Here is a 288,358-nt window from a genome sequence, read left to right as displayed (position 1 = left end):
AATACTATGTCATTACACTTTGAGCCTCAGCTCACCAAACTTAGAATCAAGCATGAAGTGAGAACTTATAAACAACATAAAACAGTGCCAAAATAAGAATAGTAACTTCTCCCTTGATTGACACCTTCATCAACGAGCTGTTAGAATGAATAATCTACTTTGACCAACATTTAGTAGGCAAAATCCATATAAAAGAGCTTGAACTTCAATGGAAAAACCTTAAGCCCTTCAACTTTTATTTTGACTTATTGAGCCCTTGGATTTTTATTTTGGCCAGATATATAAATTTGCCCTTAATGGCTTAATCTAATTAAAAAAAGACTATTGCATCTATGATCTTTTTTTTATTGCACCCTTCAATTTTTTTTTTTTTTTTTTGTAACCAATAGGCACACTTTGTTCAACTCAACAATAAACATTAACATGAATGTGCAACTATATACCTAGTTATTTCAACTTAAGCTTGAAGGCTTGTTCTACTTCTTATTGATGAGCTGCGGAAATCACGCTCATTATGAAAGTAAAAGCTAAAGAGTTCAATAACTACAAATAAAAATACAACAGTGCAAGGGGTCATAAAAAAGGTTGGGGTGCTACAAACTTTTTCTACCAGTTCAAGGGCAATTTATACATTAGAATTTTTTTCCTAATCTGTCTGTTCATGAGTAAAAAGTTTAACATGCCAATGCATGTCATCATGCTTCATCAGCATATCAAAATAACATAAAAACAAAATAAAATATATCTTATTGTAAACATCTCTATCCCTTTTTACCAACCACTTCTTTTGTATGCAATCCATTCATCCTCTTACTCTATATTGTTATTGTTCATTCATTTATAATTAAATGTTTAACATTCAGGACCTGATTTTAAACAAATTGGACTGGTTCCTTACAAAATCCCCTAAAGTTTGCCTCAAAATACACTTTGGTCCCAAATATTTCAAACTAAATAATTTTTTGTAAACCAAAACACCTTAAATTCTATGCTTCTGAGGAATTTATTGAGACCATTAAAGATATCAACCCTTACAACAAGAGCACAATGGAAACACTAAAATGTGCAACCGGTTCCCTTGCTACCAAGGTCTGTAAACCAAACACAAAAAGTGCAATTCACTAATAAATAATTTCCCAGCAAATGCCACTACTCTGGAAATAGCTTCCTAGAAAATGGGCATTTGCGATTGATAGCTATATATACATAGGCATAATCTTAATTAGAACAAAGCCAAAAGAATTGTATTGCTGACAATGGTTGGATTGCATGTACACCCAAAACACTTGAATTATATGCTTGTAGGAAATCATCAAGGCCATCAAATATATTACTCCAACAAGAAGAATCCAAACTATATTCCAAGTCATCAATGGCATTGGCACATTATATTCTATGTCCTAACCCAAATTAGCTGTACAAAGCAACGCAAAATTCAAACAAATTTCATAACATATTATAATCTTAATATTTTCTTTTAATTCCTTTATAAAATCAAAGAAATAATAATGCATGAGGCAAGTCTGAAACTAACTACTCCAAATGTAAACCTTGCAGTTCTTCGATTGGCCAATGGAAGTCCCCGAATACACAATTCGAACCGGATTGCAATCAACCAGCAACATATGCTCTCTTATTCTCCAGAAATAGGACCTACAGCGAACCCAAGCAAAAATTCTAAGCACAAAATCCACTGAGCCACGATTGCTTTCCTTTGCAATCTCCTCGGCCACATACTCACCCACATACTAGCTCACCCCGGCGAGTTGGAATTTAATTGTCGACTCATTGTTACTGTCTTGAAAAAACGGGGGCAACTGAGTCGTGGCGAGTCCTAACCCGTCACCATATAAAACCGAGGCCTGGAGGCGGTCGTAGTTGATAACGAGCTCGTGGTTGGGATTGTTTACGACGAGATCGAAAATCCAAGTGGCCGTTAACTCGGATTGAGTTAAATTAAGCCGAGAAACGAAGGCCGAGTCGACACGTAACTCAGGGGGGCGGGGTTTGAAGACGAGATAGCAGTGAAGAAGAGAAAGGGCCATAATTTTTAAGGCGACGATGGAGGAAAAGTATACACGGTGGAGAAGGGTGGGCCTAATGGGGTAGTTATAGGAGGTGGATCCCACAGGGCGGTAGACGTAGGATGTTGTTGGTGGCTGGCGGAATGAATAGGCGTACGCATCGTTAGTGGTGGTAGTGGAAGCGGCAGCAGCTGGGTAGCCGGTGGCAATGTGGTTCGGGAAGGCCGGGTTACCAGTGACCGTCTTATTGTGCTGTGGTTCTCTGGATGAAGCCATTGTGACAGTTAAGAGAGAAAGTGATGAGAAGTGACCAAGGGGTGGCCGCGGTTCGGTTTCGAACCGGAACCGAACCGGAACCGGTTCGGTCAAAACCGGACAGAAACGGTCAAAGCCGGACTGAAACCGGTCAAAACAGGAATCGGCTTCAAACCAGACTGAAACCGTCCTTCTACGGTTTGGTTCAGACTCATAATTTTTAAAAATCGTGAACCTACAGTTCCGAACCGGATTGAACCGGCAGTTCCAAACTGGTGATTTAAATACAAAAAAATTCAATAAATACTTCACTTTACTCCTAATTTATATATATATATAATTTTCTACACAATTATTCTCTACACTCTCTTTAATTCTTAATACTCTTTAATTCTTAATACTCTTTCAATTTCTCTCAATTTTTCTAAATAATTATTTTCTACACTCCTTTTAATTCTCAGTACTTTCACAATTCCCCTACTTTATTATTTTTATGCTCACTGAAATTTTTAATACTATCTCAATTACTCTGTTATTATTTTATATCTTCGATAAAATTTTCAATACCCTCTATTTTGATTTTTTTTCTTTTATGTTTTTTTAATTATCAATTATCATATAATTTTTTTAAAAATGGCAAGTAATACTCAATTTAACTCAATTCAACTAAGCTTTTATCTCAAAAATTTATTGGGATCGACTATATGGATTCTCTTTATCCACTCTAAACGATTTTGGGTTAAATTCTCGGAAATGTGTAATGCTTCTAAGTCATGTTGTACTATTATCCTCCAAGTCAGTTTAGGTCTACCTATTATTTTCTTTCTATCCTCAACCCAATATGCTATACTTGTCTAATTGGAGCTTTCCTATGTCTATACTTCACATTATCAAACTACCTTAATCTCCTTTTTCTCAACTTATAACTGAAATTTTTAATTACTCTAAATCGTAAAAGAATATATAGGCAAAATTAAGTTCATGCACATTTTTCTAATTTTTTTTAATTAATTTTATCTCTAATTTTTTAATAAGTCAAGTCTTTGCTTATTAAATTTTTCTTAAAAATAAGTTATTTTATTTTGATTGAAAGATTTTTAAGAAAAATTAAAATATTTTTTACAAATATAACTTAAATTATAAATCAATAAAATTTTCCTCTACTTTTTTCCTTTAAGTTGCTCTTAAACCGCTTTCAAACCGTCTTGAACTGTCATTTTTCGAACCGTCCTTTAAACCGTTTTAAACCGGGGCTTGAACCGGAACTGGCGGTTCAAGAACCGTCTTCCAAATCGTCCCATGATGATTTGATTCAGGTTCATAATTTCATTGAACCTGAACCGACTGTTCAGGAACTGTAATCGGCGGTTCGGCCACCCCTCACCAAAGTTATTAAACCCGCCCGGAGATTTGCTGACGGACTGAATCAACGAATCACCCACTTAACTAATAGGTCAACCGTTGAATTTGTGCATTATTGAAATATTAATTAAATATATATTATTAAATATTATATTTATTAGTATAATTAAATAATTTTAATTTATTAAATTTTATTTTTTTTAATTAATATTTCAATACTTATTAAATTATGTATATATATCTTAATAATATTATTAAAATTTTTAAAAAATATTAAAAATATTTCAATTTTAAATATTTTTATTTTTAACATTTATAATTAATATATAAATTAAAATAATGTTATAATTGAACAATTACCTTTTTAATATTTATAAAATATTAATTATCTATTAAAAATAAAAAATAAACATATCATTTTAATAAATTTCTTATATTATTATAAATAGAAAAATAATAACTAAAAAATATCTTACTTTAAATTTTTAAATATTATATTGATATTTTAAAGAATTTTTAAATGCTGAATTGGTATTTATAAAGATGTTCAAAGGAAAAATCTTTTGTCAATATGTGAACTTGCCTTACAAATCTTGAGAAAAGAAGGGAGAAAGAGAAAAGGTTTTTCGCTCCACCACCTCCGGTACTTCTTCTTGTGCAACTCTATATGATGTTCTCACAAGAAGATGTGTATGAATCAGATTTTCTACTACTCAGGGACTGAATTGATCCAGCATAATGCTTACATTCAGCCATTTATTAAAACATATGTTATTGGCTCAGATGGATAACCTAAGTCATTAATTTATGCTAAAGAAGTCTTAAACTAGCAGATTTTATATATCAAATCTCAAAATACTTTTCTAAAAAAAATTAACTCAAAAATGGACCTGATAATGGTTAAACCTAATTTATGGAAACAAAGTTGATAATTTATTAGTCTAAATTTTAAGTAGATTGAGTCAATGAGCCACTGATTCAATCATTAGATTATTTAGATTTTTTTGTCAACTTTTTTATCCGATGTGATAATACAACCGATCTAATTTTATGTCAAGGCCACTAATTTATTGGATCACCCGCCAAACTCCACGGTATTTGGTCCATAAAAACTACCTAGTTGGTGCTGCATCAATCTTTACATGGCATTAAGCAATTTAGGATTTCAAAATTACAACCCCACAAGACATAAAATATCTCGATGAAGAATTGGCAAAAGGTATAAATGTGTGGACATATAATTATATATTAATTAAAAAATTAAGCTAATTAAGCAAAAACTAAGCAGTCACTAGTCTTATCATTGCTTAATTTTCCATCACTTGTATTACCCACGAAACCAACCTCCAAATTCTCACAATAAACTCTTACATTGATGTGCCTTGCCCACCATGTACCTGACTTAAAGGTAGTCCAAAGCGCAACCCTCAGGTTAAAACTCAGCTTCCGGTTGCTGCTGTTCCTATCCTCTGTCATCCTCTCCACCACCCGGCTCCCCACACCGGTCTGGCTGTGATCTGAGTTATCGGATGCTAACTTCGCTTGCATCACAGTGTCTTGTTTGGTTTCCAATTGAAAGGGATTGGCAAAAGACTTGGCAAGTAGGTTATCTTCGTAGTACACGTTTACCTCTACCTGATCAAAATATGCTTTGAGTTTGGTGTTAGGGTTCTTGACTGTGATGTTAGCATCCCAGTTAGCTTCGAAGCTAGAAGAGCTGGCGTTGAAGTTGGACACGGTGAAGGTGTCAACGTGGAAAATGGGAATTGCTGGTCGCAAGATTAGCCAGATGATGATGGTAGATATGCAAATAAAGATAATAAAGAAAACTAAGCCGCCAACGATCCCGCGGACGAAACCGGACGCTCTGTATCCTGGTTGTGGCTGATACATATCAGGGTTGTAATAGCCGGCCGGCGGTGCTTGTGCATATAGGTAATGATTGTTGTATCCATTGTTATAGCCAGGAGGAGGATAACCAGATTGCCCCAGTGGATAGCCCATGGAAGGATGGTAACCCATCGTCGGAGGATAACCCGTTGCCGGAGAATTTTCGGCTGGAGAATGGTCGTTGCCATCGGAGGAGGCTTGGCCGGATTCTTTCTTGAGTTGGTGATTTTGATCAGATTGAGAAGCAGCCATTGGTTGATAGATGTAGTGATTATCTCTCTCAATGACCCCGAGAGAGGGAGAAAGAGGTGTTTTGGGATGGAAGCAAAAGGAAGATAGAGAGAAGTGAAGGAAAAAGATGGGCAAATGGTGTATATTAGATTGACAGATATGAGAAGAACGTTTAATTGTTGGATGCTAAACTTAGACACAATGGAATTGGCTGTCTTTTTGTCTTGTCTGGTCGATTTCTCGATGATACCTAGCCATCTGCCCATAATAAGTTAGTCAAACGGCTTTCACCATGGAGCTTACCTCACCTATACAATCAACACACGCATATATCTGAGTAATTCTTTTCTATATCCGGGTGTATACATTGAGGTAATTATCAATTGCCATTTTAATTAAAATTATAGTGAGTTCCTTACCAAAATTTATATATATAATTTTCTATTAATTGAGTATTTGTCCACCGTAGTATAAGTAAGAAAATTTCTATTTAAAAATACCCTATTATATCTTATTTTTAATTAAAAAACACACCCATCAAGAAATATTAGACCTTGCATATCACGACCCAACCTATGGACCGGATCGGCGCTAGGACTTAGGCCGGTATAAAGTTCCGGAGACTCGTAGTAAGCTTACTGTTTCCCAACCCATTACCTGACCCACAATTTAGGCTCAAAATGCATATAAAATAATTTAAATTTAATTATTATAATTTTATTTCAAGCTATCTTAACCCAAAAATTATCAGAAACTAAAATTAGGGGAGTTCAGCTCATCCCTGTTACCTCATTTACAAACTATTAAAAATCATAAAAAATTTTCATTTATTAATACAAAAACTTAAACTCATATAGTTCCTGACAAGATTAATGTTACTGCTAGTAAATGTGGAGTTCGAAATTACAAATTTATAGAATAATAATACAATTAAGTAATTATTGATAACCAGCGAGAAAAGAAGTAGGTTATTCTGAAAAAGGTCTACTCTTGTAGCCTGGAAAAATAGGGTGAACATGAGTGAGCGTTCGATTCAGAGAGTAAAATACCAATTTTAAATACAATTTCTATAGCTATCTAAAGCTAATGCATTCTAAAGAGTGGAATGCAATACCATCATAAATTTTCATACAAATCACATCATAACAGCAAAAAAGTAATTTGGAGCACTCACACACCTATATAATGTTCAAACAGTATGTATATGGGAGCTGATCCCCTACACAGCTCTCTTAATCCAACCTCTGTCAATGAGTGTCTCTCAAACCGAACTTTCACTTAATAAACCAAATGCGGGGGGTCAGTGAGTGTCTCTCAAGCCGTGGCTACCCCGACTTATCCATAAAGGATCGGGTCCCAGCGAGTATCTCTCAAGCCGCGTCTACCCGTCCTATTCATATCCGATACCTCACATCACACGCACACCAACGCACGCACACTACTCCAAATTGCCATAAACAACAATCATGGCACTTTATCAATTAAGAGTGCATTATAAAACGTGCCAACTGTTTAACTACATAGATACATATTTATAAGTAATGCATAGGCATGCTTGAACATATAATAATATTAAAATTATAATTAAAATTAATATTTTACTCACAGTACACCAGAAATGAATATAGAGGTTGGGTGAAGGAAGATGGTTGACCATGATCACCTACATAATTTTATTGTGAATTTTTAGTGCTAATTCAATTACAAATAAATCTAAAGAGGCAATCCTAATTTATACCGAAAATTTGGCAAAGTTTCCCCTATACCTAGGACTTACCCAACCTGCAAAAAGATTCAAATAACACTTCTAAATTCTCAATTTCCACAATCACATCTCATCAAAATCATATGGCCGCTCCTAGGCCCTCCAAATCAGACAATATTCATAAACTTGAAAAATTACGCTTTAATCCCTCTAATTGATATTTTATAAAAATCCACTCAAACAAGTTCTAAAAATTCTAAATTTTGTCCTGCGGTCCTTAATATAATTATAAAGTTATCGCAAAAGGAATTGTAATTTTTTAATCACCCACGAATATTTTATTCATGAATATTACTCAATTCCATAAGTTTCTAACAGCTAACATATTCTTAATTCAACCCAATTCAATATTCATATATTTAAACCTCCATCATCAAGTTTCAACCAATTATATAAAATTTAAATACCATAAATCCAAATGATCTTATATGCTGAGATGCTAAAAATCTAACTAAAACCCACATATATTTTTCAAAATATTCCACAATCACTTAAAAATTCAATAAATATCATAAAACATCTCCAAATAATTTTACTTTCATCATATATTTTTCTTAGAATTTTTCTCCAATTTTTTCTGTTTAAGAAATATTACATTTAAGTAATACAGACTGAGAAATAATGAAAATAATCTTACCTAAAGCTTCTCTATGTCTCAAAAATTTCAAAAATTTATGAGGAAATCTCTGGAAGTTGAATAATCTCCAAAGCTCGCCGGAGCCACCGCCGGAACCACCACGCACGGTGGCCGGCCGTCTGTCACCGGCAACATTTGTCAGAACTGGTTACACCAAAATGTTCCTCTCCTTCTCTTGAGTCCATGGGTGGTCTTCGATCGTCGATCCAAAGATCGGATTGTCAGAAATCTCGTCAGAAAGTAAAAAAAAAAAATGATTTTCTCTCTCCTCGCTGGCACCGAAAACGGCCACCAAATCCGGCGAGGCTGGTCTCATCTGAAAGAGCTCTCTCTTAGGAGTCCATAGCCGCTGGAATCACTCCACGCGAACGTCGGAATCGCCGGATACGAGCATTCAAAGTTTGAGACCCATTTTTTTTTCTTTCTCTTTCTACTGTTGACCGGATTCTGGGCTGCTGCCACCACTGGTGACGTCGCCGGTGAGTGTGGAGCCGCTTGGAAGGTCACCAGCCAGTCACCGGAGAAGGGAAAAAGAAGAAGAGAGGGGAGGAGAGGAGAGGAGAGGAGAGACATTGATTGGGGGGGGGGGGGCCTCCTCTAGATTTTTATTTTGAAAAAATTAATTTTTTTTTTCTGACAGTGGAGCTGAGTTCCACTGCCACATGAAAAGTCACCTCTTTTTTTTTTTTTTTTTTTGGTTGTTACATTGCATACCTACACACATATGAAAGTAGCCTGCTACACATATATTAAGGTTAAAGCTTAGAATACTTATGAATTTTGTCAATTAATGTAGATATACCATCACATCATCATCAACATGCTAATTGTGACCAATGATTCATTGGCCTAGTGGTTAATAATAAGATGGGTTGGGAGAGATCCCAGGTTCGAGTTTGGAGGCTGTAAGTGTATCATTTGACCCCGGATCTTACTACTCGCTATCTAACTTCTGTGGTTTTCAGACTATTGTGGGGGCCTAAGGAGTAATTAGTTTGGTTGGTAACAGCTATGATACACTTTCTAACAAAAAAAAATAATAAATAAACATTGTGAAATTCAACCCTGAAACCTCCCAGGTTGGATGAACTTTTTCTACCAACTCAACCAATCCCATGGGGCAAATCTTATTATTATTTTTAAAATGTTATCACTCATGCTTCTATTTAATCAAGAAAAGAAAATGGCGAGGGAGAGAAAATGAGGATGGTAATAAGTAATGATGGTGGAAGTTGACCAAAAAGTTTCCTTTCATTCCTTAACTACAATTACTTGTCTTGGAAGGGATCACTGCTCCCTGCTACCAAGCGGTAGCCATAGTAGTTAACAAAATTTACAAGGGTAGCTGTGAATTCAAGACATGGCCGGCAGATGAATGTTACCAAATTCTTGTTTGGAATGAGAATTGACACAAAACTATCTTTTGACTTTTCTCTTCTCCTATATGTGTATAATATAATGGGTAAAGTAACATAAATATTCTCGCCTAGTTTTAGGCATGCGATTTTTATGATTAGAAACTGAAAATGGTGATAATTCACACGTACACGTTATAAGCAAGGCATGCAATTTTTATGATGGAAATCACATGGTGAATGAGATGAAAATTAATATATGGGTTTAACGTATCAAAAATAAATATGTAGGTTATGAAGTTTAACTAACTCTATAGTTTTCCAAATACACTTAAAAAACAAAAACACCCCATCAGATACGGAGTTAGCGATATTTGAATCTGTCAAAAATAAATTAAATTTCTTACAAGTATAAGGAATGATTGGTGACAGAACATGTGATATTGACGTAATGTTTACGTAACGTTTGTATTGCAGAACACATGGTACCGTAATGGTTTGGATTATATTACCAAATTGATAAAAATTAAATTACAATCTTTCATACGTTAAAGTGTGAAATTACATATATTTTTTTGTATTTTCCTTTTTTTCTTTTTTACCATTTTGGGTGCAAGTTTTCTGCCTTACCTCCCATAATTTTCTTTCCATACATATAATATTAATGCATGTTTTATAATTATTTTAGTTTAATCACTTGGTGGGACTTTACTCGCAGGCATTTTAATCTGTTATCAATTTTAATCGCTGGCACGTTATCTCAATTTGACTCCATTTCAATCTGTTATTGCAGAAAGGCTACCAATTTTCCTTCAGATGATGTTAGCAGTTTCCTTTGAATATATCTGATCTTGGCTCTATGCTAAATGCAAGTCCCAAATACAGAGAGATTATAAAAAGGGTATTGGAACCTTCAGGGTGTCTGACACATAGATGGAGAGAAAGGAATAGGAACCTGTGTCCTTTCCGAGTATCTCATAGAAAAGATAAAATAATAGAAGTAGCAGGGAGATGATAACCAAGTATCTTTCAAGAAAACGACAGATCCTTGTATTATTCTTTTGCATTTCATCTAGAAACTAATAGTTCAATGGAATAATTTATAATTTACATATTATAATCTCAAAATTTAGGCCATGTTGGGAAATATTAGATGTTATAGTAGTTATTAGCTATTTTAGTAGCTATCAGCTATTTTATTAATCGTTAGTTATTAGATATTAATTGTCAATAGTTAGCTATTTATATAGTAATTTAAAGTAAAAATATTCAATAAAAATAATTATTGGATTAATCGTTAAATATTAAAATAAGAGTATTATCTCATTGACTTTAATTAAAATGTTTCTTCAGCCTCTAAAAATTAAGAGGGATAACTTTTTAAAAACTACTCACTCAATTTCTAAATACTAATATAAATACAATACTACCGTTGATAAAAGTCAAAATACTAAAAGCTATATTAAAAGCAGTTTCTAAACAAAACCTTAATTAACTAAAGTTGAATTAAATAGTCTCATATTATAATATAAAAAGTTAAGAAACAACATACAAATTTCAAATTTCATTTGATTAATTTAGGCATACAATTTTTATGATGAGAAATTGAAAATGGTGAATGATAAAGCATGCTTAAAATAGGTCGTAAAGTTCAATTTACCCATTTATTACGAAATTTTAGTTCTACTAAATGCTCGTTGTTGGTGAAAGAATGGTTCCCTGCTACATTTACTCTGTTTTAATCACTCCCTAATTGCTCCATACTGTAATAATAACATTGAACTATTTCATATAGGCCGACTATATATGTTCGTCCTTAAACTTGATCAAAAAATCTTATGACACCCTAAACTTTTAAAATGTCTTATAATACACTTCAACTCAACTTCTGTAAAAGTGCAATTAAGATACTCTTTGGATTATAGTCAAGTTTAATTTAGGGACTTTAAGGGCATCTTAATTCTACTTTACAAGAATTGAGATTTATTCAAGTGTGAAATAGTGTATTCAGCAGTTTAATATCCCATCCATAACACATATATAATTGAACCCTGTGGGTACTTGTCAATCTCCAAGAATACCATTCATTTGCATTCTCTCTAAAACTTCATTTGCATTCTCTATAAAACACAGCTGCTCTCTAATATTCCAAACCCAACCCCCTCAAGTGCAAGAATCTAACACAAGCCAATCATTAGCGATTGCCCAAAACATTCAAAAAGCAAATTGAAAAGAACAAAAAAAATCATTTCCTTTTTAGTTCATCATTACAGGGCAATTGGAGTTGCTTCAAACAAGATTACTTTTCCTCCAATGGTAATGCCCAATTTAAAATGGAAAGGAATGGTTGAAAACTTCTATATTTTCCTTGACTGAGAGAGACAGTGAGAGATATGCTTTGAGATTTCGACATTCTCTCTCATAAGCGTGGCCTACAAGCAAAATAGAATCTCTCCCTTCACTCTGCAGTAAGGTTATTTGTGTGATTTGTACCACCTAACACGTTGAGTATAACATGGAACTCTCAAGAATTTGTAACCACAATGATTAAAAAAGAAAAGAAAAGAGGAGTGAAAAGAAATGGAACTTCCAAAATGGATGAATATGTCAAGCCACCTATTATTTACCACTTAATTGTACAAAAATTCACTTTCAAAAAGAAATTGTACAAAAATTCAACTGTTAGTCAATGCCTAAGTTTTCAGATCACAAAAATTACAGACTCTTGCAAATGTTTAACGTTTTTGTTCATTCCATGTCTTACCCTCAAAAAATTCATTCAGCATACGATCGAGATCCTCAGGAGAGTATCTGATGTACTTAAGAGGGTTTTTCCCATTCTCAATCATAGGCCTGTAACATGCAAACAATGGTTGGATTCTTTACTAAGATAGAGAAAAGGGAAGGAAGGTTGTGCATTCTAAATATAAGATAAAGGAGGAGGAGGAGGAGGAGGAGGAGGAGGAGATAGGAGGATAAGTAACATGTCACAAGGATGAGAATATATACCCAAAGCGTTTCAAGAAAGATCTGTAAGCAGGCAAGAGGACTTCAGCAACAGCAAGCCTCAAAGACTCGCGCAATTCACTGTCAGGAACAGTCCACTGAGACTGCCTCTGATGAAGCTCCTCAAATTGCACATTGAAGGTCTTGAACCTATCTTTAACCATTGCTCTTGAAAGTCCACTGGAACCACCATCACCTCCAGGACCACTCTGAACAGTGAGGCACTGCAGAATCTGCAAATATAAGATACGAGCTGCTTAGCATGATCTTTAAATGAGCGAAGAAACTAATTATTAAAAACCAGATTGTCAAACAGAGCTTTGGATCGCTGATAGCACATGCAGAGATAAAATACAATTGCCAGTCCTAAATCAAGTGAGAGAACAACTCCAATTTGAAGGGGTTCGGGAGAGTATATCAGACCCCTCCATAGACTCCACAAAGTGGGAATCCTCATTCACTAGGACATGCATGTAAGACATAGCAAGCTTTTGAGACACTAAGCTGCGGTAGTTTCTCATGAATAATAATTAAGCAAACATAAACTCATAAATTTCACAAGAATATCACCATATTGCTCTGTTATGAACAAGACATACTCAAAATGAACACAAATAGCATAGGTTTCTAGAGAGGTGCCCTTGTGGATCTAATACATTGTGTGCAAATAAGAAATAATTGGCTACTCAATTTTAGATGAAGCATTCAGATCTTTACAGTAAAAGATAACAAAATTTTTTAGGATATGAGGATGTCTTCAAGCAAGGTTGAATGTGAACTTTCCATACGTCAAAACAGATGCTGTTAGATACTAGCAGAGCACATATCAAGTTGTTCTTTCTTGTGATAAATATACAAAGAATAACAGGCAATCAAATAAACGTTCGTAATTTGTACTATAAAAGGACGAATTTTCCTCCCAGTATTTCAATATTGATCATTTAACTTACTGGAAAGAATCGATAATGGGTCTATTTTTAAGTAAAACAAATGTTCGCAAAAAATAATCCTGCTTCCTCGAACATTAGTCAAGGTCTCGAAGGGGAAAATATTAGCATATTCAAGCATCAGCAAAAAAAAAAAATGTGCAGATTGATTTGGAATAAGCATACAACTCAACTCAACTAAGCCTTTATCCCAAAAATTTGGGTGGGTTATATGGATTCGCTTTCTACACTCTAAATGATTTTGGAGTTAAATCCTCAGAAATATGTAATGCATGTGAAATAAGCATAACTAATATAAATAACCTTTGCCCAAGAAACCCTCTTATACTGGTTAGCATGCTGCTGTACAATCCTTCGGTGGATCTGCACCCAGTCATCTCCCAACAAGTCCTTTGCTTCTGACCTGTAAATAAGTAATAGTGCAAAACTAGCATGAGAAGAGCATCAATAAATCTTAAATAAAACACACTGCATTTGAAACAAACCTCCGCACAGATCTCACTATATAGTGAATGTTGTTCATAAGAAATAACTGAGTCAGTGCAGAATCTTTATACTGCTTGGATTTCCCATCTAAGTTATTCTGAAGAGCATGCATAATCCTTGTAGTTACAGATGCTAACTGAGCTTCTGGATCACTTGCATCAAACTCTTGAAAAAGTTGCTTCAATGTTGATTGGTAACTATGTGCATTAAAAGACAAGCAGTTAGATGCAAATGTTGGAAAGATACTTCAAGAACAGGACAACACTGCAAGAGAAGCATATTTACAACATTGAAGCGAGGATGTAAAAGAGAATGAGTATTCAAAGAAATTTGCTGATGCTCCAAACGTGAGAATATAAAATGATGCAGGACCTTCTACTAGAGATTTTAGATCTACATATTTTTGGAAAAAATATAGGAAATTTAATCAATTAGAGTTCATTATTATTGGCATTGAGAATTAATCAAATTTGAGAATTTTATTTCATTCTCTTTGAGTGTTCTTTGTGGTTCTTCATCATAAAAAAGTAGGGCAGACAATTAAATTGTAACGCAATGCTACTTCAAAGCAATCAAGCATTCAGTTCAACAACTGAGGGAGATTAGTACCAAATTACTAACAAATAATCTAATGAAAGGGGATACTTGGACTATTAACATAGAAAACTAATGCAGAACTCATGAAAGTGAAGTTAAAAAAAATACTATATGATAAATTAACAAGCTACCTAAAAAAAATTGGAAAATACAGAAATCATAACGTACTCGAACAGGAACTTCACATAATTTATCACATAGCTAGTCAAAGGATGAACAGTTCCATCAAGAACAGCAGTTTTCGTAGCATCTTTTTCAACCGCTTCTTCAAAATCACCAAATGTCTCTTGTGCTGTCTGAGCAAGCCGCTTTGTCAAATTCATTGCAGCTTCCCTCATTTCAGTGCAAGCTTTACTGCCAAATAGTAATTCAATCTGCACCCAGAAAAAAAAAAGTTTTAAAATAATAATAATAACAAATAAAATAAAATAAAATGGAACAGGAAAAAAAATAAAAGAGAAAGAAGGGAATACACAAACACAAAATTTTAATAAACTTTGTAGATTTTAATGTTTTATTGAAGCCTTAGTATGAAAAGAAAAATAAAAATGCATTTAGTTCCATCATAAAATTTTAGATTTCTTCCATTCTTCATAATATTCTAAATTTTTAGTACATTTCTTCTTTATCAATGAAATTAGTTTTGACTCGGATAATTATCTCGGCTGTTAGTTAGCTCCACACTGATCTCCCTCGCCTCTCTGTAAGTAAAAAGTCACATTTTAATTTTTCTCTTTTTTCATTTATTTTCCAGCTTCCAAAATTAATAACTTGAACATATCTGCTGGTATGTTGATCAATGTTTGCTCAAAATATGATTTTATAGAATTTAAAGACGCTCTTACCAATGGTGCTCAGGCAAATTTATGTGGAACTCAACTTTCATGTGATTTTTAATCATGTTTATTGTATTATTGATAAACAAAGTAAAAGGCGCCATTGAAGGAAGATGCTTAGAATGTAAGCGTAAGGCTAAGGTCCATTTATGAACTAGATCAAAGAACCAAAGACATGGCAGATCATTCAAAACACTGACGTTGGCAGCTGAGCTAAAGGGTAAACTAAACAAAACATGAATATCGATTTTGCTTTCTTGTTGTTACACTTTACAACCCCTTCTTCCAGCCATTTTTATATCATCTACGCATGGATATTTCAACTAATTTATCGCTCATAAACTCAGAGTTGTTATTTGTTAATGATCCTTATAGGCTTCCTTCCATAAACTAAAAGAAATAAGTGAACTAAATAACAACATGCCTTTACAATCACAAAATTTATGCACATTTTGTGGAAAAACATCATACCTCAGAGTGAAGTTCCCTCATTATCTCATACATGTCTAACAGAACGAATAATTTCTCAGGTGATCTCTTGCTTTTGGCTATAGCCTCTCCAAAACTAAGAAGCACAGCTACACTGTTTACTGTGACTTCAGCAAAACATTGATCCCTAAGAGAGTCAACACCATCGAGAATTTGATCACAAATTTTCTTTTCCCCAGCAAAAAGCAATTTGACCTGTTTTAAACATTTCACAATAGTTGAGATATTGAAAGAAACAAGACAAAGGAACACGCACAAACATGGTAAAACCATAAATTGAACTGCATTTTACTTAAATCCTTACGGCAATCCGCATGTAATGTATCCAATTTCCAATCTTGGCCTCCAGAACTTCCCACTGCATTTTCTGGACATCATCTTTGCTGAGTCTTTCAACACCTAATTTCCTGAGGCTTTCTTCCAGAACTGAAGCACGGATATCCCTAACAAATATAAACAGCACATCACCATCAGCGATTCCCAACTACAATGAAAATAAATTAAATTAACATAAAGACTGTAAAAGAATAACATATTAGAAGGTAATACTTTCCATAATAAAACCATCATTATCCTCCTCCCATTCTCTGTGTAATTCATCAAGTTCTGCATGGCTACTTTTGAACAATTATATATCCACTGTGCTGCTAAAGTTTTGCATTAAACAATTTCCGTCAATGGATCATAATGCAACTTGAGATTTTCCTAAATTAGATGCATACACAACTCTACTGCTCATGATTTTAGACTATCTAGACTCAAACATTATTGAAATTCTGTACGCCAATCTATACAGAATAAGTTGGAAAAAATCTTACCATGCACAGTCAACAACAGATTTTCTTTGAATGCTGTTGCTTTCAGCATGGATCAAATTTTCACAGACAAATCTTTAGTATTTGCGTTGTAGATTATTATGTATTTCATGCTTCAGGCTTAGTTTGAGGGGGCGGGGGCAAAGAGATATAGAAAGAGACACGGGAACCTAAAGAAGATTTTCTAATAGATATTTGTCAACTCACAGAAACATGTAAAATGAAAGATATTAAATAACATGACAACCAATAAGAAGATAAGCAATGGGATGACAGCAAAGTCAGTAAGAAAAAGAATCACCTGTAGATTCTAAATAGCTGTTGTTGATGGCCAGCTTTAACCATCTGTTGTGATAAATCATGTAGTAGTGGTAGAACCCTTGGGGGAATAAGAGTTGGAACTGTGTAAATGGCAGCTTCCAAGCTCTTGTTTTGGTGCTCAGAAGAACTCTTCCCACTAGCATCACCTTGGTGCCTAGGTGATCCTGATGATGGTCGTAGAGAGTTGGGAAGGCATTCAAAGAGACGATCAGGTTCCACAGGCTTGCTGTAGTTTCAGAAGAAACGTAATTTATTTAAGGGCCTCATCTAGTCACACTGTTATTAAGCCAGATAACACATCTTTGACAATCTGTCTATCCCTCAGACATAAGGCATAAAGTCAAAGAAAATAAGTGCTCTTGCTTCATCTTAATGCTAAAAAGAATCGATTCCACTCTGAGAAACTCGATAGTTTTCCTACCATTTTCCCTGTGCTTCATTAGTTCCACAAAAAGGCTGAATCAAGGAGTCGAAAGTCATCTACCAGACAAAGATTACTTATTTCTGGTCATAATTAATTTCACTCTACAGGACAGTTCAGGGAACTTTGAAGTTGGAAAGAAGTAATTGTAAAAATCCTTATCAAATGGACTAGGACATGATATCAGTAAGTAAAATTATAAAGTACATTTTAAGATCAAGATAAATTCATTTGCAACTGACCTTGGCATGTCCCTCTCATGCCTATCAAAGAGTATCTCAGCTAAGTCAGACAACTCCAAACTTTTAGTACATATAATAATAAAATGAAGTACTTAAAAATGATGTTTCTGACATTCCAGTTCGTCAGTGTCTGCTCTTTAGATGTTAAACACACAAGGGGGAAAAGAAAAGGTTCAAATTTATTGATGCTTGTAGCACAATTCCGCTCTTTTCAGGTTAAACACACAAGGCAGAGAAAAAAGGAGTTCAAATTAATTCATTGTTGTAGCGGAAATCAATTTTTTATCATCAACATGTGTTCTATTACTCTTAGAAGGATGGAAAACTGTCCTGCTTTTGAAAATTCAAGCAGAACTTGTGAGAATCCCCAGAAATTTTAACTAACAAATTGACTACGATAAAAAATAACCTGAAAACTGAATCTATATATATATATATATATATATATAAGAGAGAGAGAGAGTATTATATTGGGGAAAAATTATTCAGCCCAAATAAGACATACTTAAATGCCCAAAAAAGAACCTGTAGTTTGTTAGCAGCTGTCTAAATTCATCTTCAAGCTTTGAGATAGCCTTTGCAAGTAATTGATTGGCATGGTTAAGCACCCCATCACTACTCTTAAAACTTTTATTGCTGCTGAAAAAATTAACATTGCTTCTCAGCTGATCAATTGCTTCTAAGTAGCTCTCTAAGTCTTCATGTGGCCCTCTCAGAATTTTAGCCTCTGCCTAAATATTTACATTCCCAATAAAAAATAAGTGAAAAACCAGACGAAAAACTTGCGCTGCATTTCTTTTTAATTTAATAAAGAGTAATGCGAATGGTTTAAAACATAGCTTAATATGGCTCTTATGGGATATATCAGAACAGAGTTTATCACACTTCAAGTCCTCTTATAACCAGAGAATGTGCAATGCAGACCAATATGAATTGATAAGTTGCCATCAATAACAATTCCAAAATAGTGGGACTAGCTTAAAATATTCAAATACTTTGTGAAATTTTTCCAAATTTCATTCTAGTGCACATTTCTAATCTGTTTTATAATCTATGATTTACGAAAGAATCTTCAATAAAATATGATATCAAAATTAACCTGAATCAACGCGAGAAACTTATAACTCAATTGTTATCTATCACTATGTGATGCCAATGGGAAAAAAAATTAAAATAATAAAGCACAAACAAACAAAAAGGAAGAAACCTTTCGCGTGAGGTCGAATTGAGTCAAAATAACCTCTGCCGCCTTCAATGACTTGTCGATGTTCTCATGAGCTCTTCTAATCGAATGCGTTCTTATCTACACACACATAAATACAACCAAAAAAAAAACAGCAGCATTACCATCAGATCTCATTTCAATTTGCCATTATCTGTAAGAATAAGTACGTACCTGAGTGGGGCGCATGGCGGTTTCAAGGGCGGAGAGACGGTGGTCGAAGGAACCGAGAATAGCGACCATGCTATCGGTGATGGTCTGGCTTTTTTGAAGCGACTCCTTCATGAATGCCGCTCTCTCTCGGAGCGCCACCATGGTTTGAGGTACTCCCATTTTTTCGACGTTCCCCTCCTTGTTTCTTTCCTTCCTTCCTTGTGTATTGAGTAGAGAGAATGAGATGAAAGGGATTTGTTTCCGCTAGTTTTTGCTTTTTAGTTGTGTTTCCGTCCTCCAAAACGGAATGCAGGTGCCAGGTGGGGACAAAATATGAAGTAGTTATGAAGGAATATGGATTTATACCGGGCCTGTCAATGGGTGGGCCCGGGTTCTTTGTGGTCCCTTCACCAATATTTTAACTTTTTTTTTCTCCATCACCAACGTTCAGGGGACCAAACGGGTCAAGGCCCCACACGCATGCAAATCCTTTCGCGTGTGCTAGGCCAGTCTTTAATTATTAAAAAATTTATAGCTTTCATTAAATAAAAATATTATTTTATTTTATAAAAATTTTAAATTTTACAAAATTTATATTTTTTATCTTACAAGTTTTATGTAGCAAAATATTTTTTTTTATAAAATAATTATTCTATAAAAATGTATATTATATTAATATAAAAATATTGAAGTTTTACAAAAACTAAATATATAAATTTGACATTCTTGTAAAATTAATATAATAAATACTGTTTTAAATGACTATTAATAAATGGTGCTATTTATATTTTTATGATTAAATGTAAATAATTTTATTTATTATTATTAATTTAAAATTGTATTTTATTATTTTATTTTATAAAAAATATTGTAATATTATATATTTTTTATTTTTTTGTGGAGTAGTATTTTTCATTAATTTAATATGCATTTTGTGAAATGATTATTTTATAAAATATATATATTGTTTTTTTGGAAATGTGAAATAAAATTAAAATTTTCATAATATTAAAATTATTTTTATAAAATAAAACAAAATAATCTTATTTTATAATTACACAATCTACATTTACTTTAATATACAAAAATAATATTATTATAAGCCCAAATTATTTTTCTATTTTAATAATTCTAATAGATTATCTGATTTAATAAGCAATATATGTATTTACAAAAATTAATGACTTTATTTTTAATAAATTATAAGTATCTCTTAATTTATTGGGCTAAGTTTAATCGTTCTCGTAACAAAGCCTACTAACTAACGACTTTAATAATTTATTATAACATTATATTAATATTTAATTTGACATTTTTCATATTTCTTTTTCATACTTTGGTAATAAAACCTATTCCCTTTAATAATTTGTTATGAAATAGAAAATTCAAGCACATTATATTACCATAAATTATTTTTTCTATGTTAACAATTTGTCATAAAGAAATGAAATTATTACCTTTCATACATTATTTAGCTTTTTTTTTATTGTATCTAATGTTTCTTCAGGTTTTTTCACTTAATATTTTTTATCATAGGATTGGGTGTAGTGGGGTGGCTTGCTGGCCTGATTTTAGATTGGATTTTCCATACTAAATTTTTTTTCTGAATTTAATGAAAATAGTTATTATTTAAAAAAAATTATTCACTTTCTAATATAAAAAGACAAGACTATCTCCTGTTATATAGTTTATCAGCCGTTATTCGATCAATTGTATTTTTTTAAAATTAAAAAAAATCAACTAATTAAATAAATATTAAAATTATTTACCTTCAAATTAAAGGGAAATAACTACATCTTATTATATAGTTCATCAGTCTCCATTAAAAAAAATAATCTAAATAAATATTAAAATTATTCACCTTATGATAATCTAATGAAAAAGATTATCTTCAATTATGTAGTACATTTTATAATCTAATTCCTCATGACTCTATTAAATATAAAAAAAAAAAAAAAAAAAATCAACCAGTTATTCATTATTTAAATGTAAAACGCTTAACTACAAAAGCTTGGAATAACCATAAATAATAATAATAATAATAATTACAGTATCTCGTTACAAGATTGTTAAAATCTAATAGAATCTGCCATTTTAATGAACCAATCTGTGATAACCAATTGGCTTATCTTGAATCCAATCTCTCTAAACCCATATAAACTCCATCTTTCTACCAAATCTACAAGGCAAGAGGCACATTGTCTTTAGTGTAGTCCAAAATATTCATAATTATCGTAATTCAGTAATGTCGTTGTCCATGGCAATTCAGAAGTGGCAATCACAGCTTCCATCCCCCTACCAGGTAAAAGGGAATTCAATTACTTTAATTTAAAAAAAAATATAATTCTTTCACGAAGATTTTCAAACATAAAAATTAATAAAAAAAATTAATTTAATTAAATTCTTATAAAATTTTAATTTTCAAATTGAGGGATAACCCCCTGTTCTATGTTTTCCTCTTCCGGATGGCTTATACTTGTTCAGTTCCATATTGGACTCCGTAAGCTTTCCTGTGTCTGGAGCCACAGGCAGGCAAAGCTGCTGGAACTGAAAAGATGACCATTATTTTAGTTAAATGTTTGGGAAATAAAGTATGCTCATCTGTATGTACGAAGCTTTACTTTTTCTCTAGCCATGAACTCCATCAGACACCCACGAAGCTTTCCATGGAAAAACTTCATGATGTTACCGAAAATCCATGGATTCTGGTCCTGATGCTATGTAATCCTATAATAAAATTAAAGATGAGGTAGATGGCCTACTGACAGGTTACTCTGATGTTCAAGTTAAAGATTTTGATTAACTCTGACGTTCAAGTTAAAGATTTTGATTGAGAGGATATTTAGAGAGTATGTAGTTGAGAAAAATTACAGAGTGAGTATGCATACTAGTCTCTGATCTCTTATTTAGTATTTATAGGTTTTTTGAGAAAAATAACTGTTATTCCATTTATGAAAGTAATTTTAGTCAATTTTCTGAGATTATTAGCATAAAATCTACTCTCTTCTTGATTTCTGACATAATCATTATTCGATCTATGACATCCGAGCTCTGCTTGGCGTAGTGACTGCTCAATATATATTTCGTTCGCGGTATTGGGCTAACGAAGGTTTGTTCGGTCTTAACTATATAAATACTGACTCGATTTCTAACCGATTGACTTGAATTTTGTACTGTTAATATCACTTTATGATTAGCATTATTGAACTCTTTTTTGTCAAATTCATGAATGTCTCAGCTTTTACCATTCAGTTTGTTACAGATTTTGAAAGGTGACATGGAGATAGGACCAAAATTGAATTGGAATTGCTAAACTTTTTTCAAAGTATCCACTCTTCAAATTTTTTTAATAATAAAATAAATTTTTATTTAAATTTAAGTGTCCAATAAATCAAATATCTCATACTATACCTTAAAAAAATAATAAATAGTACTTACAGTGAAGTCATCATACAAAGCTCGGACACTCACTTTTGTTGCTTAGACACTCACTCTAGTTACACGGACACTCACCCTAGTAACTGGACGATTATCCAAGTAACTAGAACAAGTGCCCCAGCAGTTCAGATCCTATTCAGGTATCCTTCCATTGGTCAATTACTTGGTACTCACCCTTGAATCACTAGATTACTTTCATGAAAGCATAAAGGGTACCTTACATATTCTGTCAAATTGACTTTCTAAAAGTAATACACTTGTAGTATAACACTATTACATAGGATCCCAAATTGGACTTTGGAAAATACAACATTTAATCATTTTTCAGGATAAAATATGTTTGAAATTTCCCATGAGCATATGAAATAACATAAAAGAAGAGGGAGAGGGCTCCAATGGCAGAAGATGGTCATTAATGCTTTCCTGTTTTGTCTTTTACTCCAGAGGCTGAAAAACCCAAAGCAAAAGCAAAAGTGCTTTGAGGAGTATGCCTCCACACCCAGCCACAAGCATTAAATATTTCACAAAAGGGTTATATGAAAACAAAACAAGCAGCATCCAAGTCCCAAGAAGCTTAACATTATTCCCCCTATCAATCTCAATAATAGTCATATAGCAATTGACTTCATTTCCAACCAAGATATAGTCACATAGTAATTGAGTTCAAAACCAAGACCTAACCACACATTTATTTATTTCTACAAAGCTTAGCAACTTGCATAAACAAGTTTCTATTTTCTGCTTTGGTAATTGGTAGCATACACATACTAAAACATATCTTTCAACTAACAACTATTTCTTTAGCCACACTGCAGACAACTCTTCAAGATTATTTAATCTTCTGTTCTTCTCCTACAGGTCTTATTCTATTATTATCTTTCTTGACCACTTTCTACAACTATAATTGGAGAAGAGAAGCTCAATAAGTCCAATCCTGAGGCAATCCCATCTCTGTAGGAAGATGACAGTAGCAACCCACCTGCTTGGTAACCCCCCCTAGCCTTCTCATGGAATTCCTCTGTTGGGTTACTTGAATCTCTTGTCTACTTCTCACACCTGCCATAACATTATTAAAGAAGGCATAAAAGTGAAACATTAGATTAAAGACCTAGCAGAGGTTAAAAAAATGATAAAATCATTAATGTAAATATTCTTTTGTTCTTATGTTTTCTTGTCAAGTTCATAAAATAGATATGCCTCCTCTTAATTATCTGGGAATTTTCAGGTACCAAACCAAACCGAGTTCTGCATTATATAACTGACAACTCGCAAAAAAAGCAATATAACTTTTACAGATTTTTTTCTTTTTTGTTTTTACAGAATGTCAGTGCAAAAACTCATAAAATAATAGCAAGCCACATCATTATTATTTGGGTCCATCCATGAAAAGAAATTTGACAAGCTGGTTTGTACTCATTAAAGAGAACATGAGTATTACACACAAAGGCCTATTTGACATTATAATTAAAATTATTATTAAAAAAATTATTTTTTTAAATATATTAATTAAAAAATATTAAAAAATAATTAAAAATTAAATTTAATTAATTTTAATTATAAAAATATTAAAATAATAAAATAATTTTTTTCAAATTATTTTTCTCAGCTCTGAAACTAAATGCCAAGGCTGTAATCTAAAATCCCAATTACAAGCTCAGTTTAAGATGGGAACTATAACCACCATTTTGGCTTTAAAATTGCAAGTGCATGGAAGAGCTCATTATGCCTAAATTCTAGAAGTAAAGGTCCTCATCACCTCATATAATGGGGAACAGAGACAAGCAATTTTTGTTTTGGTTTTTGTCAAACAACTCGTTACATAAATTTCATTTACTTTTATCATTACAAACAAATAAATTGCAACAAAATGCACAGGTTGGTCAAATAATTATTAACAAATAACAATCACACAAAGGCCAACATAGATTAGAGCATCAATTTCCAATCTCATAGTCCCTATATATCAACTGTGTTTCAATTTCTTTCCCATAAATGACGTTCCCTCCACATTTAATTATCTTGTCCTAAAACTCATATTAGTATCACTATTACACCAATATTAAGAGAACTAGCCAAGATCAAGATACCCATAAGAGGAAAACTACACAAACCAAGAAAGCAAGCCAACTCACCTTGCTTCCTTTTAAAATCAGTGGTAGCAGGAGAGGCGGTTGTGGGGTTCACAATGCGAGGATGGAAAACACCAGTACCCCCAGATTCTCTCACAATACCACCTCCTCCTCCTCTTAATGCAAACCCACTTCCTTGAAACGGATCAAGCCGATTCTGGAGAGGGTTTCGCTGCCTCTGCAAAACCCTGGGACTTGCTTCCATGTAGCTACCAACCTGTACATGACAACCCATCAATGTTTAGACCCCTGCAGTATCATTATTATTAAAGCTGAAAAAAAAAAAGCAAGGCCTTTGATAGGACAAGCCATTAAAAAAAGAACCGGATTTATGTTTTATGTTTTCTGTTTTCCCACCTGTGGCTGTACTTGAAACTCATAAAACGGTTCAGACCGAGCCAAAAGGGATGCAGTTCCGTATCCAAAAAGTCTATGACCGAGTTCAGCACCGCCATTGAAACCAAGGTACCCAGGTGGCAAGCAGCTCACCGATACATCCCGAACCGCCATTTTAACCTTCTATATAACCCACCAAGTAGAGCCAAAAACACCAGTTAGACAGCCATGCATGACACCACCATTTAAAAAAAAAAATAAAAGAAAAGATTTGCATAGAAAAGAAATAAAGAATAATAAAAAAGAAAAAGATTATAATGCTCAAATAACCTGGGAGTTGAGTGGCGGTTTTGGAGGGAGTCTTGAAGGAGTTGAAGATAAGTGATTGTGGAGCAAAGAAAGAGCAGCGAAATGGTCAGCAAGATTCTCCATGCAAGAGAGCCGATAAGGACTGTATTTTGAGGGAACTTCATTGAGGAAAATATCAGACGGAAGCCAAAGTTCCCCATCATCCAAATTCGGAGGAAACTCCGCCATTAAAGAAAGAAACAAGAATATTGTAAATGGGTTTTCTGTGTAAAATACAGTAAGCTAAAGAGAAAGAAAGAAAAAGCGAGACCGAGCCGAGAGGGGGGTTCAAGCTTCTACTCCAAGAGCTGGAAGCGGGATATTTATGGTTTTTTATTTTTTTTTGGGAATAGGCGACTGTAGTGAGCAGAGAGAAGGAGAGCCTCTGGTTTCCAAATATGACGTTACGAGTTTCTCTCTGTATGAAAAGGATAATTGGAAAGCGATGGAAAAAGTAAAAGAAAGACAATGCAAGGCCTGTTTGGTTAGAGAGGAGATTTCACAAGTGAAAGACTTTATTTTTTTTTTTTTAATTACAATTTAGCAATAGTATCATATGTTTGTGTGTTTTTTTTTTTTTTTCTAATTTTTCTGTGTTTCTAATTTTGAATCTAAATGAGTTGAGAATGAATCCATCTCCCTAAAAGATGCTAGTTTAAAGAAATGAGGCTGTGGGTTCCTAATCATAAAAAAATAAAAAAGTTAGTTAATTTTTGTGCTATTAGTTAACCTAAGTAATGCACAAAAAATTTTTAGCGTGAGTCCTCGTTAACAATTCTCCATATTAAATTTATAAATCTAGATGAATATTTACTACGTAATAAAGTAGATTAATAAATTATTATTTATCAAATAGTTAAAAAAAATTTTTTATAGAAATTATGATAAAAATATAAATTTAATTAAAAATTTTAAATAATAATTTATTAATTTATTGTAAGATACAATAAAAACTAATTAGGATATTACAAATCATATATATATATATATATATATATATATATATATATATATATAATTGTTGATAAAGATACCGTTAACAAAAATTTTCCGTACACGATATTTATATTAGAAATAAAATAGTTTAATCTTTTTAAAAATTAAAAATTTATTTATTTTTAAAATAGTAAAAAAGTTTATTTACCATATTTTTAAAATTTAAAGGAATTTTTTTTAATTTAAAAAATTTATTTAAATTTAAAATATTTTAAAATTTTATTTAAATTTAAAATATTTTAAAAATTTATATGAATATTTACTTATACTTTAAGGGTTAAAATATGTTTTTTTTCTTGTAATTTATTATATTTTTACTTATATAATATTATAATGATATTATATGTTTAATATATATATATATATATATATTCACTTATAATACATAAAAAGAGATATTTTAAGGGTTTTTTCATTTTCATGAATGATCAGAATTTTTTTTTTTTTTTTCACAAAACATCACGTAGAAATTTAGAATTGATTTTTTCCCTAATAAATAAAAAAAATGGCGTAAAAAGAAATAGAAGTCCAAACAAGCCCTTAAGGTTTCTGATAAGACCGTACTCAGGTCATGTGACCCAGTCGGCACACGATATGAACCTATGAGCGGGTCAGGGCTGTATCACTTACTTCTCCACTCCCGCTTTCTCAAGCCGTTTCGGCTTGTCTTTTTACCTTCCCGTTTTGCTTTACTCACCATAGCGCAAACCCAAATCTCTACTTCCCCTATAGTTTTGACATCTGGCTGAATAGACACGTGTTGATTCATTGAAGCAAGTTCAACACTAGGTATAGTTGAAGGCGTGGAGGCGGTTATATTGGAGTGGCTGATTTGTGGCCTGGCAAAAAATCAACCCTAACGGATGGTGTATCCGCTTTCAGTCTGTCCCATTCATGACACGTGTCCGTCCAGCGTTAATTGCGGAGAAATTGCTAATAAGGTCGCGTCCAGGAGCCTTGCCGTGAGGTATCTTTTGACGTCTCAAAAATGCAACGAAACAAATAATTTTATCAAATGGTGTATTCTATTTAGAGGTGAACATTCAGTTTAAATTGAATCGAATCGAATTAAATTATAAAAATTAAATTATATATTTTAGAAATTAAACCGAATCGAAATGGATGAAAAATTAAATCAAATCAAATCGCTCTATTTTGATTTGATTCGATTCAATCGATCAGTTTTGATTTTTTTATTAGTTTTTAAATTTAGACTTGATTTTTAAATTATTTAGTTTAATTTTAATTTTGGTTTGATTCTAATAACCATTAATCAATAAAATTAAACAATTTATATATGTATATAATTAAATATAATTCATAAATTCCCCATAAAAATAAATCAATTTAAAAATTAATTCTGTTCGATTTGGTTCGATTTAAATATATAAAATTACTATTCGATTCAGTTTGGTTTGATCAATTTTTTTCTCTTTAAAACCGAATTACCCAAAATTTTTATAATATAAAAGCGAATCGAACTGCTTGAATTTTAAAATCAAACCGATTGAAACGAATTGATTCGGTTCGGTTTGATTTTTCAGTTTGAACTAAAATCTACTTACCTCTAGTTCTATCACTAAATCATCTGTGTGTCTGTGTATACCTTTAGATAAAAATAAATAAATAAATAAAGTACTCGAGAGGGTAAGTCAGTGTGCACGTAGGCAACCCCCCTCACACATGAGTCATGTATACGTGGTCCATCGCATGGATGGCTGGTCTTCCGGGATCTCACATCGATTGTGAATAGCGTGTGTATATAGTTTATATGGGTTAACATATATTGATAAAATTATTATGATTTTACCAAGGAATGTGTCTTGTCATTAAATCACCTATATGTGTCTGTATACCTTTGAATAAAAAAAAAATAAAAGCTTTTTTGTTTTTTTAAGCAAAGCTCAAATATATCCATTGAATTTTTTTTAAGAAATGAAAAAATTTTAAATTAAAATGTATTGAATTTTTTTTATTTTAAAAATAAGAATTAACTAAAAGAAATTAATTGAATTGAATTTATACAGAATTTTATATTCCAATTGCCTTAGTAAAATTACTATAATTTTATGATAGAGAGTGTCTTGTCATGGAATCACCTATGTATGTATGCCTTTGGATTAAAAAAAAAAAAAGCTAATCTTTTTTTTTATAAGCAAAACTCAAATATATCCATTGAATTTTTTTTAAGAAATAAAAAATTTCTAAATTAAAAAGTATTGAATTTTTTATTTTAAAAATGAAAATTATCTAAAAGAAATTAATTGAATTGAATTTCTACAGAACTTTATGTTCCAAATAAGAGTATGAATTTATTTTAACCGAGAGAGTTTATGAATCTTTGTGTTTATGAGTTTCTTATTTTTAAGTTTTTTTGGTTTATTGCTTTGGATGCAATAGGTGATTCCATGATTTGTTGAGTTTCATTGAGTTTATGGGTTTTTTAATTTTTGTTTGAACTTATTTTATAGCTGTTGTAGTGTTCTTGAAATTTTATTTTAATTAGAATAATAAATAATTTTTAAAAATGATAAAATAATATTCATTATTAAAAATATTATATTTTATTAAATCATAAAAATTTGAGCTTAAAAGAAAAAAATTTAGTGTAAATTGACTTATTTGATCGCCGTGAAGGAGTATATAGACATATTTATGCTGTATTTCCTTTTTATTGAATAAATTGTTTTTTCATATTCATGTTATTTCATAATTAATATTTAAATTTCTATATTTTAAAAAATAAATCAAAACATTTCTTAACGTTTTTTTTTTAAATTGTTATATATTTTTGTCATTCTGAGTTGCAGACTGCGAGGATCAAACCTAAATCAAAGAGGCATACCTATTTCATGATATTACCATTTTCAAATAGGAAAATTTACTCTTTGATATCTAAGTTTTATCAATAATAATGATTTGATTTAAGGGTTTTGGAAATTGAACTATCTAGTCATTGACTTTTGTTTCCATTAAAAAATGGAAGTCCCTCCTTTTTTATTTGCCGTGAGTCTCCCTAATTTCAATGGTCACAAGAGTGATAAATTTTAAATGACAATATTACCCTCTCTCTCTCTCTCTCTCTCTCTCTCTCTCTCTCCCCCCCTTTGTTTCTCCCTTCCTGATCCTTATATCTCCTCCCCCCCTATTTCTCCCTATTAGAACTTGACCTATGAAAACATTTTTATTGAATTGAATCAAACTTGTAACAATAAAGGCTCACTCTTCTCAAATCCTCTCCAAGCAATTGGGATTGCAAATTGCTTTTTTCAATTGGAACCCACAGCATTCTTCTTCTTATTTACATACACACTCAAACTCTCACCTCTTTTATCTATCACTGGAACCCCCCATTGTCACTATCTCCACCACTCTTGTAACGACCCAGCCCAGCCCAGTCAGTATTGTCCGCTTTGGCCCGTGGGCCTCACGAATTTGTCCCTTGGGAGGTTTCGCTCCCAAAAGCGCGCTGACCAGTTTAGGCTGACCCCCACATATATGGCCCAGATTCCCTTCTCCCATTTCCGATGTGGGACGGGCGGCACCTGCAGGCGTTACGTATCGCCGTCCCCACAGTCCGTTACAACCCACCAGCTTCCGCTGGGGGCGTCCTCGCACCCACTCGTACTGGAGGGAGTCCGGCTCTGATACCACATTTGTCACGACCCAACCTATGGGCCGGACCGGCACTAGGACACAGGCGACCCTAAAGCCCCGAGGCGTAGTAAGCCTTAACTATTCATTAACCCAACTCTAAGGCCCATTTGGGCCCAATATCAAGAAAACAAACGGACAGAGTCCGGCCATAAAATGGACTTTCCAACGGGGAGTTTTCGACTCACCCGACCTGTAAACACAATAAACAATCCATTGGGGAGCTCAGCTCACCCTCCACATACTCATCAACATAATAATAAATGGGAGCTCAGCTCCCTCATCCAATCCATCAAACAGACTTAAAATATTAAGTTTACAGGTCCAACATGAATATAATATTACAGACCAATTTCAAATAATTACTGCTAACACATGCAGAAATTCTAGGAGTAATTAAAATTACACAATATTGATAAACAACCTGCGAGGTAAAAAGGCAGGTTAACCCAGAACAAAATATCCTCCTGTGGCCTGTAAAAATTTTTGAACAGGAGTGAGCGTTCGACTCAGAGAGTAAAATATCAATCTTAACTATAATCTCTATAACTATCTGAAACTAATGCAACCTGTAGAGTGAAATGCAACATACACAACATTTTCACATCATAACATCAAAAAGGTAATTTGGAGCACTCACACACCCTGTAGTATCAATCATAACATATGGGGTGATCCCTATCTGACTCTCTTAAATCCAACCCGGTGCGGCCAATTACTCAAGCTCGGACTTCCACTTAATAACCAAATCGAGGGTCCCAGCGAATTACTCAAGCCGTGACTACCCCTCGAAGGAACGGGTCCCAGCGAATTACTCAAGCCGTGACTACCCCGTCCTATCCATAGTCCACACCACATCACACGCACGCCAACGCACGCACACTGCTCCAAATTACCACAACAACATCCATGGTACATCAACAGTTATGAATGCAACATAAATCGTGCCTAGAGTTTAACTAAATAAATATATGCATATAAGTGATGCATGGGCATGCTGAACATATAATAATATCGAAATTACAATTAAAATTAATATTTTACTCACAGACTTGACGACAAATTCTTGTGGCGGTGGCGGAGGAAGAAGGTGTCGGCTCACCTGACAATTACATTACATCTATTTAATAAATTTGACTCAATACAAACAAAGAAAAAGATCAAGTACGTCCTAAGTCGTGCCGAAAATCCGGCAGAGTCTCCTCTATACCTAGGACCTACCCAACCTGCAAAATGGCTCAAAACACACTTCTATATTCAAAATCCATATATCCACAGTTCAATCATATCACACAGCCCCTCCTGGGCCCATCAAATCAATCATGCATCACAATACGCAAAATTTCAATTTAGTCCTTATTATTGATCATTTTTGCAAAAACTGCCCAAACAAGCTCTAAAAATGATAAAACTTTGCCCCGCAGTCCTTAGCAATATTACTAAGCTATTGCAAAAAGAATCGTAATTTTCTAAGTTACCACGAATATTTTATGGATTTTTAATCCTATTTAAGCACTAGAAAATTACGAAAAAATAAGGTTCGGGTTTACCTTTGCCGATTCCGACTTCGGGAACGCGCTCGGGACGTCTGACAATGGGGGGCTAGCCAAAACCTCGGCCCAATTCGGAGACTTTTCCGGCCACGTCCATTCGCCGAAATTTGCATCTTGGCCAATCGTCGAATTTCCGCGAATCGAGGATACCTACACGAAGCCCATAACACGGGGGTTAGCACATAAATTTTTCAGAATTTTCTAAGCTCATTTAATGCTCGAAATTACACTGCGAAGTTTCGTGGGACCCACCGAAAAACGGTGTCGGAAAAATTCGAAATTTATGTCGTTGCGAAGCTCTCGACGAATGGAGCGTGCTGGTGGCCTCGGTTTCCTCGTGGGATTCACGGTTTTCGAGAAATCTAGCCCAAAAGTCGAAATGGGCTAAAATCTTCCCGAGCAAAAATCGGACAAACCGCTCGATGGATTTCGGCGTTCTTGGTGTCTATGGAAAGCTCTCGCCGAGTAGATGATTTTAGACACAAGACCCGGTCCAATCGGTGGCCGGATCGGCCGGATTTGGCCGGAGAAACTGGAGCGACGCGCGCGCGCAGGGGAGGGGAGGAGAGAGAAAAGAAAGAGAAAAGAGAGGGACGACGCGCGCGGGAGAAGAAAAAGGAAAGGGAGCCGGTTCGATTCGACCGGTCCGATCCGGTCCGGTTCGATTCGGCCGGTTCGATTCGAAATACAAAATTTTGAATTTTTACTCTGCCTCGGGACCGAAAACGAGGTCCAAAAATTCCGAAAAAATTCCGTAAAACTCAGAAAAATACGTAGACTCCAAATATATTTTTAGTTTTGCCACGTGGTCTTTAAATTAATTTTTAAAAATCATCAAAGTTTATATTTTCGGAAAATCGAACCCGATTTTTAAAATCCGAAAAATCTCAAAAAAATTCCTAAAATTCAAATAAAATTAAAATACCAAAAATACTCATAAATAATAAAATTTTGGGGTGTTACATTAAAGTGCAAAATGAAGGTTTGGACGATTGGTGCCAGATGCAATATAATCTAAATACCAGTGGAAGTACTAGCTAGAGTGGTCAAATGACCAAATCTGAGTAGCACAGATATGTGATAACGTGGTAGAGACTCTGAAAGATATAGTTAGCAGGTACAGCTGTCATGTTAGGAAGAAGAATGGAACTAGGGATAGAATAGTCAAGTTCTATTTTGGGTAAGACAAAGAAAATAAATGAAAGGACAACCTGAAGGGCGCGTAACAAAAGGAACAAAGTTAAGATATAGGGTAGACTAAGTGTTATTCTTGACAAGAAGAATGACAAGGATGGAAAACCCAAAATGGGACCACATTAGTGAGAACAGTGATGGAGGTATGGAATACAATAATAATGAGTAAAAGCTAGAAATGAGCGATGGTATTGCGAACCTATCTAATTAGGTAGAGAAAAAAAAAGTTAGTAAGTAGTAAGTTGAATAAAAGTTAATCTAAAGGATCAAATAGGTACGATGAGTGAAAAGAATTATAGATAATGACACATAGGCTTTAGGTTAGACTTTTGAGATAGTGAGAAGGTAGTTAGAGGTTCGTTATGAATGTCAGGCAAACGTCTTTAGTGTGATCAACAGAATCACTTTGTAGTGAAGCAATAACGATAGGACAATAGTAGGGGTAGAACGAAAAGTGACAAGTCTGGGTGGTTATAAATCACTAGAAAGTTCAAGGATCAAATTAATGACCCTAGATAAGGGTGGAATTAGTGTTGGAAGAATCTATTAGCGAGAGAAATCCTTCAGGAATCAACAAAAGTTAAGGGCACAATATAAACTATAATAGATATGAATCATAGGTCGAGTATAAGTAAAATTAATAAATTATAAAATATTATGTCAGGAAGGACAATGGTACGATAAAGGGTTCATACAGATGATACCTTATAGGTAGAGCATAATTGTGCTAGGAGATGATGAAATTTGGAGAGAAAGACCAAGAAACTTAGGTGAAACGTTATAATATGACAATCGGGTGTACTTGAATATAAGAGGATATTTTCTTTCTTTTCAAGTTTAGCTTGTGCTTTTGGTTCTAGAAGGTTATATAAGGAACAGAAACTGAGTCAAGGAGACCTAGTTATTGAGAGTTTAGTAGGCACAAATTCATACATAATTTCCTGATATGAGAATGACAGTAAGTGCATACCTAGTATTAAGTATGAAAGGACGAACAGAGTAATGACAGGAGTTAAATTGAGTTAGCTACTAAGGCTTGCAACTGTTTTAAACTATGAGCTGGAGGAAGTACTATTTATGGTTGAGATTCAATAGATGAAATTGTTGCTGATGGGTAATTTGAGGTTGAAGTTTAGAAAGCTATGGGCAGTATATATTATTATATTAAGGAGAATGAACACGTGAAGTATCTTGTTTGGAATTAAGGCATGACACATATTTCCTAAAGCCGTGTTAGTTCAGATGGAACTTATAGTTTATGGAGCTCCTATCCATCCAGGATGAGCAATTTCCTACTAAGGCTGGTAGGGAATGATAATGTTCTAATAGGTAAGTTGGGAAAAGGAGATACAAAAAGAAATTTTCTATGGGTAATTATAAGTGTTACATAAGGTGAAGAATGTGCTAGTAAGAGTAAATCGTAAGGTTAAAATTCCTAAAGTAATGGAACTAGTAATCAAGATAGGACTAAGGAACATAAGTCATGTTTTGGGGAACAAAGATTATTGAAACAAAGGAATGAGGACTGAAGTCACCAAGAGACACGTTAGGGCGTAATAAAAGTGAGGTAAGCGCCAAAGTTGATTAAAATTATTAGATATCAAGTCGAGAGTAGTGGAGTTATAGTGAATACTTGAGATGTCAGAAAAATGGTCAATGAATAGCCAAGGGATAAGAGCATCTCTAGGAAGAGATGATGACAGTTAGGACACTATAGTAGAATCAGAGAGTAGTAGAATGTCATCTATAATATATGAAGAGCCTGAAGAATAAATGTTTTAACCATCTTTGCTTAGCTGGAGGAGTAAATGCTCGCACCTATTCCAATAACCATTTTTCTTTATCCCCTACTGTTTGTTTGAAAATTCGGGGACGAATTTTTTTTAAGGGGGGAAGATTGTAATGACCTGAATTTTAAATACTCATATATTTGGTTTTATTTACAATACTTTAATTATAATTTAGTTATTTAAAGTATGTGCTGAAATCAATAGTTATATTATGAGAATATTTTATATATATGTATTGTTTTAAATAGATCACCTCTAGTTATAAATAATTTTAATTATATATATATATATATATATATATATTATAAATAACAATTTATGCATTTATATTAAATAAGCAATAATAAATGATAATATAGATTCTAAAATTTCTATTAAAAATTTTAATGTTTTATTTTAGTTAACTAGTTGATAATTTAATTAATTTAGATTAAATGATTTTCTAATTTACATTAATATATCATTAACAATAAAATAGGATAGATTAAATTGTAAGCAAATAATTTATAGTATAATATAGCTCTAAGTATAAGTTAGTAATATATTATTTTAAGAGAATAGTAAATATGTTTTACTTGGAAAATTAATAATAGTTATAATAGTATATATATAATATAAATAGGAGAGAGGACATGGTTTTGGGCAACGTGGTAAATATAGTACCTTTGTTGCAGCAAGTTAGGGTATAGTCCTATCTTTTCAGAAGGGATCGAAAGTTATTACTAATAATGGTGACCAACAAAATAGTGCCCCAGATGGGACTGTAGAGTGTGGTAGAGAGTAGTTGGCTCGGGTATCCTGCAGAAGATACAAGTTTCATTATAGGAATCATATATAATCAGATCACGATGGATGTAAATCCTTTGAATTGGATGACGGGTTTGGGTGCCCGGAATCTTAAGTTTTGGCTAATTGAGTAAACACGGAAAATAATAATAATAACAAATAAATAAAATTACTGCAGAATCAATTCTCGAGGTAGTAAGGGTATTATGTAAGCTAAAGGATAAGAATATAAATCATACGATAAAGGTATGACTGCAATTTCCTGAGTTCCTTTCTAACTTCATATTGTTCAAAACAATAGTATAATCTAATTATAATAGTGTTAAGAGAAATAAATTAGCGAAGATAAATTATAGAAGGCCAATGTTGTGGCATATGCTCTGAGCAGAAAATCTTCTGGCAATTGGGCGCACATTTCAGTAGAGAAGAGACCGTTGATTCGGGAGGTACATGAGTTGATGGATCAAGGTTTAATCCTAGATCTGTCAGATGAGGGGGTATTGTTGGCTCACTTTTGGTGAGGCGGACTTGAGGGACAGAGTTAGAGTTTCCCAAACAGAGACCACCAATTGATGAAGATCATAGAAAGAGTACAGCAAGGCGAAGGTGGTGAGTTTGGATTTGCCAATGATGGCGCCCTAGTGCAAGGTTCTAGGATATGTGTGCCCGATGTGGACAATCTCAGAAATGAAATCATGCAAGAGGCACACTACACACTTTACAGTGTCCATCCAGGTTCCACCAAGATGTACCATGATGTGAAAGATAGCTATTGGTGGAATGGCATGAAGAGAGACATCGCAGACTTTGTGTCCAAGTGCTTGACTTGTCAGAAGGTGAAGTTTGAACACCGTGAGACCGTCGTGAAGCTGCAAGAGCTCCCTATCCCAGAATGGAAGTGGGAAATGATCACTATGGATTTTGTGACTGGGTTGCCTCGTACCACGCGAGGATATGATTCGATATGGGTAATTGTAGACCGCTTGACCAAATCAGCTCACTTCTTACCTGTGAAGACTACATATTCTGTGGCACAGTATGCCCGGCTCTATATTCGAGAAATAGTCAGATTGCATGGAGTTCCGGCTTCCATAATATCTGACAGAGGGCCCCAGTTCACTTCTCGGTTTTGGAGAAAGTTGCACGAGGCACTTGGCACACAATTGAACTTGATCTGACTTTCCACCCTCGCATGCAGACGGATCCGAAAGGACAATCCAAACACTGGAAGACATGCTTCGCATGAGTGTCTTGGATTTTGGAGGTCAATGGGATGAGCAGCTAGCTTTGGTGGAGTTTGCCTACAACAACAGTTATCACTCCAGCATAGGGATGGCACCCTATGAGGCACTATATGGAAGAAAGTGTAGGTCTCCTCTGTGTTGGACAGAAATGGGGGAAGCAAGGGTGCATGATGTAGACCTAGTGCAGTACACTTCAGAGGTAGTTCCTTTAATCGAGGAACGATCGAGGCGGCTTTCGATGAAGAGAGTAAGAGTTATGCAGACCCCAGACGGAGGGATGTGGAGTTTGCAGTGGGCGACTATGTATTCCTGAAGGTATCTCCAATGAAGGGAGTCATGAGATTTGGAAAGAAGGGCAAGTTGGCACCTCGGTACATCGGACCTTTTGAGGTTACTGATAGAGTTGGAGCAGTTGCCTACCGGTTGGAGCTACCACCCAACCTTTCTCACGTTCATCCCGTGTTTCACATCTCCATGCTCAGGAAATACATTCCCGATCCTTCTCATGTACTGCAGCCGGATGTGATAGAGCTAAAAGAAAATTTGACATTTGAGGAGCAGCCTATAGCCATAGTGGACTACCAAATGAGACAGCTGAGATCAAAACAGATCCCTATGGTTAAGGTTTTGTGGAGGAGTCAGTCGGTGGAAGAGTGCACCTGGAGTCGAGCGGGACATGCGTAGCAAGTACCCTTATTTGTTCAATGTATAATCATGTGCTTTATTACGCTTGTGTAAAAATTCGAGGACGAATTTTACGTAAGGGGGAAGAATGTAACACCCCAAAATTTTATTATTTATGAGTATTTTTGGTATTTTAATTTTATTTGAATTTTAGGAATTTTTTTGAGATTTTTCGGATTTTAAAAATCGGGTTCGATTTTCCGAAAATATAAACTTTGATGATTTTTAAAAATTAATTTAAAGACCACGTGGCAAAACTAAAAATATATTTGGAGTTTACGTATTTTTCTGAGTTTTACGGAATTTTTTCGGAATTTTTGGACCTCGTTTTCGGTCCCGAGGCAGAGTAAAAATTCAAAATTTTGTATTTCGAATCGAACCGGCCGAATCGAACCGGACCGGATAGGACCGGTCGAATCGAACCGGCTCCCTTTCCTTTTTCTTCTCCCGCGTCGTCCCTCTCTTTCTCTTTCTTTTCTCTCTCCTCCTCCCTGCGCTGCGCTCCAGTTTCTCCGGCCAAATCCGGCCGATCCGGCCACCGATTGGACCGAGTCTTGTGTCTAAAATCATCTACTCGGCGAGAGCTTTCCATAGACACCAAGAACGCCGAAATCCATCAAGCGGTTTGTCCGATTTTTGCTCGGGAAGATTTTAGCCCATTTCGACTTTTGGGCTAGATTTCTCGAAAATCGTGAATCCCACGAGGAAACCGAGGCCACCAGCACGCTCCATTCGTCGAGAGCTTCGCAACGACATAAATTTCGAATTTTTCCGACACCGTTTTTCGGTGGGTCCCACGGAACTTCGCAGTGTAATTTTGAGCATTAAATGAGCTTAGAAAATTCTGAAAAATTTATGTGCTAACCCCCGTGTTATGGGCTTCGTGTAGGTATCCTCGATTCGCGGAAATTCGACAGTTGACCGGGTTTGCAAATTTCGGGCCAGACAGACCCGTGACCGGAAAAGTCTCCGAATTGGGCCGAGGTTTTGGCTAGCCCCCCATTGTCAGACGTCCCGAGCGCGTTCCCGAAGTCGGAATCGGCAAAGGTAAACCCGAACCTTGTTTTTTCGTAATTTTCTAGTGCTTAAATAGGATTAAAAATCCATAAAATATTCGTGGTAACTTAGAAAATTACGATTCTTTTTGCAATAGCTTAGTAATATTGCTAAGGACTGCGGGGCAAAGTTTTATCATTTTTAGAGCTTGTTTGGGCAGTTTTTGCAAAAATGATCAATAATAAGGACTAAATTGAAATTTTGCGTATTGTGATGGATGATTGATTTGATGGGCCCAGGAGGGGCTGTGTGATATGATTGAACTGTGGATATATGGATTTTGAATATAGAAGTGTGTTTTGAGCCATTTTGCAGGTTGGGTAGGTCCTAGGTATAGGGGAGACTCTGCCGGATTTTCGGCACGACTTAGGACGTACTTGATCTTTTTCTTTGTTTGTATTGAGTCAAATTTATTAAATAGATGTAATGTAATTGTCAGGTGAGCCGATGACCTTCATCCTCCGCCCAGCCGCCACAGTAATTTGTCGTCAAGTTTGTGAGTAAAATATTAATTTTAATTGTAATTTCGATATTATTATATGTTCAGCATGCCCATGCATCACTTATATGCATATATTTATTTAGTTAAACTCTAGGCACGATTTATGTTGCATTCATAACTGTTGATGTGCCATGGATGTTGTTGTGGTAATTTGGAGCAGTGTGCGTGCGTTGGCGTGCGTGTGATGTGGTGTGGACTATGGATAGGACGGGGTAGTCACGGCTTGAGTAATTCGCTGGGACCCGTTCCTTCGAGGGGTAGTCACGGCTTGAGTAATTCGCTGGGACCCTCGATTTGGTTATTAAGTGGAAGTCCGAGCTTGAGTAATTCGCTGGCACCAGGTTGGATTTAAGAGAGCTGTATAGGGGATCAGCTCCCATATGTTATGATTGATACTACAGGGTGTGTGAGTGCTCCAAATTACCTTTTTGATGTTATGATGTGAAAATGTTGTGTATGTTGCATTTCACTCTACAGGTTGCATTAGTTTCAGATAGTTATAGAGATTATAGTTAAGATTGATATTTTACTCTCTGAGTCGAACGCTCACTCCTGTTCAAAAATTTTTACAGGCCACAGGAGGATATTTTGTTCTGGGTTAACCTGTCTTTTTACCTCGCAGGTTGTTTATCAATATTGTGTAATTTTAATTACTCCTAGAATTTCTGCATGTGTTAGCAGTAATTATTTGAAATTGGTCTGTAATATTACATTCATGTTGGACCTGTAAACTTAATATTTTAAGTCTGTTTGATGGATTGGATGAGGGAGCTGAGCTCCCATTTATTATTATGTTGATGAGTATGTGGAGGGTGAGCTGAGCTCCCCAATGGATTGTTTATTGTGTTTACAGGTCGGGTGAGTCGAAAACTCCCCGTTGGAAAGTCCATTTTATGGCCGGACTCTGTCCGTTTGTTTTCTTGATATTGGGCCCAAATGGGCCTTAGAGTTGGGTTAATGAATAGTTAAGGCTTACTACGGGCCTCGGGGGCTTTAGGCTGGCCCAGGTCCTAGTGCCGGTCCGGCCCATAGGTTGGGTCGTGACAACTCTTACCATTACAACTGTAGCTTACAGCAACTAAATAACTTGCCAAAAATGAGAACATCGCCCCATTCCCCAAAAGATCTTTACAAGCCATTTTTCATGAAAACAAACAAACTCAAGCCAAACCATAATAAAACAAGGGTAGAAAGAAATCACAAAAAAAGGCCCAAAGCATTAACATTTTTCAAGTGGGATTGTTGCAAATCTCAAGCCACACATCTAGGGAAAAACAATAGGAAAATGAGAATCAAAGATGAAACTAGCAATTCACCAATATTTGTTTCATAACAGTAGCTGAATCACAATGCAAAGCATAGCTCCTTCAATCAATCCCCATCAACATGCCCCACCTTGCCTAGACAAGAAGTGAGCTTAAGACCACCGAACCCCAACAATCCCCACTGGCACTTCTACAAATCGGAGCCCACCTAGTTCAATACCATCACCGCCGTTCACTTCTCTCCCTTGTATAGGTTGGTGCATCACCTTTGTCACATCCTTGTCGATGCCTGCCATTCAGTTCACTCTATCAATCCCCACCAATGCCCCACTTTTGTCGCGTCCTAGTAAATGTACTCTATCTGTTTCCCCAAAAACTATCAAAGAAATGAAAACAAAAATACAAATTCAATCTCTTTGATGCCGCCAATGAATCAAGTTCCATCTTCATTGTAGAGTTTACGGCTATTATGGCATACAAGAGAAGATAAGAAGGGAGGAGAGGGTTGTCTCTGAGGGTTTGTAATGAAGAACGAAAATGGTAGAGGTTTTGAAAGGTCCACTTTCTCTTTTTGTTGAGAAGAGCTATGGGAAAAGAGATGAGGATAATTAGAGAGGGACAGGGTGCCATCGAAGAGAGATGGGAAAGGAAAGAACGTGTTGACTTTAACCTAACAAGGGTAGATTTATCTTTTTACAAGCCATTGATGACAAAATAGACGAAAGGATCTCCAATTTTAATAGAAGCAAAAGTCAATAACTAAATTATTTAATTTTCAAAATATAGATATTAAATAGTGATTAGTGATAAAACTCAGGAACTAAATTATAAATTTTCCTTTCAAATATATTATATATATATTCATTAATGTTTTAGAGAAAAATAATTATCATAGCTAGAAGAAACGATAATTCTTATATGTTTTATCAATTCATTTTTCAATGATATATTTTTTTATTGAAAAATAAAAATTAAAAGAAAATGAAATCGTGTTCTTTTTTTAAAAAAAAAATTATTTAAGAAGTGTACACTTTAATATCCAAATTTATACATGGAACGGCTATTCTTTCAATCCACTCTTTATAGTGGTTTAAAATTTTTTAAAAAATTAAAGAAATGATTGAACAATATTTAAAAAAATATATATTAATAATTTATAAAAATACTTCTATAGTATCATTATAATGAAAAAATATATTAAAAAAATAAATTATATTAAAATAATAATAAATGAAAATAAAGTTAAAAAATTAATATTTTCTTAATTTTCTAAAATAATAAATAAAATGAAATAATTTTTTTTTTCTAAATCATGTATTATAATCAGTCAAGAGTATTATTTATATTTATGTAAAAATATACTTATTTATTATTTTCATAGGATATTTATTATTTTTTATACGAAAATCAAATTGTGTCCAAATTGTCCGATCCATGAGCAGGTTATATCAGTGACTAGGTTGCCAGGTCCATCGCTCGTCGAAACTTCAACGCGTACGTGGGGGCCCATGGCAGTTACCAACCTGAAGGCCACGTTAGTACAATTTTACGAGTAATTTATTAATTAAAAATTATTAATTAATTTCATTATTTTAATAAATTAATATTCTTATTTTAAAATTATATTAATTAATTTTTACAATTTTATTTCATTTACTTTAAATATTTTTAATACATTCATTTAATTTAAATCAAATTGTTCATTAACTAATATATAATTAAAAGATAAAAAAAATTCTCATTAAGAAAATTAAATAGTTCAAATAAAAACACTACATATTTGTAATTTTTCGAATTATATAAGATCAAAATGAAATTAAAATTATTAATTTAATCTAAAATTCAATTATTAATTTAATACATTTTGCATATTTTATGTTTTCTTAACATTTAAAGTGACTGAAAAAATAAAATAATTAAAAAAATAAATGAAATAAAAATATAAAAATTAATTAATAAATTTTTTAAATAGAAACCTAATAATTAAGGACGTGTGCACAGATTTCGGTACAGTATTGAATCAAGAATCATTTTTATGATTTTTTAAATATATTATACACTTTCAAAATATATATATATATATATATATATATATATATATATATATATCCTTAGTTTTAAATTATATAAATATTTTATAATTAAAAATCATATAATATTACATAAAATTATTTTAAAAATTATAAATCAAATCAAAATCAAAGAATCAAAAGCTATATTAAATTAAAATTAAAATAATAAAAAATAAATTAAAATCACACTAAAATTTTAATTTAATTTTAATTTTTAAACAGATTTCAAATTAAATCAGAATTATACATGAAGGACTAAGTATTAATTTTAGTGCAAACTTTTCCAGATTGTACATACAAGTTAAAGGTACAGAGCAAAAGGGAAACAGAGAATATGAAATGGGTCTTTCTCATTTTCAATGACAAAGCATCAATCATATTTACTCCCAAAATCCCACAACCTAAATTTCTCCATTTAACAAGTCCCACAAACTTTTATGCCCTTTTCTTCTACCCAACTACCAACTGTGTTTCTCGTATCAACCAAATCACAAGCAAAAAACCCTTACTTTAGGGTACTAAATGTAGATGTGCCTCTTCTTGTACACCCATATACTGTATCAGAATACATTTACCCTAACTTATAAGGACAGTCTTCCAGAGAGGAAAAAAAAAAAAAGAAAAAGAAAGGACAGTCATATACTGTATAATAAGGTATGCCATTACTTACCCATTACCATCCCATACCCCTCTTGTCTTCTTCCTGCTATGCACGACAACTTCTCAATCAAAACAAATGTCGACGCCGCGCTATCATGTATCATCATCAACTTGATCCTTTAACGGGCCTGGCAATAGGACCCGCCGGTGACCTGAACCTGAAAGTAACTGTGTCGTAGACACACCAATGGAACCCAACATCTCTGCCCATCTCTTTAGCCCTAGAGCATTCCTCGCAAACAACTGTTTTATTCGTTCTCTCTGCCCCCAAGTTCAGCCCTTCGAACCCCAAACCCATTTTCATCAAGTACCTTTCTTTCTCCGTCTGCAGCTCACTGACCCGTCTTTCGTACCCGGCTAGGCCCAAATCGAGGTTAGAGAACCCAGTACTGTTGATTGCAATAGTGTTACCGTCTCGCCTCAAAAGCATCACAGTTGCAGGTGGATCGAACCGGTTCTGCATATTTTCGGCCATCTCGCGACTCTTCCTCCTCCGCTCGCGCTTCGATCGATTGAGAACAACGACAAAGAAGCAATCCTTCTCGCAAGAAACCGCTGAGAAATTGATCTTTCTGGTGACGGGGATTCTTGAGCCACGCCTCGTATCCGTGAGATAAATAGAGAACTGGTGGGGAGACAAAACAAGTTTCTCGCTGATAATGGATTGGAAAAGTTTGAAATTCAAAAAAGGGGAAACGACGACGCTGCCGAGGCTGGTCTCCTGTTCGCCATCAAAGAACACCACCGGAAACGACGCTTCCTTGGCCTTGGCTGCGGCGGCCAACTCCTCCATCATCATTGGCGGGATGACGTCAAGAGATTAGGTGAATTTAAGGGGTTGTGTACATGAAAGCGAAAAGTATTGGCTGTCAAGTAAACAGAGAAGACGGTTTATATATAAATGGCGGGTTTTAGGAGAAAAAGGGATGGAACGGTAAAAGTAGTGAGGCGATTAGGGTATTTTCGGAATAGCATAAATTAATAACCAGAGCGAGTGAGAGGAAACCAGATGGTTAATGGCTTTTTCCCAAGTAACTTACCGGAAACTGTAAAAACGACGCATCGCAATGGGGGTCGCATGAGCTTCCACGAAATCCTCAATATTATCGCTTCTCAGGTCGAAGTTGCCCTTCAAAACTTGGCAAATTTGCAGGCGCGCCATTGTTGACGTGGAAGAATAAATCCTCGAAGGTTTCTACTTCGTTATCTCTAACAGCCTTATCGATGGAAACGCCTCCTCAAGGGTACAGAAAGAGTGTTCGAATTTGTCTCGTTAATGCCTCCAAAAAGGTTAGAACTTTAGCGAAATATTGGTGTTTATACAAAGATAATTGTTATTAGGGTTGTTAATTACACGAATTTTGGCTTGATTTGTAGATCATTGAGGATGAACATACCGGACACATGGCAAAAGCATCAGGTAGATTCATTTATTTTTAGCTTAATTTGAATTGATGAGAAATGCAATGGGGTAATGTTTTGAAGAATTGAATTCGAAACTGTCTGATTAAAGGATTTGCTAGTTAATTTGACAGCATTTTTATGAGTTGTTCATGGCTTTATCAGAGGGTGAGAGGTTTGAGGGGTGGGTTTTATGATTGATGCTTGCTTAATGCAGTAATGCTCAGTGAATTGGTGCTGTTAACATTTTGTCACTGACCATTATAATTTTTGAGACTAGATGCCCTACACGAAAGTGTTCTGTTAATGTTAGAATAGAAAAGGTTTTATATTGCATTTGTTTCATGAATCATGAGTTTGTGTTTTACAGGGTGGTGTGCCGATGAATGGGAGGACCTTAGATTTGCAGCAATGAGAGAACTAAGGGAAGAGACAGGAGTTACTTCAGCTGAGTTTCTTGCAGAGGTAGGGTTGGTTTTTGATGAATGTTGATTATCTTACTTGCACGCTTTAGGGGCATTTATGAATTGGAAGACGTGCTCTGCTGCATATATCACTAAACTCATTTACAGGGTGGTTTATTTGTTGCCTGATATGGTGCTTGTCTCCAGTTGTAGCCTGTCTACCTGTTACAAAACTTTGCGTATTATTAAAATTTATGTAATCCCTTTGCGATTTACCCTAAAGATAGTTCAGTAATTTCTCATGTTGAACTAATTGCTGAGGTAGAGCTGTTCTGTCCATACTGCTTCAAATCTGCTAGTTATTTTGTTTTGTTAATGAATCAATATTCAGGAGTTAGGAGGCATTTCTGTAGGCACTTTTCCTCTCATGTTCTGAACATTGCCCATATGCTTCTTCAATCAAAATCTTGTAAAATGTAGGTTCCTGATTAAGTTTACTGGGAAGGAAGGAGGAAGAGATCAACCTATTGGGAGATGGATATTCAAGGATTGGTCATGGATGTTACCAGAACGAGTGGTGGAGCTTGTGAGTAAACCTTACTGCATAAACATTAACTGGAATTCTTTCTTTGAATATTCATACCAAAGAGTTGTTCTGCACAGAAATGAGACTTATAACAAAGTGGATATTGGGTCTTCTTCAGCATGAAGTAGCCTGAAAATGTTAATTAGAAATATCAATGAAGCGTGTTTCTTGGCATTAAAACCGTTACAAGTATTAGAGGCATGTACGGTTTTGGAGTCTCGAATGAAATGAGGATCATATTGAATTGATCAAAATCATATTAAATTGAAATTATTTTATTATTTTTATTTAATTTTGATTATCAGTTAGCAATTATTGTTATGCTCTTAAATAGATAGAAGGAAAAGAGAGTAATAAAATAAATAAGATAGCAAAATCATAATCATTCAATACATTTCTATAGCTTTTTCCACTTCATCTCTGTATATTCATATCACTTCCATCTTTATAATAATTTCCACTCCCTTTCCATGATCTTATATTATGCATACATCCATTGTACACATCTCAAGATGTATCCCATTATCTAATCTTCTTAATTCATGTGCTTAACCTAGTTACATGAATTTAGTTTACTTTGTTTTAATTATTTATTAACTTACAAATGTACTCCTATTTAATATGTATTGAAAAAAGTAAAATTTATTAGTCCTAAGGATAATTTAGTAACATAAATAATTTAATTTTTAATGGACTAATATAAATGAAGGGTATATTAAGAAAAGAGTAAAGAAAATTTATATTCATTAATTATATTCAATAGTTAAATTAAATAAACTCTTGGTGCTAAGAAAAATACTTTTCATCTAAGTCAATTATTTCACACGTGATATTATTTTAAGTAGCACCTATATATATGTATCTGACATTGATGAAAAAGGATTCTAAGAGGGAAGGGAGTCCAGAACGTGCAATTGAGCACATGATTCAGATTGTGTAGTCATCATGAGCAGCATTTTCTTTTAATTAATTTTTCATGTCCAACTTTCATCTTTCAACGAGACTCAACACCATCATTACTCATCATTATACAAAAGTTTATGACAACCAATTCTCCATATGCGCATTTTTTTTTATATATAAAAAGCTTCATTTGTGTAAAGGGTTGAGGTGAATCGTTGGCATTTTTATTTTCTACTGCTTGCTTGTGAATCATTTGAAAATCCAACTGCTAGTGATCAAAATTATAATTAAAAACTGCAACACCTAACTACTAGTCACCATAATTGCTGCTTCATGGCATTCAACTGTCCACAGCATTAGGGTTGTACACCATGAATGATGCAGTTCCAGTATAACTGAATGTTAATGCCTTTCCTGCTGACGTTGGTGGGGAGAATGCTATCTGAGATTGTTGCAGAGTAAAACCTATGCAAAAACTTTTCTTGCATTGGTTGCAGAGAAAAATAAGTGAACCAACCTCTACTTATGTAAACCAAATTGCAAATCAAAAGCAACTTGAACAGTTTTTCAATCATTGACAAGATAAATGGATATGGGTTCACTCCCTTTACCAGAAATTCAAGACTCTTCTCAAAGATTGACTCATAGTTGCTTTGTTATTTTAGGAAAATTTACAATTTAGTACCTAAGCTTTATCTTATATTACACTTTAATCCCTAAATTTTAGAAAATTAATTATTTAATTCATAAATTTTACACTATATTACACTTTAATCCATAAGATTTTTAAAATTAATTATTCAGTTTCTGAATTTTACGCTATATCACATTTTAATTCCTGTAATTTTAATGTATTTAACAATTTAATTATTCTTTCAATGGATGAAATTGTTATAAACATTAAAATTATAAAGATTAAATTGTTCTATATATTAAAATTAAATGGACTAAATAATTCATCACTCAAAATCTGAAAAATGAAGTTTAATATAATGCAAAATTCAAGAACTAAATAATTAATTTCTCAAAACCTAAGGACTAAAATGTAATATAGGACAACACCCAAGAATCAAATTATAAATTTTCCATTATTTTATGAAACAGGGAAATGCCAACCAATCAAGCTCATATAAACTCTAATTTTCAATTGCTGGATTTAATAAAACTGTAACCACATAGTGCAGCTCAAAAATCAATTTCACAAGTTGACATTTGTTTAGGTTCAAGCTTTTGTGGGCTACCCTCTCAATAACGAGTGAAGAATTCCATCTACCTGATCAATTTTCTTCTTTGCTTATATCAGCGGCAGTAATATATGGAGCAAAAAGAACTACAAATGAATTGCAAGTTTAGTAAATAGGCATGTGTGGAGCTTATATGCGGAAGAGTAATCATAAACAGCCAAGTCAGTTAAAGGTACATAAAGAATGAACAGAATCATAATACAAGTTGAAGGCCCGTATTTACCTCACAGCATCCAGTAACTGGGCGGCAATGCGCTTTCTTCTGTTAGAGGGAGTGACCCAGATTGCTCTAATGCCACAAATAGCGGACACAGCTTTCTCTTCACAGACAATAGCTCCATTGCTCTTCCTATCCAACACTTCAAGAGAATTGACAGTGGGGGCTTTTTTTGTGGTTTCCCTCTGCAATTTGATTTCCCCAAATCGAAGAGTGGTTGAATCTGATTTCGAATTCTTTTAGTAGCATCAGATCTTTTATCCACTGAACAAGGAAGGACTTTGAATGCTTCTTTTATTGGTTCAGCAACTAGACAACCAGCAACTCTCTGAGAAGATATAAATAGATACACCTGCAAAAAAATGGGGGAGAGGTTCCAGAGAAAGGAAATCAAGATTTGTTCTACTTTCAAAACACAGGAAAAAGATGGGGACAAAACTTACCAAAGCCCACATGAGAAAACTAGAAAGAAAATTAATCAAACACAAATAGAGCTAGTATTTGTATTTCAAACAAAAACCACAATAGCAATTGGAATATGTTCTGAACACTAGTTCATATTTAATTGAAAATTTCTAATTCAAAGCATTATAAAAAATTGATTACAATTTGATAATTGTCAAGAAACCTCTTGCCTTACAGAGCTTATGAAAAATCCATCCACCACCAAGTTCAATTTCCATCATCTTTACAACCTCCTGTACCTGCCAAAAAGAATAGAACCCCAGTTAAAAAGTTGACCGTACAGGCTTCTGCACTGAAAACACAAGCATCAGGCACATGAAAACTAAATTTCATTATAGATCCACTGAAAACCCAAATCCAGAATCTGAAAGACCTACTGCAAACCTTATTTCTCTGAGCAGGAGAGTAACTGCCTAACACCAAAACAATGCGCCCCAACTCAGAGCAAGGCATATGAACGACCCTTTCATTCCTGCAACCCTATAAATTCCACAAGATAATAAAAATAATCATTAAAATAGACCAAATAAACTCATTAGCTGTGAAAGTGTCTAGAAATATAACTTGTATTGAAACCCGTGAGTGTAATTCCTGTGAAATGTTTTATGGTTCTTCTCATCCTCTTCTTCCCCAGGAGCATATTTAACCCCACATGCGGAACATGTACGGAAATTGAAATCAGATTGACCCAAGTCCAAATGGAACTGTGCATAGCTTCTCTTCTTGTTGAGAACTTTCCCAGAACTCCTCGATTCTGGTTTCAGACACAGATCCTTTGAAATGGGTGTTGTCAATACATCACTTCCAGGTCCTTCATTGCCTTCAACTCTTTTGTTTAAAATTTAACAAATACGCAGAAAGCCAGTTGGTTTATAACATAACCCATGCTGTGAAAAGCTGTATAATACCATTGCTTATCGATGTTTTGGAAGAAAATATGACATGAATATCAAACTGTTGATTATTGTTTTGTGGAATAATTTTTTTTCCCTAAAATTTTTATCAATGGGGATTATACATCAAACCATAAAGAACAAAACCTTCCCATCAAAATCCATTAAAAAAAGAAAAACAAGAAGAAGAAGAAGAAGAAGAAGAAGAAGAAGAAGATTAACTCAAAGAAAATTCTTAATTTTTTTATTTAAATCCAAAAATTTAGCTTATAATTTTTAATTTTTATTATTTTTTTGGTACATTTTGAAAAATAATTTACTAATCGATAATTATTCACTACTTTTTTATCCATTTGTCGACTTATTTAAATTAAAAATTTTAAACTAATTTAGATAAAAAGTTAAAAATAAGCTAGAAATTAAATTGAATATTTTTTTGGATAAATTTCTATTAACAGCTGATTATTCACTATTTTTTTACCCATCTATCGACTTATTCAAATTTCTTTGAAGATGAACTAAAAAAGATTGGCAAAAAAAGGACATGTTATGTGCTCAAGTTTTGACATGAAATATTATATCCATTATGGTTCCTCTATATGTACAGCAAGAAAATGAATAGAAAACGTTATCCCCTTTTATTCATCTTTTACTATATTCCCAAAATTGTGAACTTCAAAATTTTAGGCCATTGCAAACTTGTAGTGCAATAAACTAGGGTAACATATCCTGCTTTGCTCTTTGCATCTCTTGATCTAATGAGCTTCTAACGATCTTTAGTTGCTCTGCGCATATTGTATTCTCGCCTTTCCCCAACAGTTAGTTGCTATCCTCCAAGCGCAAAGCGAGAAAAAGCAGATGCACGTTACAACTAAATCACATACACTTTGTAACTGCTAATTTCAAACACATTTGAGCAAAACTATACCTTTAATGAGCGTATGCTATGTGAAACATGATCAAACTCAGCCCTCGATGAAGAAATAATTCGATTCATCTTATCATCCTTAAGCATCAACATTAGGACACTAACAATATCATTTATTCTACTTTCAGTTATCATTGAACCCATCCCATTCAACACGAGATTCAAGAGCTTTCTACTACTTTCAAACATGTAAAAGCAAGGAACAATATAGTCCATCAGCGTTCGAAAATGAGCTTCCTTGGGTTCTGCATCAAACCCTCCCATACACTGCAAAAATGTGAAAACAATTTCAACACAAACCACCTAGAATCAGGACAACAAAAATAATAAACTTATAATGACTTCTTTATATTCCAAAAAAGGACTTGAAAATGGGAAGAAAAGATGACATTTTCCCATTCCAATTACTAATATATATATATATATATATATATATATATACAGAATTCAGGTATAACGAAAAAATTCAGTTATATACTGTTGAGTGCCCCCTTTCTTCTTTTTGCTCATGTAGGTAAGGTACACACATTAAGAAAGTATTAAAATGTCGAAATCTTTACTGAACTAGAAATACATATAGTTGACAGCTAATAGTAGATGCAAAATGAACGTAACAAATTCAGGTATTGACCATGATAGGCCTGGCTAGGGCTTGGGCTCTCCAAATTCAGGGTTTTCTTCCCCACCACCCCCCCCCCCTCCCCCCTTCCTTTTTTTTTCTGAAATGAAGAGTAACAAACTAATTCCACAACAACTCTCAAGATGACAAAAGATGTTATGAATATCAAAACAACAAATAAAATGGCAGGTCTTCCAATAAACAATCAATTGAGGGCAGATATTACATGAGAGAGAAATACTCACATGCACAACGTCAATCAAGTAGCTTGGAATGAAATTGCTCAAATTGATAATACTTTCTTCAGAAAGTCTTGTGGGTTTGGAGTCTAGCCTCACAAGTATCCTTAGCATAGCAGGCATTGTCTAGAGGGCTTTAATAATGAAATATAAACAATAACAAAAATATAAGGCCTCAAGGTTGCAAGGAAATTTTAAATTTTTAAGGACAAATCAAGATTCATTTGCTCATTTAGAAAATTTCCTCTAAAAATTTTCAGTATTATAAATCCTTACAATATAGTGTAAAGAAAGAATGAAATAAACAAAATGAGACCGAAGCAATTAACTTACAATCTGCTTTAGGATTTCTCTCTCAATAGAAATAAAACTAGGAAGCATCACCCATCTGTTCGGGCATGAGAAAACAACACCAATCAATTCCTTGAAAGTTCCACGATTTGAGAACTTTGTACCTTCCTCAATTGCGAGCGAATATTTTCTGCAGACATCAATAATTTCAGATAGAAACTAGCTAAAATCATTCATCAAATTTGCTTGCCGATTGTAATGCTGAATTTACTTCTACATACCGGAAAAACATTGAAGCGGGTGACTAGCGTGACAAAGAAGCTAAGGTGGTCCTGTATCTCAATTTTGCAGCGTCTAAATATTGAATGCAAATGTTCTATGATCGAAACAAGACATCTTCATCCAAGTCGGGACTGACATGCAAAGGAAAAGAAGATAGGAAATTAATAAATTCCATGACATTCAATAAACATGGATAGTTTTTTCCTTTATTAGTATCATGTGCATACCCTTCTTTAATGCCCATAACACCTTTGTCAAGAAAATTTACTGAACGCCTCAATGCGATAGGATATAAGATCATATAGCTCAGACATTCCTAAACATATAATTGACTACCTTGTGGTGGGAAAAAAATTGTTAGCTTCAACTTCAAGGAAAACCTTATCCTCCAGGAACAATAATGTATTTCAACAATATCATGATCCTAACCTTCAGAACTCAGGAAGTAACTTCTTTTCCGATATTTATGTAAAATCAGAATTAGGCATTTTTGGCTTGATGCCATTATCATTATACAATCCACACAATGAAAACTTTTGCACCTTAATGAGACAATTTATGCTACATAAGTGAGCAAATGTGCATGTATACATAGATATGGGTTTTCTTGCAATGCCTGCTATAAAGTTTTCAATGACTAAATCAGGAGGAGGACCATCAAATATGAAATTAAATAATATAACAGCCTGATACTTCATAAATGTAGGTAATTCAGCTATTTTATACTAGATCCTCAAAGCATCAACAGCAGGGGTAACTAAATCAAACTAGCCAACACTGTAAATTAATGGACAGGTAATACTCACGGAGGCAACATAAAGTTACTGACGTCAGCAAAGGTGAATCTAGGTGAGAAAAGTAAGCAAGACTATAGATGGAGAGTTTTTGACACTCCAATGGAAGCCTTGTGAAAGGACCATAACATTTATCCCCTGTTAAATAGATACAAGCATGACAAAGAAACAATTAATTACGCTCAGATAGGCATGTAACTAGCATGAAATTGTCAATCAATCAGTAGTAACCTTCTTGATACGTGCAGTAAAATTCTTGTAGCGACTTTTGCACCTCGTCGTATTCCTTTGCAAGGAAAGTACCCGGTGAAGCAAATCGACCCAGGTCAAGCAGAAGATGCAACACAGCCTACAAGGATGAGTGCATAAAAAGGGTATCAAACTGTCGCTGAGTAATGTTGCAAATGATAATTATTCTTTAGCTTGTCCAGATACCTCAGAAGAGGATGGATGCCTATCACCGAGCAGGATTAACAACACAGGTAGCTCTCTTATCCAAGTAATAAGAGGGCCCACTACTTCTGGATCATATCCATCTGGTTGCCACATTCCTTTTCTCTAAGAATTTTACAAAATACATAAGAGAGAAACAAGACACAGATTCAGTGGTTTGCAGTGGAAATTGCCAAGCACAAATGCTCACAATAGGAATAACATTTTAGGGAAAGGAACAGGCCTTTCTAGGGGTCAGGAGTTGAGCTTACAGAAAAAAGCATTTCTTCAATTGCGGCAAGGCAAGCCAATTTTACTGAAGACTCTGGTTTGCAATCAAGGAATGTCTTTGTAAATGCCTGCAATTAAGATTTGATTATTTAAAATCCTCACTATCAGTCTTAATGATTCTTGAGGGAACCTCCAGATATTTGAGAACAAAAACCTCGAAAAAGGAACCATCAAAGCAAGAATAGATCTCATAACCAAGAGAGATCCAATTGACATAATTTGCTGAAAATAAGAAATTGTCCAATTCTTGAAAGTACAAGTCTAACCTGTAGAAGGCGAGACTTCCAGTCGCCTATCACTTGTGCTACAAGTTTTGGCATAAAATGAACCAGTGTAAGCATCTGCTTTTCTCTGCCAGACCTTGTTTCACCATGGATCTGTAGAAAATATTAATAAAGAAATAAATGCAGACACATACAAGATCTGTAAGGTACTAACAGATATAATGTCCCCTTGGTCATAAAAGAAAAAAATGGGGGGTGGGGGGAGGATTTCAATTGAGAATGCCAGAACATCTCAATAACTAATTCAGAACAGTGTTTTTCTTTTTAAAGGACAAAAAGTATAACCGAAAGTGCTTAAATTAAAAGCATAAAACCATTTCTTAACAGAAAATATGTGAAGTTATTTGGTTTTCAGCTTTCCATATAGTTAACTAAGAAGGGTGCTTTTAACATTGAACTACAATAGAAGCTACTTTAGAAGTATTCAGCAAACATTAGTTTCTTAAATTCTAAATGGAGGTTACTTCAATTCATAACACAGTAATAGGCATGCACACCTCCAGAAGAACCTAATAATAATAATAATAATAATAATAATAATAATAATAATCTCTCCAGGATGGCGTGATTTTAATTGTGATTGGCAGATTTATTGTTTATATTTCATCATGAATTCCTTCATTTCTAAGTAATCTTCCTCATCATATTCAGTCAACCATAAGCCTGCCCCAAAGCCTTATACGACTTTCTACTAAGTCCTATCAATTATAAATTATAAAGCACTCCAAATTTCAAAGGAGGGTACTCTAATAGATTCATCTGCAAGAAGTTTGGAGCCATAGTTATGAATGAAATTATCAGAAAATCAAGTGTTTCATCTTATATTCTTATATTTCAATTTTCAAGTGACTTCTATCCTCTGGCTGCCGCTGAAGGTAGCTCTTGACATTTTTCTGCTGCCCTTATGATGTATTAATCAAAATGATTGTGTGACTTGAAGCAGTCCTAGCAAAATATATCTGACTACTCTATTTCCAAGAGAATTATAAGTTCCTATAAAAATGTACTACCATGAAATAATTCTAAATCCATTTAAGAAGGAATAAAGCATCATATTGATTACTAATTAATAGGCCCAAGATGCAAAGTTCTCTGGATTAAGCTCTTCATTGACATTTCTAGGATAGCAATGGCGTGCAAGTCAAGAGTGTCAGACCTTGTCAAGCAGTGCATGCTCCATGAATGCAAGAAATTTCTCTAGTAACTCAGCAGGAGGGCGGATCCATTCATCTAAGTGCAAAAATATTTCAGCAATCACAACATTCAGGGAAAAATATCGGTCATCATCCTGCCATTGAAAACAAACGATAAGTTACTATGACAGTGAGAAGAGTTAACAGAAATTGATACGTGTAGAGAGTCTAAGATAGAATAGAAACTATAAAGATATGGGAGAAACACATGCAGTAGGGGGAAAAAAGAGCTATATTTCCATTTGTTCAGTGGAAGAGAAACAAAGGAGAAAAGAAAAATGGAGAAAGCACTTTCCTCCCAAAAAGCTCACATTTCTAATCCCTCCACAAATGTTAAAGAAATTATCCTTATACATTTCAACCTCCTGAGTCTCCCTTTCTCTTTCTCTCTCTCTCTCTCTCTTCTTATTCAATCTTTTTGTCTATTTCCATTCTTCTAAGCCAAACAAAATGATGGAGAAACACATTGCAAGTAAATCTAAGGTCCTACCTTTTCTGAATGCACTGCGTTGAACGGAAATACACCTAGAAACTTCTTCAGTAGCACCAATGAGATGCCTTGATCCGACATAGATGCATATGATTCTGAATAACCCTTGTCAGTCGCATAAACGAAAAATCTGACTATAAGGTTGATGCTCTGAAGTATGTTATGTAAGAAATCAAATGTTTGTGCATCCAATTGTGGCGTATTATGAATTAATGGAATGAGGTCTTGGAAGCAATTGACTAAAACTGGAAATAAATCCTTTAGTTTACTGATGATGACAGATATATCTACACAAACAAAAAGAAAGATGTAAGGTTTGGTACAATACCATCTAATATTGGGAGTACGACAAACAAAAGTAAATAAATATGGTAACACTTATTACCACGAATGCAAAGAATGTGCTATCAGTTATAATTATTAGATGTGAATTGATTTCTCCACAAGAATAGGAAGCCATGCAAACAATGAGCTAAATAACAAAATAAACAAAAAGTAGCTAACAACTCTCAAAATCATGTTAAATTGAATATATATAAATCAGAAATGATAAGGTTGCTGGTATTATTGCCTGCGCAAAACCACATGTATTTATATATTTGGAAACACATACATGGCCATAAATGCAGAAACTGAATGATGGCATTGCGAAATGTAATTCTACAAAAACCCATAGAAAAATAAGAACATGGTGCTGAGCAATACCAGCAAAATCTGTAGGCCTCGTAGGCTCATAAGCATGCAACACGCGCCTATGGACTTCCTATCAAATTGAAGAAAAGATTATTAGAAAATAATAGGCAATAAGAAAGGAAGAAAAAAAAAAGACTGAAAAAACTTCTACTTTGCAATTAATTTTTGGAGAGAACCTTCTTGAATGTGTCAACTTCTACTTTTTTAGATGGCAACAGTGACAAGCAGCGCAACAAACCAACAAGCACATTCTTGAGCCTGCCCTTGTCTTCTAAACAGAACTGGTTCTTCTGCAGAATATCCGCATAATTTTGAAGAACCTGTTAATGAACAACAAATGAAACAACATCATTTGCAAACATCTTATCAACTAAAGTTAATATTGACAATATCTCCTACTTTTTCTAAGATTCGATTATATATGAGGTTGATTGACAACTGAATGTGTACTTGCTTTGCCACTAAAAGAAGTCCTATAACTTAATGCACCAACAAATTGATTCACCTATAACCTAAACATGCAGGTAGAAAACTAGAAACACAAAGTAATCTTGAGGATTTAAAGTAAAAGAAAGATTTCCCTCAAGCAACCATAAGGTGAGAAACTACAATAATGTATATGTGGTCATTATGCACTCTTATAGTTATACCATGTATAAATTGTTCATTTTCCTTTCTATTTCAACATTGTTATGACCCATTGTGTTGTAATTTTATGAGAAATGAATACTTCCAACAAAATTTTGACATTTGGAGTCAAAACATTATGCAGCTTTGACCACCAGCTATGGACATCAATAGCGTGTGTGTGTGTGTGTGTGTGTTAAGAAATGAAGCATGAATGATGCACCCCAAATGTCTGAATAGCATGATCCAAATTAAGATACCTTTTCACCATGTAATGAAAATGCAGCTGGATAATACTGTACAATGAGATCAAAAAACTTGAAAGCCATAAGCCGAACTTCAATTGCTAAATTTGCCATTGCGACAAAAATGTATCCCATCATTAAATGAATGAAAGGCATATCCTGGACAAGTAGAGCGGAGAAACAACTGTTAAAGCAAAGGATGGAGTAATGATGATAAAGAATAATATAACAACAATCAATGACAGGATGCCTCATTGGAAAGGCAAAAGGACCATACCCAAAGAAAAAAAAAGAGAGAGAGAGAGAAAGAGCAACTGAAGTTAAGCACCCAAAAACATGAACTTGTGACCACAAGAGAGAGAGAGAGAGAGAGAGAGAGAGAGCAAATGGTTATCCCTAATTTTATCAATTATCGTGTTAACACACATCCATCTGCACATTTGAAGTTCCACCACACTCATTTTGTGGGTGTGTTATGCGTTAGGTGCACAACATTCACTCTCATGCAATATAGCAGGCCTAACCACAATTCTAAAAAACTTGCTTTCACTTTGTCAAGTATCCTATGGTCGCATAGAACACTCGTCACACTCCTCCATTTCATCCATCTTGGTTTGATCCTACAAATTACATCCTCATCCTCATCTATGAATTATTCCTCAATGTGAAATGAAAAGAAACTGTAAATATTTATTCTCGTTTGAGGTTGTATTCACATACCAACAAACAGTTTTCTGACCTGGATATTGACTCTGCAAACAACTAGACAACAGAAAATTCTACCAATGCATTGGAAAATCCGTATTAGAGGAAAGAAACAGGGCACCCATATTTCTTGACTTTTCTAAAATATGTTAAGATGCAAATCTTTGTCGTTTTGAAATTATTACTCCATTCAAATCCAAGAATCATTAGGCATCTTCAAGATGTAAACTATTAGAGGAAATTTCCAGTTCATATCAACTATAAGTCTTCAAAATGAAAGAAAAAAACACTATAAATAAAAGTGATAAGCACTAATTTATGGTCCTAGGGTAGGAAGTATAGTATGAATATGTATCTAGTCACTAATTTTATACAAATTGGACATGGTCAAGATTCATACATGACAATTTGTGCATAGAGTGTGCACAACTTTAAACATTTTGCCTAACGTCAAGCATAGAAAAACCCACACAAAAACTAAGCAATAGAATCTTCCAAGAACTGTTTTTCTAGCAATATCAATATGCTCCAAACAAGCATTAACAAAATGATCAAATACAGTTGTCTCATGCTATGGGTCATAAACAGATAGATGGGAAACTTGCTATCCCAAACAATAAAAGAAGTTACAATAAAGAAGTTAGACTGCAAAATGAAATAAAATAAAAAAGTGTTTACCACACAGAACTTATGGAGCCAAATTTAAAGACTTCCCTTTTAAGGTGTCCAATTCACAACCACTACAAGTATGAGCTTTCAAGCAGTAGCAAAAATGGAGAATTACCTCGTTGCAGGTAGGAAAAATTACTGATTTGAGAAGTTGATAAAGGGTTTCTCGAACCATTTTATCCTCATCTCCAAAACGTCCACATAGTTTTTGTATAACTTCATGCATGTTCAATTTGAGCTCTTCCGGATACATAAGGAATAAATCCTTCATACCCATCAATGCATCTGCAAAAGGAATGGGATATAATAAACAACAAAACTCTTGTCAGCATCAAAGACTCATGAATCCTTCAAGTAATTTAATTGGTAAATTCAATCAAAGATTCAAGAACCAATAGTGGAAGCACTAAAGCCTCTACATTTTATGATTCACATGACCAACTTACACATATGATTTGACTTTAAAAATTAAACAAAAAAATTCCCCATAAACATAAAAGAATAATTCAGTAGTCAAGTAGATAACAAAGACAAAAAGGCAGACAAATTTTCAGCCGTAAGAGAAACCAGTATTCAGTTGAACCATTGGAAACATTGATTTCCTAGCAGATATGCATGCAATGATATCATCATCCTTTTACTGTTTTCTAAGAACCAATGTTTTCCCAAGGGATAGGAATAAAATTACTCTAAGTTCCATAACATATAGTATGTCATTTACTTGTTTTGTTTCCCACCTGATACCCAAATGAGGATATTCTACTAACTTCTTTTCTCCTACATTTCCTGATAACCAGAGTTTTATATTTTCAGATCTCATTCACTACCTTGAACTTTTAAAAGGAGGCCGTTTACAATAATGCAAAAGTGCAGTAGTAATGAGGCTACCTTTACGAACTTTTGCATTGCGATGGGAAGTTCGTTGAAGAAGCTCTTTCAAAGTCAAGCCTTTCTTGCTCACAGCTAAACTCATTTTGTCTGATGCCACACTTTGCTCAGGAATAATAATTGCTGCCCATAATACATTCAAGTAAATTTTCGACAATCGTATTACTCACAGAAAGCCACTTATAACTGAACATAATAGCATATAAAGGGTCCATTCATCTTAGAAGATATTGGTTGTAAAGGCATGAAAAACCATTGGGATTTCATTCTTCTTGGACATACTATACTAATAAAGTTACAATTTTACGTAATTACATTTTAATTGTAGTTCTGTGGAAGGATTTATTGGATTAACACATAGAAATAACTTTCTTTAAAGATAAATGCTATCAAACGATACATCTATCATTTGCTTTAGCATAGGAAAAAAAAAAGAATCTAACCATTTTTTTTTTCTTCAAAAAGAATATCTACGAGTGAAACAAACAATTTCAGAACTTCCACTGCATAAAGACACGTGAACACCTGTTATGGATTTTTACAGAAACAGAACACAGAGAGAAAATAGAGAGAATTCATGAGGGAGAAGAACACATTTCACAATATCATTCAAGATGAAAATCTGGATTACAACCATAGCTCATATAGCCAGCTCAAAATAAAAGACTCGTAACCATCTTTCCTAAACCCAAGTAAAGCATGGCACGTGTCCTGACTACTTCAACAATTTCAGCTGGCATATTCTCGTATCAATACTTCCCCCTTCAGATTCCTTGTCCTCAAGGAATGCAGGAAACTGATATATCAACTCATCTGCACATTTCTAGGAAGCATCAACTGGGGAAAAAAAAAATATTCAATGAATGAGGAGCAGATTTGCAGCATTATTAATGCTTGAGAACAGGCATCTTGAGATTCTTGAATAAACCAATATGATCCAGAATTGAAATGTTTCTATAGCTTTTATATATTTTTTTATACAGCAAATTCACACGCCCATAAAATTTCTTCCTCTGCCTTTTCCATCTCTCAAACTCATCTTCTTTAAGGGTGATGTAATCATGGTCACTCAAATCAAAGTCAACACAGTTCTCATAATTCCTGTATTTTTCATGAGCACCCAAATCAAACTCACCATAATTCCCATAGTTCATGTACTGTTTTTTCCCACCAACTCTCTTTTTGTGTTGGTCAGTTTTTTTAGTAACAAGAACATATGCTTTACCTTCATAAACCTTAACAGATTTAGGAAGAGAACTTCCATTGATACTCCAATTTTGGATTTCTTGGAGGTACACCGGGTAGTTTTGGTAACTGAATGATGGGTATTGGCAAAAGATCAAATTTGTCTCCAGAACCCGAGCTTAGGAAAATTAGATTGGAGATTGGATGGAGTGGAAGGAGGGAATGAAGCAGTAACAAAGATTGTGGGTTTAGTATCTGGATTGACATTATTCTTGATTGTTGCCACAGTTACCTCTTGCAACCTAGCCAGTGAATAAGCCTCTGAAAGTGTCCTTGGCTTAAACATCTTCACTGCCAATTGCAACTCATCAACCAGTCCAGAGAGGAAAAAATTCAATGCTTTCTCTTTCTTGAATTCTAGCTTTTGAATACAACTGGTTAAAGGAATTCCAATAATCTTACAAGGTAAATTCTTGTTTCAAATTCTTTAAATCCTCTAATGGATCTTCCCTTGCTTTTGTGGATTCACCTTGAGTTATATTATTGACGATATTCATATTGCGAAAACTTATACCAGTAAGCAACGCTTTAATTTCTTCCAAAGCTTCTTGATGTCGTTGCTCTGCTTCCTTTTGCAAAACCTCCTGTCGTTGTTCTAATTCTTGCATCATGACAGTGAATTTTTGTACAAAATCTTGTGATTTCATATCTTCCATCCTGGCTAAGGATCTAGCAGCTCTGTTTGTAACCAAGAAAAGACGGAAAGAAAAACAGATTGAGAGAGGAGAATGAGAATGACCAAGAAAGAAGAATAGGCAAGAAGATAAAGGAATGAAAAGATCAGAAAGAATAGAGGAGAATTTAGAAGAACCCTAGGTTCGAGAAAAGAGGAAACGGAAAGGAAGAATAGCAGCAGCAAAATCCATGGCCGAGGGTCATTTGCTCTGATACCATTGTTATGGATTTTTACAGAAACAGAAGACAGAGAGAAAATTGAGAGAATTCATGAGGGAGAAGAACACATTTCACAATATCATTCAAGATGAAAATCTGGATTACAACAATAGCTCATATAGCCAGCTCAAAATAAAAGACTCGTAACCATCTTTCCTAAACCCAAGTAAAGCATGGCACGTGTCCTGACTACTTCAACAATTTCAGCTGGCATATTCTCGTATCAATACCTTTAAAAGATGCACAGTTAATTGACAATGATTTAACTTTCTCTGTTTCTTCTCCAAATTTCCCATTCTTGTTCCTTCAAGATCATAAAAACATTAGATTTCCAGCCACAAATCCCCACATTTATTCACAGTTTTGCGGCTAGAAAAGATGCCCATCTTAGGATTCTTTCTTATCAAGAAACACGAATACCCATCTTAGAATTCTTCGAGATTAGGTTAGGTGCGTTACCCTCTTGAATCGGCAATCAACTGTCCACAGAATCGTTGAGACTCAGGATCTTGCAGCTCCAATACCAAATGTTGGGGCAGAGCCACAACCCAAAGGAAACGATAGAAAATAGAAAAAATGGGAGAAGAAAGGAAAAAGAATAGAAGAAAGATTGAAGAAAGACGAGGAAGAGGGAGAGGGATAAAGGATTTCTGAATTATTTTCAACACAACTTTATACATTATTTATATATTTAGAAGCTACCGTTACTCGGGATTCAGTTACAAACAACACAGTTATACCCAATCAAACTAAGCTCATCTGCTTCCATCAACTAGCGATGGAGAAGTTGAAAAGTGTATTTAAATCCGAAGTCTGTTAACAACTGGGCACCTAAACGACGCGTCGTTTTGAAAATCTAACAATTTTTTCTTCAAAAGGAATATCTTCCAGCGAAACAAACAATTTTGCGACTAATTAAAAACAAAAAAAAAAAGAAAATGCAAAGCCTTATATATTTTATTTTACCTTTGGATTTAATTTGGTGTTTGTAGCATTCTTAGGCGGTAGCAATTTCTGCCTTAAGCTTAATTTTCTATAAACAATAAAAGAAATCCATCAATAAAAGGCATAAAATTCAGTACATAAAGCGGGAATGGTAGAGTGTTGCTAGCAATCACCTTGAAATCGATACCACGCTTTTGCTGCTTTTTTGAGGAAGCCTTAGTTTTTGCCATTTTCACTAAAAAAACAACACAGAAAGAAAAAAAAAAAAGATAATACTGAATTTAATTCATAAAATTTATGCAATACTATTAATTAAAAAGCTCACGCTAGCTTTAGCTAAGCCTTATCTCCATGCTATAACCAAACAGAAAATCTCGAGAGAATGAGGGAGATGATATACATTCAACACAAAGAATAAAAGTAAAGAGAAATTAGCCTACCAAATATTTTTTATTAACAAAAATCCGAAAGTTAAATCTTAAATCGATTAGGAAAATACTATTTAACATAGAATAACTTAATTAATTAATTTTAATTTAAATAGGATTATTAGCTTAATAAAAACTCTCATCACTTCAGGACGGCTGAAAGTGTAATTGAAAACGTCTTCACCAGCTGCCACTGGGAAACACAAATATATATATATATATATTTCTCTTTTAATGGTATTTACTTTAATGTTTTATTTAAATTTCTATTACTATTCAATTTTATATTATTTTCTTATTTTTTATAATAAAATTAATGAATGATTAATATCATTATTTTAGTTAATATAAATCATTTCACAATGCTTTTGTTATTACTTACGCATCATTTATATTTTTATTAATTTTTAATTATTTTTTTGATATTTTTATAATATAATTAATAAACGATTGAAATAAAATTTTATTTTTCACATATTAATTTAATATTATTAATTTTATGCTTTTTTAGTTATTTTTGATATTTTTATTGTAATATATATATATATATATATAATTTATTAATTATTACTTTTTTTAATACTATTATATTAATGTTTTATGTTTCGTATGAATTAAAAGAATAAAATAATAAATTATATTTAGTGGTCATTGATTGTTGAATAGCCAAACTTTCAATGCAAAAGTTAATGGTATAAAGTTTTCAAATTAAAATTATTTAATGATTGAATTAAATTTATTTTAATTTTTTTTTCATCATTTTTCCTATAAATAGTCAGGATTTTGTGCCATTTGTAAATTACCAAGCTTTTTTCTATCATTTAATGCTTTCAAATTGTTTTTTGATTTGTTATATTTTTATTATTTTTATTCAAATTTTTTACTCTCATTCTTAAAATTTGTTTATATATACAAAGATGAGTTTCCAATTTTGATTCTTCATATATTTCCTTTTATCTTTATTTTTTTTATTTGCCTTTGTTATTGATCGATATGATGGCACTTTTATATTTTATTTAATAGTCTTTATTTATTTATTTTTATGAGTGATGACATATTTTAATTATACTATTTTTTTTAATAACAATTTACATTGGATTCTAACTCTAGCCTCCTAAAGGGTTAAGATTTCTAATTAGTTACAACCATCTAATGGTCTAAGTATTCTAACATGATCCAAACACTTCATAACACTTCTTGAATTAAAAGAACACAGAAAAATAGATCAAATATCAATTAAAACCCAAGAAAATACAAGAACATGCATAAATATACAATTTCCAAATTCTGGCAGATTAATGGTAGCAAGAAATCCGATTTTTTAAAAATAGTTATACATGTCTAAAAATCATAAAAAAATTACAGAAGACAGCCTACATATCATACAAGATCATAAAATTTATAAATCAAACAAAACCCTAGCCGAATGGTCTACATAAATCGTAACTTTTCTAAGTAACAGAATCGTACTACTTTTTTGTAAAATTCATAACTCATTAACCATAATAGATATGAATGCAAAACTAATTGGAAAAGATTCATAAGATTCTGAAGTTAATTTTAGACACTAGATTTACACAAAAATATTAAGAAACAAGGGAGATATGGGCTCCACAAGTCAGATATCCTGCAAATCAGATTTTACAGGAACCCTAACTTCAAACAGCCATAACTTATAAAATATTAAAACTTTTTTAGTGATTCTTGAGCCTAAAATTAATGAAATTTCGTGTAGAATATGAATATAATTTTTACAAATTTTTTACAGATTCAGAAAATAAAGAAAAATAATAAAAATACGAGAGACAGAAACTAAACATGTGCAGAGTTGTGTATCCCCTCAAATTAAACATGATTATATGATCTATATGAACATATAAAATAAATTGAAGACAAAGAGCATAGAATTAAAATATTGTATGACATAGATCTTGAAAAGAAAATAATAAAAACTGACCTTCCAGAAATCTTGTATGAAAATCTTCTTGAAGAAAAGAAAAAATAAGGAAGAACTCCAAGAGCTTGAATATCTCTAAATTTCTTATAGCTCTGAATTTTCTCTTCCTTTTTCCTCCTCTTCCCTTCTTCCCTTCTTCCCTTCTTCCCTTCTCTAGTAGGGTATTTATAGGGTTTTGGGAGAGATGTGTGATAGGATTTGGAGTTTTTGGTGATAAAGTTTAGATGACTTAAACAACTACGATTGCAGAATTCGAATAAGACTGGAATATTGGTGAGGTGTTCAACTAATAGGAAGACAGGAAAAAATGGAAGGCGGAGTGTGGTAGGGTTTGGAGTCCTAGTGTGATAAAGTTCAGATAACTTAAATGACTATGATTGATGAATTTGGATGAGACTGGAATATGGGTGAGGTGTTCCAACCAATAGAAAGAGAGGGAAAGAGGGTGACACCAATAGGGAGTGAGGAAGAGAGTGGGGCCAAGAAGGAGAGAGATATTTTGTTATTTTAATTTTCAGAAAATAATTAAATGGGTCCCATTTAAAATTCCTAGGCTTTCTTAGGCCCATGGAACCCAATTAAACTTAATTAGATCCATTTAAGAACTAACCATATTAAATTTAAACAAAATAAAATTTTATTTAAATTTAATTAAATTAATTTCCCCAAAACTTTATTATTATTATTATTATTATTATTATTATTATTATTATTATTATTATTATTTCAAGATCATCCCACGGAATTAATAATTCAGCTCCATGTCTCCAATTACATCTTACAGTCATATAATTTTTCATCATTGGGTTTCCCACGGCCTCAATGCACATATTCATTACAAAATAAGGGCCTACACCTGTCACCACCGATAAGGCTGTTGTAATTGAAATGTGTTTCCTTCTGTTTTCAGAGCTATTGTTTCATTGCATCCAGCTAGTTCCATTGACCTAGATGCTGTAGCTTTCTTTTCAGCAAATGAGATAATTTTGTTTATAAGTAGGGGCGTTCGGTTCCAGTTTAGTCTGGGATTTGCCTAGTATGACTGTGCACGGTTCTTGAGAGAACTGAACTGAACTGAAAAACCGTATCAAACCGACAAGAACCGTACCGAACCGAATTTATTTTGATACTTTAGTTCGGTTCTGGTTCTTTACTAAAAACCGAACCAAGAACTGAATTTATATATATGCTTTTCTATGTTTTTTATTTTAAATGTATTATATGCTTTCAATATAATTATATATATTTATGTATGTATATATAATTATAAATTAAATATAACTTAATATTACATTTCATTTTTCTATATTTTTTTAATAATTTTAGTTATAAATACATTAAATTACTTTATCATTCTTAATTACAAATATATTATTATCTTATATATATATATATATATGTATATATATATATATTAATTCTTAATTATATTTGTTTCTTATAGTTAAATATTATATGATTAATAAATAGTTAAAATGTATATTATATGATATATTTATATATTATATAATATATTTAATCCTAAGTAATATATGCACCTCAATTAAATATTATATAATTTAGATATAGCTAAAAGATATATTATATGATATATTATGTATTAATAACTCAATTCAAAATTTAAATGCTAATTCAAGTATGACTTTTTAAGAAAATAATTACATAAAATTATTTTAAGAATCAATAACTGAACTGAAATCGTATCGAATCAAACCAGAATAAAAAAACCGAGAACTGTACCAAACTGAAACCGAAACAATAAAGAATCGAATATGAACCGTACAAAAATTTTGAAATTCCGGTTCGATTTCGGTTCCTAAGCAAATCCCAAAATGAACTGGAACTGAACACCCCTCGCACAAGGAATCGAACCAGAATTTTGAAAATTTGGTACAGTTCCGGTTCGGTTCTTCATTGTTTTGATTTGATTCGATCTGATTTTTCGATTCGGTCGGTTGATGCGATTTAAGTTCGATTATCGGTTCTTAAAATAATTTTATATAATTATTTACTTAAAAAGTCATATTTGAATTAGCATTAAAGTTTTGAATTGAGTTATTAATATATAATATTTTTGATATTTTTATTGTAATATATTTATATATATATAATTTATTAATTATTACTTTTTTTAATACTATTATATTAATGTTTTATGTTCCGTATGAATTAAAAGAATAAAATAATAAATTATATTTAGTGGTCATTGATTATTGAATAGCCAAACTTTCAATGCAAAAGTTAATGGTATAAAGTTTTCAAATTAAAATTATTTAATGATTGAATTAAATTTATTTTGAATTTTTTTTCATCATTTTTCCTATAAATAGTCAGTATTTTGTGCCATTTGTAAATTACCAAGCTTTTTTCTATCATTTAATGCTTTCAAATTGTTTTTTGATTTGTTATATTTTTTATTATTTTTATTCAAATTTTTTACTCTCATTCTTAAAATTTGTTTATATATACAAAGATGAGTTTCCAATTTTGATTCTTCATATATTTCCTTTTATCTTTATTTTTTTTATTTGTCTTTGTTATTGATCGTTATGATGGCACTTTTATATTTTATTTAATAGTCTTTATTTATTTATTTTTATGAGTGATGACATATTTTAATTATACTATTTTTTTTAAACGTGTATTATATATTTTCTTCACTCGTTGTATGTATCCGTAATTTAATATTTTTATATATAATTTTTTATAGAATATATTGATTATTATTATAATAATATAATAATTTTATATTTTCATGACATATGTATTGTACGTGCATTTATAATTTTTAGAATAAATTAATAAAAATAAAAGTATATCAATGAAAATAAAAAATTATAGAAGAGAAATTTATTATAAAAAAATTATAATTTTATAATTGTCAATGTTTTATAAATATATAAATTTAACAATTTATTATTTTATTGGTTCATATATTTTCGTATTAAATTTTTTCAATAATTAAATATTGAGTTTATCAAAATTAATTAACTTTTAGCATTTTATGATTTTTTTTAAATAATTCAATAATTCTATATTAAAAATATGATTCTTAATTTTTTTTATATTGTATTCACAATTTACCAAGTTATAATAAGATTATAGTATTAAAAAATTATTATATTTTTTAATATGTACACACATTAATATTTTTAAATTTTTAATAATATACTATTTTAAAATTAAAAAATTATTATTATAAATTTACTCACCCTATTAATTATATTAATTTTATAATTATACTCAATATTTTAAATAATATCAATATTTTAAATAATATATAGTTATAAATTTAAATTTCTTCTCATATATATAATTTGTTTTATATGCATAATTATATATTATTTAAAAATTTTAGATTCATATGATTTTATTATATATTACATATTATAGTTAAATTTTTTTAAATAAACAAATATTAATTTTTATGCTTTTTTTTTCATTGTTATATATAAACTCAACAATAAATGTATTAACTTACATATTAATCAATAATTAAAAATTTTAGAACTATATTTATAATTAAAAATATAAATTTATTTTATATGTAACATTTTTTAATGAACTCATAATAATTTAAATTAAAAGAAAACTTCAAAAATTAATAAAAGAAATCATATGTTTGGTTGATAAAAATAATTTTTTTTATATAAATTTAAATATTTTTGTATTAAAATATTTTTTCATAAATAATTATAGTTAAGATAGAGATAGTAATCTATTAAGATCAGAGATAGAAATCTATTAAGATTTATTAAAAAAGTTTCACTTATGAACGAAAATCCTGTTGAAACATCAAAAGACTATACTTTTCATGCTTTAAATAAACTAAGAACAGAATTACAGGGCCCTGTCACCACCGATAAGGCTGTTGTAATTGAAATGTTGTTTCCTTCTGTTTTCAGAGCTATTGTTTCATTGCATCCAGCTAGTTCTATTGACCAAGATGTTGTAGCTTTCTTTTCAGCAGATGAGGTAATTTTGTTTATTAGTAGGGGCGTTCGGTTCCAGTTTAGTTTGGGATTTGCCTAGTATGACTGTGCACGGTTCTTGAGAGAACCGAACCGAAAAATCGTATCAAACCGACAAGAACCGTACCGAACTGAATTTATTTTGATACTTTAGTTCGGTTCTGGTTCTTTACTAATAACCGAACCGAAACCGAACCGAAACCGAACCAAGAACCGAATTTATATATATGCTTTTCTATGTTTTTTTTTAAAATGTATTATATGCTTTCAATATAATTATATATACTTATGTGTATGTATATATAATTATAAATTAAATATAACATAATATTACATTTCATTTTTCTATATTTTTTTAATAATTTTAGTAATAAATACATTAAATTACTTTATCATTCTTAATTATAAATATACTATTATCTTATATATATATATATATATATATATATATATATATATTAATTCTTAATTATATTTGTTTCTTATAGTTAAATATTATATGATTAATAACTTAGCCCAGTAATTATCAGAAACTAAAATTAGGAGAGCCCAGCTCAACCCTGTTACATCATTTACAACTATTTAAAACTCATAAAAATTTTTCATTTATTAATACCAAACTTAAATTTATGCAATCCCTAACAGGATTAATGCTACCACTAGTACATGCAGAGTTCTAAATTACAAATTTAGATAATAATAATACAGTTAAGAAATTTTTTTATTTTTTATAACCTGCGAGGAAAGGAACAGGTTATTCTTAAAAATGTCTTCTCCTCTAGCCTGGAAAAATATGGTGAACAGGAGTGAGCGTTCGACTCAGAGAGTAAAATATCAATTTTAACTATAATCTCTATAGCTATCTAAACAATAAAAGAAATCTATTGATAAAAGGCATAAAATTCAATACATAAAACAGGAATGGTAGAGTGTTGCTAGCAATCACCTTGAAATCGACGCCACGCTTTTGCTGCTTTTTTGATGAAGCCTTAGTTTTTGCCATTTTCACTAAAAAAACAACACAAAGAAAAAAAAAATAATAAAAATATTGAATTTAATTCATAAAATTTATGCAATGCCATTAATTAAAAAGCTCATGCTAGCTTTAGCTAAGCCTTGTCTCCATGCCATAACCAAATAGAAAATCTCGAGAGAGTGAGGGAGATGATATACATTCAACACAAATAATAAAAGTAGAGAGAAATTAGCCTACCAAATATATTTTATTGACAAAAATCCAAAGGTTAAATCTTAAATCGATTAGGAAAATACTATTTAACATAGAATAACTTAATTAACTAATTTTAATTTAAATAGAATTATTAGCTTAATAAAAACTCTCATCACTTTAGGACTGCTGAAAGTGTACTTGGAAACGTCTTCACCAGCTGTCACTGGGCAACACAAATATATATATATATATATATATATATATATATATATATATATATATATATATATATTTCTCTTTTAATGGTATTTACTTTAATATTTTATTTAAATTTCTATTAATATTCAATTTTATATTGTTTTCTTATTTTTTATAATAAAATTAATGAATGATTAATATCACTATTTTAGTTAATATAAATCATTTCACAATGCTTTTGTTATTACTTACGCATCATTTATATTTTTATTAATTTTTAAATATTTTTTTGATATTTTTATAATATAATTAATAAACGATTGAAATAAAATTTTATTTTTCACATATGAATTTAATATTATTAATTTTATGCTTTTTTAGTTATTTTTGATATTTTTATTGTAATATATATATAATTTATTACTTATTACTTTTTTTAATACTATTATATTAATGTTTTATGTTCCGTATGAATTAAAAGAATAAAATAATAAATTATATTTAGTGGTCATTGATTATTGAATAGCCAAACTTTCAATGCAAAAGTTAATGGTATAAAGTTTTCAAATTAAAATTATTTAATGATTGAATTAAATTTATTTTGAATTTTTTTTCATCATTTTTCCTATAAATAGTCAGTATTTTGTGCCATTTGTAAATTACCAAGCTTTTTTCTATCATTTAATGCTTTCAAATTATTTTTTGATTTGTTATTTTTTTTATTATTTTTATTCAAATTTTTTACTCTCATTCTTAAAATTTGTTTATATATACAAAGATGAGTTTCTAATTTTGATTCTTCATATATTTCCTTTTATCTTTATTTTTTTTATTTACCTTTGTTATTGATCGTTATGATGGTACTTTTATATTTTATTTAAAAGTCTTTATTTATTTATTTTTATGAGTGATTACATATTTTAATTATACTATTTTTTTTAAATGTGTGTTGTACATTTTCTTCACTCGTTGTATGTATCCGTAATTTAATATTTTTATATATAATTTTTTATTAATTTTTTATAGAATATATTGATTGTTATTATAATAATATAATAATTTTTTATTTTCATGACATATGTATTGTACGTGCATTTATAATTTTTAGAATAAATTAATAAAAATAAAAATATATCAATAAAAATAAAAAATTATAGAAGAGAAATTTATTATAAAAAAATTATAATTTTATAATTGTCAATATTTTATAAATATATAAATTTAATAATTTATTATTTTATTAATTTATATATTTTCATATTAAATTTTTTCAATAATTAAGTATTAAGTTTATCAAAATTAATTATCTTTTAGCATTTTCTAATTTTTTTAAATAATTCAATAATTCTATATTAAAAATGTGATTCTTAATTTTTCGGAATAGCATGAATTAAAAACTAGAGCGCGCGAGAGGATGCATCGCAATGGGGGTCGCATGAGCTTCCACGAAATCCTCAATATTATCGCTTCTCAGGTCGAAGTTGCCGTTCAAAACTTGGCAAATTTGCGGGCGTGCCATTGTTCACGTGGAAGAATAAATCCTAGAAGGTTTCTACTTCGTTATCTGTAACAGCCTTATCGATGGAAACGCCTCCTCAAGGGTACAGAAAGATTGTTCGAATTTGTCTCGTCAATGCCTCCAAAAAGGTTAGAACTTTAGCGAAATATTGGTGTTTATACAAAGATAATTGTTATTAGGGTTGTTAATTACACGAATTTTGGCTTGATTTGTAGATCATTGAGGATGAACATACCGGACACATGGCAAAAGCATCAGGTAGATTCATTTATTTTTAGCTTAATTTGAATTGATGAGAAATGCAATGGGGTAATGTTTTGAAGAATTGAATTCGAAACTGTCTGATTAAAGGATTTGCTAGTTAATTTGACAGCATTTTTATGAGTTGTTCATGGCTTTATCAGAGGGTGAGAGGTTTGAGGGGTGGGTTTTATGATTGATGCTTGCTTAATGCAGTAATGCTTAGTGAATTGGTGCTGTTAACATTTTTTCACTGACCATTATAATTTTTGAGACTAGATGCCTTACACGAAAGTGTTCTGTTAATGTTAGAATAGAAAAGGTTTTATATTGCATTTGTTTCATGAATCATGAGTTTGTGTTTTACAGGGTGGTGCCGATGAATGGGAGGACCTTAGATTTGCAGCAATGAGAGAACTAAGGAAAGAAACAGGAGTTACTTCAGCTGAGTTTCTTGCAGAGGTAGGGTTGTTTTCGATGAATGTTGATTATCTTACTTGCACGCTTTAGGGGCATTTATGAATTGGAAGACGTGCTCTGCTGCATATATCACTAAACTCATTTACAGGGTGGTTTATTTGTTGCCTGATATGGTGCTTGTCTCCAGTTGTAGCCTGTCTACCTGTTACAAAACTTTGCGTATTATTAAAATTTATGTAATCCCTTTGCGATTTACCCTAAAGATAGTTCAGTAATTTCTCATGTTGAACTAATTGCTGAGGTAGAGCTGTTCTGTCCATACTGCTTCAAATCTGCTAGTTATTTTGTTTTGTTAATGAATCAATATTCAGGAGTTAGGAGGCATTTCTGTAGGCACTTTTCCTCTCATGTTCTGAACATTGCCCATATGCTTCTTCAATCAAAATCTTGTAAAATGTAGGTTCCTGATTAAGTTTACTGGGAAGGAAGGAGGAAGAGATCAACCTATTGGGAGATGGATATTCAAGGATTGGTCATGGATGTTACCAGAACGAGTGGTGGAGCTTGTGAGTAAACCTTACTGCATAAACATTAACTGGAATTCTTTCTTTGAATATTCATACCAAAGAGTTGTTCTGCACAGAAATGAGACTTATAACAAAGTGGATATTGGGTCTTCTTCAGCATGAAGTAGCCTGAAAATGTTAATTAGAAATATCAATGAAGCGTGTTTCTTGGCATTAAAACCGTTACAAGTATTAGAGGCATGTACGGTTTTTGGAGTCTCGAATGAAATGAGGGATCATATTGAATTGATCAAAATCATATTAAATTGAAATTATTTTATTATTTTTATTTAATTTTGATTATCAGTTAGCAATTATTGTTATGCTCTTAAATAGATAGAAGGAAAAGAGAGTAATAAAATAAATAAGATAGCAAAATCATAATCATTCAATACATTTCTATAGCTTTTTCCACTTCATCTCTGTATATTCATATCACTTCCATCTTTATAATAATTTCCACTCCCTTTCCATGATCTTATATTATGCATACATCCATTGTACACATCTCAAGATGTATCCCATTATCTAATCTTCTTAATTCATGTGCTTAACCTAGTTACATGAATTTAGTTTACTTTGTTTTAATTATTTATTAACTTACAAATGTACTCCTATTTAATATGTATTGAAAAAAGTAAAATTTATTAGTCCTAAGGATAATTTAGTAACATAAATAATTTAATTTTTAATGGACTAATATAAATGAAGGGTATATTAAGAAAAGAGTAAAGAAAATTTATATTCATTAATTATATTCAATAGTTAAATTAAATAAACTCTTGGTGCTAAGAAAAATACTTTTCATCTAAGTCAATTATTTCACACGTGATATTATTTTAAGTAGCACCTATATATATGTATCTGACATTGATGAAAAAGGATTCTAAGAGGGAAGGGAGTCCAGAACGTGCAATTGAGCACATGATTCAGATTGTGTAGTCATCATGAGCAGCATTTTCTTTTAATTAATTTTTCATGTCCAACTTTCATCTTTCAACGAGACTCAACACCATCATTACTCATCATTATACAAAAGTTTATGACAACCAATTCTCCATATGCGCATTTTTTTTTATATATAAAAAGCTTCATTTGTGTAAAGGGTTGAGGTGAATCGTTGGCATTTTTATTTTCTACTGCTTGCTTGTGAATCATTTGAAAATCCAACTGCTAGTGATCAAAATTATAATTAAAAACTGCAACACCTAACTACTAGTCACCATAATTGCTGCTTCATGGCATTCAACTGTCCACAGCATTAGGGTTGTACACCATGAATGATGCAGTTCCAGTATAACTGAATGTTAATGCCTTTCCTGCTGACGTTGGTGGGGAGAATGCTATCTGAGATTGTTGCAGAGTAAAACCTATGCAAAAACTTTTCTTGCATTGGTTGCAGAGAAAAATAAGTGAACCAACCTCTACTTATGTAAACCAAATTGCAAATCAAAAGCAACTTGAACAGTTTTTCAATCATTGACAAGATAAATGGATATGGGTTCACTCCCTTTACCAGAAATTCAAGACTCTTCTCAAAGATTGACTCATAGTTGCTTTGTTATTTTAGGAAAATTTACAATTTAGTACCTAAGCTTTATCTTATATTACACTTTAATCCCTAAATTTTAGAAAATTAATTATTTAATTCATAAATTTTACACTATATTACACTTTAATCCATAAGATTTTTAAAATTAATTATTCAGTTTTTTGAATTTTACGCTATATCACATTTTAATTCCTGTAATTTTAATATATTTAACAATTTAATTATTCTTTCAATGGATGAAATTGTTATAAACATTAAAATTATAAAGATTAAATTGTTCTATATATTAAAATTAAATGGACTAAATAATTCATCACTCAAAATCTGAAAAATGAAGTTTAATATAATGCAAAATTCAAGAACTAAATAATTAATTTCTCAAAACCTAAGGACTAAAATGTAATATAGGACAACACCCAAGAATCAAATTATAAATTTTCCATTATTTTATGAAACAGGGAAATGCCAACCAATCAAGCTCATATAAACTCTAATTTTCAATTGCTGGATTTAATAAAACTGTAACCACATAGTGCAGCTCAAAAATCAATTTCACAAGTTGACATTTGTTTAGGTTCAAGCTTTTGTGGGCTACCCTCTCAATAACGAGTGAAGAATTCCATCTACCTGATCAATTTTCTTCTTTGCTTATATCAGCGGCAGTAATATATGGAGCAAAAAGAACTACAAATGAATTGCAAGTTTAGTAAATAGGCATGTGTGGAGCTTATATGCGGAAGAGTAATCATAAACAGCCAAGTCAGTTAAAGGTACATAAAGAATGAACAGAATCATAATACAAGTTGAAGGCCCGTATTTACCTCACAGCATCCAGTAACTGGGCGGCAATGCGCTTTCTTCTGTTAGAGGGAGTGACCCAGATTGCTCTAATGCCACAAATAGCGGACACAGCTTTCTCTTCACAGACAATAGCTCCATTGCTCTTCCTATCCAACACTTCAAGAGAATTGACAGTGGGGGCTTTTTTTGTGGTTTCCCTCTGCAATTTGATTTCCCCAAATCGAAGAGTGGTTGAATCTGATTTCGAATTCTTTTTAGTAGCATCAGATCTTTTATCCACTGAACAAGGAAGGACTTTGAATGCTTCTTTTATTGGTTCAGCAACTAGACAACCAGCAACTCTCTGAGAAGATATAAATAGATACACCTGCAAAAAAATGGGGGAGAGGTTCCAGAGAAAGGAAATCAAGATTTGTTCTACTTTCAAAACACAGGAAAAAGATGGGGACAAAACTTACCAAAGCCCACATGAGAAAACTAGAAAGAAAATTAATCAAACACAAATAGAGCTAGTATTTGTATTTCAAACAAAAACCACAATAGCAATTGGAATATGTTCTGAACACTAGTTCATATTTAATTGAAAATTTCTAATTCAAAGCATTATAAAAAATTGATTACAATTTGATAATTGTCAAGAAACCTCTTGCCTTACAGAGCTTATGAAAAATCCATCCACCACCAAGTTCAATTTCCATCATCTTTACAACCTCCTGTACCTGCCAAAAAGAATAGAACCCCAGTTAAAAAGTTGACCGTACAGGCTTCTGCACTGAAAACACAAGCATCAGGCACATGAAAACTAAATTTCATTATAGATCCACTGAAAACCCAAATCCAGAATCTGAAAGACCTACTGCAAACCTTATTTCTCTGAGCAGGAGAGTAACTGCCTAACACCAAAACAATGCGCCCCAACTCAGAGCAAGGCATATGAACGACCCTTTCATTCCTGCAACCCTATAAATTCCACAAGATAATAAAAATAATCATTAAAATAGACCAAATAAACTCATTAGCTGTGAAAGTGTCTAGAAATATAACTTGTATTGAAACCCGTGAGTGTAATTCCTGTGAAATGTTTTATGGTTCTTCTCATCCTCTTCTTCCCCAGGAGCATATTTAACCCCACATGCGGAACATGTACGGAAATTGAAATCAGATTGACCCAAGTCCAAATGGAACTGTGCATAGCTTCTCTTCTTGTTGAGAACTTTCCCAGAACTCCTCGATTCTGGTTTCAGACACAGATCCTTTGAAATGGGTGTTGTCAATACATCACTTCCAGGTCCTTCATTGCCTTCAACTCTTTTGTTTCTAGCCAAAAACCCAAAATTTAACAAATACGCAGAAAGCCAGTTGGTTTATAACATAACCCATGCTGTGAAAAGCTGTATAATACCATTGCTTATCGATGTTTTGGAAGAAAATATGACATGAATATCAAACTGTTGATTATTGTTTTGTGGAATAATTTTTTTTCCCTATAATTTTTCTCAATGGGGATTATACATCAAACCATAAAGAACAAAACCTTCCCATCAAAATCCATTAAAAAAAGAAAAACAAGAAGAAGAAGAAGAAGAAGAAGAAGAAGAAGAAGATTAACTCAAAGAAAATTCTTAATTTTTTTATTTAAATCCAAAAATTTAGCTTATAATTTTTAATTTTTATTATTTTTTTGGTACATTTTGAAAAATAATTTACTAATCGATAATTATTCACTACTTTTTTATCCATTTGTCGACTTATTTAAATTAAAAATTTTAAACTAATTTAGATAAAAAGTTAAAAATAAGCTAGAAATTAAATTGAATATTTTTTTGGATAAATTTCTATTAACAGCTGATTATTCACTATTTTTTTACCCATCTATCGACTTATTCAAATTTCTTTGAAGATGAACTAAAAAAGATTGGCAAAAAAAGGACATGTTATGTGCTCAAGTTTTGACATGAAATATTATATCCATTATGGTTCCTCTATATGTACAGCAAGAAAATGAATAGAAAACGTTATCCCCTTTTATTCATCTTTTACTATATTCCCAAAATTGTGAACTTCAAAATTTTAGGCCATTGCAAACTTGTAGTGCAATAAACTAGGGTAACATATCCTGCTTTGCTCTTTGCATCTCTTGATCTAATGAGCTTCTAACAGTCTTTAGTTGCTCTGACGCATATTGTATTCTACGCCTTTCCCCAACAGTTAGACTGCTATCCTCCAACTGCAAAAGCAGAAAAACAGATGCACGTTACAACTAAATCACATACACTTTGTAACTGCTAATTTCAAACACATTTGAGCAAAACTATACCTTTAATGAGCGTATGCTATGTGAAACATGATCAAACTCAGCCCTCGATGAAGAAATAATTCGATTCATCTTATCATCCTTAAGCATCAACATTAGGACACTAACAATATCATTTATTCTACTTTCAGTTATCATTGAACCCATCCCATTCAACACGAGATTCAAGAGCTTTCTACTACTTTCAAACATGTAAAAGCAAGGAACAATATAGTCCATCAGCGTTCGAAAATGAGCTTCCTTGGGTTCTGCATCAAACCCTCCCATACACTGCAAAAATGTGAAAACAATTTCAACACAAACCACCTAGAATCAGGACAACAAAAATAATAAACTTATAATGACTTCTTTATATTCCAAAAAAGGACTTGAAAATGGGAAGAAAAGATGACATTTTCCCATTCCAATTACTAATATATATATATATATATATATATATATATATATATATATACAGAATTCAGGTATAACGAAAAAATTCAGTTATATACTGTTGAGTGCCCCCTTTCTTCTTTTTGCTCATGTAGGTAAGGTACACACATTAAGAAAGTATTAAAATGTCGAAATCTTTACTGAACTAGAAATACATATAGTTGACAGCTAATAGTAGATGCAAAATGAACGTAACAAATTCAGGTATTGACCATGATAGGCCTGGCTAGGGCTTGGGCTCTCCAAATTCAGGGTTTTCTTCCCCACCACCCCCCCCCCCCCCCTCCCCCCTTCCTTTTTTTTTCTGAAATGAAGAGTAACAAACTAATTCCACAACAACTCTCAAGATGACAAAAGATGTTATGAATATCAAAACAACAAATAAAATGGCAGGTCTTCCAATAAACAATCAATTGAGGGCAGATATTACATGAGAGAGAAATACTCACATGCACAACGTCAATCAAGTAGCTTGGAATGAAATTGCTCAAATTGATAATACTTTCTTCAGAAAGTCTTGTGGGTTTGGAGTCTAGCCTCACAAGTATCCTTAGCATAGCATGCATTGTCTAGAGGGGCTTTAATAATCAAATATAAACAATAACAAAAATATAAGGCCTCAAGGTTGCAAGGAAATTTTAAATTTTTAAGGACAAATCAAGATTCATTTGCTCATTTAGAAAATTTCCTCTAAAAAATTTTCAGTATTATAAATCCTTACAATATAGTGTAAAGAAAGAATGAAATAAACAAAATGAGACCGAAGCAATTAACTTACAATCTGCTTTAGGATTTCTCTCTCCAATAGAAATAAAACTAGGGAAGCATCACCCATCTGTTCCAGGCATGAGAAAACAACACCAATCAATTCCTTGAAAGTTCCACGATTTGAGAACTTTGTACCTTCCTCAATTGCAGAGCGAATATTTTCTGCAGACATCAATAATTTCAGATAGAAACTAGCTAAAATCATTCATCAAATTTGCTTGCCAGTTGTAATGCTGAATTTACTTCTACATACCTGGAAAAACATTGAAACGGGTGACTAGCGTGACAAAGAAGCTAAGGTGGTCCTGTATCTCAATTTTGCCGCGTCTAAATATTGAATGCAAATGTTCTATGATCAGAAACAAGACATCTTCATCCAAGTCAGGACCTGACATGCAAAGGAAAAGAAGATAGGAAATTAATAAATTCCATGACATTCAATAAACATGGATAGTTTTTTCCTTTATTAGTATCATGTGCATACCCTTCTTTAATGCCCATAACACACTGTCAAGAAAATTTACTGAACGCCTCAATGCGATAGGATATAAGATCATATAGCTCAGACATTCCTAAACATATAATTGACTACCTTGTGGTGGGAAAAAAATTGTCAGCTTCAACTTCAAGGAAAACCTTATCCTCCAGGAACAATAATGTATTTCAACAATATCATGATCCTAACCTTCAGAACTCAGGAAGTAACTTCTTTTCCGATATTTATGTAAAATCAGAATTAGGCATTTTTTCGGCTTGATGCCATTATCATTATACAATCCACACAATGAAAACTTTTGCACCTTAATGAGACAATTTATGCTACATAAGTGAGCAAATGTGCATGTATACATAGATATGGGTTTTCTTGCAATGCCTGCTATAAAGTTTTCAATGACTAAATCAGGAGGAGGACCATCAAATATGAAATTAAATAATATAACAGCCTGATACTTCATAAATGTAGGTAATTCAGCTATTTTATACTAGATCCTCAAAGCATCAACAGCAGGGGTAACTAAATCAAACTAGCCAACACTGTAAATTAATGGACAGGTAATACTCACGGAGGCAACATAAAGTTACTGACGTCAGCAAAGGTGAATCTAGGTGAGAAAAGTAAGCAAGACTATAGATGGAGAGTTTTTGACACTCCAATGGAAGCCTTGTGAAAGGACCATAACATTTATCCCCTGTTAAATAGATACAAGCATGACAAAGAAACAATTAATTACGCTCAGATAGGCATGTAACTAGCATGAAATTGTCAATCAATCAGTAGTAACCTTCTTGATACGTGCAGTAAAATTCTTGTAGCGACTTTTGCACCTCGTCGTATTCCTTTGCAAGGAAAGTACCCGGTGAAGCAAATCGACCCAGGTCAAGCAGAAGATGCAACACAGCCTACAAGGATGAGTGCATAAAAAGGGTATCAAACTGTCGCTGAGTAATGTTGCAAATGATAATTATTCTTTAGCTTGTCCAGATACCTCAGAAGAGGATGGATGCCTATCACCGAGCAGGATTAACAACACAGGTAGCTCTCTTATCCAAGTAATAAGAGGGCCCACTACTTCTGGATCATATCCATCTGGTTGCCACATTCCTTTTCTCTAAGAATTTTACAAAATACATAAGAGAGAGAAACAAGACACAGATTCAGTGGTTTGCAGTGGAAATTGCCAAGCACAAATGCTCACAATAGGAATAACATTTTAGGGAAAGGAACAGGCCTTTCTAGGGGTCAGGAGTTGAGCTTACAGAAAAAAGCATTTCTTCAATTGCGGCAAGGCAAGCCAATTTTACTGAAGACTCTGGTTTGCAATCAAGGAATGTCTTTGTAAATGCCTGCAATTAAGATTTGATTATTTAAAATCCTCACTATCAGTCTTAATGATTCTTGAGGGAACCTCCAGATATTTGAGAACAAAAACCTCGAAAAAGGAACCATCAAAGCAAGAATAGATCTCATAACCAAGAGAGATCCAATTGACATAATTTGCTGAAAATAAGAAATTGTCCAATTCTTGAAAGTACAAGTCTAACCTGTAGAAGGCGAGACTTCCAGTCGCCTATCACTTGTGCTACAAGTTTTGGCATAAAATGAACCAGTGTAAGCATCTGCTTTTCTCTGCCAGACCTTGTTTCACCATGGATCTGTAGAAAATATTAATAAAGAAATAAATGCAGACACATACAAGATCTGTAAGGTACTAACAGATATAATGTCCCCTTGGTCATAAAAGAAAAAAATGGGGGGGGGGAGGATTTCAATTGAGAATGCCAGAACATCTCAATAACTAATTCAGAACAGTGTTTTTCTTTTTAAAGGACAAAAAGTATAACCGAAAGTACTTAAATTAAAAGCATAAAACCATTTCTTAACAGAAAATATGTGAAGTTATTTGGTTTTCAGCTTTCCATATAGTTAACTAAGAAGGGTGCTTTTAACATTGAACTACAATAGAAGCTACTTTAGAAGTATTCAGCAAACATTAGTTTCTTAAATTCTAAATGGAGGTTACTTCAATTCATAACACAGTAATAGGCATGCACACCTCCAGAAGAACCTAATAATAATAATAATAATAATAATAATAATCTCTCCAGGATGGCGTGATTTTAATTGTGATTGGCAGATTTATTGTTTATATTTCATCATGAATTCCTTCATTTCTAAGTAATCTTCCTCATCATATTCAGTCAACCATAAGCCTGCCCCAAAGCCTTATACGACTTTCTACTAAGTCCTATCAATTATAAATTATAAAGCACTCCAAATTTCAAAGGAGGGTACTCTAATAGATTCATCTGCAAGAAGTTTGGAGCCATAGTTATGAATGAAATTATCAGAAAATCAAGTGTTTCATCTTATATTCTTATATTTCAATTTTCAAGTGACTTCTATCCTCTGGCTGCCGCTGAAGGTAGCTCTTGACATTTTTCTGCTGCCCTTATGATGTATTAATCAAAATGATTGTGTGACTTGAAGCAGTCCTAGCAAAATATATCTGACTACTCTATTTCCAAGAGAATTATAAGTTCCTATAAAAATGTACTACCATGAAATAATTCTAAATCCATTTAAGAAGGAATAAAGCATCATATTGATTACTAATTAATAGGCCCAAGATGCAAAGTTCTCTGGATTAAGCTCTTCATTGACATTTCTAGGATAGCAATGGCGTGCAAGTCAAGAGTGTCAGACCTTGTCAAGCAGTGCATGCTCCATGAATGCAAGAAATTTCTCTAGTAACTCAGCAGGAGGGCGGATCCATTCATCTAAGTGCAAAAATATTTCAGCAATCACAACATTCAGGGAAAAATATCGGTCATCATCCTGCCATTGAAAACAAACGATAAGTTACTATGACAGTGAGAAGAGTTAACAGAAATTGATACGTGTAGAGAGTCTAAGATAGAATAGAAACTATAAAGATATGGGAGAAACACATGCAGTAGGGGGAAAAAAGAGCTATATTTCCATTTGTTCAGTGGAAGAGAAACAAAGGAGAAAAGAAAAATGGAGAAAGCACTTTCCTCCCAAAAAGCTCACATTTCTAATCCCTCCACAAATGTTAAAGAAATTATCCTTATACATTTCAACCTCCTGAGTCTCCCTTTCTCTTTCTCTCTCTCTCTTCTTATTCAATCTTTTTGTCTATTTCCATTCTTCTAAGCCAAACAAAATGATGGAGAAACACATTGCAAGTAAATCTAAGGTCCTACCTTTTCTGAATGCACTGCGTTGAACGGAAATACACCTAGAAACTTCTTCAGTAGCACCAATGAGATGCCTTGATCCGACATAGATGCATATGATTCTGAATAACCCTTGTCAGTCGCATAAACGAAAAATCTGACTATAAGGTTGATGCTCTGAAGTATGTTATGTAAGAAATCAAATGTTTGTGCATCCAATTGTGGCGTATTATGAATTAATGGAATGAGGTCTTGGAAGCAATTGACTAAAACTGGAAATAAATCCTTTAGTTTACTGATGATGACAGATATATCTACACAAACAAAAAGAAAGATGTAAGGTTTGGTACAATACCATCTAATATTGGGAGTACGACAAACAAAAGTAAATAAATATGGTAACACTTATTACCACGAATGCAAAGAATGTGCTATCAGTTATAATTATTAGATGTGAATTGATTTCTCCACAAGAATAGGAAGCCATGCAAACAATGAGCTAAATAACAAAATAAACAAAAAGTAGCTAACAACTCTCAAAATCATGTTAAATTGAATATATATAAATCAGAAATGATAAGGTTGCTGGTATTATTGCCTGCGCAAAACCACATGTATTTATATATTTGGAAACACATACATGGCCATAAATGCAGAAACTGAATGATGGCATTGCGAAATGTAATTCTACAAAAACCCATAGAAAAATAAGAACATGGTGCTGAGCAATACCAACAAAATCTGTAAGCCTCAGAGGCTCATAAGCATGCAACACGCGCCTATGGACTTCCTATCAAATTGAAGAAAAGATTATTAGAAAATAATAGGCAATAAGAAAGGAAGAAAAAAAAAGACTGAAAAACTTCTACTTTGCAATTAATTTTTGGAGAGAACCTTCTTGAATGTGTCAACTTCTACTTTTTAGATGGCAACAGTGACAAGCAGCGAACAAACCAACAAGCACATTCTTGAGCCTGCCCTTGTCTTCTAAACAGAACTGGTTCTTCTGCAGAATATCCGCATAATTTTGAAGAACCTGTTAATGAACAACAAATGAAACAACATCATTTGCAAACATCTTATCAACTAAAGTTAATATTGACAATATCTCCTACTTTTTCTAAGATTCGATTATATATGAGGTTGATTGACAACTGAATGTGTACTTGCTTTGCCACTAAAAGAAGTCCTATAACTTAATGCACCAACAAATTGATTCACCTATAACCTAAACATGCAGGTAGAAAACTAGAAACACAAAGTAATCTTGAGGATTTAAAGTAAAAGAAAGATTTCCCTCAAGCAACCATAAGGTGAGAAACTACAATAATGTATATGTGGTCATTATGCACTCTTATAGTTATACCATGTATAAATTGTTCATTTTCCTTTCTATTTCAACATTGTTATGACCCATTGTCTTGTAATTTTATGAGAAATGAATACTTCCAACAAAATTTTGACATTTGGAGTCAAAACATTATGCAGCTTTGACCACCAGCTATGGACATCAATAGCGTGTGTGTGTGTGTGTGTGTTAAGAAATGAAGCATGAATGATGCACCCCAAATGTCTGAATAGCATGATCCAAATTAAGATACCTTTTCACCATGTAATGAAAATGCAGCTGGATAATACTGTACAATGAGATCAAAAAACTTGAAAGCCATAAGCCGAACTTCAATTGCTAAATTTGCCATTGCGACAAAAATGTATCCCATCATTAAATGAATGAAAGGCATATCCTGGACAAGTAGAGCGGAGAAACAACTGTTAAAGCAAAGGATGGAGTAATGATGATAAAGAATAATATAACAACAATCAATGACAGGATGCCTCATTGGAAAGGCAAAAGGACCATACCCAAAGAAAAAAAAAGAGAGAGAGAGAGAGAAAGAGCAGCTGAAGTTAAGCACCCAAAAACATGAACTTGTGACCACAAGAGAGAGAGAGAGAGAGAGAGAGAGAGAGCAAATGGTTATCCCTAATTTTATCCATTATCGTGTTACCAGACATCCATCTGCACATTTGCATTTCCACCACACTCATTTTGTGGGTGTGTTGTACGTTAGGTGCACAACATTCACTCTCATGCAATATAGCAGGCCTAACCACAATTCTAAAAAACTTGCTTTCACTTTGTCAAGTATCCTATGGTCGCATAGAACACTCGTCACACTCCTCCATTTCATCCATCTTGGTTTGATCCTACAAATTACATCCTCATCCTCATCTATGAATTATTCCTCAATGTGAAATGAAAAGAAACTGTAAATATTTATTCTCGTTTGAGGTTGTATTCACATACCAACAAACAGTTTTCTGACCTGGATATTGACTCTGCAAACAACTAGACAACAGAAAATTCTACCAATGCATTGGAAAATCCGTATTAGAGGAAAGAAACAGGGCACCCATATTTCTTGACTTTTCTAAAATATGTTAAGATGCAAATCTTTGTCGTTTTGAAATTATTACTCCATTCAAATCCAAGAATCATTAGGCATCTTCAAGATGTAAACTATTAGAGGAAATTTCCAGTTCATATCAACTATAAGTCTTCAAAATGAAAGAAAAAAACACTATAAATAAAAGTGATAAGCACTAATTTATGGTCCTAGGGTAGGAAGTATAGTATGAATATGTATCTAGTCACTAATTTTATACAAATTGGACATGGTCAAGATTCATACATGACAATTTGTGCATAGAGTGTGCACAACTTTAAACATTTTGCCTAACGTCAAGCATAGAAAAACCCACACAAAAACTAAGCAATAGAATCTTCCAAGAACTGTTTTTCTAGCAATATCAATATGCTCCAAACAAGCATTAACAAAATGATCAAATACAGTTGTCTCATGCTATGGGTCATAAACAGATAGATGGGAAACTTGCTATCCCAAACAATAAAAGAAGTTACAATAAAGAAGTTAGACTGCAAAATGAAATAAAATAAAAAAGTGTTTACCACACATAACTTATGGAGCCAAATTTAAAGACTTCCCTTTTAAGGTGTCCAATTCACAACCACTACAAGTATGAGCTTTCAAGCAGTAGCAAAAATGGAGAATTACCTCGTTGCAGGTAGGAAAATTACTGATTTGAGAAGTTGATAAAGGGTTTCTAACCATTTTATCCTCATCTCCAAAACGTCCACATAGTTTTTGTATAACTTCATGCATGTTCAATTTGAGCTCTTCCGGATACATAAGGAATAAATCCTTCATACCCATCAATGCATCTGCAAAAGGAATGGGATATAATAAACAACAAAACTCTTGTCAGCATCAAAGACTCATGAATCCTTCAAGTAATTTAATTGGTAAATTCAATCAAAGATTCAAGAACCAATAGTGGAAGCACTAAAGCCTCTACATTTTATGATTCACATGACCAACTTACACATATGATTTGACTTTAAAAATTAAACAAAAAAATTCCCCATAAACATAAAAGAATAATTCAGTAGTCAAGTAGATAACAAAGACAAAAAGGCAGACAAATTTTCAGCCGTAAGAGAAACCAGTATTCAGTTGAACCATTGGAAACATTGATTTCCTAGCAGATATGCATGCAATGATATCATCATCCTTTTACTGTTTTCTAAGAACCAATGTTTTCCCAAGGGATAGGAATAAAATTACTCTAAGTTCCATAACATATAGTATGTCATTTACTTGTTTTGTTTCCCACCTGATACCCAAATGAGGATATTCTACTAACTTCTTTTCTCCTACATTTCCTGATAACCAGAGTTTTATATTTTCAGATCTCATTCACTACCTTGAACTTTTAAAAGGAGGCCGTTTACAATAATGCAAAAGTGCAGTAGTAATGAGGCTACCTTTACGAACTTTTGCATTGCGATGGGAAGTTCGTTGAAGAAGCTCTTTCAAAGTCAAGCCTTTCTTGCTCACAGCTAAACTCATTTTGTCTGATGCCACACTTTGCTCAGGAATAATAATTGCTGCCCATAATACATTCAAGTAAATTTTCGACAATCGTATTACTCACAGAAAGCCACTTATAACTGAACATAATAGCATATAAAGGGTCCATTCATCTTAGAAGATATTGGTTGTAAAGGCATGAAAAACCATTGGGATTTCATTCTTCTTGGACATACTATACTAATAAAGTTACAATTTTACGTAATTACATTTTAACTGTAGTTCTGTGGAAGGATTTATTGGATTAACACATAGAAATAACTTTCTTTAAAGATAAATGCTATCAAACGATACATCTATCATTTGCTTTAGCATAGGAAAAAAAAAAAGAATCTAACCATTTTTTTTTTCTTCAAAAAGAATATCTACGAGTGAAACAAACAATTTCAGAACTTCCACTGCATAAAGACACGTGAACACCTGTTATGGATTTTTACAGAAACAGAACACAGAGAGAAAATAGAGAGAATTCATGAGGGAGAAGAACACATTTCACAATATCATTCAAGATGAAAATCTGGATTACAACCATAGCTCATATAGCCAGCTCAAAATAAAAGACTCGTAACCATCTTTCCTAAACCCAAGTAAAGCATGGCACGTGTCCTGACTACTTCAACAATTTCAGCTGGCATATTCTCGTATCAATACTTCCCCCTTCAGATTCCTTGTCCTCAAGGAATGCAGGAAACTGATATATCAACTCATCTGCACATTTCTAGGAAGCATCAACTGGGGAAAAAAAAAATATTCAATGAATGAGGAGCAGATTTGCAGCATTATTAATGCTTGAGAACAGGCATCTTGAGATTCTTGAATAAACCAATATGATCCAGAATTGAAATGTTTCTATAGCTTTTATATATTTTTTTATACAGCAAATTCACACGCCCATAAAATTTCTTCCTCTGCCTTTTCCATCTCTCAAACTCATCTTCTTTAAGGGTGATGTAATCATGGTCACTCAAATCAAAGTCAACACAGTTCTCATAATTCCTGTATTTTTCATGAGCACCCAAATCAAACTCACCATAATTCCCATAGTTCATGTACTGTTTTTTCCCACCAACTCTCTTTTTGTGCTGGTCAGTTTTTTTAGTAACAAGAACATATGCTTTACCTTCATAAACCTTAACAGATTTAGGAAGAGAACTTCCATTGATACTCCAATTTTGGATTTCTTGGAGGTACACCGGGTAGTTTTGGTAACTGAATGATGGGTATTGGCAAAAGATCAAATTTGTCTCCAGAACCCGAGAGCTTAGGAAAATTAGATTGGAGATTGGATGGAGTGGAAGGGAGGGAATGAAGCAGTAACAAAGATTGTGGGTTTAGTATCTGGATTGACATTATTCTTGATTGTTGCCACAGTTACCTCTTGCAACCTAGCCAGTGAATAAGCCTCTGAAAGTGTCCTTGGCTTAAACATCTTCACTGCCAATTGCAACTCATCAACCAGTCCAGAGAGGAAAAAATTCAATGCTTTCTCTTCTTGAATTCTAGCTTTTGAATACAACTGGTTAAAGGAATTCCAATAATCTTACAAGGTAAATTCTTGTTTCAAATTCTTTAAATCCTCTAATGGATCTTCCCTTGCTTTTGTGGATTCACCTTGAGTTATATTATTGACGATATTCATATTGCGAAAACTTATACCAGTAAGCAACGCTTTAATTTCTTCCAAAGCTTCTTGATGTCGTTGCTCTGCTTCCTTTTGCAAAACCTCCTGTCGTTGTTCTAATTCTTGCATCATGACAGTGAATTTTTGTACAAAATCTTGTGATTTCATATCTTCCATCCTGGCTAAGGATCTAGCAGCTCTGTTTGTAACCAAGAAAAGACGGAAAGAAAAACAGATTGAGAGAGGAGAATGAGAATGACCAAGAAAGAAGAATAGGCAAGAAGATAAAGGAATGAAAAGATCAGAAAGAATAGAGGAGAATTTAGAAGAACCCTAGGTTCGAGAAAAGAGGAAACGGAAAGGAAGAATAGCAGCAGCAAAATCCATGGCCGAGGGTCATTTGCTCTGATACCATTGTTATGGATTTTTACAGAAACAGAAGACAGAGAGAAAATTGAGAGAATTCATGAGGGAGAAGAACACATTTCACAATATCATTCAAGATGAAAATCTGGATTACAACAATAGCTCATATAGCCAGCTCAAAATAAAAGACTCGTAACCATCTTTCCTAAACCCAAGTAAAGCATGGCACGTGTCCTGACTACTTCAACAATTTCAGCTGGCATATTCTCGTATCAATACCTTTAAAAGATGCACAGTTAATTGACAATGATTTAACTTTCTCTGTTTCTTCTCCAAATTTCCCATTCTTGTTCCTTCAAGATCATAAAAACATTAGATTTCCAGCCACAAATCCCCACATTTATTCACAGTTTTGCGGCTAGAAAAGATGCCCATCTTAGGATTCTTTCTTATCAAGAAACACGAATACCCATCTTAGAATTCTTCGAGATTAGGTTAGGTGCGTTACCCTCTTGAATCGGCAATCAACTGTCCACAGAATCGTTGAGACTCAGGATCTTGCAGCTCCAATACCAAATGTTGGGGCAGAGCCACAACCCAAAGGAAACGATAGAAAATAGAAAAAATGGGAGAAGAAAGGAAAAAGAATAGAAGAAAGATTGAAGAAAGACGAGGAAGAGGGAGAGGGATAAAGGATTTCTGAATTATTTTCAACACAACTTTATACATTATTTATATATTTAGAAGCTACCGTTACTCGGGATTCAGTTACAAACAACACAGTTATACCCAATCAAACTAAGCTCATCTGCTTCCATCAACTAGCGATGGAGAAGTTGAAAAAGTGTATTTAAATCCGAAGTCTGTTAACAACTGGGCACCTAAACGACGCGTCGTTTTGAAAATCTAACAATTTTTTCTTCAAAAGGAATATCTTCCAGCGAAACAAACAATTTTGCGACTAATTAAAAACAAAAAAAAAAAGAAAATGCAAAGCCTTATATATTTTATTTTACCTTTGGATTTAATTTCAGTGTTTGTAGCATTCTTAGGCGGTAGCAATTTCCTGCCAAGCTTCCGCTTAATTTTCTATAAACAATAAAAGAAATCCATCAATAAAAGGCATAAAATTCAGTACATAAAGCAGGAATGGTAGAGTGTTGCTAGCAATCACCTTGAAATCGATACCACGCTTTTGCTGCTTTTTTGAGGAAGCCTTAGTTTTTGCCATTTTCACTAAAAAAACAACACAGAAAGAAAAAAAAAAAGATAATACTGAATTTAATTCATAAAATTTATGCAATACTATTAATTAAAAAGCTCACGCTAGCTTTAGCTAAGCCTTATCTCCATGCTATAACCAAACAGAAAATCTCGAGAGAATGAGGGAGATGATATACATTCAACACAAAGAATAAAAGTAAAGAGAAATTAGCCTACCAAATATTTTTTATTAACAAAAATCCGAAAGTTAAATCTTAAATCGATTAGGAAAATACTATTTAACATAGAATAACTTAATTAATTAATTTTAATTTAAATAGGATTATTAGCTTAATAAAAACTCTCATCACTTCAGGACTGCTGAAAGTGTAATTGAAAACGTCTTCACCAGCTGCCACCGGAAAACACAAATATATATATATATATATATATATATTTCTCTTTTAATGGTATTTACTTTAATGTTTTATTTAAATTTCTATTACTATTCAATTTTATATTATTTTCTTATTTTTTATAATAAAATTAATGAATGATTAATATCATTATTTTAGTTAATATAAATCATTTCACAATGCTTTTGTTATTACTTACGCATCATTTATATTTTTATTAATTTTTAATTTTTAATTATTTTTTTGATATTTTTATAATATAATTAATAAACGATTGAAATAAAATTTTATTTTTCACATATTAATTTAATATTATTAATTTTATGCTTTTTTAGTTATTTTTGATATTTTTATTGTAATATATATATATATATATATAATTTATTAATTATTACTTTTTTTAATACTATTATATTAATGTTTTATGTTTCGTATGAATTAAAAGAATAAAATAATAAATTATATTTAGTGGTCATTGATTGTTGAATAGCCAAACTTTCAATGCAAAAGTTAATGGTATAAAGTTTTCAAATTAAAATTATTTAATGATTGAATTAAATTTATTTTAAATTTTTTTTCATCATTTTTCCTATAAATAGTCAGGATTTTGTGCCATTTGTAAATTACCAAGCTTTTTTCTATCATTTAATGCTTTCAAATTGTTTTTTGATTTGTTATATTTTTTATTATTTTTATTCAAATTTTTTACTCTCATTCTTAAAATTTGTTTATATATACAAAGATGAGTTTCCAATTTTGATTCTTCATATATTTCCTTTTATCTTTATTTTTTTTATTTGCCTTTGTTATTGATCGATATGATGGCACTTTTATATTTTATTTAATAGTCTTTATTTATTTATTTTTATGAGTGATGACATATTTTAATTATACTATTTTTTTTAATAACAATTTACATTGGATTCTAACTCTAGCCTCCTAAAGGGTTAAGATTTCTAATTAGTTACAACCATCTAATGGTCTAAGTATTCTAACATGATCCAAACACTTCATAACACTTCTTGAATTAAAAGAACACAGAAAAATAGATCAAATATCAATTAAAACCCAAGAAAATACAAGAACATGCATAAATATACAATTTCCAAATTCTGGCAGATTAATGGTAGCAAGAAATCCGATTTTTTAAAAATAGTTATACATGTCTAAAAATCATAAAAAAATTACAGAAGACAGCCTACATATCATACAAGATCATAAAATTTATAAATCAAACAAAACCCTAGCCGAATGGTCTACATAAATCGTAACTTTTCTAAGTAACAGAATCGTACTACTTTTTTGTAAAATTCATAACTCATTAACCATAATAGATATGAATGCAAAACCAATTGGAAAAGATTCATAAGATTCTGAAGTTAATTTTAGACACTAGATTTACACAAAAATATTAAGAAACAAGGGAGATATGGGCTCCACAAGTCAGATATCCTGCAAATCAGATTTTACAGGAACCCTAACTTCAAACAGCCATAACTTATAAAATATTAAAACTTTTTTAGTGATTCTTGAGCCTAAAATTAATGAAATTTCGTGTAGAATATGAATATAATTTTTACAAATTTTTTACAGATTCAGAAAATAAAGAAAAATAATAAAAATACGAGAGACAGAAACTAAACATGTGCAGAGTTGTGTATCCCCTCAAATTAAACATGATTATATGATCTATATGAACATATAAAATAAATTGAAGACAAAGAGCATAGAATTAAAATATTGTATGACATAGATCTTGAAAAGAAAATAATAAAAACTGACCTTCCAGAAATCTTGTATGAAAATCTTCTTGAAGAAAAGAAAAAATAAGGAAGAACTCCAAGAGCTTGAATATCTCTAAATTTCTTATAGCTCTGAATTTTCTCTTCCTTTTTCCTCCTCTTCCCTTCTTCCCTTCTTCCCTTCTCTAGTAGGGTATTTATAGGGTTTTGGGAGAGATGTGTGATAGGATTTGGAGTTTTTGGTGATAAAGTTTAGATGACTTAAACAACTACGATTGCAGAATTCGAATAAGACTGGAATATTGGTGAGGTGTTCAACTAATAGGAAGACAGGAAAAAATGGAAGGCGGAGTGTGGTAGGGTTTGGAGTCCTAGTGTGATAAAGTTCAGATAACTTAAATGACTATGATTGATGAATTTGGATGAGACTGGAATATGGGTGAGGTGTTCCAACCAATAGAAAGAGAGGGAAAGAGGGTGACACCAATAGGGAGTGAGGAAGAGAGTGGGGCCAAGAAGGAGAGAGATATTTTGTTATTTTAATTTTCAGAAAATAATTAAATGGGTCCCATTTAAAATTCCTAGGCTTTCTTAGGCCCATGGAACCCAATTAAACTTAATTAGATCCATTTAAGAACTAACCATATTAAATTTAAACAAAATAAAATTTTATTTAAATTTAATTAAATTAATTTCCCCAAAACTTTATTATTATTATTATTATTATTATTATTATTATTATTATTATTATTATTATTATTATTATTATTTCAAGATCATCCCACGGAATTAATAATTCAGCTCCATGTCTCCAATTACATCTTACAGTCATATAATTTTTCATCATTGGGTTTCCCACGGCCTCAATGCACATATTCATTACAAAATAAGGGCCTACACCTGTCACCACCGATAAGGCTGTTGTAATTGAAATGTGTTTCCTTCAGATTTCAGAGCTATTGTTTCAAAGCATCCAGCTAGTTCCAATGACCTAGATGCTGTAGCTTTCTTTTCAGCAAATGAGATAAATTAGTATATAAGTAGAGGCGTTTGCCCAGCTTAGTCCGGGATTTGCCTAGTATGATCGTACGGTTCTTGAGAGAATCGAATCGAATCAAAAACCGTATCAAACCGACAAGAACTGCATCAACCGAATTTATTTTGATACTTTAGTTCGGTTCTGGTTCTTTACTAAAAACCGAACCAAGAACTGAATTTATATATATGCTTTTCTATGTTTTTTATTTTAAATGTATTATATGCTTTCAATATAATTATATATATTTATGTATGTATATATAATTATAAATTAAATATAACTTAATATTACATTTCATTTTTCTATATTTTTTTAATAATTTTAGTTATAAATACATTAAATTACTTTATCATTCTTAATTACAAATATATTATTATCTTATATATATATATATGTATATATATATATATATTAATTCTTAATTATATTTGTTTCTTATAGTTAAATATTATATGATTAATAAATAGTTAAAATGTATATTATATGATATATTTATATATTATATAATATATTTAATCCTAAGTAATATATGCACCTCAATTAAATATTATATAATTTAGATATAGCTAAAAGATATATTATATGATATATTATGTATTAATAACTCAATTCAAAATTTAAATGCTAATTCAAGTATGACTTTTTAAGAAAATAATTACATAAAATTATTTTAAGAATAAATAATCGAATCAAATCGATTTAATCAAACCGTAATAAAAACCGAGAATCGTATCAAATCAAATCAAACAATAAAGAATCGAATATGAACCGTACAAAAATTTTGAAATTCCGGTTCGATTTCGGTTCCTAAGCAAATCCCAAAATGAATCGAATCAACACTTTATCGCTTAGGAACCAAATCGAACTAATTTTGAAAATTTGGTACAGTTCCGGTTCGGTTCTTCATTGTTTTGATTTCAGTTCGGTACAGTTTTTCGGTTCCGATTCGGTTCGGTACGATTTAAGTTCGATTATCGGTTCTTAAAATAATTTTATATAATTATTTACTTAAAAAGTCATATTTGAATTAGCATTAAAGTTTTGAATTGAGTTATTAATATATAATATATCATATAATATATCTTTTAGCTATACCTAAATTATATAATCTTTAATATAAGGTGCATATATAATTTAAGATTAAATATATAATATAATATAATAGTATAAGTATAACATATAATATACATTTTAACTATTTATTTGTCACAACCCAACCTATGGGCCGGACTGGCACTAGGACCTGGGCCGGCATAAAGCCCCAAGGCCCATAGTAGGCCTTATTATTCTCAACCCATAACCAAGCTCACAGTTTAGGCCCAATATGCATATAAAATAATTTAAATTAAACTGTTATAATTTTATTTCGGGCCAACTTAGTCCAGTAATTATCAGAAACTAAAATTAGGGGAGCCCAGCTCAACCCTGTTACATCATTTACAACTATTTAAAGCTCATAAAAAAATTTTATTTGTTAATACAAAACTTGAACTCATGCAGTCCCTAACAAGATTAATGCTACTACTAGTACATGCAGAGTTCTAAATTATAAATGTATATAATAATAATACAGTTAAGAAATTTTTTTATTTTTTATAACCTGTGAGGGAAGGAACAGGTTATTCCTAGTCTGGAAAAATATGGTGAACAAGAATGAGCGTTCGACTCAGAGAGTAAAATATCAATTTTAACCATAATCTCTATAGCTATCTAAACAATAAAAGAAATCCATCAATAAAAGGCATAAAATTCAGTACATAAAACAGGAATGGTAGAGTGTTGCTAGCAATCACCTTGAAATCGACACCACGCTTTTGCTGCTTTTTTGAGGAAGCCTTAGTTTTTGCCATTTTCACTAAAAAAACAACACAGAAAGAAAAAAAAATAATGATAATACTGAATTTAATTCATAAAATTTATGCAATGCCATTAATTAAAAAGCTCATGCTAGCTTTAGCTAAGCCTTGTCTCCATGCCATAACCAAACAGAAAATCTCGAGAGAGTGAGGGAGATGATATACATTCAACACAAAGAATAAAAGTAGAGAGAAATTAGCCTACCAAATATTTTTTATTAACAAAAATCCGAAGGTTAAATCTTAAATCGATTAGGAAAATACTATTTAACATAGAATAACTTAATTAACTAATTTTAATTTAAATAGGATTATTAGCTTAATAAAAACTCTCATCACTTCAGGACTGCTGAAAGTGTAATTGGAAACGTCTTCACCAGCTGCCACTGGGAAATACAAATATATATATATATATATATATATATATATATATATATATATATATATATATATATATATATATATATATATATATATATATATATTTCTCTTTTAATGGTATTTACTTTAATATTTTATTTAAATTTCTATTAATATTCAATTTTATATTATTTTCTTATTTTTTATAATAAAATTAATGAATGATTAATATCATTATTTTAGTTAATATAAATCATTTCACAATGCTTTTGTTATTACTTACGCATCATTTATATTTTTATTAATATTTAATATTTAATTATTTTTTTGATATTTTTATAATATAATTAATAAACGATTGAAATAAAATTTTATTTTTCACATATTAATTTAATATTATTAATTTTATGCTTTTTTAGTTATTTTTGATATTTTTATTGTAATATATTTATATATATATAATTTATTAATTATTACTTTTTTTAATACTATTATATTACTGTTTTATATTCCGTATGAATTAAAAGAATAAAATAATAAATTATATTTAGTGGTCATTGATTATTGAATAGCCAAACTTTCAATGCAAAAGTTAATGGTATAAAGTTTTCAAATTAAAATTATTTAATGATTGAATTAAATTTATTTTGAATTTTTTTTCATCATTTTTCCTATAAATAGTCAGTATTTTGTGCCATTTGTAAATTACCAAGCCTTTTTCTATCATTTAATGCTTTCAAATTGTTTTTTGATTTGTTATATTTTTTATTATTTTTATTCAAATTTTTTACTCTCATTCTTAAAATTTGTTTATATATACAAAGATGAGTTTCTAATTTTGATGCTTCATATATTTCCTTTTATCTTTATTTTTTTTATTTGTCTTTGTTATTGATCGTTATGATGGCACTTTTATATTTTATTTAACAGTCTTTATTTATTTATTTTTATGAGTGATGACATATTTTAATTATACTAATTTTTTTAAATGTGTATTGTACATTTTCTTCACTCGTTGTATGTATCCGTAATTTAATATTTTTATATATAATTTTTTATTAATTTTTTATAGAATATATTGATTATTATTATAATAATATAATAATTTTTTATTTTCATGACATATGTATTCTACGTGCATTTATAATTTTTAGAATAAATTAATAAAAATAAAAGTATATCAATGAAAATAAAAAATTATAGAAGAGAAATTTATTATAAAAAAATTATAATTTTATAACTGTCAATATTTTATAAATATATAAATTTAACAATTTATTATTTTATTGGTTCATATATTTTCGTATTAAATTTTTTCAATAATTAAATATTGAGTTTGTCAAAATTAATTAACTTTTAGCATTTTATGATTTTTTTTAAATAATTCAATAATTCTATATTAAAAATATGATTCTTAATTTTTTTTATATTGTATTCACAATTTACCAAGTTATAATAAGATTATAGTATTAAAAAATTATTATATTTTTTAATATGTACACACATTAATATTTTTAAATTTTTAATAATATACTATTTTAAAATTAAAAAATTATTATTATAAATTTACTCACCCTATTAATTATATTAATTTTATAATTATACTCAATATTTTAAATAATATCAATATTTTAAATAATATATAGTTATAAATTTAAATTTCTTCTCATATATATAATTTGTTTTATATGCATAATTATATATTATTTAAAAATTTTAGATTCATATGATTTTATTATATATTACATATTATAGTTAAATTTTTTTAAATAAACAAATATTAATTTTTATGCTTTTTTTTTCATTGTTATATATAAACTCAACAATAAATGTATTAACTTACATATTAATCAATAATTAAAAATTTTAGAACTATATTTATAATTAAAAATATAAATTTATTTTATATGTAACATTTTTTAATGAACTCATAATAATTTAAATTAAAAGAAAACTTCAAAAATTAATAAAAGAAATCATATGTTTGGTTGATAAAAATAATTTTTTTTATATAAATTTAAATATTTTTGTATTAAAATATTTTTTCATAAATAATTATAGTTAAGATAGAGATAGTAATCTATTAAGATCAGAGATAGAAATCTATTAAGATTTATTAAAAAAGTTTCACTTATGAACGAAAATCCTGTTGAAACATCAAAAGACTATACTTTTCATGCTTTAAATAAACTAAGAACAGAATCACAGGGCCCTATCACCACCGATAAGGCTGTTGTAATTGAAATGTTGTTTCCTTCTGTTTTCAGAGCTATTGTTTCATTGCATCCAGCTAGTTCCATTGACCCAGATGCTGTAGCTTTCTTTTCAGCAGATGAGGTAATTTTGTTTATAAGTAGGGGCGTTCGGTTCCAGTTTAGTTTGGGATTTGCCTAGTATGACTGTGCACGGTTCTTGAGAGAACCGAACCGAACCGAAAAACCGTATCAAACCGACAAGAACCGTACCGAACCGAATTTATTTTGATGCTTTAGTTCGGTTCTGGTTCTTTACTAATAACCGAATCAAGAACCGAATTTATATAAATGCTTTTCTATGTTTTTTTTTAAATGTATTATATGCTTTCAATATAATTATATATACTTATGTATGTATATATAATTATAAATTAAATATAACTTAATATTACATTTCATTTTTCTATATTTTTTTAATAATTTTAGTTATAAATACATTAAATTACTTTATCATTCTTAATTATAAATATACTATTATCTTATATATATATATATATATATATATATATATATATATATATATATATATATATATATATATATTAATTCTTAATTATATTTGTTTCTTATAGTTAAATATTATATGATTAATAACTTAGCCCAGTAATTATCAGAAACTAAAATTAGAAGAGCCCAGCTCAACCCTGTTACATCATTTACAACTATTTAAAACTCATAAAAATTTTTCATTTATTAATACCAAACTTAAATTTATGCAATCCCTAACAGGATTAATGCTACCACTAGTACATGCAGAGTTCTAAATTACAAATTTAGATAATAATAATACAGTTAAGAAATTTTTTATTTTTATAACCTATGAGGAAAGGAACAGGTTATTCTTAAAAATGTCTTCTCCTCTAGCCTGGAAAAATATGGTGAACAGGAGTGAGCGTTCGACTCAGAGAGTAAAATATCAATTTTAACTATAATCTCTATAGCTATCTAAACAATAAAAGAAATCTATTGATAAAAGGCATAAAATTCAATACATAAAACAGGAATGGTAGAGTGTTGCTAGCAATCACCTTGAAATCGACGCCACGCTTTTGCTGCTTTTTTGATGAAGCCTTAGTTTTTGCCATTTTCACTAAAAAAACAACACAAAGAAAAAAAAAATAATAAAAATATTGAATTTAATTCATAAAATTTATGCAATGCCATTAATTAAAAAGCTCATGCTAGCTTTAGCTAAGCCTTGTCTCCATGCCATAACCAAATAGAAAATCTCGAGAGAGTGAGGGAGATGATATACATTCAACACAAATAATAAAAGTAGAGAGAAATTAGCCTACCAAATATATTTTATTGACAAAAATCCAAAGGTTAAATCTTAAATCGATTAGGAAAATACTATTTAACATAGAATAACTTAATTAACTAATTTTAATTTAAATAGAATTATTAGCTTAATAAAAACTCTCATCACTTTAGGACTGCTGAAAGTGTACTTGGAAACGTCTTCACCAGCTGTCACTGGGCAACACAAATATATATATATATATATATATATATATATATATATATATATATATATATATATATATATATATATATATATATATATATATATATATATTTCTCTTTTAATGGTATTTACTTTAATATTTTATTTAAATTTCTATTAATATTCAATTTTATATTGTTTTCTTATTTTTTATAATAAAATTAATGAATGATTAATATCACTATTTTAGTTAATATAAATCATTTCACAATGCTTTTGTTATTACTTACGCATCATTTATATTTTTATTAATTTTTAAATATTTTTTTGATATTTTTATAATATAATTAATAAACGATTGAAATAAAATTTTATTTTTCACATATGAATTTAATATTATTAATTTTATGCTTTTTTAGTTATTTTTGATATTTTTATTGTAATATATATATAATTTATTACTTATTACTTTTTTTAATACTATTATATTAATGTTTTATGTTCCGTATGAATTAAAAGAATAAAATAATAAATTATATTTAGTGGTCATTGATTATTGAATAGCCAAACTTTCAATGCAAAAGTTAATGGTATAAAGTTTTCAAATTAAAATTATTTAATGATTGAATTAAATTTATTTTGAATTTTTTTTCATCATTTTTCCTATAAATAGTCAGTATTTTGTGCCATTTGTAAATTACCAAGCTTTTTTCTATCATTTAATGCTTTCAAATTATTTTTTGATTTGTTATTTTTTTTATTATTTTTATTCAAATTTTTTACTCTCATTCTTAAAATTTGTTTATATATACAAAGATGAGTTTCTAATTTTGATTCTTCATATATTTCCTTTTATCTTTATTTTTTTTATTTACCTTTGTTATTGATCGTTATGATGGTACTTTTATATTTTATTTAAAAGTCTTTATTTATTTATTTTTATGAGTGATTACATATTTTAATTATACTATTTTTTTTAAATGTGTGTTGTACATTTTCTTCACTCGTTGTATGTATCCGTAATTTAATATTTTTATATATAATTTTTTATTAATTTTTTATAGAATATATTGATTGTTATTATAATAATATAATAATTTTTTATTTTCATGACATATGTATTGTACGTGCATTTATAATTTTTAGAATAAATTAATAAAAATAAAAATATATCAATAAAAATAAAAAATTATAGAAGAGAAATTTATTATAAAAAAATTATAATTTTATAATTGTCAATATTTTATAAATATATAAATTTAATAATTTATTATTTTATTAATTTATATATTTTCATATTAAATTTTTTCAATAATTAAGTATTAAGTTTATCAAAATTAATTATCTTTTAGCATTTTCTAATTTTTTTAAATAATTCAATAATTCTATATTAAAAATGTGATTCTTAATTTTTCGGAATAGCATGAATTAAAAACTAGAGCGCGCGAGAGGATGCATCGCAATGGGGTCGCATGAGCTTCCACGAAATCCTCAATATTATCGCTTCTCAGGTCGAAGTTGCCGTTCAAAACTTGGCAAATTTGCGGGCGTGCCATTGTTCACGTGGAAGAATAAATCCTAGAAGGTTTCTACTTCGTTATCTGTAACAGCCTTATCGATGGAAACGCCTCCTCAAGGGTACAGAAAGATTGTTCGAATTTGTCTCGTCAATGCCTCCAAAAAGGTTAGAACTTTAGCGAAATATTGGTGTTTATACAAAGATAATTGTTATTAGGGTTGTTAATTACACGAATTTTGGCTTGATTTGTAGATCATTGAGGATGAACATACCGGACACATGGCAAAAGCATCAGGTAGATTCATTTATTTTTAGCTTAATTTGAATTGATGAGAAATGCAATGGGGTAATGTTTTGAAGAATTGAATTCGAAACTGTCTGATTAAAGGATTTGCTAGTTAATTTGACAGCATTTTTATGAGTTGTTCATGGCTTTATCAGAGGGTGAGAGGTTTGTGGGTGGGGTTTTATGATTGATGCTTGCTTAATGCAGTAATGCTTAGTGAATTGGTGCTGTTAACATTTTTCACTGACCATTATAATTTTTGAGACTAGATGCCTTACACGAAAGTGTTCTGTTAATGTTAGAATAGAAAAGGTTTTATATTGCATTTGTTTCATGAATCATGAGTTTGTGTTTTACAGGGTGGTGCCGATGAATGGGAGGACCTTAGATTTGCAGCAATGAGAGAACTAAGGAAAGAAACAGGAGTTACTTCAGCTGAGTTTCTTGCAGAGGTAGGGTTGTTTTCGATGAATGTTGATTATCTTACTTGCACGCTTTAGGGGCATTTATGAATTGGAAGACGTGCTCTGCTGCATATATCACTAAACTCATTTACAGGGTGGTTTATTTGTTGCCTGATATGGTGCTTGTCTCCAGTTGTAGCCTGTCTACCTGTTACAAAACTTTGCGTATTATTAAAATTTATGTAATCCCTTTGCGATTTACCCTAAAGATAGTTCAGTAATTTCTCATGTTGAACTAATTGCTGAGGTAGAGCTGTTCTGTCCATACTGCTTCAAATCTGCTAGTTATTTTGTTTTGTTAATGAATCAATATTCAGGAGTTAGGAGGCATTTCTGTAGGCACTTTTCCTCTCATGTTCTGAACATTGCCCATATGCTTCTTCAATCAAAATCTTGTAAAATGTAGGTTCCTGATTAAGTTTACTGGGAAGGAAGGAGGAAGAGATCAACCTATTGGGAGATGGATATTCAAGGATTGGTCATGGATGTTACCAGAACGAGTGGTGGAGCTTGTGAGTAAACCTTACTGCATAAACATTAACTGGAATTCTTTCTTTGAATATTCATACCAAAGAGTTGTTCTGCACAGAAATGAGACTTATAACAAAGTGGATATTGGGTCTTCTTCAGCATGAAGTAGCCTGAAAATGTTAATTAGAAATATCAATGAAGCGTGTTTCTTGGCATTAAAACCGTTACAAGTATTAGAGGCATGTACGGTTTTGGAGTCTCGAATGAAATGAGGATCATATTGAATTGATCAAAATCATATTAAATTGAAATTATTTTATTATTTTTATTTAATTTTGATTATCAGTTAGCAATTATTGTTATGCTCTTAAATAGATAGAAGGAAAAGAGAGTAATAAAATAAATAAGATAGCAAAATCATAATCATTCAATACATTTCTATAGCTTTTTCCACTTCATCTCTGTATATTCATATCACTTCCATCTTTATAATAATTTCCACTCCCTTTCCATGATCTTATATTATGCATACATCCATTGTACACATCTCAAGATGTATCCCATTATCTAATCTTCTTAATTCATGTGCTTAACCTAGTTACATGAATTTAGTTTACTTTGTTTTAATTATTTATTAACTTACAAATGTACTCCTATTTAATATGTATTGAAAAAAGTAAAATTTATTAGTCCTAAGGATAATTTAGTAACATAAATAATTTAATTTTTAATGGACTAATATAAATGAAGGGTATATTAAGAAAAGAGTAAAGAAAATTTATATTCATTAATTATATTCAATAGTTAAATTAAATAAACTCTTGGTGCTAAGAAAAATACTTTTCATCTAAGTCAATTATTTCACACGTGATATTATTTTAAGTAGCACCTATATATATGTATCTGACATTGATGAAAAAGGATTCTAAGAGGGAAGGAGTCCAGAACGTGCAATTGAGCACATGATTCAGATTGTGTAGTCATCATGAGCAGCATTTTCTTTTAATTAATTTTTCATGTCCAACTTTCATCTTTCAACGAGACTCAACACCATCATTACTCATCATTATACAAAAGTTTATGACAACCAATTCTCCATATGCGCATTTTTTTTTATATATAAAAAGCTTCATTTGTGTAAAGGGTTGAGGTGAATCGTTGGCATTTTTATTTTCTACTGCTTGCTTGTGAATCATTTGAAAATCCAACTGCTAGTGATCAAAATTATAATTAAAAACTGCAACACCTAACTACTAGTCACCATAATTGCTGCTTCATGGCATTCAACTGTCCACAGCATTAGGGTTGTACACCATGAATGATGCAGTTCCAGTATAACTGAATGTTAATGCCTTTCCTGCTGACGTTGGTGGGGAGAATGCTATCTGAGATTGTTGCAGAGTAAAACCTATGCAAAAACTTTTCTTGCATTGGTTGCAGAGAAAAATAAGTGAACCAACCACTACTTATGTAAACCAAATTGCAAATCAAAAGCAACTTGAACAGTTTTTCAATCATTGACAAGATAAATGGATATGGGTTCACTCCCTTTACCAGAAATTCAAGACTCTTCTCAAAGATTGACTCATAGTTGCTTTGTTATTTTAGGAAAATTTACAATTTAGTACCTAAGCTTTATCTTATATTACACTTTAATCCCTAAATTTTAGAAAATTAATTATTTAATTCATAAATTTTACACTATATTACACTTTAATCCATAAGATTTTTAAAATTAATTATTCAGTTTTTTGAATTTTACGCTATATCACATTTTAATTCCTGTAATTTTAATATATTTAACAATTTAATTATTCTTTCAATGGATGAAATTGTTATAAACATTAAAATTATAAAGATTAAATTGTTCTATATATTAAAATTAAATGGACTAAATAATTCATCACTCAAAATCTGAAAAATGAAGTTTAATATAATGCAAAATTCAAGAACTAAATAATTAATTTCTCAAAACCTAAGGACTAAAATGTAATATAGGACAACACCCAAGAATCAAATTATAAATTTTCCATTATTTTATGAAACAGGGAAATGCCAACCAATCAAGCTCATATAAACTCTAATTTTCAATTGCTGGATTTAATAAAACTGTAACCACATAGTGCAGCTCAAAAATCAATTTCACAAGTTGACATTTGTTTAGGTTCAAGCTTTTGTGGGCTACCCTCTCAATAACGAGTGAAGAATTCCATCTACCTGATCAATTTTCTTCTTTGCTTATATCAGCGGCAGTAATATATGGAGCAAAAAGAACTACAAATGAATTGCAAGTTTACTAAATAGGCATGTGTGGAGCTTATATGCGGAAGAGTAATCATAAACAGCCAAGTCAGTTAAAGGTACATAAAGAATGAACAGAATCATAATACAAGTTGAAGGCCCGTATTTACCTCACAGCATCCAGTAACTGGGCGGCAATGCGCTTTCTTCTGTTAGAGGGAGTGACCCAGATTGCTCTAATGCCACAAATAGCGGACACAGCTTTCTCTTCACAGACAATAGCTCCATTGCTCTTCCTATCCAACACTTCAAGAGAATTGACAGTGGGGGCTTTTTTTGTGGTTTCCCTCTGCAATTTGATTTCCCCAAATCGAAGAGTGGTTGAATCTGATTTCGAATTCTTTTTAGTAGCATCAGATCTTTTATCCACTGAACAAGGAAGGACTTTGAATGCTTCTTTTATTGGTTCAGCAACTAGACAACCAGCAACTCTCTGAGAAGATATAAATAGATACACCTGCAAAAAAATGGGGGAGAGGTTCCAGAGAAAGGAAATCAAGATTTGTTCTACTTTCAAAACACAGGAAAAAGATGGGGACAAAACTTACCAAAGCCCACATGAGAAAACTAGAAAGAAAATTAATCAAACACAAATAGAGCTAGTATTTGTATTTCAAACAAAAACCACAATAGCAATTGGAATATGTTCTGAACACTAGTTCATATTTAATTGAAAATTTCTAATTCAAAGCATTATAAAAAATTGATTACAATTTGATAATTGTCAAGAAACCTCTTGCCTTACAGAGCTTATGAAAAATCCATCCACCACCAAGTTCAATTTCCATCATCTTTACAACCTCCTGTACCTGCCAAAAAGAATAGAACCCCAGTTAAAAAGTTGACCGTACAGGCTTCTGCACTGAAAACACAAGCATCAGGCACATGAAAACTAAATTTCATTATAGATCCACTGAAAACCCAAATCCAGAATCTGAAAGACCTACTGCAAACCTTATTTCTCTGAGCAGGAGAGTAACTGCCTAACACCAAAACAATGCGCCCCAACTCAGAGCAAGGCATATGAACGACCCTTTCATTCCTGCAACCCTATAAATTCCACAAGATAATAAAAATAATCATTAAAATAGACCAAATAAACTCATTAGCTGTGAAAGTGTCTAGAAATATAACTTGTATTGAAACCCGTGAGTGTAATTCCTGTGAAATGTTTTATGGTTCTTCTCATCCTCTTCTTCCCCAGGAGCATATTTAACCCCACATGCGGAACATGTACGGAAATTGAAATCAGATTGACCCAAGTCCAAATGGAACTGTGCATAGCTTCTCTTCTTGTTGAGAACTTTCCCAGAACTCCTCGATTCTGGTTTCAGACACAGATCCTTTGAAATGGGTGTTGTCAATACATCACTTCCAGGTCCTTCATTGCCTTCAACTCTTTTGTTTAAAATTTAACAAATACGCAGAAAGCCAGTTGGTTTATAACATAACCCATGCTGTGAAAAGCTGTATAATACCATTGCTTATCGATGTTTTGGAAGAAAATATGACATGAATATCAAACTGTTGATTATTGTTTTGTGGAATAATTTTTTTTCCCTATAATTTTTCTCAATGGGGATTATACATCAAACCATAAAGAACAAAACCTTCCCATCAAAATCCATTAAAAAAAGAAAAACAAGAAGAAGAAGAAGAAGAAGAAGAAGAAGAAGAAGAAGAAGAAGAAGAAGAAGATTAACTCAAAGAAAATTCTTAATTTTTTTATTTAAATCCAAAAATTTAGCTTATAATTTTTAATTTTTATTATTTTTTTGGTACATTTTGAAAAATAATTTACTAATCGATAATTATTCACTACTTTTTTATCCATTTGTCGACTTATTTAAATTAAAAATTTTAAACTAATTTAGATAAAAAGTTAAAAATAAGCTAGAAATTAAATTGAATATTTTTTTGGATAAATTTCTATTAACAGCTGATTATTCACTATTTTTTTACCCATCTATCGACTTATTCAAATTTCTTTGAAGATGAACTAAAAAAGATTGGCAAAAAAAGGACATGTTATGTGCTCAAGTTTTGACATGAAATATTATATCCATTATGGTTCCTCTATATGTACAGCAAGAAAATGAATAGAAAACGTTATCCCCTTTTATTCATCTTTTACTATATTCCCAAAATTGTGAACTTCAAAATTTTAGGCCATTGCAAACTTGTAGTGCAATAAACTAGGGTAACATATCCTGCTTTGCTCTTTGCATCTCTTGATCTAATGAGCTTCTAACAGTCTTTAGTTGCTCTAACGCATATTGTATTCTATGCCTTTCCCCAACAGTTAGACTGCTATCCTCCAACTGCAAAAGCAGAAAAACAGATGCACGTTACAACTAAATCACATACACTTTGTAACTGCTAATTTCAAACACATTTGAGCAAAACTATACCTTTAATGAGCGTATGCTATGTGAAACATGATCAAACTCAGCCCTCGATGAAGAAATAATTCGATTCATCTTATCATCCTTAAGCATCAACATTAGGACACTAACAATATCATTTATTCTACTTTCAGTTATCATTGAACCCATCCCATTCAACACGAGATTCAAGAGCTTTCTACTACTTTCAAACATGTAAAAGCAAGGAACAATATAGTCCATCAGCGTTCGAAAATGAGCTTCCTTGGGTTCTGCATCAAACCCTCCCATACACTGCAAAAATGTGAAAACAATTTCAACACAAACCACCTAGAATCAGGACAACAAAAATAATAAACTTATAATGACTTCTTTATATTCCAAAAAAGGACTTGAAAATGGGAAGAAAAGATGACATTTTCCCATTCCAATTACTAATATATATATATATATATATATATATATATATATATATATATATATACAGAATTCAGGTATAACGAAAAAATTCAGTTATATACTGTTGAGTGCCCCCTTTCTTCTTTTTGCTCATGTAGGTAAGGTACACACATTAAGAAAGTATTAACATGTCGAAATCTTTACTGAACTAGAAATACATATAGTTGACAGCTAATAGTAGATGCAAAATGAACGTAACAAATTCAGGTATTGACCATGATAGGCCTGGCTAGGGCTTGGGCTCTCCAAATTCAGGGTTTTCTTCCTCCCCCAACCCCGCCTCCTCCTTTTTTTTTTCTTAAATGAAGAGTAACAAACTAATTCCACAACAACTCTCAAGATGACAAAAGATGTTATGAATATCAAAACAACAAATAAAATGGCAGGTCTTCCAATAAACAATCAATTGAGGGCAGATATTACATGAGAGAGAAATACTCACATGCACAACGTCAATCAAGTAGCTTGGAATGAAATTGCTCAAATTGATAATACTTTCTTCAGAAAGTCTTGTGGGTTTGGAGTCTAGCCTCACAAGTATCCTTAGCATAGCACAGGCATTGTCTAGAGGGGGCTTTAATAACTGAAATATAAACAATAACAAAAATATAAGGCCTCAAGGTTGCAAGGAAATTTTAAATTTTTAAGGACAAATCAAGATTCATTTGCTCATTTAGAAAATTTCCTCTAAAAAATTTTCAGTATTATAAATCCTTACAATATAGTGTAAAGAAAGAATGAAATAAACAAAATGAGACCGAAGCAATTAACTTACAATCTGCTTTAGGATTTCTCTCTCCAATAGAAATAAAACTAGGGAAGCATCACCCATCTGTTCCAGGCATGAGAAAACAACACCAATCAATTCCTTGAAAGTTCCACGATTTGAGAACTTTGTACCTTCCTCAATTGCAGAGCGAATATTTTCTGCAGACATCAATAATTTCAGATAGAAACTAGCTAAAATCATTCATCAAATTTGCTTGCCAGTTGTAATGCTGAATTTACTTCTACATACCTGGAAAAACATTGAAACGGGTGACTAGCGTGACAAAGAAGCTAAGGTGGTCCTGTATCTCAATTTTGCCGCGTCTAAATATTGAATGCAAATGTTCTATGATCAGAAACAAGACATCTTCATCCAAGTCAGGACCTGACATGCAAAGGAAAAGAAGATAGGAAATTAATAAATTCCATGACATTCAATAAACATGGATAGTTTTTTCCTTTATTAGTATCATGTGCATACCCTTCTTTAATGCCCATAACACACTGTCAAGAAAATTTACTGAACGCCTCAATGCGATAGGATATAAGATCATATAGCTCAGACATTCCTAAACATATAATTGACTACCTTGTGGTGGGAAAAAAATTGTTAGCTTCAACTTCAAGGAAAACCTTATCCTCCAGGAACAATAATGTATTTCAACAATATCATGATCCTAACCTTCAGAACTCAGGAAGTAACTTCTTTTCCGATATTTATGTAAAATCAGAATTAGGCATTTTTTCGGCTTGATGCCATTATCATTATACAATCCACACAATGAAAACTTTTGCACCTTAATGAGACAATTTATGCTACATAAGTGAGCAAATGTGCATGTATACATAGATATGGGTTTTCTTGCAATGCCTGCTATAAAGTTTTCAATGACTAAATCAGGAGGAGGACCATCAAATATGAAATTAAATAATATAACAGCCTGATACTTCATAAATATAGGTAATTCAGCTATTTTATACTAGATCCTCAAAGCATCAACAGCAGGGGTAACTAAATCAAACTAGCCAACACTGTAAATTAATGGACAGGTAATACTCACGGAGGCAACATAAAGTTACTGACGTCAGCAAAGGTGAATCTAGGTGAGAAAAGTAAGCAAGACTATAGATGGAGAGTTTTTGACACTCCAATGGAAGCCTTGTGAAAGGACCATAACATTTATCCCCTGTTAAATAGATACAAGCATGACAAAGAAACAATTAATTACGCTCAGATAGGCATGTAACTAGCATGAAATTGTCAATCAATCAGTAGTAACCTTCTTGATACGTGCAGTAAAATTCTTGTAGCGACTTTTGCACCTCGTCGTATTCCTTTGCAAGGAAAGTACCCGGTGAAGCAAATCGACCCAGGTCAAGCAGAAGATGCAACACAGCCTACAAGGATGAGTGCATAAAAAGGGTATCAAACTGTCGCTGAGTAATGTTGCAAATGATAATTATTCTTTAGCTTGTCCAGATACCTCAGAAGAGGATGGATGCCTATCACCGAGCAGGATTAACAACACAGGTAGCTCTCTTATCCAAGTAATAAGAGGGCCCACTACTTCTGGATCATATCCATCTGGTTGCCACATTCCTTTTCTCTAAGAATTTTACAAAATACATAAGAGAGAGAAACAAGACACAGATTCAGTGGTTTGCAGTGGAAATTGCCAAGCACAAATGCTCACAATAGGAATAACATTTTAGGGAAAGGAACAGGCCTTTCTAGGGGTCAGGAGTTGAGCTTACAGAAAAAAGCATTTCTTCAATTGCGGCAAGGCAAGCCAATTTTACTGAAGACTCTGGTTTGCAATCAAGGAATGTCTTTGTAAATGCCTGCAATTAAGATTTGATTATTTAAAATCCTCACTATCAGTCTTAATGATTCTTGAGGGAACCTCCAGATATTTGAGAACAAAAACCTCGAAAAAGGAACCATCAAAGCAAGAATAGATCTCATAACCAAGAGAGATCCAATTGACATAATTTGCTGAAAATAAGAAATTGTCCAATTCTTGAAAGTACAAGTCTAACCTGTAGAAGGCGAGACTTCCAGTCGCCTATCACTTGTGCTACAAGTTTTGGCATAAAATGAACCAGTGTAAGCATCTGCTTTTCTCTGCCAGACCTTGTTTCACCATGGATCTGTAGAAAATATTAATAAAGAAATAAATGCAGACACATACAAGATCTGTAAGGTACTAACAGATATAATGTCCCCTTGGTCATAAAAGAAAAAAATGGGGGGTGGGGGGAGGATTTCAATTGAGAATGCCAGAACATCTCAATAACTAATTCAGAACAGTGTTTTTCTTTTTAAAGGACAAAAAGTATAACCGAAAGTACTTAAATTAAAAGCATAAAACCATTTCTTAACGGAAAATATGTGAAGTTATTTGGTTTTCAGCTTTCCATATAGTTAACTAAGAAGGGTGCTTTTAACATTGAACTACAATAGAAGCTACTTTAGAAGTATTCAGCAAACATTAGTTTCTTAAATTCTAAATGGAGGTTACTTCAATTCATAACACAGTAATAGGCATGCACACCTCCAGAAGAACCTAATAATAATAATAATAATAATAATCTCTCCAGGATGGCGTGATTTTAATTGTGATTGGCAGATTTATTGTTTATATTTCATCATGAATTCCTTCATTTCTAAGTAATCTTCCTCATCATATTCAGTCAACCATAAGCCTGCCCCAAAGCCTTATACGACTTTCTACTAAGTCCTATCAATTATAAATTATAAAGCACTCCAAATTTCAAAGGAGGGTACTCTAATAGATTCATCTGCAAGAAGTTTGGAGCCATAGTTATGAATGAAATTATCAGAAAATCAAGTGTTTCATCTTATATTCTTATATTTCAATTTTCAAGTGACTTCTATCCTCTGGCTGCCGCTGAAGGTAGCTCTTGACAATTATCTGCTTCCCTTATGATGTATTAATCAAAATGATTGTGTGACTTGAAGCAGTCCTAGCAAAATATATCTGACTACTCTATTTCCAAGAGAATTATAAGTTCCTATAAAAATGTACTACCATGAAATAATTCTAAATCCATTTAAGAAGGAATAAAGCATCATATTGATTACTAATTAATAGGCCCAAGATGCAAAGTTCTCTGGATTGAGCTCTTCATTGACATTTCTAGGATAGCAATGGCGTGCAAGTCAAGAGTGTCAGACCTTGTCAAGCAGTGCATGCTCCATGAATGCAAGAAATTTCTCTAGTAACTCAGCAGGAGGGCGGATCCATTCATCTAAGTGCAAAAATATTTCAGCAATCACAACATTCAGGGAAAAATATCGGTCATCATCCTGCCATTGAAAACAAACGATAAGTTACTATGACAGTGAGAAGAGTTAACAGAAATTGATACGTGTAGAGAGTCTAAGATAGAATAGAAACTATAAAGATATGGGAGAAACACATGCAGTAGGGGGAAAAAAGAGCTATATTTCCATTTGTTCAGTGGAAGAGAAACAAAGGAGAAAAGAAAAATGGAGAAAGCACTTTCCTCCCAAAAAGCTCACATTTCTAATCCCTCCACAAATGTTAAAGAAATTATCCTTATACATTTCAACCTCCTGAGTCTCCCTTTCTCTTTCTCTCTCTCTCTCTCTTCTTATTCAATCTTTTTGTCTATTTCCATTCTTCTAAGCCAAACAAAATGATGGAGAAACACATTGCAAGTAAATCTAAGGTCCTACCTTTTCTGAATGCACTGCGTTGAACGGAAATACACCTAGAAACTTCTTCAGTAGCACCAATGAGATGCCTTGATCCGACATAGATGCATATGATTCTGAATAACCCTTGTCAGTCGCATAAACGAAAAATCTGACTATAAGGTTGATGCTCTGAAGTATGTTATGTAAGAAATCAAATGTTTGTGCATCCAATTGTGGCGTATTATGAATTAATGGAATGAGGTCTTGGAAGCAATTGACTAAAACTGGAAATAAATCCTTTAGTTTACTGATGATGACAGATATATCTACACAAACAAAAAGAAAGATGTAAGGTTTGGTACAATACCATCTAATATTGGGAGTACGACAAACAAAAGTAAATAAATATGGTAACACTTATTACCACGAATGCAAAGAATGTGCTATCAGTTATAATTATTAGATGTGAATTGATTTCTCCACAAGAATAGGAAGCCATGCAAACAATGAGCTAAATAACAAAATAAACAAAAAGTAGCTAACAACTCTCAAAATCATGTTAAATTGAATATATATAAATCAGAAATGATAAGGTTGCTGGTATTATTGCCTGCGCAAAACCACATGTATTTATATATTTGGAAACACATACATGGCCATAAATGCAGAAACTGAATGATGGCATTGCGAAATGTAATTCTACAAAAACCCATAGAAAAATAAGAACATGGTGCTGAGCAATACCAGCAAAATCTGTAGGCCTCGTAGGCTCATAAGCATGCAACACGCGCCTATGGACTTCCTATCAAATTGAAGAAAAGATTATTAGAAAATAATAGGCAATAAGAAAGGAAGAAAAAAAAAAGACTGAAAAAACTTCTACTTTGCAATTAATTTTTGGAGAGAACCTTCTTGAATGTGTCAACTTCTACTTTTTTAGATGGCAACAGTGACAAGCAGCGCAACAAACCAACAAGCACATTCTTGAGCCTGCCCTTGTCTTCTAAACAGAACTGGTTCTTCTGCAGAATATCCGCATAATTTTGAAGAACCTGTTAATGAACAACAAATGAAACAACATCATTTGCAAACATCTTATCAACTAAAGTTAATATTGACAATATCTCCTACTTTTTCTAAGATTCGATTATATATGAGGTTGATTGACAACTGAATGTGTACTTGCTTTGCCACTAAAAGAAGTCCTATAACTTAATGCACCAACAAATTGATTCACCTATAACCTAAACATGCAGGTAGAAAACTAGAAACACAAAGTAATCTTGAGGATTTAAAGTAAAAGAAAGATTTCCCTCAAGCAACCATAAGGTGAGAAACTACAATAATGTATATGTGGTCATTATGCACTCTTATAGTTATACCATGTATAAATTGTTCATTTTCCTTTCTATTTCAACATTGTTATGACCCATTGTCTTGTAATTTTATGAGAAATGAATACTTCCAACAAAATTTTGACATTTGGAGTCAAAACATTATGCAGCTTTGACCACCAGCTATGGACATCAATAGCGTGTGTGTGTGTGTGTGTGTGTTAAGAAATGAAGCATGAATGATGCACCCCAAATGTCTGAATAGCATGATCCAAATTAAGATACCTTTTCACCATGTAATGAAAATGCAGCTGGATAATACTGTACAATGAGATCAAAAAACTTGAAAGCCATAAGCCGAACTTCAATTGCTAAATTTGCCATTGCGACAAAAATGTATCCCATCATTAAATGAATGAAAGGCATATCCTGGACAAGTAGAGCGGAGAAACAACTGTTAAAGCAAAGGATGGAGTAATGATGATAAAGAATAATATAACAACAATCAATGACAGGATGCCTCATTGGAAAGGCAAAAGGACCATACCCAAAGAAAAAAAAAGAGAGAGAGAGAGAGAAAGAGCAGCTGAAGTTAAGCACCCAAAAACATGAACTTGTGACCACAAGAGAGAGAGAGAGAGAGAGAGAGAGAGCAAATGGTTATCCCTAATTTTATCCATTATCGTGTTACCAGACATCCATCTGCACATTTGCATTTCCACCACACTCATTTTGTGGGTGTGTTGTACGTTAGGTGCACAACATTCACTCTCATGCAATATAGCAGGCCTAACCACAATTCTAAAAAACTTGCTTTCACTTTGTCAAGTATCCTATGGTCGCATAGAACACTCGTCACACTCCTCCATTTCATCCATCTTGGTTTGATCCTACAAATTACATCCTCATCCTCATCTATGAATTATTCCTCAATGTGAAATGAAAAGAAACTGTAAATATTTATTCTCGTTTGAGGTTGTATTCACATACCAACAAACAGTTTTCTGACCTGGATATTGACTCTGCAAACAACTAGACAACAGAAAATTCTACCAATGCATTGGAAAATCCGTATTAGAGGAAAGAAACAGGGCACCCATATTTCTTGACTTTTCTAAAATATGTTAAGATGCAAATCTTTGTCGTTTTGAAATTATTACTCCATTCAAATCCAAGAATCATTAGGCATCTTCAAGATGTAAACTATTAGAGGAAATTTCCAGTTCATATCAACTATAAGTCTTCAAAATGAAAGAAAAAAACACTATAAATAAAAGTGATAAGCACTAATTTATGGTCCTAGGGTAGGAAGTATAGTATGAATATGTATCTAGTCACTAATTTTATACAAATTGGACATGGTCAAGATTCATACATGACAATTTGTGCATAGAGTGTGCACAACTTTAAACATTTTGCCTAACGTCAAGCATAGAAAAACCCACACAAAAACTAAGCAATAGAATCTTCCAAGAACTGTTTTTCTAGCAATATCAATATGCTCCAAACAAGCATTAACAAAATGATCAAATACAGTTGTCTCATGCTATGGGTCATAAACAGATAGATGGGAAACTTGCTATCCCAAACAATAAAAGAAGTTACAATAAAGAAGTTAGACTGCAAAATGAAATAAAATAAAAAAGTGTTTACCACACATAACTTATGGAGCCAAATTTAAAGACTTCCCTTTTAAGGTGTCCAATTCACAACCACTACAAGTATGAGCTTTCAAGCAGTAGCAAAAATGGAGAATTACCTCGTTGCAGGTAGGAAAAATTACTGATTTGAGAAGTTGATAAAGGGTTTCTCGAACCATTTTATCCTCATCTCCAAAACGTCCACATAGTTTTTGTATAACTTCATGCATGTTCAATTTGAGCTCTTCCGGATACATAAGGAATAAATCCTTCATACCCATCAATGCATCTGCAAAAGGAATGGGATATAATAAACAACAAAACTCTTGTCAGCATCAAAGACTCATGAATCCTTCAAGTAATTTAATTGGTAAATTCAATCAAAGATTCAAGAACCAATAGTGGAAGCACTAAAGCCTCTACATTTTATGATTCACATGACCAACTTACACATATGATTTGACTTTAAAAATTAAACAAAAAAATTCCCCATAAACATAAAAGAATAATTCAGTAGTCAAGTAGATAACAAAGACAAAAAGGCAGACAAATTTTCAGCCGTAAGAGAAACCAGTATTCAGTTGAACCATTGGAAACATTGATTTCCTAGCAGATATGCATGCAATGATATCATCATCCTTTTACTGTTTTCTAAGAACCAATGTTTTCCCAAGGGATAGGAATAAAATTACTCTAAGTTCCATAACATATAGTATGTCATTTACTTGTTTTGTTTCCCACCTGATACCCAAATGAGGATATTCTACTAACTTCTTTTCTCCTACATTTCCTGATAACCAGAGTTTTATATTTTCAGATCTCATTCACTACCTTGAACTTTTAAAAGGAGGCCGTTTACAATAATGCAAAAGTGCAGTAGTAATGGGGCTACCTTTATGAACTTTTGCATTGCGATGGGAAGTTCGTTGAAGAAGCTCTTTCAAAGTCAAGCCTTTCTTGCTCACAGCTAAACTCATTTTGTCTGATGCCACACTTTGCTCAGGAATAATAATTGCTGCCCATAATACATTCAAGTAAATTTTCGACAATCGTATTACTCACAGAAAGCCACTTATAACTGAACATAATAGCATATAAAGGGTCCATTCATCTTAGAAGATATTGGTTGTAAAGGCATGAAAAACCATTGGGATTTCATTCTTCTTGGACATACTATACTAATAAAGTTACAATTTTACGTAATTACATTTTAACTGTAGTTCTGTGGAAGGATTTATTGGATTAACACATAGAAATAACTTTCTTTAAAGATAAATGCTATCAAACGATACATCTATCATTTGCTTTAGCATAGGAAAAAAAAAAAGAATCTAACCATTTTTTTTTTCTTCAAAAAGAATATCTACGAGTGAAACAAACAATTTCAGAACTTCCACTGCATAAAGACACGTGAACACCTGTTATGGATTTTTACAGAAACAGAACACAGAGAGAAAATAGAGAGAATTCATGAGGGAGAAGAACACATTTCACAATATCATTCAAGATGAAAATCTGGATTACAACCATAGCTCATATAGCCAGCTCAAAATAAAAGACTCGTAACCATCTTTCCTAAACCCAAGTAAAGCATGGCACGTGTCCTGACTACTTCAACAATTTCAGCTGGCATATTCTCGTATCAATACTTCCCCCTTCAGATTCCTTGTCCTCAAGGAATGCAGGAAACTGATATATCAACTCATCTGCACATTTCTAGGAAGCATCAACTGGGGAAAAAAAAAATATTCAATGAATGAGGAGCAGATTTGCAGCATTATTAATGCTTGAGAACAGGCATCTTGAGATTCTTGAATAAACCAATATGATCCAGAATTGAAATGTTTCTATAGCTTTTATATATTTTTTTATACAGCAAATTCACACGCCCATAAAATTTCTTCCTCTGCCTTTTCCATCTCTCAAACTCATCTTCTTTAAGGGTGATGTAATCATGGTCACTCAAATCAAAGTCAACACAGTTCTCATAATTCCTGTATTTTTCATGAGCACCCAAATCAAACTCACCATAATTCCCATAGTTCATGTACTGTTTTTTCCCACCAACTCTCTTTTTGTGCTGGTCAGTTTTTTTAGTAACAAGAACATATGCTTTACCTTCATAAACCTTAACAGATTTAGGAAGAGAACTTCCATTGATACTCCAATTTTGGATTTCTTGGAGGTACACCGGGTAGTTTTGGTAACTGAATGATGGGTATTGGCAAAAGATCAAATTTGTCTCCAGAACCCGAGAGCTTAGGAAAATTAGATTGGAGATTGGATGGAGTGGAAGGAGGGAATGAAGCAGTAACAAAGATTGTGGGTTTAGTATCTGGATTGACATTATTCTTGATTGTTGCCACAGTTACCTCTTGCAACCTAGCCAGTGAATAAGCCTCTGAAAGTGTCCTTGGCTTAAACATCTTCACTGCCAATTGCAACTCATCAACCAGTCCAGAGAGGAAAAAATTCAATGCTTTCTCTTTCTTGAATTCTAGCTTTTGAATACAACTGGTTAAAGGAATTCCAATAATCTTACAAGGTAAATTCTTGTTTCAAATTCTTTAAATCCTCTAATGGATCTTCCCTTGCTTTTGTGGATTCACCTTGAGTTATATTATTGACGATATTCATATTGCGAAAACTTATACCAGTAAGCAACGCTTTAATTTCTTCCAAAGCTTCTTGATGTCGTTGCTCTGCTTCCTTTTGCAAAACCTCCTGTCGTTGTTCTAATTCTTGCATCATGACAGTGAATTTTTGTACAAAATCTTGTGATTTCATATCTTCCATCCTGGCTAAGGATCTAGCAGCTCTGTTTGTAACCAAGAAAAGACGGAAAGAAAAACAGATTGAGAGAGGAGAATGAGAATGACCAAGAAAGAAGAATAGGCAAGAAGATAAAGGAATGAAAAGATCAGAAAGAATAGAGGAGAATTTAGAAGAACCCTAGGTTCGAGAAAAGAGGAAACGGAAAGGAAGAATAGCAGCAGCAAAATCCATGGCCGAGGGTCATTTGCTCTGATACCATTGTTATGGATTTTTACAGAAACAGAAGACAGAGAGAAAATTGAGAGAATTCATGAGGGAGAAGAACACATTTCACAACATCATTCAAGATGAAAATCTGGATTACAACAATAGCTCATATAGCCAGCTCAAAATAAAAGACTAGTAACCATCTTTCCTAAACCCAAGTAAAGCATGGCACGTGTCCTGACTACTTCAACAATTTCAGCTGGCATATTCTCGTATCAATACCTTTAAAAGATGCACAGTTAATTGACAATGATTTAACTTTCTCTGTTTCTTCTCCAAATTTCCCATTCTTGTTCCTTCAAGATCATAAAAACATTAGATTTCCAGCCACAAATCCCCACATTTATTCACAGTTTTGCGGCTAGAAAAGATGCCCATCTTAGGATTCTTTCTTATCAAGAAACACGAATACCCATCTTAGAATTCTTCGAGATTAGGTTAGGTGCGTTACCCTCTTGAATCGGCAATCAACTGTCCACAGAATCGTTGAGACTCAGGATCTTGCAGCTCCAATACCAAATGTTGGGGCAGAGCCACAACCCAAAGGAAACGATAGAAAATAGAAAAAATGGGAGAAGAAAGGAAAAAGAATAGAAGAAAGATTGAAGAAAGACGAGGAAGAGGGAGAGGGATAAAGGATTTCTGAATTATTTTCAACACAACTTTATACATTATTTATATATTTAGAAGCTACCGTTACTCGGGATTCAGTTACAAACAACACAGTTATACCCAATCAAACTAAGCTCATCTGCTTCCATCAACTAGCGATGGAGAAGTTGAAAAAGTGTATTTAAATCCGAAGTCTGTTAACAACTGGGCACCTAAACGACGCGTCGTTTTGAAAATCTAACAATTTTTTCTTCAAAAGGAATATCTTCCAGCGAAACAAACAATTTTGCGACTAATTAAAAACAAAAAAAAAAAGAAAATGCAAAGCCTTATATATTTTATTTTACCTTTGGATTTAATTTCAGTGTTTGTAGCATTCTTAGGCGGTAGCAATTTCCTGCCAAGCTTCCGCTTAATTTTCTATAAACAATAAAAGAAATCCATCAATAAAAGGCATAAAATTCAGTACATAAAGCAGGAATGGTAGAGTGTTGCTAGCAATCACCTTGAAATCGATACCACGCTTTTGCTGCTTTTTTGAGGAAGCCTTAGTTTTTGCCATTTTCACTAAAAAAACAACACAGAAAGAAAAAAAAAAAAAGATAATACTGAATTTAATTCATAAAATTTATGCAATACTATTAATTAAAAAGCTCACGCTAGCTTTAGCTAAGCCTTATCTCCATGCTATAACCAAACAGAAAATCTCGAGAGAATGAGGGAGATGATATACATTCAACACAAAGAATAAAAGTAAAGAGAAATTAGCCTACCAAATATTTTTTATTAACAAAAATCCGAAAGTTAAATCTTAAATCGATTAGGAAAATACTATTTAACATAGAATAACTTAATTAATTAATTTTAATTTAAATAGGATTATTAGCTTAATAAAAACTCTCATCACTTCAGGACGGCTGAAAGTGTAATTGAAAACGTCTTCACCAGCTGCCACTGGGAAACACAAATATATATATATATATATATATATTTCTCTTTTAATGGTATTTACTTTAATGTTTTATTTAAATTTCTATTACTATTCAATTTTATATTATTTTCTTATTTTTTATAATAAAATTAATGAATGATTAATATCATTATTTTAGTTAATATAAATCATTTCACAATGCTTTTGTTATTACTTACGCATCATTTATATTTTTATTAATTTTTAATTTTTAATTATTTTTTTGATATTTTTATAATATAATTAATAAACGATTGAAATAAAATTTTATTTTTCACATATTAATTTAATATTATTAATTTTATGCTTTTTTAGTTATTTTTGATATTTTTATTGTAATATATATATATATATATATAATTTATTAATTATTACTTTTTTTAATACTATTATATTAATGTTTTATGTTTCGTATGAATTAAAAGAATAAAATAATAAATTATATTTAGTGGTCATTGATTGTTGAATAGCCAAACTTTCAATGCAAAAGTTAATGGTATAAAGTTTTCAAATTAAAATTATTTAATGATTGAATTAAATTTTTTTTCATCATTTTTCCTATAAATAGTCAGGATTTTGTGCCATTTGTAAATTACCAAGCTTTTTTCTATCATTTAATGCTTTCAAATTGTTTTTTGATTTGTTATATTTTTTATTATTTTTATTCAAATTTTTTACTCTCATTCTTAAAATTTGTTTATATATACAAAGATGAGTTTCCAATTTTGATTCTTCATATATTTCCTTTTATCTTTATTTTTTTTATTTGCCTTTGTTATTGATCGATATGATGGCACTTTTATATTTTATTTAATAGTCTTTATTTATTTATTTTTATGAGTGATGACATATTTTAATTATACTATTTTTTTTAATAACAATTTACATTGGATTCTAACTCTAGCCTCCTAAAGGGTTAAGATTTCTAATTAGTTACAACCATCTAATGGTCTAAGTATTCTAACATGATCCAAACACTTCATAACACTTCTTGAATTAAAAGAACACAGAAAAATAGATCAAATATCAATTAAAACCCAAGAAAATACAAGAACATGCATAAATATACAATTTCCAAATTCTGGCAGATTAATGGTAGCAAGAAATCCGATTTTTTAAAAATAGTTATACATGTCTAAAAATCATAAAAAAATTACAGAAGACAGCCTACATATCATACAAGATCATAAAATTTATAAATCAAACAAAACCCTAGCCGAATGGTCTACATAAATCGTAACTTTTCTAAGTAACAGAATCGTACTACTTTTTTGTAAAATTCATAACTCATTAACCATAATAGATATGAATGCAAAACCAATTGGAAAAGATTCATAAGATTCTGAAGTTAATTTTAGACACTAGATTTACACAAAAATATTAAGAAACAAGGGAGATATGGGCTCCACAAGTCAGATATCCTGCAAATCAGATTTTACAGGAACCCTAACTTCAAACAGCCATAACTTACAAAATATTAAAGCTTTTTTAGTGATTCTTGAGCCTAAAATTAATGAAATTTCGTGTAGAATATGAATATAATTTTTACAAATTTTTTACAGATTCAGAAAATAAAGAAAAATAATAAAAATACGAGAGACAGAAACTAAACATGTGCAGAGTTGTGTATCCCCTCAAATTAAACATGATTATATGATCTATATGAACATATAAAATAAATTGAAGACAAAGAGCATAGAATTAAAATATTGTATGACATAGATCTTGAAAAGAAAATAATAAAAACTGACCTTCCAGAAATCTTGTATGAAAATCTTCTTGAAGAAAAGAAAAAATAAGGAAGAACTCCAATAGCTTGAATATCTCTAAATTTCTTATAGCTCTGAATTTTCTCTTCCTTTTTCCTCCTCTTCCCTTCTTCCCTTCTTCCCTTCTCTAGTAGGGTATTTATAGGGTTTTGGGAGAGATGTGTGATAGGATTTGGAGTTTTTGGTGATAAAGTTTAGATGACTTAAACAACTACGATTGCAGAATTCGAATAAGACTGGAATATTGGTGAGGTGTTCAACTAATAGGAAGACAGGAAAAAATGGAAGGCGGAGTGTGGTAGGGTTTGGAGTCCTAGTGTGATAAAGTTCAGATAACTTAAATAACTATGATTGATGAATTTGGATGAGACTGGAATATGGGTGAGGTGTTCCAACCAATAGAAAGAGAGGGAAAGAGGGTGACACCAATAGGGAGTGAGGAAGAGAGTGGGGCCAAGAAGGAGAGAGATATTTTGTTATTTTAATTTTCAGAAAATAATTAAATGGGTCCCATTTAAAATTTCTAGGCTTTATTAGGCCCATGGAACCCAATTAAACTTAATTAGATCCATTTAAGAACTAACCATATTAAATTTAAACAAAATAAAATTTTATTTAAATTTAATTAAATTAATTTCCCCAAAACTTTATTATTATTATTATTATTATTATTATTATTATTATTATTATTATTATTATTTCAAGATCATCCCACGGAATTAATAATTCAGCTCCATGTCTCCAATTACATCTTACAGTCATATAATTTTTCATCATTGGGTTTCCCACGGCCTCAATGCACATATTCATTACAAAATAAGGGCCTACACCTGTCACCACCGATAAGGCTGTTGTAATTGAAATGTGTTTCCTTCTGTTTTCAGAGCTATTGTTTCATTGCATCCAGCTAGTTCCATTGACCTAGATGCTGTAGCTTTCTTTTCAGCAAATGAGATAATTTTGTTTATAAGTAGGGGCGTTCGGTTCCAGTTTAGTCTGGGATTTGCCTAGTATGACTGTGCACGGTTCTTGAGAGAACTGAACTGAACTGAAAAACCGTATCAAACCGACAAGAACCGTACCGAACCGAATTTATTTTGATACTTTAGTTTGGTTCTGGTTCTTTACTAAAAACCGAACCAAGAACTGAATTTATATATATGCTTTTCTATGTTTTTTATTTTAAATGTATTATATGCTTTCAATATAATTATATATACTTATGTATGTATATATAATTATAAATTAAATATAACTTAATATTACATTTCATTTTTCTATATTTTTTTAATAATTTTAGTTATAAATACATTAAATTACTTTATCATTCTTAATTACAAATATATTATTATCTTATATATATATATATATATATATATATATATATATATATATTAATTCTTAATTATATTTGTTTCTTATAGTTAAATATTATATGATTAATAAATAGTTAAAATGTATATTATATGATATATTTATATATTATATAATATATTTAATCCTAAGTAATATATGCACCTCAATTAAATATTATATAATTTAGATATAGCTAAAAGATATATTATATGATATATTATGTATTAATAACTCAATTCAAAATTTAAATGCTAATTCAAGTATGACTTTTTAAGAAAATAATTACATAAAATTATTTTAAGAATCAATAACTGAACTGAAATCGTATCGAATCAAACCAGAATAAAAAAACCGAGAACTGTACCAAACTGAAACCGAAACAATAAAGAATCGAATATGAACCGTACAAAAATTTTGAAATTCCGGTTCGATTTCGGTTCCTAAGCAAATCCCAAAATGAACTGGAACTGAACACCCCTACTGCCTAGGAACCGAAACTGAACCAGAATTTTGAAAATTTGGTACAGTTCCGGTTCGGTTCTTCATTGTTTTGATTTCAGTTCGGTACAGTTTTTCGGTTCCGATTCGGTTCGGTACGATTTAAGTTCGATTATCGGTTCTTAAAATAATTTTATATAATTATTTACTTAAAAAGTCATATTTGAATTAGCATTAAAGTTTTGAATTGAGTTATTAATATATAATATATCATATAATATATCTTTTAGCTATACCTAAATTATATAATCTTTAATATAAGGTGCATATATAATTTAAGATTAAATATATAATATAATATAATAGTATAAGTATAACATATAATATACATTTTAACTATTTATTTGTCACAACCCAACCTATGGGCCGGACTGGCACTAGGACCTGGGCCGGCATAAAGCCCCCAAGGCCCATAGTAGGCCTTATTATTCTCAACCCATAACCAAGCTCACAGTTTAGGCCCAATATGCATATAAAATAATTTAAATTAAACTGTTATAATTTTATTTCGGGCCAACTTAGTCCAGTAATTATCAGAAACTAAAATTAGGGGAGCCCAGCTCAACCCTGTTACATCATTTACAACTATTTAAAGCTCATAAAAAAATTTTATTTGTTAATACAAAACTTAAACTCATGCAGTTCCTAACAAGATTAATGCTACTACTAGTACATGCAGAGTTCTAAATTACAAATGTATATAATAATAATACAGTTAAGAAATTTTTTTATTTTTTATAACCTGTGAGGGAAGGAACAGGTTATTCCTAGTCTGGAAAAATATGGTGAACAAGAATGAGCGTTCGACTCAGAGAGTAAAATATCAATTTTAACCATAATCTCTATAGCTATCTAAACAATAAAAGAAATCCATCAATAAAAGGCATAAAATTCAGTACATAAAACAGTAATGGTAGAGTGTTGCTAGCAATCACCTTGAAATCAACACCACGCTTTTGCTGCTTTTTTGAGGAAGCCTTAGTTTTTGCCATTTTCACTAAAAAAACAACACAGAAAGAAAAAAAAATAATGAAAATATTGAATTTAATTCATAAAATTTATGCAATGCCATTAATTAAAAAGCTCACGCTAGCTTTAGCTAAGCCTTGTCTCCATGCCATAACCAAACAGAAAATCTCGAGAGAGTGAGGGAGATGATATACATTCAACACAAATAATAAAAGTAGAGAGAAATTAGCCTACCAAATATCTTTTATTAACAAAAATCCGAAGGTTAAATCTTAAATTGATTAGGAAAATACTATTTAACATAGAATAACTTAATTAACTAATTTTAATTTAAATAGGATTATTAGCTTGATAAAAACTCTCATCACTTCCGGACTGCTGAAAGTGTAATTGGAAACGTCTTCACCAGCTGCCACTGGGAAATACAAATATATATATATATATATATATATATATATATATTTCTCTTTTAATGGTATTTACTTTAATATTTTATTTAAATTTCTATTAATATTCAATTTTATATTATTTTCTTATTTTTTATAATAAAATTAATGAATGATTAATATCATTATTTTAGTTAATATAAATCATTTCACAATGCTTTTGTTATTACTTACGCATCATTTATATTTTTATTAATATTTAATATTTAATTATTTTTTTGATATTTTTATAATATAATTAATAAACGATTGAAATAAAATTTTATTTTTCACATATTAATTTAATATTATTAATTTTATGCTTTTTTAGTTATTTTTGATATTTTTATTGTAATATATTTATATATATATAATTTATTAATTATTACTTTTTTTAATACTATTATATTACTGTTTTATATTCCGTATGAATTAAAAGAATAAAATAATAAATTATATTTAGTGGTCATTGATTATTGAATAGCCAAACTTTCAATGCAAAAGTTAATGGTATAAAGTTTTCAAATTAAAATTATTTAATGATTGAATTAAATTTATTTTGAATTTTTTTTCATCATTTTTCCTATAAATAGTCAGTATTTTGTGCCATTTGTAAATTACCAAGCCTTTTTCTATCATTTAATGCTTTCAAATTGTTTTTTGATTTGTTATATTTTTTATTATTTTTATTCAAATTTTTTACTCTCATTCTTAAAATTTGTTTATATATACAAAGATGAGTTTCTAATTTTGATGCTTCATATATTTCCTTTTATCTTTATTTTTTTTATTTGTCTTTGTTATTGATCGTTATGATGGCACTTTTATATTTTATTTAACAGTCTTTATTTATTTATTTTTATGAGTGATGACATATTTTAATTATACTAATTTTTTTAAATGTGTATTGTACATTTTCTTCACTCGTTGTATGTATCCGTAATTTAATATTTTTATATATAATTTTTTATAGAATATATTGATTATTATTATAATAATATAATAATTTTTTATTTTCATGACATATGTATTGTACGTGCATTTATAATTTTTAGAATAAATTAATAAAAATAAAAGTATATCATTGAAAATAAAAATTTATAGAAGAGAAATTTATTATAAAAAAAATTATAATTTTATAATTGTCAATGTTTTATAAATATATAAATTTAACAATTTATTATTTTATTGGTTCATATATTTTCGTATTAAATTTTTTCAATAATTAAATATTGAGTTTATCAAAATTAATTAACTTTTAGCATTTTATGATTTTTTTTAAATAATTCAATAATTCTATATTAAAAATATGATTCTTAATTTTTTTATATTGTATTCACTATTTACCAAGTTATAATAAGATTATAGTATTAAAAAATTATTATATTTTTTAATATGTACACACATTAATATTTTTAAATTTTTAATAATATACTATTTTAAAATTAAAAAATTAGTATTATAAATTTACTCACCCTATTAATTATATTAATTTTATAATTAAACTCAATATTTTAAATAATATATATTTTAAATAATATATATTTATACATTTAAATTTCTTCTCATATATATAATTTGTTTTATATGCATAATTATATATTATTTAAAAATTTTAGATTCATATGATTTTATTATATATTACATATTATAGTTAAATTTTTTTAAATAAACAAATATTAACTTTTATGCTTTTTTTTCATTGTTATATATAAACTCAAAAATAAATGTATTAACTTACATATTAATCAATAATTAAAAATTTTAGAACTATATTTATAATTAAAAATATAAATTTATTTTATATGTAACATTTTTTAATGAACTCATAATAATTTAAATTAAAAGAAAACTTCAAAAATTAATAAAAGAAATCATATGTTTGGTTGATAAAAATAATTTTTTTTATATAAATTTAAATATTTTTGTATTAAAATATTTTTTCATAAATAATTATAGTTAAGATAGAGATAGTAATCTATTAAGATCAGAGATAGAAATCTATTAAGATTTATTAAAAAAGTTTCACTTATGAACGAAAATCCTGTTGAAACATCAAAAGACTATACTTTTCATGCTTTAAATAAACTAAGAACAGAATTACAGGGCCCTGTCACCACCGATAAGGCTGTTGTAATTGAAATGTTGTTTCCTTCTGTTTTCAGAGCTATTGTTTCATTGCATCCAGCTAGTTCTATTGACCAAGATGTTGTAGCTTTCTTTTCAGCAGATGAGGTAATTTTGTTTATTAGTAGGGGCGTTCGGTTCCAGTTTAGTTTGGGATTTGCCTAGTATGACTGTGCACGGTTCTTGAGAGAACCGAACCGAAAAATCGTATCAAACCGACAAGAACCGTACCGAACTGAATTTATTTTGATACTTTAGTTCGGTTCTGCTTCTTTACTAATAACCGAACCGAAACCGAACCAAGAACCGAATTTATATATATGCTTTTCTATGTTTTTTTTTTAAATGTATTATATGCTTTCAATATAATTATATATACTTATGTGTATGTATATATAATTATAAATTAAATATAACATAATATTACATTTCATTTTTCTATATTTTTTTAATAATTTTAGTAATAAATACATTAAATTACTTTATCATTCTTAATTATAAATATACTATTATCTTATATATATATATATATATATATATTAATTCTTAATTATATTTGTTTCTTATAGTTAAATATTATATGATTAATAACTTAGCCCAGTAATTATCAGAAACTAAAATTAGGAGAGCCCAGCTCAACCCTGTTACATCATTTACAACTATTTAAAACTCATAAAAATTTTTCATTTATTAATACCAAACTTAAATTTATGCAATCCCTAACAGGATTAATGCTACCACTAGTACATGCAGAGTTCTAAATTACAAATTTAGATAATAATAATACAGTTAAGAAATTTTTTTATTTTTTATAACCTGCGAGGAAAGGAACAGGTTATTCTTAAAAATGTCTTCTCCTCTAGCCTGGAAAAATATGGTGAACAGGAGTGAGCGTTCGACTCAGAGAGTAAAATATCAATTTTAACTATAATCTCTATAGCTATCTAAACAATAAAAGAAATCTATTGATAAAAGGCATAAAATTCAATACATAAAACAGGAATGGTAGAGTGTTGCTAGCAATCACCTTGAAATCGACGCCACGCTTTTGCTGCTTTTTTGATGAAGCCTTAGTTTTTGCCATTTTCACTAAAAAAACAACACAAAGAAAAAAAAAATAATAAAAATATTGAATTTAATTCATAAAATTTATGCAATGCCATTAATTAAAAAGCTCATGCTAGCTTTAGCTAAGCCTTGTCTCCATGCCATAACCAAATAGAAAATCTCGAGAGAGTGAGGGAGATGATATACATTCAACACAAAGAATAAAAGTAGAGAGAAATTAGCCTACCAAATATATTTTATTGACAAAAATCCAAAGGTTAAATCTTAAATCGATTAGGAAAATACTATTTAACATAGAATAACTTAATTAACTAATTTTAATTTAAATAGAATTATTAGCTTAATAAAAACTCTCATCACTTTAGGACTGCTGAAAGTGTACTTGGAAACGTCTTCACCAGCTGTCACCGGGAAACACAAATATATATATATATATATATATATATATATATGGTATTTACTTTAATATTTTATTTAAATTTCTATTACTATTCAATTTTATATTATTTTCTTATTTTTTATAATAAAATTAATGAATGATTAATATCATTATTTTAGTTAATATAAATCATTTCACAATGCTTTTGTTATTACTTACGCATCATTTATATTTTTATTAATTTTTAATTTTTAATTATTTTTTGATATTTTTATAATATAATTAATAAACGATTGAAATAAAATTTTATTTTTCACATATTAATTTAATATTATTAATTTTATGCTTTTTTAGTTATTTTTGATATTTTTATTGTAATATATATATATATATATATATATAATTTATTAATTATTACTTTTTTTAATACTATTATATTAATGTTTTATGTTTCGTATGAATTAAAAGAATAAAATAATAAATTATATTTAGTGGTCATTGATTGTTGAATAGCCAAACTTTCAATGCAAAAGTTAATGGTATAAAGTTTTCAAATTAAAATTATTTAATGATTGAATTAAATTTATTTTAAATTTTTTTTCATCATTTTTCCTATAAATAGTCAGGATTTTGTGCCATTTGTAAATTACCAAGCTTTTTTCTATCATTTAATGCTTTCAAATTGTTTTTTGATTTGTTATATTTTTTATTATTTTTATTCAAATTTTTTACTCTCATTCTTAAAATTTGTTTATATATAAAAAGATGAGTTTCCAATTTTGATTCTTCATATATTTCCTTTTATCTTTATTTTTTTTATTTGCCTTTGTTATTGATCGTTATGATGGCACTTTTATATTTTATTTAATAGTCTTTATTTATTTATTTTTATGAGTGATGACATATTTTAATTATACTATTTTTTTTAATAACAATTTACATTAGATTCTAACTCTAGCCTCCTAAAGGGTTAAGATTTCTAATTAGTTACAACCACCTAATGGTCTAAGTATTCTAACATGATCCAAACACTTCATAACACTTCTTGAATTAAAAGAACACAGAAAAATAGATCAAATATCAATTAAAACCCAAGAAAATACAAGAACATGCATAAATATACAATTTCCAAATTCTGGCAGATTAATGGTAGCAAGAAATCCGATTTTTTAAAAATAGTTATACATGTCTAAAAATCATAAAAAAATTACAGAAGACAGCCTACATATCATACAAGATCATAAAATTTATAAATCAAACAAAACCCTAGCCGAATGGTCTACATAAATCGTAACTTTTCTAAGTAACAGAATCGTACTACTTTTTTGTAAAATTCATAACTCATTAACCATAATAGATATGAATGCAAAACCAATTGAAAAAGATTCATAAGATTCTGAAGTTAATTTTAGACACTAGATTTATACAAAAATATTAAGAAACAAGGGAGATATAGGCTCCACAAGTCAGATATCCTGCAAATCAGATTTTACAGGAACCCTAACTTCAAACAGTCATAACTTACAAAATATTAAAGCTTTTTTAGTGATTCTTGAGCCTAAAATTAATGGAATTTCGTGTAGAATATGAATATAATTTTTACAAATTTTTTACAGATTCAGAAAATAAAGAAAAATAATAAAAATACGAGAGACAGAAACTAAACATGTGCAGAGTTGTGTATCTCCTCAAATTAAACATGATTATATGATCTATATGAACATATAAAATAAATTGAAGACAAAGAGCATAGAATTAAAATATTGTATGGCATAGATCTTGAAAAGAAAATAATAAAAACTGACCTTCCAGAAATCTTGTATGAAAATCTTCTTGAAGAAAGGAAAAAATAAGGAAGAACTCCAAGAGTTTGAATATCTCTAAATTTCCTATAGCTCTGAATTTTCTCTTCCTTTTTCATCCTCTTCCATTATTCCCTTCTTCCCTTCTCTAGTAGGGTATTTATAGGGTTTTGGGAGAGATGTGTGATAGGATTTGGAGTTTTTGGTGATATAGTTTAGATGACTTAAACAACTACGATTGCAGAATTCGAATAAGACTGGAATATTGGTGAGGTGTTCAACTAATAGGAAGACAGGAAAAAATGGAAGGCGGAGTGTGGTAGGGTTTGGAGTCCTAGTGTGATAAAGTTCAGATAAATGATTATGATTGATGAATTTGGATGAGACTGGAATATGGGTGAGGTGTTCCAACCAATAGAAAGAGAGGGAAAGAGGGTGACACCAATAGGGAGTGAGGAAGAGAGTGGGGCCAAGAAGGAGAGAGATATTTTGTTATTTTAATTTTCAGAAAATAATTAAATGGGTCCCATTTAAAATTCCTAGGCTTTCTTAGGCCCATGGAACCCAATTAAACTTAATTAGATCCATTTAAGAACTACCCATATTAAATTTAAACAAAATAAAATTTTATTTAAATTTAATTAAATTAATTTCCCCAAAACTTTATTATTATTATTATTATTATTATTATTATTATTATTATTATTATTATTATTATTATTTCAAGATCATCCCACGGAATTAATAATTCAGCTCCATGCCTCCAATTACATCTTACAGTTATATAATTTTTCATCATCGGGTTTCCCACGGTCTCAATACACATACTCATCACAAAATAAGGGTCTACACCTGTCACCACCGATAAGGCTGTTGTAATTGAAATGTTGTTTCCTTCTGTTTTCAGAACTATTGTTTCATTGCATCCAGCTAGTTCCAGTGACCTAGATGTCAGAGCTTTCTTTTCAAAGAAATGAGGTAATTTTGTTTATAAGTAGGGGTGTTCGGTTCCAGTTTAGTTTGGGATTTGCCTAGTATGACTGTGCACGGTTCTTGAGAGAACCGAACCGAACTGAAAAACCGTATCAAACCAGCAAGAACCGTACCGAACCGAATTTATTTTGATACTTTAGTTCGGTTCTAGTTCTTTACTAATAACCGAACCAAGAACCGAATTTATATATATGCTTTTCTATGTTTTTTTTTTAAATGTATTATATGCTTTCAATATAATTATATATACTTATGTATGTATATATAATTATAAATTAAATATAACTTAATATTACATTTCATTTTTCTATATTTTTTTAATAATTTTAGTTATAAATACATTAAATTACTTTATCATTCTTAATTATAAATATACTATTATCTTTTATATATATATATATATATATATATATATATATATATTAATTCTTAATTATATTTGTTTCTTATAGTTAAATATTATATGATTAATAAATAGTTAAAATGTATATTATATGATATATTTATATATTATATAATATATTTAATCCTAAGTTATATATGCACCTCATAATTAAATATTATATAATTTAGATATAGCTAAAAGATATATTATATGATATATTATGTATTAATAACTCAATTCAAAACTTAAATGCTAATTCAAGTATGACTTTTTAAGAAAATAATTACATAAAATTATTTTAAGAACCGAGAACTGAACTGGAATCGTACCGAATCAAACCGGAATCAAAAAACCGAGAACTGTACCAAACTGAAACCGAAACAATAAAGAATCGAATATGAACCGTACCAAAATTTCGAAATTTCGGTTCGATTTCGGTTTCTAGGCAAATCCCGAAATAAACTGAATCAACACTTTATCGCTTAGGAACCAAATCGAACTAATTTTGAAAATTTGGTACGATTCGCTCGTTCTTCATTGTTTTGATTTGATTCAGATGCTTTTTCTGCCCGATTCGTTTGATTTGATTTCAGTTCGGTTATCGGTTCTTAAAATAATTTTATATAATTATTTCCTTAAAAAGTCATACTTGAATTAGCATTTAAGTTTTGAATTGAGTTATTAATATATAATATATCATATAATATATCTTTTAGCTATACCTAAATTATATAATCTTTAATATAAGGTGCATATATAATTTAAGATTAAATATATTATATAATATAATAGTATAAGTATATCATATAATATACATTTTAACTATTTATTTGTCACGACCCAACCTATGGGCCGGACCGGCACTAGGACCTGGGCCGGCATAAAGCCCCCAAGGCCCGTAGTAAGCCTTACTGTTCTCAACCCATGACCAAGCCCACAATTTAGGCCCAATATGCATATAAAATAATTTAAATTAAACTGTTATAATTTTATTTCGGGCCAACTTAGCCCAGTAATTATCAGAAACTAAAATTAGGGGAGCCCAGCTCAACCCTGTTACATCATTTACAACTATTTAAAACTCATAAAAAAATTTTATTTGTTAATACAAAACTTAAACTCATGCAGTCCCTAACTAGATTAATGCTACTATTAGTACATGCAGAGTTCTAAATTACAAATGTATATAATAATAATACAGTTAAGAAATTTTTTTATTTTTTATAACCTGTGAGGGAAGGAACAGGTTATTCTGAAAAAGGTCTTCTCCTCTAGTCTGGAAAAATATGGTGAACAAGAAAGAGCGTTCGACTCAGAGAGTAAAATATCAATTTTAATCATAATCTCTATAGCTATCTAAACATTAAAAGAAATCCATCAATAAAAGGCATAAAATTCAGTACATAAAACAGTAATGGTAGAGTGTTGCTAGCAATCACCTTGAAATCAACACCACGCTTTTGCTGCTTTTTTGAGGAAGCCTTAGTTTTTGCCATTTTCACTAAAAAAACAACACAGAAAGAAAAAAAAATAATGATAATACTGAATTTAATTCATAAAATTTATGCAATACTATTAATTAAAAAGCTCACGCTAGCTTTAGCTAAGCCTTGTCTCCATGCCATAACCAAACAGAAAATCTCGAGAGAATGAGGGAGATGATATACATTCAACACAAGAATAAAAGTAAAGAGAAATTAGCCTACCAAATATTTTTTATTAACAAAAATCCGAAGGTTAAATCTTAAATCGATTAGGAAAATACTATTTAACATAGAATAACTTAATTAATTAATTTTAATTTAAATAGGATTATTAGCTTAATAAAAACTCTCATCACTTCAGGACTGCTGAAAGTGTAATTGGAAACGTCTTCACCAGCTGCCACTGGGAAATACAAATATATATATATATATTTCTCTTTTAATGGTATTTACTTTAATATTTTATTTAAATTTCTATTAATATTCAATTTTATATTATTTTCTTATTTTTTATAATAAAATTAATGAATGATTAATATCATTATTTTAGTTAATATAAATCATTTCACAATGCTTTTGTTATTACTTACGCATCATTAATATTTTTATTAATATTTAATATTTAATTATTTTTTTGATATTTTTATAATATAATTAATAAACGATTGAAATAAAATTTTATTTTTCACATATTAATTTAATATTATTAATTTTATGCTTTTTTAGTTATTTTTGATATTTTTATTGTAATATATATATAATTTATTAATTATTACTTTTTTTAATACTATTATATTAATGTTTTATGTTCCGTATGAATTAAAAGAATAAAATAATAAATTATATTTAGTGGTCATTGATTATTGAATAGCCAAACTTTCAATGCAAAAGTTAATGGTATAAAGTTTTCAAATTAAAATTATTTAATGATTGAATTAAATTTATTTTGAATTTTTTTTCATCATTTTTCCTATAAATAGTCAGTATTTTGTGCCATTTGTAAATTACCAAGCTTTTTTCTATCATTTAATGCTTTCAAATTATTTTTTGATTTGTTATTTTTTTTATTATTTTTATTCAAATTTTTTACTCTCATTCTTAAAATTTGTTTATATATACAAAGATGAGTTTCTAATTTTGATTCTTCATATATTTCCTTTTATCTTTATTTTTTTTATTTGCCTTTGTTATTGATCGTTATGATGGTACTTTTGTATTTTATTTAATAGTCTTTATTTATTTATTTTTATGAGTGATTACATATTTTAATTATACTATTTTTTTTAAATGTGTGTTGTACATTTTCTTCACTCGTTGTATGTATCCGTAATTTAATATTTTTATATATAATTTTTTATTATTTTTTTATAGAATATATTGATTGTTATTATAATAATATAATAATTTTTTATTTTCATGATATATGTATTGTACGTGCATTTATAATTTTTAGAATAAATTAATAAAAATAAAAATATATCAATAAAAATAAAAAATTATAGAAGAGAAATTTATTATAAAAAAATTATAATTTTATAATTGTCAATATTTTATAAATATATAAATTTAATAATTTATTATTTTATTAATTTATATATTTTCATATTAAATTTTTTTAATAATTAAGTATTGAGTTTATCAAAATTAATTATCTTTTAGCATTTTCTAATTTTTTTAAATAATTCAATAATTCTATATTAAAAATGTGATTCTTAATTTTTCGGAATAGCATAAATTAATAGCAGAGCGCGTGAGAGGAAACCAGATGGTTAATGGCTTTTTCCCAAGTAACTTACCGGAAACTGTAAAAACGACGCATCGCAATGGGGGTCGCATGAGCTTCCACGAAATCCTCAATATTATCGCTTCTCAGGTCGAAGTTGCCCTTCAAAACTTGGCAAATTTGCGGGCGTGCCATTGTTGACGTGGAAGAATAAATCCTCGAAGGTTTCTACTTCGTTATCTCTAACAGCCTTATCGATGGAAACGCCTCCTCAAGGGTACAGAAAGAGTGTTCGAATTTGTCTCGTTAATGCCTCCAAAAAGGTTAGAACTTTAGCGAAATATTGGTGTTTATACAAAGATAATTGTTATTAGGGTTGTTAATTACACGAATTTTGGCTTGATTTGTAGATCATTGAGGATGAACATACCGGACGCATGGCAAAAGAATCAGGTAGATTCATTTATTTTTAGCTTAATTTGAATTGATGAGAAATGCAATGGGGTAATGTTTTGAAGAATTGAATTCGAAACTGTCTGATTAAAGGATTTGCTAGTTAATTTGACAGCATTTTTATGAGTTGTTCATGGCTTTATCAGAGGGTGAGAGGTTTGAGGGGTGGGTTTTATGATTGATGCTTGCTTAATGCAGTAATGCTCAGTGAATTGGTGCTGTTAACATTTTGTCACTGACCATTATAATTTTTGAGACTAGATGCCCTACAAGAAAGTGTTCTGTTAATGTTAGAATAGAAAAGGTTTTATATTGCATTTGTTTCATGAATCATGAGTCTGTGTTTTACAGGGTGGTGCCGATGAATGGGAGGACCTTAGATTTGCAGCAATGAGAGAACTAAGGGAAGAAACAGGAGTTACTTCAGCTGAGTTTCTTGCAGAGGTAGGGTTGTTTTTTATGAATGTTGATTATCTTACTTGCACGCTTTTGGGGCATTTATGAATTGGAAGACGTGCTCTGCTGCATATATCACTAAACTCATTTACAGGGTGGTTTATTTGTTGCCTGATATGGTGCTTGTCTCCAGTTGTAGCCTGTCTACCTGTTACAAAACTTTGCGTATTTTTAAAATTTATGTAATCCCTTTGCGATTTACCCTAAAGATAGTTCAGTGATTTCTCATGTTGAACTAATTGCTGAGGTAGAGCTGTTCTGTCCATACTGCTTCAAATCTGCTAGTTATTTTGTTTTGTTAATGAATCAATATTCAGGAGTTAGGAGGGATTTCTGTAGGCACTTTTCCTCTCATGTTCTGAACATTGCCCATATGCTTCTTCAATCAAAATCTTGTAAAATGTAGGTTCCTGATTAAGTTTACTTGTAAAATTATATATTTATTAAATAATATGATATACATCATTATTAGTTATTTTACATATAACAATAATAGCTAAACAAAATTTTATCAAACACTTAAAATACATTAACTATAATCAACCAATAACAATCAGCAAAAGCTATTAATTATCTATTATTTATTATCAATCATCAATTATATTCAACAGTTAAATTAAATAAACTCTTGTTGCTAAGAAAAATACTTTTCATCTAAGCCAATTATTTCACACATGATATTATCTTACGTAGCACCTATATATGTATCTGACATTGATGAAAAAGGATTCTAAGAGGGAAGGGAGTCCAGAACGTGCAATTGAGCACATGGTTCAGATTGTGTAGTCATCATGAGCAGCATTTTCTTTTAATTAATTTTTCATGTCCAACTTTCTTCTTTCAATGAGACCCAACACCATCATTCCTCATCATTATACAAAACTTTATGACAACCAATTCTCCATATGCGCATTTTTTTTTATATATATAAAAAGCTTCATTTGTGTAAAGGGTTGAGGTGAATCGTTGGCATTTTTATTTTTTACTGCTTGATTGTGAATCATTTGAAAATCCAACTGCTTGTGATCAAAATTATAATTAAAAACTGCAACACCTAACTACTAGTCACCATAATTGCAGCTTCATGGCATTCAACTGTCCACAGCATTAGGCTTGTACACCATGAATGATGCAGTTCCAGTATAACTGAATGCCAATGCCTTTCCTGCTGACGTTGGTGGGGAGAATGCTATCTGAGATTGTTGCAGAGTAAAACCTATGCAAAAACTTTTCCTGCATAGGTTGCAGAGAAAAATAAGTGAACCAACCACTACTTATGTAAACCAAATTGCAAACCATAAGCAACTTGAACAGTTTTTCAATCATTGACAAGATAAATGGATATGGGTTCACTCCCTTGACCAGAAAGAAATTCAAGACTCTTCTCGAAGATTGACTCATAGTTGCTTTGTTATTTTAGGAAAATTTACAATTTAGTACCTAAGCTTTACCCTGTATTACACTTTAGTCCCTAAATTTTAGAAAATTAATTATTTAATTCATAAATTTTATACTATATTACACTTTAGTCCATAAGATTTTTAAAATTAATTATTCAGTTTCTGAATTTTACACTATATTACATTTTAATTTCTGTAATTTTAATATATTTAACAATTTAATCATTCTTTTAATGGATGAAATTGTTATAAACATTAAAATTATAGAGATTAAATTGTTCTATATATTAAAATTAAATGGACTAAATAATTCATTACTTAAAATCTGAAAACCAAAGTTTAATATAATGCAAAACTCAAGAATTAAATAATTAATTTCTCAAAACCTAAGGACTAAAATGTAATATAGGACAACACCCAAGAACCAAATTATAAATTTTCCATTATTTTATGAAATAGGGAAATGCCAACCAATCAAGCTCATATAAACTCCAATTTTCAATTGCTGGATTTAATAAAACTGTAACCACATAGTGCAGCTCAAAAATCAATTTCACAAGTTGAGAGCTGACATTTGTTCAGGTTCAAGCTTTTGTGGGCTACCCTCAATAACGAGTGAAGAATTCCATCTACCTGATCAATTTTCTTCTTAGCTTATATCAGCGGCAGTAATATATGGAGCAAAAATGTAACACCCCAAAATTTTAAATTTTATGAGCATTTTTTGTATTTTAATTTTATTAAATTTTTGAAATTTTTTTGAGATTTTTCGGATTTTAAAAATCGGGTTCGATTTTTCGAAAATATAAACTTTGATGATTTTTAAAAATTAATTTAAAGACCACGTGGCAAAACTAAAAATATATTTGGAGTCTACGTATTTTTCTGAGTTTTCTGGAATTTTTTCGGAATTTTTGGACCTCGTTTTCGGTCCCGAGGCAGAGTAAAAATTCAAAATTTTGTATTTCGAATCGAACCGGCCGAATCGAACCGGACCGGATCGGACCGGTCGAATCGGACCGGCTCCCTTCCCTTTTTCTTCCCCGCGCGCGTCGTTCCCTCTTCCTTTTCTCTCTCTTTTCTCTCTCCTCCCTCCCCTGCCGCCGGCCAGCCACCTCCCCCTGCCACCCCAGCCGACCGGCGCCGCCACCCAGCCTCCCCAGCCAGCCGGCCGCCGCCCAGAACGGCCGGAAACCGCGCGCGAATTCCCTCCCTCGCGCGGCGTTTCGGCTTCTCCGGCCAAAATCCGGCCGATCCGGCCACCAATTGGACCGGGTCTTGTGTCTAAAATCATCTACTCGGCGAGAGCTTTCCATAGACACCAAGAACGCCGAAATCCATCGAGCGGTTTGTCCGATTTTTGCTCGGGAAGATTTTAGCCCATTTCGACTTTTGGGCTAGATTTCTCGAAAACCGTGAATCCCACGAGAAAACCGAGGGTACCAGCACGCTCCACTCGTCGAGAGCTTCGCGGCGATATAAATTTTGAATTTTTTTGACACCGTTTTCGGTGGGTCCCACGGAACTTCGCAGTGTTTTTCCGAGCATTTAATGAGCTTAGAAAATTCTGAAAAATTTATGTACTAACCCCCGTGTTATGGGCTTCGTGTAGGTATCCTCAATTCGCGAAAATTCGACAGTTGACCGGGTCTGTGAATTTCCGGCCAGATAGACCCGTTACCGGAAAAGTCTTCGAATTGGATCAAGGTTTTGGCTATCCCCCCATTGTCAGACGTCCCGAGCGCGTCCCCGAAGTCGGAATCGGCAAAGGTAAACCCGAACCTTGCTTTTTCGTAATTTTCTAGTGCTTAAATAGGATTAAAAATCCGTAAAATATTCGTGGTAGCTTAGAAAATTATGATTCTTTTTGTAATAGTTTAGTAATATTGCTAAGGACCGCGGGGCAAAATTTTAGAATTTTTAGAGCTGATTTGGTCAGTTTTTGCAAAAATGGTCAATTATAGGGACTAAATTGAAATATTACATACTGTGATGGATGATTGATTTGATGGGCCCAGGAGGGGCTGTGTGATATGATTGAGCTGTGGATATATGGATTGTAAATATAGAAGTGTGTTTTGAGCCCTTTTGCAGGTTGGGTAGGTCCTAGGTATAGGGGAGACTCTGCCGGATTTTCGGCACGACTTAGGACGTATTTGGTCTTTTTCTTTGTTTGTATTGAGTCAAATTTATTAAATGATTGTAATAAAAATTGTCAGGTGAGCCGGGACAGCCTTCTTCCTCCGCCCAGTCGCCTCAGTGACCACCGTCAAGTCTGTGAGTAAAATATTAATTTTAATTGTAATTTCGATATTATTATATGTTCAGCATGCCCATGCATCACTTATATGCATGTATTTATGTAGTTAAACTCTAGGCACGATTTATGTTGCATTGATAACTGTTAAAGTGCCATGATGTTGTTGTGGTAATTTGGAGCAGTGTGCGTGCGTTGGCGTGAGTGTGATGTGGTGTGGACTATGGATAGGACGGGTAGTCACGGCTTGAGTTCTTCGCTGGGACCCGATCCTTCGAGGGGTAGTCACGGCTTGAGTTCTTCGCTGGGACCCTCGATTTGGTTATTAAGTGGAAGTCCGAGCTGAGTTCTTCGCTGGCACCAGGTTGGATTTAAGAGAGCTGTATAGGGAATCGGCTCCCATATATTATGATTGATGTTACAGGGTGCGTGAGTGCTCCAAATTACCTTTTTGATGTTATGATGTGAAAATGTTGTTGCTGTTGCATTTCACTCCACAGGTTGCATTAGTACTAGATAGTTATAGAGATTATGGTTAAAATTGATATTTTACTCTCTGAGTCGAACGCTCACTCCTGTTCAAAAAAATTTTCCAGGTCACAGGAGGATATTTTTGAGGTTAACCTGCTTTCTCCCTCGCAGGTCGATTACTACTGTTTGTATAAACTTGTTAAATCTTAGAATTTCCGCATGTGTTAGAAATGTTTATTTGATTTGGGTCTGTAAACTAAATTATTATTTTTGGACCTGTAAACTTAATATTCTATGCATGTTGGATGGATTGGATGAGGGAGCTGAGCTCCCATTTATTTTTTTTTATGCTGATGAGTATGTGGAGGGTGAGCTGAGCTCCCCAATTGGGTATTTGTTGTGTTTACAGGTCGGGTGAGTCGAAAACTCCCTGTTGGAAAATCCATTTTATGGCCGGACTCTGTCCGTTTGTTTTCTTGAATTTGGGCCCAAATGGGCCTTAGAGTTGGGCTAATGAACAGTTAGGCTTACTACGGGCCTCGGGGGCTTTAGGCTGGCCCAGGTCCTAGTGCCGGTCCGGCCCATAGGTTGGGTCGTGACAAAAAAGAACTCCAAATGAATTGCAAGTTTACTAAATAGGCATGTGTGGAGCTTATATGCGGAAGAGTAATCATAAACAGCCAAGTCAGTTAAAGGTACATAAAGAACGAACAGAATCATAATACAAGTTGAAGGCTCGTATTTACCTCACAGCATCCAGTAACGGGACGGCAATGCGCTTTCTTCTGTTAGAGGGAGTGACCCAGATTGCTCTAATGCCACAAATAGCGGATACAGCTTTCTCTTCACAGACAATAGCTCCATTGCTCTTCCTATCCAACACTTCAAGAGAATTGACAGTGGGGGCTTTCTTTGTGGTTTCCCTCTGCAATATGATTTCCCCAAATCGAAGAGTGGTTGAATCTGATTTCGAATCCTTTTTAGTAGCATCAGATCTTTTATCCACTGAACAAGGAAGGACTTTGAATGCTTCTTTTATTGGTTTAGCAACTAGACAACCAGCAACTCTCTGAGAAGATATAAATAGATACACCTGCAAAAAAATGGGGGAGAGATTCCAGAGAAAGGAAATCATGATTTGTTCTACTTTCAAAACACAGGAAAAAGATGGGGACAAAACTTACCAAAGCCCACATGAGAAAACTAGAAAATATGAAAAGCTGTATGATATCATTGCTGTGAAAAGCTGTATAATACCATTGCTTATCGATGTTTTGGAAGAAAATATGAAATGAATATTAAACTGTTGATTATTGTTTTGTGGAATAATTTTTTTTTCCCTATAATTTTTTTTCCCACATGAGAAAAGTAGAAAGAAAATTAATCAAACACAAATAGAGAGAGTATTTGTATTTCAAACAAAAACCACAATAGCAATTGGAACCAACCACTACTTATGTAAACCAAATTGCAAACTTATCTTGGACTGCATTGAATCCTGTGTTTTCTATTTTCTGTGAGTAAGCAAGACATGGGATCCCAAAGCGCCAACACGTATTTCTAAGATTTTTTTATTTACCGCCCATTTAATTAGTATAAACAGATTGAAATTAAAAAAAAAAAAAAAAAACTGTTCCCGACTCGCCACAAAATATTACCATTTTTAATAGTTTATTTAATTTTATTCATAAGTTATAATTTAAATTCAATTTAGCTAAAAAATTAAGAAATTAATTGAACTTTTACAATTATATTAAAAAAAATAAACTTCTTAATTTTTTTATTTAAATCCAAAAATTTAGCTTATAACTTTTTAATTTTTATTATTAAATCCAAAAAGCTAAAAATAAGCTAGGAATTAAATTGAACATCTTTTTGGGTAAATTTCTACTAACTGCTGATTATTCACTATTTTTTTACCCATCTGTCGACTTATTCAAATTTCTCTGAAGATGAACAAAAAAAGATTGGCAAAAAAAGACATGTTATGTGCTCAAGTTTTGACATGAAATATTATATCCATTATGGTTCCTCTTTATGTACAGCAAGAAAATGAATGGAAAATATTATCCCCTTTAATTCATCGTTTGTTATATTCCCAAAATTGTAAACTTTAAAATTTTAGGCCATTGCAAACTTGTAGTGCAATAAACTAGGGTAACATATCCTGCTTTGCTCTTTGCATCTCTTGATCTAATGAGCTTCTAACAGTCTTTAGTTGCTCTAACGCATATTGTATTCTACGCCTTTCCCCAACAGTTAGACTGCTATCCTCCAACTGCAAAAGCAGAAAAACAGATGCACGTTACAACTAAATCACATACACTTTGTAGCTGCTAATTTCAAACACATTTGAGCAAAACTATACCTTTAATGAGCGTATGCTCTGTGAAACATGATCAAACTCAGCCCTCGATGAAGAAATAATTCGATTCATCTTATCATCCTTATGCATCAACATTAGGACACTAACAATATCATTTATTCTACTTTCAATTATCATTGAACCCATCCCATTCAACACGAGATTTAAGAGCTTTCTACTACTTTCAAACATGTAAAAGCAAGGAACAATATAGTCCATCAGCGTTCGAAAATGAGCTTCCTTGGGTTCTGCATCAAACCCTCCCATACACTGCAAAAATGTGAAAACAATTTCAACACAAACCACCTAGAATCAGGACAACAAAAATAATAAACTTATAATGACTTCTTTATATTCCAAAAAAGGACTTGAAAAAGGGAAGAAACGATGACATTTTCCCATTCCAGTTACTAATATATATATAGAATTCAGGTATAACGAAAAAAATTCAGTTATATACTGTTGAGTGCCCCCTTTCTTCTTTCTGCTCATGTAGGTAAGGTACACACATTAAGAAAGTACTAACATGTCGAAATCTTTACTGAACTCGAAATACATATAGTTGACAGCTAATAGTAGATGCAAAATGAACGTAACAAATTCAGGTATTGACCATGACAGGCCTGGCTAGGGCTAGGGCTTGGGCTCTCCAAATTCAGGGTTTTCTTCCTCCCCCAACCCTGCCTCCTCCTTTTTTTTTCTTAAATGAAGAGTAACAAACTAATTCCACAACAACTCTCAAGATGACAAAAGATGTTATGAATATCAAAACAACAAATAAAATGGCAGGTCTTCCAATAAACAATCAATTGAGGGCAGATATTACATGAGAGAGAAATACTCACATGCACAACGTCAATCAAGTAGCCTGGAATGAAATTGCTCAAATTGATAATACTTTGTTCAGAAAGTCTTGTGGGTTTGGAGTCTAGCCTAACAAGTATCCTTAGCATAGCACAGGCATTGTCTAGAGGGGGCTTTAATAACTGAAATATAAACAATGGCAAAAATATAAGGCCTCAAGGTTGCAAGGAAATTTTAAATTTTTAAGGACAGATCAAGATTCATTTGCTCATTTAGAAAATTTTCTCTAAAAAATTCAGTATTATAAAACCTTACAGTATAGTGTAAAGAAAGAATGAAATGAACAAAATGAGACCGGAGCAATTAACTTACAATCTGCTTTAGGATTTCTCTCTCCAATAGAAATAAAACTAGCGAAGCATCACCCGTCTGTTCCAGGCATGAGAAAACAACACCAATCAATTTCTTGAAAGTTTCACGATTTGAGAACTTTGTACCTTCCTCAATTGCAGAGCGAATATTTTCTGCAGACATCAATAATTTCAGATAGAAACTAGCTAAAATCATTCATCAAATTTGCTTGCCAGTTGCAATGCTGAATTTACTTCTACATACCTGGAAAAACATTGAAACGGGTGACCAGCGTGACAAAGAAGCTAAGGTGGTCCTGTATCTCAATTTTGCCGCGTCTAAATATTGAATGCAAATGTTCTATGATCAGAAACAAGACATATTCATCCAAGTCAGGACCTGACATGCAAAGGAAAAGAAGATAGGAAATTAATAAATTCCATGACATTCAATAGACATGGATACTTTTCTTCCTTTATTAGTATCATGTGCATACCCTTCTTTAATGCCCATAACACACTGTCAAGAAAATTTACTGAACGCCTCAATGCGATAGGATATAAGATCATATAGCTCAGACATTCCTAAACATATAATTGACTACCTTGTGGTGGGAAAAAAATTGTCAGCTTCAACTTCAAGGAAAACCTTATCCTCCAGGAACAATAATGTATTTCAATAATATCATGATCCTAACCTTCAGAACTCAGGAAGTAACTTCTTTTCCAATATTTATGCAAAATCAGAATTAGGAATTTTTTCGACTTGATGCCATTATCATTATACAATCCACACAATGAAAACTTTTGCACCTTAATGAGACGATTTATGCTACATAAATGAGCAAATGTGCATGTATACATAGATATGGGTTTTCTTGCAACGCCTGCTATAAAGTTTTCAATGACTAAATCAGGAGGAGGACCATCAAATATGAAATTAAATAATATAACAGCCTGATACTTCATAAATGTAGGTAATTCAGCTATTTTATACTAGATCCTCAAAGCATCAATAGCAGGGGTAACTAAACCAAGCTAGCCAACACTGTAAATTAATGGATAGGTAATAGTCACGGAGGCAACATAAAGTTACTGACGTCAGCAAAGGTGAATCTAGGTGAGAAAAGTAAGCAAGACTATAGATGGAGAGTTTTTGACACTCCAATGGAAGCCTTGTGAAAGGACCATAACATTTATCCCCTGTTAAATAGATACAAGCATGACAAAGAAACAATTAATTACGCTCAGATAGGCATGTAACCAGCATGAAATTGTTAATCAATCAGTAGTAACCTTCTTCATACGTGCAGTAAAATTCTTGTAGCGACTTTTGCACCTCGTCATATTCCTTTGCAAGGAAAGAACCCGGTGAAGCAAATCGACCCAGGTCAAGCAGAAGATGCAACACAGCCTACAAGGATGAGTGCATAAAAAGGGTATCAAACCGTCGCTGAGTAATGTTGCAAATGATAATTATTCTTTAGCTTGTCCAGATACCTCAGAAGAGGATGGATGCCTATCACCGAGCAGGATTAACAACACAGGTAGCTCTCTTATCCAAGTAATAAGAGGGCCCACTACTTCTGGATCATATCCATCTGGTTGCCACATTCCTTTTCTCTAAGAATTTTACAAAATACATAAGAGAGAGAAACAAGACACAGATTCAGTGGTTTGCAGTGGAAATTGCCAAGCACAAACGCTCACAATGGGAATAACATTTTAGGGAAAGGAATAGGCCTTTCTAGGGGTCAGGAGTTGAGCTTACAGAAAAAAGCATTTCTTCAATTGCGGCAAGGCAAGCCAATTTTACTGAAGACTCTGGTTTGCAATCAAGGAATGTCTTTGTAAATGCCTGCAATTAAGATTTGATTATTTAAAATCCTCACTATCAGTCTTAATGATTCTTGAGGGAACCTCCAGATATTTGAGAACAAAAACCTCGAAAAAGGAACCATCAAAGCAAGAATAGATCTCATGACCAAGAGAGATCCAATTGACATAATTTGCTGAAAATAAGAAATTGTCCAATTCTTGAAAGTACAAGTCTAACCTGTAGAAGGCGAGACTTCCAGTCGCCTATCACTTGTGCTACAAGTTTTGGCATAAAATGAACCAGTGTAAGCATCTGCTTTTCTCTGCCAGACCTTGTTTCACCGTGGATCTGCAGAAAATATTAATAAAGAAATAAATGCAGACACATACAAGATCAGTAAGGTACTAACAGATATAATGTCCTCTTGGTCATAAAAGAAAAAAATGGGGGGTGGGGGGAGGATTTCAATTGAGAACGCCAGAACATCTCAATAACTAATTCAGAACAGTGTTTTTCTTTTTAAAGGACAAAAAGTATAACTGAAAGTACTTAAATTAAAAGCATAAAACCATTTCTTAACAGAAAATATGTGAAGTTATTTGGTTTTCAGCTTTCCATATAGTTAACTAAGAAGGGTGCAAATGCTTTTAACATTGAACTACAACAGAAGCTACTTTAGAAGTATTCAGCAAACATTAGTTTCTTAAATTCTAAATGGAGGTTACTTCAATTCATAACACAGTAATAGGCATGCACACCTCCAGAAGAACCTAATAATAATAATAATAATAATAATCTCTCCAGGATGGCGTGATTTTAATTGTGATTGGCAGATTTATTGTTTATATTTCATCATGAATTCCTTCATTTCTAAGTAATCTTCCTCATCATATTCAGTCAACCATAAGCCTGCCCCAAAGCCTTATACGACTTTCTACTAAGTCCTATCAATTATAAATTATAAAGCACTCCAAATTTCAAAGGAGGGTACTCTAATAGATTCATCTGCAAGAAGTTTGGAGCCATAGTTATGAATGAAATTATCAGAAAATCAAGTGTTTCATCTTATATTCTTATATTTCAATTTTCAAGTGACTTCTATCCTCTGGCTGCCGCTGAAGGTAGCTCTTGACATTTTTCTGCTGCCCTTATGATGTATTAATCAAAATGATTGTGTGACTTGAAGCAGTCCTAGCAAAATATATCTGACTACTCTATTTCCAAGAGCATTATAAGTTCCTATAAAAATGTACTACCATGAAATAATTCTAAATCCATTTAAGAAGGAATAAAGCATCATATTGATTACTAATTAATAGGCCCAAGATGCAAAGTTCTCTGGATTAAGCTCTTCACTGACATTTCTGGGATAGCAATGGCGTGCAAGTCAAGAGTGTCAGACCTTTTCAAGCAGTGCATGCTCCATGAATGCAAGAAATTTCTCTAGTAACTCAGCAGGAGGGCGGATCCATTCATCTAAGTGCAAAAATATTTCAGCAATCACAACATTCAGGGAAAAATATCGGTCATCATCCTGCCATTGAAAACAAACGATAAGTTACTATGACAGTGAGAAGAGTTAACAGAAATTGATACGTGTAGAGAGTCTAAGATAGAATAGAAACTATAAAGATATGGGAGAAACACAAGCAGTAGAGGGAAAAAAGAGCTATATTTCCATTTGTTCAGTGGAAGAGAAACAAAGGATAAAAGAAAAATGGAGAAAGCACTTTCCTCCCAAAAAGCTCACATTTCAAATCCCTCCACAAATGTTAAAGAAATTATCCTTATACATTTCAACCTCCTGAGTCTCCCTTTCTCTCTCTCTCTCTCTCTTCTTATTCAATCTTTTTGTCTATTTCCATTCTTCTAAGCCAAACAAACTGATGGAGAAACACATTGCAAGTAAATCTAAGGTTCTACCTTTTCTGAATGCACTGCATTGAACGGAAATACACCTAGGAACTTCTTCAGTAGCACCGATGAGATGCCTTGATCCGACATAGATGCATATGATTCTGAATAACCCTTGTCAGTCGCATAAACGAAAAATCTGCCTATAAGGTTGATGCTCTGAAGTATGTTATGTAAGAAATCAAATGTTTGTGCATCCAATTGTGGCGTACTATGAATTAATGGAATGAGGTCTTGGAAGCAATTGACTAAAACTGGAAATAAATCCTTTAGTTTACTGATGATGACAGATACATCTACACAAACAAAAAGAAAGATGTAAGGTTTGGTACAATACCATCTAATATTGGGAGTACGACTAACAAAAGTAAATAAATATGGTAACACTTACTACCACGAATGCAAAGAATGTGCTATCAGTTATAATTCTCAGATGTGAATTGATTTCTCCACAAGAATAGGAAGCCATGCAAACAATGAGCTAAATAACAAAATAAACAAAAAGTAGCTAACGACTCTCAAAATCATGTTAAATTGAATATATATAAATCAGAAATGATAAGGTTGCTGGTATTATTGCCTGCGCAAAACCACATGTATTTATATATTTGGAAACACATACATGGCCATAAATGCAGAAACTGAATGATGGCATTGCGAAATGTAATTCTACAAAAACCCATAGAAAAATAAGAACATGGTGCTGAGCAATACCAGCATAATCTGTAGGCCTCGTAGGCTCATAAGCATGCAACGCGCGCCTAGGGACTTCCTATCAAATTGAAGAAGAGATTATTAGAAAATAATAGGCAATAAGAAAGGAAGAAAAAAAACAAAAGACTGAAAAAACTTCTACTTTGCAATTAATTTTTGGGAGATCCTTCTTGAATGTGTCAACTTCTACTTTTTTAGATGGCAACAGTGACAAGCAGCGCAACAAACCAGCAAGCACATTCTTGAGCCTGCCCTTGTCTTCTAAACAGAACTGGTTCTTCCGCAGAATATCCGCATAATTTTGAAGAACCTATTAATGAACAACAAATGAAACAACATCATTTGCAAACATCTTATCAACTAAAGTTAATATTGACAATATCTCCTACTTTTTCTAAGATTCGATTATATATGAGGTTGATTGACAACTGAATGTGTACTTGCTTTGCCACTAAAAGAAGTCCTATAACTTAATGCACCAACAAATTGATTCACCTATAACCTAAACATGCAGGTAGAAAACTAGAAACACAGAGTAATCTTGAAGATTTAAAGTAAAAGAAAGTTGTCCCTCAAGCAACCATAAAGTGAGAAACTACAATAATGTATATGTGGTCAATATGCACTCTTATAGTTATACCATGTATAAATTGTTCATTTTCCTTTCTATTTCAACATTATTATGACCCATTGTCTTTTTTATGAGAAATGAATACTTCCAACAAAATTTTGACATTTGGAGTCAAACCATTATGCAGCTTCGACCACCAGCTATGGACATCAATAGAGTGTGTGTGTGTGTGTTAAGAAATGAAGCATCAATGATGCACCCCAAATGTCTGAATAGCATGATCCAAATTAAGATACCTTTTCACCATGCAAGGAAAACGCAGCTGGATAATGCTGTACAATGAGATCAAAAAACTTGAAAGCCATAAGCCGAACTTCAATTGCTAAATTTGCCATTGCGACAAAAATGTATCCCATCATTAAATAAATGAAAGGCATATCCTGGACAAGTAGAGCGGAGAAACAACTGTTAAAGCAAAGGACGGAGTAATGATGATAAAGAATAATACAACAACAATAAATGACAGGATGCCTCATTGGAAAGGCAAAAGAACCATACCCAAAGAAAAAGAGAGAGAGAGAGAGAGAGAGAGAGAGAGAAAGAGCAACTGAAGTTAAGCACCCAAAAACATGAACTTGTGACCACAAGAGAGAGAGAGAGAGCAAATGGTTATCCCTAATTTTATCCATTATCGTGTTACCAGACATCCATCTGCACATTTGCATTTCCACCACACTCATTCTGTGGGTGTGTTGTACATTAGGTGCACAACATTCACTCTCATGTAATATAGCTGGCCTAACCACAATTCTAAAAAACTTGCTTTCACTTTGTCAAGTATCATATGGTCGCATAGAACACTCGTCGCACTCCTCCATTTCATCCATCTTGGTTTGATCCTACAAATTACATCCTCATCCTCATCTATGAATTATTCCTCAATGTGAAATGAAAAGAAACTGTAAATATTTACTCTCGTTTGAGGTTGTATTCACATACCAACAAACAGTTTTCTGACCTGGATATTGACTCTGCAAACAACTAGACAATAGAAAATTCTACCAATGCATTGGAAAATCCGCATTAGAGGAAAGAAACAGGGCACCCATATTTCTTGACTTTTCTAAAATATGTTAAGATGCAAATCTTTGTCGTTTTGAAATTATTACTCCATTCAAATCCAAGAATCATTAGGCATCTTCAAGATGTAAATTATTAGAAGTTCATATCAACTATAAGTCTTCAAAATGAAAGAAAAAAACACTATAAATAAAAGTGATAAGCACTAATTTATGGTCCTAGGGTAGGAAGTATAGTATGAATATGTTTCTAGTCACTAATTTTATACGAAGTGGACATGGTCAAGATTCATACATGACAATTTGTGCATAGAGTGTGCACAACTTTAAACATTTTCCCTGACGTCAAGCACCGAAAAACCCACACAAACACTAAGCAATAGAATCTTCCAAGAACTGTTTTTCTAGCAATATCAATATGCTCCAAACAAGCATTAACAGAATGATCAAATACAGTTGTCTCATGCTATGGGTCATAAACAGATAGATGGGAAACTTGCTATCCCAAATAATAAAAGAAGTTACAATAAAGAAGTTAGACTGCAAAATGAAATAAAATAAAAAAGTGTTCAGCACACAGAACTTATGGAGCCAAATTTAAAGACTTCCCTTTTAAGGTGTCCAATTCACAACCACTACAAGTATGAGCTTTCAAGCAGTAGCAAAAATGGAGAATTACCTCGTTGCAGGTAGGAAAAATTACTGATTTGAGAAGTTGATAAAGGGTTTCTCGAACCATTTTATCCTCATCTCCAAAACGTCCACATAGTTTTTGTATAACTTCATGCGTGTTCAATTTCAGCCCTTCCGGATACATAAGGAATAAATCCTTCATACCCATCAATGCATCTGCAAAAGGAATGGGATATAATAAACAACAAAACTCTTGTCAGCATCAAAGACTCATGAATCCTTCAAGTAATTTAATTGGTAAATTCAATCAAAGATTCAAGAACCAATAGTGGAAGCACTAAAGCCTCCACATTTTATGATTCACATGACCAACTTACACATATGATTTGACTTTAAAAATTAAACAAAAAAATTCCCCATAAACATAAAAGAATAATTCAGTAGTCAAGTAGATAACAAAGACAAAAAGGCAGACAAATTTTCAACCGTAAGAGAAACCAGTATTCAGTTGAACCATTGGAAACATTGATTTCCTAGCAGATATGCATGCAATGATATCATCATCCTTCTACTGTTTTCTAAGAACCAATGTTTTTCCCAAGGGATAGGAATAAAATTACTCTAAGTTCCATAACATATAGTATGTCATTTACTTGTTTCCCACCTGATACCCAAATGAGGATATTCTACTAACTTCTTTTCTCCTACATTTCCTGATAACCAGAGTATTATATTTTCAGATCTCATTCACTACCTTGAACTTTTAAAAGGAGGCCGTTTACAATAATGCAAAAGTGCAGTAGTAATGAGGCTACCTTTACGAACTTTTGCATTGCGATGGGAAGTTCGTTGAAGAAGCTCTTTCAAAGTCAAGCCTTTCTTGCTCACAGCTAAACTCATTTTGTCTGATGCCACACTTTGCTCAGGAATAATAATTGCTGCCCATAATACATTCAAGTAAATTTTCGACAATCGTATTACTCACAGAAGGCCACTTATAACTGAACATAATAGCATATAAAGGATCCATTCATCTTAGAAGATATTGGTTGTAAAGGCATGAAAAACCATTGGGATTTCATTCTTCTTGGACATACTATACAAATAAATTTACAATTTTACGTAATTACATTTTAACTGTAGTTCTGTGGAAGGATTTATTGGATTAACACATAGAAATAACTTTCTTTAAAGATAAATGATATCAAACGATACATCTATCATTTGCTTTAGCATAGGAAAAAAAAAAAGAATCTAACCATTTTTTTTTTCTTCAAAAAGAATATCTACAAGTGAAACAAACAATTTCAGAACTTTCACTGCATAAAGACACGTGAACACCTTTAAAAGATGCACAATTAATTGACAATGATTTAACTTTCTCTGTTTCTTCTCCAAATTTCCCATTCTTGTTCCTTCAAGATCATAAAAACATTAGATTTCCAGCCACAATTGTGATTCTCATCCCCACATTTATTCACAGTTTTGCGGTTAGAAAATATGCCCATCTTAGGATTCTTTCTTATCAAGAAACACGAATACCCATCTTGGAATTCTTCGAGATTAGGTTAGGTGTGTTACCCTCTTGAATCGGCAATCAATTGTCCACAGAATCGTTGAGACTCTGGATCTTGCAGTTCCAATACCAAATGTTGGGGCAGATGAAAATCTGGATTACAACCATAGCTCATATAGCCAGCTCAAAATAAAAGACTTGTAACCATCTTCCCTAAACCCAAGTAAAGCATGGCACTTGTCCTGACTACTTCAACAATTTCAGCTGGCATATTCTCGCATCAATACTTCCCCCTTCAGATTCCTTGTCCTCAAGGAATGCAGGAAACTGATATATCAACTCATCTGCACATTTCTAGGAAGCATCAACTGGGGAAAAAAAAAATCTTCAATGAATGAGGAGCAGATTTGCAGCATTATTAATGCTTGAGAACAGGCATCTTGAGATTCTTGAATAAACCAATATGATCCAGAATTGAAATGTTTCTATAGCTTTTATATATTTTTTTATACAGCAAATTCACACGCCCATAAAATTTCTTCCTCTGCCTTTTCCATCTCTCAAACTCATCTTCTTTAAGGGTGATGTAATCATGGTCACTCAAATCAAAGTCAACACAGTTCTCATAATTCCTGTATTTTTCATGACCACCCAAATCAAATTCACCATAATTCCCATAGTTCATGTACTGTTTTTTCCCACCAACTCTCTTTTTGTGCTGGTCAATTTTTTTGGTAACAAGAACATATGCTTTACCTTCATAAACCTTAACAGATTTAGGAAGAGAACTTCCATTGATATTCTTCTCACCTTTGAAATTTTCATGATGCTCCACTTTTGGATTTCTTGGAGGTACACCGGGTAGTTTTGGTAACTGAATGATGGGTATTGGCAAAAGATCAAATTTGTCTCCATAACCCGAGAGCTTAGGAAAATTAGATTGGAGATTGGATGGAGTGGAAGGAGGGAATGAAGCAGTAACAAAGATTGTGGGTTTAGTATCTGGATTGACATTATTCTTGATTGTTGCCACAGTTACCTCTTGCAACCTAGCCAGTGAATAAGCCTCTGAAAGTGTCCTTGGCTTAAACATCTTCACTGCCAATTGCAACTCATCAACCAGTCCAGAGAGGAAAAAATTCAATGCTTTCTCTTCTTGAATTCTAGCTTTTGAATACAACTGGTTAAAGGAATTCCAATAATCTTGCAAGGTAAATTCTTGTTTCAAATTCTTTAAATCCTCTAATGGATCTTCCCTTGCTTTTGTGGATTCACCTTGAGTTATATTATTGACGATATTCATATTGCGAAAACTTGTACCAGTAAGCAACGCTTTAATTTCTTCCAAAGCTTCTTGATGTCGTTGCTCTGCTTCATTTCGCAAATGTAACACCCCAAGATTTTAAATTTTATTATTTATGAGTATTTTTGATACTTTAATTTTATTTAAATTTTAGGAATTTTTTTGAGATTTTTCGGATTTTAAAAATCGGGTTCGATTTTCCGAAAATATAAACTTTGATGATTTTTAAAAATTAATTTAAAGACCACGTGGCAAAACTAAAAATATATTTGGAGTCTATGTATTTTTCTGAGTTTTATGGAATTTTTTCGGAATTTTTGGACCTCGTTTTCGGTCCCGAGGCAGAGTAAAAATTCAAAATTTTGTATTTCGAATCGAACCGGCCGAATCGAACCGGACCGGATCGGACCGGTCGAATCGGACCGGTCTCTTCTCTTTTTCTTCCTCCCGCGCGCGTCGTCCCTCCCCTCTTCTCTCTCTCGTTTCTCTCTCCTCTCCACCCCCAGCCGCCGGCCAGCCGCCCCCCAGCCCAGCCAGCAGCCAGGCGCCGCCGCCCAGCCAGCCGGCCGGCCGCCGCCCGAACGGCCGGAAAACGCGCCTGAAACGCCCCCTGCGCGCGCGCGCGCCGCTTCGACTTCCCCGGCCAAATCCGGCCGATCCGGCCACCAATTGGACCGGGTCTTGTGTCCAAAATCATCTACTCGGCGAGAGCTTTCCATAGACACCAAGAACGCCGAAATCCATCGAGCGGATTGTCCGATTTTTGCTCGGGAAGATTTTAGCCCATTTCGACTTTTGGGCTAGATTTCTCGAAAACCGTGAATCCCACGAGAAAACCGAGGCCACCAGCACGCTCCATTCGTCGAGAGCTTCGCAACGACATAAATTTCGAATTTTTCCGACACCGTTTTTCGGTGGGTCCCACGGAACTTCGCAGTGTATTTTCGAGCATTAAATGAGCTTAGAAAATTCTGAAAAATTTATGTACTAACCCCCGTGTTATGGGCTTCGTGTAGGTATCCTCGATTCGCGGAAATTCGGCGATTGACCGTTCGCAAATTTGGGCGCATGGACCGTTACTGGAAAAGTCCCCGAATTGGATCGAGGTTTTGGCTAGCCCCCCATTGTCAGACGTCCCGAGCGCGTTCCCGAAGTCGGAATCGGCAAAGGTAAACCCGAACCTTGCTTTTTCGTAATTTTCTAGTGCTTAAATAGGATTAAAAATCCATAAAATATTCGTGGTAGCTTAGAAAATTACGATTCTTTTTGCAATAGCTTAGTAATATTGCTAAGGACCGCGGGGCAAAGTTTTATAATTTTTAGAGCTTGTTTGGGCAGTTTTTACAAAAATGATCAATAATAAGGACTAAATTGAAATTTTGCGTATTGTGATGGGTGATTGATTTGATGGGCCCAGGAGGAGCTGTGTGATATGATTGAACTGTTGATATATGGATTGTGAATATAGAAGTGCGTTTTTAGCCCTTTTGCAGGTTGGGTAGGTCCTAGGTATAGGGGGGACTCTGCCGGATTTTCGGCACGACTTAGGACGTAATTGGTCTTTTCTTTGTTTGTGTTGAGTCAGATTGTATTAAATAAATGTAATATGATTGTCAGGTGAGCCGGGACAGCCTTCTTCCTCCGCCCAGCCGCCACAGTGATTGTCGTCAAGTCTGTGAGTAGAATATTAATTTTAATTGTAATTTCGATATTATTATATGTTCAGTATGCCCATGCATCACTTATATGCATATATTTATGTAGTTAAACTCTAGGCACGATTTTTGATGCATTGATAAATGTTAAAGTGCCATGTATGTTGTTGTGGTAATTTGGAGCAGTGTGCGTGCGTTGGCGTGTGGACTATGGATAGGACGGGTAGACACGGCTTGAGTTCTTCGCTGGGACCCGGTCCTTCGGGGTAGACACGGCTTGAGTTCTTCGCTGGGACCCCGATTTGGTATTTAAGTGGAAGTCCGAGCTGAGTTCTTCGCTGGCACCAGGTTGATTTAAGAGAGCTGTATAGGGGATCAGCTCCCATATATTATGATTGATGTTACAGGGTGCGTAAGTGCTCCAAATTACCTTTTTGATGTTATGATGTGAAAATGATGTGGATGTTGCATTTCACTCTACAGGGTGCATTAGTTTTAGATAGTTATAGAGATTATGGTTAAAATTGATATTTTACTCTCTGAGTCGAACGCTCACTCCTGTTCAAAAATTTTTACAGGCCACAGGAGGATATTTTGTTCTGGGTTAACCTGCTTTTCTACTTCGCAGGTTGTTTATTAATATTTGTGTAATTTTAATTACTCCTAGAATTTCCGCATGTGTTAGCAGTAATTATTTGAATTTGGTCTGTAATATTATTATCATGTTGGACCTGTAAACTTAATATTCTATGTCTGTTTTGATGGATTGGATGAGGGAGCTGAGCTCCCGTTTATTATTATGTTGATGAGTATGTGGAGGGTGAGCTGAGCTCCCCAATTGACTATATATTGTGTTTACAGGTCGGGTGAGTCGAAAACTCCCCGTTGGAAAGTCCATTTTATGGCCGGACTCTGTCCGTTTGTTTTCTTGATATTGGGCCCAAATGGGCCTTAGAGTTGGGTTAATGAACAGTTAGGCTTACTACGGGCCTCGGGGGCTTTAAGCTGGCCCAGGTCCTAGTGCCGGTCCGGCCCATAGGTTGGGTCGTGACAGCAAAACCTCCTGCCGTTGTTCTAATTCTTGCATCATGACAGTGAATTTTTGTACAAAATCTTGTGATTTCATATCTTCCATCCTGGCTAAGGATCTAGCAGCTCTGTTTGTAACCAAGAAAAGATGGAAAGAAAAACAGATTGAGAGAGGAGAATGAGAATGACCAAGAAAGAAGAATAGGCAAGAAGAGAAAGGAATGAAAAGATCAGAAAGAATAGAGGAGAATTTAGAAGAACCCTAGGTTCGAGAAAAGATGAAACGGAAAGGAAGAATAGCAGCAGCAAAATCCATGGCCGAGGGTCATTTGCTCTGATATCATTGTTATGGATTTTTACAGAAACAGAACACAGAGAGAAAATAGAGAGAATTCATGAGGGAGAAGAACACAATTCACAATATCATTCAAGATGAAAATCTGGATTACAACCATAGCTCATATAGCCAGCTCAAAATAAAAGACTCGTAACCATCTTCCCTAAACCCAAGTAAAGCATGGCACGTGTCTTGACTACTTCAACAATTTCAGCTGGCATATTCTCGTTTCACAGAGCCACAACCCAAAGGAAACGATAGAAAATAGAAAAAATGGGAGAAGAAAGGAAAAAGAATAGAAGAAAAATTGAAGAAAGACGAGGAAGAGGGAGAGGGAAAAAGGATTTCTGAATTATTTTCAACACAGCTTTATACATTATTTATATATTTAGAAGCTATCGTTACTCGGTATTCAGTTACAAACAACACAGTTATACCCAATCAAACTAAGCTCATCTGCCTCCATCAACTAGCGATGGAGAAGTTGGAAAAATGTATTTAAATCCGAAGTCTGCTAACAATTGGGCACCTAAACGACGCGTCGTTTCGAAAATCTAACAATTTTTTCCTCAAAAGGAATATCTTCCAGCGAAACAAGCAATTTTGCGACTAATTAAAAAAAAAAAAATGCAAAGCCTTATATATTTTATTTTACCTTTGGATTTAATTTCAGTGTTTGTAGCATTCTTAGGCGGTGGCAATTTCCTACCAAGCTTCCGCTTAATTTTCTGTAAACGATAAAAGAAATCCATCAATAAAAGGCATAAAATTCAGTACATAAAAAAGGAATGGTAGAGTGTTGCTAGCAATCACCTTGAAATCGACACCACGCTTTTGCTGCTTTTTTGAGGAAGCCTTAGTTTTTGCCATTTTTACTAAAAGAACAACACAGAAAGAAAAAAAAATAATGATAATGCTGAATTTAATTCATAAAATTTATGCAATGCCATTAATTAAAAAGCTCATGCTAGCTTAGCTAAGCCTTGTCTCCATGCCATAACCAAATAGAAAATCTTGAGAGAGTGAGGGAGATGATATACATTCAACACAAAAAATAAAAGTAGAGAGAAATTAGCCTACCAAATATTTTTTATTAACAAAAATCTAAAGGTTAAATCTTAAATCGATTAGGAAAATACTATTTAACATAGAATAACTTAATTAACTAATTTTAATTTAAATAGGATTATTAGCTTAATAAAAACTCTCATCACTTCAGGACTGTTGAAAGTGTAATTGAAAACGTCTTCACCAGTTACCACTGGGAACACAAATCTATATATATATATTTCTCTTTCAATGATATTTACTTTAATATTTTATTTAAATTTTTATTAATATTCAATTTTATATTATTTTCTTATTTTTTAAAATAAAATTAATGAATAATTAATATCATTATTTTAGTTAATATAAATCATTTCACAATGCTTTTGTTATTACTTAGAAAAATTTACGCATCATTTATATTTTTATTAATATTTAATTTTTAACTATTTTTTTGATATTTAATTACCGGAAACTGTAAAAACGACGCATCGCAATGGGGGTCGCATGAGATTCCACGAAATCCTCAATATTATCGCTTCTCAGGTCGAAGTTGCCCTTCAAAACTTGGCAAATTTGCGGGCGTGCCATTGTTGACGTGGAAGAATAAATCCTCGAAGGTTTCTACTTCGTTATCTCTAACAGCCTTATCGATGGAAACGCCTCCTCAACGGTACAGAAAGAGTGTTCGAATTTGTCTTGTTAATGCCTTCAAAAAGGTTAGAACTTTAGCGAAATATTGGTGTTTATACAAAGATAATTGTTATTAGGGTTGTTAATTACACGAATTTTGGCTTGATTTGTAGATCATTGAGGATGAACATACCGGACACATGGCAAAAGCATCAGGTAGATTCATTTATTTTTAGCTTAATTTGAATTGATGAGAAATGCAATGGGGTAATGTTTTGAAGAATTGAATTCGAAACTGTCTGATTAAAGGATTTGCTAGTTAACTTGACAGCATTTTTATGAGTTGTTCATGGCTTTATTAGAGGGTGAGAGGTTTGAGGGGTGGGTTTTATGATTGATGCTTGCTTAATGCAGTAATGCTCAGTGAATTGGTGCTGTTAACATTTTGTCACTGACCATTATAATTTTTGAGACTAGATGCCCTACACGAAAGTGTTCTGTTAATGTTAGAATAGAAAAGGTTTTATATTGCATTTGTTTCATGAATCATGAGTTTGTGTTTTACAGGGTGGTGCCGATGAATGGGAGGACCTTAGATTTGCAGTAATGAGAGAACTAAGGGAAGAAACAGGAGTTACTTCAGCTGAGTTTCTTGCAGAGGTAGGGTTGCTTTTGATGAATGTTGATTATCTTACTTGCACGCTTTAGGGGCATTTATGAATTGGAAGACCTGCTCTGCTGCATATATCACTAAACTCATTTACAGGGTGGTTTATTTGTTGCCTGATATGGTGCTTGTCTCCAGTTGTAGCCTGTCTACCTGTTACAAAGCTTTGCTTATTATCATCTACCCTCTTATCTTTATGCCATCTCATCAAAGACGCTGTCTTTGTGGACATAAACAATCTTTGAAGTCTTGGCTTTAGTGGAAAGTAACGCAAAATTTTTTTTGGTATTCTCTTCCCATTGGTTTTAACCTTGTCTTCCCCATTATATTTATCAGTCTTCCATCTAGAATAGCCACAAATCTTACAAAAATCTAGCCTCTCATCCTCTTTCCAATATAACATGCAATTATTTACACATGCATCAATTTTTTTGTATGAGAGACCAAGATCTTGAATTACTTTCTTTGCATCATAATACGATTGTGGCAAATTAGATCCTTGAGGTAATAATTCATCTTTCAATAATTGCAACAACATAGTAAATGACTCATTATTCCATCGACCAAGGATCTTGATATGGAGCAATTTGACTAAGCAAGATAACTTTGAGCTCTTAGAACCTTGGTATAATGGTTGCTCAAAATCTCTTAGTAACCTATAGAATTTATTCGCTTCCTCATTCGGTTCCTCTTTATGAATATCACAAGCGAAGATATCTGTATCCATATCATTTGTATCTTGACCACAAAACTCTAGATACAAATCCCTTAAAATATCATGCATCTCATTGCTAGGCTCATCTTCACTTTGTTGAACACTTTCTAAATTAGATTCAGATTCACCTACCCTTTCTCCATGGTGATACCAAAATGTATAATTACGTATTATTCCATACACCTTGAGGTGTGTCCCTACCACTTCTCGTGTGGCGGAATACGTGTTATTACACTTGACACATGGATAACGTATTTCCCCACGCCTCCCAGTTTTTTTAAAAGCATAGTCTAAAAATTCTTCAACCCCACGTAAATATACATCATTAAGATGATCACCAACAAGATCCATCCATCCTTTACTAGGAGCCTTTATCTAATAAATTGATAGTTAGAAATATAACCTATAAAAATAAGCAAACATATTTGACAAGAAAAAAATTTAGTTTAAAATTTAGGTTACATTATTAAATAAATAAATAAATATTAAAAAAAATTAAATAACATTGATCACAAAAAGGATGGTGCTAAACTATTATATGAAGTGGAAATTTAAAAGTAGGGTCAGAATGGAGGAATTTGAAAGACAGAGAACTATAAAAGTGAATTTTCTAAATACAGAAGGACTTATGGAATAATTATGCATTGATCAAAGAAAGGGAGACACTTGGTAAAATAAAAGCCACTCCTTTTTGTTTCTAAATCAACCAGGTGCACTCTCAATCTCCCTCAATTTTTCATTTTCCTTCATTCTCTATTTTTCGTTTATTCTTCTCTTCATTTTTGTTAATTAACATTACCCTTTTTTATTTTAAATTATTGGCATTAAACTTTTTTTAAATTTAAATTTAATATCTCATAATATTAAAATTAATTCTAATATGGTTGAGTTTTCAAACTTATTTGAAAATTTTATGATTAAAGGCTTATTCGGTAATATTAGCTGTTCTAGTAGCAGTTAGTTATTTTAGTAGCTGTCAGTTGTTTACTAATTATTAGCTGTTAAAATTAATAATATATATTTATTTTATAAATGTATTAGTATTTTCATATTTTAATAAGATTATTAAAATTTAAAAAAATATTTTTTTTAAAAAAATGAAAGTCATTTTCCTTAAATATGGCTTAATTAAAATTTTATTTTTAAGTTTAAAAAATATAAAAATTATGAATTTATATTTTAAATATTTTTTCTACTTGTCTTTTAATTTAAAGAGAAAATCAAAATAATTCCATTTTTTTCTCTCATTTTCTTTTAATCTAAAGTAAATATTAACGACTGACAATAAATAATAGCTAGTTACAATATAAAATTTTGATTTATAGTTCTCAGCTTACCTAAAATCTCAGATTCCTTACTTTTGAAACTCATCAATAACAACCTTCAATCTTAAGAACTAATTTGGGCATGAGAACATTGGTTATGGGCTAGGCTAGTGGACTCATCCATACTCCATAGGCCTATTCTTCAATTTTCTCTAACTATGGGCTAATCTCTCTTAGTTTGAGCTTTTCTCATAAAATTGGCTCCATAGATAGTTCTTAATTTTCATTGGATTACTAGTGTTTTATTATGAGGTAAAAGCTTCCAGTACTGTTAATGGTAGATATAATGAGATTTCTACTTATTATCAATCTCATTATTCATTTCTACAACATATTATTTAGCTTTATTAATTCTCAATCTAGAATATATTGCTGATATCCAGTTGGTTAAATTCCTTTTGACTAGTTTTTAATTGAATCAAAGCAACTGAGCTAGTCTAGTGGCCATGAATTGAGATTTATTGCTTAATTTAATTAGTCACTAATGCTATTTAATAATCCTCTCAGTGGCCATGTTTTAGGCAATGAATAAGTGTGGCTAATGTCTAAACATAACTAAAAGTTCTCTCTAATACATAACTAAAACACATTGGAAAAAAAAATGCAAGCAGTAAGGAAAAGAGAAGCCAGAATGAAGTTAAAATACTGAAACTATGTAATTCATAGTTACTAGTTTAAAATTCGAAAAAAAAAAAATAGTTGCTGGTTTAAAAGATCTCTCAAGTACCTTTGGGCTACTGCTGTGATGTTAAAATACAGAATTAACAATACCCAATGATTTAGGCCTGCAAAACAAAGAACAATATTATTACAAGGTAAATAAAATATTGAAGCTAGGTCATTCATAGTTACTGGTTTACACAAAAATATAAGGTCCAGTTCATAGTAGATTTCACATGTTCATCAAGTATGTGTGCAACAATAACAAGGAAAATTTCACATGAAAAAAAGGGCACTATAGAAAACAATTTTATCTATCTTTTTAGGACAATTTCACATTCTATTTCTCTAATCAAATTTTCTCTCTATGCACTCAAAGATTGTTAATTTTGCTCCCTTAAAGACCACTAGTTTACTAGTAGCAAATCATATTCCAATTTTATAAGTTCATCCATTGGAGGAAGATGGCTTTTTTGTAGAACTACCTTGGGATAAAGTCATGGCACTGTTTAAATTGGCCAGATTACTTGTGCAGATGCATAAAACAAAAACTGCAGGTTTGTTATACAGCCTCAGACATAAATGTATCTTAAAATTATTTGAACTGCTTAGGAATCTATTAATGGTTAAACTCAGACATTGTTGTTCAAGATAATGACTTAAATGGAGGGGGAGAGACTAGAGAGACCTGTATTTTTAAGAAAATGCTTCTTGTGCAAGGGAAAGCATGGATCAGAATTCAACCTCATATTGCACCAAAAATTCAGAGATCACAGAGAAAGATTTACATGGATGGGAAGAGACTATATAAATAACCAGCTGACTAGTCCCATACCTCAATCTTTATCCCTTAAGGTCTTTCGCGAAGGCTTTGATGGAAGTCCAGGTTTATGTAGCAATAATTTCAGGAATATTCAATCTTGTTCAGCCACTTATAGCAATTCCAGTCACCTTCGAGTACTTATATCTTGTTTAGCAGCCGGACTGCTAGTTTTGGTCATTTCTGATGGTTGGTTATTGTTCGCGAAGCTAAGACTGAAGAATCTTGATCATCCATTGAAGCAGAGTTCTTAGGATATGAAATCATTTAGAGTACTAAGTTTTAGTGAAAGAGACATCACTGATGCTATTAAATTGGAGAATTTGATCGGTAAAGGAGGATCAAGAAATGTGTACAAAGTTGTTCTTGGTAATGGCAATGAACTAGCTGTGAAACACATTTGGACATCCAATAGCAGTACTGATTGGAAAATTTTACGGAGCAGCTCAGCCATGCTGACTAAAAGGGACTTCAGATCAACAGAATTTGATGTAGAAGTGGCCATATTGAGTGCTGTGAGGCATGTGAATGTGGTGAAGCTGTCCTGTAGCATCACAAGTGAGGATAGCAATCTACTGGTTTATGAGTATCTACCTAATGGAATTGGTAATTTGTAATCATTGGTTTTACTTTCTTCTCTTTTGATTGATAGTTATTAGGAAAATATAATTTATCAAGATTCTCTTTGGCTTTATCAATGTTCCTGTTGATAACACAAATTGGGTAAGCATGTCATTGTGTGATTCCTGAGTCAGTTATCAATATCTCCGCATATCGGCAGTCAAGGAAAATTAACTGCACTGTTGTCTAAATTACTGTCATTATTTCTTAATGGTTCTGGCTGACCTTTTCTTTTTTTCAATTTTGTAGTACTATTTTAAAGGCAGGTTTGACCTGGTGAGGTTTGTGAAAACAGTTCAAGAAGCTAGTCTTCTGGTTCATTTGAGGATTGGACCATATGCCTGTGCTGAATGGAATTATGGGTCTGTTGTGATTGTCATTTCTGCTCTTGCAATATGACACATACTCTTCTTTTTCCCTACTAGTATATGATTCCGTCTATAGCACACACTACTAACTATAATGTTTGAAAGAGCATTGATGGTGGTCGCAGTTTATCAATATAATACACAGTACACGCAATGCCTTAACAATCTCCTGCTGTATATGGTTACTCTGTTTATCTTCTCACTTTCTAAGACAAGGCTACTTTGTTCAGGATAACTGTCTGCACTACGTACACTTGTTCTGAAATTATTAGCAGTTTCTCTCTAGTTTCTCTCCAGTTTAGCTTTTATCTTCTATTCTTTAAGTATGGCCAACCCAACTAGATTAAATGTTACCATCTTTTACTTAAAACAGGCTTAGATTAGGATTTAAATGTTTGCCTAGCTAGTCACATTCTGCAGTCCAAATTGGTGTAATTTACTGTACATAATCAAAATTGTCATGTTTTCCTATAGATAATTTTTGGGAACTTGCTGCATATTTTGACTGTTTTCTGCACTATGGAACGCAGAATACGCGTACACATACAAGGTAAATGAGAAGAGTGATGTGTACAGTTTTGGAGTAGTCCTAATGGAGTTGGTCACAGGAAAAAGGCCAGTAGAACCAGAATTTGGAGAGAACAAGGACATAGTGCACTGGGTTTGCAGCAAAAGGACAAGCAAAGAGAATGCACCTGATTTAGTGGACTCAAACATCTCAGAGAACCTAAGGGAGGATGCCATCAAAGTTTCGCGAATCGCTATGCACTGCACTAGCTTTAAGACCATCAATGAGAATGGTAGTTCAAATGCTGGAAGAGGCTGAACCACATAAACTTACAGATGTCGTTGTGGTCAAGAAAGAAGGTGGAGCTAGTACGGATGAGAAATTGAAGGCTACCAGCATATTTGATCTCAACCCTTGAAATTTTCTTTTGAAGCTTATTCACTTGCAGTAATGAGCATGTAATTTTTAGTTTAGTAGTTTACTGATATTATAGAACTCAGCATGTGAAAATTGCAGCAGAATTTTAGATTTCTAGGTAAGAGAAAAAGCTTAAGCATCTAAAAGAACAAGGATATGTATTATTTAGATCTCATCTTTTTATATTGAAGTTACACAAACTGACATTTTGCCTTGTAAATGCAATGCGTGTTCTTCATGAAGGCAATGCCCTTAGCAATTGCCAATGTGAATATGTTGGTTTAATTTCATTTATGGTTTGATTATTATGCGAACCTGAGGTAGAGTTGGAATCTAAGACAAATGGAGAATCCAAACCATAACCATTCTTCTAACGAAGAAAAGATTATACATCAGGTCACGAATTAATTAATATTCATATATAATGCATGCAAAGCACATTGGAAGCAGAAAATTGCAAAGTCTAATGGCCTTAGAGGTTGATTTAAATATGCAATATTTAAGAAAACAATAGGCTGATTAAGGTGCTCAGCAAAAGCATTAAGTGCAACTGATGAACTGGAAACATGATGAATGAAAATACTAGTCCTTGCCCAAAACGCAAAACTAGATTTATCCCTTATTGGCACTGCCAAAAATCTCTAGTATCATTGGGATTAAAACCACATGCCCTTAATGCTAAAAAGAGCAGTTAATAATGCAGAGCACAAATGAAACCAGCAGCTAGAGGTACACAGTGTGGAATCCTAGTGTTGATCCTGCAGTAAATAATTAATATAATTCTCATATGAAGTTACCTTGCTGCTACCAAATAAATTTAAAATGTTTAATTCAATCATTCAATATTAATCAATTTAATTTCTAACTCTCCCTCTTCTTCTCAGTCTCTCTCTTTATCTTCCCCTTCTTCTTCACTTTCTCCCCTTTTTTCTATTCTCCCCTTTTTCCTCTTAACAACCCCATATACCCTTCCTAAGAATTGACGTGCTAGGTGATCATAACCTAAATCTTTACATACAACCAAGAACCAAGACTTAACATCTAGGAGCAATCCTTATCAAACATCAAATGAACAATTCCAACCAATCAAGATAGAAAATTTACAGCAAACAGATGAAGAAACTAACACGTAAATCAGCAAGATCCAACAGTCCAACAAAACCCAACAACCAAGAAGAGCATAAAAAACCTCCAAGAATCTCCACATCACCTAAATCACAACAGGAAATAATTAAAGTGCCTAGCTGAATGGATGAAAGAACACCACAAAATAAAATCAAGTTCTTCCATTAGAACACACAAGAGAAATTTTTCCCTCAAAAATAGAATCAATTACATGGTCTGAATCAAAACTTGCTAAACAAATTTAGCATCAAAATTAAAGGAACTCAACAATTGGAATGTGAATTGTAAATGTAAAACATACCTATTGAAGACACACCCACACAATAATCCTTCCAAATCCACGCTTCGCAACAGGTGAAAGCTTTCAAATCTAGGTTGCGAGAATCTGGAACACTCAATTTTGAATGGAACCCTAAGGACCGATTAACTCTACTCTTATACAACCCTATGAAAGACGTATGTTAAGGCTGCAACATTAGGGAGAAATCAGTTTTGTGTGGAAGTTACCAATTGGAAGGAATTAGGAAACCTTAGAGACAAGAAAAATCGCGCTGGAGGGAAATCAAATTCTAAAAGGAAAATATATAATTAATCAACAAGGGCAATATTTTTCCTCGTAAAAGACTTTCAAAAATTGGGAAAATAAATCAATAAAAAAAGTCTATATATAACGACTAAATTTTATTGTCTAACGAGGGAATTTTATAATGGTTGTTAAAATTTTACATAATTACAACCAATTATAGTATTGGTCGTTATTCATATATTATTAACGAGGAAATAATAATTCGGTTGTTAAAATTGGTCGTTAAAAGTAACAATTCTTGTAGTGATCCTTCATTGGCTTCAACTCTTTTGTTTCTAACCAAAAACCCAAAATTTAACAAATACGCAGAAAGCCAGTTGGTTTATAACATAACCCATGCTGTGAAAAGCTGTATAATACCATTGCTTATCGATGTTTTGGAAGAAAATATGAAATGAATATTAAACTGTTGATCATTGTTTTGTGGAATAATTTTTTTTCCCTATAATTTTTCTCAATGGGGATTATACATCAAACCATAAAGAACAAAACCTTCCCATCAAAATCCATTAAAAAAAGAAAAACAAGAAGAAGAAGAAGAAGATTAACTCAAAGAAAATTCGTACCCTTCGTTTGATCGTGGAGCTCTGCGTTTGTAAGTATTGACAAATTGGTGCTCAGCAATCTCCCAAAGCGCCAATTCATGGTCATCGTCCTTGAAAATCGAAGGCAGGTCCTGGTCAGATTTTGAAGAAGAAGACGATGAAGATGGCTTGAAGAAGGAACTTATCTTGGACTGCATTGAATCCTGTGTTTTCTATTTTCTGTGAGTAACTAAGACATGGGATCCCAGTAGCGCCAACACGTATTCCAAGATTTTTTTGTTTCTCGCCCATTTAATTAGTATAAACAGATTGAAATTTAAAAAAAAAAAAAAAAAAAAAAAACACTGTTCCCGCCCGCAACAAAATATTACCATTTTTAATATTTTGTTTAATTTTATTCATAAATTATAATTTAAATTCAATTTAGCTAAAAAATTAAGAAATTAATTAAACTTTTACAATTAAATTAAAAAAAATAAACTTCTTAATTTTTTTATTTAAATCCAAAAATTTAGCTTATAACTTTTAATTTTTATTTTTTTTGGTACATTTTGAAAAATAATTTACTAATCGATAATTATTCACTATTTTTTCACCAATTTATCGACTTATTTAAATTAAAATTTTTAAACTAATTTAGATAAAAAGCTAAAAATAAGCTAGAAATTAAATTGAACATTTTTTTGGATAAATTTCTACTAACTGCTGATTATTCACTATTTTTTTACCCATCTGTCGACTTATTCAAATTCCTCTATATGTACAGCAAGAAAAAGAATGGAAAACGTTATCCCCTTTAATTCATCTTTTACTATATTCCCAAAATTGTAAACTTCAAAATTTTAGGCCATTGCAAACTTATAGTGCAATAAACTAAGATAACATATCCTGCTTTGCTCTCTACATCTCTTGATCTAATGAGCTTCCAACAGTCTTTAGTTGCTCTAACGCATATTGTATTCTACGCCTTTCCCCAACAGTTAGATTGCTATCCTCCAACTGCAAAAGCAAAAAAACAGATGCATGTTACAACTAAATCACATACACTTTGTAGCTGCTAATTTCAAACACATTTGAGCAATACTATACCTTTAATGAGCGTATGCTCTGTAAAACATGATCAAACTCAGCCCTCGATGAAGAAATAATTCGATTTATCTTATCATTCTTATGCATCAACATTAGGACACTAACAATATCATTTATTCTACTTTCAATTATCATTGAACCCATCCCATTCAACACGAGATTCAAGAGCTTTCTACTACTTTCAAACATGTAAAAGCAAGGAACAATATAGTCCATCAGCGTTCGAAAATGAGCTTCCTTGGGTTCTGCATCAAACCCTCCCATACACTGCAAAAATGTGAAAACAATTTCAACACAAACCACCTAGAATCAGGACAACAAAAATAATAAACTTATAATGACTTCTTTATATTCTAAAAAAGGACTTGAAAAAGGGAAGAAACGATGACATTTTCCCATTCCAGTTACTAATATATATATAGAATTCAGGTATAACGAAAAAAATTCAGTTATATACTGTTGAGTGCCCCCTTTCTTCTTTCTGCTCATGTAGGTAAGGTACACACATTAAGAAAGTACTAAAATGTCAAAATCTTTACTGAACTCGAAATACATATAGTTGACAGCTAATAGTAGATGCAAAATGAACGTAACAAATTCAAGTATTGACCATGACAGGCCTGGCTAGGGCTAGGGCTAGGGCTTGGGCTCTCCAAATTCAGGGTTTTCTTCCTTCCCCAACAGCCCCCCCCTCCCCCCTTCCTTTTTTTTTCTTAAATGAAGAGTAACAAACTAATTCCACAACAACTCTCAAGATGACAAAAGATGTTATGAATATCAAAACAACAAATAAAATGGCAGGTCTTCCAATAAACAATCAATTGAGGGCAGATATTACATGAGAGAGAAATACTCACATGCACAACGTCAATCAAGTAGCCTGGAATGAAATTGCTCAAATTGATAATACTTTGTTCAGAAAGTCTTGTGGGTTTGGAGTCTTGCCTAACAAGTATCCTTAGCATAGCACAGGCATTGTCTAGAGGGGGCTTTAATAACTGAAATATAAACAATGACAAAAATATAAGGCCTCAAGGTTGCAAGGAAATTTTAAATTTTTAAGGACAGATCAAGATTCACTTGCTCATTTAGAAAATTTCCTCTAAAAAATTTTCAGTATCATAAAACCTTACAGTATAGTGTAAAGAAAGAATGAAATGAACAAAATGAGACCCAAGCAATTAACTTACAATCTGCTTTAGGATTTCTCTCTCCAATAGAAATAAAACTAGGGAAGCATCACCCATCTGTTCCAGGCATGAGAAAACAACACCAATCAATTTCTTGAAAGTTCCACGATTTGAGAACTTTGTACCTTCCTCAATTGCAGAGCGAATATTTTCTGTAGACATCAATAATTTCAGATAGAAACTAGCTAAAATCATTCATCAAATTTGCTTGCCAGTTGCAATGCTGAATTTACTTCTACATACCTGGAAAAACATTGAAACGGGTGACCAGCGTGACAAAGAAGCTAAGGTGGTCCTGTATCTCATTTTTGCCGTGTCTAAATATTGAATGCAAATGTTCTATGATCAGAAACAAGACATATTCATCCAAGTCAGGACCTGACATGCAAAGGAAAAGAAGATAGGAAATTAATAAATTCCATGACATTCAATAGACATGGATAGTTTTTTCCTTTATTAGTATCATGTGCATACCCTTCTTTAATGCCCATAACACTCTGTCAAGAAAATTTACTGAACGCCTCAATGCGATAGGATATAAGATCATATAGCTCAGACATTCCTAAACATATAATTGACTGCCTTGTGGCGGGAAAAAAATTGTCAGCTTCAACTTCAAGGAAAACCTTATCCTCCAGGAATAATAATGTATTTCAATAATATCATGATCCTAACCTTCAGAACTCAAGAAGTAACTTCTTTTCCGATATTTATGCAAAATCAGAATTAGGGTTTTTTTCGGCTTGATGCCATTATCATTATACAATCCACACAATGAAAACTTTTGCATCTTAATGAGACGATTTATGCTACATAAGTGAGCAAATGTGCATGTATACATAGATATGAGTTTTCTTGCAACGCCTGCTATAAAGTTTTCAACGACTAAATCAAGAGGAGGACCATCAAATATGAAATTAAATAATATAACAGCTTGATACTTCATAAATGTAGGTAATTCAACGACTAAGTTTTCGATTCGATTTCGGTTTCTAGGCAAATCCCGAAAATGAACTGGAACCGAACACCCCTACTGCCTAGGAACCGAAACTGAACCAGAATTTTGAAATTTCGTTACAGTTCCGGTTCAGTTCTTCATTGTTTCGATTTCAATTCGGTACAGTTTTTCGGTTCTGATTCGGTTCGGTACGATTTCAGTTCGATTTTCGGTTCTTAAAACAATTTTATATAATTATTTCCTTAAAAAGTCATACTTGAATTAGCATTTAAGTTTTAAATTGAGTTATTAATATATAATATATCATATAATATATCTTTTAGCTATACCTAAATTTTATAATCTTTAATATAAGGTGCATATATAATTTAAGATTAAATATATTATATAACATAATAGTATAAGTATATCATATAATATACATTTAACTATTTATTTGTCACGACCCAACCTATGGGCCGGACAGACACTAGGACCTGGGCCGTCATAAAGCCTCCGAGACCCATAATAAGCCTTACTGTTCTCAACCCATGACCAAGCCCACAATTTAGGCTCAATATGCATAAAAAATAATTTAAATTAAATTGTTATAATTTTATTTCGGGCCAACTTAGCCCAGCAATTATCAAAAACTAAAATTAGGGGAGCCCAGCTCAACCCTGTTACATCATTTACAACTATTTAAAACTCATAAAATTTTTTCATTTGTTAATACAAAACTTAAATTCATGCAGCCCCTAACAGGATTAATGCTACTACTAGTACATGCAGAGTTCTAAATTACAAATTTAGATAATAATAATACAGTTAAGAAATTTTTTTATTTTTTATAACCTGCGAGGAAAGGAACAGGTTATTCTGAAAAAGGTCTTCTACTCTAGCCTGGAAAAATATGGTGAACAGGAGTGAGCGTTCGACTCAGAGAATAAAATATCAATTTTAACCATAATCTCTATAGCTATCTAAACAATAAAAGAAATCCATCAATAAAAGGCATAAAATTCAGTACATAAAACAGGAATGATAGAGTGTTGCTAGCAATTACCTTGAAATTGACACCACGCTTTTGCTGCTTTTTTGAGGAAGCCTTAGTTTTTGCCATTTTCACTAAAAAAACAACCTAGAAAGAAAAAAAAATAATGATAATACTGAATTTAATTCATAAAATTTATGCAATGCCATTACTTAAAAAGCTCATGCTAGCTTTAGCTAAGCGTTGTCTTCATGCCATAACCAAACAGAAAATCTCGAGAGAGTGAGGGAGATGATATACATTCAACACAAAGAATAAAGGTAGAGAGAAATTAGCCTACCAAATATTTTTTATTAACAAAAATCCGAAGGTTAAATCATAAATCGATTAGGAAAATACTATTTAACATAGAATAACTTAATTAACTAATTTTAATTTAAATAGGATTATTAGCTTAATAAAAACTCTCATCACTTCGGGACTACTGAAATGTGTTATTGGAAACGTCTTCACCAGCTGCCACTGGAAAACACAAATATATATATATATTGGAAACGTCTTCACCAGCTGCCACTGGAAAACACAAATATATATATATATATATATATATATATATATATATATATATATATATATATATATATATATATATATATATATATATATATTTACTTTAATATTTTATTTAAATTTCTATTAATATTCAATTTTATATTATTTTCTTATTTTTTATAATAAAATTAATGAATGATTAATATCATTATTTTAGTTAATATAAATCATTTCACAATGCTTTTGTTATTACTTAGAAAAATTTACGCATCATTTATATTTTTATTAATATTTAATTTTTAATTATTTTTTTGATATTTTTATAATATAATTAATAAACGATTGAAATAAAATTTTATTTTTCACATATTAATTTAATATTATTAATTTTATGCTTTTTTAGTTATTTTTGATATTTTTATTGTAATATATATATAATTTATTAATTATTACTTTTTTTAATACTATTATATTAATGTTTTATGTTCCGTATGAATTAAAAGAATAAAATAATAAATTATATTTAGTGGTCATTGATTATTGAATAGCCAAACTTTCAATGCAAAAGTTAATGGTATAAAGTTTTCAAATTAAAATTATTTAATGATTGAATTAAATTTATTTTAAATTTTTTTTCATCATTTTTCCTATAAATAGTCAGTAGTTTGTGCCATTTGTAAATTATCAAGCTTTTTTCTATCATTTAATGCTTTCAAATTGTTTTTTGATTTGTTATATTTTTTATTTTTTTTATTTAAATTTTTTACTCTCATTCTTAAAATTTGTTTATATATACAAAGATGAGTTTTCAATTTTGGTTCTTCATATATTTCCTTTTATCTTTATTTTTTTTATTTATCTTTGTTATTGATCATTATGATGACACTTTTATATTTTATTTAATAGTCTTTATTTATTTATTTTAATGAGTGATGACATATTTTAATTATATTATTTTTTTAAACGTGTATTGTACATTTTCTTCACTCGTTTTATGTATCCGTAATTTAATATTTTTATATATAATTTTTTATTAATTTTTTATAGAATATATTGATTCTTATTATAATAATATAATAATTTTTTTATTTTCATGATATATGTATTGTATGTGTATTTATAATTTTTTAAATAAATTAACAATTAAGTATTGAGTTTATCAAAATTAATTATCTTTTAGCATTTTATGATTTTTTTAAATAATTCAATAAGTTTATATTAAAAATGTGATTCTTAATTTTTCGAAATAGCATAAATTAATCACCTAAGCGCGTGAGAGGAAACCAGATGGTTAGTAGCCTTGTGCCAAGTAACTTACCGGAAACTGTAAAAACGACGCATCGCAATGGGGGTCGCATGAGCTTCCACGAAATCCTCAATATTATCGCTTCTCAGGTCGAAGTTGCCGTTCAAAACTTGGCAAATTTGCGGGCGTGCCATTGTTGACGTGGAAGAATAAATCCTCGAAGGTTTCTACTTCGTTATCTCTAACAGCCTTATCGATGGAAACGCCTCCTCAAGGGTACAGAAAGAGTGTTCATATTTGTCTCGTTAATGCCTCCAAAAAGGTTAGAACTTTAGCGAAATATTGGTGTTTATACAAAGATAATTGTTATTAGGGTTGTTAATTACACGAATTTTGGCTTGATTTGTAGATCATTGAGGATGAACATACCGGACACATGGCAAAAGCATCAGGTAGATTCATTTATTTTTAGCTTAATTTGAATTGATGAGAAATGCAATGGGGTAATATTTTGAAGAATTGAATTCGAAACTGTCTGATTAAAGGATTTGCTAGTTAATTTGACAGCATTTTTATGAGTTGTTCATGGCTTTATCAGAGGGTGAGAGGTTTGAGGGGTGGGTTTTATGATTGATGCTTGCTTAATGCAGTAATGCTCAGTGAATTGGTGCTGTTAACATTTTGTCACTGACCATTTTAATTTTTGAGACTAGATGCCCTACACGAAAGTGTTCTGTTAATGTTAGAATGGAAAAGGTTTTATATTGCATTTGTTTCATGAATCATGAGTTTGTGTTTTACAGGGTGGTGCCGATGAATGGGAGGACCTTAGATTTGCAGCAATGAGAGAAATAAGGGAAGAAACAGCAGTTACTTCAGCTGAGTTTCTTTCAGAGGTAGGGTTGGTTTTTGATGAATGTTGATTATCTTACTTGCACGCTTTAGGGGCATTTATGAATTGGAAGACGTGCTCTGCTGCATATATCACTAAACTCATTTACAGGGTGGTTTATTTGTTGCCTGATATGGTGCTTGTCTCCAGTTGTAGCCTGTCTACCTGTTACAAAACTTTGCTTATCATTAAAATTTATGTAATCCCTTTGCGATTTACCCTAAAGAGAGTTCATTAATTTCTCGTGTTGAACTTATTGCTGAGGTAGAGCTGTTCTGTCCATACTGCTTCAAATCTGCTAGTTATTTTGTTTTGTTAATGAATCAATATTCAGGAGTTAGGAGGCATTTCTGTAGGCACTTTTCCTCTCATGTTCTGAACATTGCCCATATGCTTCTTCAATCAAAATCTTGTAAAATGTAGGTTCCTGATTAAGTTTACTGGGAAGGAAGGAGGAAGAGATCAACCTATTGGGAGATGGATATTCAAGGATTGGTCATGGATGTTACCAGAATGAGTGGTGGAGCTTGTGAGTAAACCTTACTGCATAAACATTAACTGGAATTCTTTCTTTGAATATTCATACCAAAGAGTTGTTCTGCACAGAAATGAAACTCATAACAAAGTGGATATTGGGTCTCCTTCAGCATGAAGTAGCCTGAAATGTTAATTAGAAATATCAATGAAGCGTGTTTCTTGGCATTAAAACCGTTACAAGTATTAGAGGCATGTACGGTTTTTGGAGTCTCGAATGAAATGAGGGATCATATTGAATTGATCAAAATCATATTAAATTGAAATTATTTTATTATTTTTATTTAATTTTGATTATCAGTTAGCAATTATTGTTATGCTCTTAAATAGATAGAAGGAAAAGAGAGTAATAAAATAAATAAGATAGCAAAATCATAACTATTCACTATATTTCTATGGCTTTTTTCACTTCATCTCTGTATATTCATATCACTTCTATCTTTATAATAATCTCCACTCCCTTTCCATGCATAATATAATATCTTATATCATGCACATCTCAAGATGTATCCCATTATCTAATCTTCAGATTTTGAAGAAGACGATGAAGATGGCTTGAAGAAGGAACTTATCTTGGATTGCATTGAATCCTGTGTTTTCTATTTTCTGTGAGTAAGTAAGACATGGGATCCCAGTAGCGCCAACACGTATTTCTAAGATTTTTTATTTCCCGCCCATTTAATTAGTATAAACAGATTGAAAAAAAAAAAAACTGTTCCCAACCCGCCACAAAATATTACCATTTTTAATATTTTATTTAATTTTATTCATAAGTTATAATTTAAATTCAATTTAGCTAAAAAATTAAGAAATTAATTAAACTTTTACAATTATATTAAAAAAAAATAAAATTAATTTTTTTATTTAAATCCAAAAATTTAGCTTATAACTTTTTAATTTTTATTATTAAATCCAAAAAGCTAAAAATAAGCTAGGAATTAAATTGAACATATTTTTAGGTAAATTTCTACCAACTACTGATTATTCACTATTTTTTTTATTCATTTGTCGACTTATTCAAATTTCTCTTAAGATGAACAAAAAAAGATTGGCAAAAAATGACATGTTATGTGCTCAAGTTTTGACATGAAATATTATATCCATTATGGTTCCTCTATATGTATAGCAAGAAAATGAATGGAAAACGTTATCCCCTTTAATTCATCTTTTACTATATTCCCAAAATTGTAAACTTCAAAATTTTAGGCCATTGCAAACTTGTAGTGCAATAAACTAAGGTAACATATCCTGCTTTGCTCTTTGCATCTCTTGATCTAATGAGCTTCTAACAGTCTTTAGTTGCTCTAACGCATATTGTATTCTACGCCTTTCCCCAACAGTTAGACTGCTATCCTCCAACTGCAAAAGCAGAAAAATAGATGCACGTTACAACTAAATAACATACACTTTGTAGCTGCTAATTTCAAACACATTTGAGCTAAACTATACCTTTAATGAGCGTATGCTCTGTGAAACATGATCAAACTCAGCCCTCGATGAAGAAATAATTCGATTCATCTTATCATCCTTATGCATCAACATTAGGACACTAACAATATCATTTATTCTACTTTCAGTTATCATTGAACCCATCCCATTCAACACGAGATTCAAGAGCTTTCTACTACTTTCAAACATGTAAAAGCAAGGAACAATATAGTCCATCAGCGTTCGAAAATGAGCTTCCTTGGGTTCTGCATCAAACCCTCCCATACACTGCAAAAATGTGAAAACAATTTCAACACAAATCACCTAGAATCAGGACAACAAAAATAATAAACTTATAATGACTTCTTTATATTCCAAAAAAGGACTTGAACAAGGGAAGAAAGATGACATTTTCCCATTCCAGTTACTAATATATATATATAATTCAGGTATAACGAAAAAAATTCAGTTATATACTGTTGAGTGCCCCCTTTCTTCTTTCTGCTCATGTAGGTAAGGTACACACATTAAGAAAGTACTAACATGTCGAAATCTTTACTGAACTCAAAATAAATATAGTTGACAGCTAATAGTAGATGCAAAATGAACGTAACAAATTCAGGTATTGACCATGACAGGCCTGGCTAGGGCTAGGGCTTGGGCTCTCCAAATTCAGGGTTTTCTTCCTTCCCCAACAGCCCCCCCTCCCCCCTTCCTTTTTTTTTCTTAAATGAAGAGTAACAAACTAATTCCACAAATACTCTCAAGATGACAAAAGATGTTATGAATATCAAAACAACAAATAAAATGGCAGCTCTTCTAATAAGCAATCAATTGAGGGCAGATATTACATGAGAGAGAAATACTCACATGCACAACGTCAATCAAGTAGCCTGGAATGAAATTGCTCAAATTGATAATACTTTGTTCAGAAAGTCTTGTGGGTTTGGAGTCTAGCCTAACAAGTATCCTTAGCATAGCACAGGCATTGTCTAGAGGGGGCTTTAATAACTGAAATATAAATAATGACAAAAATATAAGGCCTCAAGGTTGCAAGGAAATTTAAAATTTTTAAGGACAGATCAAGATTCATTTGCTCATTTAGAAAATTTTCTCTAAAAAATTCAGTATTATAAAACCTTACAGTATAGTGTAAAGAAAGAATGAAATGAACAAAATGAGACCGGAGCAATTAACTTACAATCTGCTTTAGGATTTCTCTCTCCAATAGAAATAAAACTAGGGAAGCATCACCCGTCTGTTCCAGGCATGAGAAAACAACACCAATCAATTTCTTGAAAGTTCCACGATTTGAGAACTTTGTACCTTCCTCAATTGCAGAGCGAATATTTTCTGCAGACATCAATAATTTCAGATAGAAACTAGCTAAAATCATTCATCAAATTTGCTTGCCAGTTGCAATGCTGAATTTACTTCTACATACCTGGAAAAACATTGAAACGAGTGACCAGCGTGACAAAGAAGCTAAGGTGGTCCTGTATCTCAATTTTGCCGCGTCTAAATATTGAATGCAAATGTTCTATGATCAGAAACAAGACATATTCATCCAAGTCAGGACCTGACATGCAAAGGAAAAGAAGATAGGAAATTAATAAATTCCATGACATTCAATAGACATGGATAGTTTTTTCCTTTATTAGTATCATGTGCATACCCTTCTTTAATGGCCATAACACGCTGTCAAGAAAATTTACTGAACGCCTCAATGTGATAGGATATGAGATCATATAGCTCAGACATTCCTAAACATATAATTGACTACCTTGTGGTGGGAAAAAGATTGTCAGCTTCAACTTCAAGGAAAACCTTATCCTCCAGGAACAATAATGTATTTCAATAATATCATGATCCTAACCTTCAGAACTCAGGAAGTAACTTCTTTTCCGATATTTATGTAAAATCAGAATTAGGGTTTTTTTCGGCTTGATGCCATTATCATTATACAATCCACACAATGAAAACTTTTGCATCTTAATGAGACGATTTATGCTACCTAAGTGAGCAAATGTGCATGTATACATAGATATGGGTTTTCTTGCAACGCCTGCTATAAAGTTTTCAACGACTAAATCAAGAGGAGGACCATCAAATATGAAATTAAATAATATAACAGCTTGATACTTCATAAATGTAGGTAATTCAGCTATTTTATACTAGATCCTTAAAGCATCAACAGCAGGGGTAACTAAACCAAGCTAGCCAACACTGTAAATTAGTGGACAGGTAATACTCACGGAGGCAACATAAAGTTACTGATGTCAGCAAAGGTGAATCTAGGTGAGAAAAGTAAGCAAGACTATAGATGGAGAGTTTTTGACAGTCCAATGGAAGCCTTGTGAAAGGACCATAACATTTATCCCCTGTTAAATAGATACAAGCATGACAAAGAAACAATTAATTACGCTTAGATAGGCATGTAACCAGCATGAAATTGTTAATCAATCAGTAGTAACCTTCTTGATACGTGCAGTAAAATTCTTGTAGCGACTTTTGCAACTCGTCGTATTCCTTTGCAAGGAAAGAACCCGTTGTAGCAAATCGACCCAGGTCAAGCAGAAGTTGCAACACAGCCTACAAGGATGAGTGCGTAAAAAGGGTATCAAACTGTCACTGAATAATGTTGCAAATGATAATTATTCTTTAGCTTGTCGAGATACCTCAGAAGAGGATGGATGCATATCACCGAGCAGGATTAACAACACAGGTAGCTCTCTTATCCAAGTAATAAGAGGGCCCACTACTTCTAGATCATATCCATCTGGTTGCCACATTCCTTTTCTCTAAGAATTTTACAAAATACATAAGAGAGAGAAACAAGACACAGATTCAGTGGTTTGCAGTGGAAATTGCCAAGCACAAACGCTCACAATAGGAATAACATTTTAGGGAAAGGAACAGGCCTTTCTAGGGGTCAGGAGTTGAGCTTACAGAAAAAAGCATTTCTTCAATTGCGGCAAGGCAAGCCAATTTTACTGAAGACTCTGGTTTGCAATCAAGGAATGTCTTTGTAAATGCCTGCAAGTAAGATTTGATTATTTAAAATCCTCACTATCAGTCTTAATGATTCTTGAGGGAACCTCCAGATATTTGAGAACAAAAACCTCGAAAAAGGAACCATCAAAGCAAAAATAGATCTCATGACCAAGAGAGATCCAATTGACATAATTTGCTGAAAAAAAGAAATTTTCCAATTCTTGAAAGTACAAGTCTAACCTGTAGGAGGCGAGACTTCCAGTCGCCTATCACTTGTGCTACAAGTTTTGGCATAAAATGAACCAGTGTAAGCATCTGCTTTTCTCTGCCAGACCTTGTTTCATCGTGGATCTACAGAAAATATTAATAAAGAAATAAATGCAGACACATACAAGATCAGTAAGGTACTAACAGATATAATGTCCTCTTGGTCATAAAAGAAAAAAATGGGGGGTGGGGGGAGGATTTCAATTGAGAACGCCAGAACATCTCAATAATAAATTCAGAACAGTGTTTTTCTTTTTAAAGGACAAAAAGTATAACTGAAAGTACTTAAATTAAAAGCATAAAACCATTTCTTAACAGAAAATATGTGAAGTTATTTGGTTTTTAGCTTTCCATATAGTTAACTAAGAAGGGTGCAAATGCTTTTAACATTGAACTGCAACAGAAGCTGCTTTAGAAGTATTCAGCAAACATCAGTTTCTTAAATTCTAAATGGAGGTTACTTCAATTCATAACACAGTAATAGGCATGCACACCTCCAGAAGAACCTAATAATAATAATAATAATAATAATCTCTCCAGGATGGCGTGATTTTAATTGTGATTGGCAGATTTATTGTTTATATTTCATCATGAATTCCTTCATTTCTAAGTAATCTTCCTCATCATATTCAGTCAACCATAAGCCTGCCCCAAAGCCTTATACGACTTTCTGCTAAGTCCTATCAATTATAAATTATAAAGCACTCCAAATTTCAAAGGAGGGTACTCTAATAGATTCATCTGCAAGAAGTTTGGAGCCATAGTTATGAATGAAATTATCAGAAAATCAAGTGTTTCATCTTATATTCTTATATTTCAATTTTCAAGTGACTTCTATCCTCTGGCTGCCGCTGAAGGTAGCTCTTGACATTTTTCTACTGCCCTTATGATGTATTAATCAAAATGATTGTGTGACTTGAAGCAGTCCTAGCAAAATATATCTGACTACTCTATTTCCAAGAGCATTATAAGTTCCTATAAAAAGGTACTACCATGAAATAATTGTAAATCCATTTAAGAAGGAATAAAGCATCATATTGATTACTAATTAATAGGCCCAAGATGCAAAGTTCTCTGGATTAAGCTCTTCACTGACATTTCTGGGATAGCAATGGCGTGCAAGTCAAGAGTGTCAGACCTTTTCAAGCAGTGCATGCTCCATGAATGCAAGAAATTTCTCTAGTAACTCAGCAGGAGGGCGGATCCATTCATCTAAGTGCAAAAATATTTCAGCAATCACAACATTCAGGGAAAAATATCGGTCATCATCCTGCCATTGAAAACAAACGATAAGTTACTATGACAGTGAGAAGAGTTAACAGAAATTGATACGTGTAGAGAGTCTAAGATAGAATAGAAACTATAAAGATATGGGAGAAACACATGCAGTAGGGGGAAAAAAGAGCTATATTTCCATTTGTTCAGTGGAAGAGAAACAAAGGAGAAAAGAAAAATGGAGGAAGCACTTTCCTCCCAAAAAGCTCACATTTCTAATCCCTCCACAAATGTTAAAGAAATTATCCTTATACATTTCAACCTCCTGAGTCTCCCTTTCTCTTTCTTTCTCTCTCTCTTCTTATTCAATCTTTTTGTCTATTTCCATTCTTCTAAGCCAAACAAAATGATGGAGAAACACATTGCAAGTAAATCTAAGGTCCTACCTTTTCTGAATGCACTGCGTTGAACGGAAATACACCTAGGAACTTCTTCAGTAGCACCAATGAGATGCCTTGATCCGACATAGATGCATATGATTCTGAATAACCCTTTTCAGTCTCATAAACGAAAAATCTGACTATAAGGTTGATGCTCTGAAGTATGTTATGTAAGAAATCAAATGTTTGTGCATCCAATTGTGGCGTACTATGAATTAATGGAATGAGGTCTTGGAAGCAATTGACTAAAACTGGAAATAAATCCTTTAGTTTACTGATGATGACAGATATATCTACACAAACAAAAAGAAAGATGTAAGGTTTGGTACAATACCATCTAATATTGGGAGTACGACAAACAAAAGTAAATAAATATGGTAACACTTATTACCACGAATGCAAAGAATGTGCTATCAGTTATAATTATCAGATGTGAATTGATTTCTCCACAAGAATAGGAAGCCATGCAAACAATGAGCTAAATAACAAAATAAACAAAAAGTAGCTAACGACTCTCAAAATCATGTTAAATTGAATATATATAAATCAGAATGATAAGGTTGCTGGTATTATTGCCTGCGCAAAACCACATGTATTTATATATTTGGAAACACATACATGGCCATAAATGCAGAAACTGAATGATGGCATTGCGAAATGTAATTCTACAAAAACCCATAGAAAAATAAGAACATGGTGCTGAGCAATACCAGCAAAATCTGTAGGCCTCGTAGGCTCATAAGCATGCAACACGCGCCTAGGGACTTCCTATCAAATTGAAGAAGAGATTATTAGAAAATAATAGGCAATAAGAAAGGAAGAAAAAAAAAAAGACTGAAAAAACTTCTACTTTGCAATTAATTTTTGGAGAGAACCTTCTTGAATGTGTCAACTTCTACTTTTTTAGATGGCAACAGTGACAAGCAGCGCAACAAACCAACAAGCACATTCTTGAGCCTGCCCTTGTCTTCTAAACAGAACTGGTTCTTCCGCAGAATATCCGCATAATTTTGAAGAACCTGTTAATGAACAACAAATGAAACAACATCATTTGCAAACATCTTATCAACTAAAGTTAATATTGACAATATCTCCTACTTTTTCTAAGATTCGATTATATATGAGGTTGATTGACAACTGAATGTGTACTTGCTTTGCCACTAAAAGAAGTCCTATAACTTAATGCACCAACAAATTGATTCACCTATAACCTAAACATGCAGGTAGAAAACTAGAAACACAAAGTAATCTTGAAGATTTAAAGTAAAAGAAAGATGTCCCTCAAGCAACCATAAGGTGAGAAACTACAATAATGTATATGTGGTCATTATGCACTCTTATAGTTATACCATGTATAAATTGTTCATTTTCCTTTCTATTTCAACATTATTATGACCCATTGTCTTGTAATTTTATGAGAAATGAATACTTCCAACAAAATTTTGACATTTGGAGTCAAAACATTATGCAGCTTCAACCACCAGCTATGGACATGAATAGCGTGTGTGTGTGTGCGTGTGTGTGTGTGTGTGTTAAGAAATGAAGCATCAATGATGCACCCCAAATGTCTGAATAGCATGATCCAAATTAAGATACCTTTTCACCATGCAAGGAAAACGCAGCTGGATAATACTGTACAATGAGATAAAAAAACTTGAAAGCCATAAGCCGAACTTCAATTGCTAAATTTGCCATTGCGACAAAAATGTATCCCATCATTAAATAAATGAAAGGCATATCCTGGACAAGTAGAGCGGAGAAACAACTGTTAAAGCAAAGGACGGAGTAATGATATAAAGAATAATACAACAACAATCAATGACAGGATGCCTCATTGGAAAGGCAAAAGAACCATACCCAAAGAAAAAAAAAGAGAGAAAGAGAAAGAGCAACTGAAGTTAAGCACCCAAAAACATGAACTTGTGACCACAAGAGAGAGAGAGAGAGAGAGCAAATAGTTATCCCTAATTTTATCCATTATCGTGTTACCAGACATCCATCTGCACATTTGCATTTCCACCACACTCATTTTGTGGGTGTGTTGTACATTAGGTGCACAACATTCACTCTCATGCAATATAGCTGGCCTAACCACAATTCTAAAAAACTTGCTTTCACTTTGTCAAGTATCCTATGGTCACATAGAACACTCGTCGCACTCCTCCATTTCATCCATGAATTATTCCTCAATGTGAAATGAAAAAGAAACTGCAAATATTTATTCTCGTTTGAGGTTGTATTCACATACCAACAAACAGTTTTCTGACCTGGATATTGACTCTGCAAACAACTAGACAACAGAAAATTCTACCAATGCATTGGAAAATCCATATTAGAGGAAAGAAACAGGGCACCCATATTTCTTGACTTTTCTAAAATATGTTAAGATGCAAATCTTTGTCGTTTTGAAATTATTACTTCATTCAAATCCAAGAATCATTAGGCATCTTCAAGATGTAAACTATTAGAGGAAATTTCCGGTTCATATCAACTATAAGTCTTCAAAATGAAAGTAAAAAACACTATAAATAAAAGTGATAAGCACTAATTTATGGTCCTAGGGTAGGAAGTATAGTATGAATATGTTTCTAGTCACTAATTTTATACGAAGTGGACATGGTCAAGATTCATATAGGACAATTTGTGCATAGAGTGTGCACAACTTTAAACATTTTCCCTGATGTCAAGCATAGAAAAACCCACACAAACACTAAGCAATAGAATCTTCCAAGAACTGTTTTTCTAGCAATATCAATATGCTCCAAACAAGCATTAACAGAATGATCAAATACAGTTGTCTCATGCTATGGGTCATAAACAGATAGATGGGAAACTTGCTATCCCAAACAATAAAAGAAGTTACAATAAAGAAGTTAGACTGCAAAATGAAATAAAATAAAAAAGTGTTCACCACACAGAACTTATGGAGCCAAATTTAAAGACTTCCCTTTTAAGGTGTCCAATTCACAACCACTACAAGTATGAGCTTTCAAGCAGTAGCAAAAATGGAGAATTACCTCGTTGCAGGTAGGAAAAATTACTGATTTGAGAAGTTGATAAAGGGTTTCTCGAACCATTTTATCCTCATCTCCAAAACGTCCACATAGTATTTGTATAACTTCATGCGGGTTCAATTTTAGCTCTTCCGGATACATAAGGAATAAATCCTTCATACCCATCAATGCATCTGCAAAAGGAATGGGATATAATAAACAACAAAACTCTTGTCAGCATCAAAGGCTCATGAATCCTTCAAGTAATTTAATTGGTAAATTCAATCAATGATTCAAGAACCAATAGTGGAAGCACTAAAGCCTCCACATTTTATGATTCACATGACCAACTTACACATATGATTTGACTTTAAAAATTAAACAAAAAAATTCCCATAAACATAAAAGAATAATTCAGTAGTCAAGTAGATAACAAAGACAAAAAGGCAGACAAATTTTCAGCCGTAAGAGAAACCAGTATTCAGTTGAACCATTGGAAACATTGATTTCCTAGCAGATATGCATGCAATGATATCATCATCCTTTTACTGTTTTCTAAGAACCAATGTTTTCCCAAGGGATAGGAATAAAATTACTCTAAGTTCCATAACATATAGTATGTCATTTACTTGTTTTGTTTCCCACCTGATACCCAAATGAGGATATTCTACTAACTTCTTTTCTCCTACATTTTCTGATAACCAGAGTATTATATTTTCAGATCTCATTCACTACCTTGAACTTTTAAAAGGAGGTTGTTTACAATAATGCAAAAGTGCAGTAGTAATGAGGCTACCTTTACGAACTTTTGCATTGCGATGGGAAGTTCGTTGAAGAAGCTCTTTCAAAGTCAAGCCTTTCTTGCTCACACCTAAACTCATTTTGTCTGATGCCACACTTTGCTCAGGAATAATAATTGCTGCCCATAATACATTCAAGTAAATTTTCGACAATCGTATTACTCACAGAAAGCCACTTATAACTGAACATAATAGCATATAAAGGATCCATTCATCTTAGAAGATATTGGTTGCAAAGGCATGAAAAACCATTGGGATTTCATTCTTCTTGGACATACTATACTAATAAAGTTACAATTTTACGTAATTACATTTAAACTGTAGTTCTGTGGAAGGATTTATTGGATTAACACATAGAAATAACTTTCTTTAAAGATAAATGCTATCAAACGATACATCTATCATTTGCTTTAGCATAGGAAAAAAAAAAAAGAATCTAACCATTTTTTTTTCTTCAAAAAGAATATCTACAAGTGAAACAAACAATTTCAGAACTTCCACTGCATAAAGACACGTGAACACCTTTAAAAGATGCACAGTTAATTGACAATGATTTAACTTTCTCTGTTTCTTCTCCAAATTTCCCATTCTTGTTCCTTCAAGATCATAAAAACATTAGATTTCCAGCCACAATTGTGATTCTCATCCCCACATTTATTCACAGTTTTGCGGCTAGAAAAGATGCCCATCTTAGGATTCTTTCTTATCAAGAAACACGAATACCCATCTTAGAATTCTTCGAGATTAGGTTAGGTGTGTTACCCTCTTGAATCGGCAATCAACTGTCCACAGAATCGTTGAGACTCAGGATCTTGCAGCTCCAATACCAAATGTTGTGGCAGAGCCACAACCCAAAGGAAACGATAGAAAATAGAAAAAATGGGAGAAGAAAGGAAAAAGAATAGAAGAAAGATTGAAGAAAGACAAGGAAGAGGGAGAGGGAAAAAGGATTTCTGAATTATTTTCAACACAGTTTTATACATTATTTATATATTTAGAAGCTACCGTTACTCGGTATTCAGTTACAAACAACACAGTTATACCCAATCAAACTAAGCTCATCTGCCTCCATCAACTAGCGATGGAGAAGTAGGAAAAATGTATTTAAATCCGAAGTCTGCTAACAACTGGGGACCTAAACGACGTGTCGTTTCGAAAATCTAACAATTTTTTCTACACAAGGAATATCTTCCAGCGAAACAAACAATTTTGCGACTAATTAAAAAAAAAAAAAAAGAAAATGCAAAGCCTTATATATTTTATTTTACCTTTGGATTTAATTTCAGTGTTTGTAGCATTCTTAGGCGGTGGCAATTTCCTGCCAAGCTTTCGCTTAATTTTCTATAAACAATAAAAGAAATCTATCAATAAAAGGCATAAAGTTCAATACATAAAACAGGAATAGTAGAGTATTGCTAGCAATCACCTTGAAATCGACACAACGCTTTTGCTGCTTTTTTGAGGAAGCCTTAGTTTTTGTCATTTTCACTAAAAAAATAACACAAAAAGAAAAAAAAATAGTGATAATACTGAATTTAATTCATAAAATTTATGCAATATCATTAATTAAAAAGCTCATGCTAGCTTTAGTTAAGCCTTGTCTCCATGCCATAACCAAACACAAAATCTCGAGAGAGCATATCTTTATTAGATTAGACATATCTTTATTTATTCTTTTTACAGTGGACTAAACGATGATAATTGAAGCATCACCCACAATTGATGAAACCCAGAAAAGCAAACCAAACATTCAACCATACCAAATATATATATATAAACAAAGTCGATAGTGTATTATTACATAATAATTTAAAAAAAAAACAACCAAGAAGACAAACTTACGTGTCCTGAATTCACTTAGTTGTTTGGGAAATCATCAGTGGCCGTCAGGGGGAGAGTATCTCCGTTTACCGTCAGTTAAAAACCTTCTCGTGGACATGTACGAGATATCAGCAACAGCAATGTCGCCGCTTTTGCCCATCCACCTTCAAATCCGCCGGCAACGGCCCCGCTACCGATGTTGTTGCTTTTCTGATTGCTGGGTTGCGCCAAAACAGTTGCAGTGGATGGATAGGGTGAAAGTGCAAATGACACAGGTCTAAGCAAGAGATTGACAAAAATAATATGCCGTAGAGTTGAAAGAAGCTTTACCCATGATTGGTTTCATCACAAGAATTTTGGTTGAGAGAGAAAACGGGAGAGAGAAATTAGCCTATCAAATATTTTTTATTAACAAAAATCTGGGAGTTAAATCTTAAATGATTAAGAAAATACTATTTAATATAAAATAATTTAATTAATTATTTTTAATTTAAATAGAATTATTAACTAATAAAAACTCTCATTATTTGAGGACTGCTGAAAGAGTAATTGAAAACGTCCTCACCAGCTGCTGAAGTGTAATTTATTATAAAAAAAATTATAATTTTATAATTATCAATGTTTTATAAATATATAAATTTAATAATTTATTATTTTATTAATTTTTATATTAAATTTTTTTAATAATTAAATATTAAATTTATCAAAATTAATTATTTTTTAATATTTTATGATTCTTTTAAATAATTTAATAATTTTATATTAAAAATTAATGGCTTTTTCCCAAGTAACTTACCGGAAACTGTAAAAACGACGCATCGCAATGGGGTCTCATGAGCTTCCACGAAATCCTCAATATTATCGCTTCTCAGGTCGAAGTTGCCCTTCAAAACTTGGCAAATTTGCGGGCGTGCCATTGTTGACGTGGAAGAATAAATCCTCGTAGGTTTCTGCTTCGTTGTCTCTAACAGCCTTATCGAAGGAAACGCCTCCTCAAGGGTACAGAAAGAGTGTTCGAATTTGTCTCGTTAATGCCTCCAAAACGGTTAGAACTTTAGCGAAATATTGGTGTTTATACAAAGATAATTGTTATTAGGATTGTTAATTACACGAATTTTGGCTTGATTTGCAGATCATTGAGGATGAACATACCGGATACATGGCAAAAGCATCAGGTAGATTCATTTATTTTTAGCTTAATTTGAATTGATGAGAAATGCAATGGGGTAATGTTTTGAAGAATTGAATTCGAAACTGTCTGATTAAAGGATTTGCTAGTTAATTTGACAGCATTTTTATGAGTTGTTCATGGCTTTATCAGAGGGTGAGAGGTTTGAGGGGTGGGTTTTATGATTGATGCTTGCTTAATGCAGTAATGCTCAGTGAATTGGTGCTGTTAACATTTTGTCACTGACCATTATAATTTTTGAGACTAGATGCCCTACACGAAAGTGTTCTGTTAATGTTAGAATAGAAAAGGTTTTATATTGCATTTGTTTCATGAATCATGAGTCTGTGTTTTACAGGGTGGTGCCGATGAATGGGAGGACCTTAGATTTGCAGCAATGAGAGAACTAAGGGAAGAAACAGGAGTTACTTCAGCCGAGTTTCTTGCAAAGGTGGGGTTGTTTTTTATGAATGTTGATTATCTTACTTGCACGCTTTAGGGGCATTTATGAATTGGAAGACGTGCTCTGCTGCATATATCACTAAACTCATTTACAGGGTGGTTTATTTGTTGCCTGATATGGTGCTTGTCTCCAGTTGTAGCCTGTCTACCTGTTACAAAACTTTGCTTATTATTAAAATTTATGTAATCCCTTTGCGATTTACCCTAAAGATAGTTCAGTAATTTCTCATGTTGAACTAATTGCTGAGGTAGAGCTGTTTTGTCCATACTGCTTCAAATCTGCTAGTTATTCAGGAGTTAGGAGGCATTTCTGTAGGCACTTTTCCTCTCATGTTCTGAACATTGCCCATATGCTTCTTCAATCAAAATCTTGTAAAATGTAGGTTCCTGATTAAGTTTACTGGGAAGGAAGGAGGAAGAGATCAACCTATTGGGAGATGGATATTCAAGGATTGGTCATGGATGTTACCAGAACGAGTGGTGGAGCTTGTGAGTAAACCTTACTGCATAAACATTAACTGGAATTCTTTCTTTGAATATTCATACCAAAGAGTTGTTCTGCACAGAAATGAAACTTATAACAAAGTGGATATTGGGTCTCCTTCAGCATGAAGTAGCCTGAAATGTTAATTAGAAATATCAATGAAGCGTGTTTCTTGGCATTAAAACCGTTACAAGTATTAGAGGCATGTACGGTTTTTGGAGTCTCGAATGAAATGAGGGATCATATTGAATTGATCAAAATAATATTAAATTGAAATTATTTTATTATTTTTATTTAATTTTGATTATCAGTTAGCAATTATTGTTATGCTCTTAAATAGATAGAAGGAAAAGAGAGTAATAAAATAAATAAGATAGCAAAATCATAACCATTCACTACATTTCTATAGCTTTTTTCACTTCATCTCTGTATATTCATATCACTTCCATCTTTATAATAATTTCCACTCCCTTTCCATGATATTATATTATGCATACATCCATTGTACACATCTCAAGATGTATCCCATTATCTAATCTTCTTAATTCATGTGCTTAACCTAGTTACATGAATTTAGTTTACTTTGTTTTAATTATTAATTATATTCCCCCCATTCTATAAAGATACTTTTTTTTTTTATCTATCTTAAATTATAGGTTCTTTCAAAAATAGTAGTTATTTATTAACTTACAAATGTACTCCTATTTAATATGTATTGAAAAAAGTAAAATTTATTAGTTCTAAGGATAATTTAGTAACATAAATAATTTAATTTTTAATGGACTAATATAAATGGAGGGTATATTAAGAAAAGAGTAAAGAAAATTTATTATTTTAATTATATTAATGACATTTTCTTAATACATGTAAAAATAGAAATAAGATTGTTTTAAAATTGAGATTGAAATTAGAATCAAAACATCAAAATTTGAAATCAAAACAAAAATATCAAAAAATTAAATTGAAACCATAATGAAAATTCTTAGGTAAATCCCAAAATTACACAATCTATAGTTGAAGGGGGACCCTTTGTTACAAGCAGATATTATTGTAGAGCATAGCTCATTTGAGAATTAGGAGCAATAATATAATATGCCAAATTAGCCCTCAATCACGCTAAAATAATGTCATCCGATTGTCAGAAATAACTGGCCTAAAACTAAAAGCAGTGGAATATAAAATTTAGTATATTTGATAAAATTGTTATAATTTTATTGAAGGATATATGCTTTCACTGTTTTGTGAGCGTGCAATTGAGCACATGGTTCAGATTGTGTAGTCATCATGAGCAGCATTTTCTTTTAATTAATTTTTCATGTCCAACTTTCATCTTTCTATGAGACCCAACACCATCATTCCTCATCATTATACAAAAGTTTATGACAACCAATTCTCCATATGCGCATTTTTTTTTTTATATAAAAAGCTTCATTTGTGTAAAGGGTTGAGGTGAATCATTGGTATTTTTATTTTCTACTGCTTGCTTGTGAATCATTTGAAAATCCAACTGCTGGTGACCAAAATTATAATTAAAAACTGCAACACCTAACTACTAGTCACCATAATTGCAGCTTCATGGCATTCAACTGTCCACAGCATTAGGCTTGTACACCATGAATGATGCAGTTCCAGTATAACTGAATGCCAATGCCTTTCCTGCTGACGTTGGTGGGGAGAATGCTATCTGAGATTGTTGCAGAGTAAAACCTATGCAAAAACTTTTCCTGCATAGGTTGCAGAGAAAAATAAGTGAACCAACCACTACTTATGTAAACCAAATTGCAAACCAAAAGCAACTTGAACAATTTTTCAATCATTGACAAGATAAATGGATATGGGTTCACTCCCTTGACCAGTAAGAAATTCAAGACTCTTCTCAAAGATTGACTCATAGTTGCTTTGTTATTTTAGAGAAATTTACAATTTAGTAACTAAGCTTTACCCAATATTACACTTTAATCCCTAAATTTTAGAAAATTAATTATTTAATCCATATATTTTACACTATATTACACTTTAATCCACAAGATTCTTAAAATTAATTATTCAGTTTCTGAATTTTACATTATATCACATTTTAATTCCTGTAATTTTAATATATTTAACAATTTAATCATTCTTTCAATGAATGAAATTATTATAAACATTAAAATTATAGAGATTAGATTGTTCTATATATTAAAATTAAATGGACTAAATAATTCATTACTCAAAATCTGAAAACTAAAGTTTAATATACTGCAAAACTCAAGAACTAAATAATTAATTTCTCAAAACCTAAGGACTAAAATGTAATATAGGACAACACCCAAGAACCAAATTATAAATTTTCCATTATTTTATGAAATAGGGAAATGCCAACCAATCAAGCTCATATAAACTCCAATTTTCAATTGCTGGATTTAATAAAACTGTAACCACATAGTGCAGCTCAAAAATCAATTTCACAAGTTGAGAGCTGACATTTGTTCAGGTTCAAGCTTTTGTGGGCTACCCTCTCAATAACGAGTGAAGAATTCCATCTACCTGATCAATTTTCTTAGCTTATATCAGCGGCAGTAATATATGGAGCAAAAAGAACTACAAATGAATTGCAAGTTTATTAAATAGGCATGTGTGGAGCTTATATGCGGAAGAGTAATCATAAACAGCCAAGTCAGTTAAAGGTACATAAAGAATGAACAGAATCATAATACAAGTTGAAGGCCCGTACTTACCTCACAGCATCCAGTAACTGGGCGGCAATGCGCTTTCTTCTGTTAGAGGGACTGACCCAGATTGCTCTAATGCCACAAATAGCGGATACAGCGTTCTCTTCACAGACAATAGCTCCATTGCTCTTCCTATCCAACACTTCAAGAGAATTGACAGTGGGGGCTTTCTTTGTGGTTTCCCTCTGCAATATGATTTCCCCAAATCGAAGAGTGGTTGAATCTGATTTCGAATCCTTTTTAGTAGCATCAGATCTTTTATCCACTGAACAAGGAAGGACTTTGAATGCTTCTTTTATTGGTTCAGCAACTAAACAACCAGCAACTCTCTGAGAAGATATAAATAGATACACCTGCAAAAAAATGAGGGAGAGATTCCAGAGAAAGGAAATCAAGATTTGTTCTACTTCCAAAACACAGGAAAAAGATGGGGACAAAACTTACCAAAGCCCACATGAGAAAACTAGAAAGAAAATTAATCAAACACAAATAGAGCGAGTATTTGTATTTCAAACAAAAACCACAATAGCAATTGGAATATGTTCTGAACACTAGTTCATATTTAATTGAAAATTCCTAATTCAAAGCATTATAAAAAATTGATTACAATTTGATAATTGTCAAGAAACCTCTTGCCTTACAGAGCTTATGAAAAATCCATCCACCACCAAGTTCAATTTCCATCATCTTTACAACCTCCTGTACCTGCCAAAAAGAATAGAACCCCAGTTAAAAAGTAGACCGTACAGGCTTCTGCACTGAAAACACAAGTATCAGGCACATGAAAACTAAATTTCATTATAGATCCACTGAAAACCCAAATCCAGAATCTGAAAGACCTACTGCAAACCTTATTTCTCTGAGCAGGAGGGTCACTGCCTAACACCAAAACAATGCGGCCCAACTCAGAGCAAGGCATATGAACGACCCTTTCATTCCCGCAACCCTATAAATTCCACAAGATAATAAAAATAATCATTAAAATAGACCAAATAAACTCATTAGCTGTGAAAGTGTCTAGAAATATACCTTGTATTGAACCCCGTGAGTGTAATTCCTGTGTAATGTTTTATGGTTCTTCTCATCCTCTTCTTCCCCAGGAGCATATTTAACCCCACATGCGGAACATGTACGGAAATTGAAATCAGATTGACCCAAGTCCAAATGGAACTGTGCATAGCTTCTCTTCTTGTTGAGAACTTTCCCAGAACTCCTCGATTCTGGTTTCAGACACAGATCCTTTGAAATGGGTGTTGTCAATACATTACTTCCAGGTCCTTCATTGCCTTCAACTCTTTTGTTTCTGGCCAAAAACCCAAAATTTAACAAATACGCAGAAAGCCAGTTGGTTTATAACATAACCCATGCTGTGAAAAGCTGTATAATACCATTGCTTATCGATGTTTTGGAAGAAAATATGAAATGAATATTAAACTGTTGATTATTGTTTTGTGGAATAATTTTTTTTCCCTATAATTTTTCTCAATGGGGATTATACATCAAACCATAAAGAACAAAACCTTCCCATCAAAATCCATTAAAAAAAGAAAAACAAGAAGAAGAAGAAGAAGAAGAAGAAGATTAACTCAAAGAAAATTCGTACCCTTCGTTTGATTGTGGAGCTCTGCGTTTGTAAGTATTGACAAATTGGTGCTCAGCAATCTCCCAAAGCGCCAATTCATGGTCATCGTCCTTGAAAATCGAAGGCAGGTCCTGGCCAGATTTTGAAGAAGAAGACGATGAAAATGGCTTGAAGAAGGAACTTATCTTGGACTGCATTGAATCCTGTGTTTTCTATTTTCTGTCAGTAAGTAAGACATGGGATCCCAGTAGCGCCAACACGTGTTTCTAAGATTTTTTTATTTCCCGCCCATTTAATTAGTGTAAACAGATTGAAATTAAGAAGAAAAAAAAAACGCTGTTCCCGACCCGCCACAAAATATTACCATTTTTAATATTTTATTTAATTTTATTCATAAGTTATAATTTAAATTCAATTTAGCTAAAAAATTAAGAAATTAATTAAACTTTTACAATTAAATTAAAAAAAATAATCTTCTTAATTTTTTTTATTTAAATCCAAAAATTTAGCTTATAACTTTTAATTTTTATTTTTTTTGGGTACATTTCAAAAAATAATTTACTAATCGATAATTATTCACTATTTTTTTACCCATTTATCGACTTATTTAAATTAAAATTTTTAAACTAATTTAGATAAAAAGCTAAAAATAAACTAGGAATTAAATTGAACATTTTTTTGGGTAAATTTCTACTAACTGCTGATTATTCACTATTTTTTTACCCATCTGTCGACTTATTCAAATTTCTCTGAAGATGAACAAAAAAAAAAGATTGGCAAAAAAGGACATGTTATGTGCTCAAGTTTTGACATGAAATATTATATCCATTATGGTTCCTCTATATGTACAGCAAGAAAATGAATGGAAAACGTTATCCCCTTTAATTCATCTTTTACTATATTCCCAAAATTGTAAATTTCAAAATTTTAGGCCATTGCAAACTTGTAGTGCAATAAACTAGGGTAACATATCCTGCTTTGCTCTTTGCATCTCTTGATCTAATGAGCTTCTAACAGTCTTTAGTTGCTCTAACGCATATTGTATTCTACGCCTTTCCCCAACAGTTAGACTGCTATCCTCCAACTGCAAAAGCAGAAAAACAGATGCATGTTACAACTAAATCACATACACTTTGTAGCTGCTAATTTCAAACACATTTGAGCAAAACTATACCTTTAATGAGCGTATGCTCTGTGAAACATGATCAAACTCAGCCCTCGATGAAGAAATAATTCGATTCATCTTATCATCCTTATGCATCAACATTAGGACACTAACAATATCATTTATTCTACTTTCAGTTATCATTGAACCCATCCCATTCAACACAAGATTCAAGAGCTTTCTACTACTTTCAAACATGTAAAAGCTAGGAACAATATAGTCCATCAGCGTTCGAAAATGAGCTCCCTTGGGTTCTGCATCAAACCCTCCCATACACTGCAAAAATGTGAAAACAATTTCAACACAAACCACCTAGAATCAGGACAACAAAAATAATAAACTTATAATGACTTCTTCATATTCCAAAAAAGGACTTGAAAAGGGAAGAAAATATGACATTTTCCCATTCCAGTTACTAATATATATATATATATATATAGAATTCAGGTATAACGAAAAAAATTCAGTTATATACTGTTGAGTGCCCCCCTTTCTCCTTTCTGCTCATGTAGGTAAGATACACACATTAAGAAAGTATTAACATGTCGAAATCTTTACTGAACTCGAAATACATATAGTTGACAGCTAATAGTAGATGCAAAATGAACGTAACAAATTCAGGTATTGACCATGACAGGCCTGACTGGGGCTTGGGCTCTCCAAATTTAGGGTTTTCTTCCTCCCCCAACCCCGCCCCCTCCTTTTTTTTTTCTTAAATGAAGAGTACAAACTAATTCCACAACAACTCTAAAGATGACAAAAGATGTTATGAATATCAAAACAACAAATAAAATGGCAGGTCTTCCAATAAACAATCAATTGAGGGCAGATATTACATGAGAGAGAAATACTCACATGCACAACGTCAATCAAGTAGCTTGGAATGAAATTGCTCAAATTGATAATACTTTGTTCAGAAAGTCTTGTGGGTTTGGAGTCTAGCCTAACAAGTATCCTTAGCATAGCACAGGCATTGTCTAGAGGGGGCTTTAATAACTGAAATATAAACAATGACAAAAATATAAGGCCTCAAGGTTGCAAGGAAATTTTAAATTTTTAAGGACAGATCAAGATTCATTTGCTCATTTAGAAAATTTCCTCTAAAAAGTTTTCAGTATTATAAAACCTTACAGTATAGTGTAAAGAAAGAATGAAATGAACAAAATGAGACCGATGCAATTAACTTACAATCTGCTTTAGGATTTCTCTCTCCAATAGAAAAAAAACTAGGGAAGCATCACCCATCTGTTCCAGGCATGAGAAAACAACACCAATCAATTTCTTGAAAGTTCCACGATTTGAGAACTTTGTACCTTCCTCAATTGCAGAGCGAATATTTTCTGCAGACATCAATAATTTCAGATAGAAACTAGCTAAAATCATTCATCAAATTTGCTTGCCAGTTGCAATGCTGAATTTACTTCTACATACCTGGAAAAACATTGAAACGGGTGACCAGCGTGACAAAGAAGCTAAGGTGGTCCTGTATCTCAATTTTGCCGCGTCTAAATATTGAATGCAAATGTTCTATGATCAGAAACAAGACATATTCATCCAAGTCAGGACCTGACATGCAAAGGAAAAGAAGATGGGAAATTAATAAATTCCATGACATTCAATAGACATGGATAGTTTTTTCCTTTATTAATATCATGTGCGTACCCTTCTTTAATGCCCATAACACGTTGTCAAGAAAATTTACTGAACGCCTCAATGCGATAGGATATAAGATCATATAGCTTAGACATTCCTAAACATATAATTGACTACCTTGTGGTGGGAAAAAAATTGTCAGCTTCAACTTCAAGGAAAACCTTATCTTCCAGGAACAATAATGTATTTCAATAATATCATGATCCTAACCTTCAGAACTCAGGAAGTAACTTCTTTTCCGATATTTATGTAAAATCAGAATTAGGCTTTTTTTCGGCTTGATGCCATTATCATTATACAATCCACACAATGAAAACTTTTGCATCTTAATGAGACGATTTATGCTACATAAGTGAGCAAATGTGCATGTATACATAGATATGGGTTTTCTTGCAATGCCTGCTATAAAGTTTTCAATGACTAAATCAGGAGGAGGACCATCAAATATGAAACTAAATAATATAACAGCCTGATACTTCATAAATGTAGGTAATTCAGCTATTTTATACTAGATCCTCAAAGCATCAACAGCAGGGGTAACTAAACCAAGCTAGCCAACACTGTAAATTAATGGACAGGTAATACTCACGGAGGCAACATAAAGTTACTGACGTCAGCAAAGGTGAATCTAGGTGAGAAAAGTAAGCAAGACTATAGATGGAGAGTTTTTGACACTCCAATGGAAGCCTTGTGAAAGGACCATAACATTTATCCCCTGTTAAATAGATACAAGCATGACAAAGAAAAAATTAATTACGCTGAGATAGGCATGTAACCAGCATGAAATTGTTAATCAATCAGTAGTAACCTTCTTGATATGTGCAGTAAAATTCTTGTAGCGACTTTTGCACCTCTTCGTATTCCTTTGCAAGGAAAGAACCCAGTGAAGCAAATCGACCCAGGTCAAGCAGAAGATGCAACACAGCTTACAAGGATGAGTGCATAAAAAGGGTATCAAATTGTCGCTGAGTAATGTTGCAAATGATAATTATTCTTTAGCTTGTCCAGATACCTCAGAAGAGGATGGATGCCTATCACCGAGCAGGATTAACAACACAGGTAGCTCTCTTATCCAAGTAATAAGAGGGCCCACTACTTCTGGATCATATCCATCTGGTTGCCACATTCCTTTTCTCTAAGAATTTTACAAAATACATAAGAGAGAGAAACAAAACACAGATTCAGTGGTTTGCAGTGGAAATTGCCTAGCACAAACGCTCACAATAGGAATAACATTTTAGGGAAAGGAACAGGCCTTTCTTGGGGTCAGGAGTTGAGCTTATAGAAAAAAGCATTTCTTCAATTGCGGCAAGGCAAGCCAATTTTACTGAAGACTCTGGTTTGCAATCAAGGAATGTCTTTGTAAATGCCTGCAATTGAGATTTGATTATTTAAAATCCTCACTATCAGTCTTAATGATTCTTGAGGGAACCTCCAGATATTTGAGAACAAAAACCTCGAAAAAGGAACCATCAAACCAAGAATAGATCTCATGACCAAGAGGGATCCAATTGACATAATTTGCTGAAAATAAGAAATTGTCCAATTCTTGAAAGTACAAGTCTAACCTGTAGAAGGCGAGACTTCCAGTCGCCTTTCACTTGTGCTACAAGTTTTGGCATAAAATGAACCAGTGTAAGCATCTGCTTTTCTCTGCCAGACCTTGTTTCACCGTGGATCTGCAGAAAATATTAATAAAGAAATAAATGCAGACACATACAAGATCTGTAAGGTACTAACAGATATAATGTCCCCTTGGTCATAAAAGAAAAAAATGGGGGGTGGGGGGAGGATTTCAATTGAGAACGCCAGAACATCTCAATAACTAATTCAGAACAGTGTTTTTCTTTTTAAAGGACAAAAAGTGTAACTGAAAGTACTTAAATTAAAAGCATAAAACCATTTCTTAACAGAAAATATGTGAAGTTATTTGGTTTTCAGCTTTCCATATAGTTAACTAAGAAGGGTGCAAATGCTTTTAACATTGAACTACAACAGAAGCTACTTTAGAAGTATTCAGCAAACATTAGCTTCTCAAATTCTAAATGGAGGTTACTTCAATTCATAACACAGTAATAGGCATGCACACCTCCAGAAGAACCTAATAATAATAATAATAATAATAATAATAATAATAATAATAATAATCTCTCCAGGATGGCGTGATTTTAATTGTGATTGGCAGATTTATTGTTTATATTTCATCATGAATTCCTTCATTTCTAAGTAATCTTTCTTTTCATATTCAGTCAACCATAAGCCTGCCCCGAAGCCTTATACGACTTTCTACTAAGTCCTATCAATTATAAATTATAAAGCACTCCAAATTTCAAAGGAGGGTACTCTAATAGATTCATCTGCAAGAAGTTTGGAGCCATAGTTATGAATGAAATTATCAGAAAATCAAGTGTTTCATCTTATATTCTTATATTTCAATTTTCAAGTGACTTCTATCCTCTGGCTGCCGCTGAAGGTAGCTCTTGACATTTTTCTGCTGCCCTTATGATGTATTAATCAAAATGATTGTGTGACTTGAAGCAGTCCTAGCAAAATATATCTGACTACTCTATTTCCAAGAGCATTATAAGTTCCTATAAAAATGCACTACCATGAAATAATTCTAAATCCATTTAAGAAGGAATAAAGCATCATATTGATTACTAATTAATAGGCCCAAGATGCAAAGTTCTCTGGATGAAGCTCTTCACTGACATTTCTGGGATAGCAATGGCATGCAAGTCAAGAGTGTCAGACCTTTTCAAGCAGTGCATGCTCCATGAATGCAAGAAATTTCTCTAGTAACTCAGCAGGAGGGCGGATCCATTCATCTAAGTGCAAAAATATTTCAGCAATCACAACATTCAGGGAAAAATATCGATCATCATCCTGCCATTGAAAACAAACGATAAGTTACTATGACAGTGAGAAGAGTTAACAGCAATTGATACGTGTAGAGAGTCTAAGGTAGAATAGAAACTGTAAAGATATGGGAGAAACACATGCAGTAGGGGGAAAAAAGAGCTATATTTCCATTTGTTCAGTGGAAGAGAAACAAAGGAGAAAAGAAAAATGGAGAAAGCACTTTCCTCCCAAAAAGCTCACATTTCTAATCCCTCCACAAATGTTAAAGAAATTATCCTTATACATTTCAACCTCCTGAGTCTCCCTTTCTCTTTCTCTCTCTCTCTCTCTTCTTATTCAATCTTGGTACAACACCATCTAATATTGGGAGTACGACAAACAAAAGTAAATAAATATGGTAACACTTATTACCACGAATGCAAAGAATGTGCTATCAGTTATAATTATCAGATGTGAATTGATTTCTCCACAAGAATAGGAAGCCATGCAAACAATGAGCTAAATAACAAAATAAACAAAAAGTAGCTAACGACTCTCAAAATCATGTTAAATTGAATATATATAAATCAGAAATGATAAGGTTGCTGGTATTATTGCCTGCGCAAAACCACATGTATTTTTATATTTGGAAACACATACATGGCCATAAATGCAGAAACTGAATGATGGCATTGCGAAATGTAATTCTACAAAAACCCATAGAAAAATAAGAACGTGGTGCTGAGCAATACCAGCAAAATCTGTAGGCCTCGTAGGCTCATAAGCATGCAACACGCGCCTAGGGACTTCCTATCAAATTGAAGAAGAGATTATTAGAAAATAATAGGCAATAAGAAAGGAAGAAAAAAAAAAAGACTGAAAAAACTTCTACTTTGCAATTAATTTTTGGAGAGAACCTTCTTGAATGTGTCAACTTCTACTTTTTTAGATGGCAACAGTGACAAGCAGCGCAACAAACCAGCAAGCACATTCTTGAGCCTGCCCTTGTCTTCTAAACAGAACTGGTTCTTCCGCAGAATATCCGCATAATTTTGAAGAACCTGTTAATGAACAACAAATGAAACAACATCATTTGCAAACATCTTATCAACTAAAGTTAATATTGACAATATCTCCTACTTTTTCTAAGATTCGATTATATATGAGGTTGATTGACAACTGAATGTGTACTTGCTTTGCCACTAAAAGAAGTCCTATAACTTAATGCACATACATATTGGTTCACTTATAACCTAAACATGCAGGTAGAAAACTAGAAACACAAATTAATCTTGAAGATTTAAAGTAAAAGAAAGATGTCCCTCAAGCAACCATAAAGTGAGAAACTACAATAATGTATATGTGGTCATTATGCACTCTTATAGTTATACCATGTATAAATTGTTCATTTTCCTTTCTATTTCAACAATATTATGACCCATTGTCTTGTAATTTTATGAGAAATGAATACTTCCAACAAAATTTTGACATTTGGAGTCAAAACATTATGCAGCTTCGACCACCAGCTATTGGACATCAATAGCGTGTGTGTGTGTGTGTGTGTGTGTGTTAAGAAATGAAGCATCAATGATGCACCCCATATGTCTGAATAGCATGATCCAAATTAAGATACCTTTTCACCATGCAAGGAAAACGCAGCTGGATAATGCTGTACAATGAGATAAAAAAACTTGAAAGCCATAAGCCGAACTTCAATTGCTAAATTTGCCATTGCGACAAAAATGTATCCCATCATTAAATAAATGAAAGGCATATCCTGGACAAGTAGAGCGGAGAAACAACTGTTAAAGCAAAGGACGGAGTAATGATGATAAAGAATAATACAACAACAATCAATGACAAGATGCCTCATTGGAAAGGCAAAAGAACCATACCCAAAGAAAAAAAGAGAAAGAGAGAGAGAGAGCAAATGGTTATCCCTCATTTTATCCATTATCGTGTTACCAGACATCCATCTGCACATTTGCATTTCCACCACACTCATTTTGTGGGTGTGTTGTACATTAGGTGCACAACATTCACTCTCATGCAATATAGCTGGCCTAACCACAATTCTAAAAAACTTGCTTTCACTTTGTCAAGTATCCTATGGTCGCATAGAACACTCGTCGCACTCCTCCATTTCATCCATCTTGGTTTGATCCTACAAATTACATCCTCATCCTCATCTATGAATTATTCCTCAATGTGAAATGAAAAGAAACTGTAAATATTTATTCTCGTTTGAGGATGTATTCACATACAAACAAACAGTTTTCTGACCTGGATATTGACTCTGCAAACAACTAGACAACAGAAAATTCTACCAATGCATTGGAAAATCCGTATTAGAGGAAAGAAACAGGGCACCCATATTTCTTGACTTTTCTAAAATATGTTAAGATGCAAATCTTTGTCGTTTTGAAATTATTACTCCATTCAAATCCAAGAATCATTAGGCATCTTCAAGATGTAAACTATTAGAGGAAATTTCCAGTTCATATCAACTATAAGTCTTCAAAATGAAAGAAAAAAACACTATAAATAAAAGTGATAAGCACTAATTTATGGTCCTAGGGTAGGAAGTATAGTATGAATATGTTTCTAGTCACTAATTTTATACGAAGTGGACATGGTCAAGATTCATACATGACAATTTGTGCATAGAGTGTGCACAACTTTAAACATTTTCCCTGACGTCAAGCACAGAAAAACCCACACAAACACTAAGCAATAGAATCTTCCAAGAACTGTTTTTCTAGCAATATCAATGTGCTCCAAACAAGCATTAACAGAATGATCAAATACAGTTGTCTCATGCTATGGGTCATAAACAGATAGATGGGAAACTTGCTATCCCAAACAATAAAAGAAGTTACAATAAAGAAGTTAGACTGCAAAATGAAATAAAATAAAAAAGTGTTCACCACACAGAACTTATGGAGCCAAATTTAAAGACTTCCCTTTTAAGGTGTCCAATTCACAACCACTACAAGTATGAGCTTTCAAGCAGTAGCAAAAATGGAGAATTACCTCATTGCAGGTAGGAAAAATTACTGATTTGAGAATTTGATAAAGGGTTTCTCGAACCATTTTATCCTCATCTCCAAAACGTCCACATAGTTTTTGTATAACTTCATGCGTGTTCAATTTTAGCTCTTCCGGATACATAAGGAATAAATCCTTCATACCCATCAATGCATCTGCAAAAGGAATGGGATATAATAAACAACAAAACTCTTGTCAGCATCAAAGACTCATGAATCCTTCAAGTAATTTAATTGGTAAATTCAATCAAAGATTCAAGAACCAATAGTGGAAGCACTAAAGCCTCCACATTTTATGATTCACATGACCAACTTACACATATGATTTGACTTTAAAAATTAAACAAAAAAATTCCCCATAAACATAAAAGAATAATTCAGTAGTCAAGTAGATAACAAAGACAAAAAGGCAGACAAATTTTCAGCCGTAAGAGAAACCAGTATTCAGTTGAACCATTGGAAACATTGATTTTCTAGCAGATATGCATGCAATGATATCATCATCCTTTTACTGTTTTCTAAGAACCAATGTTTTCCCAAGGGATAGGAATAAAATTACTCTTAAGTTCCATAACATATAGTATGTCATTTACTTGTTTTGTTTCCCACCTGATACCCAAATGAGGATATTCTACTAACTTCTTTTCTCCAACATTTCCTGATAACCAGAGTATTATATTTTCAGATCTCATTCACTACCTTGAACTTTTAAAAGGAGGCCGTTTACAATAATGCAAAAGTGCAGTAGTAATGAGGCTACCTTTACGAACTTTTGCATTGCGATGGGAAGTTCGTTGAAGAAGCTCTTTCAAAGTCAAGCCATTCTTGCTCACACCTAAACTCATTTTGTCTGATGCCACACTTTGCTCAGGAATAATAATTGCTGCCCATAATACATTCAAGTAAATTTTCGACAATCGTATTATTCACAGAAAGCCACTTATAACTGAACATAATAGCATATAAAAGATCCATTCATCTTAGAAGATATTGGTTGTAAAGGCATGAAAAACCATTGGGATTTCATTCTTCTTGGACATACTATACTAATAAAGTTACAATTTTACGTAATTACATTTTAACTGTAGTTCTGTGGAAGGATTTATTGGATTAACACATAGAAATAACTTTCTTTAAAGATAAATGCTATCAAACGATACATCTATCATTTGCTTTAGCATAGGGAAAAAAAAAAAAAAGAATCTAACCATTTTTTTTTTCTTCAAAAAGAATATCTACAAGTGAAAGAAACAATTTCAGAACTTCCACTGCATAAAGACACGTGAACACCTTTAAAAGATGCACAGTTAATTGACAATGATTTAACTTTCTCTGTTTCTTCTCCAAATTTCCCATTCTTGTTCCTTCAAGATCATAAAAACATTAGATTTCCAGCCACAATTGTGATTCTCATCCCCTCATTTATTCACAGTTTTGCGGCTAGAAAAGATGCCCACTTAGGATTCTTTCTTATCAAGAAACCCGAATACCCATCTTAGAATTCTTCGAGATTAGGTTAGGTGTGTTACCCTCTTGAATCGGCAATCAACTGTCCACAGAATCGTTGAGACTCAGGATCTTGCAGCTCCAATACGAAATGTTGTGGCAGAGCCACAACCCAAAGGAAACGATAGAAAATAGAAAAAATGGGAGAAGAAAGGAAAAAGAATAGAAGAAAGATTGAAGAAAGACGAGGAAGAGGGAGAGGGAAAAAGGATTTCTGAATTATTTTCAACACAGCTTTATACATTATTTATATATTTAGAAGCTACCGTTACTCGGTATTCAGTTACAAACAACACAGTTATATCCAATCAAACTAAGCTCATCTGCCTCCATCAACTAGCAATGGAGAAGTTGGAAAAGTGTATTTAAATCCGAAGTCTGCTAACAACTGGGCACCTAAACGACGCGTCGTTTCGAAAATCTAACAATTTTTTCTTCAAAAGGAATATCTTCCAGCGAAACAAACAATTTTGCGACTAATTAAAAAAAAAAAAAGAAAAATGCAAAGCCTTATATATTTTATTTTACCTTTGAATTTAATTTCAGTGTTTGTAGCATTCTTAGGAGGTGGCAATTTCCTGCCAAGCTTCCGCTTAATTTTCTATAAACAATAAAAGAAATCTATCAATAAAAGGCATAAAATTCAGCATGTAAAACAGGAATGGTAGAGTGTTGCTAGCAATTACCTTGAAATCGACACCACGCTTTTGCTGCTTTTTTGAGGAAGCCTTAGTTTTTGCCATTTTCACTGAAAAAGTAACACAGAAAGAAAAAAAAATAATGATAATACTGAATTAGAAAAACATTAGCTATCTTAAATCGATTAGGAAAATACTATTTAACATAGAATACCTTAGTTAACTAATTTTAATTTAAATAGGATTATTAGTTTATTAAAAACTCTCGTCACTTCAGGACTGTTGAAAGTATAATTATATTTTTATAATATAATTAATAAATTTTATTTTTTACATATTAATTTAATATTATTAATTTTATGCTTTTTAGGTATTTTTAATATTTTTATTGTAATATATATATATATATATAATTTATTAATTATTACTTTTCTTAAGACTATTATATTAATGTTTTATGTTCCGTATGAATTAAAAGAATAAAGTAATAAATTATATTTAGTGGTCATTGATTATTGAATAGCCAAACTTTCAATGCAAAAGTTAATGGTATAAAGTTTTCAAATTAAAATTATTTAATGATTGAATTAAATTTATTTTGAATTTTTCTTCATCAATTTTCCTATAAATAGTCAGTATTTTGTGCCATTTGTAAATTACCAAGCTTTTTTCTATCATTTAATGATTTCAAATTGTTTTTATATTTTTTATTATTTTTATTCAAATTTTTTACTCCCATTCTTAAAATTTATTTATATATACAAAGATGAATTTCCAATTTTGATTCTTCATATATTTCCTTTTATCTTTATTTTTTTTATTTGTCTTTGTTATTGATCGTTATGATTTTATTTAATAGTTTTTATTTATTTATTTTTATGAGTGATGACATATTTTAATTATATTGTTTCTTTTAAACGTGTATTGCACGTAATTTATATGAGTGATCGTTGTATATACTAGTAATTTAATATTTTTATATATAATTTTTTATTAAATTTTTATAGAATATATTGATTATTATAATAATATAATAATTTTTTATTTTCATGACATATGTATTGTATGTGTATTTATAATTTTTAGAATAAATTAATAAAAATAAAAGTATATTAATGAAAATAAGAAATTATAGAAGAGAAATTTATTATGAAAAAATTATAATTTTATAATTGTCAATGTTTTATAAATATATAAATTTAACAATTTATTATTTTATTGGTTCATATATTTTCGTGTTAAATTTTTTTAATAATTAAGTATTGAGTTTATTAAAATTAATTAATTTTTAGCATTTTATGATTTTTTTTAAATAATTCAATAATTCTATATTAAAAATATGATTCTTAATTTTTTTATATTGTATTCACTATTTACCAAGTTATAATAAGATTATAGTATTAAAAAATTATTATATTTTTTGATATGTACACACATTAATGTTTTTAAATTTTTAATAATATACTATTTTAAAATTAAAAAATTAGTATTATAAATTTACTCACCCTATTAATTATATTAATTTTATAATTAAACTCAATATTTTAAATAATATATATTTATACATTTAAATTTCTTCTCATATATATAATTTGTTTTATATGCATAATTATATATAATTTAAAAATTTTAGATTCATATGATTTTATTATATATTACATATTATAGTTAATTTTTTTAAAATAAACAAATATTATTTTTTATGCTTTTTTTTTTTCAAAAGACTATACTTTTCATGCTTTAAATAAACTAAGAACAGAATCACAGGGCCCTGTCACCACACGATAAGGCTGTTGTAATTAAAATGTCGTTTCCTTCTGTTTTAGAGCTATTGTTTCATTGCATCCAGCTAGTTCCATTGACCCATATGCAGTAGCTTTCTTTTCAGCAGATGAGGTAATTTTGTTTATAAGTAGGGGCATTCGGTTCCAGTTTAATTTGGGATTTGCTTGGTATGACTGTGCACGATTCTTAAGGGAATCGAACCGAATCGAAAAATCGTACCAAACCGACAATAACTGTATCGAACTGAATTTATTTTGATACTTTAGTTCGGTTCTGGTTCTTTACTAATAATTGAACCAATAACTGAATTTATATATATGCTTTTCTATGTTTTTTTTTTAAATATATTATATGCTTTCAATATAATTATATATACTTATGTATGTATATATAATTATAAACTAAATATAACTTAATATTTTCTTAATAATTTTAGTTATAAATACATTAAATTACCTTATCATTCTTAATTATAAATATACTATTATCTTATATATATATATATATATATATATATATATATATATATATATATATATATATATATATATATATATATATATATATATTAATTCTTAATTATATTTGTATCTTATAGTTAAATATTATATGATTAATAAATAGTTAAAATGTATATTATATGATATATTTATATATTATATAATATATTTAATCCTAAGTTATATATGCACCTCATAATTAAATATTATATAATTTAGATATAGCTAAAAGATATATTATATGATATATTATGTATTAATAACTCAATTCAAAACTTAAATGCTAATTCAAGTATGACTTTTTAAGAAAATAATTACATAAAATTATTTTAAGAACCGAGAACTGAACTGGAATCGTATCGAACCGAACCGAAATAAAAAAACTAAGAACTGTACCAAACTGAAACCGAAACAATAAAGAATCGAATATGAACCGTACCGAAATTTCGAAATTCCGGTTCGGTTTCGGTTCCTAGGCAAATCCCGAAATGAACTGGAACCGAACACCCCTACTGCCTAGGAACCGAAACCGAACCAGAATTTTGAAAATTCGGTACAGTTCCGGTTCGGTTCTTCATTGTTTCGATTTCAGTTCGGTACAGTTTTTCGGTTCCGATTCGGTTCGGTACGATTTCAGTTCGGTTATCGGTTCTTAAAATAATTTTATATAATTATTTCCTTAAAAAGTCATACTTGAATTAGCATTTAAGTTTTGAATTGAGTTATTAATATATAATATATCATATAATATATCTTTTAGCTATACCTAAATTATATAATCTTTAATATAAGGTGCATATATAATTTAAGATTAAATATATTATATAATATAATAGTATAAGTATATCATATAATATACATTTTAACTATTTATTAATTATAAAATATTTAACTATAAGATATATATATATATATATATATATATATATATATATATATATATATATATAAAAGATAATAGTATATTTATAATTAAGAATGATAAGGTAATTTAATGTATTTACAACTAGAATTATTAAAAAAATATAGAAAAATGAAATATAATATTAGTTTGTATTTAATTTATAATTTTATATACATACATAAGTATATATAATTATATTGAAAATATATAATATATCTAAAAAAATATAGAAAAGTATATATATAAAATCGGTTCTCGGTTCGGTTCCAGTTTGATACGATTCCGATTCGTTTCTTAGTAAAGAACCAGAACCGAACCAAAATATCAAAATAAATTCGATTTGGTACGGTTCCTGTTGGTTCGGTACAGTTCTTCAGTTCGGTTCGATTCCCCCAAGAACCGTGCACAGTCCTATTTATAATATCTCCCTTTTCCACAATTCTAGTTCCTTACGTTGGTGTGATTAGTGAGCTCTAATGTTCGTGTATGACCATATTGCCTCTCAATCAAATAGCCTGAAAGGAAATTGCTCAAGTGATAATACTTTGTCCAGAAAGTCTCGTGGGTTTGGAGTCTAGCACAGCAAGCATCCTAAGCATAGCACAGGCATTGTCTAGAGGCGGCTTTAAATAACTGAAATATGAACACTGACATAAATACAAGGCCTCAAGGTCGCAAGGAAATTTTAAATTTTTAAGGACTGATCAAGATTCATTTTCTTATTTACAAAATTCCTCTAAAAAATTTCCAAAAGTATAAAACCTTACCGTATAGTATGAAGAAAGAATGAAATGAACAAAACACAGTCTTAAGTCCAACTTACACCCTCCACTCATAGATCCATAACAAGACACACAGATCCATAACAAGATCCTTATCATAATAGAAATTGTATAAAATCTTTCAATATAAAAGACCTGTTCTGTGCTCAAGTTGATAAATGGAAAATATTATCCCCTTCGAATCATCTATTACATATTTCAAAATTGTAAACATGCATGGCCACCATAACTTCAAAATTTTAGGCATGCATGCCTTTGCAAACTTGTAGTGCAATAAACTAGGGTAACATATCCAGCTTTGCTGTTTGTATCTATTGATCTAATGAGCTTGTAACAGTCTTTAGTTGCTCTAATGCACGTTGCATTCTATGCCTTTCCCCAACAGTTAGACTGCTTTCCTCCGACTGCAAAAGCAGAAAAACAGATGCACGTTAAAACTAAATGACATACACTTTGTACCTGCCAATTTCAAACACATTTGAGCAAAACTATACCTGTAATAAGCGTATGCTTTGTGAAATATGATCAATCTCCGCCCTAGATGAAGAAATAATTTGCTTCATCTTAGCATCCCTATGCATCAACATTAGGACACTAACAATATCATTTATCCTACTTGAGTGTCCTGTAGTACTTTTAGTTATCAATGAACCCATCCCATTCAACACGAGATGCAAGAGCTTTCTACTTCTATCAAACAAGAAAAAGCAAGGCACAATATAGTACATCTGCGCTCGTACATGAGCTTCCATGGGCTCTGCATCATCTCCTCGCACACACTGTATAATGTGAAAACAATTCAACATGAACCACCTAGAACTGATGCACCAATTTGGGACAATAAAATAATAAACTAATAATGATTCTTTATATTCAAAAAAAAAGACTAAAAAAAAGGAACAAAAGATGACATTTTCTAATTCCAATATACATATATAGTTGAGAATTCAGGTATATAAAAGAAAATTAAGTTATATGCTGTTGAGTGCCCCCTTTCTCCTTTCTGCTCATGGTGGGTAAGGTACACACATTAAGAAGGCATTAACATGTCAAAATCTTTACTGAACTGGAAATACATATAATTGAGAATTAATAGTAGATGCAAAATGAATGTAACAAATTCAGGTATGCGACCATGACAGGCCTGGCTAGGGCTTGAGGTTGGTTAGGCAAAATATTCTGATGACAATCAGGATAACAGAAAGGACCAACAGTGTCCATAGTATATCATCAGAATAACAGAAAGAACAAGCAGTGTCCCTAGCCATTGCAGAAGCGTAGCAGTGCAGAAAAACTCAAAACTTGCTGAAATAATAATTTTCTTTCAGAATGTTCCAATAGATTCAAAGCCAACTACACTGCCTTCTCAGCATTGGTCATTGGCTTTTCCTTCATTTTGGATTTACTTGGAAATTTTTTTTAAGCTCAACGCATACTAAAATGCACACAACTACCAACCAATGAAAGCTCACAACTTGTTATTATTATTATTATTATTATTATTATTATTATTATTAAAAAAAAAAAAAAGAAGAGGAACAAACTGATGCCACAACAACTCTAAAGTTAACAAAAGACGTTATGAATATCAAGACACCACATAAAATGGCAGGTCTACCAATAAACAATCAGTTGAAGACAGATATTTAAATGAGCGAAAAATACTCACATGAACAACGTCAATCAAATAGCCTGAAAGGAAATTGCTCAAAGTGATAATACTTTGTTCAGAAAGTCTCGTGGGTTTGGAGTCTAGCACAACAAGCATCCTGAGCATAGCACGAGCATTGTCTAGAGGGGGCTTTAATAACTGAAAGATGAACACTGACATAAATATAAGGCCTCAAGGTTGTAAGGAAATTTTAAATTTTTAAGCACTGATCAAGATTCATTTGCTTATTTAGAAAAATTCCTCTAAAAAATTTTCAGAAGTACAAAAACTACCAGTTTAGCGTAAAGAAAGAATGAAATGAAAAAAATGCTACTGAAGCAATAAACTTACGATCTGCTCTAGTATTACTCCCTCCAATATCAATAAAACTAGGGAAGCATCACCCATCTGTTCCAGGCATGAGCAAACAACACAGATCAATTTCTTGAAAGTTCCACGATTTGAGATCTTTGTATCTTCCTCAATAGCAGGGCTAATGTTTTCTGCAGACATCAATACAATTTCAGAGAGAAACTAGCTAAAATCATTCATCAAATTTGTTTGCCAGTTGACAATGATGAATATAATTCTACATACCTGGAAAAACATTGAAACGGGAGACCAAAGTGACAAAGAAGCTAAAGTGGTCAGTTATCTCAATATGGCCTGCTTTAAAGGCTGAATGCAAAACCTCTACGATCCGAAACAAGACAAATTCATCCAAGTCAGGACCTGACATACAACAGAAAAGAAGATAGGAAATTAATTAGTTCCATGACATTCAATAGACATGGATAGTTTTCACCTTTATTAGTATCATGCCCTTCTTTAATGCCCATAACATGCTGTAAACCAGCAATAAAATTTACTAAGCACCCAATGCGATAGGGTATCAGATCATATAGCTCAGACATTCCTAAACATATGATTGACTATCTTGTGGTGGGAAAGAAAAATTGTCAGGTTCAACTTCAAGGAAAATCTTATCCTCCAGGAACAATAATGTATTCATTATTGTCATGATCTTAATCATCAAAACTCAGGCAGTAACTTCTTTTCCGATTTTATGTAAAATCAGAAGTGGGCAATTTTTCAGCTTGATGCCATTATCATTATACAATTTACACAATGAAAACTTTTGCAGCTTAAAGAGTTAATTTATGCTACATAAGTTAGGAAAAAAGTGCATTATACATAGATATGGGTTTCCTTGCAACGCGTGCTGTAAAGTTTTCAATTCAGGAGGAGGACCATCACATATGAAATTAAATAATATAACAGCCTGATACTTCATAGAGCTAATTTATATTAGATCCTCAAAGCATCAACAGCAGAGAAAACTAAAACAAGCCAGCCAACACTGTAAATTAATGAACAAGTAATACTCACAGAGGCAACATGAAGCTATTGACTTCAACAAAAGTGCATCTAGGTGAGAAAAGTAATAAAGACAAAAGATGGAGAGTTCTTGAGAATCCCTTGGAAGCCCTATGAAAGGACCATAACATTTATCCCCTGCTAAATAGATACGAGCATGACAAAGAAACATTTAATTAAGCTCAGATATGCATGTAACCAGCATGAAATTGTTAATCAATCAGTAGTGACCTTCTCGATATGTGCAGTAAAATTTTTGTAGTGAGTATTGCATGTTGTCGTATTCCAACGCAAGGAGAGAGTTCGGCGTAGAACATTGACCCATGCAAAGCAGAAGATGCAACACAACCTACAAGGATGAGTGCAGTAAAAAGGTTATCAAACTGTTGCTGAGTAATGTTGCAGATGATAATTGTAGAAGAAAAGCAAAATTTAAACATTGCTGAAGCTAAATTGCAAAAATTTTCATCTTTAACTTGTCTAAATACCTTGGAAGAGGATGGGTGCCTATCACTGAGCAGGATTAACAACACAGGTAGCTCTCTTATCCAAGTAATAAGAGGGTCCACTACTTCTGAATCACATCCATCTGGTTGCCACATTCCTTTTCTCTAACAATTTTACAAAATACATAAGAGAAAGAAACAAGACACAGGATTCAGTGGTTTGCAGTGGAAATTGCCAAGCACAAACGCTCACAATAGGAATAACATTTTAGGGAAAGGAACAGGCCTTTCTAAGGTCAGGAGTTGAGCTTACAGAAAAAAGCATTTCTTCAATTGCAGTAAGGCAAGCCAATTTTACTGAAGACTCTGGATTGCAATCAAGGAATGTCTTTGTAAATGCCTGCAATTTAGATTTGATTATTTAAAATCCTCACTATCAGTATTAATGATCCTTGAGGGAACCTCCAGATGTTTGGGAACAAAAACCTCAAAAAAGGAACCATCAAAGCAAGAATAGATGATCTCGTGACCAAGAGAGATCCTAATGCAGAATAGGAAGTTTAAAATTTTATTTAGGAATTTTAATTATTATAAAATTAGAAAATGTAAAGAGTTTTTATTATTAAGGAATTTTATTATTATTAGATCTATTATTTCCTACCTAAACTGACTTGGATGAGAATAGTATAACATGATCTAAAGCATTACACATTTATGAGGATTTAACCCAAAATCGTTTAGAGTGGAGAAAAAGAATCCATATAGCCGACCCCAAATTTTTGGGACAAAGGCATAGTTGAGTTGAGTTGTAAATCTATTATTTCGTAATTTATCTTATTTAGTATTTCTAATTAGAATTTATTAGGATATCTATTCCTAATTTGATTAGGGTTGTAAGTAGGGGTGAGCATTCGGTTCAAACCGAACCAAACCGAATTAAATTATGAAAATCGAATTACATATTTTAGAAACCAAACCAAACCGAAATGGATAAAAAAATCAAATCGAACCGAACCGCTCTATTTCGGTTCGGTTCAAACTGATCGGTTTTAATTTTTTATTATTTTTTAATTTAGACTTGATTTTCAAGTTATTTGGTCTAATTTTGACTTTGATTTCAACCTAATAAACATTAATCAAAGAAATTAAACAATTTATATATATAAAATTAAATACAATTCATAAATTTTCCATAAAAATAAATCAATTCAAAAATCGATTCGATTTAATTTGGTTCAATTTGAATATGTAAAATTACTATTCGGTTCGGTTTAATCGATTTTTTTCTTCAAAACCGACCCGAATCGAAAAAATCAAAATTTTTATAATATAAAACCGAATCGAACCGATCTGATTGAACCGAATTGATTTAGTTCAGTTCGGTTTTTCGATTTAAACCGAAATTTGCTCACCCCTAATTGTAAGCTCTATAAATAGAGCTAATTTTCTATTATTCAATAGCTTTAGATTATATGATTATTATTAAGATTAAATAAAATTATTGAAAATTAGTTCTCTTTTCCAAGGATTGGTCCTTATTTGTTCTTTATTTATTCTACATCAATTTGGTATCAAAGACTAAAATTGAGCCAAATTTTCATTGCTTTCCGCAAAATTACTAGACTTCCCATTCAAGTCTTCCCATTCCTTAGATTCCCACCGGTGTTTTTATCCTTTGAAATTTTTTCTTATTGCCTACAGTTCAAAAAAAAAAGAGTCAAAAACCAAAAAAACTCAACAACTTGTTGTCAGCCGATCTGTCTCTTCACGTTGTCAAAACTTCAGTCCGATGCCCCTGGAGCATTAACTAACGGATCGGATATTCGGATCAGCCTCCACACCCAACAAGCTCACCCTTGTTTTTAGCAAAAACAACTCTCAAAATCTGAATTTTGAGTTTTTTTTTTCTTCAAGTAAAGTATGTTTTCTTACTTCAAATGCCATGGAAACTTGTATTGAGAGGCTAGAAGAGGTGATCAATTACTACAAAAATGTTCTTGAAGAAATTAATTATGACATTTAATTTCATAAGAGTCAATTACTATCTCTATGTCATTTGATAGATAATTATAGTTATAGATGTGATCGTGAAAGGTGTTCTTTCTTATATGGTGAATATCGAGAAGTTAAATAGATTTTACTACATAAGGAAAGGGAATATGAAGATTTACAACAATTCTTACAAGGAAAGAGAGCTTGAAAAATGCAGGAAAGAACCTGTGATTTCAGGTGTGAAAAAATTGAAAGCACAGCTTGATAAGTTATCAAAAGTATAAGTACAGGTTGACGAATTATCAAAAAAAGAGCTTAAAAAGTTATCGGTAGAGTGCGAGAACTTAAAGAAGAAATTAAAATTGCAAACTAAGAAAAGAAGTTTAACTTTGAAGATGAATGAAAAGAAGAACTCTTAGAGCAACTTGAAGATGAAAAAGAGGAACAAAACGAGAAACCTGAAGAACCTAAGTTTGAAGAGTCTGAAATTGAAAAATCTAAAATTTTGATTATTGAACCTTCATCTATTGAAGACCTTATTCCAGAGCATGGAGTTGATCAAGCCGCGGAAACTCTAATTGAAATTGAAGAAAAATCAACTTATGGAAATAACAAAAGAATTTGAAAATTGGAATCTTGTTCCTATGGACTTTTCAACTATTATTTTTATTGATTTTATTTATCCAGATATTTTCAGAAATACAAAAGAGAGTGTAAACTTTTTCAAATCAATTTTGTTGCTACCATCTAAGAAGATTGTATTGTTTGTTCTCCGTATTTGGTTTGTGATCATTTAGCACTTCAAGACTCAAGGACAAGTTTTTTCTAACCAAGGGAAAATAATGCAGAATAGGAAGTTTAGAATTTTATTTAAGAATTTTAATTATTATAGAATTAGAAAATTTAAAGAGTTTTTACTATTTAGGAATTTTATTATCATTAGGTCTATTATTTCCTAATTTATTTTATTTAGTATTCCTAATTAGAGTTGATTAGAGTTTGTATTCCTAATTTGATTAGGGTTGTAAGTTCTATAAATAAAGCTAATTTGCTATTATTCAATAGCTTTGGATTATACAAATATTATTGAGATTGAATAAAACTATTGAGAATTAGTTCCCTTTTCCAAGGATTAGTCCTTGCTTGTTCTTTGTTCTTTATTTATTCTACATCAGATCTAGTTGACATAATTTGCTGAAAATAAGAAACCGTCCAATTCTTGAAAGTACGAGTCAAACCTTTAGAAGGCGAGACTTCCAGTTGCCTATCACATGTGCTACAAGTTTTGGGATAAAATGAACTAGTGTAAGTATCTGCTTCTCTCTAACTGCTCTGCCAGACCTTGTTTCACTGTGGATCTGCAGAAAATATTAATAAAGAAACAAAAGCAGACACATACAAGATTTGGAAGGTACTAACAGATATGATGTTCCCTTGATCATGAAAAGGAAAAAAAGGAGAAAAAGAGAAGGGGAGGGGGGGGGGGGGGGGTGTTGTGGGAGGAGGGGATTTCACTCAAGAACACCAGAAAATCTCAATAACTAATTCAGAACAAAATATGCGTTGAAGTATTTAAAAGAATTAACTAAAAGTATTTAAAAGAATAAAACCATTTCCAAACTGAAAATATGTGTTGAAGTTATTTGGTTTACAGCTTTTCATATAGTTAATTAAGCAGGGTGCAAATGCTTTTAACATTGAACTACTACAGAAGCAACTTTAAAAGTAATCAGCAAACATTCTACAATATTACGAGTTTCTTAAATTCTAAATGGAGATTACTTCAATTCATAACACAGTAATAGACATACACACTTCCAGAAGAACCTATGATAATAATCTCTCCAGGATGCCGTGATTTTAATTAAGATTGGCAGATTTATTGTTTATACTTCATCATGAATTCCTTCATTTCTAAGTAATCATCCTCATCATATTCAGTCAACCATAAGCCTGTCCTGAAACCTTATACTGCTTTCTACTAAGTCCTATCAATTCTACATTATAAAGCACCCCAAACTTCAGAGGGTATTCTAGTAGATTCATCTATAAGAAGTTTGAAGACATAGCTATTACTTATGAATGAAATTATCAGAAAATCAAATGTTTCATCTTATATTCTCATATTTCAATTTTCAAGTGACTTATATCCTCTGGCTGCCATTGAAGGTAGCTCTTGACATTTTTCTGCTGCCCTTATGATATATTAATTAAAATGATTGTTTGACTTGAACTTGTGAGCAGTCCTAGCATAATATATCAGCCTAATCTATTTACAAGAGCATTATAATTTCCTATGAAAAAAAATACCATGAAATAATTCTATATCAATTTAAGAAGGAATAAAGCATCATATTGATTACTAATTAATAGGCCAAAGACGCAAAGTTCTCTCGATTAAGCACTTTTCTTACATTTCTGGGATAGTAATGGCATGGAAGTCAAGAGTGTTAGACCTTTTCAAGCAGTGCATGCTCTATAAATGCAAGAAATTTCTCTAGTAACTCAGCAGGAGGGTAGATCCATTCACTTAAGTGCAAAAATATTTCAGCAATCATAACATTCAAGGAAAAATATCTGTCATCATCCTGCCATTGAAAACAAATGCTAAGTCACTATGACAGTGAGTCAGAAGAGTTACAGAACTTAAGACATATAGACAGTCTAAGATAGAATAGAAACTATAAAAAGATAAGGGAGGAATACATGCAGTAGGGGAAAAAAAGAACCATACTTCCATTTGTTCAGTGGAAAAGAAACAAAGGAGAAAAGAAAATTGGAGAAAGTAATTTCCCCCCAAAATATCTCACATTTTCTCATCCCTCCACAAATGATAAAGAAATTATCCTCATACATTTCAACCTCCTGAGTTAACACCCCCCCCCCCCCCCCCAACCCTCCCTTCTTATGCAATCTTTTCGCCTATTTCCAATCTTCTAAGCCAAACAAATTGATGGAGAAACACATTGCAAGTAAACATAAGGTCCTACCTTTTCTGAGTGCACTGCATTGAATGGAAATACACCTAGGAACTTCTTTAGTAGCACTGATGAGATGCCTTGATCCCACATAGAAGCATATGATTCTGGATTACCCTTGTCAGTCGCATAAACAAAAAATCTGACTATAAGGTCAATGCTATGAAGTATGTTACGTAAGCAATCAAATGATTGTGCATCCAATTGCGGCGCACTATGAATTAATGGAATAAAGGCTTGGAAGCAATTGACTAAAACTGGAACGAAATCCTTTAGTTCATTGATGATGACAGAAAAATCTACACAAACAAAAAGAAAAATTTAAGGTTTGGTACAATACAATCTAATTATTAGATTCTAATATTGGGAGTATGACAAAAAAAAGTAAATAAATATGGTAACACTTATTACAATGAATGTAGAGAATGTGCTATCAGTTATAATTATCAGCTATGAATCGATTTGTCAGCAAGAATAGAAAGCCATGCAAAACAATGAGCTAAATAGCAAAATAAACAAAAAGTAGCCAACAACTCTCAAAATCATGTTAAATTAAATATATATAAATCATAAATGGTAAGGTTGCTGGAATTATTGCCTGTGCAAAACTACATGTATTTATATATTTGGTAACACATACATGACCATAAATGCAGAAACAGAATGATGGCATTGGGAAATGTAACTCGACAAAAACCCATAGAAAAATAAGAAAATGGTGCTGAGCAATACCAGCAAATTTTGTAGGCCTGTCAGGTTCATAAGCATGCAACAAATCTTGCCTTGGGACTACCTATCAAATTGAAGAAGAGATTATTAGAAAAAAATAGGCAATCAGAAAGCAACAAAGGAAAAGACTTAAAAAACTTCTACTTTGCAATAAATTTGTGGAGAGAACCTTCTTGAATGAGTCAACTTCTACTTTATTAGATGGCAACAGCAATAAGCAGTGCACCAAACCAGCAAGCGCACTCTTGAGCTTGCCCTTGTCTTCTAAATAGAACTGGTTCTTCCGCAGAATATCCGCATAATTTTGAAGAACCTGTTAATCAACAACAAATGAAAGATCATTTGCAAAAATCATATCAACTAAAGTTCATATTGACAATATATGGACAGTAGGTGAGGATTTGGATGAATTCCTAACTTTTTCTAAGATTCGATTATATATGAGGTTGATTGACAACTGAATGTGTACTTTTTTTGCCATTAAATAAAAGTCCTACAACTTATGCACTAACAAAATGATTCACTTATACCCTAAACAATCTATGTAGAAACACAAAGAAATCTTGAAGATTTAAAGTAAAAGAAAGATGTCCCTCAAGCAACTATAAGGTGAAAAACTACAATAATGTATCTGTGGTCATTATGCACTCTTATAGTTATACCATGTATAAATTGTTCATTTCCCTTCCATTTCAACATTAATATGACCCATAGTTTTGTACTTTTATAAGAAATGAATAATTAACAGAAATTTGACATTTGAAGTCAAAACATTATGCAGTTTCTACCACCAGCTATGGACATCAATAGAGTGTGTGTGCGTGTGTGTGTGTGTGTGTGTGTATTCAAAAACAAAGCATCAATGATGCACTCCAAATGTCTGAATAGCATGATCCAAATTAAGTTACCTTTTCAGCATACAAGGGAAACACAGCAGGATAATGCTGCACAATGAGATCAAAAAACTTGAAAGCCATAAGCCGAACTTCAATTGCTAAATGTGTCATTGCATTAAAAATGTAGGCCATCATTAAAGAAATGAAAGGCCTTTGATTATCCTGGACAAGTAGAGCAGAGAAACAACTGTCAAAGCAAAGGACGGAGTAATGATGATAAAGAATAATACAACAACAATTAATGACAGGATGCCTCATTGGAAAGGTAGAAGAACCAGCAAAAAAATAAAAAATAACAACTAAAAGTTAAGAAATCAAAAACATCAACTTGTGACGACGAGAGAGAGAGAGTGCAAAATACTCTACGAAACATCATCTTCTTTGGCTTTGATTTAAGGATATACAACAACAAGAACAACAACTATGCCACAATCCCAAACTAGTTGGGATCAACTACGTGGATCCTTCTTCGAAATTCAACTCTGTTTGAAATCAATTCCACATAAATTTCCAAAAAAAAATTGTAAATTTTTTTGTACTGCTTCCCTCCACGTCATTTTAGGTCTCCCTCTTTTTGTTCTCACTCCTTTCACCACTAACTTATCATACTTTCATGCTGTAGAATTCAATGCTTTGTGTAGGATATGACCAAATTTTGTTAATTGATTTTATCCGTAATGTGTGCTACATGTTGTCTCTTATCGATGTGGTCATCCCTAGTTTTATCAATTATTCTGTTACCAAATATTTATCTAAACATCCACATCTCTACCACACTCATTTTGTAGGTATGTTGTACATTAGGTGCACAACACTCACTCTCATACAATATACGTTGCTTGACCACAATTTTACAAAACTTGCCTTGCCTTTCACTTTGTAAGGGATCCTACAGTTGCATAGAACACCCATCACACTCCTCCATTTCATCCAACTTGTTTTGATCCTACGAATTACACCCTCATCCTCATCTATGAGCTATTCCTCAATGATAAATGAAAAGAAACTATAAATCTTTATTCTCGTTTGAGGTTGTATTCATGTACCAACAAACACTATTCTGACCTGGATATTGAACTCTTCAAACAACTAGACAATTGAAATTTCTACCAGTGCATTGGAAAATCCGTATTAGAAAATTAGAGGAAAGAAACAAGATGTGTATTGGAAAATCCACAATAGAAGATTAGAGGAAAGAAACAGGAAACCCATATTTCTTGACTTTTTCTAAATTATGTTAAGATGAAAGAAAAAGACACTATAAATAAAAGTGATAAGCACTAATTTATGGTCCTAGGGTAGGCAGTACAGTATGAATATATTTCTGATCGTTAATTTTACATGAAGTGGACATGGTAAAGATTCATAAATGACAATTTGTGCATAAAGTGTGCAAGATTTTAAACATTATCTCTGACATCAAGCACAGAAACACCCACACAAAAACAAATCACATCCTAGAATTGTTTTTCCATCAATAAGCTCCAAACAAGCATTAACAAAATGATCAAATACAGTTGTCTCATGCTTTGGGTGATAAACAGATAGATGGGAAACTTGCTATCCCAAACAATAAAAGAAGTTATAATAAAGAAGATAAGACTGCAAAATAAACTCAACTCAACTAAGCCTTTATCCCAAAAATTTATTAGGGTCGGCTATATGGATTCTCTTTCTCCACTCTAAACGATTTTGGATTAAATCATCGGAAATGTGTAATACTTCTAGGTCATGTTGTACTACTCTCCTCCAAGTCAGTTTAGGTCTACCCATTATTTTCATTCTATTCTCTAACCCAGAACTTATGGAGCCAAATTTAAAGACTGTCCTTATAAGGTGTCCAATTCACAACCACTACAAATAGGAGCTTTCAAGCAGTAGAGAAAATGAAGAACTACCTCATTGCAACTAGGTAAAATTACTGAATTGAGAAGTTGATAAAGGGCTTCTCGAACCATTTTATCCTCATCACTGATACGTTCACGTAGTTTTTCTATAACTGCATATCTGTGCAATTTCAGCTCTTCTGGATACTTAAGGAATAAATCCTTCATACCCATCAATGCATCTGCAAAAGGAATGGGATATAATAAACTAAAAAACTCTTGCCAGCATCAAAGATTCATGAATCCTTCAAGTAATTGAATTGGTAAATTCAATCAAAGATTCATTAACTAATAGTGGAAGCATTAAAGCCTCTACATTTTATGATTCACATGCACAACTTACATAAATTATTTGACTTTAAACAGTAAACAAAAAAAAATCCAAATAAACATAAAAGAATAATTGAGTAGTCAAGTAGATAACAAAGACAAAAAGGCAGGCAAATTTTCAGCCACAAGAGAAACCAGTATTCAGTTGAAGCATTGGAAACATTCAACCACTAGCAGATATGTATGCAATGATATCATCATCCTTTTAGTATTTTGTAAGAACCAATGTTTTCCCATGGGATAGGAAAAAAATTTACTCTAAGCTCCATAACATATATTATGTCATTTGCTTGTTTTGTTTCCCACGTGATAACCAAATTAAGATATTCTACCAACTTCCTTTCCCCTACATTTCTTGATAACCAGAGTATTATATTTTCAGATCTCATTCACTACCTTGAACTTTTAAAAGAAGGTCGTTTACAATAACGAAATAATATTGTAGTAATGAGGCTACCTTTTCGAACTTTTGCATTGTGATGGGAAGTTTGATGAAGTAGCTCTTTCAAAGTCAAGCCTTTCTTGCTCACAGCTAAACCCATTTTCTCTGATGCCACACTTTGCTCAGGAAGAATAATTGCTGCTCATAATACATTCTTTCAACAATCATATTACTCACAGAAAGCCATTTACAACTGAACATAACAGCATATAAAGGATCCATTCATCTTAGAAGATATTAACTTGTAAAGGCATGAAAAGCCCTTGGGATTTCATTCTTCTTGGACATACTGTACGAATAAAACTACAATTTTAAGCAATTACATTTTAACTGTAGTTCTGTGGAAGGATTTACTCGATTAACAAACATATAGAAATAACATTCCTTAATGATAAATGCGATAATATGATACATCTATCATTTGCTTTAGCATAGAAAAAAAAAAAATCTAACATTTTCTTCAAAAAGAATCTCCCAGTGAAACAAGCAATTTCTTGACTAATTAAAAGAAAAAAGGAAACATGGAGCCTTATACTTTATTTTACCTTACCTTTGGATTTAATTTCAGTGTTTGTAGCATTCTTAGGTGGTGGCAATTTCCTGCCAAGCTTCCGCTTAATTTTCTATAGACATTAAAAAAAATCCATCAATAAACGCCATGAAATTTAGGACTTATAGAAAAGGTAAGGTGTTACTAGGTAAATTCACCTTGAAATCGACACCACGCTTTTGCTGCTTTTTTGAGGAAGCCTTAGTTTTTGCCATTTCCACTACAAAAAACAATAAAGGTAAAGGAAAAATTAATGATAATCATGAATTTGATATAGGTCTTCATAAAATTAATTCCATGCCAATAATTAAAAGCTCATGCTAGTTTTAGCCAAGTGTTGTGACTATGCCACAACCAAACAGAAAATAGAGGATAGGGGGGAAGAAAATAGAGGAAAGGGGGAAGAGGAGAAGAAGAAGGAGGAAAGAGAGAGAGAGACCGAGAGAGATGACGCAGCGTGAAGCATAAAGAAAAGTAACACACACTCACATAAAGAGTGAAAGGAGAGAGAAAATACTCTATCGGACCTTGAACGGGGAAGAAGATGAGGCCGCCAGACTAGACAGTGCTATATTGGTGAAGAGACCTTAAACGGGGAAGAAGATGATCTTTTGGAAGTAGGAACAATGATGGACCTGATCCGGATTCTAAACGATGTATTTAAACCCGAACTCTGTTAAGAACCGGTACCGAATCCCTTCTATTTTCTTTGTCGGAGCAGGTTCTAATCGGGTCGGATGCTATTAGTATTAGGTCAACTCGAAATCTTTATTCTATTTAGCGGTGGCGCGCACATTTTATTTTGATCCAAACAAACCCTAAAATTTCTTGTGAATTGACTTCCTCTGGCTCGTAGTCGAAGGAGTCCAACAAAAAACCAAAAAATTCTTGTTTGAATCAGTGCGTAGAGTTATTACTAATACTCTAGCGTCATGATGAAACCCAACGCTTTAATGCAGCAGCAGGAGCCTCAGGCGATGGCGATCCAGAATTCGAACCAGGCTTCATCTGCGGATGCGCCTCCCAAGCAGGTGGCGATGGCTATGGACAGGCTGGCCCAAGCAGCTCGTCTCATTGCCGACGTAAGGCTCGGCGCTGACCGGCTCCTCGAAGCGCTGTTCATTGCAGCGCAGCCCCACCAGAGTAACAAGCCCTTGCATTTGTTCGCCAAAGAAGACACTGCTATGCGTCAACATCTCCAAGACCTCCGCGCCGTTGGTATGTTTAAGCGGTTTGCATTTTTCTGTTGTTGCAAGATTCTTAGGTTTAGGCTTTTATGGTTTAATGTCAAACGACGACGATAATGCAAATAGTTTCATACTGTTCTGTGAAATTGATGGAATAGCCTTTATTTTCTTTGCAATTTAATGAAGAAATTGGAGAAAAAGCACATTAATATCTGAGCTGCAGTTGATCTTAGTTATGTGCATGTTGGTGTGTGTTCTTTCGACTTCAATTTGGTAGTAGGGTGCTGTTGCTCATGAATATTGAATCTTGTTAATTTCGGTAGGAAGGCAGCTAGAAGAATCTGGGGTTCTCAATGATTCTCTAAGGTCACGAAGCAACTCTTGGGGTTTGCATATGCCATTGGTGTGTCCAGATGGTGCAGTCGTTGCATATGCTTGGAAAAGGCAACTTGCTGGCCAGGCTGGTGCATCAGCAGTTGATAGAACCAGGTTGGTTTGGAGACCTTTGATATTGTTATGGCAAATGCCTGTGCCACTTTGATACAGTGCAGTTATGCATAAATTTGACCCATTGGCATATAATAGTTATATGGTATAATTAATTTCAAGTATCAACTCAACATTTATTGTTCAGCGTGTACGCACTTTCTGTCTTTACATGTATCAACTCAACATTTATTTGCAGGTTAGCTCTTAAGGCATTCACAGATCAGAAAAGGCAATTTTTCCCTCACCTTGATGATGGACTAGAGGGTCAAAGTGATGAACCTGCATCAAAAAAGCATTGCAGTACCCAAGTGCCACCAGCAACCCTTCAGGAAGATCTTAGTGATTGCAAAACATTATCAGATGTTTTAACACGTCTGGAAAAAGAAATGCCAAATTTGAAAGTTTTCACTTATGAACGACTAGATTGGTTGAAAAGAGCTTCTTCACTGCCAAATTCAACAAATGAAAATCCTGTTGAAGCATCAAAAGAGCATACTTTTCATTCTTTAAATAAACTAAGAACAGGATCACAGGGCCCTGTTACCACCGATAAGGCTGCTGTAATTGAACTGTTGTTTCCTTCTGTCTTCAGAGCTATTGTTTCATTGCATCCAGCTGGTTCTATTGACCCAGATGCAGTAGCTTTCTTTTCACCAGATGAGGTAATTTTGTTTATAAGATCTCTCTTTTTCTCAATTCTAGTTCATTACCTTGGTATGATTGGTAAGCTCTGATGTTCATGTATGACCATATTGCCTCTTCCTTCTAGAGTAGCATCACTTTACCTCTTGATAGTTGCTGCAATTCAGAGTTCAATAATTACTCCTGTTTGAAGTTTATATCAGAATTGCAGTAAAAAAGTGAAGAGTTGAATTTTAGTGCTTGCTTGGATATGTTCTCACTATCCTAGTACATCCTATCCATGTATTATATATTTAGATTAACTTATAAGTTCAGGTGCTGTTTCTCAAACTGAGCAGTAACATGTAGTCTCAACATTATAGAAGTCAATTCACCAAATTTTATTAGTCAAATCCTACCCTTAATTCTAGTTTGATGGGGCGTATGGTTTTACTTGTGCCACTAATTGTTGGAACTGAACCAAAAAATATTTTTAAGTGTTGTCAACGAGACAATTACATTTCGTTGCTTTTGAGCTTAAAAAAAAAAAATCTTGTACCGAATCCATTATCTACTTGGTTTTGTATTTTGCTGCCCCTTCCTTTTACACAGGAGGGTGTTCTAGCTGCATTTTGCTGACAATTTATTCATCTTTTACCCTCTTCAATAGGGAGGCAGCTACGTACATACAAGAGGTTTTTCAGTTCATCATGTATTCAGACATATCACGGTAACCATGCTTGTCTGTAATTTAATTATCTCTTGTTGGGGTGGCTGATATGTTTAAACCTTTCAGTTCAGGCTGATTTCTTTGAACACCTTTCCAGGAGCATGCTGCAATGGCACTGCAACATTTTCTGGGGATTGGGACTGAAACAGCACTGTATTTCCTTTTGGTATGGTCCTGAAGTTATCGATTTTGGTGTTTGTTAATTGTTCATGTTTCTGAAGGTAAATATGAATCTTTGGCACATTCTGTCTTTTTCTTGATGCTTTTCTCTCTGTTTTTTTTTTTTTTTTTTGGTTTGGAAGCATTGGATCTGCAGCTATCAAACACTCTTTACTAAAGTTTGCAGGTAAAAGTCACACTTCTTTTGACTTGATGCGATTACGTAATTTTTTCAGATTATGAACTTGTTAGTTGTTTGTGCAGTAAGTGTGGGCGGCTACTGGCAATGGACCGAGAATCATCATTATTGCTACCTCCAGTTCATCGACCTTACCGGCATTTTTCTCCTCTGAAAGTTTCATCAGCCCCTGCCACTTCCTCAGCCAAGGACCAGTTTCCAGGAGCTTATCATATTGGTTGCTTTTCGGAGGAATTGTAGTTTCTCTAACTTTAGCCGACTCGATGATGTTTGACTACTTTGAGATGCCTATCTGTGACTTATGAGGCATTTTACAGGTTCACCTAGGAATGATATTTCATTAATCTTGGTGAGAAATTGTAAGAATTGATATCGCACAAGATGTGGCAGAATGACTCTGGCTTTTTTTACATACTGTAATTATGATCAATTTTTTTTAATATTTGGTAATATCATGGCATACATCAGGAAAAGTTGTGTTGCTTATACATGAAAAAAATTTTGCATGTAATGTACGAAGCTCCTTTTTTTTTCTTTTTCTTTTTCTTTTTTCTTGTAGTTAAGGGTAACTATAGAATAGTCACGCTTAAGAGCTCGTTTTTCAATTGAATTAAATTAAATAAATTAAAAATTAATAAATTAAAAATCAAATCAAATTGTACTAAATTGAAATAAATCAATTCAGCTCAAAAATTCAGTTTCTTTATCTTCATTCTTTCATCTATAGCTTCATCTATAGTCAAATCAATGTAAATTACAGATAATACAAAAAAAAAAATTTATAAATTAGTAATCTCACATTCTATAAACACGGGATAGATAAACAAAATGTACATTAACTCAAAATCACAATATTATAAATTGTAACAAGTGAATGGAAAAAATAGAAGAAAAAGAGAGGTTTAGCTTTGCTGTGAGGCTACAACATTGCAATGGCGGATTGGCAAGTTGGTGAGAGATTGCTCGATTGGTGACATGCACAGATGAGGGATTGTCGGATTCGCAAAGTAGGACGACGGACAATGAAGAGGAAACAAAGGAGAAGAAGAGATGGAGGATTCAAGAGGTAGGGCGATGGTAAGTAGATGAACGATAAGAAATGAAGAGGTGAGAGATTGCTCAATTGGCAACATGCACAGGTGAGGGATTGTCGGATTCGCAAAGTAGGGCGACGAACAATGAAGAGGAAACGAAGGAGAATAAGCAATGGGTATTGAAGAGGTGAGGTGGTAGTCTCAATTGCCAAAGGAGAAGAAAACAAAAATTTAGAAATGAAGTGGTAAGGAGTAGGGCTAGGCGGTGACAAATTTTTCAAAAACTAGTCTAAAACTTTTTAAGAGTTTATATGAAATATTTAAAAGTTTTGCTCACCCTCTCTTTTTATGTATTTAATAAATTTTAATTTATTTTATTTTTATAATTTTATATTAATTTGCATTTAATACATATATGTGTGTGAAGTTATGCATGTCAATTTATTTATAAACTATAATTTTTAATATAAAAATCTTCATTAAAAAATTCAAGATATAAAGGTTTAATCTTTTTAAAAAATAATAAAAATAAAATATAAAGCAATTAACAATAGTATAAGACACTTTTATTTTTCATATATTAAAACTAAAATTATATAAATTAAAATTATTTATTTATATTTTAAAATTATTAATAGATACGTGTAAAAACATGTACAATTTCCTGGCATGTATATAAAGTAAGTATTGTTTTCCCAAGGTGCTGTTGAGACATGGCATTTTCTATGAAAATATTTTTCTCTAATATTACCACATTATACTTTTTTTGAAAATAATAATGTGCTAATTAATAAAGGAATTAACATGCTAATTAATAGTTATTTAATAGTAATAGTATTTAAATCAATAATACCAGTATTTATTTTTATAATTTATGCTCACATATTTACTGTGATTCTCATAAAAATAATATCAATTTGAAATAAAAAAAAAATTATTTATTTTATTATATTAATTGTGTATATTCATTCAAAATATATAAATCCGAATTATGATGATAGAGATAATTACAAATATAGTGATCGCCAATTAACTTAAATTTTAGCTTCAATACTATTAATATATATTAACATATAGTCTATATACCTTATAATAAAAACATATAGCTTTTTCCATTTTTTTATTATTTATATTTTCATATTAACATATTGCATTAAAAAATTTAATAAATTTATATGTAAAGTATAGACATTTAATATGCAAGCGCAATTTTTTTTTTCCGCTACCACTAAACTAAATTGAGATAATCAAAATTCTCAAAATTTAAAATTAAAATTCTCAAAATTTAAAATCAAACTAACATAAAAATTAAATAATTTAATTTAATTTATTTAATTTAAATCGAATAAGACTTACCCTTAGTTCACAGGTCAACCTACATTTGTTGGTATGTCTTTATTCAAGAATTATATTATGTAGTTATACTCTATTCAATAAGTTGGACCCTTCCAACATAATGAAAACTGATTTACAAAGTACTGTCGATGGTTCAATGAACCCTCCACCAGAACGCTCACAGTTACGAAGGACAAGTTTTCTATATTCCATCTAGAATAAATTTTCATATATTTTAAATTTGTCAAAAATTTCTCCATGCGATGTATAGAAAATTGATGATTTATTTAGTGTTATTATTTGAATTGCTCTTAAAAAATTACTTTAAAATTTTATATTAAATTTAATATATTTCAATAAACAAAAATTTAATATATTTTATTGAGTCCTATAATTTTTAAAAGATGATTTCATAATATTAATAATATAAAATCTGATTAATAAAAATAATAAAAAAATAATAGAATATAAATACATATCAGAGATATATGATGCTGCTGTGAGCTCTAAAAGTTTAGTCCAATTACCATGTAGACCTGAAAAACAAAGAAAAGTGAGGGTGGTGGCCTCTTGATCAGCTACTCCAACGCTCAAATAAGAAAATCAATAACTTGAAAATGAGAGATTGAGAGAATAATTTAATATGGACTTTTGATAGTATAAAAAGCGTAAATGATCTCTTGTTGTTCCTAATATTTATAATCTTTTAAGGAAAATAGTCGTTACCTTAATTATAAAGATAATTTTAGGTTGACATTCCGATATTATATCCTATAAATTTGCCTTGAACATATGATGATTTTTTGCTATTGCTCGGTATGGATTTTGCTCAGCTTGTTGGGTGAACAAAAACATTATTACTCCGCTTATCCGATCTAGGCCTAGAATCATTTTGCTTTGTTCGATTCAATCTTATCTAGTTTAGGTGGCTGAGAGGCCTCTTGTTCTGTCTTTAACTTTCTCTATGGGTGCTAACACTTTGACCTCCACATTTGATATTTTACTTTCAAGAGTTGCCTCTTTGACTGTCATGTTGGTGGGTAATATTTTAAAGCAAACTAAAATATTATAATTAAGTTAATATTTAATAATTTAATAATCAAATGTAAATTTCATAATATAAAAATTTAAGGATAAAAAATTTATATATATATATTTTTAAATTTTATTTTTTTTAATTTTTTATTATTATTACCAAAAGAACATCTTTTTTTTTAATTTAATAAAATATAATTTTCGAAAAAAAATCTTCTTATTAAAAAAAGTCCGAAATTATAATTATTGACCCAAATTGAACTAACGGAATAGAGAGTGGGCCATATTTGTTTGACCCAAATTGATAGCTATAGAAAGTTCATTGCCCTAAAGTAAAACTTCGGCCCAATAGGGTCAAGATGGGCCTGGATCAAGCATTTCCAACACCAACCCGAATAATTGTCTATTTGCACCAATCGGATTACTCAAAGCCCACCTCCTCCACCCGAATTTGAAAACCCATTTCTAAAAATCAAGAAGACAAAAACCCCTTTGTTAGGGTTTTTCTCTGCAATCTGCACCGTCTCTGTGTGTAAAAGCAAATACTCAAACACCATGGTTTGTCATGGCACTTGCCTCTCTCTTTAGTGATTATTGTTTGTTTCTTGCTTGATTGATCGGTGATTGATTCTTATGATGGTTGTTTTAATAAATGATAATTTGATTGTATTATATAGAGTTACACAGGAAGAGACATTAATCTTGGTGATATTTCATTAATCTTGGTGAGAAATTGTAAGAATTGATATCGCACAAGTTGTGTTGCTTATACGTGAAAAAAATTTTGCATGTAATGATGAAGCTCCTTTTTTTTTTCTTTTCCTTTTTCTTTTTTCTTGTAGTTAAGGGTAACTATAGAATAGTTCACACTTAGAGCTCGTTTTTTAATCGAATCAAATTAAATAAATTAAAAATTAAATAAATTAAAAATCAAATCAAATTGAGCTAAAATGAAATAAATCAGTTCAGCTCAAAAATTCAGTTTCCCTATCTTCATTCTTTCATCTATAGTTTCATCTATAGTCAAATCAATGTAAGTTACAGATAATACGAAAAAAAATTTACAAATTAGTAATCTCACATTCCATAAACACAGGATGGATAAACAAAATGTACATTAACTCAAAATCACAATATTATAAGTTGTCACAAGTGAATGGAAAAAATAGAGGAAAAAGAGAGGTTTAGCTTTGCTGTGAGGCTACAACATTGCAATGGCGGATTGGCAAGTTGGTGAGAGATTGCTCGATTGGTGACATGCACAGATGAGGGATTGTCGGATTCGCAAAGTAGGGCGACGGGACAATGAAGAGGAAACTAAGGAGAAGAAGAGATGGAGGATTCAAGAGGCAGGGCGGTGGTAAGTAGATGAACGATAAGAAATGAAGAGGTGAGAGATTGCTCAATTGGCGACATGCACAGGTGATGGATTGTCGGATTCACAAAGTAGGGCGACGGACAATGAAGAGGAAACGAAGGAGAATAAGCAATGGGTATTGAAGAGGTGAGGTGGTAGTATCAATTGCCAAAGGAGAAGAAAACAAAAATTTAGAAATGAAGTGGTAAGGAGTAGGGCTAGGCGGTGGCAAATTTTTCAAAAACTAGTCTAAAACTTTTTAAGAGTTTATATGAAATATTTAAAAGTTTTGCTCACTCTCTCTTTTTTATGTATTTAATAAATTTTAATTTATTTTATTTTTATAATTTTATATTAATTTGCATTTAATACATATATGTGTGTGAAGTTATGCATGTCAATTTATTTATAAAATATAATTTTTAATATAAAAATCTTCATTAAAAAATTCAAGATATAAAGGTTTAATCTTTTTAAAAAATAATAAAAATAAAATATAAAGCAATTAACAATAGTACAAGACACTATTTTATTTTTCATATATTAAAACTAAAATTATATAAATTAAAATTATTTATTTATATTTTAAAATTATGAATAGATACGTGTAAAAGCATGTACAATTTCCTGGCATGTATATAAAGTAAGTATTGTTTTCCCAAGGTGCTGTTGAGACATGGCATTTTCTATGAAAATATTTTTCTCTAATATTACCACATTATACTTTTTCTGAAAATAATAATGTGCTGATTAATAAAGGAATTAACATGCTAATTAATAGTTATTTAATAGTAATAGTATAATTTAAATCAATAATACCAGTATTTATTTTTATAGTTTATGCTCACATATTTACTATGATTCTCATAAAAATAATATCAATTTGAAATAAAAAATAATTTATTTATTTTATTATATTAATTTTGTATATTCATTCAAAATATATAAATCCGAATTATGATGATAGAGATAATTATAAATACAGTGATCGCCAATTAACTTAAATTTTAGCTTCAATACTATTAATATATATTAACATATATTCTATATACCTTATAATAAAAAAATATAGCTTTTTCCATTTTTTTATTATTTATATTTTCATATTAACATATTGCATTGTTTTATTTTGCTTCTTATTTATATATTTTTTATAATTATTTTAAATATTAATGTAAATTTTATAGTAATAATTATTTGGTTAAGATTTTATATATATATTTTAATAATTTATGTAATATTAAATTTATATTTTTATTATAATTAATTAATATTAATTTCAAATATAAATATATTAAAATTTTAAATACTAAAAAAATTAATAAATTTATATGTAAAGTACAGATATTTAATATGCAAGCACAATTTTTTTTTCCCGCTACCACTAAACTGAATTGAGATAATCAAAATTCTCAAAATTTAAAATCAAACTAACATAAAAATTAAATAAATTAATTTAATTTATTTAACTTAAATCGAATAAGACTTAGCCTTAGTTCACAGGTCAACCTAGATTTGTTGGTATGTCTTTATTCAATAATTATATTATGTAGTTATACTCTAGTCAATAAGTTGGACCCTTCCAACATATGAAAACTGATTTACAAAGTACTGTCGATGGTTCAATGACCCCTCCACCAGAACACTCACAGTTACGAAGGACAAGTTTTCTATATTCCATCTAGAATAAATTTTCATATATTTTAAATTTTAAAATTGATGATTTATTTAGTGTTATTATTTGAATTGCTATTAAAAAATTACTTTAAAAATTTATATTAAATTTAATATATCTCAATAAACAAAAATTTAATATATTTTATTGAGTCCTTTAATTTTTAAAAGAAGATTTCATAATATTAATAACATAAAATCTTATTAATAAAATAATAGAATATAAATACATATCAGAGATATATGATGCTGATGTGAGCTCTAAAAGTCTAGTCCAATTGCCATGTAGATATGAAAAACAAAGAAAAGTGAGGGTAGTGGCCTCTTGACCAGCTACTTCAACGCTCAAATAAGAAAATCAAGAATTTGAAAATGAGAGATTGAGAGAATAATTTAATATGGACTTTTGATAGTATAAAAAGCGTAGATGATCTCTTGTTGTTCCTAATATTTATAATCTTTTAAGGAAAATAGTCGTTACCTTAATTATAAAGATAATTTTAGATTGACATTCCGAGATTATCTCCTATAAATTTGCCTTGAACATATGATGATTTTTTGCTATTGCTCGGTATGAATTTTACTCAGCTTGTTGGGCAAGCAAAAGCATTATTACTCTGCTTATCCGATCTAGGCCTAGACTGATTCTGCTTTGTTCGATTCAATCTTATCTAGTTTAGGTGGTTGAGAGGCCTCTTGTTCTGTCTTTAACTTTCTCTATGGGTGTTAACACTTTGATCTCCGCATTTGATATTTTACTTTCAAGAGTTGACTCTTTGACTGTCATGTTGATTATTTAAGGTGAGTAATATCATTAGTCCCCCTCTTTAGCTGATACGAATCTTCAGGTTCATGTTCTTTTGTGAACCCTGTAACCTCGTGCAGAGCACCTGTGCTATATTCAATGACCTTTGGACAGCTATCGAGCCCGATCTTCTCCTTGTGTCACTTCAATGTGAAAGGGTGCCATTAAAACTTCCTTGATTCATGAAAAGGGTTATTTCAGCGACGGACTTTTGGCAATTCAAAATTTGAAAAAACATTTTATTGCATACTGATGTTATGAAAGGCAAATCCCTCTTTCCCTTTGCATCTTTATTTCTGCTTTCTTTCTAAGGCTCTCCGACTGCTTTCTCTTATTTTTCGGCGGTTCTTCGAAACTTTTTTTGTTTTGTTGAAAGTAACTTTTGTTGTTCTCTTTCTTTCTTTGTTTTTATTACAATATCCTTTGAAAATATGAGTGAGGAGAGAGGCTCAAGTGCGACTTCACTGTCGCCGATGGCAGCTTTTAGTGAAGATCATAGCACGAGGGAACTATTCTCTAATTTTGGCCATCGAGTTGAGGTAACTGTTGATGGTAAGGAGATTACAGGGCCTTCTAATCCTTAAATCAATGCTGCCAGGCTCGTAGGGACAACTCGAGTTACTACTACTCAAAATGCTACGACGAATACATGAGTCAAAAGTTGTTGTTGCTGTGAGCGAAACTATCATTGTTCTATTGGGTTGGGATTTGCTTAACTTTAGCAAATCGTACGGCATTAGCACAGACAGATTTCAGTTGTCTCTTACGGGGTCGAGGGGGCGGGCGGATCGTACTTAATATATTAAATAAATATAGAATAATTTGAGTATTTTTAAGTAGAAATAATTTCTATATTTACTTAATATATTAAAAAATATAATATTTAAGAATATAATATATTTAAATTTTATTTTTATTTAATAATATTAATATTATTTTAACAAAAAAATAAGCTGAAAAGCATAAAAATAGTTTTTAATTTCAGTTTAAAACAAATTAAAATATTATAATTAAGTTAATAATTAATAATTTAATAATCAAATGTAAATTTCATAATATAAAAATTTAAGGATAAAAAATATATACATATATAAGTTTAAATTTTATTTTTATTTTAATTTTTTATTATTATTACCAAAAGAAACTCAGCCTAAGTAGTTTGCGCTTAGCCGGTCCCAAGCCCGGATAAAAGAGAAGGGTTGCGGTAGGTGACAACCAGCGTAAAAATTTCGTCATACCTTATGATATGGATTCAAATGATATAAACGTTGGGGCTTCCTCTACTAACGACGCGCTACATCGGAGCCCAGGTGTAGTGAGAAATATACAAGGGTGTAGGGCGTTCACTGAAAGTGACGCGCCATGCCGGTGCCTGAGTGTGGTATTAAGTGAGCAAGGGTTCCCACATCATGGACGGGTGTGGGTAAAGAAGTTAGTCCATAGGACAGATAGTAGAACAGATAGTGGAACAGAACACAAGATAGACATAAAAAACAATAGAAGATATCATAGAATGAGATCAATTAGGAAGGAGCAGGATAGGAGGAGGATCAAAGTTGGTACTTGAAATGTTGGATCATTTACAGGATGGTTGAAGTGGAGACGTGCTACGGGAGTTTTATGTGATCGTAAGATTCCCAATAAGTTGAAAGAAAAATTTCACCGTACAGCCATACGACCAGCTATGTTATATGGTAGTGAGTGTTGGACACTGAAAGAGTCGTATGCGTCTAAGATAAGAGTTGCAAAGATAAGAATATTAAGGTGGATGAGTGGTCATATCAGACTAGATAAAGTCCGTAATGAGAGTATTAGATAAAAGATAGGAGTGGTGCCAATTGAAGATAAGTCGAGAGAAGGGAGATTGAGGTGGTTTGGTCATGTGAAGCGTAAACATACGGAGGCTCCAGTTAGACAAGTAGAGCACATTAGGATAGAGGATAGAAAGAAAAAAAGGGGTAGACCTAAATTGACTTTGAGGAGAGTAGTACAACATGACCTAGAAGCATTACACATTTATGAGGATTTAACCCAAAATCGTTTAGAGTGGAGAAAGCGAATCCATATGGCCGACCCCAAATATTTGGGATAAAGGCTTAGTTGAATTGAGTTGAGTTGAGTTGAGTTATATTATTATTACCAAAAGAACATTTTTTTTTTTTTAATTTAATAAAATATAATTTTTGAAAAAAAATCTTCTTATTAAAAAAAGCCTGAAATTATAATTATTGATCCAAATTGAACTAACGGAATAGAGTGGGCCATTTTGTTTGACCCAAATTGATAGCTATAGAAAGTTCATTACCCTAAAGTAGAACTTCGGCCCAATAGGGTCAAGATGGGCCTGGATCAAGCATTTCCAACACCGACCCGAATAATTGTCTATTTGCACCGATTGGGTTACTCAAAGCCCACCTCCTCCACCCGAATTTGAAAACCCATTTCTAAAAATCAAGAAGACAAAAACCCCTTTGTTAGGGTTTTTCTCTGCACTCTGCACCGTCTCTGTGTGTAAAAGCTAATACTCAAACACCATGGTTTGTCATGGCACTCGCCTCTCTTTAGCGATTATTGTTTGTTTCTTGCTTGATTGATCGGTGATTGATTCTTATGATGGTTGTTTTGATAAATGATAATTTGATTGTAGCCGCAAGGAGATTATATAGAGTTACACAGGAAGAGACATGGCTACCGCCTCGACCACTTCGAGCGCAAGCGCAAGAAGGAGGCTCGTGAGGTCCACAAGCGCTCTGAGAGGGCCCAGAAAGTCTGTTTCTTTCTCTTCTTTTCTTTTTAAATTTGATATTTTTTATGATTGATTTATGGGTGAATTGGATTTTTATTTTATTTTTTTGCATGGCATTAGGCATTGGGTATCAAGGGTAAGATGATTGCCAAGAAAAACTATGCTGAGAAGGCCCTCATGAAGAAAACGTTAGTACTTTTATCATTTCATCATTTCTATATATATATATATATATATATATATATATATATATATATATATATATATATATATATATGGATTACAGTTTCATTATGCCTGATTGGGTATAGTTTGTTTTGGAATATTCGTTTCTAGAGTTTTTTTTTTTTTCTTCATGTCTTTTGTGTATCTGTGTTTTACTTGTATCTTGACGATATGATAGTTCTTTGAAATGATTATGTAGAACTAATTTTTTTCTTACCCATGTTATGATAGAGCAAAATAAATTAGCATTTGAGATTCTATTCAATGCGTTTGTGGTGATTGCTATCTCATGCCTTTGTAGGTTTGACTTGTAGAAGAGAGATACCATATGTTTCTTTTAAATGTGGACCTGCAAGGGTTATGCAATGTAATTTGGGATTAATAACAAGAATGGTGTATTTTCCTCAATGATTCTGATTGGATTACGCATTATACTTTTTAGACTTTTGTGCTAAGAATAGCTTGTAGATTAACATATGTGTTCTTGCAATATTGTGTGAAGGGCTTTGCAGTTATTGTGGAAATTCTATTTTCCCTGCAATTAGTATTTTCTTTAGAAAGGTGTAGGAATCCTAAAATGATAATTAGGAACTAATTTTCTATCTTTTAAGAAGTGTTTGCTTATGAAAATGATAACGCAACACTGTCATTATCCCCATATTCCTTGTCATTTTGCTAGGCATGGCTTGGCATGGATACAACATACAAGCAAAAAGTTAAATGGATTTCATGTATTGGTTTTACAATGTCGTTCAAATGACATAATCTTTAGTTGTGATGGAATTTCTAAAGAGCTGATCAAACTGTTCTGAGGATTTATTATGAGCAAAGGCCCTAGGGAAGGGTCTTTTGTTCATTGTTTAGGGAGGTGAATGGGTATGTGTTTATGCCATAAGTTTGGAAGAGTGACATTGATTATATTATGGCCTCTCTAGAATTTTATCATTAATTAGCTGTTCATTTTGTGGATTCTTTGATAAGTGGACCTGTGTTAGTAGTTCATGGGACAAAGCATAGAGAGCCACACATATCATAATTGGTCCTTCATTTGTGGTGATTTCTTATTATAGATAGGACTGCAGAAGTAGTTAACAGAATTTGTGCTTTGAAAAGATGAACATGCGCTGTTTTTTTACTTTGCATCCTAATATTGAATCGTCGTAATAATCCCTAAAATAAAAAATAAAGAGTAATTTGGTGCTGCTGTGTAAGCGGTCTTCTTGTTATGAAAATCTAGTGTAAATATTCAGTTGTGGAATATTAGCCTTCAGGAACCGACTTCTATAGTGCTAATTTTTGTTATCATCTTTGGTTATGATCTCTAAATTGATGACATTCGTTTTTAGGAGGCTTTCACAGTGTCTGGGCTTTGTCTTATTTGATGGTTTTCACCCCTTTGGTTTTGGGTTGTTTTTAGAAAAAGGAGGGGGGGGGGGGGTGGTGGTTTGGTGTGGAGGGGACTGGTAGCTGTTTTCCAGAAACTTTTCTGCTTTAGTAGTTTAGTTACATCTGGAGTTGGCATAGGATTTACCATGGGATGGATCTAATGCTTATGTACGACTGAATGGAGGACAAGCCTTATTAATGGACATTTCGCTTAATGATGGATGTCTAAATGCCATTCTATATCTCATTTACTTATCATGCTGCTTAATGTCGATGAAATTCAAGGTCCAATTCATCTTCTCCATCCTATTACCTTTTCCCATGTGCCATAGTTCTTATGTGGGCTGAGTAGGAACAGATAGCGACATTTTGAAACTCAATATGCAACATGTCTCCCTCCTGCAACAAAACAAATACTATGCATAAATTCATATAGACTAGGCAACTACTGCACTTTTTTTCCCCTCCAAATGAGGAGGTAGACATATTTGTAAATATGAGTTTCTTGTGGCAACATTTTGATGAACATAATAATTAGACAAACTATTTGTAATATGTTTATGTAGAAAGTCAGTTATATCTGGCTGAATTTTTTTTATGGAACTTATCTCCCTGGTGTCAATGTTGCAAACCTGTGGATTTACTTGTGAGGCTTGCCATCCCTATTCATATTTAAGTAATTATTTATTTTATATTTAAAGAATTATATATTTATAAAGTGTTTAAATTTTTATATAATTATAATTATTTAAGTATAAAGCTTATAATCCTTACTTAAAAGTATTTAAATACACGCACACACACACACAAACAAATATATGTATTATGTATTTTTATTTTTAAAGGGTAATTTCCTGTTAATGCCCATTCATTTGGAGTCCATATGTTTGGTTTTATGTGGGTGATTAGGAGGGTGCTCTAATTGAGGTTTGAATTGTAACATATTGAATCCATTATCTGAACGCTATAAGAACATTGTTATGTGAGCTGTTATGATCACACATTGCTAAGAAATAACCTTGGTGAGAGGTTAATAAGTTGCTAGGCACCCTCCCCTTGCAAGATAGTTTTCAAAGCTGAATTCTACCTAAGTGGCCTATTTTCACGTGGTGTAACCTTAATGACTTGTGGTGCTCAACAATTCATATCAATTGATATTAGAGCCAGTCCCATCTTGCAAGATCTGACACTTAGAGTGGTAGCTCACGGTGTGGTGGCCTAGGTCCATTGAGTAACGATAGGTGATCTGATGTGTAGGGTGCTAGCCGTGACCAACGAGAATATTGGTTCTCCAAGCGTGGGTATTGTTACGATCCCACATTGCTAAGGAATAATCTTAGTAAGAGGTTAATAAGTCTTTAGGCACTCTCTCGTTGCAAGCCTGTTTTCAAGGGTGAGTTCTACCTAGACATTCTATCCTCACATGGTACAATCTTAGTGACTCGTGGTACTTAATAGTTCATATTATGAGCTCAAAGTTATGCAGGTGTTATTTTAGGGATGATGGTTGTTCTGGATTTTTCACCAAATTAAGTTGTGCATAGCAAACGATGTTGGTATGTATTGAATTTGAGGGATATTTTTCTGAAAATAATTGTTATCATTCACCTTTTTGGTTTTGTCTCGGTGTCATAAACTGCTAACTAAGTGTTTGGCTTATGGTGAGGTAGAATGGGAGAAAATAACAATGATAAAGGTTGATGCTGATTTTTCATTTCTCATTTTAACATAATGTTGAGTAGGTTTGGCTGCTAATTCTTGGAGAATTTATGATTCTTTGGTGTATAGCATAATTTGGTTACTAAAAGCATACAAATAAATTGTGAGCACTCTTGTAGCTAACCGAATGATCTGATGGCCTCCTTGTAAATTTGTAATTGTACAATCTGAATGGTAAAATAAATGTCTACATCTATATTTTGTTACACAGGATCTTTTAAATTTTCTGTGAAATCATGGAAGAATCTTTCAATAGCTGAAACCTTATGCAGACTTGTGAATGTGTCCTGGCTGTTCAGTCTTTTTCCTCCTGTTTTGCCTAGGTCCTGGTTGAATAAATATTGTAATTATACTTGCTTGCAAATTATTTTTCCAGCTATTAGTAGTGAATATGCAGTTACGCTACATCAGCTCAATACTTAGTTATTATTGCTAGTTATTTGTATGGTCAGCTTAGTGAGTCAACGGTTATTAACGGTTTTACTTGTGGATATTTTTTCTTTCATGTCAATAGATTGGCCATGCATGACGAGTCAACATCTAGGCGGAAGGTGGATGATGAAGTTCATGAAGGAGCTATTCCTGTCTATCTGCTGGATCGTGAAAACACAACACGAGCAAAGGTTAATTATTGATGGATGTTTGTTAATATGAGTCTATATATGTATCATATATGTGTATCATACTGTCATGTATGTGTGCTGTGTATGACATTGTGCTATTTGCAGATCATGAGCAACACTATAAAGCAAAAGAGGAAAGAGAAGGCTGGAAAATGGGAAGTCCCTCTACCTAAGGTAAGACAGCCTTCACATATTCACTTTTTGTTTTGTTAATATCTTTGTTGTGTACTTCCTTGAGTTTAATCCTTTGGAAAGTTCTTATTGGGTTTTACTCTAAGCCTCTCCATATTTTATGACTCACTTTACACTTCTCTTTATGATTACTAGTATTTAACTTTAATTGTTCTTCCTTCTTTAGGTGAGGCCTGTCGCTGAAGATGAGATGTTTAAAGTGATTAGATCTGGCAAGCGGAAGAGTAAGCATTTCAGATCACTACTGTTTTTTTTCTCATTTGATGAAAGATGCTATTAAATTCTTGAATATTTATGTTATTGAGTGTATGCTAAAAACTCTCCCCCCAACCCCCCAACAAACCACCCCCCCCACCCTCCCTTTCTCTCCTCCCTCTTCCCCTTCCCCCTCTCTCAATGTGGCTTTTCTTTGTGTACTTTTGGTACAAAAAAGTGTCTTCTCTCCCCATTTGAGATTTAGGTTAGTTTTAGTCTTTTTGGTCATATGTAACAATCATTTGAAGGATAAGTTCTAAACTGTCCCTATTTTTTCTTTTCATATTGCTTCTCTCTTCATTTTTGCAGCCAAGCAGTGGAAGAGAATGATCACCAAAGTCACATTTGTGGGACCAGGTTTTACCAGAAAACCTCCCAAGTATGAGCGATTTATCCGCCCTTCAGGATTGCGTTTTACAAAGGCCCATGTGACACACCCTGAACTCAAATGCACGTTTAATCTGGAGATCATTGGAGTGAAGAAAAACCCTAATGGTCCAATGTATACATCGCTTGGTGTTATGACCAAAGGAACCATCATTGAGGTAATACTGTTTTACATGATGGGTAACGTTTAGAATTTTGATTTGCTATTTTCTGGATTACACGTTTTATCTTGTGAATTTCAGGTGAATGTCAGTGAATTAGGTCTTGTCACACCTGCTGGGAAAGTTGTATGGGGTAAGCCTTTCCCTTTCAACCTTTGTTACAAAGTGTACCCCTACTCGTTCTTTTTATTTGTTTTTGTTCACCTTTGCTTTCTTTGAGTTGCTTTTGTCCTTTGTTTGGTCAAGTAACAACTAATTATTATGGTGCAGGGAAATATGCTCAAGTAACAAATAATCCAGAGAATGATGGTTGCGTAAATGCAGTTCTTCTTGTCTAGTAGACCAATAAAACGGAAGATTTGGATCAGCGCAGATTACAAACTCCTAACAGCTTTATTACTTGCATCAGAAGCCGCTTCATCTATTTTCATCTCTTTAATGTAGTTTATTCCCTTTTTTTTTTTTTTTGTTGGCCTTGGGTTCAAAAGTTTAGAAGTTTTGGTTTAACAATGTCAATGTTATGATTTGATAATGGCACTTCATATCATGTGTCATTATATATGAACTACCATGCCTAGGAGGTAACTTCACTACCTGAACCCATGGGAACCCCTCTGGGCGTGCTTGCATTTGCATGCCACTCTTGATCATCATTGCGAGCTTATGTATCTGATATTGAACTCTACTCATCAACCTCCAGATTTATGAGCTTCCTTCCAAGTTGCATAATAGGTGATGAAATTAAAGAAACATGGGGTTGGCATTTGGTAATACACGTTGCCATGAAACAATCGCAAGGCTTGTAAAAAGTCTGCTACAAACTTCAAGTAACCCAACTGAACCATTTTTCAGTTTCTGCGAAGTCAGATAATAGCTGAGAACATTTTTTGCGAAGAATTTTTGGTCTGTCAAGTAAGATCCTTTTTGTTTTAGTTAACCCACAACTTTAGTAGGCTTAATTTTTAGCCAAAGAAAATTAAAATATTAATTAATTTTTATAATAATAATTTTTTAATAAAAAATTTATCCCAGTTGTGAATTAATTGATAAATTTAAAACTGAGTTTATTTGGATATGGATATAAAATTTGGAGGCAAAATTAAGATTTCCTACAGAATTATTGTCACTATGACTGGTAACATGGTAGCTGAATGTACTTAGATGGCCTGCTAAGAGGGTGTATGATTCAACTTAGCTTACATTATGTGTAATTATGGCTTTGTTTGTTTTGTAAAATGAAAAATATTTTTCAGCGTCTGAGATATTTAAATAATTGATCAACGAAAATATTTTTTTAATTAAAAAAAATTAAGTTTTTTTTTAAATAATTATCTCTTTTTTCAAAAAAAAAGAAATTATTTTTTAAACTTCGACAACTTATGAATATACGAAAATATTTATGCATAATATAAACATATATTATAATTTAACATGAAAAATATTTTCATAAAAAATATTTTCTTATAAAACAATTTTCATGAAAACACAGTGTTTGATTAAAGTACATTTAAATAGATGATAAATAATACATTTAGGCTCTGTTTGTTTCACAGAAAATAACTTGTATATGAACTAAAAAAATATTTTTTATGAAAATATTTTTTATTATTTGGTTGTAATATTAAATTAATGATATTTATTTATTTTATATATGTATAATGTGTTCACATTTTATAAGATTGTCAAAGTTTACAAAACGGAAAATGATTTCTTTTTAAAAAAAAATGAAAGTCATTTTACTTAAAAATAATTTAATTTTCCTTTAACCAAGAAAATATTTTCCATTAATCAATTTTTTTAAGTGCTTTTAAATACTAGAAAATACAAAAAATATTTTTTAGAAAAATATTTTCCGTGAAACAAATGGAACCTTAGTAAAAAATAATTGATAAGCACATTTATTGTTAGAATTATTAAACAGTGTTAAATAAATTGTGATAAAATTTTAAAATTAAATAAAAATAATATGATAAAATTCTTAATTGAACTAATTTATAAGTATCAAAATAAAAAGTTAATCCCTAATTTTTTTTTTTTTGGTTTTTTAAGTTCATATATTTCTAACACAGACACCCTCTAAGAAACCTACTTACATCAATAACGATCTTTCTGCAATGCAGAATTAAAGATTATCTGCATACGGTTGATGCACAGAGTAGCTTAATAACATCAAAATCATTTCAAGTCTCAAATGAGAGCTGTTGTGATTAAGCAGAAACACAAATCGTGTATTCAAAACCAATGAACCTGCTTAATGCTTTGGATACACTACATCCTTGGCCATCTGCTAGTTAGCAAAGCACTTCACATATTGTCACAGTTGAATTTTTGTTACCTCTGGCTTAGCCATAAATGATAAATATAATTTTTTTACTTAGAAGACCAACAATCCTTGCACATTACAACATCACATAAAACATGTAGATAAAGCTACATGATGTCACATAACAAAGATGCAGCTCGTGCTGTGTAATCATAGTCCCAATCCAAACCAATTATTCACTAGATAAATAGAATAAAGAGAAGCTTCAAATATTTATTTGATGTCAAACAATCGATTCTCTTAGATTGGTCTAGCTAAAATTTGATTTTCGACCACCTGGAGTGAGCCTGTGGCCAGCCTCCTTGTCAGATCCTCCACTGAGACCTTCAGCACATCCCTCCTCTTGCCAATATCAGCAGCATATCTGCTAACACAGTAAACTCCAACAGCTGTTGCAGCCATCCCATAGACATTGGTGGTGACAAGACGCAATGGTGTAGATAGAACAGCTGCAAGAGGGCCCCCGACAATGGATGCTGCTTGGCCACTCTGTCCCATTGTTCCTTGATCTACAACAAGGAGTCCGGTTTTGCAATAAATAGCAAAATCTTCACAATTGTTCTTAAACACATTATAACACCCAAAGCCATTCTCAAGCAGGAATTTTGCCCGGTGTACCACAATATCATTTGGGTCTGAAACTGCAAGAGTACAAGTTCCACCACGTGCTTTTGCAAGAAATAAAGCAGGGCTGACATCATACTCAAAGCGATACAAGACACCTCCAGCAAGGAAGCAATTCAAGCATGAGAGGATAACCCCGTGTCCCTCTCGCTGCATAGTGCAAGTGGGGCAAGGCACTTGAGTGTTCGCTGGTCCTGAGCTAGTCAAGAGGAGATCAAGCACTGTTCCTGTTCCTACTTCTTGACCGCGTCTGGTAAAATGAATTACTTTATCATCCCCAATATAGATTCCTAATATGTTCACATGTAAAACAAGGAAGACTAAAATGAGAAACAGAATCTGAAAAAAAAAAAAAAAATCTGTCAATGCTCAAATCTCATACATGCAAGTTTTATTAAAGAAACATATAATTTATTTTACATATATATATACATTTGGTGCATAATTACAATTTACAACAAAAGATAATAGATAATGCTTTTGTTGTATTTTTCTTTTCCAGTTCAACAACTACATATATATATATATATATATATATATATATATATATATATTCCATTGTATAATTTTTATAGTTCAAAGAATCAAGCGAATAAATGTGTGTGTGGAAAAGGAAAAATAAAGAGGATGGAAAATTTGAGCAGCTGTTGTTGGCAGTGCAAAACGGCCAACAATTTGCCGCTTTTTTATTGTAACCAGATGCTTTTGTCCGGCCATTGGAGATTTAACAACTATTAGCTATCCACCAATGATTGACACTCATAAGAGAATGCATTGGCTAAAATGAACTTCACTTGTCTTTCTATTAGCAATATACAACCACACAAGGATAACACTTTACATAAACTGACTGTTTAGTTGATCAAGATGATTAAGAATTATTGTGACTGATTGTATCATTGTGACAATGCCTATATTATACATAATCTCAGTAAGATAAAAAAAACCAAAGAGGACAAATGATGGTGAAGGCAACAATGGCCCTAAGAGGTCAACACAAAACCGCTACTTCCATTAATAATATTGCTTTTTCAATCTGTCACAAGACGACTGAATTATCAATAACATGACCAATATCACACTCCATTACACAAGGCCCAACAACATAAGCCACTACAAAATTTCAAAGCCGTACGATCCGATCTGCCTTGGTTAATGCCCACATCAAAAACATGGCAAGTAATGGCGAATGGCATTCTCCTGCCCAATGCTTGCACTTCCATGGATCACAAAGCATCATTGCATTTCGCAGAGGAACTCAAAACGAGACCCTTACTAAATTTCCCAATGTACATGGTTCAAGTTCACAAAACCCATGATCAAACTGCTTAATTTGAGACTAAAATCAAAATATAACTATTTGGGTATCATTTTAATTACAAACCCACTATAAAATGACATCAAAAGAAACAAACACATCAAACAAAACAAACGCTAAAAAATAAATAAATAAATAAATAAATAAATTAAACCAATTAAAAAAAAAAAAAGGGAACAAAAGAATCGACAGAGATTACCGTGATGCGCATATATATATGCAGTCCTCCACGAGTATATATGATCCCCTGGCTTCAGGCTCTCCTTGACGATCCTATTAGAAAGCAGACCCATCCGCTTCTCTCTCTCTCTCTCTCTCTCTCTCTCTCTCTCTCTTTCTTCTCTGCGAATGAATTTGGTTTTCCGTCTGCAGTCTAACGATGCAAAGGCTGGAATATTTCAGTAAAATGACCGTGTTGCCCTTTACCTGTAGAGCTTACTTGTTAAGTAAAGGGAGGCCCGGAGACAGACAGCCAGTTGCTTCGGCCTTTTCGACGTGGCAGCTATCCTACACTCCGCTTGCGTCAGCATTGAAACGGCGGTGCTTCGAGTCGTTTTACTCAACACAGCCAGTTTTCTTATTCCCTGTGCAGATAATTAGATAGTGGTTTCTCAATTTGTCATTTTTATTCTTTAATTTAATTATCATTAATTTTTTTATCCAATATTATCGTTTTGAATATTAATATCTAAATTTTATTTATTTCTTTCAATTTAAATTAGCATACCATAATTAACCCACAACTCACAAAAAAATTTTAAATATATATAATATTAATATATAAAAAATATGAATATCATTGAAAAAATGTAAAGTAATAATTATTGTTAAATTTTTGTTTACATTTAAATAAAAATAAAAAGAATTAAGATAAATTAAAAGTGAAGTTTTTTACATATTGACATAAAATTGAATTAAAAAGTAAAAAAAATAAAAATAATATTACTAGTTTTTCTTAGAAAAATAATAATTATAAATAAATTAAGTAAATAATTGTAAATATCTATAAAAAAATATACTCTGTAAAAATAAAATTTTTATTTTAGATAAGTCGAAAATAAATAAAATTTTAAAAATTGTCAATTAAATATAAAATTTTAAATAATAATAATAATAATAATAATAATAATAATAATAATAATAATAATAATAATAATAATAATTCATGATTATTAAAAAAATTTATGAAAATTTTAAAAATATATTAAATTTAAGTTTATAAATTTTTGTAATATAAACTAAAGTGATACAGTCATAAAATTAATGGAAGATAAAACAGATTTAGTTATAAATTAATTTATAATTTATTAATAATAAGTTGCGTAAATTTTAATAATATATAAATTAATTAAATAAATTTAAATTACAAATTAAGTTGAACGATAAAGATGATATATCATTTAAGTTGATATACAATTACTATAATTTACTTATAGATACCGACTATAAAGTTAATTAAGTAAGGACATAAACATGTTCATGACACGTTGTGGCATTAGGCCAATATTATTGGGAATCTCATAACAAAAGAATTTTAAATAAAAGTAATATATAATTAGTTGAGTTATAATATTAAATTGAATAATTATTTTAATGTGTAAAATAATTTAATTATTTATATAATTTTATATTAAAAATAATTTAATATATAATTTATTTAGCACTTTTTATAAATTTAACACTTATTGAATTAAATTGAGAATTTTTTTTAGACTAATTTGTAACATTAGCTTTTTTTTTTTTTACAATACTAGCTTAAGTATATTATATATTAAAAAATAATATAAATGATTGAATTATAATAATAAAATAGATAGTCATTCTAATGTATAAAATAATTCAATCATTTCTATAAGCTAATATTAAAAAGAATTCATTTATAATTTAGTTCGATTTAATATAATATCAGTTGACTATATAATTAGGCGTGTATTATGTTATTATTAATTAATCATATAAGGAAAAAAGCGTTGAGAATATTTGTCTTACATGAAAAATATATAAAATAAACATATTAAAATAAATTAATTTATAACTTGTTCAACACTCTCTCTAAATTTAACACATTTAAGGCTTCATTTGCTTAACGAAAAATATTTTTATATTTTCTAACGCTTGGAACACTTAGAAAAATGAATCAATGAAAAATATTTTATTAATTAAAGAGAAAATTAAATTATTTTTAAGAAAAATAACTTTTTATTTTTTTAAAAAAATAATTTTTTTATTTTTTAAATTTTAATAATATTATTAAAATGTAAAAATATTTATACATATATTATATAAATATATATCATTAGTTTAACATTATAACCAAATAACATAAAATATTTTCATACACATGTTATTTTTTCAAAATAAATGAAACCTTAAATCATAGAATCTACATTTAAACTTATTAAATTTTATACAAATTATAGGAAACTTAAACTTGATTCCATATCGCCGGAGGACAAGATTAAAAACACCATCAAAGTACATAGAAAGAAACTCAATAGGATGAAGTACAGGACATGCATGGTGAAGACCAAAAAGAGACAAAAAAAAAATGATGGGATCATGGCCCAATTTAGCCCACAAAAGAAATGGGGAAACCTCAGGCACATTTGAACATGAATGGCCTGGAAAAATTAAAAAATGATTGGGTTTGAATTTTGATGGAATCGATTTCGAGACTTTATTTTTTCTTTTTAAAGAATTCAAGAATTTATTTTTAGAAATGATTTTGATATTATTAAATAAAAATTTATTAATCTTTTATTTTTATTGAAAATAATGGACAACTTATTTTATAACGGAAAATATTATATTTGCTAAAATAAATTCTTCTTTCATATTGACATTTATAAATAGACCGGTGGTGCACACCTGGACTTTTCTAACGCTGCCCTGATATCCAGTAGTGAAACCTTCTTGGTCCAATCACATCACACCACCTCATCGATCATAATCCCACGTGAGTCTCCCAGGTCAGCATCAGCCAAAACCTCCGCGAACATACGTGTTCATCCACGTGTCCACTTCGAGAGAAGTATGGAAAAACCCACCAAAAATCATAACCGTTCAAGCCCCCCGCCCTCCCAAGCTCAGCTGTCCTGTACTCCTGTTGCCTTCTCGGAGTTCTCTCTTCCACACCTCTCTGCGAGCAAAAATAAGACCAATCCCTAATTTACTAATTTTAAATCGAAAACCTAACATGGACGGTGTGGCGCAACCTTCGACATCGACGAACGCAGCGTTCTCTTTCATATCTAAAGGATGGCGGGAGGTCCGTGACTATGCTGACGCGGATCTCCAACTCATGCGGGCCCGAGCCAACTCGTTCAAGAACCTCGCCAATTCCTTCGATCGAGAGCTCGAGAATTTCTTCAACTCCGCTTCTACTTCCTTTTCAGTACACTCCTTCAGGTCTTCTACGTCGACGAAATCGGATTTCGTTAAGAAATTGCAGCCTAAGATTTCGGAGTTTCGAAGGGTTTACTCGGCGCCGGAGATTAGCAAAAGGGTATTGGAGAAGTGGGGACCGAGGGCTAAGCTAGGGATTGACTTGTCCGCTATAAGGAACGCAATAGTGGCGGAGGTGGAAGATGGTGATAGAGATGGGATTGTGGAGTTCAGGAGAACGAGGAGGCCTGCTAGGTTTAGGGAGTTTTGGGGAGAGTGGAAAGAGGAAGAAGGTCAATTTGAGGAATGGGAGCCGATAAGGGCATTTAAAAGGAGATTGAGGCAGTTGGAGAAAAAGAGCGAGTCCGTGGAGATTTTTGGGGGCTTCAAGAATAATGAGTTTGTGGAGAAATTGAAATCCAGCTTGGTATGCTTATCCATGCTCTATTGATTGAATACTTTTGTTCTTCAATCAGCTTTTTTCCCCCCGTCTTTTAGTTAGTACTGGAGATGTTTAAATCGTTAATTTAAACGGGTCATTAGATGAAGTATGGATGGAATCCTTTAAAATCTCTTTGGAGCAAATCATCTGCAAGAAGTCAATTCAATTAAATTTAGTATAATTCAATTCAATTTATAATATTATTCTTATGTTTGGAATAAATTTAAAGTGATGAAATTCAGTTGAATTCTATTGTTTGGTGTCAGTGATGAGTAGGCTTATTTTGGGTTGATTGAGATGGGGCATGGTGACATGGTGTGTTTTGTTTTGAGTGTGGACTCCACCCGTGCATATGCCAAATGAGTTGAATTTTTGAGAAATCCCAACAAACATGATAATTGGACCAATTAAAATTCAATTGCATTGAATTCCAACATCCATGAAGATTTCAAACAAATTAATGCTTCTAAGATTTGATTTCTGATGCTCATGTGCCATAGAAGCATATAAGCAACTTAGTTTGAAGTTGTTGATAGGGTTATTGCTGAATGAGGGGGTTGAAAATTCATTTATTCATTATGAGTAAAAGGGTGTTAGTGTCCTTTTTTCAATTGGTTAGAAGTACCAAGTTTTGTGACAAAGTTGAATTCTGTTCATAGATTGTCGATTGTATGGTTTAAATCACTCTATGTAAGTTAAGCAACAATTCAAGAACTTTTTTGGAAAGCTAGCCTCAGGTGAACTTTTTAGCACAAGTAATTTATGCAGTTAAATGGGATTGAAAAGACATGATGTAAAATCGGGGATGTACTATTAATGATCATTTTGGTTTTAAGTAATGACCAAAAGGCCTACTCTGTAATATCCCTTATACTGTTGGACATTATAAGGGTGAAATGCAAGCATTTGGGATCCGGTTCTTATTGTGTTAGCACATAAGTCTATCTACTTTGACTGGGCCTGTTGCAAGCATCATTGAGGGTTATGATGCATGAAGCTATCTATCAAATGTCCAAGTGTTAGAATCATTATTCCTTTTTTTTTTTTTGCTTATCCTTGTTTCTTGTGTGTGTATAAGTGTGCTACAAAGGTATTCAAAGTGAAGGTTTGACATATTTAACCAGACCATTTGAAGTGGAAAAGGATTGGAAGTTTGTATAGCCTTCTGCCTCTAATTTTTCCAACTTGGGGTTTGATTTGACATTGAACATCTTAGCTTATAAGATTACAATATTAATGCTAAAATTTGTTGAGGTTCAATTTGGTTATACAAGCATTCATTTTGATAATGATAAGCCAAACACATTCTTTTAATGAAGTATCTATTTATTTTTGCAGAAAGCACTCCTGGAGCCTCAAGAGTCAAAGGTTAGGTGCCTCACACATTCAGTCTTTGATCTTAAATCTAATTCATGACATGCCTATAACATTCACACATTTAATGCATGCCATGTTTTCTTCTACTGCCAGGTGTCTCTGCAAATGTTTGTTTCTTTCATTAGGCTGGTTTAGTATCTAATGGCATGCAAAATTTTTGAATGGCAGCTTGTGTGTTTCATGCATGACCGGTGATAAGCGTGGCAGCTGTTTATATTATTGTGATGGTTTTATGTTGGTGATACAAAATGGAGTTTTTGGCCATGATAATCTTGTATTTTGTTTGATTTAAAATAGGAGGTTTGGGGCTTGACTTGGCATTTGTTGAAGTTTTCGGTAATAAACAAATATAGTTTTTGTGTGCATGTGTGTCTTTATCCCCCTCTCTCTCTCTCTCTCTCTCTCTCTCTCTCTCTCTCTCACACACACACACACACACACACACCCACACACATCCACATATTCTTCCTCCTTTTTTTTTTCCTTCTTCTTTTGCACAAATAACCATTTTCTGGCTAGTCATTTTATACATGTTTGATGTTGAGATGTGTGCTTCTCTTTAAAAGGTCTTGCATTCAAAAGAATACCTCCATTTGTGTGTTTGACATCTATTTGCATCCCTGATCATAACTGCATGTGCTGTTGTGATCACCTCTCATTAGGATTTGTTTTGTTAGCATGATGGCAAATATTAGGAGGAGATGCTCCAAGATAAGATTTTTGATGCGGATATGCGAAGAGGATCCCATGCTCTCTCTCTCTCTCTCTCTCTCTATATATATATATATATATATATATATATATATATATATATTGTAGTTCAAGATTTTCTTGTACTATACTTCAAAGTGAAGTTCAATAAGCATTTAAGTGGCTTGTAGTTTAAGTCCTTTCGGTTCTGGCGTTAAACGAATTTTTTGTTAGTTATTTGTACAATCTTTAAGGAATGTTAAGAGTGTTATGTTTATTTGGATAAAAGGCTTTCTTATTATTATTATTGTTATGCTGAAAGTTTGATTGTCTATGTCTGATATAGGAAGTACCGCCATTGGATGTACCGGAACTGTTGGCATATTTTGTTAGGCAATCTGGGCCTTTTTTGGATCAACTTGGCGTTAGAAGAGGCAAGTAACTTTTGTTTTATTTGAAATGCAAATGCATAATTATTAGTTCTTCCTCTTTTGATCTCTTTACAATATCATGTATAACTAACAATCAATGCTATTTTTTTAACTTCATTTTTCGATATCTTATCTTTTCTATACTTGAAGGCTGAAGAGCTGTTTATATTCTCTTATCTTGCATAATGTTTCATGCTTTTCTGCATGTACTCATAATGTGCTTTTAGAAGAAATGAAAACTATAGAAGGTTAATTAAATAATTTTTATCAATATAAGTCAAGCTTTGTTATAAACTTTAACTGTTGTTTTGATATTGCTGGGTGAAATATGAAAATTGTGGTGGTTGCATTGAAAATTATGACACTGAATTGTTTGCGTTGGAGATATCTTATTACAACTCTTCATAAACTCTTTTCCTTCAATCGTCTTTTTCCATTTTGTATAATTTGTTTAATTTTTCATAATGATAATATCAGAAGCAGAAGGTAACTGAATTGTGTGTATCAATGGAAGAAAATGGTTTAGAATCCATTGGTGATAACTGAACAATAAGGGGAACCATTATAGTTGTTACTAATGTTCCTTGGCTTTCAGTAATTCATGCTTTATATATGGCCTAATCACACTAAAAATCCAAACCTTTTGGACCATTTGCATTTTAATCTAGTGGTTTCAATTTTGGTCAAATTGACCAAACTTTTAAAGATTGAAGAAATTGTATCCAAAATTGAAATTGAATTTGGGAAAAGTATACTCCTGCTGATGTAACATTTTTTATTATTAAATGGTGAAGCTCACGTCACATCACTTAAAATTTAAAAAGAAAAATCTCTCTCTCTCTCTCTCTCTCTCTCTCTCTCACACACACACACACACACACACACAATATAAACAAAACAGAGCAGATTAATGATGGAAACCAGCTTGGAAGATCCATGCTAAATAATCATGGCTATGCTAAATCAAGGATGACAAATCCTCAGACAAGACTAACTGTTCCACTAGCTAAATCAAGGGCAACTAATCCATGAACTTCTCCTGTTGGTTGAAATATGGAGTCCTAGGATGACACATCAGAGGGAGGAGTTCCCATGCATGTTCCCAAGCTCCCATCCAGAACATACACAAGGACATGCCTTGGATAATTCTGCACAGCTTCCATCTCATCTGTTGGCAATGCATTGTTAAATTCATTTGACTTCTTTCCCTGAACTAATTTCTCATGAAAAGGGCAGGATTCCAACTTTGCAAGTTTAGTAGTGTCATTATCTTGAACTGTCTGTTTGGCATCAGGCTTATCTAGCTTCTGATTTCCATGAAGTTCAATGGTGATGTAGGATTCATTTGTTGCATCTTGATTTACCACCTCCTTCAATGAAGGTACAAATAAAATAACTCAAGCATGAAGCATCACATAAAAATTTATTGAGAACTGTTCATTCCAGTGCATTTCCTTCTATTTTGAGCATCACATAAATGATGGAGCTAGTATCCAGACTTAGGCAGCAGAGTTTTAACGTTGCATGATCCCCTTATGCCATCATTTTGGTCGCTGTCTCAACAGCTTACATTTTATTTAAATGGCCAGAGTGAAACAAAGGAGAATGCAAAGGTTGCAACATCTGTCAAATTGTTGTAATTTTTTCTCATGCTCCAGGTCTGTTAGGATGTGGGTTGTTGCAAATGCGAAATGATGCCTTCTCCAAAAAAGAACAGAGCATGGATGAGTTACATTACTTGGGGTTGGATAGAAGACTGAGATAAAGGAAGAAAGGTTTGATAGTGGAGAGGGATAGGAACAGAGGGGGTTTTGGTACTCAAAGAGACGTTGATGAGGAGGGCCATTGCAAGAGCAAAGCTGTTCTGTTTTGTTTATATTGAGAGAGAGAGAGAGAGAGAGAGAGAGAGAGAGAGAGTTATTTTTTTAATTTTAAGTGATGTGGCATGTGGGCTCCACCATTTAATAATAAAAAATGCCACATCGCATGCCACATTAGTAGGAGCATACTTTTCCAAAATTCAATTTCAATTTTGGATACAATTTTTTAAATTTTTAAAGGTTTGGTCAGTTGGACAAAAATTGAAACCATTGGCTTAAAACTCAAATGATCGAAAAGGTTGGATATTTAGTGTGATTAGGCCTTTATATATCTATCTAAACATTTGTTTTATCATGTGATAGATTTCCTCTTTCTTGATAATGTGCTTATTATATACACAGGAACCCTATTTCTGATTTTTAATTGTGTTGCTTAATATGGTTTCAGATATATGTGACAAGATAGTTGAAAGTTTGTGCAGTAAACGCAAGAATCAGCTTTTACTGCACTCACTTTCTACCGGAGAATCCACTTTCTTTGATGATAATGTTGATGATGAACTGGATTTAAGGATAGCAAGTGTCCTTCAAAGTACAGGGCATTGTTATGAGGGTGGCTTTTGGACGGACTTTTCAAAGCATAACCCATCAGATGGGAAGAGGCATGTAGCCATTGTCACAACTGCTAGTCTTCCTTGGATGACTGGCACAGCTGTAAATCCACTTTTTCGAGCAGCATATTTATCAAAGTCTGAAAAACAAAAGGTCACTTTGCTGGTTCCGTGGCTTTGCAAGTCAGATCAAGAACTAGTTTATCCCAACAATCTCACTTTTAATTCGGCGGAAGAGCAGGAGAATTATATTCGGAACTGGCTTGAGGATAGGATTGGCTTTAAAGCTGATTTTAAAATATCGTTTTATACAGGAAAGGTAGATAATTGATAATAAGATTGTGCGGTATATTTTATAGTATTAGATCTGTGAGCAATATGTGACAATTTTGAACTCATTGATTTCTAGTTCTCAAAACAACGGAGAAGCATAATCCCTGCTGGAGATACTTCTCAGTTTATTCCATCAAAAGACGCTGACATTGCCATCCTGGAAGAACCAGAACATTTGAATTGGTATCACCATGGCAAGCGATGGACTGATAAGTTCAACCATGTTGTTGGTGTTGTCCACACAAATTACCTAGAATACATCAAGAGGGAAAGGAATGGGGCTCTGCAAGCTTTTTTTGTCAAACACATAAACAATTGGGTTATCCGAGCATATTGTAACAAGGTAAATTTGTCTAATTTGTGTGTTATCCTGATTCTCTTTTCTGACCTCTTTTCATTTTTAAGTTTCATTCTTGTGTGGCCTATGCTAAACAATTGGCTGCAGGAAGATAATTTGAGTAAAATTTTCTTGTTTATATTTGGTTATTTTATTAATTACTTAAAAGGTTTGGAGTGTTTGCCCTACTATTGAACTAACCTGTTTGTTGCACTATTCAGGTTCTTCGCCTTTCTGCTGCCACCCAGGATTTACCGAAGTCCGTGATTTGCAATGTTCATGGTGTGAATCCTAAGTTTTTGAAAATTGGAGAAAAAATTGCTGCGGAAAGGGAACTTGGGCAGCAAGCCTTCTCAAAAGGCGCATATTTCTTGGGTAAGTTGGTCTGGGCCAAGGGATACAGAGAGTTGATAGATTTGCTAGCAAGGCACAAAAATGAACTGGATGGCTTCAATTTGGATGTGTTTGGGAATGGAGAGGATGCACGTGAAGTTCAGATTGCAGCTAAAAGGTTGGATTTGAAAGTCAACTTTCTGAGTGGGAGAGACCATGCAGATGATTCGCTTCTTGGGTAAGTATCTAACTGGAACTAAAGGCTTTTATCAGATCAGTGCAAATTGTGTTGGGAGGATTACATATTATTTGGAAAAGATATATAATTTCATTGTTTGATTAAAGTACAATAATTTTAGAAGAAGAGAAGGGGGGGTTGCTTGCCTGAACTTCTTGGCTGAGCTACCCTGTCACCTATTCTGGAATGGTACTGAGGAGTGAGGACTACACTAGTGAAGTACCATATGCTTGTGTCTGGCTTAAACTATCTTCCCCTCATCCTTATTAACCTTTTTTTCTTTGTTGAAGAGATGTATTTTGAAAATCCTTTTGTTGTATGGTTGTATATTTTATTTTTGTTTTTGTAATTTTTGTTAATATTTTCTTTCTTGCTTGAAGGTACAAAGTTTTCATAAATCCTAGTGTGAGTGATGTGCTCTGCACAGCGACTGCTGAGGCGCTTGCAATGGGAAAATTTGTTGTATGTGCGGATCACCCATCAAATGAGTTCTTCAGGTCATTTCCAAACTGTTTGACTTACAAGACATCCGAGGACTTTGTTGCAAAAGTGAAAGAAGCATTAGCAAATGAGCCTAAACCTCTTACACCTGAGCAAAGATATAATCTCTCTTGGGAAGCTGCAACGGAGAGATTTATGCAATATTCTGAGCTTGACAAAGTCTTGAATGATGACAAGGGTGATACAAGAATGAGCAAAACTAATGGAAAGAGCATTGCAAAAGCAGTTCCATTGCCTAATATGTCCGAGATGATTGATGGAGGGTTGGCATTTGCCCATTATTGTCTCACTGGGAATGAGTTCCTTAGACTCTGTACTGGAGCAATACCTGGGACACGAAACTATGACAAGCAGCATTGTAAAGACCTGCATCTGTTGCCTCCGCAAGTAGAAAATCCCATCTACGGCTGGTAAGCAGATAAAATTGTCTGTATCAACGGCCATTTGTATAATAATCACACTCTTGCTAGGCTTGTTAGCTGGAAGGATCTTTGTTTTCTTCTACTGATGTATTTAGCTTTGATTCACATATTTTTAGACAGCTTCATCCAAAGTTTGTTTGCTTCATGAAAGATACGAGTAAATGCCAAAGTTTAGTAATTATAATAAAAGTGAACTATGCTGTACTGTAACAAAGATATGATATTTTAGAGACAAACATGTCAACTGAAGCTGTAGATGCTCTGCATTTCATTTACATACTCTTTACAATGGTCTTGCCATATAAAATGGTTCTGGCATTTGTTCATGTAATGATTGTTGCTAGTTGTACCACTTGGTCGCTGGGGATATAGGAATTAATTGATTGTTTGTATTTGATTCTTTGAGGAAGCCCTCTGTTGCTATATATTTCTCATTTTAAATAATAGGTGTTTGGGAGGCTAAGATTATTTAAGTTTGTGGTTTCGGTTTTAGTTCTGGTTTGGTTCTTTGTAGGAACTAAAATTGGAATCAAATTTCGGTTCTTTCATTTTTTGGATTTAGAACTAAAATTGAATTTCGATTTCGGTTCTAGTTTGGTTCTAATTGTTTTCGGTTTCTGATCGTTTTTCGGTTTGAATTTCAGTTTCGGTTTGGTTTTTGATTCTACATTCAAAATTATAGCATTATTATAAGGAACAATTATATACTTCTAACATCAAAGTATCGATAAAAATAATAATATTAAAATAATAATAATATTAAAATAAAATATTAATAAATATAAACATAATGACTTATTTAAGAAAAATATTAAAATTAAATTAATAATTCTCATATAAAATAATCAAATAATTATGTTAAGTCATAATATTTTTATTCAAATTATAAAATAATATATTCATTCAGAACATTATTAGTTATTTTAGATGAAATTGAATAACTCATTAAATTCACCTTCCACCACAAAATAGGTCAAAATGCATAGTGAATTTCTCATAAAGTTCTTTCAAATACCTATTCAACTTGGATTGGGAAGCCAACTTTAGCTCCTCCATTTAAATAAAGTAATCATCAAACTCTTCATCTTCTTCTATCATTGCATTATTACATTTTTCAACATTAACATTCTGACTAGAATTACTATCACTTTTATATACTTAATCATTATCTCTCATATATTCGTTTAACATTTCTTTTAAACATTTACCATCAAGAGTTTGGCTTTACTTTCAGAATGATGAATAAACTGTTTGACTTTAATATAATTCAACTTATGTCTATGGTGTAGGGCAATTGCTACAAATAGCATCATATTCATCTTGTTTAATGAACTTTGCTCTTATTTGCTTGCTCATTTCAAATATTCTATTGTCTTTATTATTTTCAATTGTGCAAGTCCTTTAAAATTTTTATGAACTTAGGGAAGTAAATGCTAAATGTGGAATATAAACACTCATATAATAATTTTTATTATTTCAAATTTTGATTCATAATAATAAGTATTAAAAATAAATATAACTTTAATATAGTAGATATTGTTAAAAAATTTGTATATTATAATTAAAACATTTTAAAATTAAAAATAAGATAGCTAATGTAATTTCAAATTTAGTGAGTTCAATAATTAGCATTCACTCCTAAATATTGGTTCGGTTCGTACTCTTCAACTCTTCGTCAACACTATAGACTTCACAAAATATTTTATTCGGATCGCACCGTTGACATTTTGAGTGAGCCATAATTCAATATCATGAAACAACATATCCAAACATATCTACAAATTAAGTCACTTTATAACATATATTATAATAAGTATATTATATTATTTATACATATTTTTCAACTGTATAATTTTTAACTAAAAAATATACTACATGACTAAAAGGTAATAACCATATACTATAAAATAATTTAATATATTTATGATTAAAAGTAATAAAATTAATATTAAATTACATATATACACTTATAATTAAAGACAAATTAGATTATATATATATATCTCAAAAATATAAATAAAAAACATATGTCTAATATTGGTTCTTTAATTTGGTTCTAATTTAGTTTCGATTCGATTCTTGATGAAGAATCAAAATTGAACCAAAGCAATAAAATAAGCTCAGATCAACTCGATTTGATTCCTATAATGACGTTCTTTTTCAATTCTTGTTAAGTTTGAGTCCAAAAACCATGCATAGCCTAGTTTCAATTATATCATTGACATTGATAGTATCATTATTTAGTTTTTTTTTTTACTTGTTCTTTGATATCATGGGTTTAATTTTCTTTTAAATATTTTACCCTTTTCAAGAAGGAAAAGGGTTTAGATGGGGAAGACTATAGCCCTAGGATGAAAAATTCTATTTATTCTCCAATCCATTCACTAGGAAAACAATTTGGTAAATCTATTCTCCAATCTGCAGATTAGTTTTTATTTTTTTTTTTAATTTTTTTATTTAATCATTAATATTTTAATAAATTTATAAATTAACTTCTACAGTTAGTATTATAGTAAAATCACCGCTAATTTAAGTAAAAGTGACAAAAATGTCTTTTACTATATTTTCTATTTGAAACAATTAGTCCTAAAATTTGACAAAATCCACAGATCTAGAGGTTCGAGTCCCCAATTCCCTGCATATGTAATAAAAAAAAAGGGCCTGGATTAAATTTTTTAGGATCAAACTTCACTTCTTACCCACAAGCTAAAGCTTTGAATTACGTTGATTGGTCTTCGTAGGAGAATCCCCACATTCTAAATTCAGAAAGGTAGTTTCATGAAATGTTAAAATATACAAGCAAGAGTTTCTCTTAGGAAGAGGATATGGCTACGCACTCACTCGTTTCTTCGTGTGGTTCATGTGCGGCCTAACTATTTCATGAATCATGTTCTTGGAACTGAAAAGAAGTTTGGTTCGCAGTGACTCCCATATAAGCATGTGATCCCCATTTAACTCTACTAGTCAGGGTTAATTACTAATGACTCTTCAACTAAAAGAAGAGCTTACTTATTAGATCAGAAAGATATAGTGGTGAAGAACTGCTGTAAGAATCTTCTAGGGTTGTAAGGGAATCAAATTTATGCCCATAAAACTTCTGAACCAACTGTTCTTCATGGATGAGTTAATCTCCAGCAGCCAGCGGAGAAAAGCTTGCACGGGTATGCAAGGATTCAGTCACCTGCAGTAAGTTGATAAATTGCAAGATCTTGGATACCCTTAACTACTTAATTAATATCAGATGTACTAATCAAGTCAACCCTGGTTAGTCATGAAGAGGAACCTTAGTTAATTTTAATGGGTAATCATCTTTGTGTCAGGATAATGTATGCTAGCGTTATGGTTTAAAGTTTTTTATGCATTATTTTGACCGAAAGTATTGTAATTAGTGCTTGAAAATTGATCTCATGATCAAGCATATTTCTGCGATCAGATTCCTTTCTGATAACTTAAGATAGTCATTGTTCATATATTGATAGGTAAATTCAGCTTTCCAGTTTTCAGTGTGACTTTATGGTATTGCAGTCACTGCTCATTCTTATAACCCAAAAGATATGGCAATTTGTATCGTCCTCAGACATGATGCAGATCAGGAATGTTCAGCTTTCTAGCTAATAAATAGACCTGGGGTTTAATTTTAAGAGCATGGGATTGTAGCCACTGTTGGTGGTTTCAGAGAATCCTATACTCACATGCTGCAGTAATATCTATTTTAATGTGGCTTATGGGTATATTCTATGAGATTCTGTGTATAATTTCACATCTTTTTGGGTGCATGCATATATCTTATATGTGTATGGTTATGAATTAATGGTGGAGATGTATTCATAAACATGGCAAAAAATTAAACACTCCATTGTATTGTGCTATGTGTAATTCTTTCTATTTACTTATGGAGGAAGGAAAAGGAATAGAAAGACAAGAAGTTTGAGAGATCCAAGGATGGCTGCCCCTCGAGCATGCATCTATATATATATATATATATATATATATATATATATATATGTTCATCTTAATTCCTACTAATTCTTATTAGGACTAATGACACAAAAAATCAAAATCTTTGCAAGTTTTGATGTTTTAATTCAATTCTTCTAATTTTGGATTAATTAACTCAATTTTAAAAATTTATTTAAATTTTATCCAATTTTAAAATTGAGATTAGAGGAGCGTGCTTAAGTCCTTTGGGTGCATACCAGAACTCATCCCATCGACCCTCGTCTTCATGCTATGTGAACTGTTGGACAGAGCCGGACTTATTCACCACTAATCTTGTCAAGATTGAGCCATTTACAGTGCCCCACTTGATGGAAATCTCATTCTCATTGTTCACGTAGCCTTTTTTTTTTTTTTTTCTCCAAAAGATGAATTCATAAAAGCCTTAAGAAGGTAAGGCTGATATTACAAAGTAATATTGGTCTAAGGGATTCAATAAAAAGGATTCATCCTTAATGACTTTAACTGCTAAAGTATATTTCCTCCTCTTTTAACAAACTGGAACGCAGAATACTGAAAGGAGCTGGCCATATAGGAAATGTCATGAATGATGCCTTGAATGTCTTGAGGATTGGGTCCATCCTTAATGCTGTCAATAGCACATTGAGAATCTCCTTCGAAAATAACAAGCTGGAATCCCTTGTGCTTGGCAAGAATTGTTGCTTCTCTACAAGCTAGCCCTTCGAGGACAAGAGGGTCTAAAATTCCTTGAATTCTTTTGCAGGACCAAGCTAAAACCCATCCGAATTGTCTCTAGCAATTGCTGCAATTGATCTCATTCTGCGATGTGAATTAGTTGTTGCATCAAAATTTATTTTGGTAGTGCCGTCGATTGAAGGAGACCATTGCACCTCTATTGTTACATGTTCAGATTGCGGAGGACTATTTAAGCAAGCACTGAATTCTTCAAATTGAGCTAATGCAACTGAAAGAAGTTGCTGGTAGGACAAAGGCTGATCATTGAACACTCGCCTATTTCTGTTCTTCCAAATTTGCCACAAAGTAAAAACTAGTTGCGATATTAGTCCTTGCTTGTGGGGATGGTTTTGCAATGGTTCGCACAAATTTGTCCAGCAATCCTTTATCGAATCTCCTTCAATAAGAGAAGATTTGAGACGAAATGAGGAGTGCAACCATACCTCAATGGCTTTCGGGCATGAGAAAAATATATGCTTCAAGGTTTCTTATTCACCACAACAAACACATTCACCTGGGATATTTAGAAATCTAAACTTCAAAAGAGCTCCATAAGGCAAACGATGTTTCAGCAAACGCCAAAGGAAAATACTCAATTTAGGGGGGAGAGAGATCTTCGAGATTTGGTGCCAAAAGGAGCTTAAATTGGATTGAGAAATTAGTCCAGGCCCTGCTCTGGAGGCATCATTCCTATTTAATTTAATTTGACTTGCCAAATGATAGCTACATTTCACTGAATATGAGCCATTATGAGTGAAATGGCAAATGAGCCGATCCTCTCTATTGAACAGGGGAATGGGGATTGCCAGGATGTTTGGGATTTCTTCCTCTTGAAAAAATTCTTGAAGAGCTTGGGTGTTCCAATAATTATTGTGTTTGTCAATGAGTTGGGCAACCCAATTGATATGGGGGTTGGCATTTGGTTTCACCCTTGGACAATCAGGAAAAGATTTAGGGATCCACTGCTCTTCTTTGCATAAGATAGAATTCCCATTGTTAACTTGCCATCTCAGACCCTTCTTAAGCAAATCTCTTCCCTAGAGAAGGCTTTTTCCACCTCCAAGATGATTGACCTCTATTTCGAGCCTCCAAAAAAGAAGAGGCATGAAAATATTTCGCTTTGAGCACTTGACTGAGAAGATTATTGGGATTGTTAATAATCCTCCAACATTGTTTGGCCAAAAGGGCCTGATTAAAGCTTTCCAAATCTCTAAACCCCAATCTACCAAGTACTTTAGCACTACACATGTTATTCTAAGAAATCCCATGTTGTTTCCTTTCATTTTTTAGCTGACCCCACCAAAAATTAGATATCAGGTGATTAATTTTTCCTGACAAAGGGAAATAGGGAGTTTGAAACAAGCCATGGCATATACTGGTATAGCTGCAACAATAGATTTGATAAGAGTTTCTTTCCCCCCATATGAGAGAGATTTTTCCTTCCATCCTACAAGTTTGTGCCTGATTTTGTCAGTAAGAGCAGCAAAAGTTTGATACTTGGACTTTGAGATAACCGCAGGCAAGCCGAGGAATTTGTCTTGATCCCTTATTTTATGAACTCCAAGAGAATTAGTAATATAAATTCTAACATGTTTTGGCGTGTTTTTGCTAAAGAACACAGATGACTTAGCATAGTTAACCCATTGACCACTTGCTTGGGAGTAAGTCTGAAGCACATGTTTTATTGTTTGAGCTTCTCTAGTGGTTGCTTTGGAGAATATAATGGAATCATCAGCGAACATTAGGTGGGTCACTTGCAGGCTATGTCGAGCAATAGAAATGCCCTTAAGGATAGCTTCCTTTAACATATGAGAAAACCCCTCTGCACAAATCAGAAAAAGATAAGGTGATAGGGGATCCCCTTGTCTCAAACCCCTTGTGGGATGGAAGTAGCCAACTCGATGTCCATTGAGTTGCAAAGTATAGGATACTGTAGAGATGCATGACATAATCCATTTAATCCAAGTGGAATGAAACCCAAACCTCTGCATAACATGCTTAAGATATGCCCATTCAACACACTCATAGGCTTTACTTATGTCCAATTTAAGTGCCATGCCATAATTGCGAGATCTGTGTCTGGTTTTGAGGTAGTGCATGATTTCATGACATAACAGAATGTTGTCGGAGATAAGCCTCCCTTTTGTGAATGCACTTTGCTCATAACCAATAATCAAAGGCATAATTGGTTGCATTCTGTTGGTTAAAATCTTAGTAATAATCTTATAGAAGATAGTACACAGACCTATAGGGCGCAGATCCTTCATCAACTTCACTTGCTGCACTTTAGATATTAAGGATATTAAGGTGTGATTAAAGGCTCTTGGCAATTCCCCATTTTGAAAGAAACTTCCAGAATTTTTGAAAAAATAAGCCAGTAAATCCATAAATTCCTGGAGCTTTTATGGGATGAATAGAGAATACTGCCTTTTGAATTTCATCTTTGGTGACACTTCTAATTAGTTCATCGTTCATAGAGTCCAAAATCCGAGGTAGCAGTCCTATTCTAATAGAATGGAAGTTTTTGGGGTTAGTAGAAGAGTAGATGTGTTTAAAATAATCAATTGCAATGGCGACGATGTCATCAAAGTCATGTTTCCATATGCCATTTGAATCCTGCAAGGCTTGAATGGTATTCCTTCATTTTCTTTGAGTTACTTGGGCATGAAAAAAAGAGGTATTCTTATCTCCTGCCTTCAACCAAGACTGGCAGGATTTTTGAGCCCAGCATATTTCCTCATTTTTAATTTCTCGAATCAATTGATGTTCAACATGACGAACAGAGTCCCCATCCCATTCTTCCATATTTTGCTTCATATGATCAAGATTATCCTGCAGAGTTTGAATGTTGTTTTTGGAATTGTGGATAACTTTCTTATTCTAATCCCAAAGGCCATGCCTGCAGAGCTTCAACTTCTTATGAAAGCGTCCTAAAATAGGACCATGAAAACCATCAGGGGCATTACCCAATGGTTCAATGACAGCATTTTCTGCTTCTTTAGACTCAATCCATCTTGCGTCAAAATGGAAATACTTCTTTGGTTTCTGGATAAGTGGATTGAGATTGAGCAGGATTGGTCTATGGTCTGAACCACGATCTTCAAGGTGAGTCACTGTTGCATTAGGGAAGTAGTTCAACCAGGTAGTGCTGGCCAAGACTCGATTAATTCTCTCTTGGACATTAAGGGAGCCATTTCTTTTGTTGTTCTAGGTTGTCAAAGGACCTAAGAAACCCAAGTCAACTAACCCCATCCCTTACATAAAATTCTGAAAAAGAGACATTTTACCATAGAAAGAATTATCTCCCCCACGTTTCTCTGTTGGACTCAAGAAAGAATTGAAGTCTCTTATTAGAACAAATTTTGCATCAAGACAATTTCTATAAGTCATAAGAAAGTCAAATTGCAATCTCATAGTATTAATTTCTATAAGTCATAAGAAAGTCAAATTGCAAACTCATAGTATTCACATCACAACTGATATAGAGGAATAAAACGTCCCAATAAGACTAGCATTTCATTTCCTTCACTTTAGCATGAATAACAAAAGAGTCTTGAAAGATTACATTTAGATCACATCTGTCATCCCAGGCTAAGCACAACCCTCCTGCTTGTTAGTAGTATGCCCTAGAGCATATCATTTAGTATGTATCTTGTACATGTTTTTATTAATAAAAGGTATTTTCACTTTTCCATTTACATAATATATTTATGTGTAATAGAAAAGGTCCATTTATATTTTGTTAGAAATTCTATTCTTAAGTTGTTAAGAATATGAGTGACAGTATTTCTAGTACAAAGTATCATAAATAGGATCACAATCGAGGATAGTTTACAATAAGGACATGACTTATCCAGAAAGATTGTATTCATGTTTGTTCCCAAGTTATTTATATGAGATATAAATAAGATGGAATGGTGAGTCTCATGCCATATGACAAACATGATAGGCACTTATACATGATAAGTAGGTCAAACCAGTGACACTTATGACAAGCACATGGAGTTTACTCTTGTCAATGTATTGTCATAAATCATATCAGTGCATATAATCTTTAGACCTGAGATAGCACAGTTATGTTGTATGTAGGTGGTTTGAGTTTGATACTACTTTCATACTTGTACTGTGTATGGGTATATGGGCATGTGTTGGCTCATACTAGTTATATATGGAGGTAGGTGTTGATCAAGATAGAATTTGTTCCTCTAAGTAAATAGGGATAAAATCCTATGTTCATTTAATTGTTCTTAATGTTTCAAGTTCCTGGCCAGGACAGATAGATTTAATCAGAAAAGAGTTTCTGATGAGAAAAATCTTTTAATCAAGAACTGGAATTAAAAGAGAAAATAATATTCATAGCAAATGGGGTTTGACATAAACCATGACTCCAGCTTGAGTTGGGATTTTGTAACAGAGAGATTCTAGTGTATGGTAACATATGATTATAGGTTCATTTAAGGTAAACCTTATTACTGATTGGGTGGCCATGGCATGTTATGCTAAGTGTTAACCATGGTCTATGAGGTGCATAAAATGATTTAGAGAAATCATTTATGGTAAGAAAGAGTTCTGATGATATTAAGAGTTGATATCATGTCTCATTGCCAATTAGTGATGAGCCTAGTAAGTTACACACATACATAAGTAATCACCAAATTAAATATGATTTAATTAACTAATTAAAGAGTTTAATTGATTAATTAAATATGTTTGGTTTGCAATTAGATTACAAAATCCCTAGCATAGCTTGAAACCAAATCCAGGTTATTGGATGTATAGTATAAGTTAAATTTATATTTAAAGTATTTAAATATAAATTTAATTAATGAGAAATTAATTAATAGAGATTAATTAATTAATTTATATTTGATATAAATTGATTAGAAGAAGAGAAATAATTATTTTGGGTTGAAAACTCAAAATTAAGACATAGGGGCATTTTGATCATTTCACAGGGTGACATGTGGCACCATGAGATGGTGACACATGGCACTACACATAAGCTTGCCATATGTCTTTTAATCATGTAAGATGATTAAAATCAAGATTAAATATAAGTTTGACACTTGGCACAATGTAATTGGGTCAATTAAACCTTGACCTAATTAAAAGGTGACATGTGGCAAGGGTTTTAAGTGGTGACCTAGCTATATAAGTGTAAGGATGAAAGAACAAATTACACAAGCTGCTCATTCTCTTTGTGCCACCACCCTTGGCTGCCATTCTCTTCTCTTCTTCTTTTTCTCTCATAAATTCAAAGAGATTAGCAAACAATCTCTTGAATTAAAAATACTAGAAATTATTTCTAGTGTCCTATTTACATCTGTAATCTCTTAAAAGGCAAAACTTGATTTTCTAATTCATAGAAAAAGCTTTAGAAGCTGTTCAAGGGTTGCCATGGGTGATCTTGGTGTGGACAAGCTAGAGGGACAACATCTGGTGTCCTAAAGACGCATCCCAAAGGTGACAAACACACTGCAATGCATCAAGAGGTTAGTGCACTTGTTCTTGATCTAATCTAGGGTTCTTAAAATTAATCTGATTAATTCTAAAATCTTAAATGGCAAATGTAGATCCAAAAACATATTAAAAGAGTTTTAATATGTTGTTTATCATTGAAATCAAATAGATAAAAATAAATCTTGCATGATGCATGTGACCCTAGGTGAAAAATTTTTGAATTCAATAATATAAACTTGTGTTTTTCTGCTTCCGCTCCTACAATTGGTATCAGAGCCACTATATTTGCCATTTAGATTGTTGATTATGTGATTTAATTGTGTGATTTGATCATGAGATGATTAATTCATTGCTGTTTGCAAGGTCAAGGTGGCGGCATGGAGGTGAACTCCATTGATGCGCATGGTTTGGTGCATCCAACCATGCGCATGGCTTTGGGCTTGTTTGTGGGCTTGGATTCAAAGGCCCATAATTAGACCTATGACTAATTAAAGTGTTTAATTAGGATTTTTATTCACACAATTAAATTTTGATTCAGATTTGAATTTTAAAAATTGTTTGAATGTGATTCAAATCTGAATTTTAAAAGTTGTTTGAATGTGATTCAAATATGAATTTTTAAAGTTGTTTGAATGTGATTCAAATCTGAATTTTTAAAGTTGTTTGAATATGATTCAAATCTGAATTTTTTTAAAAAGGTTGTTTGAATGTGATTCAAATATGAATTTTTAAATTTGTTTGAATCATATTCAAATCTGGATTTTTAAGTTGAATATGAGATATTTAATTTAATTTAAGTATGTATGTTTTATTTAATTGTTAAATAGTAATATGCATGATGGATGATCATGGACTATAAAAGACCAATATGATTGGATTTATTTCTTTTATATTTCTTTGGGATTGTAAATTAATTAATTTATTTTAATTTATCTGGGGCATGTATTATTAAGGTTGTAATAATTTTTGGGTTGTAATTTCATTTATTTAGTTCTTGTAAATTCGTCTTGGTATGCCAAGGATTACTATGTAATTGGATTGCAAGAAGATCAAGGAGGTCAAGAGCATTGGTGGGACCAGTGGGAGGAATTCAAGATCAAGTGTTGATTATGTATTCCTTCAACAACTCTTGTAAAATGAATGAATGAAATACACCTAGGAATGCCCTGATTCAATTCTTGGTGGCTCAGAATTGAATCCCTTAGAAAGTCCATGATCATACCATATTTACTGTTTATCCATGAATGCATGAGATGTATGTGAATGCATGCAAGTATATGATATATGCATGCTAAATGGATAATGTGCAAAGTGAGACCTTAATAGTAATTAGGATGACCATAAAATCTTCCAAACAAATGATTAAGTTGGAAATGCTATAATTAAAGTAATTATAACATGGGTCCTCTATTGAGGCAATTATTTTAAGAAATTTTAAATACTTGCATAATATGCAATTAATTTAAGAGATTTTCTTAAGAATAATTGTTAAGCATGAGATGTTGTAAATATGTAAATGGTTTAGTGGCCAATATTGGATGTACCTGAGGACATTAAAATTATTTACATAATTACTGGCTCAATGGGATCAAGTTAACTAATGCAAGATAAGTCAATAATAGATGTACCTGAGATTTTGAGCATTAGGGGCTAGGTAAAGGATTGAACCTCACATGAGATGTGATGGGCAAGGAGTTGCTCACTTATAGTTTATTGTAATTCCAATAATGGATGTACCTGAGGATGATCAATAGAATTATAAGAATTCAATCACCCACTAGAAATCCATCCAACTAGGATTTCCGTTTTCTACTTTGGAAGTGTAGGATTCGCTAAGTTAGTGGGAGGACTGATGTGGCCCAACCGCAAGTGCACGGGTCATACAAGTAATATAGAAAAGATATCGTTCCCACGAGGAGTTGTGTCAATGATTGAATTTTTGATATAAAAATGCTAACTAATTTGGACTATTTTTGAAATTAGAGTAATAAATTGATGGGTATTGGAGTATGAATTCTATATATGTGAAATTAATGATCTATTCGACAATGTAATGATTAAACTAAGATTGCATCAAATTAAGATAAGCAAGTTGAAATATAGCAAAATTTAAAATGGCAGGCAATTAAATTCAACTAGAAATTAACAATGATAAAAAGGCGATTCCGGAGTTCGGGATTTCATATTCAAGCTATTTTGGGATTTTAAATTGGTTATCCAATCTTGTGAAACTTATGGGTTTTAAGGAGATTAATTCTTAAATCCTTTGAATACCCTTTCGAGTGAGACAAAGCGTGCCTTAATCAATCTAATCCTACTTTCGTGGAGTTAGAGTTAATTAAGACCCATTAAGTTCCTTAATTAATCTGTAAATCCTCTTAATCCTTAGTCTATTTCTAGATCTAAGTTAATTAAGTCCAATTTCTTGATTATCTATCACAAGGCCTTCTCCTTTCGGTGCCTCAACCATGGATTAAGAACATCACTTGATGGGATCCTACACTAAGCATGTCATTAAGCACACAAGAAATGAATAAAACTTATTAAGACCACAAAATATGGATTACCCAATCAAAATCCACAAAATATCTCAAATATTACATCCCTTACTCCAGAATCTAAGTAAAACTACTCACTATCCATAATATTTACAAGATATTCTGAATTTATATGGAAATAAAGCTTTAATCTAAACTAAGAAACAAAAAGGTCAACACTAGAAGTGTAGGAAAAATGTAAGAAAAGAAAGAAATCTCCAAATCTGATTGGAAATGGTGTGGGAGGTGTTTGTGTCCCTTCAGCTGCTGCTTGCTCCTTTCCCTTTTCTTCCTTTCTTTCTTTTCTCCTCTAAAATGGGATACCTTTTTATAGCTTTTTCTGACATGGAGCCCTAAAATGGTGTGTTTTAGGTGAGATTTTCTGAGGGAATCTTCTGCCAGCTCATTAATGAAGTCTTTGTGGGACTGCATAAGTCATGCAGTCCCTTATGCAAGTTTCGGCTGGTTTCTGGTTCACTTATGCGAAACTGCATGACCAGGCGCATAGGTTATGCACAATTCCATGAGATTGCATAAGGGGGGCGTGAATGTGCATAAGCTATGCACTCTCCTTATACACAATTCGGCAGGTATTGGAACAGGATTTCTTCTCCTTATGCAGATCTGCATAAGTTATGCGGCAAGTTATGCGCAATTTGGCCAATACATATTTCAACTTTGAAACTTGTTTTTGACATCTTTGGCTGTAGAGATTACTCCTCAATGGCAAAATTTCTTTTTAGTCCTTCAAAAACACCATTTTTCCTACAAAACAAAGTAAAAATTACAAATTAATCCAAAATTGACAATTATGAAAAACTAACTAATTAACTAATGAAATTAGCTAAAAATGACTAATAATCAAATAAAATGGCTATGAAATTAAACCTAAATGACTATACAAAATGTATGCATCAAAAACCCCCAAACTCAATCTTTTGCTTGTCCTTAAGCACACTTTAAAATATGATGCAATTTTTAGGGGTGCCTTATCCAAAGAGCTATGAAAATCACCTATTAAAGTAACTTAACACCCCTTTAGCCATACCAGCAATCCATATACCCATCCTTCAAAATGCAAAGAATCTAATGCTTATCCAAGCTTTCACCGCTTAGCCATCAAGTTAATTATCAATCAAAATTCCCAAACCAACTAATCAAAAGAGAGAGTCATGCTCAAAAGGAATTCTAGGACAATCAACAACCAAAGTGTCTCTATATAGAATGATGGAATTAAATGAATGAATAGATAATTTTCCAATCCCATAGGCAAATTCCCTACTCCTATCTCCACTAATGTAGCAAGTACTATCAAGAGATCAAAGGTCTTTTTAGGGGTGTAATGGGGCTATGGGGTTCAAAATGAGGCTAAGAAGAGAAATGGGATAAAAAGGGTTCAAAGCATGAGAATATTTTCAATCTTGAAAACATAAGGTACACTTTTTATTTTATTATTTTTTTATATATATATGGAGGAGAGAAATACACAATGAGGATTGTTAAGTGCTAGCATATTTTATAAAACACATAAAAAAATGGAGGGACACTTTGATACTTTAAACTTGTATCTTGCATTTTCTTTTGATGATTGTCCCTGAAATTGCCACCCCCAAACTCATTTCTTTTAATACTTTGGGTGGATTTCTTTCAAATAGTGAAAAGCACATATACTAGCACTTTTACAAGATGACAAGCATTTCTTCTCCCTTTTATTGTATTTTTTTTTCTTTTCTTCTTCTTCTTTTTTTTTTCTCTTTTTTTTATTTTATTATTTTTTATTATTTTTATTATTTTTATTTTTTTTATTATATGTACCTAATGTTATAATAAAAGGGTTGGAGTGTTTGGTTCATTAGCTAGGTAGCAATAAGGGTTTCAAGAAAAATTAGGAATAAAAAGGCTCAAAGGGGTTTGCAAGGGTCAATTTTAATTAGGAAAAGGGCCAAAGGTTTAAAATGAGAAGGTTTAAATCAAAGAATGCCTAATCATCTCTCTTTTCAAGTACAAGCTGGTATTTCGCCTTGAAAGTTTTAGAAAATTTGTTCTAGGATTGGTGAGACATCATTTGACTACCTTATATCCAATAACTCCCTCTAAACACTCCAATATCTAAAGGACTAGTTGGGTGGCTTTTTGGCTAAGAAGATATGGGCAAGGGATAAACACTTCAAAACCTTGCACCTCTTAGGAAACTTTCAATCCACAAACCCAACTAAAGGTAAGTCAAATCACTCTCATAGGCAACTTTTCAATACTCAAGGGATTTGGCAAAAGATTTGGCAAAAGATTTTAATGCATGATGCATGATTCCTAAAAATGAGCAATGCATTAACTAAATGGAGGAAATCTATTTGTGTGCAATGTGTACAATTTCTAAGTGATGTATAATGTGTGTGTAAATGTGTAATGTATATGTATGTATGGATGTATATGTAAAATATTTACAATATATGTAAATGGAATGGGATGAGATGTTCCTATACTCAAAATGTGAAAAATGTAGCAAAAATCAAATGTGCACCCCCAAACTCAAAATTAGACATTGTCCTCAATGTCTCAAGTAGAGCATTAACAAAACTCAAAGTAAAGAGAAGTTACCAGGAAATGTGAAATTTAAGAGCAAAAAGAAAGAGTTACCTGGTATAGAGCAGATGAGAATTCAAGAGTTAATGGGGATGCATAAGAAGCTGCACAGGTTATGCAGAATAAAGTGCTGTCCATAACAGGTGCATAAGGAAGGTGCATAAGCTGTGCGGTTCTGCATGAGTGGCAATAAGGACTGCACAGGCTATGCAGAACATTTGCATAAGGGGATTACAGCCTGTGTAGTTCTGCATGAGTGGCATAAAGGACTGCACAGGATATGCAAAATATTTGCATAAGTGGATTCATAGCCTGTGCAGTATATTCAAAAGCTGCTGCATGATGATGAGCAAGGAAAATGTGCAAACACCAGTAGAAGCATGCAAATATATATAGAGTATGGACAAGTATGCACAAAAGGGCAGTAAAGGCAATGAAAATCAATGAAAAACTAATGTAATAACCATCTAATAAAACTTCAAGAAAAACAGAATTCAAAACAAATTAAAATTGTTTCAACATATCTACAAAGAAAAATCCCTACAAGTTTGAACAAAAGTAAAACAAAAACTAATCTAATTCTATTATTTTGCCCTTGTCCAAAGAAGTTGCTAAGGGGCTGGTTGGAGCTGTTTGCTGTCGAAGTGATGGTGCTGGAGGAGGTGATGGAGGTGGAGGTGGCATTCCCAGAAAAATCATGAGCTGCTTCATCATCTCCTTCAATTCTTTCTGCTTATCTCTGGTTTCCATGACCAAGTCAAATAGTTGATCATGACGATCCTTGAGGGTATCAAGACCAGTGTCAAGCTTCCTATCCACAAAGTATATATCATCACTTAGCCTTTCAAGATAGGTGAATAAGGCTTTAGTGTTGAAGGCAGGAGGGGTTGTGGATGAGGAGGGTCCAGCTGCAGAAGGTGTGGGCTGTGCAAAATCTGCTGGGATGTCCTGTGCAGGCTGAGTGGGTGGTGTAGGTTCAGTAGAATGCTGTTGGGCTGGTGGGACAGGTTGTGCTTCTGGTTGTGCAGTGGGTTCAGTTTCTGCTGCTGGTTGTGCAGTGTCAGAATGTGGCAAACTGAATCCAGTTTTGGATAGGTGTGTGGCATCAAAGTATAGAGTGTCTGAAAGTGCTGGTAATGGATGCTCTTTCGGATTAAAACCAAAATGCTTGGCTATAACAGTTATGAGCCCACCCATGACAATGTCACCTATGGATTTGGTGGCAATATGTAACACATGCTCACAAAAGAAATAACCAGGAGAAACTTTGACTTTGTGAAAAGCACACCATAACATGAACAATTCATATTTCCCAACAGCATCAGAACTAGTCCCTCTGCCCAAGATAGTGCTAGCAATAAGCCTATGGATAATCTAAGTGCAGGGTCTAGTATTTGAGAGGTTTTGGATATGCCAGCAGAAAAAGTCTGAGGTTGGTTTGTGATAATTCTCCAAAATTGAGCAGCATTCCAAATACCTTTGTTTGCTACCTCTACCCCTATATATGGCACCCTAAATAGTTCATCAATTGCAAACCCAAAAATGCTATGAAATTGGTCCAATGATAACTCTCTATTTTGCCCCAAACATCTAAATTTCATAGTTGGCTTATAATCTACGTCATGCAATTTCAGGGTGGCAGAGAATGAGAAAATAAATTCCAAAACTAGAGCTGGATAAACTATTTCCTGCTTATGCACAAATTCCATCCAACCTAAACCATCAAGGTATGCAACCACATTATCAAATAAACCAAGTGATTGGAGAGAATCTGCAGAAATATACCTAGTGGGTTGCACCCTCCTTTCCTTAAGTCTCTTAAAGGTTGCCTTGTGAGTTGCATCAGGAAGGGGCCAAGGTAGTTTTGATACCTGTGATGCTGCTGACATTTGCTTTTTGCTGGAAGAGGGTGATTTGGCTTGTGTGGAGGCTGAAGTTTTGGGGTTTTTGGGTGGAGGCTCTGACAGTGGGGTGGTGGGTGGTTCTTTGCGTTTTGAGAGAGAAGGTGCAGAAGTCATGGGTCGGGTGGATTTCGACCTGATTTTTCTCTTGTAAGTGGCTATGGGAGGTGGTGGAGGTGTTTCTTGTGGAGGGGAATCGGGGTTGGGAGGCCGCATTGACAAGGGCGAAACTTGGAGAGGGGAGGTTTGAGGGGAATGAGGAGGCGATTCCATGGGTCGTCGATGGTGAGAAAGGAGGAGGTGAGGAGGAAAGTGAAAGATGCAGAGAGAAGTTAGGGCAAATGCGGCAAAAATAGGAGTGGAGAAGAAGGGGAGAGGTAATGCCGTAATAAATGGACGTGGGGGGAAAAAGAAGTGAACAGGAATATCGGGAAGTGGAGGTGGGAAAATGGGTGCTGAAAATGAATTTTGATTTGAACAGGACTTGTGTAAAACTGCATAAGGGGAAAAGTAGGTGTGCATAACTTATGCACTCTCTTATGCAGGTTTCGGTGGAAGATAAAGGGTGTGAAAAACTGATTATGCAAGAGTGCATAGCTTATGCGCTAACTTATACAAGTTTCGGCCTGTTTTGGATTTCAGAGAAATAGGTCATGCGGAAGTGCATAAGTCATGCACTCTCCTTATGCAGGTCTCAGCAGGTTTTAATTTGTGGAGAGTTCGGTCATGCGGAAGTGCATAAGTTATGCACTCTCCTTATGCAAGTCTCAGCAAGTTTTGGTTTTTGGAGAGTGTGGTCATGCGGAAGTACATAAGTTATGCACTCTCCTTATGCACCTGTCGGCAGGTTTTGGAATTCAGAGTTGGTGGTTATGCGGAAGTGCATAAGTTATGCACCTTGCTTATGCAAGTCTCGGCAAGTTTTGGTTTTTGGAGAGTGTGGTCATGCGGAAGTGCATAAGCTATGCACTCTCCTTATGCAGGTCTCGGCAGAAAGAGAAAATGCAGGATTTGAAGTCATGCAGAAGTGCATAAGTCATGCACACACTTATGCAAGTTTCAGCATATATGAGATTTGACAAAAATGTGGCTATGCAGAGTTGCATAAGCTATGCACTCCCCTTATGCAGTTTGCAACAGAAATGAAAATGGTAAGAATTGTGGTTATGCAGGATTGCATAAGCTATGCAGTTACTTATGCACAATTCAACAAGATTGGGATTGCAATTGAAAATGATTTGCAAGTATGAAAAATACCCTAGAATGAAGGAATATAATTCTATGAAGCATAAATAATGAGAAATTGTCACCAAAAACACATCAAGATATACAAAATCCATCAAAATTGCATCACACAAGCTTGTAAAAGTGGATCCTGCATAAAATGCATTTGTGAATCATGCCATTTCAACTCAAATTCTGCAAATCAACCTTTAGCACATAAAACTCAATAAAATCTGCATGAAGTTGCATCTATCCACAAATGAGAATGAAGTCATGCCAAGAAAATGCAGTATGTCCACCTTGAGTCCCATAACCCAAATAAGCTCAAAACTACAAAAATGACCCACTTACCATCACATTAACATGATAAGCACAAATACTTAAAAGTTACACACCCAACCTCACCAAGAAACATAAACCATCTGCTGCAGACCCTTCCTTGCTGCAAAATTTCATTTTTTCTCTGCATAAACCAGATAGCAAACCTGCACAGGTTATGCAGTAAAAATCAATCACTCCCCAGCAGTTCACCAACCTTCCTCCATTGAAATACATCTACAAGGGACAAGATTCAACAATGTCAAAAATTAAATTTGGGGAGATTTAAGATAAAAACAAAAGCAATGTAAATAAATCAGCAAAAAGGAAAATAAAAGAACTTGGGATGCCTCCCAAGAGGGCTAATTTATAGTCCTTAGCTGGACTCTTTATGCATTTCACTAAAGAGAGGTGAGGGATTAGAGAGCTTATAATAGCTTGCTCCCTTTATTGGGTCTCCAGTTATGTAATGTTTCAATCTATGCCCATTGACCTTAAAATTCCCAGATTTTTCACTCCAAATTTCAATTGCTCCATAAGGGAAAACCTTAGAAACTCTATATGGACCAGTCCACCTTGATTTAAGTTTTCCAGGGAACAATTTCAATCTTGAGTTGAACAACAAAACTGAATCACCTTCTTTAAATTCCTTTTTTCTAAGATGCTTATCATGCCAAACTTTAGTTCTTTCTTTGTATATACGAGCACTTTCATAAGCATCCATCCTCAATTCTTCAAGTTCATTAAGTTGCAATAGCCTTTTCTCACCAGCTTGCTTGAGATCAAAATTCAAGGTCTGAATGGCCCAATATGCTCTATGTTCTAGCTCCACAGGTAAATGACAAGACTTACCATACACCAACCTAAAGGGAGTAGTTCCTATAGGGGTTTTGTAAGCAGTCCTATATGCCCATAGAGCATCATCTAGTTTAACAGACCAATTTTTCCGAGAATTGCTCACTGTCTTCTCCAAGATATGTTTGAGTTCTCTGTTAGAAATTTCAACTTGACCTGAAGTTTGAGGGTGGTATGGAGTAGCTATCTTGTGCACTACACCATACTTCCTCATTAAGCTCTCAAATTGCTTATTACAAAAATGTGAACCCCCATCACTAATTACAGCCCTAGGAGCTCCAAACCTACTCAAAACAAAATTCTTCAAGAATTTCACTATCACTCTAGCATCATTAGTTGGAGTTGCAATAGCTTCCACCCACTTTGACACATAGTCAACCCCAACTAGGATGTATCTATTACCATATGAAGGAGGAAATGGCCCCATAAAATCTATTCCCCAGACATCAAATAATTCTACTTCAAGAATATCATTTAGGGGCATTTGATCTCTTTTTGACAAATTTCCACTCCTTTGACATTTATCACATTCCAACACAAATTTCCTCACATTCTTAAAAAGATTTGGCCAAAAGAAACCATCTTGCAAAATTTTACTAGCTGTTTTGGAGATTCCAAAATGTCCTCCATAATCAGAAGCATGGCAATGATGCATAACACTCTGTGTCTCCTCATCAGGAATACATCTTCTTATTAAACCATCACAACATCTCCTAAAGAGTAAAGGATCATCCCATCTATAAAATTTTGCCTCATGCAAAAACTTTTTCTTTTGTTGCCATGTTATTCCTAGAGGTAAAACTCTACAAGATAGATAATTCACCAAGTCTGCATACCAAGGTAATTTAGCAACAAGAGAGAAAAGTTGTTCATCCAAGAAAAACTCATCAATAGGGATTTCATCCATTTCTTCATCATCCAATTTCAACCTACTAAGATTATCCGCAACTACATTTTCAGCTCCCTTCTTATCTCTAATCTCCAAATCAAACTCTTGTAGCATCAGAATCCACCTAATGAGCCTAGGTTTAGCCTCCTTTTTATGGAGCAAATACCTGATGGCTACATGATCTGAAAATATAACCACTTTTGAGTCAATAATGTAAGGTCTGAACTTTTCCAATGCAAAGACAATTACTAAAAATTCCTTTTTAGTTGTTGCATAATTTGTTTGAGCCTCATCCAGTGTTCTACTAGCATAATAAATAACATAAGCCTTTTTGTCCTTTCTTTGACCAAGAACAGCTCCAATTGCATAGTTACTAGCATCACACATAATTTCAAAAGGTAGGCTCCAATCAGGTGGTTGCATGATTGGTGCAGTGATAAGAGCTTGCTTCAACAAGCAAAAGGCATCCAAACACTCTTGGTCAAATACAAATGGTATGTCATGACTTTACAAATTAGACAAAGGTTTGGCTATTTTAGAAAAATCCTTGATAAAGCGTCTGTAGAACCCGGCATGTCCTAGAAAACTTCGAATTCCCTTGACATTGGTAGGAGGAGCCATCTTCTCTATCACTTCAACTTTGGCTTTATCAACCTCTATTCCTCTGTTAGACACCAAATGTCCAAGCACTATCCCTTCCTGAACCATGAAATGACACTTTTTCTAGTTTAACACAAGGTCAGTATCTGCACATCGCTGCAAAACTTTAGAAAGGTTAGCCAAGCATATGTCAAATGAAGATCCATAAACAGAAAAGTCGTCCATAAAAACCTCCATTATATCTTCAATGAAATCTGAGAAGATTGCCATCATGCACCTTTGAAAAGTGGCTGGTGCATTACACAACCCAAATGGCATCCTCCTATAAGCAAAGGTTCCATATGGACAAGTAAAAGTGGTTTTCTCTTGATCATTTGGATGGATAGGGATTTGAAAAAATCCTGAATATCCATCTAAATAGCAAAAATAAGAATGCCTAGCCAGTCTTTCTAACATTTGATCAATAAAGGGAAGTGGAAAATGATCTTTTCTAGTGGCTATATTTAATTTTCTGTAATCTATGCACATTCGCCAACTAGTCACTGTTCTGATGGAAATTAATTCATTATTTTCATTTTTGACCACTGTCATTCCACCCTTTTTTGGGACAACATGTACTGGGCTCACCCAAGTACTGTCTGAGATAGGATATATGATCCCTGCATCAAGCAACTTCAAAATTTCCTTTTTAACAACTTCTTTCATATTTGGGTTCAACCTCCTCTGATGTTCAATAGATGGTTTACAATTTTCTTCCAAACTGATTCTGTGCATGCAAAAGTGTGGGCTTATTCCCTTAATGTCATCTATGGTATATCCTAAAACTTTCCTAAATTGCCTCAACACTCTTAACAACTTATCAGCCTCTAAGGTACTCAAGTTTGCATTTACAATTACTGAATAAGTGTTATTGGTGCCAAGAAATTCATACCTGAGCTGAGAAGGAAGTTGCTTAAGTTCTACCTTAGGTGCATCTTCTTCCTTGAATGATGGTTGCTTAGATTCTGCTATTTCCTTTTGTGTGAGTTGAAAAACTGGAGCAGAAATGAATGGTGGACTTCCCTCTAAATGTTGAGCATATGCAGCCACATGAGGGTTGTCATAGTCTATGCCTCCTCCATGAAACAAACAATTTTCAAGTGGATCTTCTGGATATCTCTTTCTGAAGTGTTCTTCAACCAGCTTATCAATGATATTAATTCTCAAACAAGTATCAGCTTCAGAATGATGCTTCTTCATAGTGTTATTAATATTAAAAACCAATTGATCTTCACCAACTCTAAGAGTCAATTTTTCTCCCTTAACATCAATCAATGCTCCTGCTGTAGCTAGAAAGGGTCTTCCCAAGATAATTGGAATATTAGAATCCTCCTCCATGTCCAAGATGACAAAGTCAACAGGTATATAAAACTTCCCAACCTTTAGAGGCACATTCTCCAAAATCCCTTCAGGATACTTAATTGATCTATCAGCTAACTGAAGAGAAATGTGGGTTGGCTTAAGATCTCCCATATTGAGCTTCTCATAAATGGAAAGGGGCATAAGGCTAACACAAGCCCCTAAATCACATAAAGCTTTTGTAGAACATGATTCCTCAATGTGGCATGGAATTGAGAAACTCCCTGGATCCTTGAGCTTTGGAGGAAGTTTCCTTTGGAGGATAGCACTACATTCTTCTGTCAAAACTACAGTTTCATGATCTTCAAGTTTCCTCTTGTTTGAGAGAATTTCTTTTAAGAATTTTGCATAAGAAGGCATTTGTGAAAGAGCATCAATAAAAGGCACATTTATGTAAAGCTTCTTCAAAACCTCTAAGAACTTCCCAAATTGCTTATCAAGCTTGGCTTTTCGAAATCTTTGTGGAAAGGGAAGTTGTGGCTTGTAAGGCTCTGGAGGTATATACTTCTCTTCCTTCTCTTCAATTTTCTCTTTACATTTTTCTGCACTTTCTTTCTCACTTTCTTGTTTTTCACTCTCCTCAGTTTCTTTCTCATTTTCTCTCCTCTCACTATTTTCACTTTTCTCATTATTTATAACTTTCCCACTCTTTAAAGTAATAGCTTGACACTGCTCTCTTGGGTTTTCTGGTTGACTTGGAAGTTTTCCAAAAGACTTGGTGCCTTAGGAAGATGCTTGTTGTGCAATCTGATTTTCCAGCATTCTGTTATGTGTTTGCATCTGTTCTAGCCTTGCTTTCATCTCTCTCATCTCCTCATCATGCTTAGTTTGGTTAGCAAGAATCTGTTATAATAAAGCTTCTGTGGTGGAACCTTGTTCTTGCTGTTTTGGTGGAGGATTCATATTTTTCTGCTGAAAATTAGGCAATGGTTGCCTATTTTGCTGATATGGGATTCCTTGTTGCTGTTGTGGTTGAAAAATCTGATTTGGAACTTGACTTTGCTGATTTCCCCATGAAAAGTTGGGATGATTCCTCCAATTTGGATTATAAGTTTGAGAGTAAGAATTCCCCATTTGTTTGTTTCCATAATTACCAACATATGCAACTTGCTCTCCATAGTCTACTCCACAGCTGGTAGTTCCTTCTGCATAAGCCACTTGTTGTGAACTTCCAGATGATGATGATGAACTGACCAACATACTCAAATCTTCCATCTTCTTAGCCAAAACATTTGTGAGTGCATCAAACTTTGCATTAATCATGTTGAATGGATCAAGGTTATACATTCCAGCAGCTTGTCTCTTTTGAGTTGGAGCTGGTCCTCTTGGACTACTCCAAAGATGAGTATTCTTTGCAATTTTCTCCAATAGCTCATAAGCTTCATCTTCATGCTTCATAATAAATTCTCCTCCTGTTTGAGCATCAATAATCCCTCTGATTGCAGGAGTAACATTGGTGTAAAAATTCTGGTTTATCATCCATTTTGGAATGGCATGATGTGGGCATTGTCTCTCTAATTCCTTCCATCTCATCCATGATTCATAAAGAGTTTCATCTTCTCTTGGTCTGAAAGCTGTCATTTGATTCCTCAATTCTTGAGTTTTTCCAGGTGGAAAATATTGTGCAAGAAATGCATCAGTGAGTTGCTCCCAATTTGTAATGGAGTTGTGAGGTAAAGAATCAAGCCAATCTAATGCCCTATCCTTCAAAGAGAATGGAAATAGCTTCAATCTTGCTGCATCATCAGACACTCCAGGTTGTTTTTGCATATCACAAATCATAGCAAACTTTTTCAGATGTGTGTGTGGATTTTCAGAAGGATGTCCTCCAAATTGAGAATTTTGATCATTTGAAGAACTCCAAAATCCATCTTGTAGCTATTTGCATCAATTCTTGGTCTTGCTATGATCTCTCTCAAGTCATCAAAACGAGGAAAAGCATGATCCATCATACTTCCCCTAGGCACATTAGCATTTACAACTTCTTTACCTTGGGCTACATTTTCATTGTTTCGACCATTTCCAGCATTACCGCCAATTCTAATTCTTTCATCAGCCATTTCTGCTTCAATTTCAGTTTCTCTCAAAGCTTCTTTCCTTTTTCTGGTTTCTTTCTTGTTGGCTTTACAAAATTTCTCAATTTCAGGATTAAACAATAAGGATGTGTCACTTGTGCTTCTAGCTCTTCTCATAAAAGATTAAAAGTACCTGAAAAAGAACAAACAAACACAAAATGAAAAGATAACAAAGATAAAACTATAAACAACTAAAATAATAAAGAATTCAATCTTAAACAAACAGCTTTCCGGCAACGGCGTTAAAAACTTGATGTGGCCCAACCGCAAGTGCACGGGTCGTACAAGTAATATAGAAAAGATATCGTTCCCACGAGGAGTTGTATCAATGATTGAATTTTTGATATAAAAATGCTAACTAATTTGGACTATTTTTGAAATTAGAGTAATAAATTGATGGATATTGGAGTATGAATTCTATATATGTGAAATTAATGATCTATTCGACAATGTAATGATTAAACTAAGATTGCATCAAATTAAGATAAGCAAGTTGAAATATAGCAAAATTTAAAATGGCAAGCAATTAAATTCAATTAGAAATTAACAATGATAAAAAGGCGATTCCGGAGTTCGGGATTTCATATTCAAACTATTTTGGGATTTTAAATTGGTTATCCAATCTTGTGAAACTTATGGGTTTTAAGGAGATTAATTCTTAAATCCTTTGAATACCCTTTCGAGTGAGACAAAGCATGCCTTAATCAATCTAATCCTACTTTCGTAGAGTTAGAGTTAATTAAGACCTATTAAGTTCCTTAATTAATTTGTAAATCCTCTTAATCCTTAGTCTATTTCTAGATCTAAGTTAATTAAGTCCAATTTCTTGATTATCTATCACAAGGCCTTCTCCTTTCGGTGCCTCAACCATGGATTAAGAACATCACTTAATGGGATCCTACACTAAGCATGTCATTAAGCACACAAGAAATGAATAAAACTCATTAAGACCACAAAATATGGATTACCCAATCAAAATCCACAAAATATCTCAAATATTACATCCCTTACTCCAGAATCTAAGTAAAACTACTCACTATCCATAATATTTACAAGATATTCTGAATTTATATGGAAATAAAGCTTTAATCTAAACTAAGAAACAAAAAGCTCAACACTAGAAGTGTAGGAAAAATGTAAGAAAAGAAAGAAATCTCCAAATCTGATTGGAAATGTTGTGGGAGGTGTTTGTGTCCCTTCAGCTGCTGGTTGCTCCTTTCCCTTTTCTTCCTTTCTTTCTTTTCTCCTCTAAAATGGGATAAGGGTCCTTTTTATAGCTTTTTCTGACATGGAGCCCTAAAATGGTGTGTTTTAGGTGAGATTTTCTGAGGAAATCTTCTGCCAGCTCATTAATGAAGTCTTTGTGGGACTGCATAAGTCATGCAGTCCCTTATGCAAGTTTCGACTGGTTTCTGGTTCACTTATGCGAAACTGCATGACTAGGCGCATAGGTTATGTACAATTCCATGAGATTGCATAAGGGGGGCGTGAATCTGCATAAGGTATGCACTCTCCTTATGCATAATTCGGCAGGTATTGGAACAGTATTTCTTCTCCTTATGCAGATCTGCATAAGTTATGCGGCAAGTTATGCGCAATTAGGCCAATGCATATTTCAACTTTGAAACTTGTTTTTGACATCTTTGGTTGTAGAGATTACTCCTCAATGGCAAAATTTCTTTTTAGTCCTTCAAAAACACCATTTTTCCTACAAAACAAAGTAAAAATTACAAATTAATCCAAAATTGACAATTATGAAAAACTAACTAATTAACTAATGAAATTAGCTAAAATGACTAATAATCAAATAAAATGGCTATGAAATTAAACCTAAATGACTATGCAAAATGTATGCATCAAGGACCAATTTGATTAAAAGACCATAATTATTTTGGTTAATTACATGATACATTTACTAATTAATCTGGTTATTTTCTGCAGTTAATTTTCTGATAATAATGAGCACAGAACAACCACCACTATCCAATATCCTTGCAAGCATATTTGATTACAATAGGTTGACAGGACCTAATCTGTCTGATTGGCTACAAAATTTGAAACTTGTCCTGAACCTTGAACATATAGGATATATTCTAGACTCAAATGTTCTTGATCCCTTACCTCCAGAGGCCACTCCAGAGGAACATGAAACTTTGGACAAGTGGAAGGAGCATGATATGAGAGCTAAGTGTTACATGCTTGCTTCTATGAGTAATGAGTTACAGAAGCAGCATGAAAACATGCGGAGTGCGAGTGAGATCCTCCTTCACCCACAAGAGTTATATGGTGAGCACAGCAAGAATGTTAGGTATGAGATATCTAGACAGCTGTTCCGTATAAGGATGTCTGAGGGACAGAATGTTGGGGATCATGTCCACAACATGATTCGGCTGATTGAGCAGTTGGAACATCTTGACTTCAACATGGATTTCCAACTACAGACGGATTTGATCCTTCAGTCCCTTCCTGAGTCTTTTGAGAATTTTGTGACAAATTTCCATATGACTAAATAGGAATACACCTTGGCTGGTTTACTCAACATGTTGGTTATTGCCCAAAAGAATATGACGGGCAATAAAGGAAAAGAGGTAGCTTTGATTGCATCTTCTTCTACTGGAAAGTCTAACAAGAAGAAGGGTAATAAGAAAAAGAAACCTCAGATTCCTGGTCCTTCTAAGAAAATAGCTAAACAGAAAGGGAAGACTAAAGTTGATGGAGGCAAAGGAAAGTGTTTCCACTGCCAGAAGGATGGGCACTGGAAAAGGAACTACCCAGAGTATCTTGCTTCTCTGAAAGACAAGAATGATAGACTTTCGGAAGGTATGCAGGAAGTTCATCTACAGCTTGGGTTTTAGATACTGGTGCCAGTTCTCACATTTCTCATGATATGCAGGAACTAGCAAATAGTAGCAGCTTGCGTTCTCGAGATGTTAGAGTCCGAATTGGCAATGGCTCAACTGTTAAAGCTTTAGCTATAGGATCTAAATCTTTTTACATGTCTAGACATATTTTGTGTTTGGATAATATTTTATATGTACCTGATGCTTTTAAGAACATCATTTTTATATCTAGTTTGACTAGAAATGGCTATGAATTTCAGTTCATAGATGATATTTGCAATATTTATTTTGGAAATAAATATGTTGGTTCGGGTTATATGAATGATGGTCTTTATTATTTGGGTAATAATGACAAACACAAAATGAATAAAAGTGATTTAAATGAATGCAATGCCATGGTGAAAATCAACTCAAGTTCAAAATATATTTGGCACTTAAGGTTATGTCATGTTGCAGAAGATAGGATTGCAAAATTGGAGAAAATGAGGATTCTTTTCTCATTGGGCTCTGAGCCTACTCCAACTTGTGAATCTTGCCTTCAGGGCAAAATGACTAGATCACCCTTTGTTGGACAAGGGGTAAGGGCTGAAAATATTTTGGAGCTAATACATAGTGATGTATGTGGTTCATTTAAGGAAATGGCTAGAGGCGGTTTTCATTACTTTATTACCTTTACTGATGATAAATCAAGGTTTGGGTATTTGTATTTGATGAAATACAAACATGAATCCTTTGAAAAGTTCAAGGAATTTAAATTTGAAGTAGAAAATCAAACAGGAAAGAATATTAAAGCTCTTCGATCAGATCGTGAAGGTGAATATTTGAGTACTGAATTTGATGAATACTTGAGAGAGCACGGCATTGTTTCTCAGCTGACTCCTCCAGGAACACCACAGCTGAATGGTGTATCTGAAAGGAGAAATCGTATCCTATTGGATATGGTACGTAGTATGATGAGCTATACTGATATGCCAATCTCTTTTTGGGGATTTGCATTAGAATCAGCTTTGTATATTCTGAATAGGATTCCATCAAAATCAGTTTCTTCTACACCTTATGAGATATGGCATGAAAGAAAACCAAGTCTTAAGTATGTTAAGATTTGGGGTTGTCCAGCTTATATCAAAAAGCTGAACACTGATAAATTGGAAACCAGATCAGAAAAGGGTCGATTTATTGGATATCCAAAAGATAGTTTTGGATACTATTTTTATTTGCCTACATCACAAAAGGTTGTGATAAGTAGTGATGTCACATTTCTTAAGCAACAGTTTGTTCAACTTTACCTTTCTATATATATATATATATATTTCGTTCTTTTTCTTTCTAACTTTCCACTTCCCGAGATACTACAATTCAGAATAACTCCTTCACGTTCACCTTCACCTTCCTTCACCTGAATCAACATCAACCCACAACACCCAGCTGGCTTTCCACCTCCAAAGCCTCACCTTGACACACACAGAATGCAGAATGCAACTCATCCCTCTCGCCCTCATCCTTCAAACAGACCCATATATCCCTCACCTTCGGCCAACACAGACCACCACTCACCATCAAAGGATAGAATCGGGACGAAGCAGGTCCACTCATGGCCCCTGACTTGAACTCCACCTTGGACTAGTGATACTAACTGTTAGAATGAATGGAAGTACTTGTAATTTTGACAGAATGAAATTGAAGGAGTAAATAATTTAATTTCTAAAATACAAGGACTAAATCATTATTAGTGGTAAAACTCAAACGCTAAATAGTAAATTACCCTATTATATCTCACTCCTCCAAATTTACCTACAGCCATGTATAAATATTACAAATTTCATTTTATAGTGGGTTACAAATGATTTGGTTGGTCTTTTACTCATACTCTTTTTAAACTTGTGTCATTTTCTTTGAAACAAATTAATGCAAGCTGCAAATTGTTTATTGTGTAGTAACCTTTGCTCTAATTATTAATGTGCCAAATATGTATGAAATAATATGAATTAAATGGATCTTTAGCAACAGGTTCATGAATATTGTTGCTAATGATACAGATTTTTTACTTATTTATCGTTAAAAGAAGACCATAATGAGTCGCTAATCATAACTAATTCAAAAGAGTTAACTTTTAGCGATGGATTTTTAAGGCATCACTAAAACTGCATCATCAAAGTATTAGCAACAGATTATCAATGAATTCATACATATTCCTTCGCTAATTAATATTATTATTGATAAAATTTTGATCCGTCGCTAAAAGTCTCTTTTTAGTGACATCTCCTGCTCTGCCGCTTCCCTTGATGTTGCCATGCTTTAGGGAAATAAGTCTCTTTGCTAAGGTATGATCTCTCCAGAATCTTGTGCTGAATTTCCAATGAGGAATCATCAAAATCGTCGATTAGGTTTTGAATGCTTCATGACTGTGAGCGTTAAAGGCCAAGGTAGTGAGGCAGATGTGACATGCAAGGTTGTGAGGCAGATGTGACATGCAAGGTTGTGAGGCAGTGAAGGACTGAGAGTCGAGTTGAGAGAGAGGTCGTGAATCATTAAATTGTGAGGGTGAGAGTCGTGCGAGACCATACAGTAATTTCAATATGCAAAATTTGGCCTAAGAAGATTTTAATCTTTAATCTTCACAACTGCAGGTAGGAGTAAGTATTCGGTTTATCGAATCAAATCAAACTGAATTTTCAATTAATCAAATTATTAATCAACTCTAAAATTATTAATTGATTGAACCGAAATCAAGAGAAAATCAAAATTAATCAAAACTAAATACATTCGATCGGTTATTGGTTATAACTGAATTAACAAAAAAAAATATTTTATATTATTAATTATTTAATAAAATATTAATAAAAATATATTTATATTCTTTTTTATTTATAAAAAATAATAAATATGATTTAATATTAGTAAGATAATAATTATAAGTTAAATATTATTATAAAATCATAAAAATAATAATTATAAGTAATAATATTAATAAAATTATAATTAATATATTAATTAATTAAAATTTTATTATTTCGTTAGTTTAATTACTAAATCAAAGGGAATCGAACTGATAAAAAAAATTAAAAATTTTTATTATTACTAATAAAAAATTAAACCGAATCAAATTTACTCTTATCGAAATAACCAAATTTTATCTGTTTGATTCGGTTATTCAATTATAACCAAATAATGTACAACCTTAACAGTAGAAGAATGGCCAGGTTTATAATTTAAATAGAGTTTTTTTTTAAAATTAAAAAGTAAAAAAAAAATTCAATATTCAAAATTAGAGGGTTTAAGAAGATTTGTGACAGGAGCAATAAAACAAAATAATAAGAAGAAGATTTTTTTATTACTTCTTTTGTGATTTGTGTTACTCAGATGATGAATCGCATTTGCATGTGCTTCGTGATTGCAACTTTGTGAAACAAGTTTGGGAAGTTATTCTCCCTTCGATTAGGGGGAATGATTTTAAGGAGGAAAGTAGAATAGATCGATGGGTTACAATGAACATTCTTTCGAAAGATTTGCATGGCAGTGGCCTTCCTTGGAGTACTCTGTTTGGTATAGCTTGTTCGAAAATCTGGAATGGATGCAACATGGTCTTATTTTCAGAAGATTACAGATTGGCGCAAGAACTGGCGCACTGTATTTTGAGGTATACCGTCGAGGTTGTTAAGGCGGATATGCTCTTACCTGGTTTAGCAAACTTCGCGATGCCCAGGGTAGAAAGATGGATCGCATGGCAACCTCCTGTAATGGGTCAATTCAAGCTAAATACATATGGTTCAGTTAAGGGGCAGTCAGGCTATGGAGGTGGAATTATCAGAGATGGTATCGGAAAGTGGATAAGTGGTTTTGTCCATAATATTGGATCTTGTTTTGCGCTGAGTTGTGGGCTCTGTATGAAGGAATTAAGCTAGCCTGGTCGTTGGGAATTAGGAATTTGTGGGTTGATTGTGACAGTTTACTGGTTATGAAGATGGTTAATGATGATTTTCCAACCTAAGGAGCTTTGAGATCTCTAGTTGTTTGCATTAAGCGATATTTCAATGGAGACTGGAACTGCAGGATAACTCATGTCTTTCGTGAAGCTAACCATTGTGCACATAGGCTTGCTAACTTGGCAGAGTCCTTTCCTTTCCATGTTCTGATGCAGCCGCCAGAAAGCTTGGGGCAATAGCTACTTCATGATGCCTGTGGAACTGCTTATTCTAGAGACGTGCTGTAGCTTTTTTTTTTTTTTTTTAGCTCTGTTCCCTATTAAACAAAAAAAAAAAGGTTTCTTTCCCAATATATATATATATAACCAAAGAACCATATCTCCCACTTAATTTCACCATTGGGTTTTATAATATTCATTTACAGAAAATGCACTTAACATTTGCGGTTATAACATGCAATATCAATACCAATTTCACAAACATGTAAATTAATGGATATACTAAAATTTTCATATATTATAGGTTAATTATCAAAAAATAAGTGCAAATTATTTTGGCGGGCTGTTATATATATAAAAATTATTTTGTACAATGTATTATATATATATATATATATTGAGTTGAGTAGAGTCGATTGACTTACTCAAATATAGGCAGCTCAACCATTGCCCACATTAAGATGTACAAATACTCAGCTAATGGAAAATTACATACATATATTGTTACATGATACCTACCATAATTTTTTTTTAGATATTTCATGGGTGTCCTCAAACTAATGGACTAGGATGCACTGATTTCGCTTAAGGGATAAGAATGCAGAACCACTCATATCAAACACTCGTTGGTAGACCCACCATAATTTTAATTAAAATAATAATTGATGATTGACTGAGTATATATACCTGAGTATAGGTAAGAATTACTCTTTCGATTGTAATAAGGGATTTTTTTTTCTATCAAGTTACTTTCCTTCAACTTATTATTTTTTTCCTTATAAGTAAAATTTATAAGCTCTAAAAATATTTTAAACAACAAGTTAGCTTATAAGTTTATTTGATTAATTTATAAGTTCAGATAAACATTCCCTTAGTTATTTGCATTTTGTTGATTGAATATTGAATTCTATACGAGCAACTTTTTACCAAAATGTAGCATCATCACCTCCATATTGGCATTGGTCACAAACGCATCTGAATAGAAAGTTTAGAATTGTTTACTTGAAATGCTTTGGTCATGGAGTCCCACTTATGAGCTAATATGAAGTTCTTGTTTTTGCCTTTACACAGGATTTGGAGTCCAACATGTCAGATTTAGTCTTTGGTGCTCCATCAACAAGGGAAAGCACCCATATGACAATGTTTTATTTTTGTTTTTGTTTTGTATGTGTGTGTATATATATATATATATATATATATATATATAACCTTGTTTATTTTCCATCTTCCTAACTAACAATTGATATATATATATATATATATATATATATATATATATATATATATATATATATATATATATATATATATATATATATATCAATTGTTAGTTAGGAAGATGGAAAATAAACAAGGTTTAATTTAGTTATTTAACTAAGGGGTATGATTTCCTTCTAAAAGCACATCATATTTATGAATAAAGGAAATTTTTATCAAAACTTAGTTCATTGTGGATACAATATGTACAGTGAAATCCATATATAAAGTGGGTGAGACTGAAGATTCATGATAGATTCACTGTAAACTTTGATGAAAAAACTAGGAGAAAATACAGAGCATAATACACAGCAATATCAGTAAAAGAGCTAAAACAAAACGGAGTCCACTTCATATCTTATCAAGAGAGAGGGCACTTCTCTTTTTCTTTTAAAATATCAACTTAAGTACTTGTTACAAGGAATACAAACTAATAGTAGGGACAATTTCAGGAATATTTTTTTTTCCTTCACGAAGCTAGAGTAGAGATCAAATTTACTTAACAGTGTGAACTATAATGATGAAAATTAGTTCACATGTTTTTGTTACAAAATATTTACACTTCAGGATGTATGTGGCTAGGCTTTGTTGCCTGAGGCTTCTTATTTTCTGGGGAATCTGTGGGGTTTGCGTCTATTGTAATCACAATATGATCAGTATCATTATCACCATCAAGAACAGGATTTACAATTCCGCGGTGAAGCAATAACTGAGGTTTCTCTGGTGACACAGTAGGTTCCACAGGCTTGAATTGTGCTAGATTAGCAAGTTCATGAACTGCTTCAGATAATTTATCCACACATTTTACGATCTCAATTAATGTGGATGCAACTGTTGCAACTGGCACGATTGCTAGGAGGTCTGCTTGCTCTAGTGAGCTAGCTTTTACAGCAACTTTGAGTTCATTAATTGCAGTTCTGGAGTTTTCCAAATGGATATTTGCAGGGGAGGGATCTTTCATTGTTTTGATTGCTGAGGCCAGGGATCTTAGTGCCTTGCCTGATTCTTCACTCATTTTGGTGCATGGTTCTTGAATTTTACTCTGGAATTCCTCTGATGCCTGCAAAGAGCAGCACAAATTTAAGAAAATTAGAAAAAGAAAAATAAAAAGAAAAAGAAAGCATTATTGTTTTATTCCCTTTGCCTTGTAGAAAGTCAATTCTGCCCGTGTAAAATCTTTATGTATGGAGATGCCTTTAGAAAAGCGGGTTTGCAGGGTGATTTCATGAAAACAATTTGGATGGTGCATATGCTTTTGAGATTGCATCAAAGAAATTAAAATTAATTAATGCATAAGCAAGAAAGTCAACATTATGGGCTAATTTTAGTGCTTTAATTCTTAATCAAAATATAGAACAAATGAGTTCTGTTAGCTGTTAGGTAGCTTTTGTCCTTCTTGTGATGATATAATGGCTCAATATACATCTAAAGCTGGCTGAAACTTTGGAATGGAATGTCTACTGCTGGTAGCTAGCATCAGCATATATAATATATTAAATATATAGGTAGATAATTGTATCAAAAGTAAAACAGAATTGTATCAAAAGTAAAAAAAATATATATATATAGGTAGATAAAGTTGTGGCGATGGATAAATTACTTGGATATTAGAGTTGATGTAGCTATTAAGAGCTTCAATATGGTAAGCACATTGCCTTGAGATGGCTCCAATCTTCAAGTATTGCTTCCACGGATGCCGTAAGCCGAAATGGCCGTGTCTAGGCTCCCATCTTGCAAGATTTGCCTGCAATGTTTAGGGGCAATAAAAAGATTCGCTTAGCTATAGATAGATAGTTAGAAAACAATACTTAGGGTATCTTTAGTTCTATATAAATATATGTGTTTGTATGGTGGAGGAGAGAGCTCAAATAAAAGTGCAGAAGTTAGTGGCACTCATGCAAAGACGAAAATAAAGTGCAGGCTAGTGGAGAATCTCTTTAATTACCATGGAATCTTCAGTGGATTTTGAATTGAGGACACTTCTATATCCTTGAAGAAACGAATTGTCTTTATTGGAGACCTTAACCTTTCCCTCACCCTCTGATGAGTAGTGAAAATATTCATCTCCAAAACCTGCAAATTAATTTCCTCTTTTATACTGCCCTTTCAAGATCAAATAAAAGATAGCATATTCAATTTAATTAATTTCTATAGCTTAATTATTACCTTCAAGGTAGCTTGCAAGCTTTTCTATATTGGAAGTAATCAAGTTATGAAGATCGTCACCGGCCCAGACTGGACAGATACACGTAGATACAACTATGCAGGTTGCTCCACCTATTATTATTGTTGATAGCCTTTGATGAGCCATTTCTAAGACCTCTACCACTTGAAAACCGGAGACTGACACCATACTGAATGTTAATATGAATATCAAGATTCCATAGTCATATCTTGCCTTGATTCTTGGGAAGAATCGAGTGAATGTACATGCTGCGCCTGCATATATAATATATGCACATATTATTATATGTGGTGACACAACTAATACTTATTGCTAAATGAAATAATTTAATGGGTTGGGGATGATTTAAAGATTCAGATTAAGTTGCCAAGAATTCTTATATATGTTTCATTTTTTGCTTGGTAAGAGAATAATGTTTTTGTATGGGAATATGCAATTTATTCTCTGCTTATATATATAATTAAGCATACCTAAAAGGAAAACAAGAAATCCAAGAACAATAGGTTCTTCTTTCTCTCCAAAGAGACTTGCGAAGTGTTGAGCTCCAACCCCTAATGCACCAGCTAGGAGTGTTGCAAAACCTCTATTCAAACTCTTGCTCATGGTACCACCTACACAGAGAATATACAAATTTAATGCATTATTCAAATGCATTACTATTTCAAATATTTAGATGTTACTGAACTAGTAGTCTAATTAATGATCTAGTTCCCTTTTACAAACAAATAACCAAATCGTACAATTAACTTACCTACAGTGAATTCAAAGACTACCACCACTGTTAGCACAGCCCACATTCCAGCAACCCCAAAACCATCATAGAGAGTCCTAGAATAATATAGCAAGGACGCCAATGTGAGAGCAAGTCCCACTTTGAGGGAGTGAACGACTCTTCTTGGGTCATCTTGTCCAAGCTTTCTCATGCTCTTTGCAGCTTTCAGCACCTTGGACTTTGATTTACCAGGCAAGGCCTTAAGCCAGCCCCATGCACTTGTGAACGGCCCAGCTCTCTCTTGAGTTGCTGACTCAATCTCCATGGCTAAAGACTGGAGGTTAGCAACTTTAAATGAACTAAACAGAGGAATGGTTATTGCCAAGTGAAAAGAGCCTAAGGCTTAAACCTTTAAAGCTGAATTTTTCTTTACTTCTAAGTTATATTTTGAGAGTGAAAGAGAGAACGAGAGAGGAGATATGCTAGGGAATATAATGCCCTTTGGAGAAGGTCTCTCACTAGCCGATATTTATAATAGCAAAAAGAGGATGCAATGCAACTGAAGTATATTAAATTAAAAAACATGTATTGATAATGTCTTCTGTAGGATCAGGATACAAAGACAAATATATTTTCTTTGAGAGAAGACTGACTTCAAAATGTGGCTGACTCAATTAAAAAAAATGCGGCCGACTTTTTTTTTTTTTTACCCTCCTTATTTGTTTGTTCATGTAAAATAAATTATTTTTGAGCTTGGATGTAAACTATATTCTATACTTAATTAATACAAATTCTATACTTAATTAATACAAATAAACAGCAGCCCGCAATACCTAAGTTTTGAAGAGTTTAGCCTACACTAGACAGAACAAAAAGAACAAGTATATGATTTTTAGACCTCCAGGATTTATTACAACCTTAAGGCTTTTGACGAGTCCTTACAACACAGCATATATAATTTCCTTGAAATGACAGTTTGGAATTGCTAGAAATAGGTTTATCTGGAGATCTCTTCTCAAATGCACCTATATCTATATCCACCAAGAAGCCAATGTTCCTAATAACCATGTGAAGATAGCTAGCTAACCAAGAAATTTATACCACTGTAAAGTCTATGAAATGCCCTGTATCCCACTGCTTGAGAAAATGAAATTTCATCTGAGATTTCTCAAGTGAATAGTGTTCAGATTAGCTCAAAATAACCCATCTTTCACTGACTTGTGATAAATTAATACCAACTTGGTGAAAAAAATATTTATGGCACTAAGTTGAATTTATGAATCTAAGCTCAGT

The 288,358-nt window shown here is 32.4% G+C and overlaps 23 protein-coding genes, 4 long non-coding RNA genes, 1 other non-coding gene and 2 pseudogenes across 51 annotated transcripts; 10 read left to right on the top strand and 20 right to left on the bottom strand.

Annotated features, from left to right (window-relative positions):
- Nucleotides 1-1,611: 1,611 nt before the first annotated feature.
- Nucleotides 1,612-2,300, bottom strand: LOC110659073 (NDR1/HIN1-like protein 1). The gene is made up of 2 exons (XM_058147779.1): nt 1,758-2,300; nt 1,612-1,653 (listed from the first exon to the last, which is right to left on the bottom strand). Exons 1-2 carry the CDS (start codon nt 2,298-2,300, stop codon nt 1,612-1,614), a joined length of 585 nt encoding a protein of 194 aa, XP_058003762.1.
- Nucleotides 2,301-4,828: 2,528 nt separating this feature from the next.
- Nucleotides 4,829-6,014, bottom strand: LOC110659033 (NDR1/HIN1-like protein 10). Its single transcript, XM_021816856.2, has one exon. It carries the CDS (start codon nt 5,781-5,783, stop codon nt 4,911-4,913), a length of 873 nt encoding a protein of 290 aa, XP_021672548.2. The 5' UTR covers nt 5,784-6,014; the 3' UTR covers nt 4,829-4,910.
- A 6,100-nt stretch (nt 6,015-12,114) lies between these two features.
- Nucleotides 12,115-19,364, bottom strand: LOC110659074 (exocyst complex component EXO70A1). The gene is made up of 11 exons (XM_021816911.2): nt 19,076-19,364; nt 18,887-18,982; nt 18,205-18,410; nt 16,997-17,242; nt 16,185-16,323; nt 15,863-16,075; nt 14,724-14,929; nt 13,958-14,155; nt 13,776-13,875; nt 12,529-12,758; nt 12,115-12,372 (listed from the first exon to the last, which is right to left on the bottom strand). The coding sequence occupies exons 1-11, from the start codon at nt 19,232-19,234 to the stop codon at nt 12,255-12,257; spliced, it is 1,911 nt and encodes a 636-aa protein (XP_021672603.1). The 5' UTR covers nt 19,235-19,364; the 3' UTR covers nt 12,115-12,254.
- Nucleotides 19,365-23,103: 3,739 nt separating this feature from the next.
- LOC110659075 (uncharacterized) lies at nt 23,104-25,729 on the bottom strand. Its single transcript, XM_058147387.1, has 4 exons — nt 25,288-25,729; nt 24,979-25,140; nt 24,625-24,838; nt 23,104-23,548 (listed from the first exon to the last, which is right to left on the bottom strand). The coding sequence occupies exons 1-4, from the start codon at nt 25,492-25,494 to the stop codon at nt 23,412-23,414; spliced, it is 720 nt and encodes a 239-aa protein (XP_058003370.1). The 5' UTR covers nt 25,495-25,729; the 3' UTR covers nt 23,104-23,411.
- A 21,348-nt stretch (nt 25,730-47,077) lies between these two features.
- LOC131180153 (protein CHROMOSOME TRANSMISSION FIDELITY 7-like) lies at nt 47,078-48,814 on the bottom strand (annotated as a pseudogene).
- Nucleotides 48,815-51,853: 3,039 nt separating this feature from the next.
- Nucleotides 51,854-61,436, bottom strand: LOC131168992 (uncharacterized). Of its 4 annotated transcripts, none has more exons than XM_058147384.1 (14): nt 60,914-61,436; nt 58,988-59,069; nt 58,545-58,667; nt 57,772-57,941; nt 56,298-56,441; nt 55,587-55,730; nt 55,423-55,480; nt 54,718-54,812; nt 54,191-54,322; nt 53,017-53,127; nt 52,732-52,818; nt 52,463-52,585; nt 52,259-52,376; nt 51,854-52,165 (listed from the first exon to the last, which is right to left on the bottom strand). In XM_058147384.1, the coding sequence occupies exons 1-14, from the start codon at nt 60,977-60,979 to the stop codon at nt 51,996-51,998; spliced, it is 1,623 nt and encodes a 540-aa protein (XP_058003367.1). In that variant the 5' UTR covers nt 60,980-61,436; the 3' UTR covers nt 51,854-51,995. The 4 variants fall into 4 exon arrangements, with proteins under 4 accessions (XP_058003367.1, XP_058003364.1, XP_058003365.1 ...); XM_058147381.1 differs by having other exon boundaries at nt 54,718-55,004; nt 60,914-61,435; XM_058147382.1 differs by lacking the exon at nt 60,914-61,436 and adding an exon at nt 59,770-59,907 and having other exon boundaries at nt 54,718-55,004; nt 58,988-59,381.
- Nucleotides 61,437-70,776: 9,340 nt separating this feature from the next.
- LOC131169136 (uncharacterized) lies at nt 70,777-72,392 on the top strand. The gene is made up of 4 exons (XR_009148975.1): nt 70,777-71,000; nt 71,088-71,130; nt 71,482-71,574; nt 71,993-72,392. It is a non-coding gene; the product is annotated as an uncharacterized LOC131169136 (long non-coding RNA).
- Nucleotides 72,393-73,343: 951 nt separating this feature from the next.
- LOC110634705 (protein CHROMOSOME TRANSMISSION FIDELITY 7-like) lies at nt 73,344-75,856 on the bottom strand. The gene is made up of 7 exons (XM_058147778.1): nt 75,828-75,856; nt 75,508-75,768; nt 75,316-75,403; nt 75,073-75,170; nt 74,910-74,928; nt 74,477-74,818; nt 73,344-73,445 (listed from the first exon to the last, which is right to left on the bottom strand). Exons 1-7 carry the CDS (start codon nt 75,854-75,856, stop codon nt 73,344-73,346), a joined length of 939 nt encoding a protein of 312 aa, XP_058003761.1.
- A 508-nt stretch (nt 75,857-76,364) lies between these two features.
- Nucleotides 76,365-88,873, bottom strand: LOC131169036 (uncharacterized; annotated as a pseudogene).
- A 10,525-nt stretch (nt 88,874-99,398) lies between these two features.
- LOC131179965 (uncharacterized) lies at nt 99,399-100,883 on the top strand. Its single transcript, XR_009148974.1, has 4 exons — nt 99,399-99,606; nt 99,694-99,736; nt 100,087-100,179; nt 100,598-100,883. It is a non-coding gene; the product is annotated as an uncharacterized LOC131179965 (long non-coding RNA).
- A 1,062-nt stretch (nt 100,884-101,945) lies between these two features.
- LOC131180152 (protein CHROMOSOME TRANSMISSION FIDELITY 7-like) lies at nt 101,946-104,929 on the bottom strand. Its single transcript, XM_058147777.1, has 7 exons — nt 104,926-104,929; nt 104,110-104,353; nt 103,918-104,005; nt 103,675-103,772; nt 103,512-103,530; nt 103,079-103,420; nt 101,946-102,047 (listed from the first exon to the last, which is right to left on the bottom strand). Exons 1-7 carry the CDS (start codon nt 104,927-104,929, stop codon nt 101,946-101,948), a joined length of 897 nt encoding a protein of 298 aa, XP_058003760.1.
- Nucleotides 104,930-105,059: 130 nt separating this feature from the next.
- Nucleotides 105,060-117,450, bottom strand: LOC131169038 (uncharacterized). Of its 3 annotated transcripts, XM_058147380.1 has the most exons (19): nt 117,393-117,450; nt 117,235-117,307; nt 114,126-114,248; nt 113,353-113,522; nt 111,879-112,022; nt 111,168-111,311; nt 111,004-111,061; nt 110,299-110,585; nt 109,774-109,905; nt 108,615-108,725; nt 108,330-108,416; nt 108,059-108,181; nt 107,855-107,972; nt 107,636-107,761; nt 106,825-106,959; nt 106,582-106,733; nt 106,249-106,389; nt 105,375-105,641; nt 105,060-105,284 (listed from the first exon to the last, which is right to left on the bottom strand). In XM_058147380.1, exons 1-19 carry the CDS (start codon nt 117,447-117,449, stop codon nt 105,159-105,161), a joined length of 2,574 nt encoding a protein of 857 aa, XP_058003363.1. In that variant the 5' UTR covers nt 117,450; the 3' UTR covers nt 105,060-105,158. The 3 variants fall into 3 exon arrangements, with proteins under 3 accessions (XP_058003363.1, XP_058003362.1, XP_058003361.1); XM_058147379.1 differs by lacking the exons at nt 114,126-114,248; nt 117,235-117,307; nt 117,393-117,450 and having other exon boundaries at nt 110,299-110,393; nt 113,353-113,541; XM_058147378.1 differs by lacking the exons at nt 107,636-107,761; nt 114,126-114,248; nt 117,235-117,307; nt 117,393-117,450 and having other exon boundaries at nt 113,353-113,542.
- A 15,173-nt stretch (nt 117,451-132,623) lies between these two features.
- Nucleotides 132,624-135,116, top strand: LOC110637238 (nudix hydrolase 26, chloroplastic-like). Of its 3 annotated transcripts, none has more exons than XM_058147391.1 (4): nt 132,624-132,887; nt 132,950-133,158; nt 133,640-133,732; nt 134,062-134,160. In XM_058147391.1, the coding sequence occupies exons 1-4, from the start codon at nt 132,878-132,880 to the stop codon at nt 134,104-134,106; spliced, it is 357 nt and encodes a 118-aa protein (XP_058003374.1). In that variant the 5' UTR covers nt 132,624-132,877; the 3' UTR covers nt 134,107-134,160. The 3 variants fall into 3 exon arrangements, with proteins under 3 accessions (XP_058003374.1, XP_058003375.1, XP_058003373.1); XM_058147392.1 differs by having other exon boundaries at nt 132,630-132,887; nt 134,151-134,174; XM_058147390.1 differs by lacking the exon at nt 134,062-134,160 and adding an exon at nt 134,825-135,116 and having other exon boundaries at nt 132,654-132,887.
- A 3,498-nt stretch (nt 135,117-138,614) lies between these two features.
- On the bottom strand, nt 138,615-139,068 carry LOC131180151 (protein CHROMOSOME TRANSMISSION FIDELITY 7-like). Its single transcript, XM_058147776.1, has 2 exons — nt 139,057-139,068; nt 138,615-138,965 (listed from the first exon to the last, which is right to left on the bottom strand). Exons 1-2 carry the CDS (start codon nt 139,066-139,068, stop codon nt 138,615-138,617), a joined length of 363 nt encoding a protein of 120 aa, XP_058003759.1.
- A 917-nt stretch (nt 139,069-139,985) lies between these two features.
- On the bottom strand, nt 139,986-142,628 carry LOC131179964 (uncharacterized; the record flags this gene model as incomplete). Its single annotated transcript, XM_058147389.1, has 6 exons — nt 139,986-140,150; nt 140,241-140,507; nt 141,083-141,223; nt 141,414-141,565; nt 141,657-141,791; nt 142,469-142,628. Coding segments are annotated over 6 exons (981 nt in total), but the record flags the coding sequence as incomplete, so codon positions are not given.
- A 22-nt stretch (nt 142,629-142,650) lies between these two features.
- Nucleotides 142,651-154,836, bottom strand: LOC131169139 (uncharacterized). The gene is made up of 13 exons (XM_058147385.1): nt 154,775-154,836; nt 154,617-154,689; nt 148,937-149,059; nt 148,168-148,337; nt 146,706-146,849; nt 145,981-146,148; nt 145,839-145,896; nt 145,134-145,420; nt 144,613-144,744; nt 143,448-143,558; nt 143,163-143,249; nt 142,892-143,014; nt 142,651-142,805 (listed from the first exon to the last, which is right to left on the bottom strand). Exons 1-13 carry the CDS (start codon nt 154,829-154,831, stop codon nt 142,677-142,679), a joined length of 1,662 nt encoding a protein of 553 aa, XP_058003368.1. The 5' UTR covers nt 154,832-154,836; the 3' UTR covers nt 142,651-142,676.
- On the top strand, nt 152,014-153,379 carry LOC131179966 (uncharacterized). Its single transcript, XR_009148977.1, has 3 exons — nt 152,014-152,109; nt 152,558-152,615; nt 153,174-153,379. It is a non-coding gene; the product is annotated as an uncharacterized LOC131179966 (long non-coding RNA).
- Nucleotides 154,837-155,475: 639 nt separating the features above from the next.
- Nucleotides 155,476-171,720, top strand: LOC110670567 (nudix hydrolase 26, chloroplastic-like; the record flags this gene model as incomplete). Its single annotated transcript, XM_058147775.1, has 4 exons — nt 155,476-155,727; nt 155,815-155,857; nt 156,209-156,301; nt 171,322-171,720. Coding segments are annotated over 3 exons (309 nt in total), but the record flags the coding sequence as incomplete, so codon positions are not given.
- On the bottom strand, nt 156,346-157,374 carry LOC131180150 (uncharacterized). Its single transcript, XM_058147774.1, has one exon. The coding sequence runs from the start codon at nt 157,372-157,374 to the stop codon at nt 156,346-156,348; it is 1,029 nt and encodes a 342-aa protein (XP_058003757.1).
- LOC110634711 (uncharacterized) lies at nt 164,774-183,809 on the bottom strand. 9 transcript variants are annotated; one of them, XM_058147374.1, is made up of 20 exons: nt 183,412-183,809; nt 182,996-183,057; nt 182,838-182,910; nt 181,566-181,688; nt 180,794-180,963; nt 179,373-179,516; nt 178,652-178,795; nt 178,487-178,544; nt 177,783-178,069; nt 177,260-177,391; nt 176,095-176,205; nt 175,810-175,896; nt 175,539-175,661; nt 175,335-175,452; nt 175,116-175,241; nt 174,305-174,439; nt 174,062-174,213; nt 173,731-173,871; nt 172,882-173,148; nt 172,481-172,791 (listed from the first exon to the last, which is right to left on the bottom strand). In XM_058147374.1, exons 2-20 carry the CDS (start codon nt 183,050-183,052, stop codon nt 172,666-172,668), a joined length of 2,574 nt encoding a protein of 857 aa, XP_058003357.1. In that variant the 5' UTR covers nt 183,053-183,057; nt 183,412-183,809; the 3' UTR covers nt 172,481-172,665. The 9 variants fall into 9 exon arrangements, with proteins under 9 accessions (XP_058003355.1, XP_058003357.1, XP_058003354.1 ...); XM_058147371.1 differs by lacking the exons at nt 182,838-182,910; nt 182,996-183,057; nt 183,412-183,809 and adding exons at nt 182,092-182,165; nt 182,332-182,766 and having other exon boundaries at nt 177,783-177,877; nt 177,986-178,069; XM_058147370.1 differs by lacking the exons at nt 182,838-182,910; nt 182,996-183,057; nt 183,412-183,809 and adding exons at nt 182,092-182,165; nt 182,332-182,767 and having other exon boundaries at nt 174,305-174,400.
- Nucleotides 183,810-184,170: 361 nt separating this feature from the next.
- On the top strand, nt 184,171-185,802 carry LOC110634706 (uncharacterized). The gene is made up of 4 exons (XR_009148976.1): nt 184,171-184,435; nt 184,523-184,565; nt 184,917-185,009; nt 185,404-185,802. It is a non-coding gene; the product is annotated as an uncharacterized LOC110634706 (long non-coding RNA).
- A 1,025-nt stretch (nt 185,803-186,827) lies between these two features.
- LOC131168883 (protein CHROMOSOME TRANSMISSION FIDELITY 7-like) lies at nt 186,828-190,032 on the bottom strand. Its single transcript, XM_058147386.1, has 6 exons — nt 189,819-190,032; nt 189,245-189,518; nt 189,066-189,161; nt 188,852-188,920; nt 188,222-188,568; nt 186,828-187,228 (listed from the first exon to the last, which is right to left on the bottom strand). The coding sequence occupies exons 1-6, from the start codon at nt 189,992-189,994 to the stop codon at nt 187,087-187,089; spliced, it is 1,104 nt and encodes a 367-aa protein (XP_058003369.1). The 5' UTR covers nt 189,995-190,032; the 3' UTR covers nt 186,828-187,086.
- Nucleotides 190,033-190,601: 569 nt separating this feature from the next.
- Nucleotides 190,602-198,502, bottom strand: LOC110659077 (uncharacterized). Its single transcript, XM_058147772.1, has 15 exons — nt 197,090-198,502; nt 196,374-196,517; nt 196,117-196,266; nt 195,889-195,975; nt 195,370-195,501; nt 194,184-194,294; nt 193,895-193,985; nt 193,630-193,743; nt 193,424-193,543; nt 193,205-193,330; nt 192,394-192,528; nt 192,151-192,302; nt 191,818-191,958; nt 190,972-191,238; nt 190,602-190,881 (listed from the first exon to the last, which is right to left on the bottom strand). Exons 1-15 carry the CDS (start codon nt 197,459-197,461, stop codon nt 190,756-190,758), a joined length of 2,268 nt encoding a protein of 755 aa, XP_058003755.1. The 5' UTR covers nt 197,462-198,502; the 3' UTR covers nt 190,602-190,755.
- Nucleotides 198,503-204,710: 6,208 nt separating this feature from the next.
- Nucleotides 204,711-218,558, bottom strand: LOC110634708 (uncharacterized). 7 transcript variants are annotated; one of them, XM_021783825.2, is made up of 20 exons: nt 218,423-218,558; nt 218,054-218,115; nt 217,896-217,968; nt 217,361-217,483; nt 216,586-216,755; nt 214,700-214,849; nt 213,961-214,104; nt 213,795-213,855; nt 213,075-213,361; nt 212,541-212,672; nt 211,323-211,442; nt 208,406-208,492; nt 208,135-208,257; nt 207,878-207,995; nt 207,659-207,784; nt 206,867-207,001; nt 206,621-206,772; nt 206,288-206,428; nt 205,113-205,397; nt 204,711-205,022 (listed from the first exon to the last, which is right to left on the bottom strand). In XM_021783825.2, the coding sequence occupies exons 2-20, from the start codon at nt 218,108-218,110 to the stop codon at nt 204,930-204,932; spliced, it is 2,577 nt and encodes an 858-aa protein (XP_021639517.2). In that variant the 5' UTR covers nt 218,111-218,115; nt 218,423-218,558; the 3' UTR covers nt 204,711-204,929. The 7 variants fall into 7 exon arrangements, 6 of the variants coding, with proteins under 6 accessions (XP_021639517.2, XP_021639516.2, XP_021639519.2 ...); XM_021783824.2 differs by having other exon boundaries at nt 218,413-218,541; XM_021783827.2 differs by having other exon boundaries at nt 213,075-213,169; nt 218,413-218,541.
- Nucleotides 218,559-218,656: 98 nt separating this feature from the next.
- On the top strand, nt 218,657-221,720 carry LOC110634710 (mediator of RNA polymerase II transcription subunit 27). Its single transcript, XM_021783831.2, has 7 exons — nt 218,657-219,113; nt 219,406-219,571; nt 219,768-220,233; nt 220,863-220,922; nt 221,020-221,088; nt 221,225-221,268; nt 221,346-221,720. The coding sequence occupies exons 1-7, from the start codon at nt 218,828-218,830 to the stop codon at nt 221,518-221,520; spliced, it is 1,266 nt and encodes a 421-aa protein (XP_021639523.2). The 5' UTR covers nt 218,657-218,827; the 3' UTR covers nt 221,521-221,720.
- Nucleotides 221,721-230,929: 9,209 nt separating this feature from the next.
- On the top strand, nt 230,930-236,927 carry LOC110634712 (uncharacterized). The gene is made up of 9 exons (XM_021783832.2): nt 230,930-231,057; nt 231,168-231,287; nt 231,387-231,454; nt 235,111-235,219; nt 235,325-235,393; nt 235,578-235,635; nt 235,976-236,211; nt 236,296-236,347; nt 236,485-236,927. Exons 1-9 carry the CDS (start codon nt 231,055-231,057, stop codon nt 236,550-236,552), a joined length of 783 nt encoding a protein of 260 aa, XP_021639524.2. The 5' UTR covers nt 230,930-231,054; the 3' UTR covers nt 236,553-236,927.
- Nucleotides 236,928-238,567: 1,640 nt separating this feature from the next.
- On the bottom strand, nt 238,568-240,886 carry LOC110634715 (protein LEAD-SENSITIVE 1). 2 transcript variants are annotated; one of them, XM_021783836.2, is made up of 2 exons: nt 240,679-240,886; nt 238,568-239,451 (listed from the first exon to the last, which is right to left on the bottom strand). In XM_021783836.2, exons 1-2 carry the CDS (start codon nt 240,770-240,772, stop codon nt 238,778-238,780), a joined length of 768 nt encoding a protein of 255 aa, XP_021639528.1. In that variant the 5' UTR covers nt 240,773-240,886; the 3' UTR covers nt 238,568-238,777. The 2 variants fall into 2 exon arrangements, with proteins under 2 accessions (XP_021639528.1, XP_021639530.1); XM_021783838.2 differs by having other exon boundaries at nt 238,568-239,500; nt 240,679-240,833.
- A 2,700-nt stretch (nt 240,887-243,586) lies between these two features.
- Nucleotides 243,587-251,796, top strand: LOC110634714 (digalactosyldiacylglycerol synthase 1, chloroplastic). 2 transcript variants are annotated; one of them, XM_021783834.2, is made up of 7 exons: nt 243,587-244,290; nt 245,644-245,673; nt 246,719-246,806; nt 249,072-249,553; nt 249,644-249,910; nt 250,126-250,475; nt 250,856-251,796. In XM_021783834.2, the coding sequence occupies exons 1-7, from the start codon at nt 243,676-243,678 to the stop codon at nt 251,388-251,390; spliced, it is 2,367 nt and encodes a 788-aa protein (XP_021639526.2). In that variant the 5' UTR covers nt 243,587-243,675; the 3' UTR covers nt 251,391-251,796. The 2 variants fall into 2 exon arrangements, with proteins under 2 accessions (XP_021639526.2, XP_021639527.2); XM_021783835.2 differs by lacking the exon at nt 245,644-245,673.
- Nucleotides 251,797-275,344: 23,548 nt separating this feature from the next.
- Nucleotides 275,345-275,451, top strand: LOC131180318 (small nucleolar RNA R71). Its single transcript, XR_009149094.1, has one exon. It is a non-coding gene; the product is annotated as a small nucleolar RNA R71 (small nucleolar RNA).
- A 9,047-nt stretch (nt 275,452-284,498) lies between these two features.
- LOC110634713 (aluminum-activated malate transporter 8) lies at nt 284,499-287,547 on the bottom strand. The gene is made up of 6 exons (XM_021783833.2): nt 287,105-287,547; nt 286,824-286,964; nt 286,335-286,607; nt 286,114-286,241; nt 285,769-285,912; nt 284,499-285,228 (listed from the first exon to the last, which is right to left on the bottom strand). Exons 1-6 carry the CDS (start codon nt 287,388-287,390, stop codon nt 284,725-284,727), a joined length of 1,476 nt encoding a protein of 491 aa, XP_021639525.2. The 5' UTR covers nt 287,391-287,547; the 3' UTR covers nt 284,499-284,724.
- Between the last annotated feature and the right edge of the window lie 811 nt (nt 287,548-288,358).

This window comes from Hevea brasiliensis, chromosome 5 (assembly GCF_030052815.1).
Source record: "Hevea brasiliensis isolate MT/VB/25A 57/8 chromosome 5, ASM3005281v1, whole genome shotgun sequence".
Classification (NCBI taxonomy): Eukaryota; Viridiplantae; Streptophyta; class Magnoliopsida; order Malpighiales; family Euphorbiaceae; genus Hevea; species Hevea brasiliensis.
Note: the sequence above shows the minus strand (reverse complement) of the source record. Positions and strands in the feature narration are given on the sequence as shown.

What these genes read in the sequence shown, in the direction of transcription:
- LOC110659073 (XM_058147779.1), bottom strand. Translation starts at nt 2,300, where the DNA reads ATGGCTTCATCCAGAGAACCACAGCACAATAAGACGGTCACTGGTAAC. An exon ending in TTAAATTCCAACTCGCCGGG is followed by an intron (nt 1,654 to 1,757) that starts GTGAGCTAGTAT and finishes GGTTCGCTGTAG; the next exon opens with GTCCTATTTCTGGAGAATAA.
- LOC110659033 (XM_021816856.2), bottom strand. Translation starts at nt 5,783, where the DNA reads ATGGCTGCTTCTCAATCTGATCAAAATCACCAACTCAAGAAAGAATCC.
- LOC110659074 (XM_021816911.2), bottom strand. Translation starts at nt 19,234, where the DNA reads ATGGGAGTACCTCAAACCATGGTGGCGCTCCGAGAGAGAGCGGCATTC. An exon ending in CCGCCATGCGCCCCACTCAG is followed by an intron (nt 18,983 to 19,075) that starts GTACGTACTTAT and finishes ATGTGTGTGTAG; the next exon opens with ATAAGAACGCATTCGATTAG. An exon ending in TATGTGAAGTTCCTGTTCGA is followed by an intron (nt 14,156 to 14,723) that starts GTACGTTATGAT and finishes TAATGCACATAG; the next exon opens with TTACCAATCAACATTGAAGC.
- LOC110659075 (XM_058147387.1), bottom strand. Translation starts at nt 25,494, where the DNA reads ATGGCGGAGTTTCCTCCGAATTTGGATGATGGGGAACTTTGGCTTCCG. An exon ending in AGTTTCAAGTACAGCCACAG is followed by an intron (nt 24,839 to 24,978) that starts GTGGGAAAACAG and finishes TGTCATGTACAG; the next exon opens with GTTGGTAGCTACATGGAAGC. An exon ending in TGATTTTAAAAGGAAGCAAG is followed by an intron (nt 23,549 to 24,624) that starts GTGAGTTGGCTT and finishes ATGTTATGGCAG; the next exon opens with GTGTGAGAAGTAGACAAGAG.
- LOC131168992 (XM_058147381.1), bottom strand. Translation starts at nt 60,979, where the DNA reads ATGGGAAATTTGGAGAAGAAACAGAGAAAGTTAAATCATTGTCAATTA. An exon ending in ACGCAGTGCATTCAGAAAAG is followed by an intron (nt 54,323 to 54,717) that starts GTAGGACCTTAG and finishes TTTCAATGGCAG; the next exon opens with GATGATGACCGATATTTTTC. An exon ending in TTACTGCACGTATCAAGAAG is followed by an intron (nt 52,166 to 52,258) that starts GTTACTACTGAT and finishes TCTATTTAACAG; the next exon opens with GGGATAAATGTTATGGTCCT.
- LOC110634705 (XM_058147778.1), bottom strand. Translation starts at nt 75,856, where the DNA reads ATGGTATTATACAGCTTTTCACAGCATGG. An exon ending in TACAGCTTTTCACAGCATGG is followed by an intron (nt 75,769 to 75,827) that starts GTTATGTTATAA and finishes GTTTTTGGCTAG; the next exon opens with AAACAAAAGAGTTGAAGGCA. An exon ending in CTCCTGCTCAGAGAAATAAG is followed by an intron (nt 75,171 to 75,315) that starts GTTTGCAGTAGG and finishes TCTTTTTGGCAG; the next exon opens with GTACAGGAGGTTGTAAAGAT.
- LOC131180152 (XM_058147777.1), bottom strand. An exon ending in CACAGGAATTACACTCACGG is followed by an intron (nt 104,006 to 104,109) that starts GTTTCAATACAA and finishes ATAGGGTTGCAG; the next exon opens with GAATGAAAGGGTCGTTCATA. An exon ending in CTCCTGCTCAGAGAAATAAG is followed by an intron (nt 103,773 to 103,917) that starts GTTTGCAGTAGG and finishes TCTTTTTGGCAG; the next exon opens with GTACAGGAGGTTGTAAAGAT.
- LOC131169038 (XM_058147380.1), bottom strand. Translation starts at nt 117,449, where the DNA reads ATGGCAAAAACTAAGGCTTCCTCAAAAAAGCAGCAAAAGCGTGGTATC. An exon ending in AGCATGCACTGCTTGACAAG is followed by an intron (nt 108,726 to 109,773) that starts GTCTGACACTCT and finishes TATTTTCTACAG; the next exon opens with ATCCATGGTGAAACAAGGTC. An exon ending in ATAGCATACGCTCATTAAAG is followed by an intron (nt 105,285 to 105,374) that starts GTATAGTTTTGC and finishes CTGCTTTTGCAG; the next exon opens with TTGGAGGATAGCAGTCTAAC.
- LOC110637238 (XM_058147390.1), top strand. An exon ending in TCGTTAATGCCTCCAAAAAG is followed by an intron (nt 133,159 to 133,639) that starts GTTAGAACTTTA and finishes TGTGTTTTACAG; the next exon opens with GGTGGTGCCGATGAATGGGA. An exon ending in CAGCTGAGTTTCTTGCAGAG is followed by an intron (nt 133,733 to 134,824) that starts GTAGGGTTGTTT and finishes CCATAATTGCAG; the next exon opens with CTTCATGGCATTCAACTGTC.
- LOC131169139 (XM_058147385.1), bottom strand. Translation starts at nt 154,831, where the DNA reads ATGGCAAAAACTAAGGCTTCCTCAAAAAAGCAGCAAAAGCGTGGTGTC. An exon ending in CACTGAAATTAAATCCAAAG is followed by an intron (nt 149,060 to 154,616) that starts GTAAAATAAAAT and finishes TATTATGGGCAG; the next exon opens with CAATTATTATTCCTGAGCAA. An exon ending in TCCCAAAAATTAATTGCAAA is followed by an intron (nt 145,897 to 145,980) that starts GTAGAAGTTTTT and finishes TCAATTTGATAG; the next exon opens with GAAGTCCCTAGGCGCGCGTT.
- LOC131180150 (XM_058147774.1), bottom strand. Translation starts at nt 157,374, where the DNA reads ATGGATCTTGTTGGTGATCATCTTAATGATGTATATTTACGTGGGGTT.
- LOC110634711 (XM_058147369.1), bottom strand. Translation starts at nt 182,552, where the DNA reads ATGTATAAAACTGTGTTGAAAATAATTCAGAAATCCTTTTTCCCTCTC. An exon ending in TTTCCTTGCATGGTGAAAAG is followed by an intron (nt 178,796 to 179,372) that starts GTATCTTAATTT and finishes GTTCATTAACAG; the next exon opens with GTTCTTCAAAATTATGCGGA. An exon ending in AAGTTGACACATTCAAGAAG is followed by an intron (nt 178,545 to 178,651) that starts GTTCTCTCCAAA and finishes TCAATTTGATAG; the next exon opens with GAAGTCCCTAGGCGCGTGTT.
- LOC131168883 (XM_058147386.1), bottom strand. Translation starts at nt 189,994, where the DNA reads ATGCAGTCCAAGATAAGTTCCTTCTTCAAGCCATTTTCATCGTCTTCT. An exon ending in CTCACGGGGTTCAATACAAG is followed by an intron (nt 189,162 to 189,244) that starts GTATATTTCTAG and finishes TGGAATTTATAG; the next exon opens with GGTTGCGGGAATGAAAGGGT. An exon ending in TTTTTCATAAGCTCTGTAAG is followed by an intron (nt 188,569 to 188,851) that starts GCAAGAGGTTTC and finishes ATTTTTTTGCAG; the next exon opens with GTGTATCTATTTATATCTTC.
- LOC110659077 (XM_058147772.1), bottom strand. Translation starts at nt 197,461, where the DNA reads ATGAGTGTGGTGGAAATGCAAATGTGCAGATGGATGTCTGGTAACACG. An exon ending in GTTTCTGCATTTATGGCCAT is followed by an intron (nt 195,976 to 196,116) that starts GTATGTGTTTCC and finishes TTTGTTATTTAG; the next exon opens with CTCATTGTTTGCATGGCTTC. An exon ending in GGAAGTCTCGCCTTCTACAG is followed by an intron (nt 193,986 to 194,183) that starts GTTAGACTTGTA and finishes TCTCAATTGCAG; the next exon opens with GCATTTACAAAGACATTCCT.
- LOC110634708 (XM_021783824.2), bottom strand. An exon ending in TTCCCTTGTATGCTGAAAAG is followed by an intron (nt 214,105 to 214,699) that starts GTAACTTAATTT and finishes GTTGATTAACAG; the next exon opens with GTTCTTCAAAATTATGCGGA. An exon ending in GGCACCCATCCTCTTCCAAG is followed by an intron (nt 207,996 to 208,134) that starts GTATTTAGACAA and finishes TCATCCTTGTAG; the next exon opens with GTTGTGTTGCATCTTCTGCT.
- LOC110634710 (XM_021783831.2), top strand. Translation starts at nt 218,828, where the DNA reads ATGATGAAACCCAACGCTTTAATGCAGCAGCAGGAGCCTCAGGCGATG. An exon ending in TCAGCAGTTGATAGAACCAG is followed by an intron (nt 219,572 to 219,767) that starts GTTGGTTTGGAG and finishes ATTTATTTGCAG; the next exon opens with GTTAGCTCTTAAGGCATTCA. An exon ending in CTTTCTTTTCACCAGATGAG is followed by an intron (nt 220,234 to 220,862) that starts GTAATTTTGTTT and finishes CCTCTTCAATAG; the next exon opens with GGAGGCAGCTACGTACATAC.
- LOC110634712 (XM_021783832.2), top strand. An exon ending in TAGATCTGGCAAGCGGAAGA is followed by an intron (nt 235,636 to 235,975) that starts GTAAGCATTTCA and finishes TCATTTTTGCAG; the next exon opens with CCAAGCAGTGGAAGAGAATG. An exon ending in CCAAAGGAACCATCATTGAG is followed by an intron (nt 236,212 to 236,295) that starts GTAATACTGTTT and finishes TGTGAATTTCAG; the next exon opens with GTGAATGTCAGTGAATTAGG.
- LOC110634715 (XM_021783836.2), bottom strand. Translation starts at nt 240,772, where the DNA reads ATGGGTCTGCTTTCTAATAGGATCGTCAAGGAGAGCCTGAAGCCAGGG. An exon ending in ATATATATATGCGCATCACG is followed by an intron (nt 239,452 to 240,678) that starts GTAATCTCTGTC and finishes TGAACATATTAG; the next exon opens with GAATCTATATTGGGGATGAT.
- LOC110634714 (XM_021783834.2), top strand. Translation starts at nt 243,676, where the DNA reads ATGGACGGTGTGGCGCAACCTTCGACATCGACGAACGCAGCGTTCTCT. An exon ending in AGAAATTGAAATCCAGCTTG is followed by an intron (nt 244,291 to 245,643) that starts GTATGCTTATCC and finishes TTATTTTTGCAG; the next exon opens with AAAGCACTCCTGGAGCCTCA. An exon ending in GCAGATGATTCGCTTCTTGG is followed by an intron (nt 250,476 to 250,855) that starts GTAAGTATCTAA and finishes TCTTGCTTGAAG; the next exon opens with GTACAAAGTTTTCATAAATC.
- LOC110634713 (XM_021783833.2), bottom strand. Translation starts at nt 287,390, where the DNA reads ATGGAGATTGAGTCAGCAACTCAAGAGAGAGCTGGGCCGTTCACAAGT. An exon ending in AGTCTTTGAATTCACTGTAG is followed by an intron (nt 286,965 to 287,104) that starts GTAAGTTAATTG and finishes TTCTCTGTGTAG; the next exon opens with GTGGTACCATGAGCAAGAGT. An exon ending in AATCCACTGAAGATTCCATG is followed by an intron (nt 285,913 to 286,113) that starts GTAATTAAAGAG and finishes TAAACATTGCAG; the next exon opens with GCAAATCTTGCAAGATGGGA.